Source organism: Myotis daubentonii, chromosome 4 (genome assembly GCF_963259705.1).
Source record: "Myotis daubentonii chromosome 4, mMyoDau2.1, whole genome shotgun sequence".
Classification (NCBI taxonomy): Eukaryota; Metazoa; Chordata; class Mammalia; order Chiroptera; family Vespertilionidae; genus Myotis; species Myotis daubentonii.
The window spans coordinates 91,989,299-92,277,656 of NC_081843.1; the positions used below are offsets into that span (position 1 = coordinate 91,989,299).

The 288,358-nt window shown below is 40.6% G+C and overlaps 3 protein-coding genes and 1 pseudogene across 13 annotated transcripts in view; 1 reads left to right on the forward strand and 3 right to left on the reverse strand.

The window, feature by feature from the left end:
- Nucleotides 1–5,462: 5,462 nt before the first annotated feature.
- On the reverse strand, nt 5,463–18,338 carry LOC132233861 (Golgi phosphoprotein 3-like; annotated as a pseudogene).
- C4H5orf22 (chromosome 4 C5orf22 homolog) lies at nt 17,070–38,134 on the reverse strand. Of its 3 annotated transcripts, XM_059694726.1 has the most exons (9): nt 37,957–38,134; nt 35,480–35,625; nt 33,094–33,243; nt 29,848–30,277; nt 27,783–27,845; nt 27,228–27,349; nt 25,440–25,506; nt 22,814–22,953; nt 17,070–19,163 (listed from the first exon to the last, which is right to left on the reverse strand). In XM_059694726.1, the coding sequence occupies exons 1-9, from the start codon at nt 38,035–38,037 to the stop codon at nt 19,031–19,033; spliced, it is 1,332 nt and encodes a 443-aa protein (XP_059550709.1). In that variant the 5' UTR covers nt 38,038–38,134; the 3' UTR covers nt 17,070–19,030. The 3 variants fall into 3 exon arrangements, with proteins under 3 accessions (XP_059550709.1, XP_059550710.1, XP_059550711.1); XM_059694727.1 differs by lacking the exon at nt 27,783–27,845; XM_059694728.1 differs by lacking the exon at nt 35,480–35,625 and having other exon boundaries at nt 37,957–38,093.
- Nucleotides 38,135–38,272: 138 nt separating this feature from the next.
- DROSHA (drosha ribonuclease III) lies at nt 38,273–146,210 on the forward strand. Of its 8 annotated transcripts, none has more exons than XM_059694729.1 (35): nt 38,273–38,426; nt 39,520–39,646; nt 40,941–41,008; nt 43,116–43,949; nt 49,571–49,663; nt 55,478–55,588; nt 55,818–56,049; nt 57,354–57,495; nt 59,745–59,932; nt 62,908–62,988; nt 66,372–66,458; nt 68,694–68,780; nt 74,472–74,543; nt 76,380–76,461; nt 77,617–77,691; nt 86,534–86,703; nt 91,053–91,177; nt 92,799–92,898; nt 94,314–94,421; nt 102,950–103,057; nt 103,552–103,690; nt 104,043–104,103; nt 111,050–111,109; nt 112,364–112,463; nt 116,255–116,357; nt 118,662–118,732; nt 124,102–124,146; nt 125,633–125,790; nt 126,922–127,027; nt 136,268–136,409; nt 138,031–138,113; nt 138,204–138,307; nt 140,748–140,840; nt 141,885–141,931; nt 145,951–146,210. In XM_059694729.1, exons 3-35 carry the CDS (start codon nt 40,989–40,991, stop codon nt 146,079–146,081), a joined length of 4,158 nt encoding a protein of 1,385 aa, XP_059550712.1. In that variant the 5' UTR covers nt 38,273–38,426; nt 39,520–39,646; nt 40,941–40,988; the 3' UTR covers nt 146,082–146,210. The 8 variants fall into 8 exon arrangements, with proteins under 8 accessions (XP_059550712.1, XP_059550713.1, XP_059550715.1 ...); XM_059694730.1 differs by having other exon boundaries at nt 91,053–91,153; XM_059694732.1 differs by having other exon boundaries at nt 59,778–59,932.
- A 49,680-nt stretch (nt 146,211–195,890) lies between these two features.
- The window catches only part of CDH6 (cadherin 6), a 130,965-nt gene continuing 38,497 nt past the window's right edge, over nt 195,891–288,358 (reverse strand). For both annotated transcript variants that reach the window (XM_059694739.1, XM_059694738.1), the window contains exons 2-12: nt 245,079–245,435; nt 223,741–224,035; nt 220,310–220,429; nt 218,170–218,337; nt 215,573–215,760; nt 213,437–213,690; nt 207,318–207,454; nt 204,794–204,915; nt 203,646–203,763; nt 203,262–203,513; nt 195,891–198,053 (exon numbers count right to left, since the gene is read on the reverse strand). In XM_059694739.1, the coding sequence (XP_059550722.1) occupies nt 197,563–198,053; nt 203,262–203,513; nt 203,646–203,763; nt 204,794–204,915; nt 207,318–207,454; nt 213,437–213,690; nt 215,573–215,760; nt 218,170–218,337; nt 220,310–220,429; nt 223,741–224,035; nt 245,079–245,306 (2,373 nt within the window). In that variant the 5' untranslated portion in view covers nt 245,307–245,435 and the 3' untranslated portion in view covers nt 195,891–197,562. The remainder of the gene's footprint in view (nt 198,054–203,261; nt 203,514–203,645; nt 203,764–204,793; nt 204,916–207,317; nt 207,455–213,436; nt 213,691–215,572; nt 215,761–218,169; nt 218,338–220,309; nt 220,430–223,740; nt 224,036–245,078; nt 245,436–288,358) is intronic.

The window sequence follows — 288,358 nt, forward strand, 5'->3', positions numbered from 1 at the left end:
ATTCCCTATCTATAGCTCTGAAGAAATTCCTTAATTAAAGTCCTATCTCTGGAACAAGTTGAAGTCAAATCAGCTTCCTGCTGAGACCATGGTTGACATACTTCATCTGTCTTCTTCTCGAACAGGTAAGACTGGTGAGGCAGAAAGGAGAGAGGAGAAAATGCTTGAAGAAGAGAAAGAAACTGTATGGTTTTAAAAGATGAGACTTACCGGATAATAGAGAGACTAAAACCCATCAGAAGTGCTCTTTTCTTTGCAATAGATCCCCTAGTAGGATGTCACTAACTTACTTTTCAACTTTGCTTTTAACAAAAACCAGTCTTGATAAACATTTCACTAATTTCCATCTTTTGTTTATTCATTTCAAAGCAAAAATGGAACTTATATTTATTGAGCATATTGTATGTGCTCTTTTAAAAATATATATATTTTATTGATTTTTTTCCAGAGAGGAAGGGAGAGGGAATGGAGAGTTAGAAACATCGATGAGAGAGAAACATCAATCAGCTGCCTCCTGCACACTCCCTACTGGGGATGTACCCGCAACCAAGGTATATGCCCTTGACCAGAATTGAACCTGGGATCCTTCAGTCTGTAGGCCAACGCTCTATCCACTGAGCCAATCCGGTTGGGGCTATATGTGCTCTTAACTCTTAATTCTTAAGGTTTTATTAATCCCATTTTAGACAAGAGAAAACTGAGGCTCTGAGAGATAAAAATAATTTGCTCCAAATCATATAGCTAGCAGGTAATAAAGCCAGAATTAACAACCTAGCATATATGATTTCATATTGATATTGCTTTCTTACATTATTGCAAAGTATTTCTCTTTGATTTGACTACAATCTTAAAATGCTTTTGACCCTCTGCATAAAGAGCTTATTGTGCCTACATATTTTTCATTAAAAACAGTTGATCCATACTTGTTGATTTTTTTGTCTATCTATTGAGACTTCTCTATGGTCATAGTTAATGAATGAAAAATATGTAAGCCCAAATGATGCCATCAGTTGATGAAAACTAGATAGATGAGTGTTCATTGATTTAGGAAGGCAGAGAAGGGCCAGGGGAAAATTTGGTCAGGAAGGAAGGAAGATAATTGACTGACAGAACCCTAGAGAACTTTGGAACCAAAGATTGAGCACACACTGGGGAGTAAGAATGAGAAATAGGGCTGAAACAGAGCTGATGGAAAACCAGATATCTGTGATCCTTAATGATGTTTATATTTTTAAACGAGGCACTGAAAAGATGATTGGGAAGTCTAGGTCTGTTATCAGGGCTTATAGTTTTGTCTACTTTGTGTAGGATGAGCAAAAAGAAAGATTAATATTTTTCCTCCTGTATCCAGCCCAACTCACATTCTCTCTGAGAATACCTATACCATGTAGGCAAGAAATTAGAGGTTTCTCCCTGGAGAAAAGGAATGGCCTATAGAACAGAGCTCCAATTCCGTAATATGAGTTTAATAATAAGTCCATAGCTTTATTCATGCAACTCAAAACTGGAAACAACCTAAATGGTCCCACAACAAGATAATTGTTAAGTAAATTTCACCATGTTCAGGTGATGGATACTACTCAGAAAAAAAGGAGAGAGAAAAGAAAAAGAGACAAACTACTGATTACTTAACCCAATTCAAAAAATCAAAAGGTTGGTTGTCTCAGAGGTAATAGGAATACTTGGAAGGACATAAGCAAATTTTCTAGGGTTAGGAGAACACTCTGTAGCTTGAGAGGGGTATGTGGCATATGCATATCAAGGCTCACTAAAGTAGGCCTGGCCAGGGAGCTCAGTTGGTTAGAGCATCCTCCTGATATGCGAAAATTGAGGGTTCAATCTCAGGTCAGAGCACATACAAGAAGCAACCAATGAGTGCATCAATAAGTAGAACAACAAATTGATGTTTCTCTCTCTATCTAAAGTCAGCAAATAAAATTTTTTTGAAAAGACATTGGTTAGTAAAATTATATAAGTTTCAGGTGTACAATTCAATAATACATAATCTGTATATTATATTGTGTATTTACCACCACAAATCAAATCTTATATCACCATTTATCCCCCCTTTACCCTCTCCTCAAAGTTAAAAGGCCAAAAAAAAAAAAAGGATAAAATTCTATTCTCAATCATGATAAGCTCTCAGCAGTTTAAAGATAGAAGCTAACTTCCTTAATCTGATAAATTAAATATCTCTCTCATGGCTGGGTGAGTGGGAAGAAATCAACTAAAGAACTTGTATGCATATATATGCATAACCCATGGACACAGACAATAGTGTGGTGAAAGCCTGGGGCAGGGGTCAGGGTAGGCTAGAAGGGGTCAATGGGGACAAAAGGGGGACGAAAATCCTATAGAAAACATCACAACTTTAATGACAAAATTTAGAGACATTTTTATCAAAGGCAGCTAAAATACAGGGACATCTGCTAATACCTGTATTGGTCAATATTATATTCATCATTGTGATAAGACAAAGAAATGGAGATACAGCAAAACTTTTCACTATATACCTTTTATTATTTCATGAAAAATGTGAATGTAACACCTATCCCCAAATTAAATAAAAAAAAACATAAAAAATAAATGTTGCTGAGTTAGTGCAGGAAAAGAAATTGAACTATAATAATCTGAAATGAACACAATCCTTTTTGATAATATTACTTATATAAAAAATCCAAGAACACCTACAGACAGGTTATTCGATCTCTTCCATTTATAAGGACACCAATTCTCTCAGATTAGGGCCCCACTCCTATGACCTCATTTAACTATAATTACCTCCCTGAGGCCCTTCCTCCAAATACAAACACACTAAGGGTTAGGGCTTCAAAATACGCTTTTTGAGAGGACACAATTCAGATTCACAAATCATTAATGTCTCAATTATCTTTTATATGACACCATCCCAAAACTTATTCTCTTAATGCAATAATAATTCAATATTTCTCATGATTTTATGGGTTGGCCAGGTGGCTCTTCTGCTTTATGTAGTGTTGGCAAAAGTTTTGCCAATTTTTTTTTCACTAGCACAAAACACGACTTACCATCCTTCCAGACTTCAATAGTAGTTCCCTCACTGCTTTTTTAGCTTCCACTAAACAGTTTCCTTGATGCCCTTCCAGCCTCTATCCACTAGCCAGTCCCAAGGCCATGCCACATGTATTGGGTTTTTATTATGGAGATCCTCATTTTTAGGTACCATTTTCTCTTTCAACTAGTCTTTATTGGAATAAAACACCCCAAAGTTTAGTGGCTTAAACCAACAAGAATTCACCATTTCACGTAATTCTGGGTTGGCCGAGCAGGTCTCTGCTGCCCTAGGCTCATACACGCAGGTGCATCCAGCTGGCAGGTCTCTTTCCATATGCTCTTTTATCCTGGCTTCCTTATGCTGTGGTGGTCTCGAGGCAGCATTCCAAGAGAATGAAGGCGGGAACTATATCACATCAAGTGTCCCAAACTCTGGAACTTGCAAGACATCCCTTCGGCTGCCTTCTACTGGACAAAGCAAAGAGCAAAGCCAGCCCAGATGCAAGAGGTCAGAACGCAGACTCAGCCCCTTGATAGAGGAGCTGCAAAGACTCTGTGGCCGTATTTAATTTACCACAGAGAATTATGCCATGTTCCTTGATGGAAAGACCCAATGTCATAAAGATGCCAGTTCCTCCTAGTAAGTCTGCACAGTCAATGTCATACCAATCAAAATCCCAGCAGGGTATTTCAGGAGACATGATAAGGTGTTCCTAAATTTCCCATGGAGGAGCACGGGACTCAGAATCACCAACACTGGTCCTCACAGTTATCAAGATTTATTAGGAAACCATGGTAACAGCAATTCGAGGAACAATTCATGTGAGGTCCACACTCTATACAGCAGAAATGGGATGTATCACAAACCCAAGCAGCTTTATGGAGCAATTTACCTTTATGATTTAATAGTTAAAATATATAAATATTTTAACTATTGTGGAAAGCAATTTCCCCCCAGTTTTATTGAGCTACAATTGACATACACAATATGTATTATATATTTTAAGATATATATTTTTATATTGGAAAATGTTTACAACCGTAGCCTTAGCTAACACCTCTATCCTGTCACATAATTACCATTTCTTTTTTGTGATGAGAACAATTAATATCTGCTCTCTTAGTAACTCTCAAGTATATAGTACAGTGTTGTTAACTACAATTGCCACACTGTACACTAGATCCCAGAACTTACTCATCTTAAACCTGGAATTTTGTGCTCTTCGACCAACATCTCCCCATTTACCCCACCCCCAGTCCCTGGCAACCACCACTCTAGTGTCTGTTTCCATGAGTTTGGCTCTTTTAGTGCATCACGTAGTATTTGTCTTTCTCTGCCTGACTTATGTCACTGAGCATAATGCCAGGAAAAGAAATGTTAATGTATGCATCTCTATTGAGCTCTAGCATCAAGTACCCTAATAGTTACAGCCTTTTGCTTTTGGTGAGTTAAAAACTTTGTGTATCAACAATAAAGAATTATTAAAAACAAACAAAAAAAAACAATAAAAAATGTTGTGTGTATGATTTCTGCCTTAATTTGTTAAGAATATAGAAAAATGTTTTTTTCCTTTTTTTGAATTTAATGGAGTGAGATTGTTTAATAAAATTATATATGTTTCAGGTGTACAATTCTATAATACCTGATCTGTATATTGTATTGTGTTTACCATCACAAATCAAATCTCCTTCTATCACCATTTATACCCCCTTTAACCTCTTTTTCTCTCTTTTTTTTAAAATATATTTTATTGATTTCCACAGAGAGGAAGGGAGAGAGATAGAGAGTCAGGAACATCGATGAGAGAGAAACATCGACCAGCTGCCTCCTGCACATCCCCCACTGGGGACGTGCCCGCAACCCAGATACATGCCCTTGACCGGAATCGAACCTGGGACCTTTCAGTCCGCAGGCCGACGCTCTATCCACTGAGCCAAACCGGTTTCGGCCTCTTTTTCTCTTTTAAAAATATATTTTATTGATTTCAGAGAGGAAGGAAGAGGAAGAGAGAGATAGAAACGGCAATGATGAGAGAGAATCATTGATTGGCTGCCTCCTGCATGCCTCCACTGGGGATGATGTGCCCTGACTGGGAATTGAACTGGGTTCATAGTCAACCCTCAACCACTGAGCCACGCTGGTCAGGCCCCCCTTTACTCTATTCTACCTCCCAGAATTTGTACTGGATGACAGTTTAAACTGAGTAGATACTAATGATGTGTATTTGGAACTGAAGGTAGTTTGAAAGTCAGCATTATACAATTCCAAAACCTGTTAGGGTGAGAATGGCAAATGATTTAAACTCAAGAAGGAATGAAGTGCCAACAGGCAGTGAAACTATTTGTCTAAATTTAAAAAGAAATGTCTTACCACACACACACACACACACACACACACACGGAAAAACCACCTATTATGCTGCAAAACAAAAGCCAGTTCTAGTGTGGGAAAGTATAAATTGCAGAAAACCAGAAGTCAATAGCAGAAAAACTACTGGTTTACTTGAGAGGGAGGAGGAGGCTTCCCCCTGGGCAGTTACTTGGTGAAGGCCGCCACCACCGCCCACAGAACCTCGTTGGCGTTGGCCTTCACACATTCCACCTCAGGATCCAAGTCGAGGAGCTGCCGCACTCTCTTGGGGGCTAAATCATACTGCTCATCCAGCAGGGGAGCAAAGGCATTCTCCAGAACATCCGAGGCGTGGGCGAGGTAAATGAGGGCCAGCAGGCGCTTGTCCATGCGGTGAGGGTCATTCACCCATTTGTCAAGAACAGCTTCCTGTACCTTCCTGATGAGGCGCTGCTTAATGTTGTTGTTGGTGAGGGGATGTGTGGTCATGTCAAAAAGTAGGAAGTTCTGTTTCTCTGTTGTCAGTACGCCCTTTTCTACCAGGTTTTTAGTCATTCTTGTATGTTTCATAACTGGTACTGTGAGTCTAGGGGACTCCATGTCTCACCTAAACAAAAGCTTTGAAAAGTTCGAGAAGAATTTCAGCTGCTATCTTCTTTGTATCCAAAATATGAATAGCACACAATGTGTTCGTCATAGCTGGTGTGTCTCTAGCCAAGTGGAAAACAAGAAGTGCTCTACGGTGGCCCGTGTTCCCACTAGACTGAACCGCTAGTGGGACAGGAGTTCTATTTTATTATTCTCTGTAGTTCTGGCACCAGGTAGTATCCTGGAACACAGTACTTGTTCAGTACATATTTGGAAAAGAGAATGAATACTCTAGTACGTAAATTGGAACAGACTGTGATAGTTTTTGTATGAGGTAGAAATGAGCCAAATTGTAAAATGATCATTTCTGGCACATTTCTATTGACATAAAGGTGTCGATAAAAAGCCAAAGGAGAAACAAGCAGGGCTTATTTATTTTTATTGTCTAATGAACGTTTTCAAAGAATAATTTTAGATTTACAGAAGAGTTGCAAAGATAGCAGAGCTCCCAGTGAACTATACTGATACATTACTGCTAACGGAAGTCCACACATTATTCAGGTTTCCTTAGTGTGTTGCCTGAGGTTCTTTTTCTGTTCCCGGGCCTCACCCACACCACCGTATTATCTTTATTCATCTTGTCTCTTCAGGTCCCTCCTGGCTGTGATGGTTCTCCAGACCCTCCTCTTTTCTGATGACTTTGACAGTTTTGAGAAGTACCAGCCAGGTACCTCGCAGGTTGTTCCTCAGTTGGGATTTGTCTTATGTTTTTCTCATGATTAGGCTGAGGTTATACATGTTTGGGAGCAGACCGCGAAGGGTCTATCCATGATTCATCACTGCTGATGTTGCCCTTAACCTCCTGCCTGAGGTGTGTCACTGCTAAGCTCTTCCTCCCCACACCTTCCGTTCTGTACTCTGGGAAGGAAGTCACACGTTTCAAGGGTGGTGAGTTATGATGCAATTCCTTGAGAGTGAGGTATTCACATAACTTATTTGGAACTGAAAGCTTCCTTTCTCATTAAGAATGAAATCGAGATTCTCATTAAAGATGGCTGGTTGAATAAATACTCTGTTCTTGATGAAAATGCTGTGAAATTGAGAATAAAAGGATTTGTGCAGAAGCACAAATCCATAATGAGACCAGGAAAGAAAACAATGGCAGTAAAATGTTGGATGCTGCAATGTAGTAGGAATAGTAGTAGATAGATTAGTGGGTCCAAGAAAGCTAATTCCAAAGTGGCAGTGGGCAGAGCAGAGGGGTAACCCACTTTACACCGCAGAACTCCAAAGGCTCGGAAATTGGCACCAGGTAGCCATGCGAATGGGGGAGGAGGAGCAGGGGATGGTAGGGCTAAAAATAGATTGTTTGAGAGTCTATGTGAAAAGATCTCCAGATCCCTTCCTGTGCTCTGTGCAGCCACCCCAGTAGAAGAGAATGAGACAGAGGGTCTCTCATTTCAGGGACACAGGCACAGCTGACGGAGGCCAGGATCTCTCACTGGAAATGGGGATCAAGTAAAAGTTAACGTCCTAAAAGTTGTGACATCTTAGCCTTCTCCTTCCTCTCCACCCCGGGGACACTGGAAGCTAGGATTATGCCCCCCCCACCCCGCCCCCGGAGAAAACACTGAAGAGCCTTCTATGGAAAATTCCACCAGCCCAAGAGACAAGGATGCACAACACCAATGTGAGGATTTCCCCAGAGAATGGCAATCAAGCCCCCACTTCACCACCTCCCACCAAATACATACAGCTTCCAAATAACTTGTTTGGCTTTGCTTTCTAAACATGAGCGGACTGCCAGAGTGCCATACATTTGGGGAAAACCTTCTAATGTGAAACACAGAGTTCAAAATAAAATATTAAAATGAAAATATGTTCCCTGGCCGGTTTTGCTCCGTGGATAGAGCGTCAACCTGTGGACTGAAGGGTCCCGGCTTCGATTCCAGTCAAGGGCACATGCCTGGATTGCGGGCTTGATCCCCAATAGGGGGCATGCAGGAGGCAGCTGATCAATGATTCTCTCATCATTGATGTTTCTATTTCTCTCCCTTCCTCTCCCTTCCTCTCTGAAATCAATAAAAATATACCTCAAAAAATAAAAATATGTTTATAATTTCTCTGAAGTGTAAACAGCCCAAATGTCTAGTCAACTGTTGAATGACGAAGCAAAATAGCCACAATGAAATCCTCTTCAATAATTAAAAAAAAATTAACTCCTGACTTGTGCAATAGGATGACTTTCAAAAACATCACGGGAAGTGAAAGAAAGCAGACACAGAAGAACATATACTGTACAATCCTATTTATATGAAATGTCTAGGCAGGCAAATGTGTAGCGATAAAAAGCAGATCAGCCCGGCCACATGGCTCACTGGTTTTGTCAACCAGATTGGGACTAGGGTTGGGAGTGGAGATGACCTACAAATTTGCCCAAGAGATCTTTTTGGGGTGATGAAAATATTCTAAAACTGAATTGCAGGAATGGTGACATGACTCCATAAATATACTAAGCATCAGTGAATTAGACACTAAAATGTGTGAATTGTATGGCATATAAAATAAGCTCCCAATAAGCCTTTTTTTTTTTTTTTTAAGAAACTCAAACTATGAAGGGAGAAGAAAAATAGAAAGAGTCATTGACACTTCATTGACACTTCCAAAAATACTGAATATTGAAAACTTCCTAAGCAAATACTCTCAAGGTTTTATTATTATTATTTGCATAACTAATTCACTTCATTGTACTGATGGGGTGGTCATAATAATCTGGCCGGTCATAATAATCTGGCCACTCAGTGTATATTATTTAGGAATAAGAAAGTAAAATCTGAGAAAATAGCTAATAAAATTGAAGTTGGTTGCTTGGTGGGTAATGGGGGTAGGAAGGTGAACAGAAGGGGCTGCTGTTTTGTAAAAATTACTTTTAGCAATATTTGATGATTTATGCTATTCAACGATAGCACTTTGATATAAATAAAAGTTGGCTAAAATAATAATTGTAGTCAGTTATTGAATGCAGAAATATATAGTTGATATGGTAAAAAATAAGAAACTTTCTAGTATTAATACTCAATTTAATATACATACCATTTCATTTAATCATATGAATTAATACCAGAAGGAGACCTGAGTTGGAAAAGCCTTTTTGCTCTTTATGATTTGCTTTGTATAATTGGAGTTTTAAAGTTGTGAGAAATTAATTCATGAAAGGTTGAGGATTTGATTTCTGCTTTCTGAGGTTTATTAATAGTTAAAGCCCGAGTCCATATTTGAAGTCTAAAGAGCTTTATCAAATTAAAAAGTGGCAAATCAGTCCTCTTTGAAGAAAAACATTACAATTTACATTCAAATTCCTTATCTTTTTAAAAGAAAGCAGACAGCATTGATTTTAGGCCTCATTATATTTACTCTCCTAAGAGTTTATAAAAGGAAATTATACCCAGATGACAAATGTAATCCTGATTACTTCTTGCTTCTGGGTTAAGCATGTGCACACAGCCATACGTAAACATTAAGAAATCAGTTATATTATCCACCTGCCGTCTGAGCCCAACAACGGGGCGCTTCCTGCCTCCAGCAGCACTTACGCTGTTCCCAGTATTGGATGGTTGTTGAGATACAAGAAAAAAGTCCCGCAAAAATGAGCCCGACAATATTTTTCTACAGAAAAATTAGACAAGCAAGAATAAAACAATGTGGAAAGGGAGAGAACACAGCACCACAAGAGCAGAGAAGAATCAGAATTTGCAGGTGTCTGCGGACGGAGTACACTGGAAGAACTCTCCAAAAGGGACGCTCCCTCACTTGGACTTGGAGAGTCGGACAAGCCCAGGAAGAGGGCCTAATGCCCCAGGGCGGAGGGAGCAGCCGGTGCCAAGCACCCAAGACCAGGGGCAGGTACAGAGAGATAAGCAGGTTACCTAAAACCCTGCCTCCCAAGGCCGTTCTGCCTTAGAACTGGACTCACCTGGTGGAGGGCAGGGAGGGCGTATAGAACAAGGAACGGCTGTTTCCGTTTCTAGAACAAAGAGGAATGCATTGTAAGCACATTCAAATAAATGAGTGCTCTATGAATAGTGCTAAATTTAAAACTCTTGGACAAAAGGATTTCCTTCAAGTTCCAGGTTATTCAGGTTAATGTTAGAAAAGACAATTTATATATGCAAATTGGACATGAGATGTTGGATCATTGAACAGTTATTGGGTGCCTGCTATGGGCAACTGTCAGTGTTGTAGGCACTGGGAACAAAGAACATTCTATACTTGTGACATTTATTTTTATTTTTATTTCTTAAAATATGTTTTATTGATTCTTTACAGAGAGGAAGGGAGGATAGAGAGTTAGAAACATCGATGAGAGAGAAACATTGATCAGCTGCCTCCCGCACACTCCCCACTGGGGATGTGCCCGCAACCCAGGTACATGCCCTTGACCGGAATCGAGCCCGGGACCTCTCAGTCCGCAGGCTGACGCTCTATCCACTGAGCCAAACCGGTTTTGGCAATAAAATATATTTTTTAAAAATTCTATCATTGCCTTTAGTATCGTAAAATTGAAGGGGCTTTTTTTTTTTGGTGTGTGTGTGATAAATCTGATAGTCTACTGCCACCTTGTGCCCAAAAATACTTAATTACATGCTTTAACATTAAAGATTCTGTACGAGTTTTCTACTGAGGTTGCAACAAATTACTACAAATTCAGTGACTCACAAACAACACAGATTTATTATTTTATAATCCTGGAGGTTCTAAGTTAGGAGTGGGTCTCAATAAGGTAAAATGAAGGTGTGGGCAGGGCTGTGTTCCTTTAAGGCCCGGGAGAAGAATGTTTTCTTACCTTCCACACCTTCCCCAGGCTCCTGAATTCCTGAGCGGGCGGTCTCTTCCCATCTTCAGACCAGCAAAGGCCAGCGAGTGTTCTCAGACGAATCCCCCTGGCGCTGCCTCCTCGCTTGCACTTACAAGGACCCACATGATTCTATAGGGTCCACCTGGATAATCGAGGCTCCTGTCCCCGCCCCAGCCTCAGGTGACTAGCAAACTCAATTCCAGCTGTAACCTTAATTCTCGCTTGCTGTGAACTAACATAGGCACAGGTTTGGGGGATGAGGATGAGGACATCTTTGAGAAGGGGCATTCTGCCTACCATAGAGTCTATTAGTGTTTTTTTCCCTGGAGGCAAATATGATACTTTTTAATGTTTCAATCAAATGGTAAAGACATTAAACTGTTTCTCTGACCTTATTTGTATCTTGGAATTGATGGTCAGAAAACAAAAAATCTCTTTTGCTAATGTCTGTGAAATAAACTGTTTAAACATCCTCCCAGTGAATCTTCTCTTGCTTTACTAATCTTAGCCTAAAAACTCCAAACTACATATAAAAATATTGTTAAAGGAATCTTAAAATGATTTCAAGTTCATGAAGCCCAAATGTTGCTTAATAATATGCAAAATATACAAGCTGTGAGAAGGACTGGCCAGTTCTGCTGCAAGTCTTCCCAGGGCCCGTGTAAGGCTTTTGTCCAGCTTGAGGAAAGCTTCATCAAAACAGACAAGTGCCTCCAACACAACCTCCTTACAGAGCATTTTAATAAATAGCAATCAGTCAGTTGCAGCTGATGTCTTGGCGATAATGTGTTACAATTTTCCTCTATTCTGCTATAATTCTTCAAGGTGGATTAGCTAGCATGAGATTGGAAAGCAGGGAAATGAGGTCAGTCTGCCATGGAAACTATCTTGATTCATCTGCAACATTTCCCAGCACGTGCTATTTTGTGCCAAGTAGAGCAGCGAGATGCAAGCCCATTAGCAGGACTAAATGCAACAGACAGAGTACTGAAAACAGTGCCCTTTCCCTCCATGTTCTTTGACTCTCGCAGGCAGGCATGCTTATTTATCAAAAGGCCCCCCCTTTTCTCCTGTGTTTTCTAAAAGTTTTGTTCTTTTCACTTACCTCTGATTCCATTGTAATTTATTTTGTTGTAAGGAGTCGATTGGGAATCCAACTTCATTTTTTTGAGTTCTTCAGCATCATTTATTGTGTAATTCATCTCTCCCCATTAATATAAAATGCCACCCTGATTATATATTCAATTCCAGTAAGAATTTGGGTCTTGTGGGAGAAAATGCTAGGTATTTACCAAATCTGTTCCCTCTTCTTTCTAGACACACACACACACCAGGGCAAGTTCCTGGCTTCTGCTGCATTAGGAGTGATGGGCGGGGCCCATAACAGCCTCTGCATGTGACACCCCCCCCCCCCCCCGGCCTTGTGGTAGGTGGAGTGGAGATGTCCTCCAGAAAGACTTGGGAAGACACACACTGAGGATGGCGGAGCTGAAGATGCAAGGAGCCTGACCCCAGCATCCTGGCTCCGAGAGCCTGATGAGCAGAAATATGTTTTGTTGGACGTTATGAAAATGAGGTCATCTTTCACTTTAAGCCAGTAGTTTTCTAGTTTTCCTTCTTAAACCAGATATCCTTACTCTAACTGACCTAGGTCCATTTCTGGACACTATTATGTTCTATTTACCTATTTGCCTGCTCTCATGCTACTAATGCACTATTTTAACTAATATAATAGTTTTATAATGTATTTTGGTACATAGTATAACTAATACCTTAAGTTTTACTTGACATTTTTTTAATGTTTTCTCTTGCATAGTTATTTTCCCATATGAACTTTAGAACCAGTGTCACAAGTTAAAGTGAAATCTCATTGGTATGTTTATTGAAATTGCATTATATGTAGTTTGATATAGGAAGGGTTGACATCTTTCTAACAATGAATTTTCTTATATAAACACATCCCTTTCCCCTTCATGTATATTCTTTTTTTTTAAAAGATTTTTTAAAAATATATTTTACTGATTTTTTACAGAGAGGAAGGGAGAGGGATAGAGAGTCAGAAACATCGATGAGAGAGAAACATCGACCAGCTGCCTCCTGCCCTCCCCGCACTGGGGATGTGCCTGCAACCAAGGTACATGCCCTTGACCGGAATCGAACCTGGGACCTTTCAGTCCACAGGCTGATGCTCTATCCACTGAGCCAAACCGGTTATAGCTTCATGTATACTCTTCAATAACTTGGTAATGTTTCCTTTAAAGAATAGGTGGTGATTTTTTATTTATTTACAGGTATCTTTTGGGGGCAAAGTTATGCTATTATAAGGTTTATTATACTAGTATTTTGTAACTGGTTGTTGCTTGTATAGGACGTCTACCAGGATGCTGTGTCAATTAAAAGTAAACCACCAGTCTGACATTCAAGAAAGACACAAGAAAAATAAGTCTTCAACGATGTTTTAACACGTCTACCTCATAGCAGAACAGACTGTATAATGAGAAGGTATGTGTGGCTCTGTCCAGGATGGTCACAGAATGTCCTCCTTCTTGAGTGGAATTCCAAAGAGCCCCCGTGTTCATGGACTTGCCATGCGAGCACTGTCATGCTGGGTGTGAAGAAGCCCAGGGGACATCACCGTTCTCCACTAAATTCCTAAACATCCTAAAAATAGGCACAGGCATTCGGGCAGATGGAGAAAAAATGTTATTACCGATAAAACTGGTATTAAGAGAACGTGGCTTAAGTCTGTGGCAACCACTGGCTTCTAACACTGCACCCCAGAGACAGACTCTGCCATCTGCTGGCACCGCTGGACAACTGTAAGCCTCTCCCATAGGACGCATCCTGCAGTTCTCCTCTCACTCCTCCTCGCCTAGGGAGGGGTGGATGAAAGGGAGAGCAAGGCCGGGGCTGTGATGGAAGGCGCTTCCACATGGCAGGGAAATCAGTGAGAAAGTGTTGCTCTTCCAACAGTCAGCAAAGCTATAACCTAAGACCGTGGTCGGCAAACTGCGGCTCGCGAGCCACATGCAGCTCTTTGGCCCCTTGAGTGTGGCTCTTCCTAAGCCTTAGGAGTATCCTAATTAAGTTAATAACAATGTACCTACCTATATAGTTTAAATTTAAAAAATTTGGCTCGCAAAAGAAATTTCAATCGTTGTACTGTTGATATTTGGCTCTGTTGACTAATGAGTTTGCCGACCACTGACCTAAGAGCATTACTTTTAAGGGACCAAAAGTTCATATCCACAGTTTTTGGCAATAAGGTCAAATGCTAGATGTGACTTTTAGGCAGGAAATCGAACTACCTATGTTCTAAAGTCACACAGACATAAGCATTGTGGAACACGGTTCTTACAGGTTTTCCCTGGGAGAACAGATGACAAAATGTGGGAAACGGACACGATGGCCTTTCTTTTATGACTTACTCGATGGGCACAACCATTCGATTACAGGTATTACACTCTTTTGGACTCATGTACGTAACACCCAATCCTTGGTAACTGTTATTGTGTAATGCCTGTTTGTTATTTGTTCAATTTGATCTCAAAGATAGCATGCTCACGAGAGGATGTATAAGGTAGGGCACATGATAAGGTTTTTTACTGCCAAGCCCCAAATGACACTATTTCCTGTACTCATTATTTGTTCATTAAACATTTTTTGAGGCCCTATGATAGACAGAAACTGCCAGAGGCCAGGGCTACGAAGATGTACGATGCCCTTGTTGGGCTCATGTTCCACTGGGGAGATGTAAACATAATGGGCAATGCTGGGGCACAGTACAGACGAGGAACACAGGGCCTCGAACCACCTCTGAGACAAGGGACTCTGACAAGTTAGTTGCCCACCTTCACAACACTTGTAACTGGCCAAGGGAGTATTTGTGGTCTGATTTCAAAGCCACCAATACCCCCAGTGCCACTTTGTGGTGACGGGCCCACTCCTGCCTTTGCCTGCTCCAGGTGGGGTGATGCTGCAGGCAGGGGTGGTGCTGCTATACAGGCAGATCTCAGGGTAGCTCTGTCCAAAAGCCGGCATCCAAGCCTAGCTCCAGGCCTGACCTCGTCCCTGCCTCCCTCCTGGAGTGATCAGGGTCATGTCTGAAGGGCTGCTACATACCCTTATTAGGCCAAGCTGACAGGACACTCCCACTTTCTGGAATGACCCCACTTTCCTGAACCCTGAACAAGCAGGGGCCGCTCTGTGGTAAGCCCGAGGCCCAGAGGAAGGAAACGCTTGGGAGGGGTTTGGACATCACCGTGAACTGGCTAGAGATGCCCATTCTCCCCCCACCTCCCTGCCATGCTCTGGCCGATTCACGAGGGACTTCTTTGCTCGAGGCCACCTGTAAATCAGCCATGTCAACAATAAGGATAACCCTAGTTCTATGAATGTGAGTTATAGGTTCTGGGGGTGGCAACTTCCAAACATTATCCACATCAGAAGTTTACAGCAGAAACCCTAGGTTTATTGAAAGGCAGGCAGAAGGAAAGTATAAGAAGAAGAAAACAGGTTGGGGTGGGCTTGGATTTCCCTAACTCCTGATTGCACACGAGTGCAAGTTTCAAAATGGTGAATAAATGGGCACTTACACCAATTCCAAGGCAAAAATTTTAAATCATGGCAACTCTGCTTAAAGCCCTGCTACTTCTTTCCTTATGGGCAAGGACCTGCCCTCTTTGAATAAAGCAACTGAAATTCCATTATTAACAGAAATAAATGGAAGCTAATGGGGAGTTAATAAAAATCAGTATTTAGGCGAGGCATGAGGAGAGCAGCTGAGACCTGAAATAGCCACCATAGGATATTCTAATTAGGGCCGAGTTTGGAAATGACAGCCCGTTTACTGAATGGTTCTTGTGTAAGGGCTTTATGTATGTTGTTCCTCACAATACCCTGATGAGTTACATTCTCTCATTATAATAAAAGGGAGCTGGGCATAGAGAAGGGGACACTGGGGCCAGGCGGCAGCCCCCTGAAGCGCACACTTACCACTGAGCTCTACTCTATTTAGTCATGACACGTACCTGTCTCAATCTTGGCGAGACTCATAGTAACTGAGGCACCAAGGCTTCTGAGCAGTGCTGATGGCTCACAGCTGATAGCTTCAGGGATCTGCTGGCTGTGGAAGAGCGTTTTGAAGTCAGAGACATGGGAGTTGTCACTGGTGATGGGCTGAGGACTCAACAAGGAAGGTCTTCGAAGGAAGTGAAACCGGGCAGCCTCAGGCCTGCCGCCCCTCTGCAGTGGGTTCCTGCTTCTGAATCACAGGAGCCAAATGTATGACATACTGATGTTCAAAATGCCAGCTCCCTAATTTGTGATGGTAAGAGGCAACCTTCCAGCGAGTGGCCAGAATATTCACTGTCCAGGGAACTCTCTCCTAAGAATCGAGGGTCACAGAAACCTTAGTCACAACTTCATTTGTTGAACTCAGATGGGAGTAAAGAGAGAATGGCCCTGGTGTTTGGAGTCCTGGGAGCGCAGCTGGCAGCAATGAGCCAAGAGCAGCCAGGACCTGTTAGTTCAGAAGCGCTACAAGAGCGCTGCGGCTCAGGATGGCCAGGCAGGGCCCCGCAGGCCAATGATGATGTCCCACAGAAAAATGAGGCAATCTTGTACTAACAAACATGCCCCACTGACTATAAACTGTTGGCAGTACGATGAGTATGTTGCCAGCAATCTAGGACCACAACTGCTAAAATAAAACCAGTATTCAGAGATAATCCTATATAATAAAAGGGTAATATGCAAATTGACCCTAACGGCAGAATGACCAGTCACTATGAGGCACACTGACCACCTCCTGGTCCCTTTCCCCGGCCTGCAGGCTCCAATCGCCTGATGATGAACAGGGAACTGGGGGTGGGTGGTGGCAGGGGGCAGGGCCGGCTGTAGGCAGCCGGGGAAGATGGCCCTGATCGCAGGCCAGGCCTAGGAACTGTACCTGTGCACGACTTTCGTGCGCCGGGCCTCTAGTATCATATAAAGAATTAAGGACTTTGACCATGAGCTCCTTGAGGATCTAGAACACCGTAAGATATCAAAGCTATGGCCTATGCTTACATTTAAGTCACTTTTTAAAGAAGCCGCTCAAAAGCCCATGCTTCAATGATATTCGTGCCTAATCCAAACATTGTACTGTGATGTTCCTCATTGGTACTTAGAATACATATGAAGGATGTCTTGATAAATTAAATATTTCCCTATTTGAAATAAGCAAAGACATAATTTGCTGAGTTGGTTTTAGTCAACAAATAGGGACTGAATTTTATTCTTCTAAAAGAATTACAGAGCATGAGAACTAAACAATCCAAGTGTCCCTAGAAGGAAATTGATACTCTCTTGTTCTGCCTGAGTTAAAACAATGATGAATCACATCAGTTCATGGGAATTATAATAAATGACTACTAGCTAACCCAGACCCATAAGATCAATGCTATGAACACACAGAAATTATAAATAATTAATTAATACTACAGTTTGGTTTAAAATTTCAAAACCTCAGTACACACCTGTTTATTTCTTTTAGCACACAAAATTAATTTACTCATAAAAGTAACATCTGTTTACAGAACTCTAATAAAAATTTTAAAATAAATAGCACTATTTTACAATTCTGATCTTACAGAGAAATAAAACTTTTTGGCACATAATGTTTTACCAAAATAGAAAGTTAAATCAGTTTGCTTTGCTTTTCACAACAGAAATAAACATTCACACTATCAGGCTTGGAAAATCAACTTGGTGACAAGAAAACCAGAATCACTGGAAAAATGGGATCTGGTGCCATCTAGTGAGTGGTAATGGTAATGTGACTGTGGCTACCAGCCATTAAGTTAGGTTAACACTATAATTTTAGTGACATGCAACTCAACAGGTACATAAGGCCTGAAAGTTACATGCAAAAATGAAGACAACTACTGTGTTAGGATTGAGGAATAATGGTTTTTTTTCTTCTATAAATGTCATCCTACCTTTTAAAGAAAAAAAATCAAGTAGGTAAAAATGATTACTGAACATGAGGGATACTAAAGGGGAGACTTTGGCCAATTAAGTAAATGAAAAGCTGTAAGAGCGAGTCAGATAGGCTCTCTTACTCTTACTCATGGGAGGCTGGTGGAAGGCAGCATTTATGGTAGGCCAGAAGTAAGGACTTAAATTTTTTCCCTATTATTTACATAAAGAGCTGGTTTATTTATTTATTTATTTTTAAAATATATTTTATTGATTTTTTTTTACAGAGAGGAAGGGAGAGGGATAGAGAGTTAGAAACATTGATCAGCTGCCTCCTGCACACTCCCCACCGGGGATGTGCCCACAACCAAGGTACATGCCCTTGACCAGAATCGAACCTGGGACCCTTGAGTCTGCAGGCCGACGCTCTATCCGCTGAGCCAAACTGGTTAGGGCAAGAGCTGGTTTATTTGAAAAAAGTATCTACCCAGACTGCCAATAAAGTGGCACTTAGGAACTATAATGACAATCAATGCTCAGACTTACCTTCATGGAGGCCAAAACTACAGAATGACTTTTCTGATTAGCAAACTAGAGTTAATTTTTGTTCAGTTGAGTTTACTGAAATAGACTTCCTCAACCAACAATGCTGAGAGCATTTTTAGCAAGAGCTGGGCTACAGAGCAAACACTCATAGAGAGGTAGACTTCCTGTAAAATTTTCATGAACTGGCAAGTTTGTTTTATTGTTGTTGTTATTATTTTGGTAGTAGCTTTTGAGAATATTACTTTCCTATAAGGCCATGTTTGTGGCTGTCCTTCCATGATTTGTTTCTTAGCTGTCCCTCAAAAGGGCAGGGCCTTGTCTGTTCTGTTCATTACCATATACCCAGCACGGAATTATGTCTGGCACATGTCTCAATAAATGTCAGCTAGTTGAGTGAATAAATCAATGAATTAATGAATCTCATACAGTCTAACTGACTTACAGGAAAAAAGGGAAAAGAGGAAAAACAAAACACCCTCACAAAAGTGAGGACAATCACAGAAAGGAAGAAAGGTAAGCAACAGGGGTAGTCTTGCTGCCAACAAAACTGCCATCATTTAACAACTGACAATACCTGAAGGATTTTAAGTCAAAGTTAATATAAAAACAAAGTGTTTTCTGGAAGACTCATTTACAAATAAGTTAATGAAAACCTGCTACTACATCGCAATGTAATAGGAGTCCAGTGTTTTGCTGTTTCAAGGTGGAGAGGACTCTGCTGAGTACACCAGGTGGAGGTCTAGAGTCCCATAGAGGGAGCGGAGCACACTGAGGACTTTTTCCTGAATGGCGTCCACTTGCTCAGAAGGACAGTAATCATCCAGACTTGACCTGGAACCAAAAAGAGAAAGAAAAAAACCTCAACCACACAAACAGGATGAGATCACTGTGCAGTGAGGAAAAGCCTGTATGTGTTGATATCACTATAAAATAGGAAGTATGCTAAATTTTGGAATAGCAGTTGAAAGCTACTAAATGTTTATTCATGCCAGGTACATGACACAACTATGTTCTTTCATCTTCTCAGCCACACCAAGAAACAGGTACGTTTACCTTCCCTTGAAAGGAGCCTGAAACTGAGAAAGATTAACATGCACAGGGCCCATCTTCAAAGGCCCGGAGCTTCCTCACTGGCCGGCTGTTGCCCTGAGAGGGAGATGTTGCTGGGAACCCGGGGCTCATTATTGTAGTGACTGGCACCCGTCCCCTTCTTCTATGTGTACATTGGGGCTAGAACTCAGGAGGGAAGAGGCTTTCCAACCGATAGCAGGATCTGCTTCTAAAAACAATCTGTTAACTACACGAGTATAGGATCGTCCAACATGAAGTGTGGGAATGTGCTGGTGTAGGGATTGATTTCCTAGGTGGTAAGTATTGAGGAAAAGAGCCAAGTGGACGGGACAGAAATTGACATTTTGGGAGTTTTTCCGGAATCACCAAGGACAACTTGAATGGCCAGGCAGTTATGACGTCATTGACAAAGAGAGCTGGACTAAGATCTGAAATGATTTGATCAGTGTCTCCTGGTTCTGACCTGGGTGAGGAAGCCATTTAGAAGGACGGATTGGGAAGAGCGGTATAGAAACTTTTATAGATAGAAATGGGATTAGTTATCTAGCCTACTCCCTATCACAAGTATTTAAAACTGAACAAGTAACAGTCTTACTAAATAACCTTGTGATAAACTCATTCCATTCTCTGGTGACTAGGTGATTTTTATGGCTTGATGTAAATAACACATAGTAAATGATAAACAACAATTTTAAATTATTAAATACTGTCCAACATATACATATGGATAAAGACCTACTTTGAAGAAGTATCATATACAAAAGACTAATTTATGATAAATAAGGGGCTGTTAAATGCTTTAAAAAAATTTCTGGCCTCTTTAACACTATTAGATCGGTTCTTCCCATCCCCGCCCCGCCCCGCCCCCCCCCCCCCCCCAATTGATTTTTAGAGAGAGAAGAAGGGAGAGAGAAAGAAGCATTGATGAGAGAGATACATCGATTGGTTGCCTCCCACATTTGCCCAGACTGGGGCCGGGGAAGGAACCTGCAATCCTGGTACTGCCCTTGACCGGGAAAGAACCCGGGACACTTTGGTGCAGACACTCTAACCCAGGGGTGGGCAAACTTTTTGACTTGAGGGCCACAATGGGTTCTTAAACTGGACCGGAGGGCCGGAACAAAAGCATGGATGGAGTGTTTGTGTGAACTAATATAAATTCAAAGTAAACATCATTACATAAAAGGGTATGGTCTTTTTTTTTTTTTTTTTTAGTTTTATTCATTTCAAACGGGCCGGTCCGGCCCGTGGGCCGTAGTTTGCCCACAGCTGCTCTAACCACTGAGCACACTGGCCAGGGCTGGAATGGTTCTTGATGGGAGTACCAAAAGGGAGTCTGGGAATTCTATAGGTACATTTTTGATTGTCAAATCATAATTAGGGGCCAGAGAAAGAGGACAGAGCTGCAAGAATGCTTACAATATGCAGGATAGTCCTGCAACATAAATAGGAATGACCGTTCTGTGTCCTCAGTACTTTCCAAGCCCAGAGAGCACTCACAGAGTACAAAACCGGGTCGTGGTTTTCATTGTTTGAACCTAGAATGTATCATATAACTAAAATATTTTTGAAAACAGATTCAATATGCACTAAAATTTTCAGAAATGAAACTAATTACTCTGTTAATTGAAGGAAGATTGGACCAAGAGACTGTTTTAACTAGAAAGACTGTCACTTATGGAAGCGTCATTCAAGTTATTTGGCTCATACAACATGTGAGTATCTGTCTGCGTTTGTAACTGTTACATTTAGTGACTCTGTTTTAATATGTATTACTTTTATCAATGACTTTCACTTCTCCTTTATGTTACAATGATATTTCTGTGTATATACATATATGAACATATATTTAAATTAGGTATATAAGTAGGTTACTGCTATAGACTAAGACTAAGTCTTTGTGTACCCTCCCTCCCCCATGAAATTCATTATTTGGAACCTAATTCCCAATGTGATCATATCTGGAGGTAAGCCTTTGGGAGGTGATTAGGTCATGAGGGTAGGAATCTCATAAATGAGATTAGTGCCTTTACAACCATGATCCCAGAGAGCTCCTTCGCCCCTTCCACCACGTGAGGTTATAGGGAGAGAGAGGATGGCTTCTATGAACCAGGACCTAGGTCCTCACCACAACTCTGAACCTGCTGGTGTCTTCATCTTGAACTTCCCAGCCTTTAGGCTGTGAGAAACAAATTTCTGTTGTTTATATAAGAAACAGGTCTATGATATTTTGCTACTGTAGTCTGAATGGACTAAGACAATTCTATTATCTATATATTATGTATAATATCCATATACTTTAAAATTATGCAGTTAGATTACCTATGAATTTTGTTGTAGGGCCATACAAGATGTTATAAGATGCTTGTCATACAAAACATAAACATTATTTGAGTATTTAAAGCAGTTATTTTAATCTAACAGTTCTCTATAAAACCAGCCCAAATATGAACATAGAAAATAAAGTTTTTATTGTAACTATTCAGCACATTAGTATGCATAAATCTAAAACATGGCAGCACCTAAATATTCCTCTGTAGGACACAGAAATGGGAATTCCTGTGTTTATCTGAATAATAAACACCAACTTCAAAGACAAGATAACATGTTCTTTGCTAACCATTACTAAGAGGGAAGAGAAAATACAACATCTGAAATTTGAGCTGAGAACGTAAAAAAAATAGATTAAAGAATTACTGTATCAGTAATCAGCAGATTCATATAGGGAGATTTGTATTAATTCATCTAGAAAGGTTGCCACCCGCTATAAGAATTTGCCACAAACATAGAGGCTTACAGGAACACAAATTTATTATAGTTTTGTTGGAGGTCAGAAGTCCTGAAATAAAGGTGCCACGGGACTGCGTTTTTCTTCTCTTGGCTTTCCTTGCCTTCCCACCTTCTATAGCAGCGGTTCTCAACCTGTGGGTCGCGACCCCTTTGGCGGTCGAAGGACCCTTTCACAGGGGTCGCCTAAGACCATCCTGCATATCAGATATTTACATTACGATTCATAACAGTGGCAACATTACAGTTATGAAGTAGCAATGAAAATAATTTTATGGTTGGGTCACAACATGAGGAACTGTATTTAAAGGGCCAGAAGGTTGAGAACCACTGTTCTATAGGCTGCCTGCAGTCATTCCTGACCTCGTGGCCCCATCTCCATCTTCAAAGCCAACATCCTCGCACCTTCCAATCTCTCTGACTCTGAACCTATCTTCCTTGTAAGGATCCCCGTGATTACATTCCATCCACTGAGATAATCCAGGATAATCACCATATTTTAAGATCCTTGAGTTAATCAACACCTGTAAGGTCCTTTTGCCACTATAAGCCAACATTTTCACAAGTTCTTAAGATCAGGACATGAACATTTTTAATGGGCCTTTATTCAGGCTATCACTTACCTTGCAATTGTTACAAGAGTAGGTTTTGGTAAATTTTTCAGTAAATAAAATACAGACTGAGTAAGACACTCAATTTCTTGTTCTGTGCTGATATGGTGAGGAAGTTCTGAATAATCACAGGTTAGACCAGCCTGATGAACCTGAAAATAAGACAATTAAAAATTACACTGTAAGGCTTTATTGTTTTTAGAAGATTCTTTATCCATAACTGCCTTGCTGACAAATCTTTTAATATTTTTATGAGCTGGGATGATTTTTTTCCTTAATAATTTCTGTGCCACAGAAGTTACTTATTCTCTCAAGTTTGTAAGAACTGGCCTATACTCTTATTTGAGCCTGATGCCTTTTCTAGAAATAGTTCTTTAACTACTCTTTATTTTTTTCAAAAATATATTTTATTGATTTTTTACAGAGAGGAAGGGAAACGAACAGAGAGTTAGAAACATCGATGAGAGAAACATCAATCAGCTGCCTCTCTGGGGATGTGCCCGCAACCAAGGTACATGCCCTTGACCAGAATCGAACCTGGGACCTTTCAGTCCACAGGCTGACGCTCTATCCACTGAGCCAAACCGGTTACGGCTACTCTTTATTTTATGATTATGGATTCATTCAGTTTCTGTATTTATGTGAGTCTTTCTGACAATTCACATTTTCTAGCAAATTATCCATTTACCTAGATTCTAAAAGCTGATATAAAACTATACATAATATTCTCACCTTACCTTTTCTCCCAGTGTATTATTTTCTTTTCAAGTAGATGCACTTAGTACAACATTCAAAGCTTTAGGAGGATATAAGGGAGAGTCTTCCTATCTCATTTAACCTACTGTTCCTAGTTTCTTGTGTATCCTTTGTGTATAAGCACATATTACTGATATCTATACATGCGTTTAAAATATAAGCGACTGGCACCAAACTCAATATGCCTGAAAGCTGGAAGTGGCTCACAAGCTGGCATTTTGCAGCTTCTGCTTTAAAGTTCTGGAAAACTGGATCTCAAATATGTCACAGTTTTGCCTAGCGTACATGAGTGCAAAGCATGGGCAAAACACTAATCTGCTATTTTATTGGATTAACATCAAAGATTTAACTGGCAATGATCCGTCAATGTAGTAAAATGACACTCTGCATGATCTTTTCTACTAAATTGATTAAAACACTCAGTGTCCTAACCCTGCAGCTATAGGCATGCCATATTTGATTATATAATCTGTGACTGAGCCCATGACATCCCTTCTCTCAACAATGTATAAAATCCTCCCAACCATCACAAAACCCAGATGCAATGGAACAATGAAAGTAGGTCTGCATGAAGTCACATGCATTAATATCACATGAGCGCAAGCATTTTTAAACCCTAAGTGTCTTCTCTTTCATTCTTTATTTTTTATCTAATCCTCATCCAAGGAGTGAGAATATTTTTCCCATGGATTTTTAGAGGGAGTGGGAGGGAGAGGAGGAGGGAAAGAAAGGGAGCGGAGGGAGAGAGAGAGAAACATCGATGTGATAGACACACATCAACTGGTTGCTTCCCACATGTTCCCTGACCAGGAGCTGGGGTTGGATCAGCAATCCAGGTATGTGCCCTTGACCAGAAATCGAACCTGTGACCTTTCGGCACACAGCCGATGCTCTAACCATTGAGCTTTGCTGGTCGGGCTTCTCTTTCATTCTTAGTAACTGCCATTAAAAAGAAGGATGACTATGTATGGTGCTACCTGGGTATTAGAAATACTGGGCGAACACTTTGTAAAGTATATGATTGTCTCACCACTATGCTGTACACCTGATTCCAATACAAAATAATACTGAATGTACAAAAAAAAGATGAGTCTTAGATTAGCCACAATTTAACCAAAATATTCTTTTGCTGGTATTTTTTATTCTCATAAAGTTAGCATTAACCCAATATGTAAACTTCAGTTCAAATTAGGTGGTTCGATTGTATTCCATGATTAAATAAAATATTAAGCAGCACCAGAAATAAAAGAACTGAAGGCTGGGGCTGGGGCTGTGTGTGTGTCTCAGCTCTGGCACAAAATCAGAGAAAAGGCACATGAACTTCAGCTGGGAAAATTTATACTTCAAAGACTGCAGAATGATATCAAAATAAAAGAGATTATCATTAAAGGTTTCTCTTTTGCCTCAGAATTCAAGTCACTGCTGGCAAACAAAGTCAGTTGTACAGCTGATTCAGTTAAGATGCCAGCACCAATTCACCAGAGCGCTTTCTTGCGTCTTTCTGTTTGGTTTTTATAATCAGAAAATTTTACAGAGTCAGGAAACAAAGGAGGAAAGGAGTAAAAAAAAAAAAAAAAATTGTATTCTTTCTTTTCTCTGGGAAGAAGAGCTCTGACAGAAACAAAAACAAAACCCCACAGACACAAAAATACAGCACTTTTGCCTCATAGGTAAAATTGGGAAAAATATGTTATTCCTAGAAAAATTAAAAATGTTCCAGCTTCTAAAAAGCATGTATTTCTTTTTCACCACTTAAAAAATATTCATTCACACTTCCCAAGAACACAAATAAAAGTGACCTACTTTAACAAAAAACACAGTTTTCTACCCAGAAATGCCTTTGGAAAGGGCCAATTTTTTACTTCAATATAAAATTATTTACCATTTCATAGTCTGGCACATCCATCCGTTTTTTCAAACTCTGCACAAGTGGAACTAGTGATTCCATTCTGGAAAATAGCCACAGCTCAATTAAACATCACATCACCTCAACCAAAATTACAGTAGCCAGTGATACATTACCCTTAAAATTCACCACTAATACTATGGTTCTTGGGAAATGAAAGATAACGCTGTTCAAATGTCATCTTAAAAATGTTCCCTGCTGTTTCCTTACCTAAAAAGCTTACAGATTGTGTTCAGGATTGAAAATTAGCACTTGAGAAACCGAGCTCTTTTCCTTTTCTTTAAAAATGCAAGTTCTACTGTGACTTTAGAAGTCACTTTGATCAGCAAGAAAAGTAAGTGCCTTTAGCACACAGTGTTGAAAAAAGCTTGAACTGATGTTAAAGTGCCGGGTTACTATTTACTGATGTGATTATGCATAAGTAATACACAGCAAAGGAAGGTATCTCTCCCTCATCATTTAGCCAAATAATTCCTCTCCCCAGAGATAACTGCTTTTCTAGTTTCCTCCTTATTCTTCCAGAGACCTGCTGAATTATCTCTCTCTATATAAAAGCCTAAGTGACCATTACGACTGAACGACCAGATCGACCAGTCACTATGACGCGCACTGACCACCAGGGGGCAGACGCTCAACGCAGTAGCTGCCCCCTGGTGGTCAGTGCACTCCCACAGCCTGCCTCCCGCGGCCCCTCCCCCCTGCTTGGCCAACCTCCTGGGGTCCCTCCCCACGGCTGGCTGGCTGCTCCCCACCCCATAGGCCTTGATCGCAGGCCAGGCTGAGGGATCCCACCCATGCACGAGTTTGTGCACCGGGCCTCTAGTTTTCAATAACTGTTACATAACAAATCTTAGTGGCTCGAACTACTATGATTCTAACTATATTTTGTTGCTACCTTATGACAGATTTCTCACATTTACACGTGGAGAATAGTCTGTTTGTGGGAGATCAATTTAAAAATAACCTGGTTCTGGTCTTCTATGCTCATGGGCACACAAAGTTTGTATCTGACAGTTTTATTTTAGTTACCTGGTCTTGTGAGTTTATATAACTTAAGGAATTATTTTAGAGAACGGTAGCTATAATATTTATGTCACTTACTATTCTTTAAAACTAGTATTAATACTAAAGGCATTCTTCACTCTGCCCCCAAATAAACAGATGATCACTTTAAAAGAACTTTTGTCTCCCTATTTTCAGGTTGACACTGAGAGAATTAGCCAAATAAATGACCCAATGACAATCTCAGCTCTCAAATCTTGCTCCTTGATGCTATGGGCAGCTTGAAAACAAACTCTTCTACTCATAGTTGGGCTATCCTTAAAAAGAGGCACATTTTCACATTATAATTTACTAGTCTAGTAACTTTTTTTAATTTTACTTAGAACAGGGACTGTCTTACTCATCTTTAATCTTCCATGAAACCCACCACATCTTGTATATAATAGGGGCAGCTGCTGCACAATGACTAAAAGCACACCCACTTGCTATGTGATTTGGGATGACTTAACCTCTGTGCCTTAGTTTCCTCATCTATAAAACAGAAATGATAATAATGAAGCTGTAAGATTGTTATAAGCAATAAATAAGATAATGCAAGGAAAACCTTAGAATTATACTGGACACACAGAAAATAATAAATGCTAACTAGTAAATTTGTGTTGAAATTTAATACTAATTTTTAAAAGGAATTTAGTAAATCTAGCCATCTATCTAGGACTGAAATATAGTAGAGTTGGAGAAAAAAATGCCTGAAGGTCTTACCCAGGGTTTGAAGCCCATTTCTGTACAGTTTCTTCATCATCACAATCACACAAATCAGCAAAAGTAGCTTCTAAATCTTCTAGTTGGTGAATTCGAGTATCAACACAATCTACCAAATCTTCCTTTAAATGCACAGAAAAGCCGAGATTATAGTTATTCTTTCAAAAACAAGTAAAGGAGGGTGGGGGAAGTGGAAGTGGGCAAAGGGGGGTACACGGGAACAGAGACTTGATTTTAGGTGGTGAGTGTACAATGCACTATGCGGATGCTGTTTTATTGGGTTGTACACTTGAAACTTGTATGGTTTTATTAACCAATGTCACCCCAATAAACTTAATTTAAAAATAAATAATTTAAAAAATACCCTATATTGTAAAACAAAAAAAAAATCGCAATTCATTTAATTAAAACATGATTTTCAAGTACAAATCATAAACTTCCCCATTAAACACACACACAAAGATTTTGGACAGTTGAGAGCCCTCTAATAAACTGTTAAGATATTATTAAATATGTGACAAATAGATAAGCCCCAAAGAAATAAATGGAGGATACCTCTGTCAGGTTGGTGCCAGGCTTTTTAAATTGGTAGAGCTCTTGTAAGATTTTGTATTCCTCCTAAAAATAACACAAAAAAATCGATATACTAGAAAAAAAATTATTTTTTTCAATGATATGCTTTAAGTGAAAAATGGCTGTGATACAAGAACATCCTACATAATCATTAAAAAAATCTATCTGGGAAAATCAGGCAAAATGTACAATTCAGATTTCATTGTAAATATTATAATTTCTTCAGAGTTTACTCTATCCTTCTGGGCATGACAAGTAGAGGTCTATGATTATTTAGATAAATCACAATGGCTTCTGATATGTATACAGAATAAGGATTGTAAAGTACAGCAGCATCATTATAAATCAAAAACTGAACCTAGAAAAAAGACAGTTAATTTGAATCTCCCCAAAATAGATCTGGAACAACTTTCTGAACACAAAGGCAAGCAGATATACATGCCCATAAAATGCAGCCTTGAATGCTCATTTGGACCATGAACTCATCTGTTTCCCAAATACATAATTCTATTTTAGATCAGTGCATACTGGTATTGTCTGGTGATTTGCATTTAAGATCTGCTGAGGTATCCTAAGGATCACAGGACTCAAAAATTAATTATAACAAGTACATGTGTAATTAGGCACCTTATTGTTTCCTGAAAAATTTGTCACACAGGGTTTTATAGACATAAAGTATCTCTGGGCTCGGCCAGCCTGGCTCAGTGGTTGAGCATTGACCTATGAACCAGCCTGGATGAGGGGACGATGGCTGTTTGCAGCTGGTCACACCCCCTTCAGAGTGGGGGTCCCCACTGGGGTGCCTGGCCAGTCTGGGTGAGGGGCTGAGGGTCGTTTTCAGGCTGGTGGGTGACTGAAGCTCCCAAACTCTCCTTTTTTTCTTTCTTTTTTTATTCTGGGATTTATTTACCTTCTATGGCTGTCACTGGAGCTGAGAGCCGGCTTTAGCTCTGAGGCTCGGCTCCAGCTCTGAGACCTTGGCTGCTGAAAGCAGGAATCTAGCTTTTGTTTGGGTTCTATAATTTTAACACTGTTGCGGTCCTGCTCGCTCCAGCTCTGACGGCTGAAAGCACGTTTCTGGGGTTTGTTTAGCATCTATAATTGCAACATAGTTGCTTAGAGTGCAAGCTCAGAGGCCGGCAGCGGCAGCGGGGAACCTTGGCTTCCTCCATCACTGGAGCAAGCAAGCCTCCTGTTTGCTTCAGCTGCCTGGCTGCCAGCCGCCATCTTGGCTGGCAGTTAATTTGCATATCTTGCTGATTAGCCAATGGGAAGGGTAGCGAAGTTATGGTTAATTACCATGTTTCTCTATTATTAGATAGGATATATATCTACATTAATACAAAAGATGCAAATTGACCATACCTTCACAGCGCCTACTAGCCAATCAGGAGTGACTATGCAAATCAACCCCAAAAAGATGGCAGGTTAATTTGCATTTGCAGGTGCCGAGTGGCTGGGGGCAGGATGCAGGTGTTCTGCACCGCCCCAGCTGCTCCGGGCTTCTGGGCAGCGTGGGAAGGCAGAAAGGCGGCTTCGGCAGGAGCGAAGGCGGTGCTGGTAACCAGGGGAAGGAAGGCTCATTCTTGCACAAATCTTTGTGCATCGGGCCCTTAGTATATACATATATATAAATCATCTCTGGGAAGATACCATAAAAAACTGGCCATTGTATTTGTTTCAAGCTAAGAATCTGAGGGTATGGGAATGGGTAAGAGACTGACATTCTTTAATGTGCACACTTTCTTCTATTATATCACTTTTGTTTTTCAACCATCCATGCACACATCACCCCAATTACTAGTAATAGATGCAAAATAATAAATACTATCTAGAGCAGGGGTCTGTTTTTGTACGGCCTTCAAGTTATGGATGGTATATATAATTACAAAGGCTCTGAAAGAGCAACAAGGAAGAATATGTGACAGAGGCCATATGATGACCCCAATACAGTCATTACTATCTGGCTGTTTGCAGAAAGTTTGCTGATCCCTGATCTACAGAAATGCCATATAATTCTCAAGATCTACATTTTAAAAATGTTTACCTGAGTGAACATTTCTTTGAAGGGATTCTTGACTGAAAAAAAATCTAAGTCAATATCTAAAACAAATGCATCCCCTTTCTTCAAAATTTCCAGAATTTCTCCAGAGCTGACTGTAGTCTGGCATTCCTGGCTCTCAGAAGAACGTGAACATGAAGGCTCCAGGCTGGTGTGGACCCTTCTCTGGGTCCCTGTGTCCTTTTCCAATCCTTCTGAACAAGAGGCACAGTTAGTAGAGGCAGTGTGTTCTGTGTCTTCCCGTGCTAGCTTTGGTTTCTTAGCAGAAGACACTGCATCGTTTTCCTCTTGATTGTTACAGAGTTTATATGGCTTTACCATAATTACATCCAATTGTAAAGGTTTTTGGTTCTCTAGCTGGTCTTCAGTTACATAAAGACCATCACTTAGGAAGTAGTGATCTGTACTTGTTACCCTGGATCAGAGGAAAAAACTATTTTAAAGATGAATAGATAAATTAACTGATATTTCATATAGCATTTCCATGGCATTGCAGATCTATAAGAAAGGACATATTAGACAAAACCTGAGAGCTGTCTTTAATATTTGCACTTCCTATTCTTCTGTAGAAATAGCATTCCCCAAGTTTTTAACTGGGCACACAACTGCCCAGTCACATTTGACTAAGTTCTCGCCTTGCTCTCCCGCCCCACCTACTGGCATATGACATGGAAGTGGCAAGCCCACTTGGAATATGAGGACAAAGGCAACATTCTAGAGATAATGGAGCAAAAAGATAGAAGGAACTGGGGTTACCTAAACGACAGAACTGCCATCTGGGCCCTGGACTGAATGCAGTAAACTAATCTGAGAAAGGAAAATGATGCTGTCCAAGCCGGTGCCTTGGCTTTCTCTCAGACCAGTTGAAACTCTATCTCCCCCTCCTCAAAAAAGAAAATCACTTAAGAGAAAAATTACACATCTGTAAATAATTCTTATAATAGAAGCTCCCTCTGATGTATTTCAAAGCTTCGTTTAACTTGATATAATCATAATATCTACACTAATAAAAGAGAAATATGCAAATTGACTGCACCTTTGTGACGCCCACCAGCCAATCAGGAGTGAGTATGCAAATTAACCCAACAAAATGGAGGGCAAATTAACCCAATAAAGACGGAGAGTTAATTTGCATACACAGACACCGAGTGGCTGGGATGCTTGTGTCATTGCCATGGCGATGACACAGGCGTTCTGCACCACCCCAGCCGCTCCAGGCCTCTGGGCAGCGTGGGAAGGCGGAAAGGCGGCTCCGGGCCGGAGCGAAGGCAGTGCTGGCAGCCAGGGGAAGGAAGGCCCATTCTTAAACGAATCTTCATGCTTTGGGCCTCTAGTTTTAATATAAACAGCAACTTAAAAAAATCTTGTACACATGCAGCACATATTTCACAAGTTGCAGATTTCTGATTTTAGACACATTGGCATGATTTTACCTTTCCAACTACATTATGCCTTGGTAAGTGTTATGAACAGTGAATGCAGGCTCTATCCAACTAAAATAATGGTTAATAATTACTCCCACCCACTCTACTCCAACATAAACAGCCTTAAATTGAAAAAGACATAATTGTCCCAAAAAAGATTAATGATGCAATAAAGCTAATGTCCAGGCTTATTAAAAATTGTATCATCCTAAAAGACAAAGGCTTAACCTAAATTTGTATTCTTCTTTAATACTTTAATAATGGATATTTTACTTTGTTAGTATCAGTACAAACATACACATTTCAGACTGTATACCTACATGTATGGGAATTTCTTTCATAAATTTTTACTTGTAGGATTAAGATCATGAGATAATCAAAATCTTCCTAATATTGTTATTACACTGAGTTTCAAATGTCTATTTCAGATTGCTCAAAATTATTTGATTTTGCAGAAATCCGTTATAGGTTAAAGCAGGCCTACTCAATGAAGTATTGATAAAAACCCTACCACTCTTTCACATATGCTGGAATTATATATAATATTTATTATATGAGGAACCCTATTTATTTAGTATTATATCCTCAATAAATACAATTTCATATATACAAAATTAAGTTATTTGTGTAATTGATAATAATATATAACAAAAGTGAGTTGTATCACGAAGGTAAGTCAGAAGTAAAAACTATCATTTTCAGTGAGAAAGATTTCATTTTCCATGTATGACCATTTAATCCCACTATCCTCCAGGTTATAGAAAGTTATAGTTCCACTACTTAAAACATTCATCTCATCACAAGAGAATTAAGAAGATACACAAAACATTGATTATATAGCTTTATAACAAAAATAGTTGCACATGTAAACTGACAGAGTATTCTGTAATTTAATTTAGATTATCTAAAGCTGATCATGTTAATAAAATTAAAACACCAAATCTACTTTATAGCCATTAGATAAAAAAAAAAAAAAGGGAGCCCAGTGGTTCAGCATTGACCTATGAACCAGGAGGTCACCGTTCTATTCCTGGTAAGGGCACATGCCCAGGTTGCAGGCTCGATTCCTAGTAGGGGGCATGCAGCCAGCAGCCGATCAATGATTCTCTCTCATCATTGATGTTTCTCTCTCTCCCTCTCCCTTCCTCTGAAATCAAAAATAAAAAAATTAAAAGATAAAATTGAGATAATTCTGCTTTTTCACTACTAATTGCTCCATTCAGCAGATCATAGTTATATTGGAAGAAAATAGTAAATGTATCATTAAATATTTAAATCTAAAAAGTACTTCAATGATTTAATGGAGTTAGTCAACAATGGAGCTAAAATTCTAGATGATGAAGATCATGTTATTCAAAAACAAACTTGGCACCCTGGCCTGGTGACTCAGTTAGATGGAGTGTCGTCCCATACACCAAAACGTTGAAGGTTCGATCCTGGTATTCCCAGTTGGGGCCCGTGAAAGGCAACTGATAGATGTTTTTCTCTTACATCAATGTTTGTCTTTCTCTCTCTCCCTTCCTATTTTTTTCTAAAAATCAACAAAAAAACAGCCACCAAACATATCCTCGGGTGAGGACTGGAAAAAACACACAACAAAAATCTTGACCCGTAACAAAATATAGATGGTGTGTGAAGAAGGTCAAGAGACTTGAAAACCTGTTCCTGGTGTTTGAGAGGTCTTTTTGGAAGAGCTGAGGCTAAATCTGACTCTCTACATATGTTGAGATACTTATAAATTATTGCAGGAATCCAACATAAGATAGAAGCATTCAACCTTTCATATTCATAAATATGAAGAAATTACCTGATTGTTGTGGTAGAAGTGTCTTTGCCTACTAAAAAGTGATGTGTACCCTCTCTGATTTGCTGAGCCCATGTGGGATGAAGCCATATTACATTGGAAAAATGGCCAGCATAAACTGCAGGCATAATCCAGTTCTCAATACTTAATTCTCTGGAAGAGAAGCAGAGAGAAAGAATGAAAACTATTAGTGAGTGATTTTTTTCCAAATGTAATTTCATTCACAATAATATTTTAAGACAGTAGGTCTCAAAGCATGGTTTGAGGGACCCTTGGGAGGTGCCTGAGGCCTTTCTTGTGACCACTAGTTAAAAACAGTTTTCCTAAAACACTAAGGCATTATTTCGTTTTTTTATGGTATTGACATTTGCACAGGTGGTGCAAAGCAATGGTGGGTTGATGTCCTAAGATTAATCAAGGTAATAGAACCAAACTCTACTAGTAGTCATTGTATTCTTCACTACCATGCACTAACGCTCTCCCCACCCCATCAAAGTCAGTTTCAGGTAAGAATGTCCTTCATGATTATAACTTGATCTTAAGTATACATTTTAAAATGTGGCTTATATCTATTTTTATATCACAAAATGAGAAGTGCACGGAAAGTACTTCTGCTATATACTTTGAAGTAAGTGGTTGTCTCAAGGAAAAGCACTTTTGATTCAATTGCAGGCTAAATACCAAACTGATTAATAAACCATGGTTATTCAGACTTGAATCTGAATTGTTGGATTCTACAGTCTAGCTAAGCTTTAGGAAACTAACACTTATCAAATGTCAATATAATATTAAAGAATATTCACAATGATCTGAAAAGGCTATGAAAATTATCTTCCTGAATCTTTTTCATATACTTCCACCAAAACAACATATGGCAACAGACTGGATGCAGAAGCAGATATGAGAATCCATCTGCTTTCTATAAAGGCAAATATAAAAGAGATTTACAAAAATTTAAACAGTATTGCTCTTACTAGATTTTTTTTTTTTGCTTTAGAAAATACATTTGTTTTTTTTCCATAAAATTTTTGATGCTAACGTATAGAGCAGTGATGGCGAACCTTTTGAGCTCGGTGTGTCAGCATTTTGAAAAACCCTAACTTAACTCTGGTGCTGTCACAGGTAGAAATTTTTAGTATTTGCAACCATAGTAAAACAAAGACTTATATTTTTGATATTTATTTTATATATTTAAATGCCATTTAACAAAGAAAAATCAACCAAAAAAAATGAGTTTGCGTGTCACCTCTGACATGCGTGTCACAGGTTCGCCATCACTGGTATAGAGGGCTATTGTTATTTTGAAATTAATATTTTATATACATCTCAGTTTTAATTTCAAGTATGGTAAATATCAATAGATATAACCCACATTAAAGAAAACGCTCAATGATTTTTAAGAGTATAGGAATCCTGAGACTAAAAAGTTTAACAACTATTATTCTATGACTAACTGTACAGTCTGCATCCCTGTTTCATAATTCTTTTCAATTTCTAAGACATAGAACCTCTAAATATAAAAGAGTAAGGACAATGGCAGAGCTACCATGTTTCTTTAGAGACTAGTGCTCTGAATTGGGGTTTTGGAAAAAGTGAAATATAGTAGGGTAAAATTAAATCACACAAGTATCTATCTTTTAATTTTATAAATCAGAAAAATTACTGCTATGTAACTTTTTATATTGTACAAATAGGCTACATTCTACCAAATATGCACTTAAAGAGGCAGGGACAGAATTTCAGGGAACTTTCTTACAGAAGAGAAACTAACAAGTAACTATTTAGAGATACATTAGGTATGATCCTTCATGAAGAATAGAGTTACCATTTCACTTTCATCTCAATGATTCTATATAACTGAAAATCAGCAGGATTTGTGACCTGAAAGTAACAAATTGGGAGGTTGAAAAAACTCAATACTGGAAGACAAGATATACAAATTAAATTATTGCACATTTTCTTGTGCCTCAGTTTTAAAATGGAGAGGAAGGGAGAATTGGCTCAAATAACTTACCAAGTGTCTTCTTTTTCTAAAATTCTGTATTTTATAGCAGAATCTGGCAAACACTGGCTGAGCCACCTGTCTTTGTAAATAAAGTTTTACAGGAACAAAACCACAGCCATTTGTTTACATACTGTCTAGAGCTGCTTTCACACTAGGAGGGCAGGGATAAGCAGTTGCAACAGAGACCATATGGCCAGCAAGCCTAAAATATCTACTACCTGGCTCTTTAAGAAAAAGTCTGTCAACACTAGCTCTAAATAAAATATAAAAGGCAAACAAAGCAAACTTATAAGCTTAACAAAATCTATTTCCCTTAACTGCTTATTATCTACTGCAAATGGTATTTCAAGCACATAAACAATCATTAACAAAACTATATATTACCCAAAAAGAGTTTCCTTATCAAACACGGTGTCAGCTGGCATATTCACAGGAATAAGGAGATCTGGATGTGAATCAAAATGCACAAAACTTATATTACTGTCAGGAAGATGTTTTGAGCCAATGGCGCGGTATATGAACGGCAGAACCTGTGAAAGACGCATGCACACATTCAGAATTGGCACTGACATCACGAGCATACCCTCATCTGCAGACTGCAAAACGTTAAATGTAACTGCACGTAATCTGAAGCACACTAAGTTGTTAGCAAGCAGGAAAATACATGTCGGAAAAGGTGCTCTTTGTAGATGATTTAGATAATGATCTCAAGCTTTATTTTTTCCCTCACAACTTCCAACTTGCACCTCCAAAGGCTCTAATGGGCATCTCTGCTGTCATCTTGCTGCCACAACAAACTTAACAGACAATGTGAAGACACAAAGGATGAAGGCTCAGAAAACACCTGCTAGTTCATACATGTTCTGGCACTAAAGATGTGTTCATGCTACTCTGGGTCTCAGGGCCCTTTCCATACTTTAGGAGGTGCAGTTGGGCTAGGCAAGTGGCCCCTTGAGTGTGGCTCTTCCACAAAATACCGACTTCTGCGCATGGGCCACAGAGTTTCAATTGCACTGTACGTGCGCGCCCACAGGTGATATTTTGTGGAAGAGCCACACTCAAGAGGCCAAAGAGCCGCATGTGGCTCGCGAGCCGCAGTTTGCTGACCATGGGGCTAGGTGGTCTATAGGGCTTGGTCCTGATACAGTCTGTATATCTGTAGGTTTAAGACTGAATTTGACTAAGCAAAGAAAAAACCCCTCATAGACACTGACAAAGGGAAAAGGGAATGGAAGCTAGAAGAGGGTTAAGGTGGGATAAAGGACTTGGAGTGGTGAACACACAATACAATATACAGATGAATTAGAACTGTACACCTGAAACCTATATAATTTTATTAACCAACTGGAGGCTTGGTGCACGAAATTCGTGCAGGCGGGGGGGGGGGGGTGTCCCTCAGCCCTGCCTGCACCCTCTCCAATCCGGGACCCCTTGGGGGATGTCTGATTGCCGGTTTAAACCAGCAGTCAGATATCGCAATCTGGGTCCGCTAGCTCTTAACCACTCACCTGCCTGCCTGCCTGATCGCCCCTAACGGCTCTCCCCTGCCGGCCTGATCACCCCTAACCACCTCTGCCTCGGTGGACAACAAAGCTTTGTCCTGAAGGATGGTGGACCTGGTCTAATTAGCATATAACCATTTTATTAGTATAGTGAGGCCTTGACTTACGAGTGTCCCAACTAATGAGTTTTTTGAGATACCAGCTGTCTCTCCGCCAATTTTTTGCATTGAGTTGATAATTTGAGTTAACGAGCTCCTTAAGGAGCTCAGTCTCGAAGGAATTAAACTCGTAGGTCAAGGCCCCACTGTATATATATCACTCCAATGAACTGAATTAAGAAATACCCCACAATGAGTTATGAGAGGGAGAGAGAGAGAGAGAGAAAGAGGGAAGGGAGGGAAGGGGAGGAAGGGAGGGAGAGAGAGAGAGAGAGAGAGAGAGAGAGAGAGAGAGGGTGAAGGGAGGGAAGGAAGGGGAGGAAGGGAGGGAAGGAGGGAGGGAGGGAGAGAGGGAGAGAGGGAGAGAGGGAGAGAGGGAGAGAGGGAGAGAGAGGGAGAGAGAGAGAGAGAGGGAGAGAGAGAGAGGGAGAGAGAGAGAGAGAGAGAGAGAGAGAGAGAGAGAGAGAGAGAGACTGAATTTGAAGGCACCGCCTAACCCACACTTGCTCTTTCTCTCGGGTCCACACACACAGTGTGTGTCCAGGTCCTGAGAAGCCAAACTTCCTTCCTCTCCTAACTTTCTCCACCCATAAATCCGGGATCACCTTTTCCTCTTTCATATCCAGAGAATTCTCAAAGTTTATTAATGCTACTTAAAAAAAAAAAGTTTCAGATCCATGGACCTCCTTTGTAGGCTTCCAGAATTTGCATTCAGGCCCTGTTTTAGCAACTCGTAATATATAGAAACTATCTTTAGTGTTTAGAAACGCGGACACCGTGCTAAAAAATGTACGTGCACGCTGTGCACACAGTAACACTAACGGCTCCAAGAAGGCTACGGTGACTGTCCCCGTCTCACAGATGACAGTGCGCATCCTTAACAAAACGCCTCCCACCCACACAGCAGGACTGTGCTGGCGACCAGACAGCAGGAAGCCCGCGCTAAGGTGCAGGTAAAGGTAGAGATTCCGGGCTCTGCGGTCAGACTGCCCAGGGTTCGAATCCCGGCACCACCAGTGGTTGGCTGCGGGGTTTTGGGGCAAAGCGTGCGAGTTGCCCGCGGCCGACTAAGTGCCCCAGAAACTCCGGCGGCTACTCTTCCAAGGTCCTGGGGTTCTCCCCACCGCAAGGCAACCGGTGCCGGTACCACATTCCGGTTCTGTCCGGCCTCCCAGGCCCAGGCTCCGCCGCGCCCGCTCACCTCCTGGTGATCCTCCACCACCCACACCGGGAGCTCGGGGTAGCGCCGAACGCGAGGGCCTTCTCCCGCCGCGTCGCTCATGTTTCCGCGCTCGGCTGCGTCCCGGGAGCCCGAGGACCCGCAGAAGCCGTAGAGGCAGCCCTACCACCCTCCCCGGGCGCACAGCGCGCTCACCCGGTTGCGGTTCCGGATTGGAGGACGCGAAGGGCAGAGGGCGGGCGCCCGAGGGCCCCATGAGGGCGATTGGCTTAGATGCCCAGCGCTGTCGTTGACGCGCCAATCACGGCGCGCGAGGCGCGGCGGCGAGTCCCGCTGTGTCCCGCCCGAGGTCCTGCTTTTTCTCGGGTTTGCTTTTTCATTCCCTCCGTTTCCTGTTCCGGAGGCGCTGGCGGCGCCGTGGTCTCGGCGGCTGCAGCTTAAGGCTGGCTCTACTCTGTCGGCGACCTCACGGCCCGGGAGCCTTTTTGCAGGTAAAAGGACCACCCTGCGGGGGTTCGAAGAGGGAGCGTTGGCGAGTGTCTGGATTTTCATGGGGCTGGAGGCCTGGGCTGCGGCCAGACGCGCCTGAAAGTTAAGCTCGGACAGCCCCTCTTCAGATCTGCAGCGCAGGGCAAGAAGGCGACCCGAGGCCCGGGTCCCCTAAGTACAAAGGAGTGACAGATCAGAGCTTTCATTCATTGCTGGGGCGCGTGCGCTGGTCCCCGCCTGGGGTCGTCCGCGTGTCGCCGGGGAGGTGGACCGTGAGCCAGCCCATCCTGGCCGGGTTGGGGTTCACAGTCTGGCGGGAGATGCAAACAGGGAAACACGCAATGCAGCCGGAGGAAGGTGATGGGCCTGCGGATTCATCTGGGGGGAAAAGAGGACGTCTTCATAAAAGCGTAGTCACATTTTGCAACTCTTTCTACATAGACCGATGTTCTGCACGTGTTAACTCTTCAAAACAGCTCTCTCACTTTCCCTGCTTCCAAACACCAACCTGGAATAGGCAGACGCAGAAAATGATTGCTTTTCCACTTGTAGCAGATTCCTTGACTTTTGAATTAAAGTTTGCATCCATAACACAGCCTGACTATACCTTTAGGAGGTCAGTTGCATAGTCAGTGTTTTCAGATGTTCTATCTGTAGGAGCATCCCGGAGGATCGCATAGTGAATGTTCAGCTGTTGCACAGTGAACGAGCTTGTTAGTGATTCTGGCTGTTGCCCATTCTAGGTCCGTGAGCACGTTCCTTGTGTTCCCCCAGGGCCTAGACCCAGTGCATACCTCTTGTGTTTATTGCATTGTGTTATTTTTATTTAAAAATGTGTTTGTATGTGGGTTCTGAGCTCCTTTAGGATTGCAGGCTGTGTCTTACTCATCTTTGTGTTCAGCACACAACCTGCGACAGTGCCCCACACGTATTGGCTCATTCAGTGTTGTATGAATCAGTGGAAAGGTTTTTGTCTGGTTTTGATAATGCAGATCTGTTGTGAATATATGTGAAAGGGAAATGCACAGTAGCAACATAGAGACATAATACTATTGGTGAGACAGTAAACCTTTATTCATCACCTACTGTGTGCAGGATGCTCTGCCAGGGGCTGTGAAGGATCCAGAAATAACTATGAATCAACCCATGTCCTCAAGGAGCTAATAATCTAGTGGAGAAGTTAGACATGTGCACACATGACTATACTATGAGGCAGTCTCTGGTAAGTGCTATAAAAGAGGTAAGTACAGACTAAGAGGGAAATCTGCAGGGAATGAGATGACTTCTTAAGGGAACCAGGGAAGGCTTCACAAAAGAGGTGACATTTGGGGTAGGTGGGTAGAATTCAGTGGGCAAATTCATAGGGTGGTAGATTTCAGAAGAGCAACAGCAAAGAACAATCTGGGGGATATGGTAGAATTTGGTATTTTAGGCAACGGGGAAAATCTGGAGTGATAGGTTATCTTCATGGGGAAGATAACTGAGATTAAGCCTGGAAGGAGTTGGGTTCAGATTGTGGAGGGCCTTAAATAGCAAGCATGGAGTTTGAATTTGATTCTGTTGGCAGCGAGTAGCCCGTAGTGGCAAGATCAGCTGTCTAGGCCTTAGATTTATCTTGAGGGTCTTAGTCTGAAAAATAATCATTATTCAGATGTTACTTGGTGCCTGCTATTTATGAATCCCAGTGATTGATATAGCTAAACACCTGAAACTGTTTTCATGAGCCATTTGAAAATCCACCTTAAGCTCATTGGTATTTAGTTAAAAAGACTTTAGGGAGGTGCTTCCACATTGAAACTTTTTGCATTTAATATTTATTTGAGATTTTTATACATTTTTTTGAAGTTTAAGGATTTGGAAAGTCATTCACTTTCATACCATTCTTCTGTGGGAAGAGTGGAGAATGAAAATCAAGGATAACATCTCTACAGGATTATAGTTATGTTTGAATTTGAATGCTGGTCTCATTGTGAAAGATACTAGAGTATGGAGAGGGGGAGGAGAAATAGTTATTCTCCCCCAATCTTTTAACAAATTAGAAATGGAGCCCTAACCGGTTTTGCTCAGTGGATAGAACGTTGGCCTGTGGACTGAAGGGTCCCAGGTTCGATTCTGGTCAAGGGCATATACCTTGGTTGCGGACACATCTCCATTAAGGGGTGTGGAGGAGACAGCTGATCAATGTTTCTCTCTCATTGATGTTTCTAACTCTCTATCCCTCTCCCTTCCTCTCTGTAAAAAATCAATAAAATATATTTAAAAAAATAGAGATGGAATATGCCCAAAATTCCAGTCTTTTTTAGTTACTGATGGTTTTGAGTCAGCAAGACAAGTATTAAAGACATCTTAAAAGTTAGTTGTAAACTTTAATTCGGTTCAGCATCCTCTTAATTTTGTTAGTATGCTAAATGCATTGGAAAATTCAAAATTAGTGTTAAAATAATTGCAGAAACATTTTCTAGCATTATCAGTGTAGGAAACTTTTTTGCGTCTCTCCTATTCTTTCTGTCCTTTAGAGCTCATAGTCTCTGTGGGAGATGTGACTCTGACCCAGACAGCACCTCATGATGCAAGGCAATACATGGTGAGTGGTGTGATGGGGTTGGCAGTGGTTTTGGGAGAACAGAGAGGAGAGAGCACTGTGCTGGGTCATAGACTGGGAGAATTCAGGTATGTGACATGAGGAGGAAATGTGTTCATTTGGGCCATGTACATGGCTAGGAACTCAGCCCATAGCCATTAATGAGACAACCCAGAGCCGCAGTGATGGAACTCACAGTTCTCAGGTGCAGGCAGACATTAAGGATGGAATTCAGTAATTGGTTGGTGGATTGTAATTCTTGTAGGACCTGCTAAGAAGAAGCACAGAGTGTGTGAGAGCAGGAAACCTAACAGGCCTTCAGGGTGTTGATAGTGATAGTAGAAGGTCCTGCAAGGGTGTTATTGTAGCAGCCAGGCCTGAGACAATGGTGTGAAGTGGATGGACTCAAGTATTTACACAGCAAAAATGATAGGAATTTTAAGGTATTTAGTTAAAAGGGGTAAAGAAGGCAAAATCATTTTCTGGTGTATGACTTTAAGATCAATATGTATCTGGTATTTTCACCATAAACCTTCATTTTTGTGGGTGACTAATTGGCTGTAAGGAAATTTTGCTGTCAAAACGATAATAACGTATGAAAGAAGGACATGATGAAACATGATAAAATGAATAACAAAATGAAAAAGACTTTATTGTGAATACATTTAAAAAGTGTATAGATTCATGGAAATATACAAATAACTGATTTGGTTTTGTACTTAAGCATTTGTCTTCATTCTATGGGAAATGTGGGTTCAACTCTGCCCTCAAAGAGGGTCCTCAGCCTGTCTTTCTCCTCCCGTTGTAGTGTGTTTCAAAATAAGAAATGAATGCTTGGGGCAAATCATTGCCATCTGGAAGAAATGCTAGCTGTTTTAAGACCATCACCATGAAGTGTTGTGTATTGGTTTCAGATCCTCTTGTTTATGGCCTAAGTAAAGTTGTTTTGATCTAAAGGTGACTTTGCTTACATTGAGGACACTGTGCTGGGATGTTATTAAAATCCGTTGTCAATAAGCATTTAGCTATTGACGGGCACTGCTGGGGACTCATCGATAGGAGCATATGAAGGAGTGACTAGAGTTGAACCCATATTTTTCGTGGACTGAAGACAAGTGGTTGGTTAGGTACAACCTACAAAGTTAAAATAGCTCTCGATGATCTTGAGACACTTGCTGCTGCCGTGGTCAGGTTTGTGTGACCTACTCTTGACTGGCAGTGATGTTACATTGTGCAGCGGTCCCAGGAAGAGAAGGGCCGTGAGCAAACCGTGTGTAATAGTCCCTGGAGTAATAAACAACCTTTGGAGCAGTCACCTTGCCCGCCAAACCCTGGTTCCGTCACCTGCTAGCTACATGCACCAGCAGCTAGGGGTGTAGGCCAGCCATTAATACCCAGCTCTTAGTTGGAAGGACTGACTCGCCAGAGAACCAACTTGTAGAAAGTATGCTAACTTTGGACGACATGTTATCATTTCTGTGGAAAAGTTGCCTTGAGGCCAATGAACTGTGCAGTGAAAATGTTTGTGGCAGAGATATCTATGGCAGAGATGATAAAGGTGAAAGTACCTAGAACCTGAATGGTATCTGTTGAGATAGGAAGTGCATAGAGACGAGCATGTGGTGGTGTCTTGGAGGGGAAGATCATAAATACCTTTCAGGACATGTTGCGTTGAATCTGCAGAGTCTATGCTGAGTGGGAAAGAAGGTGAAGACAGGAAGATGCTGGTACAGATATAGAAAATGTGGGGTGTGCTGACGGGAGGGCATGGTGAGGTCAAGTATTGGGGGAACTTAAGAAAGGACGTGGTAGCACGTGGTTGAATAGTGGGATGTTGAATTCATCATTTGGAAGTGGAGTGTCTTTAGGGAGTGACATGGCCCAGGGAGTGACCACGCCATGGGTTTGGTGGCTGAGACAGAAGAAGAGAAGTTTACTAGCCATGAGGAGTGTCAGATATTATGGAGAACTCAGTGTTGGTGGGTGGAATATGCCAGTGGCCTAAGGGGCCTGTCAGTTGCTCTTGAAGCTATTCAGGCATTTGTGCAACCCTGTTTCCATAGTAAGGTGTTTTTTTTTTCCCTTTTCTCCTTTTCTTTCCTCCAACAAGTCATAGAATGTCGTTCCACCCAGGACGAGGGTGTCCCCGAGGGCGAGGAGGACATGGAGCCAGACCCTCAGCACCAGCCTTCAGGCCTCAGAATTTAAGGCTGCTTCACCCGCAGCAGCCTCCTGTGCAATATCAATATGAGCCGCCAAGTGCTCCTTCCACCAGCTTCTCAAACTCTCCAGCCCCCAATTTTCTGCCTCCGAGACCGGATTTTGTACCCTTCCCTCCACCCATGCCTCCGTCAGCACAAGGCCCTCTTCCCCCCTGCCCCATCCGGCCCCCCTTCCCCAACCACCAGATGAGGCCCCCCTTCCCCGTACCTCCCTGTTTTCCCCCCATGCCGCCTCCGATGCCCTGTCCTAACAACCCCCCAGTCTCCGGAGCACCTCCTGGGCAGGGCACGTACCCCTACATGATGCCCCCTCCTTCCATGCCCCATCCCCCACCCCCTCCGGTCATGCCCCAGCAGGTCAATTATCAGTACCCTCCTGGGTATTCGCACCACAATTTCCCGCCTCCCAACTTTAATAGCTTCCAGAACAGCCCCAGTTCTTTCCCACCCAGTGCTAATAACAACAGCAGCCCACATTTTAGGCATCTCCCTCCGTACCCACTCCCAAAGGCTCCCAGCGAGAGGAGGTCCCCGGAAAGGCTCAAGCACTATGATGATCACCGGCACCGGGATCACAGTCACGGGCGAGGGGAGAGGCATCGGTCCCTGGACCGGCGGGAGCGAGGCCGAAGTCCCGACAGGAGAAGAGCAGACAGTCGCTACAGATCCGATTATGACCGCGGCAGAACGCCATCTCGCCACCGGAGCTATGAGCGGAGCAGGTAAAACACGTGTTTTTTAATGAACTGAAGAGGCCCATACAGAGGCCATTTCTGCTTATCGGCAAACCAGACCAAAAAGATCCTGCAGTGCATTTCGATGTATGAAAGGAAATAAAGCTTGTTTTGGGCTGTTTTAAAGAGGAAGGAACAACTGACAAGTAAAGAAATTGATGTCAGAAAAAGCCACTTTTGAAAAGCATTCCAAAATTATTAATGTAGATTCCTTTCAGTGGATGTAAGCTGATTACTCTGCATAATACAGTTGACATTTTAATGATGATCCAATGAAAAACCATATTTTTTTTTGCATTATATTTAGTTATGTTCAAAAGCATCATCTCAGAATACGGTACTTGCATTCCTTCGGAATTGATGATCTGCCTATATTACCAATTAAGAATTAAACTAGTTAACGAGCAGAACTTGCTTTCTGATTTTTAGGATAAATGGAAGTTTATTGTACCTTGCTGCCTTCTTGATCTGTTTCTTTATAAAATGAGCTTATATTATCCATTACCAAAGTTAGAGTTTTCAGAATAGCTTTAACCCACTTTTGTTGCACTAAAACAAATTCATACTGAAGAAAATTGTATTTGAAAAATACTGTTCCATTCCAGGTTACATTTCCTTTTTTCAAAAGACCAAATACCTGTATATATAAGAGAATAAGGTTTTCAGCAGGTGTGCTGAAACGGATCCATAGATGGCGTTCTAGAAATGCTCTGAAGTTATATGCAGTATTTTATGTGTATTTTTTTTCTGTAAGTTAATCAGTACCTTACATCAGATTCTCAAGAGGTGGTGTGAGTCTGTTATCCCAAAAGTCTGAGAACTCTTGGTTTAGGTGGAAAAATAAAAACAGACAGGTAATGATTGTATTAATACTTGTACTTTCAGTGAACTCTTTATATTGATAAAGATTTGAGGTTTTCCACTTGTCAAGCTGATAACAGTGCTTCTCCCTCTGTCCCCTGTGGCGTGTTTACCTTGGTTGTCTTGTGGACCTTCTGTGCTGCACACGTTTGAGCTCAGCACACCAGTTCACTTCTCGGTATGGGATTGTAGGGTGCTGGTCTCAGCTCCTGGGCCCTCAGTGCACCTCTCGGTTTCCACATTTTTCTCATGGCTGTCGGTGTGATTCTGATGGAACATTTTGCCAGTAAGTGGTGATGTGTTGTTGCTTTTCCCTGATGCCAGTGGGAGGGTGAAGGGAATGTGTTTCCTGTGGAGATGATGGATTTGAGAGCCGGTCGTCTGTTAAGTCTTTTCAGTGTGAGTTACTATTTCTGGTCAATTTTGTTCTTAATTATTCTGTGATGGACTAGTTAGCAGAGGCCTGGGATAGTGTATTTTATAGGTTGTTTTTTTAAAATTCTTTATTGTTTAAAGTATTGCATATGTTTCCTTTTTCCACCATTGACCTCTCCCTGGCCACTCCCACCCCTCAGTGCATGCCCTCACCCCCTCTACTGTCTGTGTCCATTCGTTATGCTTATATGCATGCATACAGTCCTTTGGTTGATGTCTTACACCCTCCTCTCTCCCTTGCCTTCCCTTCGAGGTTTGATGGTCTGTTTGATGCTTCTCTGTCTCTGGATCTATTTGTTCATCAGTTTATGTTGTTGATTATATTTCATAAATGAGTGAGATCATGTGATATTTATCTTTCTTTGACTGGCTTATTTTGTGTAGCATAATGTTCTCCATGTCCATCCATTGAGAATGTCTATCTGTTGAGAATGGTAAGAGTTCTTTCTTTTTTACGGCAGGGTAGTATTCTATTGTGTAGATGTACCACAGTTTTCTAATCCACTCATCTGCTGATGGGCACTTAGGCTGTTTCCAAATCTTAGATATTGTAAATTGTGCTTCTATGAACATAGGGGTGCATATATCCTTTCTAATTAGTGTTTCTAGTTTCTTGGGATATATTCCTAGAAGTGGGTTCATTGGGTCAAATGGGAGTTCCATTTTTAACTTTTTAAGGAAACTCATACTGTTCTCCACAGTGGCTGCACCAGTCTGCATTCCCACCAGCAGTGCATGAGGGTTCCTTTTTCTCCGCATCCTCACCAGCACTTTTCATTTGTTGATTTGTTGATGATAGCCATTGTAACAGGTGTGAGATGGTACCGCATTGTCTTTTTGATTTGCATCTCTCAGATGATTAGTGACTTTGAGCATGTTTTCATATGTCTCTTGGCCTTCTGTATGTCCCTTTTCCAAAAGTGTCTAATTAGGTCCTTTGCCCATACTTTATCTATACTAATAAAAGGGTAATATGCTAATTAGATTGGGAGACCTTCCAGGAGACCTTCCAGATGTTCTTCTGGACAAAGCCATGTGGAGGGGCTGAGGTAGAGGCAATTAGAGGCCAAGAGGGGAGGGCAGTTGTGGGTGATCAGGTTGGTAGGGGGTGGGGCCGTTGGGGGTAAGCAGACCAGCAGGGGGGCCAGTTGGGGGTAAGCAGGCCATCAATGGGGGTCAGTTGGAGGTGATCAGGACAGCAGGAGGGGGCAGTTTGGAGTGAGCAGGCCAGCAGGGGGGCAGTTGGGGGCGAGCAGTCCAGTGGGGAGAGAGGGTGGGGGCGAGCAGGCCAGCAGGGGGGGCAGTTGGGGGTGAGCAGGCTGGCACGGTGGGCAGTTGGGGGTGATCAAGCTGGCGGGGGGGCATTTGGGGGCAAGCGGGCTGGCGGCAGGGAGCAGTTGGGGGCGAGCAGGCCAGCAGGCAGAGTGGTTAGGGGCAATCAGGCAGGCAGGCAGGTGAGCGGTTAGGAGCCAGCAGTCCCGGATTGTGAGAGGGATGTCCGACTGCTGGTTTAGGCCCGATCCCTGTAAACCGGCAGTAGGACATCCTTCGAGGGGTCCCAGATTGGAGAGGGTGCAGGCCGGGCTGAGGAACTCCCCCTTCTCCGTGCACGAATTTTGTGCACCGGGCCACTAGTAGTTTTATGATACAAATCTAAACTGGAGAGAGTTTGCTTCAGAGTTCAATGTGATTGTTAATAATCCTGTTGCTGTGGAGGCATTTTCCTGCAAACTTCAATATTCTAGGTTGCATTTGTTTTTCTGTTTTGGACTTAAGTTAGATCTGAGTTTTTAGGGCTCTGATGTAAAATCCTAAAATTTTCCATCCAGGCTTAAATTGGAGTCATGTGTTTGAAGAAACTCAGATGTCTTGTAAACTGAGGGGTCTATCAATAAGTGAAATGAAGTGCCAAAAGCATACTGTTATCCTCCATGATCCTAAACCGTAACTCCTTTGCTGTGAAGGACCTGTTTAGGCAGTTAGCTCATCTTTCTAAATGGCTTCATTTGTATTAGAGTTGTTTTGTATGATGTTGTACTTGAGATGTTTGCCCTGGAGCCACCTTGGTGTCACAGTCACATTATAACCGGCTCCCTTTGGGGTTTTCGGCAGGGGATCAGTCATCTGCCTCATATGGGATGCTTCTGTGAAATACATGTGGGGCACGTGAAGTCCCAGGGTAACTTCTGGAAGTATACTGGAGAAAACCAAAGCTTCACACGTTGATGCATTAGGTTGTGCTCAGTTTATGCAAATTCTATAGCCTGTCCTCTGACCACTTCTCCCCTTACTTCTTGGGGTAAGTGAATCTGTCCCTTTTCAAATTCCACTTTCCTTCTTTTTCTCCTCCGAAATGTGGTTGAACAGTAATTACAAGGTTGTTTTAGGCAAACTATTGCTAGAGAAAGTTTGTGAGGAAGTGAATATATGTACTTGTTGGGAAAGGTCAGGGTGGCTGTGGGGAATGGGAAGAGAAACAGCTGCTGACACGGCACACTGACCTTGCTGGGTGCAGCGTGGTGAGGACGGTGTGTGGCTTCCCGTCGTGCGTGGTGCTACAGAACGGTAACCCCATAGCTGTCCTGTTGCGTGCCGCCGGCGGAGAGCTAATGTTCTGCACCTAAGGGATACCTTAGTGCTTGCAAACAAGGACGAGTCTTGAGAACAGTAACCTTAACATTGTTTTTCTTGCTTTAAAGATGTTCATCATACTGTGTTTTCTAAGGTGATTTATATCCAAATCGGTCTTTTTAATTTATACCCACACAGGTAGCAGTCATCAGCAGTGCTGTTCTTGAGTGCAAACTTCTGTTGCCTAGATGTTAAAAAACAAAACAAAACAAAAAAATTAGGAATATCTTCTAAATAGAGTTTTTATTTGGAAATATAGGTCATTTAAATTATTCTTTTTAGCAGCCATACCACTACAGATTATATCTTTGTCATGTGGTACTGCTCACATGTTGGATTAATTGCCTAAAAATAAACTGGACTTTTAGAAGGGTGTCTGATAAAGTATGTAGATTCCCAAGCTCTGGCTACTTTATTTTGGGTAGCTGGTGTATACCTGAGTTTTATGTACGTGTCAGAGTACCTTATTCAAAGGAGGCTTCCTTGTGGAGGGGGTGATTTAAAAAATATTTTTATTCATTTCAGAGAGAGAGAGAGAGAGAGAGAGAGAGAGAGAGAGAGAGAGAGAGAGAAAGAGAAACATTAGTGATGAGAGAGAATCATTGATCGGCTGCCTCCTGCACATCTCACACTAAGGATCAAGCCCGCAACTTGGGCATGTGCCCTGATTGGGAATTGAACCATGATCTCCTGGTTCATAGGTCAACACTCAATCACTGAGCCACACTGGCCGGGCAAGGAGGGGGTGATCTTTAAGTAAAAACACAATTTCAGTTTTTTATATCTAAGGAGTGACCGATCTTTATCAGTTTTATGAGTCTCAGTTTCAAAGTATTTACACTTCTATTGGCTATTGGGGGATATTTTTGAGTTCAGACATTTTTATAGTCATTTGCTGTATTTAGGCTAACAGCATTTTTTAAATTATTTGTTCTGAGATCATGTGGTTAGTTTCCTTAGATTTAGTTCTGATTCAAACACACTAGAGTTCCAATTTTTGTTCCAGATCATTGTACTTATTAAATAGACTCAGAAGTTATTGTTATTATTATTAAATTTGTCTAGTTTTTACATTGGAAGGTTTTAAAATCCCTCCTATTTTTATATTAAACTCAGGGTCTCCATCGAGAGTTTTTTGCTAATGAAAATTGCATTTAAAGGTACAGTGACGTACAGACTCATGGCATTAGTGATCGCTACAAGTACAACTCAGGCTGATAACCTGTAAGGGTTCAGAACTCTTTTGTCATAGAACCGAGTTCTAATGCTTACTACCAAAGCTTTGATTTACATTTACTTGATGGCTGAAATTGAGAGTTTCCTAGAAATCAATGGGCAGTAGAATTCTTTTAAGTTTTCCCTGTAGGTTAATAACTAAGGACTGGCTGGTTGGAAGGTCTCTAGAGAAGATTATGATGAAATTCCCTTTCTTGCTTTGCGTCAGGGTTGACTTCTTTCTGTAACGAAAACAGCAAAAAAATGTCCAAGTCAGTTAACTTCTGTAAAGCAAACAGCTCCTTTGTTCTCTAATAAATGAAGGATGAATAAAAATGTCCCATAGAGAATAATGCCTGAAAAATTCTTAGGTAAGGGCCATTGATTTAGAAGATGAATTCAGTGAAAAGAGGTGGTGTTTTTCAGTCTTTCTGTTGAAAACAGCTCTGTGTATTAATTCCTTTAAGAGAGCGGGAACGGGAGAGACCCAGGCATCGGGACAGCCGAAGATCACCATCTCTGGAAAGGTCCTACAAAAAAGAGTATAAGAGACCTGGAAGGTAAGCAAGGAGTTCACGCTGAAAGAAGTCATAGGAGTATCTCCTTGAATTCAGATTTTGTGCTTATGCAAGGTATCAGCCACGTCTCCAAAATAGCCCAAGAGTCTTCCAGAATGCCCTGTGGAAAGCTAACGCAGCCACTGACTTAAAAACTTTACTTTCAAGATGTATTGATTATACACAAGGGTAATCTTGATAAATTAGAAATTATATGGACCACTTTTTCTGACGTCAATTGCTATAAAACTATGCATTAATAATGCAAAGTTTTTTGTAAAAAAACTACACCTTGGAAATTCATAATTATGTTTTAAAATTTACTTGTTACAGAAAAAAGCAAAACTCCAGTCACACTTTATTTAGAAAAATGGGATTGAGATGTTATAAACTAAAACTTGCAGAATGTAATTAATTCTATACAGAGAAGTAAAATGCATGGTCTTATATAATGGTAATTAAGAATAACACGGGTCCGGCAGATTTGGGGTCAATTATTACTTCTCCCAACTATGTTATTGAATTGATTTATCTTTTTAAGCTTCAGTAACTATCTGAAGTAAGGATACTTATAAATGCCTTGAGTGGTGGGGGGTCTTTGAGATAATACATGTAAACACTAGAACTGGGCCCAAAATTAATGCCAAATAAATGGTAACTGCGTATTTATATAATTATTGCCTGATCATTTGGCTCTAGAAATTGGTAGAGTACAAGAAAAGTAGAAAAAAGGATCTATATATATATAAAAGCCCAGAGACCAGAACAGCAGAACGACCAGAACAACCAGAACGACCGGTGGCTATGATGCGCACTGTGGCAGCCAACCAGCCTGATCTGGGCCCGGCCCGCAGCCCCTCCCCCCAGCCTGCCCTGCCCCCTATTGGCCCTGCCCCCTATTGACCCTCCCCACCCCGACCAGGGGCGGGGCCGCTGGACCCCACCCGTGCACTGGGCCTCTAGTTTAAAGATAAAAGAGATTAATGAAATAGAAAACAGAACTGTAGCACTATAACTATTTGTAAACAGATGCAAGACTTTGAAAGGTCATACCATTTAAAAAGTGGCAAATCAAGAAAAGAAATACACACATTGCATTAGGTAAGAGAGAATATATCATGATAGGAATAAAGGAGATTTAAAATTTACAACACATTGACATAAGTTAGAAGCTTTATTTAAAAACTTTAGAAACATGGATGTGATGGGTTGATTTCTATGAAAACAAAAATTACAAACTTCACACAGGAAGCAGAAAATTTTAATAGACCAATAGCTATGATAAACATTGAAAGAATGGAATTTGTACCACCTACTAACAAGTTTTAAACTGTTCTAGAACTCGGAAGAATATGGAAAGAAAGCTCAATTCAGGCTGTGATATCAGGAAAACCCAGATGGCAAAACCTAACCAATGAAAAGAAAACTAAAACACAGTCTCGCCTCTGAATATGGACATGAAAATCTGAGTAGTAGATTAGCAAGTTGTTTCCAGTAGTGTGTTCAAATAACTGAGAATGTATTCTGAGATTGCATGGATAGATGGGTTAGTATTAGGAAATCTGTAACTAAATTTTTGTGTCCTAATAGATTTTTTTCAGTACCTGCCTATTATAAATTTTAAATAAAATGAGTGTCGATTATGAGTATAAACTTCAGTAAACTAGGAATATAAGCAGACGTCTTTAATATGATAGAAGATGTTATTTCATGATGAACATTGTCGTCACCATCTCAAAATAACCTTACAGGCTTATTGAAACCTTACAGGCTTTCCCATACAAGTTAGAAAAAAGGCAAGGCTCCATTGCCTATCGCTGTTGCCTAACATTGTATAACTTAATCCACAAGCAAATGAAATACTTACATTACTGTGTCTCCCAGGTATTGTACTGGTACAAGTGATATAGTTATTAACAACAGATCCCACTTTACAGGAATCAGAAGGTTAAGTGCTGTGAGAAGTGCTTTTTATAGATCAAGTACATGTTGCTCTGGGAATGCTGTGGTGACAAACTCAGTCTAGGGTAGTCATAGAGAGATGGACATTTTACTGATACCTAAAGCATGCGTAGGGATGTACTATGAAAGGGGGAAGAGAAAAGAGCATGTGTGAAGGTCACAGTGTCGAGAAATGCTCTCTGAAGGTCAAGCCTGGAATGAATGACTTTAGAAGGTGTTTGTAGTAATTCAGAAAGAAATAATTGTGCCTAGACCTGGGCAATGACAGTAGTAATGGTGAGCGGTAGAGGTATTTTTGAGATAGAGTCAGCAGGACTTGGTAACTGATCCTGGGGGAAGAAGACTCAGTGAGATCTGATGTTTCCCATTGAGGGTGGGGAATACTAAGAAAGGCAAGAGGATGAGTTCAGTCCTGGATATACGTAGTTGAGAATTTGTGAGACAACCAAAGGGAATTGTGTGGTAGTAAATTGGATACATAGGTGTAAAATTCAGAAAAGAGATCCCAGATGGCAAAAGTACTTGCCATGGATTAAATGAGATTAACCAGGAAGAGTTTGTTCGGTGAGAAAGGACCTGCGGAGCAGATGAGGGAGGAGATAAGGGTAGAAAAAAGCCAAGATATTGTGTTGGTGGAAACCATTGGGGACCCATTTGAGGTTGATGATTTTTAGTGTCGAGTATGGAAATCTCTTCAGTCTAGTGGTTTCTTCTCTAGTGCCCAGAAACTTGTGGAGACAACAGACATGGATTCTCTGAGTTCTCACCAATGCAATAGGTGAGAAAAAAACTAGAGAGGTAAATACTGTAAAGGAGGAAAAGTTATCATAGTTTATAATATAATGTATTGTTAAGAAACAATTTCAAATTTGGATTTTGAAATTTGGAATGCCTGAGACACCTAAAAAAGATGTCCTATTAAAAAAAGAAAGAAAAACGAGTCCTAATTGATGTTTATAGTAGTCAACCCTGACCATCCATCATCCAGTATACCTGCCTAAAGGAGAGGGGATGAGGCTGCCTTTTACCTGTGTTTCCTGATCATAGTAAACATTTGGCAGGATTTTTAATACATGTCAAAATGTCTGTGCCAAGCAACCATATTAGCATTTACTACTTACTAGCTTTGTGCTATTGGACAAGTGACATAATTCCTAATTCTGTTTCCTCTGGAGGGATGTGCATACCTGCCTCATAGCTTTCTTGTAAGGATTAAATGTGAGTGTTGGTAAAGTGCTTAGCAGAGTGTCAGGCTCACAGGAAGCACCTAAAACAAACAGAACCACACGACCGGGAGTTACATTGCCATTATTAGCTATTGGTGTATCAGGAAAATTCAAATGGATCAGTGAAGAAACAATGAGGATTAACTCACTGAAGTTGACAGTTATTTATAAAAATATATACTGAAATTAATAGCCTTCCTACATAAACCAGGAAAACCTACTTAGAAAGTAATGAAAAAAAATGTAGATTCACTATAGAAACTTTATACTAATTAAAATTCAATATCTTAATAAAACTTTAAAAAATATATAGAACAATGGGAAGGAAACATAAGTAGCTGATGACAAAGAAGTAATAGAAAAGAGTGGAGGATATGCCATATTTCCATAGTGGATGTGGAAGAATACCAGTTTTCTTCAAAATCTATAATTTTAATGTAACCAGTTGAAGTATGGGCTTTAGAACTTTATGAGTCACTAGAGGCCCAATGCACAAAATTCATGCAAGAGTAGGCCTTCCTTCCCCCGGCTGACGGCACTGGCTTCCCTCTGGCACCCAGGACCTGGGCTTCCCTCGCAGCCCCTACTTCGTCCGGAAGGACGCCCAGTCAAATTAGCATATTATGCTTTTATTATTATAGATTATTTGGAATACCAATGAGAATAAGGAAAAAAATGAGAATGTAGCTTTAGTAGTATTAAATGTCCTATAAACACAAAAGCGTTAAAACAATTTGATGTGGATGTAAATAGATCAATGAAACTAATACTGAGCAACAGTTGAGTATATATAAACATTTACATCTATCATAAAATTGTTTTTTCAAATCAGAGGAAAAACTGATGTGGGGACAATTGGCAAGCCATTTGGAGGGAAAAACTGATATTTATGCCATATATCATAAAAGGATGATGTTAAAAAATTAAGTGTTATAAGTAACTGAAGAAAATATAAAATATTTACTTAACCTTGAAATGGGAAAGGATTGTAAGCATAACACTAAGGAGGAAGCATAAGTTTAAAAGTCTCTAGATTTGGCCAAATGAAAGTTATAGGTAGCAATAGGCAGTTGGAATTTAAAAGGAAAACAAAAAACTGAGAAAGGTTAATTACATAAGACAGAAGAATGGTGATAATCTTAATAAAAAAGTCAATAAATAAAAGGACTACAATCCTAATTTTAAAAATATTGTCAAAGCATATGACTGGGAGGTTCATGAAAGAAGTGAACAAGTAATGTGTAATTTTAGGAGTGATAAAAATTAGCAAGTTAGGTTTAATGAGATACTTTTTTCATCAGAATGGCAAGATTAAAAACAATCATGTTGACAGGGTGTGTGGAAATGGGAACGCAATACGGTGTTGATGGTGGTCTAACCTGGTACTGTCTACCTGTAGAGAAGCCTTGAGAAGAGTGCACACACACTCTTAGTGTGAAGCAATCTGACAAGTGTGCAGAGAACACAAGTGTAAGTGTGCAGAGAACACAAGTGTGTTCATGGTAGCATTGTTTACAATGGCAAAAAAATGGTGACAACCTAAATGATTGTACTCAGATTTGTTAAATTATGGTATATGCATACGAAATAATAATATGCATTTATTAAGTGATTCAGATGTAGATGTATTGAAATAGAAAGGCTTTGATTTACCAATGAGTGAGAAGGACAGGCTGTAGAGTAGCAGTCGCCCACCGGTGGTCCGCGGACCACTGGTGGTCGGTGAGGTCTGAAAAGTTGGCGACCGCTGCTATATATAGAGGTCTTTTTTGGTTGAAACTTGTGTATATTTATATATATATTCTTATATCTATACGTTTTAACACAATTGTGAAATATGGTGGTTATCTCTGTGTGGTAGTATGGGTGATTTTAATTTTGTTAATGCTTAATTTTTTTCTTACAGTGAACAAATATACATTTTCCTTTGCAGTTACTTTTTTCTTCTGGTAACAAATGATGTGCATTGTAATATTTAGAAGTTATATTAGTAAGTTCAGTATATATTATCTTTCTAATCACCCACCTCTTCCCCCGATGAATACACACCTACATGCTCACACTTTCCCTGTCATAAAATTAGAAGTTAGTGGTAGGGTTGATGGAAGAGTTCATTAGTGGCTTTGATCCAGATGTACACATTCTTGGGTAATAGTGACTTTGTTAGTGGAGCTGCAGAGGCTGCCAGCATAACGCTCACAGAACAGGTCCCACCTAAATTTCCGGGGCTTAAATTAAAATCTATCCTGTAGGTTCTCCCTTCAAGCACATCTGTAAGTTGGGTCTTTGCAAAATTTAAACCCCAGAAATTCAAGGAGATAGAGTTGTTTTTATCCTTTTAACTGAGTTAATATTAGTATTTGTGGGGATCAGAATTAGAGAAAGTGGTGATTCATGAAGTAGTAATACCCATGTGTGGGATTCCGGAGAGACGGTTAGGGATGATGTAACTCGTTCACTTTTAGATTATGGTCCTCAGGCTAACATTATTCCAAGTTCAGACCATGTTTTGCGAAACCTTTTTTCCCTCAGCAGAGCAGGATGTGGAGGACTCAGAACTAGCGTTCTCATGTGGAACTGCCTGTATGTAGACCTTTCCAGATATTCCCCAAGTATCTTTCTCTTCTAGGAGTTACGGTTTGCCAGTTGTTCCTGAACCTGCTGGATGCACACCAGAATTACCTGGGGAGATTATTAAAAATACAGATTCTTGGGCCCCACCCCCGGAGACTGTGAATCAGTAAGTAGATCTGGGGTAGGGCCTGGGGATTTGTATTTTTAAACAAGTCACTTCAGGTGATTCTGATGCCACCAGACTGGTGTTTGGGGTTTGCTGGTTTAACGAAAAGTAAATGTGGTGGTTTGGCATGGCATTTCTATTTTATGTGAAAAGTGAACAAAGTGAAGTAGAATAGTTTTACAGCAGAAGAACCTCTTTAATAATTAGCCTCCTTCACCCCCTTTTGAAGTCGCTCCCCCAGTAGGGAGAAGAAGAGAGCTCGTTGGGAGGAAGAAAAAGACAGATGGAGTGACAGCCAGAGCTCTGGCAAAGAAAAGAATTATACCTCCATCAAGGAAAAGGAGCCGGAGGAGGCGCTGCCCGACAAGAACGAGGAGGAGGAGGAGGAGCTCCTTAAGCCTGTGTGGATTCGGTGTACCCACTCGGAAAACTACTACTCCAGTGACCCCATGGATCAGGTGGTAGGTCTGAGGCAGCAGAGAAGCTACAGACCGGCATCTAAACCCCGGCACTATGGGCATTTTGTGCTGGATAGTTCTTTTTGGTGGGGCCTGCCCTGTGCATTGTGGGATGTTGAGCAGCATCTTTGGGCTCCGCACTAGATGCCAGTAGAACCCCTCCCCAGTTGTTTTAACCAAAGCTGTCTTTGGACATTGCCCATCTCATCTGTAACCTTTTCACACCTGCAAAGTCCTTTCTGCCATGTAAGGTAACATATTCAGTTTCCGGGGATTAAAACGGGGACATCTTTGGGGATAGGGGTATTGTGGCTCAGCCCACCTACCCTGAGATGAGGAGGTCTCTGCCCCAAATCTGAAGGAAATCATGGTTTTATTAGCAAGGAAGAAGGGGACAGTGGCTGCCATAGGGGTTATTCTTAAAAGAAAACAACAAAGTTGTAGGCACTGAGGTTCAGAGAGTTTAAACAGGCAGAACTTTTATTTTTTCTTACATTTGTTTATGGGTGTGTTAAAACTCCAGCATAGAACGATGGCTAATGGACCAGGAGCCCAGCATTTGCCTTTGCATCTTGTCATCTGGTGCACTGAGGCATTGAGAATGTCAGTGTGGTCCCAGCATCACCAGTGTCAGTAATGAGGTGGACTGGGAAAAGCAGTTACCCCCTTTTGGTAGACTGCAGATTGTAGGATTTGTTTTAATTTTCTCTTTACGTCTGAAAGGTCTGGTTCTTACGTTTTGAAAATTATGTCCAACAGTATGGACCTTTAAGATGATTTTCAGCCTGGGAAGAGAGTAGGGAAAAGTGGGAAACTTCCTCTAGGATTGTAGTACAGGACCCTGTGTTTGTGGTTTGTGGTGTGTGTGTGTGTGTGTGTGTGTGTGTGTGTGTGTGTGTGTGTGTGTCTCCGTGAATATGGGTGTATGTGTGGGATATATAGGATATTTCTCTTTGATCATCGGGTTAATGTGGAAGACAGACTTTCAGGTATTATGAAATCAGGGGGTCATGATCTTCTTTGTCATTTCAAAAAGGCAAAGACAAAGAGTCCTCATGTTTGTGAATGTTGGCAGACTGCCCCCTCATGTGACAGCATGGATGTGTGTTTGATTCACAATTCCCAGCATTGGGAATTTTGTTTTTACTTATTTGTTAAATTGAGGGTTGAAAATGGCACGTTGCTGTTACAAATCTTTGATTATTTGTGAGGTCTTACATTTCTTTGGAAAGACTATTTTTTAATATAGATTCTAATACTGATTTTTGAAAATATAGATTCTAAAACTGATCCTTTATTTTTCAAAGGGGGATTCTACTGTAGTTGGAACAAGTAGGCTCCGCGACTTATATGACAAATTTGAGGAAGAGCTGGGGAACCGGCAAGAAAAGGCCAAAGCCGCTAGGCCCCCGTGGGAGCCTCCCAAGACAAAGCTGGATGAAGATTTAGGTGAGTCAGCAGCTACCAGACCAGACCCTGTGCTGTTATTACTGCTTCATCCAGGACTTTTGGGATGTGTCCTTGGGCATCCTACATTAAATTCCTCCCTCTCATTTTATCTTATTGATTTATTTTTATTTTTATTTTTTAAAATACATTTTTATTGATTTCAGAGAGGAGAGAGAAGGAGAGAGAGAAAAAAAAACATCAGTGATGAGAGAGAATCATTGATCTGCTGCCTCCTGCATGCCCCACACTGGGGATTGAGGACTGCAACCCGGGCACGTGCCCTTGACCAGAATCAAACCTGGCACCCTTCAGTCCGCAGGCCGATGCTCTATCCACTGAGCCAAACCAGCTAGGGCTCATTTTATTTTCCTTAAATATAGTCAGTAAAATACATAGCAATGGAACTTTCTTCTTTTTGAAGTTAGTTTTTTCTAGTCACATGCAGCAGAATGCATAAGAGATCTCATTTGCAAGGCACACTAATAATCGTGTCCCTTGTAGAACTGTCTAGTATTAGAATCAGAGGGACCAGATAGTCCAGCCTCCCGCCAATCGCGGGGGCCTGTTCTCAGTTCCTGGTGCCTCTGACAGGCAGGCCTCCCCTCGGGGCCCTGCCCACTGTCAGCTGCTCCTGAGTTGATGAGCAAGTGCAGCTGCAGCCCAGCTCCGTTGGAAGGCATCTCTCTACTCGCAGAGACACTTTCCAGAGCTTTCCCATATGGTGGTCTATTTTATCAAGTGTCTGAGGTTCCAAGTAGGTGCTGAGATCTTTGAGGATAGAAATGCTTTTTGCCACTTGGTGTCCTTGGCCCCTAACAGAATGCCATGCTCAGCTGAGATATTCCTTATGCGTTTTCTTTTGCTCTCTGGCTCTCTGTGCCACCTTCACCGTGTCTCCCAGGCTGAGACGCAGTGTCCATGGTGGGTAAAAGCACTCACTGACCCGGCTGGCCTGGGTTCGAGTCCCTTCTCCTCCATCTGACATGCGACCTTCAGCAAGTGATTTAACTCTCTCTGCCTCCCTTTTGTCATCTGTAAAAGAGGGATGACATCGGTCTCATGGTGTACACTTGAAAGTACAACTGTGTAGGGGTTGGGTTATGTTTTTAAAAAATATTTTTATTGATTTCAGAGAGAGGAAGGGAGAGGGAGAGAGAGATAGAAACATCAGCGATGGGAGAGAATCATTGTCCAGCTGCCTCCTTCACGCCCCCCCACCAGGGATCAAGCCTGCAACCCGGGCATGTGCCCTGACTAGGAATCTTAACGGTGACCCCCTGCTTCATAGGTTGACGCTCAACTATTGAGCCACACTGCCTGGGTGGGGTTGGGTTTTATTACTGTGCATTAATCTTTTGTAGGATTAATCTAAATTCTAGATCTGTTTTTTAATTGTGCTAAAATACACATAGCACAAAATAATTTTTAAGTACAGTTCAGTAGTGTTAAGTACATTTCACATATCTCCAGACTCCTTTTATCCTGCTAATCTGAAACTATTCCCATTAAACAGCAACTCCCATCTCCCTCCACCAGCCCCTGGCACTGACCATTCTACTTTCTCTCTATGGATCTGACTACTCTAGGCACCTCCTATAAGAAAAATCACATAGTGTTTGTCTTTTTGGACTGGTGCACTAAGCATAATCCTGGGTCTGTTTTTATCCAGTCACTTTTAAAGCCTAAAATCTTTTATTGCTACTATTGAGAGAAACATTTAAACTCGAGTCTGGCATTCAGAGCCATCAGTCTGGCAGTCATGACCCTTCAACCCTCACCCCCAGGATGTTTCTGGGGGGCCTTTGCTGCAGCCTGTGTCTCTGTGCTCTCGCCTCCATGCTTTTGCGTGCAGTGTTCCCTCTGTTCCTTTCCTCTTGCTGCCTCCTCCTCAGCCACCCACCCTACCTCCGTGCCTGGGTGGTGTGCACCCGTTCCAGAAAATCGCCGGTGACCTTTCCAGATCAGGGACTTGCTCTTGTCTGAATTGTTGCACCTTTTAAAATATGTAATCCCATGCTACTGTGGCTTGCATATTCTCCGGTACCAAGCCTTTCTCTGTAAAAATCTTTTGTTTGCTTTCCCAGCTAGATCGTGACTTAGCGTTATGGGCTGTATGACTTTTCATGGTATTGCTGAGCAGAGTGCTTGGCACTCAAATATTTGCTGAAAGGATAAACAACTGTCCTTGCATTGAGAGGTTTGGGTCATTGGGAAGTCTCCGAGTGTAACCATCTTGTGAATTTCTTCAGCCTCTCTCCGTGTTTGCCCCTCACCTCTGTTAGAAAGTTCCAGTGAATCCGAATGTGAGTCTGATGAGGACAGCACCTGTTCTAGCAGCTCCGACTCTGAAGTTTTTGACGTCATAGCAGAAATTAAACGCAAAAAGGCCCATCCCGACCGGCTTCACGATGAACTCTGGTACAATGACCCAGGCCAGGTGCGCATGTGTTTTATGTTCTTGCTGGGAAGGGTGCAAACCACACGTCACATTTATGACTCCAGGTCCAGAAGATGCATGTCAGCTGGTATTGAAACTGAATTTTCCTCTGGGCGCTGTGAGCCATTCTTCAGAGCTCATTTCCTCCAGCCTCAGAGTTCGGCTCCAAAGCATAAGCACCAGAGCAACTGTGCCTTGAATCATTTTTGACGACGTTGGTAAATCCTGGGTTAGGGAACTGGATAATGGCGCTGCCTCATTAAACTTGCAGTAAACGGAAGGAGACAAATGGTAGAGTGAGGGCGAGAGGACTTGTAGGTCTTTTTAAAAGTAGTTCGTCTGGAAGGCATCTTACAGCAATATAATAAACAATGTCTTCAGTCCTATAAAACTTCGTATTTCTTAGTTAGTAATAGTCACAGTTCCATGGAAGCTCCCTTCCTTGTTAAGTATGTTTGAGCTCATGATGTCATTGCTGGACATATTTTTATTTCTACTTAGGGTTTTCTTATGAAGTACTACTACATAATACAAAATAGTATCTTTATAAGAGTTTGTTATTTTACAAATATACAACGCAAGAAAAATAGCATCTAATGCATATAAAGTTATTAAGCATAATAAAACACATACCTATAAAAAGATAATTTACAGTTGAAATAAATTCATACCATTCTATATTGAATGTTCTTTTGGCTCTTGTTAGAGGATGGCTAACTAAACTGTCTTTCTCAATAGAATTCATATAGTTAGAATGCCCGACAGAAATGCACTTTGTGGTCCCTTTTGCTCTCTTGGAATTGAGCAGAAGTGTTTGCAGTTGTCCATGCATTTTGAAACTTACTTTGATATATTAATCATGCATATGATCTCTTAAATAGCTTCAATGAATTTTAATTCACATACCGTATAGATTACACACTTAAAGTGCACAATTCAATGTTTTTTAGGATATTCACAGGACTGTGCAGCCATCATCACAATCCAATTTTAGAGCATTTTCATCTCCCCCGGAAGAAATCCTATGTCCATCAGTAGTCACTCCTCTGCCCCCCAGTGTGTGTGTTTAACGGCCTATTCTCCTGTCCAGAGTCTGCCTCTTGGTTTCTGAGGGTTCTTAGTCCATCAGAGCACCCTGTGCAGCCTCACCATTCTGTTCACTAGATCTGGTGTTGTGTCCTCGGTACAGCCGAGCCTTAAAAGCGCTGATCTGCGTCAGGGCCCAGCCCCTGGTAGAGACAGGAATGTGGGGTGTCTGTCTGCTCCCTTGAAAATCAGTGAGCACGAGGTGATCTTCCACATTTTCCCTCATGAGTTGTGACCATCACTGGGCGTGTGCTGTGACTCTTGAGGGCACCCCATCACATCTTTGTTTGCCAGCTGTTACTTGGGATAATTACCCGATCTTTTTTAAGGTAACAATGTTATTTTTCTGATGTACCACCTGGAGCTTTAGATTTCCCAAAAAGATAAAGAAAGTTACAGTTTTTCACTTTAATATTTTTTTTCAAAGTTGTATTGAGATATTGTCATTGGACACAATGAGTCACAAATCCCTAGAACTTCAAAGAAATATGTTTATGCGTTTGTGTAAATATATAAGTTATAATGTGTTATATATATGTGTGTGTGTGTGTGTGTGTGTGTGTGTGTGTGTGTGTGTGTGTGTGTATTAATACAAAGAGAGTGAGAAATGGAATTCAGCTTCCTTATTCTCCACACTGATGCTCTGGTCTCCTTTTGATTCCGTGTTGCCGTTTATGTTGAATAAAGTCATGAGATGACTCTTAAGACCCTTTAAGGTTTGAACCTCAGTTCTGCTTGTTTGGTCTTCTTGCTCACATAAATGACCCATTCCATCGAGGTGGCTGTCATGTCCCGGGAACATCACCTTGCGTTTCTTCCTTCGCTTTGTTCCTCATGCTGGTGCCTCATGTAGCATAACCGTCTGCTTTTCCTGTCCTGTTTGGCTGTTCAGATAGTTCGTCTCTTTGAAGCCAGTGGTATCTCCATCTGCACTGACAATTTTTCCATTTTCTTTAAAATTACTAAGCATATTATATGTATGCTATTTTTTTTTAAAGTATATTTTATTGATTTTTTACAGAGAGGAAGGGAGAGAGATAGAGAGTTAGAAACATCAATGAAAGCGAAACATCGATCAGCTGCCTCCTGCACATCTCCTACTGGGGATGTGCCCGCAACCCAGGTACATGCCCTCGACCGGAATCGAACCCGGGACCTTTCACTCCGCAGGCCGACGCTCTATCCACTGAGCCAAACCGGTTTTGGCTGTATGCTATTTCTTACCTAGAATAAATATTCCTTGAGTACATGGACCCTGAGCTATTTATCACTCTCTCCTCCCCAATGCTTAGCAGTCATCTTTCCACCCAAAAGTCACTCAGGCATTATTCCCTTATTGAATCCTGTGGGTAGAGTCCAGGGCAGTGAAATGAATTCAGGTGAAAAACCAGACATCGGCTTACCTGCTTAGTGTTGCACGCTTTCCTGGTTCTAGCAGGCATTTTCTTCTCTATGCTTCAGATACCTTTATGTTTCTCTTTTGAAAACATTTAATCTGGTTACCTTCAAAGCATTTTATGTGCTTCAAAGTATATAAAATATGCTTTTCTTTTGTGAAGAGCCTTTTTTCCTGAAATAAGAAATAGAAGGAACATACTAAAAAGTGGTCGGAGAAGATGGGGGCGAGCAATGCGTGGACGCTGATATTTTCTGCTTGGCTGCACAAATCACTTGGGGATCAAGCGTTGCCTTACAGTTTCCTTTTACCAGACAGTGTGGACAGTGTGCAGCTTTATTGGTTTTGGATCATCCGTGTAATTTTCTAACTGTGACAGCCTCTTCAGAGCTTCAGGACTCCTGATGTTAAAACCCACATAATTCCATGGAACATCAGCTTGCATGGTGGGGACTTGCCCCCAATAAAACTAATTCCTTTCTGTCTCTGACAGATGAATGATGGTCCACTCTGCAAATGCAGCGCAAAAGCCAGACGCACAGGAATTAGACACAGCATCTATCCCGGAGAAGAGGTAACGGCTTTGGGTTGTTACATTTGTATGCACCGAGAAGCTAGCAGTAGACAGTGCCGTTGCTATTCTTTCCCCTGTAAATGAAACAAGACCATTGAAAAGCCTTTTCATATTCCCCAATAGTCTCTGGTACTGATAACTGGAGAAGAAAAGTACTTGGGTCTGGATTTGGAGTGGGGAATATCATCAAGGAAACCATCAAATAGGCCAAGTGTCTTTGAGTTGGTTTTTATTCTTTTAAAACTGGTGTAATATTTTTTCTATGCTCTTATCACAATTGGCTCTGAAGTACCCTGGAGAAACGATCTCTCTAAAGTGTATAAGGTGCATGTCCGCTTTCCTTGGGGGACGTGGGAATGCTGTTGTATTTGTTCATCTGTGTTCCCACTACACTGAGTAGCACATGGACTGTTCTAGCTCTCTGCCCCAGCCCTGGTCCATCAGGGACACTCCAAATATGCTTGACTGATTAAGTTGAATACTTTTAGGCAGTTTCATCAATTCCAGATACATTTGGGGACCAGGGCAATGACCACTGGGTGGATTTGTAAACAGGGTGGACCTATTGTAAGCCGGACCTCGATGAAGATTTTGTTTGCTACCCTGGCCTCATGTCCCCCACTCTACTGGGGAATGAGGACAGTCATTCAGTGTCTGAGAATTAGTGTTGATTCAGATGCTGTGGCAGCGTCTGAACTGTCAGGATTTCCCCTTTCCCTAGTGTACTGTTACTTGGGTAAATGGCCATAGGTTCTTTGGGGAAGGACAGTGTTGTCATGAACATTTTTGTTTGTAATGGTGTTGCAAGGCTTCCTGGGAACTGGCCACCTCTTTAGTCAGTGGATATCAGTTCAAAAACTTGATCAGGTCTGGAACTGGGCAAGGGAACATGACTTATTGGAGCAACCTCCCTTTAGCCACTTGGTTATCACTCTTGATTTCTTCTGTTGGTACAAACTAAGTTGGTATTCTTGTCAGCTACCCATCTATTTTGTGCCCAAGGACACCATGTTCTGTCGACTCTTGCATGACTGTGTGTCAGATTCCCTGGGCTGCCCCTTCGATCTTGCTGGTCCTGATGGTAATTGTGTGACCTAGCTTGTAACAGCCCCGTCGTCTGTCTGGCCTCCCTTGTTTCAGAGTCCTTTCATATGGTTGCTGTCAGGAAGCTGTGCTCTGTGACAACCTCTCCAGTCAGCCCTGGAGAAGGCCCAGACACTCTCAGACACTGAATGACTGTCTGAATGACAGAAGGCCACCCCTGAACCAGCACATTCCTTTTGATCCTGGTAGCTGTCCTGTCCTCTGTACTTCCCATAGAATATGATTATCTGGTATATTTTTTCAGTCAGAGGTATTATGTCCATTCCAAAGTGCCCACTTCTTTGAATCTTTGGATTCATTCCTCCTCTGTCCATCATGGCAGTTTTGGTATTTTGACTTTACTCTGTGTGGGCCATCACTTTTTCATGCTTTTAGGAGACACCCTAGAAAGGAGTTGCCAGCATCTCCTGGCATCCTGGAATCCTGAATGCTCCCACGTCAGTAAAGTCTTCCTTAACCAGTTGTGTGTTCTGGCCCTTTTGGTCAGGCACTCTCAGCCTCCGGTCCTGTGCAGACTCCTGCTGGCACAGGATCCTGTGCAGACTCCTGCTGGCACACGCTGGCTAGTGCTTACAGGCCCTCTAGGCATAAACTCCTCCCAGCACCTCTCCAGCTGGGTTGTGCCGGGGAAATGACCCTAATTATAGGTCTGCCAGCCAGGAGGGGTGACTGATTCAGTACTGGGGTGGGGATGTTTTCAGGTCCCTGAGTTTGGCATAGCAGACCTATCTTGGTTGGCTGTTAATTGTCTTTTAGGTCCACCCACTCTGACTTTGATAAGCCCTGGGCTCGGTCCTGATTTGCTCTGACCTCTCACTGCAGGTGAGAGCTTCTTTGTGTGTCCCATCTGGCTTTCAGTTTCCTTTCTCCTCTGCTGTTCACTTCTATAGAGCAGGGGCGGGGGACGTCCAGCCTGTGGATCTTATGATGCCTATGAAACCATTTGGTCTGGCCCTGCCAAGGCATTAGGGGTGAGTTAATGAAATGTTTGACCAAGTATAGCAGGCTAATGTTTAAGTTGACAATCTTGTATGGCCCGAGAATGATGTTATAAGTATCTAAATGGCCCTTGGCAGAAAGTAGTTTCCCATCCCTGCTGTAGATTAATTCATATACCTGGGAACTTGTTAGAAATGTAGATTCTCAGCTGCTTCAGCTTCTGAGTCAGACTCTGGAGATGGGGAGCAAGCAGTCTGAGATTTAGCAGGCCCTTCAGGTGATTTAACTAAAGTTTGAGGAGTATGGTGGAGTAGCGATTTATCCATTGCCATGAGAGCTACTATTCTCTCATAGTCTTAAACACCGGCTTCCATTGGTACAGCCTCCCATTCCATCGTCTTTGAAAGTTTCAGTAGGTGTGCCATCCGGTGCCAGGGGCTGTGTGCTCCGCCTACCCCCATGATGGGGTCTTTATTGCCAGTTGCATGGTAGGTGATTTCTCTCCCAAACCCCATCTTATCTGTCCTGCTTTTTGGGGTCACTCTTGGTAGCAACTGCCCCACACTGGATTTTCCAGAAGCAGATGCTAAGGTGGAGTTTGGGGCGCGTGATGTTTCTTTGAAAGGAAGAAGGTATAAGCAGGATTGGACAGAGGGATTAATCAAACTATGAGCCAGCCCCAACAAAGCCCCATCAGCCGAGGAATGAGTATTGTCCATTGACTTGGGCTTCGCTGGCTGGGCCTTCATGCTTCTCTCCACAGTGGGCAGCGGTCCTGCCGTGCATGGTCTGGGGCACGCATCTCTGTGTCCGTCACAGCACACCCACGGTTCAGTCCACTGATGCTGTCAGTTTTCCTTTTCCTGACTTAAGCTCCATGATATCCTGTCCCACCACCTCTCACGCGTCATCATTTCTGGTCCCTTCTGTTTTCACCAGCATGTTGAATCTTTTCACTATCTCCCCCACCCCCATTAAAACCTACTGCTAGTCCCCCGGAGGTGATTTTTCCTGCCCTTTTTTTTTTTTCAGTTTATTGGGAGTTTAGCCAAAATTCAATTATTGTGTTATTTTACCAAAAAAAAAGATATAAATTTAGATCTATAAAGATCTTTATGTTGTCTCAAACTGTCCTATTGCACATGAAGAAATGAATTGAATACTGGGGACCAGCCAGCCCTTTTTTATTCGTCTAATTAACGGTAGAGTGAATACTGTTCTTTCCTGCTAGCCGGTGAAGGAATCTCTTTAGTTAGACATGCAGCTAGAAAATACAGTCTAATTTAAGTAAAAATACTTTGCTTATTTACTTTCAATATCACTTATGTTCTTTCCCTCAGGCCATCAAGCCCTGTCGTCCTATGACCAACAATGCTGGCAGACTTTTCCACTATCGAATCACAGTCTCCCCTCCTACAAACTTCTTAGTAAGTCCCTTACAAAATCAGATTTCCTTTATTTTAAAATGTAAATAGGTTGAATGTGTGTAACTAGGTTAAAATGTGAATAGACTAGATATTGATTCAGTTCTTAAATGTTCTTTTAAAATATCCTATTTTTATGTTGATAAAATTGGCCTTTATCATAATGACATTTATTTTTACCAGATTATTTTTGGTACCTTTTTTCATTTATATTGTTAGTACTACATAATAGTCAAAAAATTGTGGCACTGTGGAGTTGGAAGAATGCATAGAACAATTTCACATCTCTTAAAAATCAGCAAATAGATTATATGTTATCTAGTGACCCAAATAAGAACATCTATTGTATCTACCAGTATTTCAGTAATAATAATACTTAATACTTGTTGACTATGGTATTGGGCACCATTCTGAGTATTTGATGTGTATTAACTTATCTCTCACAACAAACTGATGAAGCAGACACTGTTATCTCCATTTTATAGGTGGAGCAGTAGAACATATTTTACAGATGAGGTTAAGTAGCTTGCTCAAGATTACTAGTATTCAGGTAGGAAGTGGCAGAGTGCAGATTTGAACCTATGCAGTCTGACACCATCGTGTATGGCTGTATGCTATTCCACTATGTTATACTGCCTTTCATAGTACAAAATTTTATTAGTTCTGGTTACTTGTATCAAGAGATTTCAATTTCAAAGGTAGATATTAATAATTACATATTTTAACTTTATTAAGCTATAATTCATATACCTTAAAATGTACCCATTTAAAATGTATATTTTATATTTCATCTTTTCACTGAATTGTGAAACCATCATCACAGTCTAATTTTAGAACATTTTCATCATTTCCAAAAGAAACCCTGTACTCAGCAGCAGTCAACTCTTTCCCACCCCCAGCCTTCAGCAACCAATAAGATGCTTTCTGTTATTTGACTATTCTAGATAGTTAATATGAATGGGACCATACAATATATCATCTTTTTGGCTTCTGATTTCACTCAGCATAGGGTTTTCAAGATTCACCCATGTTGTGACATGCAACTTCATTCCTTCTTATGACCAAATAATATTCCATTCTATGGATATACTATATTTTATTTATCCATTCATCAGTTGATGAACATTTGGGTGGTCTCCACTTTTTGGCTATTATGAAAAATGCTTCTGTGAATGTGGACAAGTTTTTGTGTGGATGTATGTTTTCATTTGTCTTGGACATAAACTCAGGACTGGGGTGCTGGATTGTTTGGTAACTCTATCTTTAATATTTGAAGAACTACCAAACTCTTTTTCAGAGTGTTGTACCATGATTATTTCATTAGAAGTTCTTTTCATTATATTTAATTTAGACCAACTTTGTTGAATTATTCAAATAGAAAGTAACAGTAATATTGACAAAACAAATAACATATATTTGGATATTCTTTAGTTCTCTCCCTGTCAAGTTCTTTGTGTGTGGTGTGTGTGTTTGTGTGTGTGTGTGTGTGTGTGTATGAAATGTTCAGTACCTATGTAAAAAACATATCTTTTAGGTTATTAGTCTTGATAATTCCATATTTAGCATTTAGGATTAAAAGTGGTGGGTTATAAGAATGGCATAAGGAAGAGAGTTTCATGCATAGAGCAACATTTGCATGTTTTAATTACAGATTCAGTTTTCAGTAATTAAGATCTTGGGCATCATGCAGGAATTGATTTGTTGCACATTTGGTGAGTTGCTTCTCCTTGGAAGGCCTGGGAATGGAACTGTGAGGGCTGAGATCTGGCACCTGGCCCTTTCAGAGCCTTCCAGGTGGTTAGTCTTGACCATCATGATGCTGAGCCTTTCTTTCACTTCGAGCTTTGAGTCAGCTGCGTTATTATCTTATTCTTGTTAGGACTTCTGTTAGTTCAGAAATATAGATCAATAAGAACAGGACTGGTAGTATTGTGGGTTAAATAAAGCAAGTTCCTAGAAAATGAAGTCAGATAGCCTTTCCCCCCCTTTCTGGCATCTGTAACAAAATGTCTTGATTGTCTCCGTATATAAATATTACTGAAGCCAGAGAATTCCACCAAGCCAGACAATTTCTCCTAAAATTAAACTTTTAAGTTCTCCCTAATGTTTGGACAAACATTAAGAAAGTTTGTGGAGTCCTGATATTTTTCCTGGTGGTTGCTTTGTGTCCTAATGGATATCTGCACATGCAAATCATGCTGTTATTTAATTCAAGCGTGTGTTTCTGTTTGCTTTCAGACTGACAGGCCCACTGTTATAGAATATGATGACCATGAGTATATCTTTGAAGGATTTTCTATGTTTGCACACGCCCCTCTAACTAATGTAAGTATGTGCTCATTGGCTGGCTTTCCCTGTCCCTGCACCCCCACCTTTCCTGTCCTCCCTTCATTCTTCTAAAAATCAAAATAGATTTCCTTTCTCCTGACTTCTAAGTAACATTTACTTTGTGTCCTCCCTCTGCCTGAGCTGCAGGAAGTCTATGGCAGTCTGTGTCAGGTGGGAGTGTGACATCTGTGCTAATGAGTCACAGGTTTGTTTCCCATTAAATGGTGTAAGTAAACGTGTCAGGATAACATTTTGAGAGTGCGAAAGACTGAAAAAGAAGGATTAACTGTGGAGTAACGTGTCAGAGCTATTTGGGGGTGGGTGTCCTTCAAAGGAAAGTTGGAAAGTTTTAAGAAGAACTTGCTGTTTAGTCTCTGAGCAATAGAAAAAGAAATAGAGCTGGTTTTGGACATCTGGAATCTGAATTAATTTCATACAGTTTTCTGCCTTTGAATACCAGGAATATGTCTTCTTTAAGGGACTTTGCCTGACATACAGATCTATGATGTTTTTATACAGGTATTAAGGCTGCTCTGTTAGTAAGCGGTTCAAATGGAAGTTCTGTATCTATGAGTCAAAAGCTTTGTCTCAGAGCTGGCGGTCTTGGGAATTGTCATGGAGTGAATTTGCTGGCGGCTCAGGGAGAGTGCAGCAGTATACTTCATCCAGCCTAGACTTCGTTATAGAACTTACTGAGTTATAGCTACGGTGTAGCTATCTCGAAATAGAATGTTCTCTAACCTTTCTGGTTTGGTTACAAGAAATTATACAGTTTGAAAAGTTATTTTAGTATTGTTTACTTAAAACTTGAAATTCTGTTCCTCTGGAGAGTAAAGATTCACATCTTTGCCAAACCTTGTTTCTTTCTATCCTTTCTTTTTTTCTTTATAAGTGGACATGATTCCATAGTAGTGATACTAATTTAAAACAAATTGTCTTTTTATTGCTTTTATTCCTCAGTATATTTTATCCTAGACAGTTTTCTTTGAGAAGATGAGTACATTGTAAATGTAAAAATAAAATCATTTGATAATACATACCACGTTTACCTCCGGGATGGACCATAGTATACAAAAGGGTATAATATTGGACTATTCTTTATTTTTTTTAATTAGGTATAATTAATATATAACATTGTATTAGTTTAGGTGTACAACATAATGGTTTAGTATTTGTATATGTTGTGAAATGATTACCACAATGAGTGTAGTTAACATTTGTCACCTTACATAGTGACATAATTTTATATTGGACTATTCTTAAACAATCTATATGAAAAGGCATTAGGAGGTTTTTGTATTTTGATGGTTTTGTTGTCTTTGTAAATATATATTTTTTAAATTATTTTTTTTTTTAAGAGAGAGAGAGAGAGAGAGAGAGAAAGAGAGAGAGAAACAGTGATGTGAGAGGGAAACATTGATCGGTTGCCTCTTGTAAGTACCCCATCTGGGGACAGAAGCACAGCCTGGGCATGTGCCCTGACCGGGAATCAAACCTGTCCTTTCTGTGCATGGGACAATGTTCTAGCAACTGAGCCATACTGTCCAGGGCTGTTGTCTTTTTTTAAATGTCTCAGTGAGGCACTCAGACCTTTGTGACATCAAATCTCCTAGTCTTAGAGTAGGAAAGGCATTTAGAAGTCTTCTAGTCCAACTTCCCCTCCCTATTGCACTTCTCTCTTTTTTGCCCTTCAAAGGATTTGCAAAACAAATAATTTAGTTACCATGAAAATGTTTCAAAATGTCTATCTTATTTTTTAATTCCCTAGAATAGTGTAGATCTTACTTTAACTTTTAGGTTAGGATCACCTTCATTAAAGAAGGAAAGCAGTTTGGCTTCAGAGAGACCAAAGTTTTAAACATTATTGAATTCCTCTTACTATCTGTATGATTTGACATTTCAGTCTTTATAAGCCTTTCTTATCTTAAGATAGAGGTATTAGTTTCAGCAACAGGCTTTTGTAAAAAAAAATGAGATGAAACATGAAAAGTGTTTATCATACAGTGGGTTGGCATACAACAAATATTGAACTTCTTATTTTGGAAAATATGTCAGAAAGACCTGGGTTTGCATCTTCTAATTCTTTTTTGTTTTTAAAAACTAATTCTTAATATCTGTGTGACTTTGGACAAGTGATTCTATGAGCTTTATTAAAATTCCTCAGGCACTGATAGGCTGTTAATGCTAAATTAATTGCAGTTGTTACTGTTATCATAAAATAAAATATAGGACTGAAAAATTTCTGGCTTCTGCCTATATTTTATATAAAAATATTCAAGTTCTCAAAATTTGAGAACTTAACTCTGTAATGAGAAGATAAGCCCCATCATTTATGTTAGAGATGTTGATAAAATAAATCGAGTATTAAGCTGAGTGTTGTACAGTTCATAGGAATTAGATCCATCAAAGGCCTCTTGAATTTGAAATAACCTCCCAAGAAAGGGAATTATTAAATCACTGTACTGATCTGATTCATTTTCTTGTTGGAGAGAGCACATCACATCAGGAAGAATGGCATGCAAATGATTGTAACGTGAGAATCTCAGCCAAATCTAGTTCTGACAAGTTCTCTTCAAAACTTGCAGTGGATGGAAAGCCTTGTTGGCTTGGTATAGAGCATTCTGGGAGAATTTAATTGTTTTATGTAGTACAGTTACTAGTACTTATAATACCTGATGCTACTAAGGGCTTTGACAATATAACCACAATTAGAAAGATAAACATATTAGGTGCATAATACTTTATCCTGACCACAAAAGCCCCATGAAGCCCATGACCATTTCCTCCTGCCTTCATGGGCTTCCCATTTCCAGCAGCCGCACTGGGCTGGATTTGGTCATTTAGTGTCTGGAAGTAGTAGAGTGGAGGAAGTTTTCTTTTTTTTTTTTTTTTAAACTTACCTTTATTTTTGAAAGGGGTGTTTTCTTTAGGAGTGGTTTTCTTTGTTTTTGTTTTTGCTCGTTTTTGGTATGGTGAGGTAGGAGTTAGTGTCAGCCAGTGTCCAAAGATGTTTTAAGAAATGATGGTAGGTATTTATATTATTTGATTGGCCAGTTACGCTTCCAGTCAGTGGAGATTCCGATTCTGTTGGCAAATGACCGGTTCTCTCTGTGTCCTAGAGAAGAGGAACATTTGACTAGCAGAGGAGATCCTGCCTTCCCAATGGTGTGTCTGAGAAGGGCTCAGGCTGACACGGTGCTCTCTCACTGCCTGGCTCCCTACTGCTCCCACGGCCTGTGGTCCTTTCTCTTTCGGATACCCTCTCCCTGAGTGAGGGAGGCTCACCCACGGTTTTTCCTCCTGTGCGTATCCTGATCCTCGCCAAATTGTTATTTACAGCTGTGACATAGGGCTCCATGCTTCACACGGCAACTTCAGACTGCCTGTTGGGCGCACCCACCTGACTGTCCCCTCAGGGACCTCGTCCTCACCCTGTGTGAAGCCGAACTCGTCATCTTTCCCACAGACTGAGTTTGAGTACGCGGGGAGTACCCCATGAATTTCTTTGTATTAATGCCGTTGTGATGTGTCTGGTCACGTAGGCCAGAAACCCAGAAATTATTCCCTATTGTTCTTTCTTGCCTCCACATCAGAACGGTCACTGTGTATTTCAGTAACATCTCTTATGTTTAAAAATATTCCCCTTCTTTCCAGTCTTCTCTTCACTTGGCTCCTGGACTGTTTCATTAGACTCTGGTCTTCTAGTTTCCTGCCTCGCTCCCTTCCAGACCATCCCCACACCGTTTACATAGCCACTCATCCAAAGTGTGCACTGTGATGTTCTCTCACTGAAACTGCTTGAATGACTTCTCATTGATAGGATAAGCCCTGAATCCTTTACATTGTTTGTAAAATTTGCATAATATAGTTCAATGGTCGCCAACCTTTCGGACCTCACGGACCACTGGTTGGCGACCACTGATATAGCTCATACTTTCCTGTCTAGAAATACCTTTCTTCTCTCTCTCCACCCACTTTATTCCTGAACAGCTAAATCACTTGTAATTCCCCCGGCTCCTTTCTCTCTGTCTTGCTAGAAACTAAATACCTGCTTTTCCCCAGGTTAGTTTTTCTGGATGACCTGGAAAATCCCTGCCCCTCTTTGAGGACTCAACTCAAATGTTACCTCCTTTGGTCCTTTGGAACTTTATACTCTCCGTTTGCATATTTGTTTTTAATTGTACTTACAAGTTACAGTGTACCATGTTCTTCTTTTAGATCCTTGTCTTTTAAAATGGTAGGGGCTGTGACTTCTTTTCGGGTAACTGTGAACCTAACATCATTGTTAGCAAAGAATAGGTATTTACAAAATATGAATGATGCCCAAATTTGTCGCTCTCACATCATTTTTAAATATAGGACTAAAAAGACCATAAAATGTTAGTGGCTATAGCCTGCTGCTTCAGTTGTTTTAGAACTCATTTATTACCACAAGAAGGTTGCATATGGATCTCTTATTAAAATGTGAATTTTACTCAAATTAGCCGTTATCCTTTTAAAAAATGAAAAAGCACCTAAGAACTAAATTTCATTTCTTAGAAAAAGTTTCCAGCAGATGGCATTATAAGACTATTTTTGTTTTTCTTACCATTACTTTGGTAGAATTAAAATGTGTTTCTTTCTGATTGCTATGGTTTGTAAGAACGGTTACATTTATATAAAATTGTCTTCTGGACAGACAGATTGAGTGCCTAGAAAAACCGACTTAACACATCTCTAGGGCTTCTGAGTACTATTTTCCTCAGGTAATCAGCCAGACCACTGCGGTAACTCCACACCCTCCCTTTCTCATTCCTCCCGCATTCAAAAGTATACTCAAGGAAAACCGACTATGTCTAGGCACTAGGCTAGTAGTGTCTGATGACACATTGGTAAAACAAGACAGGTGTGGGTTTATTTAACATGAGCCTTCCTTCATTTTCACATGAACCCTGAGTATTACAACAGGTGATGAGAGGTATTATATACTCTAGTGGCTTAGAGCTGGCTGGAGTCTAGAGCAACATTTCTGAACTCACCAGCTACCGGTGTACCTTAGGCAAGGTACCTGATGACTCTGCCTCAGTTTCCTCCACTGTACAAGGGGGATAATAAATTGTGCCTATCTCATAGGGGTGGCTACATGGGTGACCATATGTGAAGCATTAGAGCAGCGCCTGGCTCAGGAAATGCTATCTGTTGTTATTCATATCATACTTTATTATGATTATTACCATGGTTGGTTTTGCTCCGGAGCCAGATAGACAGCTGGACTTGTGTGCGTGTAGTGACTTAGGAATCTGTAACCGATGAGCTGTCAGCCTGCTATCCCTGATCTGCCTGAAAAGCCAAAGTTCTGAAAGATTAAAAAAAAACCACACATGAGAAAAATAAGTATTTAAGTGGTTTTATTAATTCTCTAGAGGCAATTTGGTTGGATTTAATGGGTTCTTGTCACGTTTGTGTTGTTGCTCGTACACTTAATTAAGCACCAGCATTATGCAGGTTTCCTGTAGAGGCAGGGCCAGCTGGGCGCCTGCCATGAAAACCCAGCCGTTGTGGTCAAGCTCGCCTGCAGCATTGTGAGCAGCTTAGATGAAGTGGAACTTCCTCGTTTGGGTCATGGCCTTCTGGGTCAGGTTGCCAACACATGCTCATTGTGAGCCTCCGGGATGGTGTTGCAGACTGAACCTCTTCTTATTCTTGCAGATTCCGCTGTGTAAAGTGATCAGATTCAACATAGACTACACGATCCATTTCATCGAAGAGATGATGCCTGAGGTAAGGCAGAAGATGGCTTAGCAGCTTTGTCTTCTGTTTATTCCACACTTATATCTTGAAAGCATTGGACATGGCCAGCTCTGGCTTTGGCCTCAGAAATACCCCTAAAGTTTTGTGGTCACTGTTGCAAGGGTCAGTGAGATGGAGCTCTAGGAACAAGGTTAAAATTCAGGCCATTTTTCAACTTCTGAATCCATTTCTCCTTGTTTTGCATCTACTGATAGTAACTTTACATTCGTTTTTGGTTTGTTTTGGGTAGGGGACAGATTTTGATTACTGGTTGTTATCAGAGGAAATTAGGGTAGTGAAACCGAATCTGATAGCTGTTGGAATAATCTTATTCATTATCTCCAATGACAAGATCGGTGCTTGGTTCATTTTTCTTCCCATATATTTACATATTTTTCCTAATTGTTTTTCATTGCGGCTGCTCAGCAGCAGATTTATCTAAATATATGCAAGAGGTTTAAAATTCCAAAGCAAGATTAATGTGAATCTCAGAATGATTCATTGCCTGATCTTGAATTTAGTGATGTCAACAAGTCACACGAAGAAATAACAACTAGACAGCAAACAAGCCTGTGCACTTAACCTTGTGCTGGAGTTGGGGTCGATTTCCTGAGCCCCTGGCTCTCCTTGCAAACCTTGTTTAACAGCGCAGCTCTGTCATGGGCAGCCGGGCACCAGCGGGAATTGATAAGCATGACATACATGCTTAGTTTGCACCTACTTCATTCAAAGCAAGTCCTGGTAATTCTACCTGTCTTTCAAAAAGAATTAAAGAGAAAGGGCCACCCCCCTCATTCTCTAGCTTAAAGGGGCTTTTTGCTTCCTTTTGATTTTTAAGGTCATAAGCCTTCATTTGCTATTGTAAAGGTTTATGCGTCTGGAGTTATCTCACGCAGGGTGATTTATGAACCCTGAGCAAAACAAATAGGAAGGAAGAATTATGAGACATGTCTTAGTTGCAAATATCTCATCTGTTAAGCTTGTTTACTGGAGACATTTTCGTCCAAAGTTTTGTAGTTTTTCGTAGCCCTTTATTTGCCTTCATTAAGAATTTTAACTTTTTGGCATGAAAGACCTCTGTTTTATGGTCACTCTAACAGTGATTCTAGGTGTGTTTGGGGGATGGCAGGGAACAGGGGTGGGGTGAGCGGGACAAACCTATCAGGGCCTGCGCGCATGTGTGTGTGTGTGTGTGTGTGTGTGTGTGTGTGTGTGATTTGAATTAACAAAAAGTCCCCAGGAGAGCCTGATATTATAATTGGGTTAGAAAAATATGACATAAAGACGACTTCATTTTTATTTTATTTTATTTTTTAATAATAATTCTTTATTGTTGAAAGTATTACATATGTCCCGCTTTTCCCCCCATTGACCCGCTCCGGTCTGCCTCCCGACCCCAGCCCCTCAACACCCTGTATATGCATGGCCTCATCTGCATCCATGGGCCATGAATATAAGGTCCTTGGTTGATTACCTCCCACCCACCGTCCCTCCGAGATTCCGTACTCAGTTCCATGCTTCCATGTCTCTGGTTCCGCTCCCTTCATAAGATGACTTAGTGTTTTAATTTCACATCATTTTACTCGTACATTGGGAAGGACTGTGCTCACATTTTCTTGGGAAACCTACAGCCACGCTTGCCTATTTCATTTGTGTCTCAAGCAAATGAGCTGTTCTTTGTAGGATGGTGGTCAAACTTTTTAGGAAAGTACATGGTTTTAGGATAGTTTCAACAGACACTTTAAGGCACTTGACTAGAACAAGTTGAACCTTCAGTTAATATATATTTGCAATATTATAGTAATTTGATTTTGGTTTATTTTTCAGAATTTTTGTGTGAAGGGACTTGAACTCTTTTCATTATTCCTATTCAGAGATATTTTGGAATTGTATGACTGGAATCTTAAAGGTAAATAATAGGATTTAAAGAAAAATGTAATGCTGAAAGAACATTGTGGTGTATGGTGGGGAGAAGATAATTGAAATTTCTCTTATTTTTTGAAATATCCAGGGAAAAGTGTGATTCATAGGAATGCTTGCTATCATCTGACACGAATAAGTTCTCATGGGTCTTTTTTTAATACAATTTGACAGTGTCTATTGCCTAAGATTACCATTATCAGTTACCTAACTGATATGTAAGAAGATGGTATCAGTTATTATAAGTAATTACATTGATTTAGGTGCACTGGGGAAAGTCTCATTAGTTAATATTTTAAATCTATTGAACTTTACTGTAATATGAACTTCCAAGATAACAGTTTATCAAAACAGAAATTTGCTTTGCCTTCAAAACACAATTCAAAACCTGCAAGCTACATCGAACTGGCACCTGGTCCTTGGATCTTGGATAATAGTTACTCTTAGGAGGTGTCTGCATTCCAGTAGACAGTTACTTATTTATTTGCTAAACCGTGTATTGATGAATGGCTTTTCAAACCAAGTTTTTAGTAGTATTTCTCTCTATTTTTCCCCAGCCCTGTTGATTAAAATGGAAAGGAATTAAAACACAAGCATATTATATCATGCAGAGTTCAGTTATAACAAAAATCTTTTTATGTTTTGATTTTCTAAAAATAGTTTTCCCTTATCCTCCTATATGATAAAAGGCTAATATGCAACTTGTCCCTCTGACCGGTAGTTCAACCGCTTGTGGCCCCTCCTCCCTCAGTTGCCCCTCCTCACGCCCATCGGGAGTGGGGCTTGCCGACTAACTGCCCATGGCCCCTCCCCCTGGCTGGCCCAGCCCTGGTTGGAGTGGGCTGGCTCCAACCCCACCCATGAACGAATTCGTGCACCAGGCCTCTAGGGTACCATGAAGCACATGTCCTTGGGCTTTCATTCTCCTCTTACATTGGCAGTCTCCTCACTTCAGTGTTTCTGGGATGTTTGTGGTGGTTACCACAGGACTGATGTACAAGAAGAAGACCTTTTTTTATTTTTATGCCCCTACTTGTAGGGATGTTTGTCATTATAATGAATCTTAGGAATTAAGTTGCAGTATTTGTTTTCTAAGCCTGTTTTTATTAATTTTTTTTCTTGTATTTCCACTTGTTTGCTTTAGGTCCTCTGTTTGAAGACAGCCCACCCTGCTGCCCAAGATTTCATTTCATGCCACGTTTTGTAAGATTTCTTCCAGGTAAGTCTTTTGGCTTGTCTGTGACCCGTGGAAATAGTGTGTCTGAAAATAAGCCTGCCATTCTCCTTCCAGTCTTTCAGACAACTTTCCCACCACAGACACTGGTAATTTTCTACTTCTAGGTCAGGCATAAAATGTAAAATTACACATGCTGCTGTGTACCCTTACGTAATGTATGGTAGCCCCAAACTAGATGAGCAGTGGGAGAATTGATTGATAAAATTTGAAATTTCACTTGATAAAATATCACATAAGTGTTAAAATTAATATGGAAATATGCATGTGGCTTAAAAATGCAAAGAGTTAATTGGAAAACAATAATTAAAACATTTTATATACAATCTGACTATACGCTAAAAAATACTGCAATAGTAGTTGTATGAAGGTAGTGGCATTACAGTTGCTTTTTTCTATTTTTTTTGACATAGACTTCTTATTTTACAGTGAAAAAACCATTTTCTCACTCAATTAAAATAAGTGACTATATGACATGTTTTTTAAGCAACATTTTAACTGTTTTTGAAAAATTTTTTTGAGAGTCTAGCTATGAGATATGGCATTATACTTGGTGTTTTTAAAATGGTTGGGTTTGTAATGAAATCTTTGGGGCCTTTTTGTTTGCAGAGGCTTCACCACCCTAAAGGAATCATCCCAGGTCTCATTCTGGTTTCTCCTTCACTGGTATTTCCAGTGATATGCTCATACTTCCAGCCCTTATTTTCTTTGCTTCCACTTGGATCTTCCTTTTGCTCTCTGCATGGTCACCTTCCTTTGCTTCCTCGGTTAAGTCCTGTGCTCTGACTTCTGTCCCTCGGCTCTAGGGGCCTCGGTGCCTTATGCTAACCACCACCTCCCGTGGAAATGTCAACTCCACCATTTGCCTTTTTTCCCCCTATATGTGTGCTGCTCAGTGATATTGGCGAAAAGGTTTGGCAGCTGCAATAAATCTGTGATCTATAATTTCAGCTGTGTAGCTTTTCAGCATGTAAGCTTTCAGCCCAGGCTACATATCCACAGTTTCAAAAGTTTAGCCTTAGGCTCATGCGCTTCTCCTTATGCCTGCTGTCCTTCTGGGGCAGGAAGCCTTCCTCTCCAGGTCTTAGCACTTACCCTAGAGCCTGTCAGACCCTGGTCCAGCCACAGCTGCCTTTGCTATGGCCCCTCGCCCTCTTAACCCCATCCCACCCTGCCACTGCTGCTGCTGTCAGAGCCAGCCCCCAGCCCAGCCAGTGTAGTTCAGTGGTTGAGCGTCAGCCCGTTCACCAAGAGGTCACTGGTTCAATTCCTGGTCAGGGTACAGGCCTCGGTTGTGGGCTCGGTCCCCAGCAGGAGGTGGTGTTTCTATCGCTCTCTCCCTCTCACTTCCTCTCTCTAAAACCAATAAAAACATATTTGAAGAAAAAAAGCCAGCCTCCCAAAGACCAAATCCAGGGGACACGCTTGTTTTAGTCTCTTCCCGAAGGTGGTGCCTGGCCCTTCACCTTGTCTCTGCTGAGCTGCCCTTAACTTTCCTCTGCGCTCCGATGTGTCCCTTTGCGGCTTTTGTTTCTTGTCCATTTATTCTAGCTTAGATTGTCCTCAGGATTTTGTCCTTTCCTCGGTCCAGACATTCAGTCACAATGACATTTTGGTTTTAGAACAGTGTTGCTCATGTTTTCAGTGTTATCATTAATTTTTTTTTGTTTGTTAGGAAATGTATTCAAAAGCTTTCCCCCTTTGTACATCTGGTTTTGTTTTATTGAGGAGTCCTTTTTTTTTCCTCTCAAGTGAGTGTATCTTTGATTTTATAATGGCACCTTAGCAGTGAACTTATTATAAAATGGTGTTGCAGTGAGTTTGTTGAAAAGTCTTTTCTTTCAGTAACTGTCTGCCAGCTAGGCATTTTATGACCAAGCAAATCTCTAAGACAAAGTGGACAGTTTTAAAAGCATCTTAAAGAAAAATCTTACGTTAGATATTTACTTTGTGGGATTTTAACTCTCACAAAATGTTTTCCATAACTATTTAGGGATAAAATTTATGTTGTCACTAAAAGAGGTCTTTTGATTTATTTTTCAAATAAGATATACTTTTTCGGTAGACTTCCCTTTGAAAATATACTAGAGAAACTTGCAGATTTCAGTATGGAAATCCAATTGATCCAGCATCATTTATTGAAAAGACTGTTAAAGTGTTTTCTCTGCCCTCAATTGGGTTGACTTGGGGTGTGTGTGTGTGTGTGTGGGCACATATGTGTGACAAACAGTACAAATGTGTATACTGTAAAAATGAGCACCCCTCTAGACATGTAAAAATGAGTTGGTGCTATGAGTGGTTTGATTTGTATTTGTTTTAACCTGTGTAGGGAGAATTAATGCTTTTTTGTTTCAGTGAGCTAACAACATGTTATGCAACTTGCCTTTATACTCACCTACTTCAGATATCCTCCATGTAAATACATCGCCTCATTCTGTAAAACTTACATAGATTTCCACAGTATGAACTGACATTAATTTTTTTCGACAGTTCTTCTAGTGAAGAATATTTTGGAGATGGCTATTTTCTCCCCATTGCATAAATACTTCAGGAATTGTCTTTTGCATCTAGCCTTTTGCATTTAGGTCAATGTTTCTATAAGGTAGACTCCTAGAAGTGAAATGATTTGTTACAACAATATGCACATTTTAAATTAGGAAAGATACTGGCCAAGTTCTCGCTAAAAAGCACATAATTTGTAGTTGTCACCAACATTTTTAATAGTACCTATTTTCTGTACATCTGCCAACACTGAATAATACTCGTCTTCTATAGTTTGTCTAATAGGCAAAAGGTCATCTGATTGTTATCATTTGCATTTTACTTGCACTACTCTGAGAATGAGCAGCTTTCATATATTTCAGGTATTTCACGGTCCTCCCGTTCACTTTGCTTTTCATTTATTTCAGTTTATTATCTCTAATAGAAAGTTTTTTAGGCATCATATTTTTTCTTCAGTTTTCCAGTTTACCTGTTTTAAACACAGCTATCTCAGTTGCTTTCTGCAGGTTTGTTCAAAATTAAGCTTATAGTTTAAATCAGGGATTATTCAATGAAGGTCAGTTTTCCAGAGGTTAAACCATAGAACAACCAGTTGATTGAAATTAAAAAATTTTTTTCAAATTTTTGTGTTGTTGTTTTGTTTTTTTTCTATCCCTACCTCTACTTGTAGCAGTCAGACAGTTAAAATGAACTCCCCTAGAGCCTGTTTAAGGTTTTATTTGACTATAGCTGGGGCTAGGGCTTGTTGTAATTCAAGATAGGAAGGCTGCATGTACAGGAAAGCCTGTTCATTGCTTGTATCATTGTTGTAGTAAAACTTTGGAAATCCTGAATCAGTTTTGCAAACTGATTATCTAGCAGATTGATTGTTGGAAATTGCCCCACCCCGGAGAAGTAGTTCTCAGTTGTGGCTGACAGAGGCCAGCAGGTGGGAGTGTATCTCAATATTCCCAGGGAGACAAGCGTGGCTTGAAAAAAAACATCAAGAGAGAAACCAAGATGGCGGCATAGGTAAACACCGGAAATTGCTGCCTCGCACAACCACTTCAAAAATACAACTAAAAGACAAAACAGACACCATCCAGAACAACAGGAAGCTGGCTGAGTGGAAATTCTACAACTAGAAGGAAAGAGAAAAGCACACTGAGACTCAGAGGAGGTGCGGAAGTAAAGTGCAGAGGTATGGAGGTGCACATGGAAAGGGCTGGCAACTGAGGACGCGATTGTCTTTTTCAATAGGGAAGGAGTCTAAAGCTCCCGACTGCTCTGAACTCCAGTTCTGGGCGAGTCTCTGGGGACCCAGACTCATACGGGGAGAAACTGGACTGTCTGGCATCAGGTGTAACTCAAGGATGGCATTCTCTCAGAGGTACTTGCAGCGATTACCACAGGACACTGAGACCCGGGACCTCTTAGGGCAGGGCTGAGGAGCAGCCATAGCTCCGCCCTGTTGATTTCCTGAGACCCCAGCCCACCCAAGCTGTTTTTCCATATGAATGGCCTGGCTTTTTGCAATCTAAAATTACCTAACAAACTGCAGCTGAGTCAGAGAGACCCAGAACATCCAAAAGAAGGCCCAAGGCCCCACAGCAGCTTGCATTGCTTCACAGCTGGGCCTCATCTGGGCACCTCCAAACCCCAAACAAAGAAGAGGAAGCTGCAGATCTCTCCATAGCTCCTTCAGGGTAGTCTCAGGCAGAGGCTAAATTAGCACCTCCTTAGAGATCCAAGAGCCAGTGTACCCAGTGGTCAGAGTGGGACCATCCAGATTACAACTCCTCAGATCCATAAGGGACACACTCAGGGGGCAGACTCAGTGAGCACCAAAACCCCACTGAAGCAAGTCTTGCCCCAGAAGGGTGTCTCCAGCACAGAAGTTCTCCCACTGTAGACACAGCTGATTCTCACAGCCAACTGGCCTGGAGGTCAATTCCTCCCAGTGATACCTACAACAATCAAGGCTTAAATACAACAAGACTGTGCACAAAGCCCACAAAGGGGTGCACCAAGAGTGTCCACCTCAGGAAATTGGGGAGACTGAGCCACTGGGCCCTATAGGACACCTAGCACAGAAAACCACTCTATCAACACAGGGACGCAGCCAAAATGAGGAGACAGAAAAACAGGTCACAAATGAAATAAATGGAGGAAAGCAAACTACTGGATATAGAGTTAAAAACCATGGTTATAAGGTTACTCAAGAATCTTCTAGAAACCACTGATAAATTCAGTGAGACCCTCCATAAATCTAGTGAGACCCTCGAAGATATGAAAAAGGACCAACTAGAAATTAAGCATACACTGACTGAAATAAAGAATATTACACAGAGATCCAACAGCAGACTAGAGGATCACAAGTATCAAGTCAAAGATTTAAAATACGAAGAAGCAAAAAACACCCAACCAGAAAAACAAAAAGAAAAAATAATCCAAAAATATGAAGATAGTGTAAGGAGCCTCTGGGACAACTTCAAGTGTACCAACATTCGAATTATGGGGGTGTCAGAAGAAGAGAGAGAGCAAGATTTTGAAATCCTATTTGAAGAAATAATGACAGAAAACTTCCCCTAACTGGTTTAAGAAATAGACTTACAAGTTCAGGAAGTGCAGAGAACCCCAAACAAGAGGAATCCAAAGAGTACCACACCAAGACACATCATAATTAAAATGCCAAGAGCAAAAGACAAAGAGAGAATCTTAAAAGCAGCAAGAGAAAAACAGTCAGTTACCTACAAGGGAGTATCCATACGACTGTCTGCTGATTTCTCAACAGAAACTATGCAGGCCAGAAGGGAGTGGCAAGAAATATTCAAAGTGATGAATGCCAAGAACCTACAACCTAGATTACTTTACCCAGCTAAGCTATCATTCAGAATTGAAGGTCAGATAAAGAGCTTCACAGATAAGAAAAAGCTAAAGGAGTTCATCATCACCAAACCAGGATTATATGAAATGATGAAATGTATTAAGAAGAGGAAGAAGAAGAAAAAGGTAAAGACAAAAATTATGAACAACAAATACACATCTATCAACAAGTGAATCTAAAAATCAAGTGCATAAATAATCTGATGAACAGAATGAACTGGTGAATATAATAGAACCAAGGGCATAGAAAGGGAGTGGACTGACAATTCTCGGGGGGAAAGGGATGTGGGGGGAGCGGGAAGAGACTGGACAAAAATCGTATACCTATGGATGAGGACAGTGTGTATGGAGGGGGTAAGGGCAGAGGGTGGGGTGGGAACCAGGTGGAGGGGAGCTATGGGGGAAAAAAAGAGGAACAACTGTAATAATCTGAACAGTAAAGATTTAATTTAAAAAAAACCCATCAATTGAGATAATATAGTACTAGAGGCCTGGTGCACGAATTCGTGCACAGGCGGGGTCCGGCCGGCCCACCCCAATTGGGCTGGGCCAGCTGGGGAGGGTCCTTGGGCAGTTGGCTGGCTGGCCTGCCCCCAGTAGGGGTGGGAGGGGCCGATCGGGGATGGTGGAGGCCAGTGGAGGGGCTGCAAGCAGTTGGCCGGCTGGCCCCTCCCCCTGTCCCAACTCCCAATCGAACTCCTGATCGAGGGGACAATTTGCATATTAGCCTTTTATTATATGGGATAACTTTGTATTTGGAAAACATAGAGAATACCCGTTAATACAGATTTTTAGACAAGATTATTTAAAGGTATCTTAGCAGGAATACACAGGGGACATAGTAATGCAGCTGTATAGTTATTCCTAGTGTAGGGAAGGAGGAAGGCGTGTTTGTGTTTGTTAAAATTGAGTGTTAGACTGTTGAGAAGCACTTGTGTAACCAGCCATATTCTTAACACAAATTCCCTAACAAATTGCCCTCCCCCGCAAATAACGTTATAAATAATCAGACAACATAAATGGAGAGTATTGGGTCTCTAAGAAACAGTTATAAAGTCTGTCAGTTCATTAATGACTGTCCAGATTCATTCCCTGAAACACAAACTCCAGTTCTTTTCGAATAATGACCTGTTGTCACGGCTCCAGTCCCAGTGCTGGCACAGCGCCTGCTAACCTTAGCGTACCCACTCTCACTTCTCATTTGTATCGTGTCCTATTTATCTCAGCCAGGGAGATAAAAATGGCTTCTTAGCCCTCAGTGACACCGTTCCATAAATCCCCAACATAAACATGTAGCAAAGCAGACAAACCAAAAGAGCCAATTCATTAACATTAGTAAATTCATGGCAGTCTGTGAGCAAGTGGCCATGTTATTTATCTGCTTCAGAAAGTCACTTTTCAAATATTTATGAGGGTCTTTTTTGCTGGGCTGGGTATGAGAATACAGCCCTTGCACGGGCTCTGGCAGGATTCTCTTGTCTACCTTCTCTTGTATTTCCATAAGGACTGCACCTCACTGCCCCTGGAGCAGTGCCTCAGTCCCCCTCCTTAGGTTATCTGCTCTGGGTTTCTTCATTTTTTCACAGTGGTAAATCTCTGTCTTTTTAGGTTTTAGGTGCTGTTTTAAATATTTAGCAGATTTCAACATGGATTTACACTTTCACCTTCAGCATGACCGACTTTGCGCCTGATGTGTGTATTTTTTTTAAGAAAAGTATTTCTAGTTTCTATGCTGCTGTAAAACTCTCCTGCCTCGTTGGCAGGTGTGTGTGTGTGTGTGTGTGTGTGTGTGTGTTAATCCTCACCCAAGAATATTTTTCCATTGACTCTTAGAGACAGTGGAAGGGATGGGAAGAGACACAGAGAGAGAAACATGGATGAGATATGACACGGTGTGAATTGGTTACAACCATTTGTCTCCCACACGTACCCCGACCAGGGCCGGGGATCCAGCTTGCAATCGAAGTACATGCCCTTGATCAAAATGGAACTCACGACCTTTCAGTCTGTGGGCCGACACTATCCACTGAGCCAAACCGGCTAGGGCTTGTTGGCAGCTTTGCGCCCAGGCTAGGTAGAAGCATTCTGGTGAGCACGTGGTGACCTTTCTTTATCTTGTGAATATTCTCCTAAATTGGGAAATACCCTTGGTGTGTCAAATAAAAGTGACATAGAGACTATGTTTCCAGTGTCTAGAAGAGTGCCTATTTCATAGTAGGTGCTCAGTAACGATTTGTTGGATGAATGGACAAATATTTAGGTTAATGAATGAATGCAGGATGCCTATATATAGTAGCTCTGTAGCAGCAATGTCATCTAGTTTCAGAGTAGCATCTGGGGTTAAAAAACCTCATACACACCAGAGAGAAATCTTGATATTTATTTTCTTCTTTCTCAGATGTGTAGGCCTGTCCAAGCTTTAGCCCATAGCAAAGTGTATGAAAATCTTTTATCCTTTTGCATTTTCTGGTAGCCCCAGTTTTGGGTATCTCACTCCTCTAGCACAGATAGGACACTCCCATTTGTGCCCACCTATCCCCACCATCTTGGTTTCCTCATTCTCCATGAAGTGTTGGCCTCTTACTGCGGCTCCTAGAGTATTTTTTGACCTGGGGAGGGTACTCATTGTCCTCTAAATCCTCAGGGCTCTTGTCCTTTCTTTGGGTAGGCCTAAGTCAAGAAAAGGGGTATAAGGTAGTTACACATACTGGTCAAGGAGCTAAGTCCAAAGAGAAGCCAGAAACCTGAGCACTGGAAATTAATGCTCACATTAAATGAATCTTTGGTTCATCAAGTACCAGATTAATTGGCTTTTTCCAGAGTACTTCAATTATGTCCTTTGTTGTTTTACCTTCTGTACTTAGTAATATGTGCTCCATAAGCCTCAGAATACTTGCTATTTTTCCACGTACTAGCTCCATAATGATCTTCATGATATTAGTACAGGCTCTTTAGGACTATTCATCACCGCAGGTGTGGCACATTAGCACCAAAAAATTAGGCCATCACACAATAAGCTGAAAACATCCATAAATATCTCAAAAGCTTAGAATTTCCTTAAGATAATAACATCCCTGCTAAAGAGCTTTCATCTGTTACCTAGAAAGAATGATAAAATATTTAAGTTCTGTAGATTGTAAGCTGTGGTTCTTCATGCTCGATGGTTTTAAATTTATTTAGATAGACACCTTTTTCTATATTCACACCGTACAAATGGAGCCTTTTATCATTTAGAATGTTGCTCTTACCATTTTAGTAAATGAGATGGTTTATGAGCACTGTTTATCAATGAAACAAATGGCTTTCGGATTATTTGGCACCTGGTTAAACAATGTAAATTCTAAATTACCTTTTTATGAACGCTCTTTTGTCTCTGTTGTCTTGTTTTTCCTTACTTGGCTGATGACTGGCTGTGCATTGAGTAGCCTCATTCTCCCCTTTCTCTCTGCTCCCACCCCAGATGGAGGGAAGGAAGTGCTGTCCATGCACCAGATTCTCCTTTACTTGTTACGGTGCAGCAAAGCGCTGGTCCCGGAGGAGGAGATCGCCAACATGCTGCAGTGGGAAGAGCTCGAGTGGCAGAAATACGCGGAGGAGTGCAAGGGCATGATTGTCACCAACCCCGGCACGGTAGGCTCTGGTGCTCACACACTGAGACCCAGCCACCTTCCTTCCGGGTGGGAATGTTTCAGAAAAACAGTGACAACATTTTCAAAGCTTTATGTACTCATTCCCTCTCATCCTTGAATAATTTTTAACTATTGAGTAGAAACGAAAAATGTTATAATATAGGTGTGTTTGGTAGTAAGTTCATCTTATTGGTAAATTTATTCTGCTCCTTATGGAGACTTTTAAAGTTCTTAGGTATGTTCAGTTCTGATTTTTTATTTTTTTTAGGCATAAAAGTAATATATCTTCACTATAGAAAAATTAGGAAAATCAAAAAGCAGCCCAAAGAAGGCAATAAAAATTACCCATGATTCCATTCTACAGAGATGATAATATTCAGTTTTCTGGTCTCTAGGATATATTTCATATTGTTTTGAAACAAAATTGGCATCATTCTATTAAATAGTATTATTAAATATCTAGACCTCCTTATCCTCCAGAAACAACCACAAAATATCATTTTTTCATAGTCATAAATTTCTTAAGGAGTGTTAAAAAAAAAAAAGACCCCTAAGTTATAAAATTAACTCCTTATTGTTGGGTTCCCAGGTTGCTTCCAGACTTTTGCTAAAGCAAATAATGCTATATTGAATTTGTATATGTGTGTACATATATATATGTATATGTATGTGTCTTTGAATATTTATCCATTTAACTCCTTAGGAAGAAGTAGTCTGGCTGTATACACATTGTAAGTCTTTTGATACATAGGACAAATACCTTCCAGAAGGGTTGTAAAATGTGTGCTCTGACTAGGAAGACATGAGGGTACCCATTTCTTCATATTGGTTATACTGTTTAAAAATTAAAAATCTTTATTGTTAAAAGTATTATACTCTGTTAACAAACTAACTTTGTCAGTTGATAGGGAAAAATATTATTTAGTTCAGTTTTGTGTTTATTTTAGTTTCTAACAAAAATCGATATTTTAAATGTTTATTGGCCTTTTGATAATGGCCTATCAATATCCTTTGTCAAATTTTCTGTTGTGGTATTTGTCCTTTTTTATTGATCCTTTTATTGCTCTTTTGCCATAATTATTACAAATATTTCCCACTTCTTTTGTTTCTTATTATTTTGTTTTAAAATTAGCTTCTAATGTTAGTTGTTGAAATAAACATGTGAAATTTAAAAGAGAGAATTAAAAGATAACTAGATTTATCTTATAAAGAAAATGCTGTTTTATATATTACATCAATTAAAATTATGTTTTCTTCAAAATATGTTATTTCATAAAATAGTTATATCTTGGCATCTTATCAGAATAAGTTTTCCAGAAAGGGAGAATTACAATATTTCCATGTAAAGAAACAAAGTAATCTATTTAAACAAAGCTGTTGTTTTAAAAAGGCTGCCAAATTTGTTCAATAGTCATGATTCATAAAAATAAAAACTCTGGATCAACTTTCTGTAGCATGACAGCAACATCTGCACAAACGAAATGTGGTTATTTGCAAACCAAACACTCCAGCTAATGCCAGTTATTTTAAACAGATCTCGAAAATGAAAGTGTTTAATAAAAATGTTTTTCAACATAAAATTTACTTAACATTAAAAAGTCATACAGTTTTTACTGTTATATTGTTAAGCCACATAAATCATTGTTAAAGTAACTTGAAAAGAAATATACAAGTCATAGCACTATGAGAGTGTGATTGTGGATTTGATTTTTCTCCTTTAAACAGCTGCAGAAATTTACATTTCTTCTGTCGGGTTTATAGCTGGGTCAGAAGTTGGGTTCAGGTGATGGTGGTGGCAGACATGATCTTTTCATCTTGGCGGGTCCACTCCAAGTATCCCATGATTTACAGTGGACACTTTGGGAACACTTTCTCCCTGGAGCTTCCTTCCATGTCCTGGCTAACATTTCCTGATGTCCTACAATCAGTTGGAGAACTTTTGAAAATATAAGAATGCCATCATTGACCCTATATACTCCAGGCACTCCAGGATCTGTAGTTTAAAAAAAATCCCAGGGACTTCAGATTGTTACTGAGCTGATGGCATGGAGGACGTTTAGTCCATGACCAGGGTCGTCATTCAACTTACTGTTGAGGGACAACCATGTGAGCCAGATGCTAGTGAAGCAAATAGATGTGTATGACGCTTGTCCAGGTGCAGTCTCACAGCATATCCATGTAAAAGGAGTCTGTGATGAACCCTTGAATCAACGGGCCAGTCAGTAGAAAAGCCAGCCAGGAAAGCCCGTAGTTTTAGGTGAGATCACTTGGCGGGGCTGCCGGGATACTTGATAAACACCACAGGAAGGTCTTTAAGGAATTGAGAAATTGTATAAATTATTGGCATGTTTACATGCACATACTTGGCATGGTGTTTGGCCAGTTTGAAGATAATGAAGAAACCAGGATGAAAGGTTTATGTTGGAAAGTAGGTGGAAATAAGAAAAGGTAAATTTGGATGCCAGGCTTTGGGACATGTTGAAGTTAATTCTTTTTTAGTATTTACCTAAAAATATGTTTAAAGGAGGAACACATTCTGGAAACTCAGTATGATTCAAACATCTTCCATTATATTTTTTTGAGAATAGGGTTGTGTGTACATTTCATACTTGCTTTGAAAGATCACCCAATGGTAAGAATATTGGGGAATTTACTTAATTTTCAAGACATTATGGTCACATTAACTACTTTATTGTTGCAGAATTTAAAAGAATTAATCTCCCTCTTTGGGCACTTTGCTTCTGCCAGAGAATACTTTGGTCATTAGTGAGAATGTTTTTTTCTTCTGTTTCTACAAAGATGATAGGATAGCTATTGTAGAGTGTGGCCAAATTCTAAGACCGATTTCCTTCACCTCCCCACACGTATAAATTTAGAGATACTATAGATATTTTAAGTCAGTATCTCCTTGTGGATTCCATAGCATGGTGTTTAAAATCCTGGGAACACGAATAACTCACTAGCACCTTTCAATTGTGCAGTTTTCCTGGTGCTTTGATGCACAAAACATTGGAACCAATTCTTAGGCCTAAATAATATGTTGCAACATCTGTAATACTTTCAACAATAAAGATAAATTTAAAAAAATATGTTGCTACTGTTGATAAGCACTTACATAATTTTATACTTGGTTACCTGTGACCAACATCTTCTCTAGTTATTAATTTTGAGATCAGAGGCTAGCTTTTTAAGATACTAGTGAAATTTTGATTGTTAAATCACATTTAAATATTCCTTAAAAACCTAAGTGGAAGTTGTTTTTAAACTAATGTGGATGGATTTACACAAACCTATTCCCATTGTCCCCTACTTGGATTTGTCAGATGGCTGCCTGGGGCTACAGCTGTGGGTAGGATAACCGGCTTGTCCCAGTTGTTGGGGGCTGTCCCGCTTTTAGTGTTGAAACCCCTCAGCCCTGGACAGTTCAGACCAGCAACCAGACTCTAGTTGTTGGTCATTGCTGGGCGACAGGATGAAGCTCATTGGCCTCCGTGTGGGTCAGTTCTGTAGCCTTTGGTTTAAAGCAGCTGAGCCAAAGACTCCACAATCCCCTAGTAAGAGTTTAGTTTGTAATGATAGAGGCCTGCCAGAGAATTGGGCATAGGCAAGAGGGTTGCTAAAACATTCTCTCCATGATTTTACCTTCTTTTCACAAACTTAAGCTTTCAGGATGAAAGGTATTTTATAAATGGTTCCTCATATTTTAGTAACTCAAGAAGGAATTAGCTGTTCACTTTATTTTTATTAGACTTGCATAAAAAATATGAAGCTCTCTATTAAAATTAAAAATGGCCTACATGGACATAATAAGAGGAACTTAACCATTTGGCTTTTGTACTACCATACCTTCTAATTTAAAGATGTGGAATTAAAGGAATACAATAAGGTACAGAGAGAACTAATGGGGAAAATGTGTATAGAGGCATCTGTCTGTGCATTCTGAGTAGAAGTAAGCTATTCATTTGAAATGTGAACTTAAAACAGAATAAGCCAGCACATCTCTTCCTCGTGATGTGGAATACTTCCCCGGTGCCTTCGGAGAGGTTAAGGAAAAGTTATATCTGACTAGGTGTCCTTTTAAAAAGTTTAATTTTTAAAGGTTTCCATGTGGACTGCAAAAAAGGACAAGATCATTGTTCATTATGCCAAATGGCACGGACTCATTTACAGGGATGACATTATAGTTTTTATATAGTATAGCTGCTATGACTAAAGGGTTCAAGTGACATTTTCCCTTTGGGGATGAGGCTTTCCTAGAAAAAAAATTCTATTAATTTCTTTTCTACTTAGGTTAAAGTCAATACTTACAGACTTCTTATGGGAATAAATGGCTTTGATTTTTCTCTGTAGAAACCAAGCTCTGTCCGCATCGATCAACTGGATCGTGAACAGTTCAACCCCGATGTGATTACTTTTCCAATAATCGTTCACTTTGGGATACGCCCTGCACAGTTGAGTTATGCAGGAGACCCACAGTAAGATATTTCTCGGTGTTTGTCTTAGCCAATTTCACCTTCTACTCACAGCTTCATTAGCAGAGGAATACCTTTTAGCGGATGTTTTCCTTTTTAAAAATTAAGAACTAAAATGAGCCATGTTTCCAAATTTAGGTCACCAAATGAAACAAATTTTGGTAGCTTACAGGAAATTATTATTCAATCAATTATCCTTGGCAATCTTGGTCAACAAGAGTCCTGTATGTATTTAACCTTTAAAGAACTTTTCATTTATTCATCCTTATAATACTTATTGTTACTATTTTTTCAGTGCCCTCTAGAGGAAAATAGCATCATATTGGTCCCTAGCACTGCTGAATTCAAACAGATTCTATTTTTTTTTTTTGGAGCACCTTAATAAGAGCTCAAGACCCCATGCAAAGCTAAGGGTTATGTTAGAAGGAGAAGCTGTGGCTTCTGACTTTCAGAATTGATGTTATTTTCCACATTTGGGTTTTTCTAACTGGCATGTTAGTGTTTTTCTGGGAGAAGATGAACATGTGTGGGATTGGAAATATTACCATTATTTTCTTCAGGAATGTTTGAATTTCCTTCCTTGTTAAACAAACGAATAGTTTCCTGAGCTAAAAGTTTTTTTTAAAGGATTCATAATGAGAGAAAAGGGCATTTGGGCTTTTCAATTCATAAATACAATTCTGACTAATATCTTAGAAGAGGCTAAAGGGTTTTGTTCTTTTTTCCCCCCCTTTGGATAAAAGTATGAAGCAGTGAACCAGGCACTGTGTAAGTACTTCTTTCTTTCCTCCATTCTCTAAGAAACTGTTATCAAAAAGAGACCCAGCTGAGGCCGAGAAAGGAGCAGTTTCAATGACAGAACCAGCTTCAAGATGACAGAAAACCCTTTGAAAGTCCCTTCTTGTCAGAAAAATGTTAGTAGAATGTGATTAGGCTCTCGTGGACTCAGGTGGCAGGAGTGTGAATTGATAAAAAACTCCCCTTCATTCCCAGGGCACTTTAACAGCATCCTTCAGGCCCATCTAGGTTACCACATATTTGGCTACAAACATGCTTATTCTTGTCCTGGTATATACAGATGAGTGTACACCACTCATCTTTTCCCTCCCCACTGGAGAAATGGATACAGCTATGTAGCGAGGGTATTGGCACGGATGTGGCTTTCTTTCTAATACTCTCCAAATTTTACTTTTAGTCTAGGCCGTTCAGAGACTGACAGTATCCTTATTGAGGGGTCTTTCTCTTAGCAAACATCAAAAAGTACATGTTTAAATAAAATTTGTCACTTTCAAAGAGGTAACAATGAGAAACAGCATATGTTTTTATTGGTTTTGTATATCTCCTTTGGAATTCTTTCCAGATAGATTCACCCATGTAGTGACATCTCATTTTTCAACCAAAATAAGCAATAATCAGCTTAATAACTAGGTTCCAGATAGCTCTTGGTCATCCTGACCTTCAACCCCCCAAACCATGTCCTTCCTTAGAATGAAGGTTTGCTGCCATTATGGTATAAAAAAAGAATGCTGTTTATAATTGAACAGGGCTATTGAGACAACTGGCTTTACTGTGCTTCAGATTGGCCTGCTCTTTGTTTAAGATGTCTGTCTGTCCTTTTCCTTAGGTACCAGAAACTGTGGAAGAGTTATGTGAAACTTCGCCACCTCCTAGCAAATAGTCCCAAAGTCAAACAAACGGACAAACAGAAGCTGGCCCAGAGGGAGGTGGGTATTGAGCTCTGTTCTTCTGTGATTGATGATGTGCTTCAGGTTGATTTCAAGGTTGTCGCATGGCACTACACTTTTGGATAAGATGGGAAAAGACTTTAAAAAAGTCATAGTTTACTCCCTTCCTCACATTAGTAGGCTGATTGATTTTTTTTTTTCATCTCATTAGTATCTAAGGAACCATTTTTCCTCCTAAAAAGGATACTTTTTTCTTTTTTTATAAAGGAGGATAGTTTCTTAACTAAAGGATTGCTACCATTGGGAATAAATGTATCTTTTATAGAAACTAAAATATAAAACTGGCTGGATCAGCTTTTTATCATAATTAGACTGCACATCATATAACTTTGGATCTTATGCAAATTTCTTGGTGTTAAGGTTGTAAAAGATTGTCTTCCATATGCCTGTCAGTTTAGTGGGTGAACTTATTTTGTAAGGTTTTATGCTCTACATTCCACATGTCTTTACTAATGGGTCATATTATCTTTATATTCCAGGAACATTTATGTTTTAGTTATAATTTTAAGAGTAAATGAATTTGGTATCAAAATAGATTTTGTCTCAGTGAGGTTTATTCTGCTTGGTGGTGTAAAAGCAAGGCTCTGAGGCTGGGAAAGGTGTTTGAATTCTGGCTTCGTCACTTACTGTGACTTGAGCCAGTCAGCTTCGGTAAAGGGGAGGGAAGCAGGGCTGAGAGAGGCTACTGAGCTGTCCCGCTGTTGGTGCCCCAGGGAAGAAGGTGGTTGTGTGGACTTCTGAAATAGTCCATTGAGCTTTCCTCTAATCAGGGGTGGAGGTGGTGGTGGTGGTGGTGGTGGTTCCTTTGTATTATGAATTCCTATGAGGTTGTTACTGAGTAAGTATACAAATATAAAATTATTTTTATGATTAATTATTTGAAGTGCAGTTAAAGGAAAGAGTTCCTGACTATGTCTTGTAGAAGTTTTAGATTATTGTATTTTTTTAAATAAAATGTATCCTCCCAATAAGAGTTGTTATAATGGGTTGGCAAATTTGAAAGCGACTTTTAGAATTACGTGGGTTGCAGGTTAATTTATTGATTGTATTTCTTAGATGTAAAGGCTTGACATAGGCTTGCTATAATTATAATTTTTACATGCTGATTTCAAAACCCAAACACTACTTTTTAAAAAATCAGTAAAGGTCATTTTTAATTTGAACTTGCCAGAATGGTAGATTTGGCTTAGATCTTTTTCTTATCTAGTTACCCAAGGCTTTGAGCATTCTGGCCATCATTTCAAGTAAATTACTGTAATTTGGCATGAAAAGGTTTGACTGCCTGAATGTAAGGGTGATATTGAATGAATCTAGCTTATTTTCTAATGCTTGATGTTTGGCTTAAAATTGCTCTACAACCATGAGGTGACTCATCATAATGAGTTCTCTTCTAGGAAGCGCTCCAAAAAATACGACAGAAGAATACAATGAGGCGAGAAGTAACAGTGGAGCTCAGTAGCCAAGGATTCTGGAAAACTGGCATCCGTTCTGATGTCTGTCAGGTAACGATGCTTCTGGGAATACAGTCATCCTGTATGCCTCTTCCTTTAAAAATCATTGGTGCTGAAGTTTTCCTAATTCTGAGAAGTTTCTGCGAAACATATTACCTTGTAGCTAAATGGGACACCCATAAATTGTTTTGTGTCCTTTGGGTTTTGTTTTTGTTGTCAGTTTTGCTATTATCTTGATTAACTGTGTGTGTGTGTGTGTCTGTGTGTGTGTGTGTGTGCGCGCACATACACGCACAGGCACAGTGGTAGGGTGGGGGGCACTTAGTAACGCTAGACTCTGTCTCTGCATATTGAGTGAAGGCCAGTCCATTCTTCAAATGCACCTGTCTGTCTGCAGCCATGTGCAGGTGCTTGTCCAAAAAGATACACAGCAGCAGCTCTACAGGCAGACTCCCGGAGGCCATGTGTACACACTATGACCCGTGACTCAAGCTTATGCTGCAGAGAACTGAAGGCATTGATGAACGGAATCAGTATAAATTTCATATTTGACCCAAATGATAGTATTTTTTCATTTGATGAACTCAATAGAGGAATATGTCAGATATGTATGCTGACTCACTAATAAGTAGTTTTGTTTTCCCTGTGGGAGGAATTTATACCAGATCAGAGAGCCCCAAAACTCACTTGATTTTTTCTGTTATGATTGATACTGGTTGCGCTGCAGGGAAATTACAGTAAAGGAAAGTGACTACCCAGGCTGGGGTCAGGTAATGTAATTAGCTGTGTTCAGCCTTTTGGAAGAATTCTTTCCAGGCTTCCACTTATCTGTTTTGATGGTAGCATATATTGTAATAAGTTCCGATACTCTCAGGTATTCATTTCATCATAATCAGTGTGTTTTTTAAAAAATCAATGTTGGCATTTAATTATTATATTGAACAGTGGGATTTAATCCAATAATTAAAGGTATTACTGTGCAATTCATTTCCCATGTGATGTCCGAAGCTAAATAGTTTTGTTTTAAGATGAACTGCTATTGATGCAGTACTGCTAAATAGTTTGAGAATAATCATCTACAGTGGTAGCCAGCATCCTCCAGGTCCTCAATTATTTTGCCAATTGACCACATTTTTTTTTTCTCTAAGTACTTTCAAAAGTGAATATCTTACTCTGTTGATTCTCTCTGAGAGCCACTTGAAGTCATATCACCTAATTGCCTGCTTGCTAGTGTTTCTCCAAACCCATAACATCATCCTAAGGTAGACACCATAAGAACAATGAGTGGAATGTTGAACAATGAGTGGAGTCTGCCTCAAACCTGGTGATCTCAGTGACAAGTCGGAGTTGGTTGTTTGAGAGATCCGAAAATTGTGGAGCACTGAGAACTGGAAAGGACCTTAGAGATCTTCTTGTTTAGTGATTTTTAAACTTGAGTTTTTGGTTAACTCTGAAGTTGTTTTGTTTTTTAACAAAACCTTGTGAGGCCCTAATTTATAAAAAGATAAAGCAATAACTGTCTGATTGTTGGGTGTGGAGGGATTATCCTATTTTACTTGCTTTTCTTCCCACCCCAGGTTGCAGTCCCTAAGGCAGTTTTGTTCCACTGAATGCAGTTTTTTTAAAAAGTATCGAGTCCTTTTCCCCCTTTCTCTTGGTGAAACAAATAGGGGCGCTCAATAATCTGCTCCACTGCAGTTTTGCGTTCTTTGTGTATCAGAGATGCCTTACTCTGGCTCCTCAGCTAGATTAGACATAGCTTGAGGACTAGGTTATTTTCTCTATATACATATTATATTTTTCATTCTGCTTTGAGGTTGGTAGGAGCACTCAGTGACTTTCTTTGACTGACTGGTCAGAGAAAATGGATCCTGATTAAACTGTATACAAAGGTGAATATTTTTTGATCTGGTCATAGTTCCTTCGTTCGTAGGATTCCCATTCTTCCAAGACAACTGGTAACTGTTTAGAAGCTATGTTTACTGTCAATTGATGGCATTCGCACCAATTCAGTGACTACTGGAGTCCCCATTTTGGGGTGTGGAGAAGAAGGAAACTTTACAGCTCAATTGTGAAACAGCTAGGCTGTGAAAACAGCACAGATGTATAATAGCGGCTCAATTGTGTTACCACAGGGCTGTGAGGCAGCCCTGGGACCAGGCCCCTCTTTTGTTCTGCTCTGCTCCTCCACAGTCTGCTCTGCTCCTCGCCAGTCTGCTCTGGCCTGCCCTGGTCTGCTCCCCTTTGCTTCCACAAGACATCTTTGGTGTTTCAGCTCAGTCAGTTGAAACAGTCTTTGATGGAAAGTGCACTCCAGAGCCAGAGGAGAGCTGGCTTGTATGGACAGAAGTTCCTGCCAGTGGTCCCTGATTGGTCTGTTCTCATGCAAATGAGGACTTCAAATCTTTGCAGTTTGATTGGTCCAAAAGGCACTGTCCTGATTAGTCAGAATAGAGCCGCTCTGATTGGATGTGGGGAAAGCCTCAGTCCTATTAGTTGAAATAGGATTCTAGGAACTCCTTTGTAAGGGCTGGCTCAGATGGCAGGAACACAGTGCAGGCAGGCAGTTCATTGCAGAGGCAGGTAATTCAGTGCAGGCTTCTCCCTGAAGAGCAGTGTGTGTGAGAGGCCCCTGTGTGGAAATGACTGCTAGGCTCTATTTTTCAGAAATTTGAGCTTAGTTAGCCATCAGGAAGCCTTCTTAGTAGGTGTTTTTTTTTCCTCAGGGTTCACATTACATTCTCCTGTCCTCCTAATGAAGTCTTATTTAATCTTAGTAAAATTATGCTCGCATTTAAATGACTTGATAAAGACTGTAAATTGCTGACTTTGAGTTCATATACTGAATACAGGAATTGCTGTATGGTTTGTAAAAAGGAAAAAATGTCTACATATAAATGAATGAAAGTGTGAGCCAGCTAGCTACCTGAGAAGTTGATAGAAGCAGAAGAGAAAGAAATCTGGGTACAAGAGCAATGATGGGGGAGTGGGGGGAGGGGGTTTGGACTCTTAAAAACAGTGATAAAACCATAAATTCCATGTTTTGGTGAAATAGTTCTTTCTGTACCAAAATCAAATCATCTTGGAGGCATTTTGTAGCTGTCACCCTTAGGTGGAGAGGTGAAGTATCTGTTTATCTACCTTGACCTAATAAATATTACTCCACCATCAATGAATTTTCTTGGAGTTGTGAAAGTAAACTGTTACCTGCACTGAGCTTAAAACATCACCATATAGGAATGCCACCTTGAAAGAATTTGGAGGTGTTACTCATCAACTCATTCATTATACAGGAGCAACCCAGTTCAAATTTAAATGCAAATACCTAAAGTAAAGTAAAAATGATTTAGGGGAAAATGACCAAGGTAAATTAACTTAATTGACTTTTGGCTCAAAATGAGTATTTTTGCAATGAATATTTTTATGTTTATTTATACTCTTCCTTGTTCCAGAATGGTCTTAAAATGTTAATTCTTAAATATAGGAGTAGTTAAACAACATGCCTGTGCAAGTGAGAAGCTCCGTGGTGGAAATGATTAAAGCCATTCCTCTGGTCCGTGCCAGTTACTTGAATCTCTGAGACTTCTTTTTTTTTTTTTTTAAATATATATTTTATTGATTTTTTACAGAGAGGAAGAGAGAGAGATAGAGAGTTAGAAACATCGATGAGAGAGAATCATCGATCAGCTGCCTCCTGCACACCTCCTACTGGGGATATGCCCGCAACCCAGGTACATGCCCTTGACCGGAATCGAACCTGGGACCTCTCAGTCCACAGGCCGACGCTCTATCCACTGAGCCAAACCGGTTTCGGCGAATCTCTGAGACTTGTCCTCACTTGGCTTTCTGTTAGACTGTCCTCTTGTACTCACCCAGTGGCTTGGATTCTGCAGACCCCTCTCTGGTTTTGGTCACATTTCCAGTGAATGCATGATGTTAATTTTTGGGTTCTTTCATTCTCAGGGCCCTCGGACGCCCTGCTACACTTCCTGTCTTCGCTCTCACAGGTGACGAGACCACACAGAGCTTTGTCCTCACGCACTCTTATTTAGGAGCTCATGGGGAAACTTTGTCTTCTAGTTTTTATGTATATATTGTTTGTAGGTCTAGTTTGCTATATTTATGGGAGAATTTTAATATTCTTAAAGTTACACATGGCCATTTCCTCACACTCTTTTAGGGGAACTTTTTTTTTTTTTTAAATGAAAGCAGTTGCCAGGCATGAATTAGAGGGAGAGCAAAAATATGCCCAGTGATTATGTGCTTTTCAACATTGCAGAGGTTGGTATTTTAAAAAACTGAGCTAGAGATACAACAGTCTCGTAGATAATGTTGAGACTTGTTGCCTGGGATGGACATGGGTCATGCTTTCCTTTCCATGGTATTCACAAGAAACAGACTTTTTTGGAAAGAGAATCTGGCTCTATTTGGAGCAAGTTTAGAAGAAGTGGGGAAGGGACTAAGAGCTGTTTCGTATGAGTCAAGGTTCAAGGAAATAAGACTTAGGTTAACCAAGGGACGATGTAGGGGCCAGGCCACTTAATGTATCTTTTTATTTTGTCTCTAGAGGTAGAACTAGGTTCCAAGGGATAAGGAGACAGATTTGGGCTTAATGTTCTAAAAATTATCTGGTAATCAGAGTACTCTAGAGAGAGCTTTATTCATTTCTTACTGGAGGTATTAAAAAATAAACAATTCACCAGTTTAAGTTCACACTTTAGAAAGATAGTTGCACTTATAGTCTTCATGACCTGTCCACCTTGAGTGTTTAGCTTTGACTCCCTTGAGCTCCCTGCAATTTAGATGCCTGTAAAACCGTATTATACTTGGGCCACACACTGCCATATTACTATATTTTTAAATACAGCACTTTTAAAAACTATGTGGACAAAATGCCAATAATTCAAATCATAATCGCACATCTCTGGGAATCCCTTGAGGGCAAAATGAGTGTCTTCATCTTTTTCTCTTCCACACCCTAGGGAGCCTTGCACATGGAGGTGCTCAGTACGTCTTTATTGAATTGAACTGGAAAGAAAGACATTCTGTTGATCAGAGAGTCTATTTGGGAGAACTAATCATTCTTTTTAAGTTAATAATACAGGGAACTGATTTCTATAGTTCCAAGCAAATCCATTTTCATGTATTTTTAAATACTGCCAGCTTAAAATACTTCAAAGACTAAAATGGTAGAAAGCATATGTCAGTCATTCTGTGAGCTGTGCCCATCCTCCAGGCTCTGATGAATAAGAATGACTCCTTTATTCTCTTAAGTTCTAGGGAACCATTATTAAAGAACAGAAAAAGACATGCCTTTCATGAAATTATCTCCCAACGAGGTATCTATAGCCAAATGAAAAGTGATTGAAACAAAAAACAAAAGCTCCATGCTCTCGGGTGCCTTAACTGTATCGGTGGCTTTATAAAAGTTGCCCTTACAATGTTAAGCCATTAAGTATGAAACCTGGAATGGCCTTTGAAGATCACCTGGTTGAGAAGGTCTTACCTACAGGATAGTGATGGGCTTCAGGGGTTCTGAGCCCATTAAAATGGCATCCAATTTTGCATGCTTGTATGCAGAGGCATTTTAGGGGGAAATAATTATTTTCCTTAGATTCTCAGAAGTGTCTTGACCATGACAAAGTTTCCAGATTGGTGAGTCCTAATCCATTCCCTTGTAATTAAAGATAGACAAGGAGGCACAGATGTTCTTGTGACCTTGTCAAGGTTATCTTGCTGAGTACTGATTGCACCAGGGCCATTCCTACTTGAATGAGGGCTAATAGGACTTGTTGTAAACCGCTTTTTTTGTTGTTGTTGTTCCACTTATTTCTTTTTTAATTAATAAATCTTTATTGTTCAGATTATTACAGATGTTCCTCTTTTTTCCCCCCATTGCTCCCCTCCACCCAGTTCCCACCCCACCCCATGCCCTTACTCCCCCCAACTGTCCTTGTCCATAGGGGTAAGATTTTTGGAAGTCTCTTCCCACACTCCCCACACCCTCTTCCGTCCGAGAATTGTCAGTCCACTCCCTTTCTATGCCCCTGATTCTATTATATTCACCAGTTTATTTTGTTCATCAGATTTTTTATTCACTTGATTTTTAGATTCACTTGCTGATAGATATGTATTTGTTGTCACTTTGTTGTTCATAATTTTTTTATCTTTACCTTTTTCTTATTCCTCTTCTTAAAGAATACCTTTCAGCATTCATATAATACTGGTTTGGTGGTGATGAACTCCTTTGGTTTTTCTTGTCTGTGAAGCTCTTTATCTCACCTTCAATTCTAAATGATAGCTTTGCTGGGTAGAGTAATCTTGGTTGTAGGTTCTTGCTTTCATCACTTTGAATATTTCTTGCCACCCCCTTCTGGCCTGCATGGTTTCTGTTGAGAAATCAGCAGACAGTCGTATGGGTACTCCCTTGTAGGTAACTGACTGTTTTTCTCTTGCTGCTTTTAAGATTCACTCTTTGTCTTTTGCCCTTGGCATTTTAATTATGATGTGTCTTGGTGTGGTACTCTTTGGATTCCTCTTGTTTGGGGTTCTCTGCGCTTCCTGAACTTGTAAGTCTATTTCTTTCACCAGGTAGGGTAAGTGTTCTGTCATTATTTCTTCAAATAGGTTTTCAATATCTTGCGGTCTCTCTCTTTTTCTGACACCCCTATAATTCGGTTGTTGGTACGCTTGAAGTTGTCCCAGAGGCTCCTTACACTGTCTTCATATTTTTGGATTCATTTTGCTTTTCCGGTTGGGTGTTTTTTGCTTCTTTGTATTTCAAATCTTTCACTTGATTCTTGGGATCCTCTGGTCTGCTGTTGGATCTCTGTGTAATATTCTTTATTTCAGTCAGTGTATTGCTTAATTTCTGATTGGTCCTTTTTCATATCCTTGAGGGTCTCATTAAATTTCTTGGAGGTTTCTAGAAGATTCTTGAGTAACCTTATAACCGTGGTTTTGAACGCTATATCCAGTATTTTGCTTTCATCCATTTCTTTCATTTGTGACTTGTTTCTTTGTCTCCGCATTTTGGCTGCTTCCTGTGTTGATAGAGTGGCCTTGTGTGGTAGATGTCCTATAGAGCCCAGTGGCTCAGCCTCCCCAATCACCTGAGGTGGACATTCTTGGTGCACCCCTTTGTGGGCTGGGTGCACAGTCCTGTTGTCGTTAAGCCTTGATTGCTGTTGGTATCACTGGGAGGAATTGACCTCCAGATCAATTGGCTGTGAGGACCAGCTGTGTCTACAGTGGAAGAATTGCTGTGCTGGAGACACCCTTATGGGGCAGGACTTGCTTCAGTGGGGCTTTGGTGCTCACTGAGTCTTCCCCTTGAGTGTGTCGCTTATGGATGTGAAGAGTTGTAATCTGGTATGGTCTCACACTGACCAATGGGTACACTGGCTCTTGGGTCTCCAAGGAGGTGCTAAGTCAGCCACTGCCTGAGGTCACCCAGCAGGAGCAACAGAGAGATCTGCAGATTCGTCCTCTTTGTTTGGAGTTTGGAGGTGCCCAGATGAGGCCCAGCTGTGAAGCAAGGCCTGTTGCTGTTGCTGAGCCTTGGGGCTTCTTTTGGAAGCTCTGGAGCTCTCTGACCCAGCTGCAGTTTGTTAGGTTTTATGCTGGGAAAGGATGGGCCATTCATATGCAAAAGCCGATGCACACAGCTTAGGTGGGGTTGTAATTTGGGTGGGGCGGGGTCTCTGGGAATCACCAGGGCGGAGCAAACAGCAATGGCTGCCAGTCAGCTCTTCATTGGAGAGGTCCCCGAGTCTTTTCCATCTGCATCCCCCGCAGGAACAATGATCACTGCTAGCACCTCTGAGAGAAAGCCACCCTCGTGTTCTAGCCCGATGCCAGACAGTCCAGTTTCTCCCCGAATGAGTCTGGGTCTCCAGAGTTGCGCCCGAAACTGGAGTTCAGAGCAATCTGGAGCTTGTATCTCCCTCCCGATTGAAAAAAACAGTAGCGCACCCAGTTGCCAGCCTGTTTCGCGCGCGCCTCCACAACTCCACACCTCTGAACCTCCTACCAGTCTCAGTGCGCTTTTTTCTCTCCTTCTAGTTGTGGAACTTCCATTCAGCCAGCTTTCCCATGGCTTTGGATGATCGATGTTTTGTCTTTTAGTTGTAGTTTTGATGTGGTTGGGAGAGGCAGCAAGTACATGTTTTTACCTATGCCGCCATTTTGGTTCTCTCCTAAACCGTTTTTTTTAATGTTTGCTTATTTAATCCTTTTAACTGTCCCTGAAAGTAGCTATATTGATTTCCTCCATTTTACAGGTGAGGAAACTGAGGCTGAGAAGTGAAATAACTTGCCCTAAGTGCCACAATGAATGAGTAACAGAGCAGGATTTGGACCCAGGCATTCTGGTTCCAGAGAGTATACCCCAAACAACTAAGGTCCCCTACCCTTTGTAGATGGTGCATCAGGATGCCATGCCCCCACTAAACTGTTTCAAGACACTGTGACTTGGAATTTGGGTTGCGAAAATAGTTCTCATTTGTTGCATTTTTAAAAGGTTTTATAGAGTTAAACATACTGTTTTTTTTTTTTTTTTTTTTTTTTTTTTTTTTAAGCATGCAATGATGCTGCCTGTTTTGACCCATCATATTCGCTACCACCAATGCCTAATGCACCTGGACAAGTTGATAGGGTATACTTTCCAAGATCGTTGTCTGTTACAGGTAAGAATTACTCTCCTGTACACTCACATGATAACAGGGTAGCAGTAATTCATCCTGCAGGTTTCAGATGGAGCATTGAGTTCTCTCTTCTGGGAGATGATGATGATGTTTAGAAACCGCTCTCTCCTTTATTTTGGTTGCCCCCTTTCAAACCCTTTTCCTCACCTTTCTTTTTGAGGCCGTCCCTAAAGAAACAAACTAAAGCAAAAATTTGCCTGTCAAACCAGAGCCCCTTCTTTCAGGTTTTCCTTCTTTATGGCTCTTCTTTCTAGGTGTTGAGTACTCTAATTCTCCTCCAAAAGATGTAGACTTTGGATTTACTTTTAGAAGAAGGCTTTCACCAGTGCTGTGGAAATTGGAGGAGATAAATGGAAAGATCAGGGCTTAAAAGTCGACTGGCTACAGATCTCTTTCCTGTTTCATTGGTGGATAATGTGAAGATGGCATTTCTGTGTTGAGTTTTTAAGGCTGAATTTATTTCCCTGAAATTTTAGCTGGCCATGACTCACCCAAGCCATCACTTGAATTTTGGAATGAATCCTGATCATGCCAGGAATTCTTTGTCTAACTGTGGAATTCGCCAGCCCAAATATGGAGACAGAAAAGTTCATCACATGCACATGCGGAAAAAAGGTGTGTTTGGATTCTGCTCTCGTGTTTTGGCCTGTGTTCTGGGTTAAATCTCCACTGGGAATGGTTCCCTGGTGACCGTTCCATCCTCTCATTCTTCAGTGCTTCTTGCCTCATACATAATAATAATCATGTTGAGCAGAGCATTGAAATAGGATGGATGACTTTTTTAGAAAAACTTATTACTCCTATTTAGTGTTTTAAGTAACTAAGTTGATTAAATTTGTACACATGCAGATATTAAACTTTTTAAAGTCATATTGGGATGAGCTAGATAATTTTTTTCCAGTATGTCATATCATGGCACTAGAATGCTTCTAACAGTATTTACTTGTGTATTTTTTTAAAAAAATAGGAATTAACACCTTAATAAATATTATGTCACGCCTTGGCCAAGATGACCCAACTCCTTCAAGGTAAAGTAGATTTTTTTTTATAACAGCTTTATTGCAGTATAATTCACATACTATACAATTCACCCGTTTAAAGTATACAATTCAGTAGTTTTTAGTATGTTCACAACATTGTGCAGCCATGATCATTCCTAATTTTAGAACATTTCATCACCTTTGAAGGAAACCTGGTGCCTCTTACTAGTTACTGCCCTTTCTTTCAGCCTGCTCAGCCTTGGGCAACTAGTACTCTCAATCTTTATGAATTTGTCTATTTTGGACATTTTGTATTAGTGGCAATATACTGTATGTCGTGATCCTTTGTGACTGGCTTATTTTATGTTATAGTATGTATCAGTACTTCATTTCTTATTACTATTCCATGGTATGGTTATGTCACATTTTATTTAATCATATACCAATTGATAGGCATTTGGAGTTGTTTCTACTTTTCTGTTATCATGAATGATGTTGCTATGAATATTTGTGTATAGATTTTTGTGTTGCCATATGCTTGTGTGTGGTTTTTTTTTAATCCTCACCCAAGGATATGTTTTTATTTATTTATTTTTTTAAATATATTTTTTATTTTATTTTTATTTTTTTTTATTTTATTTTATTTTATTTTATTTTTTAAATATATTTTATTGATTTTTTACAGAGAGGAAGGGAGAGAGATAGAGAGTTAGAAACATCGATGAGAGAGAAACATCGATCAGCTGCCTCCTGCACATCTCCTACTGGGGATATGCCCGCAACCCAGGTACATGCCCTTGACCGGAATCGAACCTGGGACCTTTCAGTCCGCAGGCCGACGCTCTATCCACTGAGCCAAACCGGTTTCGGCTAAATATATTTTTTATTGATTTTAGAGAGGAAGGGAGAGGGAGAGAGACCTAGAAACAATAATGATGAGAGAGAATCATTGATTGGCTGTCTCCTGCACGCCCCCCAAATGGGGATTGAGCCCACAACCTGGGAATGTGCCCTTGACTGGAATCGAACCTGGGACCTTTCAGTCTGCAGGCCGACGCTCTATCCACTGAGCCAAACCGGTCAGGGCTTCTCTTTTTTTATTTTAACCATCCTGTCGGGTATGATGTGTTATCTCATTGTGGTTTTGTTTGACTTTTCCTGATGGCTAATGATGTTGAACATCTTTTTCATGTGCTTATTGGCCATTTGTATTTTCTGGAGAAATATTTGTTCAGATCCTTTTCCCATTTTAAATTAGGTTACTTTTTATTATTGAGTTATAATAATTTTTATGTATTCTAGATATAAGTCCCTTACATGACTTGCAGAATTTTTCCTCATTCTGAGGATCATCTTTTCACCCACTTGATGATGACCTTTAAAGCACAAAGTCCAGTTTACTGTTTCTTTTGTTGTTTCTGCTTTTGGTGTCATCTCTAAAAAACTTCGCCTAATCTAAAGTCACAGTTGATATTTTGATAGGGATTGTGTTGAATCTGTAGGTCAATTTATAAACAATTACTTCTTAATAGTAAATCTTCTGATCCTCGAACATTGGGTGTCTTTATATGTATTTGTCTTTTTTAATTTCTTTCAAAAATGTTTTGTATTTTTCAGAGTATACGTTTTGCATATCTTTTGCTAAATTTATTCCTAGGTATTATATTCTTTTTGATGCTGTTATAAGTGGAATTATTTTTCTTAAGTTCATTTTCAGATTGTTCATTGCAAGTGTATAGAAATACAGTTGATTTTTATATAGTGACCTTGTATCCTGCAACTTTAATGAGCTCCTTTGTTAGCTATAACAGGTTTTTAGTGTATTCCTCATATTATATATATATATGTATATATATATATATATATGATCATATATCTGCAAATAGAGATAATTTTACTTTTTTATTTCAGTCTGTATGCCTCTTGTTTTATTTTCTTAGCATTGTTACCCTGGCTAGAGCCTCCAGTACAATCTATAATAATAAAAGCATAATATGCTAATTAGACCAGACAGCCGAGCGACCTTCCAGACGTCATTCCAGATGTCTTTCCAGATGAAGCCACAGGGGCTGAGGCAGAGGCAGTTAGGGGCGATCAGGTAGGCAGGCGAGCAGTTAGGTGCCGGGGTCCAACCCCAGCGGGTCCAGGGGTCCCCAAAGTTGTGGACGGAGTCGGCGAAGAAGGAATGACAGGGAGACAGCCTTCAGCTGATTAGCAGTCTAGCCAGGATCTCTAGCCAAGTTCTGGTCAGGATCTCCAGCGAAGTTCTGGTTAGGATCTCCAGAGAGGTTCTACTGTTTATTGTCTTGTTACATCCGTATTTATCCCAGTTGATTTTAATCCTGTCAATTTCTATTACAAAGGTTAGGGCGTTTCTTATCTCCATTCCAGGGAGTAAAGATTATGTAGCTTAAGCATGATTGTTTGTAGTGATTAACTACCCGCCTGGCACTTAGTTAAGGAGTTTCATCCCCTCCCTGACTTCAGGGAAAAATTCCTACCTGGGGAAACAACCTTTCTCGGAGAGGTGACCTTGGTTAAAACACACAGCGCTAAGGGGAGCAAACATATTAAGAACAGTATGCTATATACGCCAGGTCCCTTGAAACATATGCTGTGCAGATGTTTCTTTCCTGCAGCGACTGTGTCAAGCAGCAAGGATGGACCGGCTTCCGGCAGTTAGGGGTGATCAAGCAGGCAGGCAGAGTGGTTAGGGGCAATCAGGCAAGCAAGCAAGTGGTTAGGGGTGATCAGGCAGGCAGGCAAGGGGTTAGGGGCGATCAGGCAGGCAGATGAGTGGTTAGGGGTATCAGGCAGGCAGGCAGGCAGAGTGGTTAGGGGCAATGAGGCAGGCAGGCAGAATGTTTAAGGGCGATCAGGCAGGCAGGCGAGTGGTTAGGAGCCAGCGTCCCAGATTGTGAGAGGGCGCAGGCCGGGCTGAGAGAACCGCCCCACCCCCCTGCCACATGAATTTTGTGCACTGGGTCTCTAGAATTAAAAAGAAGTGATGAGAGCAGTTGCTTCTTTTTCCTAATCTTAAGGGGAAAGCATTCAATCTTTCATCATTGAGTCTGATATTAATTCTGGGTTTTTCTTAGATGCCCCTTTTCAGGTTTTAGAAGTTCCCTTCTATTCCTAGTTGCTTAATGTTTCTATTATGATAGTGTGTTGAATTTTGTCAAATGTTTTTTCTGCATTTGTTGAGATCATGTGTTTTTCCCTCCATTTATTCTACTCACATGATGAATTAGTAATTGATTTTTAGATGTTAAACTGACTTTGCTTTCCTGGGGTACATCCCACTTGATCATGGTGTATAGTTCTTTTTGTATGCTGTGGATTTAGTTTGTTAGTGTTGAGGATTCTTGTGTCTATAGTCATAAAAGATGCAATTCTGTAGTTTTCATTTCTTGTGATGCTTCTGTCAGGTTTCATTGTTAGAATAATACTGGCCTTACATAAGGGGTTGGAAAGTTTAAATGTTAGCTTTCCTTATTTTATTTCTTGATTTTAAAAGATACTTTCATGTATTAATACTCGTATTTTGTGTGGCCTTGAGCCCCTGAAGAATCTGGGAAGAAAGTGGGCTAGGCCTATATAAGTTCACCCCCAAATTTGAATGAAAGCAGCCCTGACCAGTTTGGCTCAGTGGATAGAGCATCGGCCTGTGGACTCAAGGGTCCTGGGTTCGATTTCGGTCAGGGGCATGTACCTTGGTTGCGGGCACATAACCAGTAAGGAGTGTGCAGGGGGCAGCTGATGGATGTTTCTAACTATCCCTCTCCCTTCCTCTCTGTAAAAAAATCAATAAAATATATTAAAAAAATTTTTTTGAATGAAAGCAGATGCCTAACGGCTGAGGAGGCCAGGGTTAGATCTTCTTCGTCTCCTCTGCCCCAACTGGAGTTGTTGATATGTAAATTATGTCATCAGTAGTATTTTCAAGCCTCATGATTTATGTTTTCTTTTGTGCTATTACAAAGAGATGCTTACTTACCATGGCAAAAGGAATGATATCTGAGAAACCGCGCTCTTTCTGAATTTCCCATTTTGAAAATGATACCATCGACAGAGAATAAACACTTCCTTTTGTCCTTTGACTTCTGGCCTTTCATGCTTGTGTTGAGAGTCTTCAGCCCTGTCCGTGATCCTTCTGCGGATAGAGCGTTGACTGGAGTTTCCGTCCAGGAAGAGCCTCCTGCCCTGCAGGGCCAGGACTGCTGCTGCTCCAGTGTTGCTATCCAGCGTTCCCCAGCGGGCACAGCCCTGGGAGCAGTACTTCAGAAGCTTCACACAGATGTAATTCAGCAGACACTGAGCCAGTGCCTTTTGAGTTTGAGACAGTGTGTAGGTATTTTAGGTGATTCCAAGGCAAGTAAGTCCAAGCTGCACTCACCAGGAGGCCTGGCTACCTGCGGTGGGTAGAGAGGGCTATAGACATAAAGTCCTTGCTACAAGGGAGACTCTGCTAGTGCTTCAGTGGAGGTCAGAGCAGAATGTACACACGAGACTGCTGTGGGGCTAAGGACAGCTCTGCTGGCTGCTTAGGGGCCACAGGTCAGTTTTGTACTGTGCATTAAATAATTGAGTTCACTTGCGATGATTTGCCCTCTCCTCGGTTTGTTTCTTAGTTTGCTATTATAAAATGAGGTGCATCTGTTCCTCAGAAGTGTTTGTATATCTTTGAAGCAAACACCATTAAACTGCAAGTGTCAGTGGTTATATCTCCTCCCAAGCAAGCCTGCTCAGAATTAAGGGAAGAGAGAGCGAGCGAGCCAGTTAAGTTGTTTGGGAAATCTGTTTTTGGCACTGATGGCTGTGGGAAGGTGGACGAGCAGGGCAGGCCGGGGAGAGGGCCGAGAGGAGGGGCTCTCAATGGACTTCTAGTTCCCCTGAAAACCACTCCTCCCACCCTCCCACCCTGCAGTTAGTGACCGGCCCCACCAGTTCCCCTTCACACTGCAGCCAGCCAGCTTGCTGGTTCTAGAGCTTGATTCTCGTTCTTAGTGGCAACCTGCTTGAAAAGCTTTCTGGGACGTCTTGTCACCCACTGAATAAGTTGGAACCTCCCCACCTGGAAGTCCCAACAGCATGGCTTGGCCCCAGGTCACTTTTCCAGGCACATCTTCCTTGTGGCTCACTACACACCAGTGAGACTGAAGTAGTTACTGTGCTGCCAAGTGTACAGTCTCCCTTCCCTGAATGCCACAGTCATTGCACAGCCACCTGTGGAATGCCCTGTAACCTGGGACTTCTGCCCACAGCCTGTAGGCATCTGCTTTATGGTGCATATTCTGGTTATCCCACGTATCATAATTATGTGATGGGCTGATTATACTGTAAGCATTTCGAAGGTCTATGGTCTTACTCTTTTATTTTTCTTTTTTAAAATTTCTTTTCCTTTTGCAACTAGTGTTTTTCACAGCGCAGGGCCTCAGTAAATATGTATTAAAGGAAAGAATGTCATTCATGATAGTACTTTTACCCAAGGTTATTTACTTGTTGGCTAACAGTAGAGGAGCTGGGGTATTAAGAAGGGTCATGGTAAAAAAAAAAAAATAAGGGTCATGGTCAGAGCCATCAGCAGAGGTTTAAATGGCTGGTTAGCATTTTACTTAATCTGATTTGGGATCAGCTAGGATTTACAAAAAGTCATGAAGACTTAAAATTAATAGATAAAATCCTGTCTGCCTATCAAAACTACAAAATAATTAACTTTTATGATGGCATCATCTCAAGTGAATACGCTACCCGTAATTTTAAAAAGTGTTACTGCTTAGCCACATAAATTTCAGTTATATTTAACTCCTGCAAACTGCAATGAAATGTTACTACAGAAAGGGTCTCTGAAGGATTAGGTATTTCGTGACATTTAAGAAATCCATGTATTATCAGCAAGACCTTTGGGAAAGAGGGGCCAGAAGACTGGTGAGGGAAAAAGGAGAGAAGCAAGCGGCCTTGGTTTGTTTGTTTTCATTTGATTGGTAGTGTTATTGCCAGACAGAATGTATAAGAATATATTCAACCAAAAGGGAGATACTTGTGGACTGTTTGTTAATGTCTGTGAATTTAAGGAAATGATCATTGCAAAGTATATTTTAAATCAGTTATACACAAGTATTTGCGTTAAAAACACAGTAACAATACACATTCAATATATATGAATTCCACTGAGTGGATTTACTGACTTAAATGCTTCAGGTTAAATCCCAAAGATGTTTAATCTGGGATCCATGGCTCCAGTGAGTCTCAGGTCTAGCAGCCCCATCACCTCCCTTCCCCACAAGTGTCCAGGCACATAGATGTAATGAATAGAAGGGATTCCTGGATTGGGTGGAAGGTTCAACGGAACTCCAGGGCCCCTTCGAGCTCTACTCCACCAGTCACTGCTGGAGGCTGAGAAGGCGGAGTGAGAAAATGTTGTCCATACTCTCACTCTAGCAATTCCCCCTGGACTTTGCCCAAATCTAAGATGGTTTTCCATGAAGTAAATGATATCTTACAGTGATCACTGTTACAGGAGACTCTTGTTTTATAAAGTGCTTTGAATTCCTCAGACCAGATGTGCTATATAAATGTTACAGTTAATCTAGATTTCATGCCTCTGTTGATTCAGTTCTCCAAAACAAATGGAGTGTTTACTGCTCAGTAAACATCTCATGTTGGAGCTTGCTGTATTTATAATGGGGATGATTAAGAAAGGATAAACAATGGGAGAAGAACAAAAGATTTGCTACTGTGTTAGATTTTTAAAAATTTATTTTAGAGAAAGGGAGAGAGAACGAGAGAGAGAGAGAGAGAGAGAGAGAGAGAGAGAGATCTACTAGTATATGAGAGAGGAACATTGGTTGCCTCCCGCATGCCCCCCCAGGGATCAAAACAAGGTAGGGTGTTCTCATATTAAAAGAGCTAACCCTCATGTGTTCTTTCTTTGAGGGGAGAGGGAGCGAGTGTAAATGCGTGCTATTTCAGTGATTTTGAAAATTTCCTATAGGATTAACCACAATGAGCGGTTGGAGTTCCTTGGTGATGCTGTCGTTGAGTTTCTGACCAGGTAAGGCGGCTCTTCTCTTCCCCATTAGTTGCATTTTATAGGAAGCATGCTTGATACATTGCCTTCTTTGTAATGAGCCAAATAAGCCATTGAAGCGCCGTGCGTTTTGTCCCCGCTGAGGAGCTTGCCAGCCCCAGGTCCGTGGCTCCTGCCCTGAGAACTTGCCCTTGCTGATGCTGCAGTGAGCAAGATTACCAGGGGGAAGGCGCGCTTCTCTGTCCTGTCAAGTTTATGTTCAAGTTGCCACAGCCACAGAGATCAGCTGGCCTTGGTGTCGATGCTTCAGAGATTATATTCAATTTGTAAAGAAAGGAATGATATTTTAAAATGTCATTTCATTTTCTAGGATTTGTCTTTGATCCCTTTCTCACTCTTTCTGATCTCAAGGAAAGTAAAGCTTACGAGTAATTTTAATGTTGAGATTTGGGGATGCGTGTGTTTTCTCCCCAGAAGTGTTTTAGGGTCCTTATTTTGGAGGTAGGGGTAGGAAAGTGTGTTTTGTTTTTTCATAGATAATTTCTCTTTTAAAGAGCGGTAACACATGCTTTTCTTGGAACTATATTGAGCTATTTTTTATTCTCTTTAGGTCATTTCTTTTCCCAAGAAGGATACACTGAGCCCAAAGGGCTGCTGTGTAAGCCTGCTTTCCCTGGACACGTAGGACTAGCCACGCTCAGTGGGTCTAAAACCCGGTGTGAGATTTAGGAGAGAACAGTTGCTGTTGTGGTGCAAACTGGTGTTCCACGTGGCTTCTCCCAGTTCCTGCATCTCCTAACCAGCCCCCGTCGGCTCGCTCTTAGAGCACAGCCAGCCACCAGTGCCGATCTCAGTTCCGTTCCTGTCCGTCCTCGTGAAGAACATGGCTCCGCTGCTGTCCTGCCCGGGGCTGCCCAAAGCCTAACCCAAGAAAAGCACGGTTTCTAGGCCCACTTGTGAGTGTCACATGGGTTTGCTCTAGCCACGTGTGACATTGTTCAGGTCTTTGTTGTCATCAGATTCCAGAGGAACCTTTTACCAGAAATAACTTTGAAAACATGAGTGAATGGCGCTGTTCGGGTTCTAGCACATGCAGATATACTGTGCTTTCTGTTAAACTTTCAAAGACTTTCAGTCAAACCCTCCAGTTTAGTTCAGTTCAGCCCGTGTCTCCTGTGCAGATCCCTTGCCGGGCCTACTTTTGTGGCTCGGAGCCACAGACAGAATGCAGAATGGTGTGATGCATATTTATATATGTGCTTTTTTTTTTTTTTGCAGTGTCCACTTGTACTATTTGTTTCCTAGTCTGGAGGAAGGAGGGTTAGCGACTTACCGGACTGCCATCGTCCAGAATCAACACCTCGCCATGCTAGCCAAGGTGTGTCCGACCTCTGAGCCTGGCGTGGAGCCTGACGTTCTCCTCGGCCCGTGCACAGTTTTGGATTTGAATCAGTACCTCTTTGGGGTGTGTTAGGGCTTAGTATTTTATAGACCAGGAAAGATTTTTTTGTTTGGGTTTTAAGGATTCAGCCTTATTAGTTTGGTTACCTTTGTGAGTTTCTCCAGTAGCTAATGAACTCCACGGTGAGGTAACTTGATAACAGAAGGGGAAAAAATTGACAGATGTGCAGGAACAGAGTTAAACATTTGGGGAAAAGGAACATGAGAGCAGAGCAAAAGACTTCAATTTTTAAATAATTTTCCTTTGTGTAATATTTCTGTATTATATTTGTTTTAATTTACTTTAACAAGTAGAATTATAGCTTTGAATAGAATACTCCAGACCATTTATATCCATAGGGGATACTTTACATATCTTTGAGAATCCCCCAAAATTACAAATCTCATTAATTAAGACTTAGGGTTTAGGCCAGTGATGGCGAACCTATGACACGCGTGTCAGAGGTGACACGCGAACTCATATTTTTGGTTGATTTTTCTTTGTTAAATGGCATTTAAATATATAAAATAAATATCAAAAATATAAAGCTTTGTTTTATTATGGTTGCAAATATCAAAAAATTTCTATATGTGACACGGCACCAGAGTTAAGTTAGGGTTTTTCAAAATGCTGACACGCCGAACTCAAAAGGTTCGCCATCACTGGTTTAGGCTGTCCAGCCAGCCTCCTTTACTGAGCCGAGTGACTAACAGAACCTTTTTTTTTTTTTTTTAATTTATCTTTATTCTTGAAAGTGTTACAGATGTCCCTCTTACTTCCCTCATTGGCCCCTTATAGCCCGCCCCTCCCCCCTGCCTCAGGCCTTCACCACACTATTGTCCATGGCTTATTCATATATGCATTTAAGCCTTTGGTTAATCTCTTCCCACCCACCAGAACCTTTTTTTAAACTTAGATTCATGCAGGCGTGTAGCTTCATTATCTCATTTGATGTTCCTATCTCTGTGCAGTGTCTCGTCATAGTATATCATAACAGACAGAACATGCACTTGCATTGGCCATAAGATTCTGGCCCACACCCCTCCTCTTGCAACTGGGGACCCCGGACGGAGTGTCGGTCTCTTCCCCAGGCCTCTGCTTTCTCAGCTGCACAAGGGCGATGGCATCAGCACCTGCCATGCAGAGTAGCTGTGAGAACTGCATGACATTGTCATTTGAATATTAATGATTGTGTTTATACAGGGCTCAGCACAATGTCTGTTCATCCTAGCAATCACCCACACATGTAAGTGAGTTAGAAGGAGTTCGTTGTTTCTGTTGCTGCCACTATTCACATTAGAAATCATTACATTTTATAGACCTGTGGGTTTATTCTATAGCAGGGGGGACGGTGGCCCTCCAATCCCCAGCTGATGATCCACTGAAAAGCTTTTGTGCGTTTACCTTCATTTTTGCCTGAAGTAATTTTTATTGTTTTCTTCATAACGATATGAGTGATGGAATTTGATAGAAATGACTATGTAAAATCCATTCTAGTTTTGTGACGGACAAGGCATTAATTACATTCAAATTGTGGTTAATTTTATCCCCTGGTTTTTATGCAGCAAGACTGCATTGCTGTGTTTTCTGTAGCAGCAGCATCATCATAGTTGCAGGTAGACTTTGATCCCGTTTTAGTGGCATCTGAGAATAGAAATAATGATGCCTCGAAGAGAAAGTATAGGCAACAGGTGTGCTAACTTGGTTTCAGCAGCCTCACAATGCACAGAATTCTACAACTCTAAGTAAAACTGCTTCAGTGTTTAGTTGATTAAATTGTCGAGCTGCTTCCTGGTCCACCTTAATGTCCACTGGAAATACATGTTAATAAATAGTCACCCTTCCTCCATTGTTTTCTTTCCAGTTTCAGATATAATGAAATTGCATAATTATTTTTCAAATAATTTTAGGGAGGATATTTACAAAGTATGGGAAGGTGCCATATCAGGAAAACAGAAATAGTCATGTAACACATTGGGTGCTTTACAAAGAGGGGTGGCCAGTTTTTCCCTTCAGGAATTTCGATGTGATCTTCTTCCACACCAACTTCCAACATTCCCATAGCACACGACACCCGTCTGCTCCTGCAGAAGGCAGTGGTGGTCGTGCTCTCCTGTCTGTTCCAGTGGATCTTGACCATTTGGGAGGAGGGGACTTGATGGAGGATTGCTGACCTCTTTGAGAATTTAGTGAAAGCTCTAAGTCAACTCTTCAGACAGATGAACATTTTCACACATGCAAGTTGAACATTACTCCTTTTTAGAAGTTTCACTAATGCCTGCATGAAAAAAATAAGGATATAGAGCAGGGATTATGAGAAGTTGGAAAATTCATAGGATTCCAAAATAGTTGTTTATAATATAAAATATGGCTTGCAGTCTGTTCTCAAGCAGGGCTCCAGAGATGGCAAACAATTGAGTTTTCCCAGTGAAGTTGTGAAACAGATCAAATTTACATATTTTGGTATAAACTCTTCCACTGGGGGATCAATGTTTTTAAGTGGTGTTTTCTGCTGTTGCATTTGTGGTAGTCAATACTCTCATTTGAGTTTATTTTATACTTATGAATTCCTAACAGTACAAAATACTGGTAGCATATGTGTCTTGTTTTTACTGTCTCTTTTTCCAACATAAGTGGATATGGATATTTTTACATATACTGGTATACTGAGATATACAAAATCTGAGTCTTTCATCTGAGACTCATACTGTCCTAGGTTGTTCATTGACTTGTGTCTTGTTCCATATTACATGGCATGTTATTGTTTAGTAAGTATTTATTGAATTGAATTACATGGTAATGGAAACAGATTAAGTGCATCCTTATGGAATGCTGCATCTCCTTTTATGGAAAGAATTAATTTCTATTCAATCTCAGGAGTTTTATTTAAAAAGAACATTCTCTGTCTAGTTCTAACAGGACTTGAATTGATTTGTATATTATAATACAACAGGATAAGAAATAAGTAGGTACTGAACTCAAAGTAAAGAGAAAATATGAATAAGAATAAAATGAAGCCAGAGGTAGAGTTTAATATACACAGATATATTCATAAGTCCTACATACTTTCTAGGATTGGGCCACAAATTTGGCTTTATACTTTTCTAAGGTCAAGTAAAAAGGGAAACATAATTAATTACAAACAATATTCCCAGAGCCCTTAAAATAAATTTAACCCATTGCTGAGAGGATCTCACTGAGCCTTCAAAAAGGTAAGTATAGAGATCTCATGAAGGGGACACAGGTACAAAGATATAGGGACTGCCAAATCCTTACCAAAATCAAAAGAAAAGATTTTGAGATGTAAGGCATTTTGAAGTCTTCTGAGGGTCCTCATTTATTTTGCCACATAAAAATCTAATCTACCAGCATTATAAGTACCGCATATCCCTGGGATCAAAGAGATTAACTTTGGGTTGGGTTTGTGTCTCCCTGGACATATTGGGTGAACCCAAGAGCCCATGGTCTTTTAGCAAAGTATTATTCCAGCTTGAACTAGTGCTTGGTCTGAACTTGGAATAGGGTTTATAGAAAGAAGCCTGTTTGGGGAAAAGTCAAGGTTTGTCAGAGCTGAGCCATAGATAGGTAAGGACTCCTGATGAATAGTAGACTCAGCTTTCTTTCTATACTGACATGGGCTAATTAATTTTTTACCTTTACCCCTAGGAATGTTGAGTTATTACAGTTTGATTTTGCCAAATTCTTTTTGTCATTTTTGAATTTTATAGAAACTTGAACTGGATCGATTTATGCTTTATGCCCATGGACCCGACCTTTGCAGAGAATCAGACCTTCGACATGCAATGGCTAATTGTTTTGAAGCATTAATAGGTGACTTCTTTTTTTATAATCTAGTTTCTTGAATGTCTAAAATGTCTGGAGAGCACATAAAATTCATTGTGGGGACTTGGGACAGAATGACTTTTTCCCGAAGCATGTGAGGCCCTTAGTATAACTCTCCCCTCATTGCGCTGTCGTTTTTGTGGTTCCTCTGGGGAAGTCATGCTTTCTTTCCTGCATTCCCAGTGCCTGGGATGGTCTGTTGTCATGTGCATGCTTAGATGTGTACACTGAGTTGAATTGAAGTGAATTAATATGGAGATGGATTGCTTTCCAGATTTGATTCAGAATCACATCCATAAATAAACAGTAACTCAGTTGCTGGCGAAGCCCTAATATTATTTGCGATCACATTTTAAACTATTTACAAGATTTCTCGGACTTAAACATCTTGAAAACATGGCATTTGTTAAAACCCCACGGCTTGAGTCTCTACAGCTATTATTTATTCTCTTGAAGCAAGACTGATGCAGACACTCTACTTCCCCAGTTTCCTTTTTACTGTAACCAAAGTACAGTCGGTCATTGCTACAGGAAAGTTGTGAAGCATTAATTAGCTGGTGATTGCAAGTATGCTTTACAATGAAACGTTACAGTAGATTGACAACTTCTTGGTTTTTTTTTTAGATGAATGATTGAATACGTTTTATTTTTCAAAGGCCTTTGTACTGCCTTATCAATTTTGCCCTCTTCCTTTGAAAATGCATATAAAAGCTTATAGTTTTGTGCTGATGATGGTGGCAAGGGAATGTTTAATCATTATCCAGTCTTCTCACAGCTATGTCTTTTTTGCACAAATGTATCCTATTTTCAGGGTTTGTCGGGTGGAATTACTGTTCCCTGTATACATAATATTTTTGACAGTGTTAGAGCTGGCTCCAGAACCAGGCAGACATGGTTCAAGTTCTTGCATCGTTTCCTACCTTTGTGTCTTCACCAAGTTACTGAATCTTTTTAAGCTCCAGTTTCCTCATCTATGACGTGGAGATGGTATTACTTACCTCACAGAGTTATTATAAGGATCTTAATATCCATTCCTGGATGCATCCAACCCACAGCAATGTTGCATTCACCCTACCCCAAATCACCTACTATGAGCCCAAATCCTGTAATTCTTTTTAAAATACTTATCATTCTTGTTGAAAGTATTACACATGTCCCCCTTTTTTGGTAACACCCTCTTACTGAGGTTCCCATGAAAGTGTAGATAAGCATGTGGAAATGGTTTGCGCAGTGCCCAGGGCAGAAGTACCCCCAAACCCTTCCATGTAAAAATCTATTCTCAATACAAGACAGTTATTAGGAATCTTACTCTTTAATGATCTGGAGATATTTTTTTTTCAACAGGCTAAAAGTATGCTTTGTTATTCCGGCAAATCTGGTGTTCATACACTGTACACTTCCAGTTAGGGTAAAACGGAGAGAGTGCGTCTGATACTGATTTGAAATCCATTGTTAAAATATAAATAGAGACAGCCCCAGGTCTCCACAAATGCTGGTTTCAGTCCAGATCTGTTTGCCTGGCAATGGAGTCACTTAGATCCAAGCCCATCTTCCCTGCTCTTGTCTTCCCCCTGAGATCAGAGATCTGGCAGGGTCTGGCCTGTCAGTAGGATCATTACTGTTATTGTTATTATTATTACTGTAAATATCAATAGATAATTACTGTATTTAGTCACCAAAAGCTCTAATGACTAAGTGTCTCAGTATTTTACATGAAAAGTGGCCTTTCTGATGACAGATATAAAAATATGATTTCAAGAATATATGGCTACCCTACTCCAGAGTTATCTAATACGCAATTAAAATGTTACTATAGTACTTCCTGGTAATGATTAATGGTAAATGTGTGTACAGTGCTTAATTATTTAAAAACTTTTAAATAATTATTTTAAATTAAAGGTAGAGGTTGTCCTGGTTTTTATTTGCAGAAACATTCATTGATCTGAACTCAGGTTTTATTGTGGTCTGAAATAAAAACTATAAATATAGAAAATAAAACATAACATTTTTGTAAAGTCAAGTTTTTGTATGTACCTTTTATGATAGTTCGTATTTGTCCTCTTTTACTTATAATATTAGATTTTAGTCAATTGAATTTTGTATTTCATTCTCATTTTTAACACAAAGCATAGCCGAAAGCGGAAAAATGTTACTTTTAAGCAATGGCTTCTGATCTTGTCGGTTATTTCTGTGAGTGGGTTCTGGCTTGCCTTTTTGCTTTTTATAGAGATATGTAATTTTCTGTGAATATTAATGCAGCCTTCCTATGGGCATTCTCTTCCTTTTATCTAGGAGCCGTTTACTTGGAGGGAAGCCTGGAGGAAGCCAAACAGTTATTTGGACGCTTACTCTTTAATGATCCGGTATTTATCTCGACTCATTTGATTTTTCTCAGTTACATATCATTACAGAAAATTTTATATCAATTAGTCTTTGTGTTTTAAAGAGGGTGTAGAAGTAAGTACCAAAAATAGCTTATTCACTCTGTTGCAGATGGGAGAGGGTCTGTGGACATTTACATGAGGAGTTTGTCTTCTGTGTTTATTTTGAAGTGTCTTGGAGTTAATTATGATTTTGTGTTTCATCATCGTTGAGTACCTACCCCATGCAGGCTTAGTTGAAGCTCTGGCCTTTTGGCTTTTCTGTTTATGTTTTGTTATCATGTAAATTATGTAGACTAGATAAATGTATATTTAAGAAAGTCAGTTCATAGGGAGTTTCTGATAGGGCTCTGAATAAAGAGTATGGAAGTACTTTTTAAAAAAAGTAAATTATAGTTTAAGAAAAATGATAGATTCTGAAATAGTGTCTGTTGTTACTAAAGTATTAAGCTATGAATATTGCTAGAGCTACCTTTTTAATCCTGCATGTAATAGAGCATACTGGATGCTTTCTGTACCAAAACAAGTCAATTTAACATTTAAAGGGAGAGGCAGCTCTGTATTCCAAATTGAAATGTCATTATAATTGAATGAAATGGCCTTCATGGAGCAATAAAGAACATAGGAAGCCAGTGTTTTAAGCTTTTGTGCAACCTTCAGCTTAAATGGCTGTCAGATGTTATTACTGTATTACTTAGGGTAGTTAAAAAAAAAAAGAAAAAGAATCAATAGTTTTGAAATATGGGACCTGGACGCTATTCCTATTTGAGGATATGGTTTTTTTAAAATCTGTTTTTATAGATATGTGATGATTTTATATGTTTGAATTTCCTTCTGATGGGAAAATTATCTACAGATGTCCCATGTCCCCCGTTTTGTCCTGCACCCATAAACAAGTGTGCATCTTGATTTATGCCCATAGCAGGCCAAATACATTTGAAGTCCTTTTCTCAAATATGAAAATATCCTTGTTCTGGCCTTTCTCTTTTGTTGGCCATTTCAGCCACCTCTGTATTTTGTCTCCTCCCTCCAGTCTCACGTCTGTGTGCCTCCTCACTCCTTAAACTCCTCCCGCCCCCACCTACTCCCTGCCCCTTTCTCCCATCTTACCTGCATTCCCCATCCACTCCATTCCCGTTTTCCTGAATTAAATGCAGCTTTACACCTTGTGCGCTTAATTGCATCAGTTTTGTTTAGATTCCTCTCCCCCTTTAAACTGCTTCTCTCCCCCTCGTCTACTTAGCAAGCTTATCTTCTCTTTCCAGTACCCAGTGCAGTGCTGGCGTGTGCAGTGTGTAATAAATATTTGTTAAAGAAATGAAAGGACTAAGTAACAAAATGAAAAAGCAGAGGCTGAACATTATCTTACAAATGGTACGGCTGAGATTCAGAAGGCCTCCTCGTGCGCCTTTTAGGACACAGACCAGGGCTCAGCAGTACATGGACTTCCCACCTCAGCATGTTCAGGTGCTCACACCTGCGCATTCTGACTCATTTGGCATCTGCATATTGGTTTACATTTATTAGTTGTAGTATGTGAGAGACGATGGTGAACCTTTGTATTTGATTGATTGATTGATTGATTGATTAATAGTATTGTGAAAGTCTAATCGGCCCAAGACAGCCAGGGACAGACCTGTACGCTGACAAAGTCTGAAATATGACTCCACGCGAGGAGGGCGGGCGTTCACAGAGGGAAGCGGCCGTCCGTGCCGCACTGGGCTGGTGCCCCCTGATGCTGAGGCAGGTCAGGGAGCAGGGATCCGTTCTTGGTTGGCGGCCTTGTCAGAGGCCGGCTTAGAAGAAGCAAGGGATTACTTTGAGGTTGGGTACTGTCAAGAGGACAGTTTAGCAGTTGAGTGTCGCCAGTAATCTTTATTTAGGGGGTGAGACGAGGCCCAGTAGGTCAGAGGGCAGCACTGGCAGGAAAGCAGTAGCCCCGAAAGAGGGGTGGTCTGGCGTTTTACAGCTGCTGCTGGGCCTGGAGGGAAACGTGGTTAACCTTGCACCGGCCTTCTCTGTGTTGTCCTCCAGCCGGTAATAGCAGGGCTGTTTTCTCTCTCAGCCTGAACTGATGGGTACTCTCTTAGCCCAGTTTTCGTTGGGTTTGTGTTTTCCGGTGTGTGTAACTCTTCCCAGTTTACCCCGTACATTCAGAGCCATTCTTTGAATTGGATCATCCCATTGGCCCTCTTACAAAGATAGGGGGCGATGACCGTAAACTTTCCGGTTCTTGCTCTCCCATCCTCCTTTGTCTCTACACATCTGTCCCAGTTTCTAGGAACTAGAAAAACTGTCTTCAGATTGCCGCTGGGCAGATTTATATACGTTTCATAGACACCTCATTTCAATGAACTCATCATCTTAGCCCCAAAACATCCTTCTCCTCCTTTATTTGTATGATCTAAACCAGAAACCTTAGGATCTCCTTCTACCCTGAAGCTTTTTTCTCTGTCTCCATTCAGTTCAGACTCCCGTCAGTTCTGTTCCTAATATCTCTTCAGTTGGTTCACTCCTGGCCGTCGTGCTGCTCTGGGGTTTGTCCTCATTGCTCACCTGAACATTGAACTGCCTGTCATCCCCACACGCCAGGCCATCGTTCATGCCGCAGTCAGTGGTGTCTTCTTTTTAATGCACTGCCTGCCCAAGTCTGTACTACACAGCATGGCATTGAATAGTTCTCATAATTCGACTCCCACCTATTTTTTCAGTCTCCTTGCTTTTTACTCCCTCTGTGCCATTCTAGGAATTACCTTTGTTTAATTTTAATTTAAAAATTTTATCTTGAGATTGTTGAAAATATTACAGATGCCCCTCTTTTCCCCCATTGATCCCCTCCAGCCCCCTTCCCCCACCCTCATTTTTAAATTTTTTTAAAGAGTGGTTTTATGTTCACAGTAAAATTGAGAGTAAGGCACTGAAATTCACCATATATTCTTTGCCCCCACACATACCTAGCCTCCCCATTTTACCAAGATCCCCACCAGAGTGGTACATTTGTTACAGTCAGGGGACTTTGACACACATAATCCTGCAAACTCCATCCATAGTTCACATTAGGGTTCACGCTTGGTGTTCTACATTCTGTGGGTTTTGACAAATGTAGAATGACAGGCATCCTTCATTATAGTGTCATACAGACTGTTTTCACTGTCCTAAAATCCTCTGTGCTCTGCCGATTAGGAGTGACCCTTTTGGGCCTGTATACTTGGAGACTTATTTGTGCATTTATGGTGCCCTGGTTCTAATTCCCTCCCTCTGCTACTTGATTCCTCATGTTCTTCTGGATACATCTGAAGAGTCACCTTCTCTGAGGCTTTTTTTGACACCCTCAGGCAGCATTTTCCTAGCACTTAGTGTATATCCCTGTTATAGAACTTATCAGAGTTTATTAAATTGTACATATTTATCTTTATTCTTCTCCAGCAGGCTTCTTTGAGGACAGGGATCGTGTCTTATCTTAATAAGCTAATATGTAACAGCTATTCAATAAAAATACACACAAACAGATGTCCCAAGAGTCAGTGGACATTTTCCATGAGGGCAAACTGAAGGTGGAGGCTTTGCCTAAAAGTTGATGAAGGGTAGAACTGGGATTCCAATCTGGACCTCTTCCCTGACACCCAGGTGCAGCAGAACCTCCTCTCCGGGCGCAGAGAGGATGAAAGGAGACGGACACAGTGGAAATAGGCTTGTTGTGAGTGAGGTGTTGTGCTGTTACACCGCACCAGCCATCAAATAGAAACACAGTGTTTTTGAGTGTAAAACACATAGGAGAAAAGAGAAAGATGAGTCAGGAAGTCTAAGAATTTTGAGCTTCGGAAACGGGAGGTAGTCCGAAGAGATGGCTGTTCGTTGTTGCGGTTTAATGCTTCTTGGCAGTAGCATTTTCCTTGCCAGCACTGGGTTGCGCTTTGAGTTAATGATCATGAGGCATCAGAGAGCACTTCGTACAGGTACTGAGATGCTGTTTTGTGCTTGAGGAAAGGGAGGCTCAGAGAGGTTAAGCAGTGGCCAACGTGGCATCAGGGTTGCACCCAGGCTGCCTGCCTCCAGGCTTCCCTAACACCATACTCCCTGGTTAAGGGAAGGTGGAAGGTGATTATTTGGTCATTTGGGTGTGAGGTGAAAGATGCTCATTAAGGCACTTGTAGCTTGGATGAGAGGTCAGAACTGCAGCAGAGATGAACGAGGCATCCAGACGGAGGAGGTGGCTGAAGTGGGAGTAGAGAGCTCTCTGGAGGTAGTGATGAAGTCTGCAGGGAGGCTGAGGTCTGGTGGATGTTCCTTTGGGTGTGGGAGGAGGAAGAGAAGCACTGAGAGAACAGGAGAAAGTTGCAAGAAGGGAATGGCATTCAGTATAATTCATGCCACTGAGAATTCAAGGGAAAGATTGGTTGTTAAGTTGGTTAAGAGAAGTCCTTTAAAATGCCTTAAAAGAATAGTTTGATGTTTAAGGTTTTGTTTTTTTTTTAACACTGGCAAAAAACCCCACCCCAAGTGTATTTTATTAAGATGCAAGTTGTACAAAAGTATGAGGTATTTTTCCCCCTTGTCATCATGTGTCACGAGTGATAGTAAATTTTCTATACTTCACCCCATCCTTAAATTTTTGAAAAATATTTTTCCCTCTTTAAAAAACCCTCTCGTTATTTATTTCAAAAACCTAACATCTAGGCCAGGAAGTAGATTCAGTCAGAGCTTCCCTAGGGTCTAAAACGGCCAGAAAACCACTTTGATCCTGAGGAAGTTCTGATTATAACTCTCTCTAGATTTAAGTCAATGGCTTAAATAATGTACCGGGCTTTTCCACAAAATTCATTCATTCCCGTTTTTTAAGTAAACATTTGTAGTGACACCCAGTACAAGTGTGGTCTTATCGACCTCAGAGTTTAGGAACTAGATGTGGGATGTCTTCACTCTGTCTTCAAGCAGCTCATATGATAATGAACGACTACCTAAAATTAGGGACATTTGAATGAGTTTTGGTTACAAAAGGCACAGCTGATGCACATTTCTGGGGAACGGTAAACTAAAAATAGGATTAAAGTAGCACTTTACCCAGTGGTATTAGGTTAAGCAAACAGTAACTTAGTTTTAAAAGGTGTCTTTCACTCCTGGGGATGGGTGGCTCTTTGCCTCCCCTGCTTAATAGGCTAATTGGAGTCACTATAGGCAGTTTGAGCGGTGAGTACACTTAGAAAAAATTAGTTGCTAGCACTATTGAATTTTCAATAAGTGGAGTCAGCATCTGAAACAGTTCAGGATTCCACATAACGGCGTTTTATTTAGTACTCTAGAGCGTGTTAAATGGCTCCCTTGAGCACTAAAGGCATCACTCCATTTTCCAGGACCTGCGAGAAGTCTGGCTCAATTATCCTCTCCACCCACTCCAGGTAAGTGTGGCCTCTGCTCTGCAGTGAGCTTTATAGCTCCTGGTATTCGTGTTACTTTAGTTTGCTTTTTTTTTCCTGTCCTGCTTTTATCCTTAGATTCCCTTCAGTGTCATTATGACTTTAAGCTGGGGTGTCAGAACTGGAAAACTTCAGAACAGATAGTAAAATGACCCCATACATTGCATTTTCATGGTCTGGGGTGGGGTGGGGTGGGTCTGGGATGTGTCTTCCCTTACAGGGCAGGAATAACTATTTGTGTGGTTGAGATTTGCTTCCCCCAAAAAGCGATATTCAAAGCTTATGCTGACTGCAGTATAGCTACATGCCTGCTGTTAAAGAGAAACTATGCAAGCAGGTCTGGGCTTATTACAAAGCAGAACAAAAATTAAATTAACATTGTTGACTTGTAACCTAATTCGGACCTTATAAATTGAAGGCTTTGACTCAGATTGCATAAAACATATTATAAATTAAAACTTTAGTACAGTGTGAAAACTTATTATTCAGATTTTAGAATTTAAAAGATCCACACGTTGTGACATCCTTTTCCCCAGTTGGTTTAAAAGTTCTTATTATTCTTTGTTTAATTTCCATTTTACTTTGGAGATATACATATATGTGTACATATGTATACATATATATACACTCATATATACATGTTGTTACATATGCATATTGTGTATATAATAAAAATAATCATTAGTGACTGAACTCTCATGAGAGCCTTTAAAGAAATAAATGGCATTAATTCAAAGTACTTTAGAAATATTTCCTTAGTATGAAATTGCCCAAAGTTGTTGGAGATGTTCATTTCAATTACACTTTTCATATTTGCTCTCTGCCAGTTGTCAAAAGCTCATTATTACGTTGAGCACCTGCCTGGTGACATAATGCTCTCCATTGCAAGCCAAATCCAGTTTCAGTGATGCTCATTTGCCAAAATAGGATGGTCCCTAGAAGACACACAGTAGTCAAGTTACTCTAACGCAGTGGTTCTCAAAGGGCAGTACCCAGACCAGCAGGGAACTTATCAGAAAGGCCAGTTCTTGGTCCTCACCCCAGTCCACTGAACCAGAAACTCAGGGGGTAGGACCTGACCACGGGCATTTAACAAGCCCTGCAAGGTTCTGCTGAACACTAAAGTTTAAGAACCGCTGCTTTACTAGATACACATATTCTCTACCAGCAATTCTTCAGCGGGCCTCCTCCATGGAGAGTTAGTTTAATGCTTGGGATTTTGAACTATCTGTGTACAGAACTTGGCCTTGAAATTTGGTAGAAAATTGGAAAATATTATTTGAACCCTCTTTAAATATTAGGTTTGTTTGCCATTCTAAAGGATGAGAAAGAAGCCTTCCATGTTCATTTGTCTTTCAGAAATTTCCACCCAGGGGAGGAGGAATTTGTAAAACACCCTTCTAGAATTGGTAATTACTCTTGCAACCAAAAACTATACGTGATTTTTACTTATTTCTCTTTCCTGTAGCTGCAAGAGCCAAATACTGATCGACAACTTATTGAGACTTCTCCAGTCCTACAGAAACTTACCGAGTTTGAGGAAGCAATTGGAGTAATTTTTACTCATGTTCGGCTTCTGGCAAGAGCATTCACGTTGAGAACTGTGGGATTTAACCATCTGACCCTGTGAGTTAAAAGTACCCATGTCATACCATTGTGACCATTTAAACTGACAGTCCCAAACCATTGGGACTTCATCCATATTTCTAGGAAATTGTGAGGTGGATACTAGCCAGACAGTGGCGTGGACCAGGGGATATGCTCCAGTCCAGTTACTTTTGGTTTCATGTCATGCATCTGATTTTTCCATTAAGTATAAGAGAAGTGTGAAGGGAGTAAACATTTTTTCTGTAAAGGAACAGATATTAAATATTTGGGGCTTTAGAGGCCATGGGGTCTCTGTGTCGGTGATTCGATTCTGCCTTAGTAGCATAAAAGCAGCCATAGAAAAAATATAAATGGGTGAACATGCTGGGTCTCAGTTTAACTTTATTTACAGAAACAGGCTATCGGCTGAATTAGGCCCTCCAACCCTTCTCTACATGAGTGATTTAAAGATGAGCTAGTATAATAAAGAGCATAACCAAAATGTTATTTCTTTGCATGCTGTTTTATATTCAATTTTCTTGTCAAATCAAATATTCGCAACTCTCTTTAAACTGTAAAGATGAAAGAATCTTGTCATAGTTTTTTAGCATTCTTAAACTAGATTCCAGATTTGATTAATGGAGTATATACAGGGGTGGGCAAAAGTAGGCCAGCTGTTCATATGGGAAAATACAAAATAATAAATAATAATATTACAATAAACTCTGTTTTGCATACTCACAACGCTAAACCTACTTTTGCCACCCCATATTTCAGTTAAAGAGATAAATTTTAGTAAAGAAAATTCTTGGACCTTTTTGCTTTGTTTTGTCTAAATAAAGATTGTCTGTGCAAGATTGTTGTCTGTACTATACTGTATCTTCCAATTGATACTCCCCAGCTTCTGATCAGGCACTATATACCATTCTTTATGTTAGCAGTTGTTCAATCTTTAGGTAGTACTCACTTTACTCTTTTTTGAAACTCAACCTTTATAGACTTAGATCTCTTCTCAATTTCAGGTCTTAGGAAATTGTATTTAGTTTTGTGCTTTAAAGCAAGATAAACAAATACATTGGCTTTTAAAATATTGTCGTTTTAAAAAATTCTGGTTGTTTTGAAATCCGTAAATACTAATTGACCCCTTTACATTGATGTTTCTTTATTCAGAGGCCACAACCAGAGGATGGAATTCCTAGGCGACTCCATAATGCAGCTGGTAGCCACAGAGTACTTATTCATTCATTTCCCAGATCATCATGAAGGACACTTAACTGTGAGTTTGTATTAAGTCATTCCCTCCAATAAGATTGCTTTAATAGAAGGTTAGAAGAGCCAGATATCTAGTTATGTAATTGATGACTTAGTTCTTGGTGGCTTTAGCATGCATACATATGTTTTTATTTATTTCTTTATGCAAATTGTGTACAAAGCAATATATGGTAAGAACTTACTTTATACTTTTTCATTTAGTGATTACTTTGTGAAAGACATTGAGCTAGGCTTCATGGGGGGAGCAGATATTAGTTGACACCTAGTCCACCCATAAAGAGTTTAAAAACTATTAGAAGTTAAAAATGTAAGTAAATAACTACAAATTTCATCTATCTGTCTATCTATCTATCTATCAATCAATCATCTGTCTATCGTGTGTATGTGTTTACACATACATAAAGTGTAAGTTATATAAATACAAGGGAGAACCATCGTAAATGTTATAAAGAGGCATAAGTAAGCTGCTAGCTTGTCCTCTTTAGGAAATGATCAGGTTTCTTTTGAGTATGGAGTTCTAAGAAAGCTTCATTGATAAGGGGATGTTTGAGCCTTTAAAGTTAGCTAGTATTTGGCCTTTGGAAGTTAGTGGGAAGAAATTTCTATACAAAGTCATTCCACACATTGGGAATGCCAAAACAAGTGCACAGCATGACAAATCAGAAGACAGAGAGGCAGCAGGGACTCAGCAGTTTGCTAGACCATGGTGGAATTGAAAGGGACTTACAGAAACAAGGTTTGATTGATGAGCAAAGTGAAACAGTTCCCGTTCCTCTCACTTTTGTCTCATTTTATAATGTTTTATTGAGCTTTTTTTATTTGCTGTGTACTTTTACTCTGTAAAACTGATCAATAATATAGCTGGAATGGTGAACAAACGTATCTGGAAGCCAGTCATGATAGTCTCCCAGGCATAAGAAATAACTCTGGAATAGTCCCTCTAGAATTGGGCATTGAGAAAGCAAATACTTTATTGGGCAAAAGAAAAAGACAGTAGTCCCACCTTATCTGCGGTTTCACTTTTGCAGTTTCCGTTTACCTGTGATCAGATTCCAATAAGCTATTTATAAGTTTTAAGTTGTGTCCAGTTCTGAGTAGTGTGATGAAATCCTGTGCCGTTCCACTCTTGCCCGGTATGTGAATCATTGCAAGCATGTCAAATCTGCGACCCGCTGGCGTGAGTTTGACATGCTAGCAGATTCCTGCTGTGTATGCTACCTGTCTGTTAGTTTCTTAGTGGATTGACTGTGATGGTGTCGCAGGACTTGTGTTCAAGTTACTCTTATTTTACTTAATAATGACCCCAGAGCTGGCAATTTGGAAATGCCAAAGGGAAGCCATAAAGTGCTTTAAGTAGGAAGGTTAGTAGAATATAGTAAGATATTTTGAGAGAGAGAGAGAGAGAGAGAGAGAGAGAGAGAGAGAGAGAGAGGAAGAGAGGACACATTCATATAATTTTTATTATAGTATATTGTTATAATTTTTCTATTTTATTATTAGTTATTATTGTTAGTCTCTTACTATGCCTACTGTATAAATTCAACTTTGTATAGGAAAACATAGTATATGTAGGTTTTGGTATTTTTGCAGTTTGAGGCATCCAGTGGGGCTCTTGGAAAGTATCCCCCTTGGAAGAGGGAGGCTTGCAGTAGTAGTGCACTATAATGCAGTTTGTTAGTGCACACTCTCTTTTTTATTATGCTTGAAGCAGATAACAAGTCTTTTGTACTTTGCATTCCTACAAATTTTATGCATGTTTTGCTTTGAATAGAATTGGATCTTATCTCTGCAACCATGAACCCTGGAAATATTTTATATGAGACACAAATATTAGAATTAGAGAGAATATGGTGATTTGCTATGTTTAAATGTGATTTTTCTCAGCTGAATTTCTAAGCCCAACAAAATACGGTCCTTTCACTCACTCACTTGATGAATATTTATTGTGCTTCGACCATACCCCTTGAATCATTTTATGAGAAATACGCAGTACTGTTATTTTAAATTTAATTTAAAAGGAACAGTTTGATTACCAGAGTTAACTGCTTTTGGATGGAAAAGAAATTGTTTTCCTCTTGAGTTAATATTAAAACCTTAAGAACATATAAGCATATATCAGAAATAAATTAGTGTCTAGAATCTTGCTCTGTGTTAAGGAATCAATAAGTGCTCCTTCAGTATATTCCATTAGGGAATAGACTTTGTAGCTGTCAGAATATCTGGTTGGCCTGAGAAATGGCCGAACCAAACCAAATGGCTTGAAGTAGTAATTCATTTTATGGCCATATAGAGACCACTGTTGAAAATGTGTGACTTAAATATACACATTCACTGCTGTATTCACACAAGTTATTTATGAACTCTAGGATTTTGTGGAGGTGGGATATTGTAGATCAGTAAGTTCACTGCTTCCCATCTTAGTCACTGCATACATACCTCCATCCCCTACCCCAGCATTGAAACCAAAACTCAGAAAGTTGTTCTGTCCAAGGTCTGGATAAAAATAAAACCAGGACTGTGATAGTAAATTTTGTATTTTTTCCAAAATCATTTCAATACCATAACTGTAGTTTTATTCAAAATGTGTTCATCAGCCTTGCTGTCTTAAAATGACAGTTTTTGGATAGCTTATTAGAAAGATGTTAACAAATGGTTAACAAATGGTTTTTATTAACTATATTCACAGAAAGCATTGGTAAAAGTCAGTAGGACCAACAGATCTGCTGGCAAAACAAAGATGATCTATCATCAGTTAAACACATATTTCACTAACTCTCAGCGGTGAGAGCGCTTGCTTCCTCCCTCGGGAAGCGCTGTCTCGCATTGGCTTGTCACACTGCACTTTCTTGGGTTTCCTCTCACCTCTTTAGCTACTGTTTCTTAGCCTGTTCTTCTGCCTGCAGCCCGTTCTGCTTCCAGCCCTTGCTTCAGTTTCATCAGATGTCAGTTCTGACGGGACTTCTGGATTCCGGGGACGCTTTCCCCGGTGGCCCCCAGTCTAAACCTCACGTGCTTTCCTTCCTGGTGCTTGTTTCAGTTTGCCTGTCCCACTAACGTGCAAGTTCCGCGAGAGCACGTTTTTATGTACGACTGTATGCCCAGCAGGGCCTGACATATGGTCGGTCCCTGTACATATTTGATAAAGACGTGAGTGATAGAGAAGGAAGTGGAAGTGGCAGTGGAGGGAAGTGGCCATTGTTTCATGTTTCAGAAAAGAAGCTGAAAACTTATTTAGGAGTGTCTAAAGGTTAAAATTAATTAAAAATTGTGGGGGATTATTTGTTACAGTTGAATTTCTTGGAGGGTGATGGCAAATTATTCATTATTGCGATTAAAGAACACACAGCCAGTAATTCGCACTGAGAGGCATTAGTTAGCCTTGAGCCGTTGCCTCGCATGCTGGTTTTACGGTGAATAAGGACAGTTGAGCAAATGAAATCATGGTTTTCAGGTTTTGAATGCTGGTGGGGAAAAACATAGTGTTTTACAAGTTCAAGTCAAAATGGCCTCTTGGGGAGGAACGTTGGGCTTATGTAATTGTTCTAGGGTGACCGAATTTGATTGGAATGTAGAAGGAAGTGGTTCTAATTCACAGACTGAAGTTTTTGTTTTTTTGGGTAGAACCTACCCAGTAGAGTAAGGGTAAGTATAGTAAGAGGGACACAAAGAGCGTTTACTCAGACCAAAATGCCTGTCTTCCCACATTTTCAGGTTTTAACTTTTCCAGTTTTAATTCTTTCATTCTTCTCAACCTTTACTCTAAGGTACTGAGCTAAAAATAGTTGCTAACCCCATGCCTACTATGGTGGTGTGCACTAGCAAGGTGAACTTGCAGGATTTTTTCTTTTTTAGTGGAATAATTTGGGAGAATGAGAAAGCAAGGATTACAAATAAAAAGTTTGAAAACCGGTGATCTAATCCCCTCCTGCCACCTCCAGAGCACTAAGCATAAATCATTCAGACAAACGGTACCCTATCCACAAGATCTCCTTGAGAGGATAGATTCCACAGCCTCCTGGGTGAAAATTTCTGTCACTGGTATAATTTGCCTTCTGCATCCTGCCTGCTCGCATTTGTGTGCCTTTTCTTTAGTTACCACGGGAAATGAAGAGCATCTGGCGACACTCCTAGTGTAATAGACCTGTGCGGCACATCCCTGTCACTTCTAATGATACATTCGGCTTTCACCCCATGCTCTCGTATTAAAGTCCTCCAAATAGTAATCACAGTCTACTTATTTCACACCAGGTGGCCCTCTGGTAGCTCGTGTCCCCCAGCTGTGGGTTCCTCTTCAGCATCGAGAACGGAGAGGGTGGTTGAAGGAGGAACGCCAATACGGTTTTTTTATTTGTTTTAAACCAATAAACCTTTTCCTCATTAAAATTTAAGGTTTAAACTAATTATAAAAGACTGCTGTGCTGAGATAATAGAAAACATCCTGAATTCTCAGAAACAGAGTTTGAGATTTGGGATATTTATTTGGGTCCCTGCCAGTGCATCAGGAACTCAGCAGCTTTTTTCTCAGCTTTACAGAGAGCCCGGACTACAGCTTTCTTCATGTTTTCTGGTGATTTCAAATAAAAATAATTGGGGGGGGGGGGGGAGCGGCGGTTGGTTAAAAAGGAAGACAGCTTAGCATTTGATAAAATGGAGAGCTTTGGAGACAGTGAGTGGATAGGTATATAGAACGTTCTACAGAAGACAAATTCACAAGGATTCCTACAACTTCCTATAACCTTTTTGCTATAACCAGAGAGGAAGCATATCTTACCTAGTGATGATGCTGTTATGGAGAACAGTGGCAGCAGACATTGCTGGGTGTTTATTATGTGCTGGTCCTTGTACCTGGATTGTATATTCGTTCACTCGAATCCTCATTACCGCCCCGCGTGGCAGGTGCTACTTCCCCCATTAAATAGATGCAGAAACCGAGCCTTAGAGAGAGATGGGAACTTACACCGGGTCACCTAGCCAGGAAGCAGTAAGTTTGAACCCAGGCAGCCTGGCGCCAAGTCTTTTACTTTTTACTACATATCTAACAGGAGGCAGTGTTTGCAAAATAGTCTTGATAGCTATCGCATGCCCAATTGGGTGCCTAATGTTTGTTTTCTAAACTACTAAAAAGTAAAAAACAGATATTTATAGCATCAACATCTGCAGGCTTTCTAACCTCGTGTCTTGCCCCTTCATATTCATCCACCCCTTCAAAAATCATCTCTCTGAAATAAAAAAAAAAAAAAGTCTTTGCCACTGCCCCCTTTTGACACCTTTTGGGATTCCTCCCCAGAGCAGGAAAGTACAGAGTTCTCTGTATCACCCACAAGGCCCTCTCTGCCCAGAGGCTGGCCAGCCTCACCTGTGTTAGCTCTCCTGCACTCGGCTCTGGCTTCTCCTCCACTTCCACCCAGTAATCGTCCTGCTGTGTCGTGGTCCCCAGAGCGGTTCCCTCTTCCTGGAAAACCCTCCCCACCGCCTCGTCCACCCAGGCTGCTGTGACAAAATACCACAGGCCGGGTGGCTCATGAACAGTCATTGGTTGCTCACAGTTCTGGAGGCTGGAAGTCCAAGGTCACAGTACCCGCATGGTCAGGTGAGGGCCCTCTCCCGAGTGCAGACTTGCATTGTATACTAACGTGGAGGAAGCGGCTGGAGAGCTCTCTGGGGCTTCGTTGATAAGGGCGTTAATCCCATTCATGAGGCCTGCACCCTCGTGACCTAATCACCTCCTAAAGGCCCCGAAACCATCATCTTTAGGGGTTAGGATTTCAACATACGCATTTTAGGGGGACACAGAGATTCAGACCACAGCACCCACTCTCCTGGCAGACTCATTCTTTTTCAGTTCTTACTCAATATTAGTCAGAATCCAACTACATGAAAAAAATGTTAAATGCATATGTTCAGGTCCCATCCCCAGAAATTCGAATTCCTTAGTTCTTGGAAGAGGTCTGAGCACCATGTCTCAGAAGTGCCTGAGGTAACAGTCAGTGAGCCTCTGAAACGTTTGTACTCGGGCAGGTCCTCCAGGGCTGGCGCTGTCACCACAGCTTCCCCGGCGTGTCGCAGTGGCCGGTCTGTGTGTTGATTCCTCAGAGGTTAGCATTCCCCAGAGGGCAGCCTGGGTTGCTGATCATCTCGTGGGCCTCAGCTCTCAGCACAGGGCGTAGCCTAGCCTCGGCCTCCACACAGCACGCTGCGCTGCCATGACCTCGGGGTGTTCTGCCTTGCGGTCCCCTTGATCCCACTGGTTGGCAAGCAGCACGGTTCCTTAGGAAGCAGAGTCCAGCAAAGGCCAAGGGTGCAAGTTGTCATTTAAAGTATTGCCATTCAGACTTTTTGTGTAGGTAAAGCGTGAGGTCTTACCTCTTTTCAACTCATCTAAATTTGTACCGACTCTAAAAATATGGGTGACTTATAGCTCCCCCCCCCCCCCCTCCCCAGTGACTTAGTTCAGGCTCTGAGTCTTGACAGAAGATCTCACTTTCTGCTGGCCATTCCTGCTGCTTTGAGACCTGTCAGGGTGTATCAACACTAATAAAAGAGAAAAATGGTAATTGGCGTACGACGATACCCTTTTCATTGGCTAATCAGGGCTATATGCAAATTAACTGCCAACTAAGATTGGCAGTTAACTGTCAACAAGATGGCGGTTAATTTGCATATGTAGGCACAATGCAGGGAGGCGAAAGGGAAAGCAGGAAGAAGCCCCCTGCCACTGACAGTGATCAGAAACCCAGGGGGGAGCTAAGAGCTGGGGGGCAGGGCAAAGGCGGCCCTGGGGCCGCCTTTGCCCTGCCCCCCAGCCATGATTGGAGAATCAGGTGCCTTTGCCGCCCTGGCCAGTGATAGCAGGAAGTAGGGGTGGAGCCAGCGATGGGAGCTGGGCACGGTCGAAGATGGCAGTCCCAGGAGCTAGGGGCCCCTTGCCTGGGCCTAAAGCGAAGCCCACGATCGCGGGGCCGCTGCAGCTGTGGGTCCCCGCTGCCCGGGCCAGACGCCTCAGCCAGAGGCATCCTGCAGGGGCAGGGGCGGAGCCCGCGCAATCGCGGCGCCCCCCGCTGCCACTGCAGGTCCCCGCTGCCCGGGCCCGACGCCTAGGCCAGAGGCGTCAGGCCTGGGCAAGGGGCCGATCCTGCGATTGGAGGGTGATGGGGGTCAACGCCTGAGGGCTCCCAGTATGTGAGAGGGGGCAGGCTGGGCTGAGGGACACTCCCCCCCCACACACACCCAGTGCACGAATTTCGTGCACCGGGCCCCTAGTTTTAAATAAAACCCGAGCATTCCTGATTCATCTTCACTGCTTTCTTCCTTCCCTGCAGACAGCGGTGCTGCACAGCACTGGGTGGGCCCTGCGCTGGCAGGTGGCCGTGGGGGCCTGGTGATCGGTGCTCATGTGTGCATCAGGCTTGTTGATTCTGAGGCATGGAACCTCCCTATTGCAGCCTAAGTAAGAGTTTTCTCCTCTCAGCAAACTCACATATTGAGAGAGATCCCGACTTGCTCAGCGTAGCCATATTTTCAAAATAGCCCTCCTACTCCCCCAGGGCCTCTGCTTGGAGAACCCTGCCCCTGCCAGCAGAAATCCAAACCAAAAAGGATGTCTCCCTTCCGGCTCAGTTATTCTATAATTACAAGATATTAGGCTGGTGGACTCCCTTATTGGTTGGGTCTCCTATTAATGTTATGTGCTAGGCCTTTTTTAATTTTGAGCTTCTCCGTGGATATTAGTTTTAATGAAACACTATATTGAAGAAAAGAGTTGGGAGAAATAGGAGAAGGATGGGAGCAAATACAAGCGAAGAATAAATAGTCTGTAACTCAACAGCAAGCATGGCTTATGAAGATCAAGTTGTAATTCTGCTTCATGAATCATTGTCAGACAAATTAAGAACATATTGTTTCTTATTTATCTATTGTCAAGGATGCAATCTCAAGCATTGAGAATAAATCCAGATTTTCATAAGCTTAGTTGACACGATGGAGCCACAGAGCATAAAACTTGCATCTAATAAAGTGGGATTTGGAGCGGCGGAGGGATGATATAAAACCAGTCCTGCTCGCAGCTGCTTCCTGCTGGCTCCTTGGACCTGGTGCCAGGGGTGTTTCTAAACAGCGAGGAATTGTAACAGATGAAGAATTTGTTATATCTGTTGATAGAAAAGTCCTAGCTATTGATACATTATTCCCCCAAATCTGAGAGATTGGGGACGCTTATTTTCAGATTTGCTGGGCGAGTCCCATCTGTGTATCTACCCCTCCTGCCGTGTGTCTCCCTCCCCTCTTGCCCTAGTATGAGTGGTTAGTGAGTGTTAAAATCCCAAACCAGACGTGTTTTATGGGCACCTCTCCCATGGGTTGGTTGCGTAATTTTCACGCACTGCGTAGTGTTACTACTTGGATAGTAATAGAGGACTCTAGTTCACTGAAATTCTTCATAGAAATTTTTGTTTTGAGTTCCTGAAGTTAAACTATGAAAATTATATTTTCACTTGATTACAGAAATAGGGTCTCAGTTTGAAAAACTGTAACTCAGGATATGTAGTAGTAACCTTTAAAGTAATAAAAGTAAAAATGTAGTAAATAATTTAAATATTTCAAGTGGTACTTACTAAATCATCACTTCCCCAAATACTGTAATATCAAAATTAGCATTAGTGCCACAAAACTCGAGGCTTACTTTAGACTTTTTAAAAATGCCCTTTTAAAACTAATGCTCCCTGGTAGAAAGCAAGTGGAGTTTGCTGGGTGGGAGGCGGATTGTATTACTTGATTGCAAAGGACCACAGGGAACTTGTTTGGGGTGATGGAACCATAGAAGGTTGTCAAAACTCATCTGACTGTACTTAAATGGTGAGTTTTATTGTATGTAAATTATACTTCAGTAAAGTTGATTTTAAATAATTTTAATGCTCCTTCGTTTAATAGCATTACACTTAATGGAAGCTATGACCTTTAAAATAGTACAGCATACCCAGCAACACTGGCCACTGCAACTAAACAACCAAATGAGCTATTTAAATGTCAGTCAGGTAAAGTCCTGGAGTAGAGGGAGCAATTAGGGAGAAGTTCGGAGTGTATGGAGTTTGTCACTGCTGTTGGGGCGTGTGTGTGGGGGGCGGGGGGGCCTAAGGCTTAAATAGTCACTTCCTCTGTCGGTCTCAGGCTGCTTGGTCCCGACACCAGGAGCAAGAGAGAGACCAGAAATGAAATGGTTTCTAACTGCACCTCCGTTCCTTTTGGCCAGTTGCTGCGAAGCTCTCTGGTGAATAACAGGACCCAGGCCAAGGTGGCGGAGGAGCTGGGCATGCAGGAGTACGCCATCACCAACGACAAGACCAAGAGGCCCGTGGCCCTGAGGACCAAGACGCTGGCAGACCTTTTGGAATGTGAGTCCTACAGCAGGAAGCTGTTTGAGCCTGCAAATTCAAAGTTGAAATCAAAAGGACCAACATTCATCTTCCTTTTTCTCATTATTATTATGTTCTGACTAAAGACACCTCTTTCCTATTTTAATTTGTATTTATGATTTCCTCCAAAGCTTATTTGAAGGAGAATAATTTGAAATTAAGACATTTGAATAATGCATTTTATGTTCAGTCTGTGTTCAGTGGTGCACCCCGCACCCCCCTCCACACCCCTCCATACCCCTCCACCCTAATGCTCAACCACCACATCCCTGTGGGAAACAGTAACAGAATATGAAGATTGTAATAGTGAATCAGATATTTTTTTGCCACCCAGCAGCCTTTATATAGGGTCATAGAAGAAAGAAAGATAATTTACTCACTAAATACTAAAACTAATAACTATTGTTTTGAATGAGCTCAAAGCTCTATGGACAAATTTTACACTTCCTGATATGGTCTGTTGGCATTATGAATAATCCTGTTATAGCTAACTAAAGGATTATACATATAACTTATTGTTTCTGATAATACTTAAAAATAAGTGGGCCATACCCTGAGCCTTGAAACTTTTTAATGTTAGTGTATTTTTTTGACAATTGGAATTATATACAGATATTAAAGTCTATTCAAAAGCTGCTCATTTACAAAGTGTAAAGGCAGTCTGACTAATGAACCTAAAAAAACTTGTTTTTCAATTAAAATAAAGTATCTTAAAGATTAAAATTATTAAACAATTAAGTTTAGAGAGCATTCCCACTGGCTTTTTTTTTTTTTTTTTTAAGCTCAATAAAAGCTATTTTTATTCTTTTAAAAACTCGCGATTTGGCCCTAATCGGTTTGGCTCAGTGGATAGAGTGTCGGCCTGCGGACTCAAGGGTCCCAGGTTCGATTCCGGTCAAGGGCATGTACCTTGGTTGTGGGCACATCCCCAGTAGGGAGTGTGCAGGAGGCATCTGACTGATGTTTCTCTCTCATCAAGGTTTCTAACTCTCTCTCTCTCCCTTCCTCTCTGTAAAAAATCAATAAAATATATTTAAAAAGATAAAATAAAAACTCGCCATTTGTTTATTTGGTTAAAGTAACTTTTAATGAAATTGTCTTTGAGATCACCATTTATTAATGGAAAGTTAGATATATTGTTATAGTCATTAAGCCCAGTATTACATTTCTCTGTGTTTGAGCAGATTGAATCTATAAATAGTCTCATTTCTGTTCCTGAAACGTAGCTTAGACCTTTGTAAATGGGTGACCTCCTCAAGATTGGTGTTGAGAATGGCAGGCCGCAAGGATGTGCTCATTCTGGTGTCAGATCTGATCTTCAAGTTTTATTTGATGTTAACACAGTTGTGTTTCCAGATATCATTCTTCCCCTGATGTACAGTAGCATTTAGTCTATCATCTTAACTAACATAATTTAGTCCATAGCCAAACTTAATCTGGTCTTTGTACCTCATGACTTTGCATCTTAATCACACACCTATATTGTTGCTTCTGATATTAGTGATAAAGAGTTCTTGTTTAAAGAAAGATGAAATGGTAATTTCATCTTCCTAGTAGATGGCAGTGCATTGTATTTATTTTTAAATCTTGTCTTTTTCAGCATTTATTGCAGCATTGTACATTGACAAGGATTTGGAATATGTTCATACTTTCATGAATGTTTGTTTCTTCCCACGATTAAAAGTAAGCTCATGTAAAATTTAAATTGCTCGTATGTGTTACACATGGTGATCCGAAAACCATTACTAAATGCTCTTTGGGGACTTGCTACAGGAGTTCATTTTGAATCAGGATTGGAATGACCCCAAATCCCAGCTTCAGCAGTGTTGCCTGACACTTAGGACGGAAGGAAAAGAACCAGACATTCCTCTGTACAAGTGAGTACTCGCGGCCCACAGGCCATCCGTTCCGGGAGTTAGAGATGATGCTCTGGTGGTGTGGAGGGAAAACTAGTCACTGTGGGTGACTGTGGTCAGGGCCCCAGATTGAGACTGCTTAACTCGCACTCGGCCCAACACGGAAACTCTCTGGGCCTCTCAGCCTTACAGCTCGAAGTGAGTGAGTCACATTTGATTGTCTAAGCTTTTCCCATCTCTATAATGTGTTAGAACTACTCCCTGTGAGGAAGACATGTGAAGGTTAGGAGACCGAGATGAGAGCAGTTCAGATGAAATAGTTGTTAGATACATTTTTATATCTTTATTAAAAATATATACATATTTTATTGATTTCAGAGAGGAAATTTAAAATATATATATATATATATATATATATATATTTTATTGATTTCAGAGAGGAAGGGAGAGGGAGAGAGAGAGAGAGATAGAAACATCAATGATGAGACAGAATCATTGATTGGCTGCCTCCTGCATGCCCCCAATTGGGGATTGAACCCGCAACCTGGGCATGTGCCCTGACCAGGAATCGAACCATGACCTCCTGGTTCATAGGTCAATGGTCAACCACCGGCCGGGCTGTCTTCTTATTTCTTGTAACCTCTGCTGTGCGTCTGGATTGGAAGATTGTGTCTGCTTAATTAGCAACAGGACTTGAGTTCCCTGTCCACCTTCTTGCAGCCTGTCAGCCTCTCCCTGTGGCCTGACAGATTCGCTCTCTCAAGCCGTCACTGTAAGAAGCGGGCAGTTCTCATTGCTGCTGTTATTCAAATATTTGGAACTTTTCTTCTCAGAATGTGTATCAAAAGCTGCCTTGTACTTGTTAGTGACAAATCTTTATTCTTTGTGTGATAACCAGAAATTCAATAGGAATGCAGGGCACTATACACATAACCCCAGCTTTGATGAAAACAGCAGGTTTGATTCAGAAGCCGAGTAATTACCTTGAGGCGCTCACACGTTGATGCAGAAGGTGATTTCAAAGAGAAATTACAAAAAGGAAGAATTATCCAAATAGGTGGGGTGCCTCCCAAAGCGTTCTCTGGATGTGCGTTTTTGAGGATATAAAAACCCAGTCCCAGTACTGGTTCACCGCTTGTCTGTACACACAAGGTTGCGGGCACACACACTTGTGTGATTATTCCATATGGAATAGAAGCCCCCTTGCCTCCCACCTTTTCCAACTTCCGAAAACTCAAGAAAAAACACCAAGTGGCAACAGGGAATTTTAAATCCTTTTATATGTTGTTATTTAACAGTCACAACACAGTACAGGCTTTCTCCCTACAAGAAAAGCTGAGGCCAGGAGAAATTTGTGTCACCCACAGAAAGCTACTATACATTGTCCCAAGAAACTGTCGCTGCTAAACAATGTTTCCTTTATTGGAGAAAAAAACTCCTAGTGTTTAGAAATAGTACTTTCATATGTGCCTAATAAGCATAATGAGTATCCCAACTGTGTAACATGAAAGGCTCCGAGTCTTTCCTCATCAAAGTGATAATTAAAGTTGAAGAAACAAACTGGGGAAGATAAACTTCCAGTGGCGCAGGCATGATTACTGTAATAAGTGCTACCTTACAGCCGCCGCATGCTTTCATCCCACGGAGATGTAAACACACAGGAAATGACGGCTCCCTTCTCATAAATCCCCAGTGAAAGCCCAGGTGAGCTTGTCCCTCATCGAGATGAAGAGCTTGTTTAACATAGTTTTTCCAAGATTAACGGGTCCGTTCCATTTTCTTTTGTCGGCTACTTTTAATTTCCCTTTTCCACGAAGTTATCAGTTTCCCCGCATTTGAGATCTGCACCACGTCATTAAAATGCAGAGTACCCAGAGTTTTGTTTTTTGGCACTTGTGTGCTCAGCATTATAGCATGCCTCTGAAACGGTCTCGGATGTTTCAGAAATTAAATACACTTTCCGATCTTTCAGATAGGATAAGAGACATCAGGAGGAGTCCATAAAGGACGTGAAACCATTCAGACGTGGCTCGAGGTGTATTACCCAGATACTTATTGTTTTAGCTGTGCTGAGCACTGAACAATGAACAGACCAATATGGTTCCCTTTTCTCTGAGGAAAGTTCATTTTATGATACGTGGGATATGCAGGCTTCGACATTGCTTAAAACTACTTTCCGACTCACTGTTAGCCTTCCGATACTATTTATGACTTATACTATTTATACTTTAGGGGGAAATGCATACAAATCCGTGTTAGAATTTTTTAAATTTCCTATTTCAAAAAAAGCTCTCTATATTTGTCAGGCTTAGCAAATACAAAATTTACTCCTTTAATTTTCGTATTACTTTTTCCTTCCTCTGTCTAAGCAATAAGTACATGTTTTTCTTGGAGTTACATATTAGCAATAACAACTAAATAACACTTTCCCATAATTGATCTTCTTCCCTTTCCCTCTCAGGACTCTGCAAACGGTGGGGCCATCCCACGCTAGAACCTACACGGTGGCTGTTTACTTCAAGGGAGAAAGAATAGGCTGTGGGAAGGGACCAAGGTAGGAGACGCTGCCTTTAATCTCTTCACATGAGAAGTCCCTGCTTGGCATTTTCAAACTCTGCAGTCTGTCTTGTTTAAATTAGAGTATATCTCAGTGATGGCGAACCTATGACACGCTTGTCAGAGGTGACACGCGAACTCATTTTTTTTGGTTGATTTTTCTTTGTTAAATGGCATTTAAATATATAAAATAAATATCAAAAATATAAGTCTTTGTTTTACTATGGTTGCAGATATCAAAAAATTTCTATATGTGACATGGCACCAGAGTTAAGTTAGGGTTTTTCAAAATGCTGACACGCCGAGCTCAAAAGGTTCGCTATCACTGGTATAGAACGTTCCAGGGTAATAAAGTGAATCTCAAGGATTAATGTCTCCACCAAGCCCAGCCCCCAAACTTGAGCATCTGCCTTGGATGTTGGAAATGCCATTGCTGAAGGGGCTTTGGCTACCTTGAGAAAACCACATTATCTGGTGCACAGGTCGGGGCTGTCCTGTTTTAGTTGCCCAACAGAGAACCCCACGTATCTGCAAGCACTTTAGGAAATGTCCTGTGTGACGTCATTAGGCATTTGACCTCTTAGTGCCACTCGAGCTTTGTGGAAATGCTCATGTCTTCAGGTGAAAAGAATTTTGTGTATTATCACCTTTCTTTGAACCCTTAATCTATGTGTTAAACTGAGAAGTGATTAGAAGTCTGTCTATACCTATATTTTTTACTCTTTGCCTCTTTAAGCTTTACACTGAGGATATTCAAATTTAAGTAGGAAATACTTCAAATGTAATATAAATGGAAGGCATTTTACTGCAGTATTAAAAGTGTGGAACGAGTAACTTAAACAGGCTTGAGCAAATAAATGACATTTCTGCATGCCCTTGTGTATATTCCTCTCTGCAGTTCAGTATGTGACAGTAGAAGTAATCAGATAAATTTTATGTGCCAAACATGAAAATCAGCCTGTATAATGTGTAGCCATACCATTTGTTTTTGAAAAAAACCTCTTTAAATTAAAGTGTACCTTACCTATATTTGATTTAACAGTATCCAGCAGGCGGAAATGGGAGCAGCAATGGATGCACTTGAAAAATGTAAGCCTATCTCTTTTTCTATAATTATATGTTCATAATGTAATGAGTGTTTTATGGGAGGAAAATGGGAAAATAGAAAAATGGTAAGTACTGATAAAATGTGATCTTCTTTTCTTCATAATTAGTCTTCACAGAGAGTGCAGTAGAATGTGAGATATGTATAAATGGGCTTATAATTTTATAAAAGTGCCCCTGAATGCCTTTTGATGTTCGTTTTCCTTTTTTGCATAGAGTCACACTCTCAGCCCAGGTACCCCATGTGAACAACCTAATGTATTTCTTTCCATAGATTTCTAAAATCTTACACATGCAAAGGATTTTTCCTTTTAGTTTTTGGCCATTGTTTTATGGAAATGGGATATCTACGTACTTACGTGCATCGCTCTTTTCTTGCTCATTTTGGGCAGCCTTGCCGGGTATAGTGGCTTCAGTTTGCGTTATAGTTCATGCTGTAAATGAGCTGTAGTTTATTCAGGTTTTCTTTATTTTGTTATTGGTGGACACTTTGTTTCTGGTTTTTCACCACTGTCGACAGTAAATATGTATATACTTGTGCTTTTAGTTCTGTGGGAGAGATCTCCCAGAGTGGGATGGCTAGATTGAAGAAACTTCAATTACATAATTGGCCATGAAGGGAACTGCATAGTCTTTTGTAAACTGAAGGTTTAAGTGCAAGAAATTTTTCTTCTGAGGTGTATTGTGCTGCACAGCAGAACCTGTGGCAAAACATGACAAAGCTATTCGATTATGCTTCAAGCTCGATTATGCTTCAAGTACCAGCTGAAGGTGGGAGAAAGCAGAGTGCAGGAAGCTGACAGTGAAGAGGCCCAGATTCTCAGCATGGGGGATTCCAGGAAGGGCAGGGGGCCAGCAGCGTGGGAACCCAGCAGACCACAGCTCCCTAGGCAAGGGGAGCAGGGAGGAGGCAGTGGGGTGGAAGCTGGTGTTACCGTGTCCAGGGATCATGGGATCTTCACTGAGAGTTTCAGTTGACTGGTGGGGAACTTTTACATCTAACCTATATTGTACAACCCTAATATGCAAATCGACCCAACAGTGGAACGACTGGTTGCTATGACACGCACTGACCACCAGGGGGCAGACACTCAACACAGGAGCTGCCCCCTGGTGGTCAGTGCTCTCCCATAGGTAGAGCGCCACTCAGCCAGAAGCTGCCAAAAGCCGGGCTCACGGCTGGCAAGCGCAGCTGTGGTACTGGGAGCCTTTCCCGCCACAGCAAAAGACTCTTCCCCGCCACCGCTCCCCCCCCCCCAGTGCATGAATGTCGTGCACCAGGCCTCTAGTTATATATAATACACAATCATGTATTGAAATACAAGTGAGGTTCCTTTTTCTGCGACAAGATTGTTAAGTGCTTCCCAGCTGTTGAAGCACTTCACTCCAACCAGCATGTGTGGGGCAGTCTCAGAATAGGCTTTTCCTCCAGCACTGTTTTACCACTGAAAGCTAACAAAAAATTCTAAGAATAACCTGCAACAATCTTACTGTGGAAAAGGGGTGTACAGTTGTGAGTACACGTAACAGAGTTTCTTCTTGTATTATTATTTATTAACACATTGTATGCGGGAAACGTATTTATATGTTTTACGTTGACTGGTAGCATTGACTGGTAGTAGAGCGCGGGACACGTACTAATACGTTTTTTATAGACTAGAGGTAGAATGCGGGTAACGTATAAATACGTAAAGTTATCGTAATTTTACTGAACGTTGCCATTTGCGCAAAAAATTAGCAAAAATGGCCCGCGCCACCTGTTAGTGCGTGATAAAAACTACCCGCAAACAATGTGTTAATTACTATATTACTTTCCATACAAACAACTGTAAAACTACTGTTGCCCCACCCTGTGTCTTTCTAAGGCCAATAACACAAGAAAATGCTTACCCTATATAATAAAAGGGTAATATGCAAATTGAGCCTAACAGCAGAATGACTGGTCACTATGACATACACTGACCACCAGGGGGCAGACACTCAATGCAGGAGCTGCCCTCTGGTGGTCAGTGAGTTCCCACAGGGGGAGCTCTGCTCAGCCACAAGCCAGGCTTCCAGCTGCCAGCACAGCAGTGGTGGCGGGAGCCTCTCCCGCCTCCTCAGCAGCGCTAAGGATGTCCGACTGCAGCTTAGGCCTGCTCCCCGATGGCAAGTGGACATCCCCCGAGGGCTCCTGGGCTACCAGAGGGATGTCTGACTGCCGGCAGGTGGACATCCCCCGAGCGGTCCCAGACTGCGAGAGGGCACAGGCCGGGCTGAGGGACCCCACCCCCTGAGTGCACAAATTTTTGTGCACCAGGCCTCTAGTAGAATTAGTGGAAACCAGCGTATCCATAAAACATATGTACACTGTACTCTGGTAGTGGAAGGGAGGAAGGGGGCATACTTTTATGTGTTTGTGTGTATGTGTAACACATAACACACTTTTACAGTGTGCATGTATGTGTGTAGTATAACCGGATTTCATAGGAAAAGGGCTATAAGGATGTATTCTAAAAGCTTATCAGTGATTAGATCAGAGTAAGAGGGTTTTGTTTTAGCTATGGATTAAGTTTTACAATAGAAGTTACTGAGGGAGTAGAAACTTGCTCAACAGCTGACTTTTTGGGATTTGTTTGAATTATACCTTTAAAAATACTTATAGTATTTGAAACCTGTTTTATAGAACACAAAAAGAATCAGTTAAAAAAAAAATAAAGACACCTATGAAATGCCAGAACTCTATCATCAAAAAAAAAAAAAAATCAGTTTAATATCATTTGGGAGGTAGGATTTTATTACTGTTTTATTTCTAAAATACGGATGCCATTATGTTCCTTTTTTGTTTAAAATCAATCACTGACTCTCAGATAGTCAAGATCTCGACTGATTCACCACCTGCCTTTCAGGTGCTTTTCCTGCCACCCTGTCCCTGTCCCTTCTCTCATCTGGGGAGAGGATGGGATGCTGTATAGAAGGTGGGGACTTAGGAATATGATATATACTTGTACCCACTTTTATTATGCTTCAACCATAACAGAAACAAAAATGCTTTTCCCCAGGCATGCTGTGTGCTCCCACACCTCTGATTCTTCATATTTTATATGTGAAATATACCTGTGTGTCTCACAGTGCCTTGCCCGGGCAGGACAGCGCCCTCTTTCCCAGTGACTGCATAGCTGTGTGGCTCCCATCCGGCTTATCTCCTATTGTGATGTTTGTTGTTGAAGTGTGTGTTGACTAGGAGTGTAAAGTGACTATTTCTCATCCCATACTTGATTTCTTACCTATTGCTGCACTCGCCACAGACCACAAGTGAATTGTAAGATTTTAAAATCTTACTTAGGGTTTCGACTGTATCAGCACCCTCGCATGGGGTCAAATATCAACCTAAATCTGGCTTCAGCTCTGCCCCTGAGCGCTGTGTCTCCTTTCACGGATACAAGTGCTTTCCTTGAGTTGCTGTTGCTGCTGCAGCTCTGGGCTTCTCATGGTGAACTTGACAAATAGAATGACCAGAAATAGGGACTTAGAATGTAGTCTCCCTTTGCCCATCTGATCTTTTCTTGCTCTTTTCAGAAACTTTAATTCTTGGTAAATAATGGTGTGATGATATCATTGTTTGTTTGATGTTTTTGCCTCAAGCTTTGCGAAAATATACAACTCCATTTTGCTATATCCTTTACTCTCTTCCTGAAAATCACTGCTTGCTATGAGAACTGTGCTAAGACTCCCACCCGGAGTCATTCTGACGCCGCATGTCTGTGTTTTAACATTGCTGTATGTCTTCGCGCTTTTTATACTCCAGTTCACGTCAGACATTGTGATCTAGAATCGGGGGTGCTGATCCAGACCTCCATGTATTTCTGAGTAATAAAAGAATAGGGGAAGAAAAGGAACAACATTTTTTTCTCTTGCCTTACAAAAGACAGCTGTCTATATTTCATATGAATATGTGTTTGTGTGTGTTTAGTTTGCACTAGTGGCTACGTTTATTAAGTATAAAATATATCTCCTCGTGTCAGATAACTTTCCCCAGATGGCCCATCAGAAGCGGTTCATTGAACGGAAATACAGACAAGAGTTAAAAGAAATGAGGTGGGAAAGAGAACATCAAGAGAAAGAGCCAGATGAGACCGAAGACATAAAGAAATAAAGGAGGACACGGACATCATGGCGTATTTACTTGCTTAATAACTGTGACTGTTGCCCATTGAGATGTACCCCAGTTTTTCTACAGACAATGAATGAAGTGTGTGGTTGAAATAAAACCCAGTCAAATCACTATTGTTGTTTTACTGGTTTTATATTCTGTTTTTAGCTGGGTGGTCTTTATTACCAGGTATTTGATTTCTTTTTAATGGAAACCTTCACTTTAGCAGATATGTGTATTCCCTTATATTTTTTCTTTAAACAATAAAATTTTAAAAGTTTATTCTGTGTGGGTAGATCTTGTTTTTCTATCTGAGATTATTACCTGAGACTTTGAGCTGACAAGTGAAAAATTCACTTTACCATATATTTGGATTACTCTCTACTAACATGTATACTTTTTTAAAAATCTCTGGATTATTAACTATATTTTTTAGCTTGCATGTGGATGTTTATCAAGTTCTCAGCTGCAAATATTGAACTTCACCTTCTCTAAGCAGTGAATCTTTTGTAGATGGAATCTCTTTAACGTTTAACTGCCTAACAGGAGAGGGAAAGACATATTTGAGTCACATATATTCTTTGAGTCATTAGAATAGGGATGAAGTCATGATTCTAAGCCAGACCCTTTAAGAAGTTTATAGATGGACTTCAGGGAAGTTTCAGAACCTCCTGAAATTTTATGTGTGTCTTTGGGTTTGGGTGAGTGGGTGGGAAGCTGGAAGAGAGGGTTCATGGCTCTCATCAGTTCAAAGTGGTCCCTGCAACAAAGGGTTAACATTATATTAAAAGATATGACATTTAAAAAAATGTTATTTTATACTGAACATCACTGGTTTCTTATTAATAAAGGCAAAACTTTCTTTTGAATGAGTTTTCATCCGTTATTTTAGCAAATATATAGTGAGTGCCTACTATATTTCAGGCACTGTTCTAGGCTCTGGGGCTACAACAGCAATGAACAAAACACGCACATGCGCACACACACATCAGAGGGAAGCATGAGAGAGACGACCTCGATAGGGCTTTTAATTTGTTAATCATAACAATGTAAGATGGTGCCTGTAAGAAAAGGTTGCCCTGCCCACCTTCTTCCACAGACAGCAGTACTGGGAGGGAGAGAAGACTGGATTCATCAGGTGTTCCTGAAAATGTATGAGCAAACGCAGGGAAAACATGACTTCTTTTTAAACATACACTTTCACTAGTCCTGCATGTGCATCAAAATAATGCCAAAGCCAACGTGCAGTTCACGACTTTTTCTTGGACTCTGGCATTTCCTCTCTTGAGTATTCTGGCCCTGTTAGGGTTCTCTCTCCATGTTAATATCTCTTGAAACCTGAAGAAGCTAAGTCCACAAGACAGGAGAGTCTCTGGTGCATTAAAATCTAACAAACGCCATCAGCACAGATTAGCCCTGCTGGCTCTATAGAGAAATTGTGAGGCCAGCAACCAGCTCTGTACCTATCCTCATGGACAACTCAGCAGGCCCCCATGACCACAGTTCCCACCCTGCCTCCTGCCCAACACAGCCCAGTCCTCTCACCTTCCAGTTCTGATCACGAGAAGTGCCAGTGAGAGTGTAAGATCATACATTAATTCACCCGTGTTAAGTGCAGTTATTTGTAGAGGCCGGAGGTCTCTTTGGGGAGACCTTAAATGATGAGGCATCTGCAGACCAAGGGCCTTTAAGTGGGACTGGGAGGGGGAGGAGGAGGAGGAGGAGGAGGAGTGGGCCAGACAGGGAAGGCTTCACAATATTTAATATTTGAGAAAATGTGACTTTGAAGATGAGAGGGAGCGTGTAAGGTAGGGGAGGACATTTCCTCCCGAGGGAGCAACAGGATTAGGTTGAAGACTGTGGTTTAGGAGCCTATTGTGTTATTCCATGGGAAATGCGAAGGCCTGATTCAAAGCTCAGGAGAGCTGGGACAGGACAGATTTGAAAGATATATAGGAGGTGGAACCTATAGATCATGGAGCAGGGCAAGGTATCACAACCTGACATTGTTGACCATTTGGGCCCAATCATGCTTTGCTGGGGCAGGAGGGACTGTCCCTTGCAGGTAGGATGCCTAGTTGCATTCCTGGCCTCTAACCACTAATGCAGTAGCATCCCTTCCCCCAGTTGTGACAACTGGAAGTACCTCCAGATACTGCCAGATGTCCTCTGGGGCAAAATCACCCCTGGTTGAGAATCCCTAGTTTAGGACAGCTGTTAAGATATAACAGTCATGAAATAAAGCAAATACTTATGAATTAGGGGTTTGGAGAACATCCTAAGATTTATTTGTATTTGTAGCATGGAAGATTAAGCATCCTTGTCCTCAAGGAGCTTACTATTCAGAAAAGGAAGTACTTATACTCATTCATAAAGTGCCACATGAAGGATCAGAGAGGGGGTGACTCATTCTTTCTGAAGGAAGGGTGGGGGTCAGAGGAGGTCCAACCTCCTTGAGAGCTGATGTCAGTGCCCCTGGCTGTTGACTCTGTTCCTCATGACAAAGAGCCTTTCTTCAGGTCAGACATACAAGTGTATTTTTTAACCACAATATCATTATGACACCTAGCAAAATTATCAAAAACTCAATTTATAATTATCAGTCTTCAAATGGACTGCTGGTTTGTCCAAGTAATGATGCATATATTTAACCTGTGGTTTTTATGTCCCTTAAGTCTCTTTATATCTAGAACATTTATCCACTGCCCCTTTTTTTCCTAATTAGTTAAAGAAACCCAGTCAGCTGTGCCCTAGGTTTCCCACATTCTAGATGTGATGCGTTGCTTTCTTGTGGCGCCCTTCACTTTTTCCTCTGTATTAGGTCTGAAGACTTGATTTTAGGTTTGGGGTCACAATTTGTGGCAAATGTTTATTTCAGGGTTTCTCCTCCTCCCCAGCAATTATTTCAATAGTGTCAGTCCTCACATTCTTTTGGATGGCTGTGATGGCTCATTGTACGTGCAAACTTGGCTAGGCAAGCGATGCTGTTTTAAGTAGCTAGGTTTGTGGTCATTCTTCTGCATCAATAGAAAACATACATTCCCATTTTTTTCCTAAACTGTTGCTTCATGTTACTCTCCTGTTTAAAATATTCCACGAGTTCCCCATTGCCCGTAGGATAAAGCCCAAATTCCTTATCACAGTGCGAAATTCCCTCTCGACCAGCATCCGCCTCTTCTGCTGGCGCCACCCCCTCACACCACACTCCACCGTACAGAACAGGTTGCAGATATTTAAACACATTTTACTTTTTCTCAGCAGAGGACTTTGCATTGCCTGGAATAGGCCACCTCCTTGCTAATGATCTCTGACTCATGTTTGGGGCCTCAGCTCAGGAATGAGCTCCTGCAAGCCTTTCCTTGGACTTACATTGGGCTTATCATTCTTGGACTCTTTCCCGAATCACATTTGTCTCACTGTGTTATCACTATCTCTTCACTCACCCACCTTCCCCAGCTAGACCTCGAGCCCCGGCAGACAGGACCATCCCTAATCCACTTCTGCACCATGGGCTCTCCTTCACTGCTGGCTGAATTAAAAACACCAGACTGCTCTTTGCCATCCTTCCACAAGCCTCAACGACCTTAAAGCAAAACAACTTGCTCTAAGCTACCTTCCTGCAGGAATTCTGAGGCTACAGTGCAGAGAATGACCCGTTGGAGGCCAGAGCATCCACACCCTCTCTGTTCTGCACTTGGACTTGGTCAAGAACAAAGTGCTAGAATGGGACAGCACAAGCCGGGAGCTCATCCTCTCTTGTGCTCCTGGAAGCTGTGGCTCTCAAGTCTCTCTGAGGTGGAGGTTGGGATGAGCAGACAATAATAGCTCCAGGAGCTTCATTCTAGATGATGACACAGCCACAGTAGCCCGAGGGGAGGCTTGGTCATCAGTGCCGTCACCAATGGTCGGCTTGGGACAGGCTTTAGTCAGGTGACCCCATAATCTTCAGCAGCAACTCCCTCTCCAATATTCTTTGCTACGGACAAATGATCTTTGTTCAATTTCATATCATTGTATTACATAAACACGGCTCTGAGTTGCCACCTCCAACTAGACTGCTGCTTCTATTTAGAAATTCGGGAGTTGCTGTTAGCAAATGAGGACAGAACGCTCAGTCTTCTCACAAGACTACCCCAACTGGATTCCCCATCATTGCCTTGCACGACCAATGGCCCCGGAGACACCCCCATCGATCTCTGCTAATACCCCAGTGATGACAGCACAGCTGTCCCATCTCCCATAGAGTTGCTTCTGAATGTTTTCTTTCATTTCTGCTGGAATATTGGTCAGGTTAAGGGAAAAGTTTTAAATGAAGCTTAAGAAGAGAAGAAGAAAAAAGCATGGCCAGCTAATCGTTTGTATGCTGACTATTAGCCCATCAGGATCGGAAACTCTCAGATAAAACAACTCCTAATGCAAATGCAGCAAGGCCCTTCACTGTAGTGATTCTAAAGCTCACCTCTATTATTATAATAATAGGGGTCTCAAATGGAGCTGTTGAGAACAGTGGCTGCCCCTGACTAGAATTCAACCAGAAAGATCAAGAGAGAGCCCTAATTGCCTTTCTTCTCAGATCAAACAATTGACTTAATTCTCCAGGCCTACACACCGCAATGTGTTTGAGGAGATTCAAATAGGTTACTATGGAGGATTAAGGTTTTCTCGGCAGATTATACTTTTATGCCCTGTAGTTCATTGCTTGAAGTGTTAAGTAGCTTTGTCAAAATAAGCAGGGCTGGATGGATTTTTAGAAACTTGCAAATCACACACTCGTGCTGAAGAACACAAGGGAGGCACGTGCCCCCCTCTCCTTTTAAAAATAAATTTAATGGTTGGAAGTGGGGAGAAATTAACCACAGTAAAGATTAGTTGGAAATTTCATGAGCTATCTCAGATAAGGGAAATAAAAGTGTGGGTGTTTATTGTTTCGCCTCTTAAAAATTGTTTCAGAAAATGATGCAGCTGAAGAAGCCCCATAAAGAGAAGGGATTTTCTTGCGAATGCGTAACCGCCTGAGGAGGAAGTCCAGGGGGGCTGTGAAATCAGACCCTTGAGGCGTCTCTGTAGTGCTGTGCTAATCAGGGTTATTTGACTCACAAAGATTTCATTTCTGCTTAAAGGAGCCGGTGGCAAAATAAGCTTTCATTGCCTTACAACTGGTGTTCCCAGGAAAGGGCACTTGCCGGAAAGTCTTTGGTGACATTCTGTCCTTGGCTCCACAGGGGGCTCCGTTGTCCTCCCAGGTCCCCCAGGAATGCGTTCCTCTTTAATCAAAGAGTTGTTCTGTGTGTTTACCTGGTCACTAACTGAGCGGAACTCTGGTCCTGTGCACACCGCCCTCCACTTCTGATCTCCTGGGTCCATCGCTCTTAGCAAAGCCACGTTAAGTAGCTTAATTGATGTTGCCACATTGCACGACCTACCTATCAAATGTAAACTGCAGGCTAGAGAACTCCCTGGCAATGACTGCACGACCTCGGTGTGCAAACATCCCCCAGAACCATAGCAAGTGTGTTTTCTCTAGCCTGACCCAGTCACAGCTACGTCCGAGGCCGCCCTTCCCCATGCACTAGGTCTTGGCAGGTGCCAGGAAATATCTCCGTCTTGCTTTGATCTCTCATCCCCTCTGGTGTGGGCCTGGCTCCGCGTTCCTCAGCCATGCCTGTCTTCCCAGGTGTGAGAAAGCCATGGAGACAGCAGCCCTTGCCAATACTTCCAAATCGCAGCAGAGGCGCTCAGCACCACCCTCCCCGAGGTCCCCGGGGCCCGGGAAAGCTCCTGGGCCATTTGTGGCCTTCTCCCCAGGAGGGAGCTTGCTGGTAGACCTCAAGGCAGGTAAGCGGTGAGTGTGGGGATGTGAGATTGGCCCGGACAAAGCTAAACACACAGGAAGGAAGAGAAACCAGAGTCCTAGGGGGAAGGCAAGAAAGCAAGAATGAAGTGGCCTGCCTGCTTCAGAGGCCGGGCACACTAGGGTGGTGAGAGAGGGAGGTGGGCCGCTGAGCGGAGGAGAGTCAGGGACGGGTGGGGATGGGGAAGTGGAGAAAAGTGCAGCACAGCTACAGGGGCACCAAGCACTGTGTGGTCAGCATCGCAAACTCCCTTCTTCTGTCTCCGAGAGAGCATATGTACAACACCATTGCTCAGTCATGGAGGAGAGCAGCAGAACGGACAGTGCTGAGTCCAGTGCCCAGGCTGTCCATGGGGAGGGGACTGAGATTGCACAGGGTCTCATCGCGTCACCTGGCCAAGGGGCTTGGGAGCTGGTGTTGGCACCGCCAGCTGTTCCATCTCTCTCTCCTCTCCGCCATGTTTCCTTTTTGGGGTCATCCTCATCCTGAGTCCTCCATGGAGCCCTCTGCCCTTCGGCTCCCAGCGTCGGCCCCAGCATCCAGTGAATGAGGACCTCCGATGCCTGGGGTTCGAGTGCAGCGTGAATGCTTTCATACAGGGCTCGGCAGACTTCTGTGTAAAGGGCCACGAATCGCTTCTCGGCCTTTTGGCTAAGATCAAGTGTAGTAAAGGGCCACGAACTGTGGGCTTTGTGGGCCCACAAACAAAACTGAGACTCTTATGCAGGTACTTCTAGAACAAGAGAGAAAGCAAATTTTTGCAAAGTTTTTATTGGTAAAATCCAAAGCTCTGTAGACACCGAAATCTGGATTTCGTATAATTTTCACATGCCACAAAATAGTCATCTTTCGATCTTTTTTCAATTATTTAAAAGGGTAGAAAGCTTTCTTAGCTTGTGGGATGTAGAATGACTGGGTGGGCTGGATTTGGCCTGCCCCCCTTCTGTCCTTATCCTTCCCCCACCCCCCTACCCCAGGTGTTAAGAAGAATGAGAAATGTCACTGTACTAGTAAACAAAGCTGCACTCACAACTCTGTTCATCCCATGGCTCTGCAGACTTGCTTGTGATGGATGACAGAAATGCTAGTCATCCAAACCTCAGCTCCCGAGATCAGTGCCTGTGGTTCGTGGAGGTAGGCAAGATGAGTTTGCAGAGTTTTTTACTCTTCTTCCAGGTAATTAGGCCACGGGCCCAAGTGCCTTTGTAATTACTGCCAGCATATCCCTTCAGCACACGCCCTTTATCTGAAGTCTGCGCCTGGGACCCTGGTGGCAACCTTAAATTTTTATGGCAAACAGTTTTCAGAACATTTAAACATACAATATTTCCTTAGATCTGCTTAACAACCGGAGAAGTTGAAAGGGTAATTATTATCCTCATTTTATGATGGAAAAGAACCTAAACAAAAGCAAGGCTTCCAGGGGTTGTGGTGCTAAGAGGAGGTATCTGGGAGTGGACAGAGACGGAGCGCAGGTGTTGTAGGAGCTGGGGCTATCGCGACAAAGGTAGAACTGGAGCTTCATTGGAGAGGCGTGACAGCCGATGGAAAGTAAAATAGTCCCCTGACATTAAAAGAATTGGTACATGAATGAAGATGTAAAAACGCTCCCTCTTTGAATATTTCAAAAAATATTTAGCTTTTTTATTGTAACTTAGAAGCATATCTTAAGGTAAAAGGCTCCAATGTTGAGTAAATCCAAAAGATAAAAAGAATAGACTTCAAGGTAATAATTATGCTTCGAAAAACAGCCCCAGGATGCTCCAAAGGCCCATCCCGAGAGTGCAAGCTTTGTTGGTACCATCTAGGTTATGGTCTTAAAGCGGGCAGCAGAGGATATTAAGATCACAGAGCACAGGTTGACCCTGAAGGAAAGCATGAATGGGACACAAAGGCAGCGGTGGTAACCCTTTCCCACTGATCCCAGTGAGATCACAGAGGCTGCGACTTTCATGAGCCACAGCAGGTTAGTGGCTGGGCCATCCGACTACCTGCTTATCACTGGCTTCCTTCTGGGGAGAGGTCAGGGAAGCAGGGGCAGCCCGCTGCTGCTGTCTGCTTCTATCCCGGCCACACGGGGACATCACACAAGCCCGGAGTCCTTTGAACACTGCCCTCAGGAAGTGCCACTTGGTGACAGAACTGATGCACTGAAGGGTAGTGGTTAAGAGCGAGAGAGCTCCCAAGTCACACTAACCCGGGCTTACACCCCAAATCTCCCCTCACTGGCCTTGACCTTGGGGAGCCTGCCTTCACCTAGTTCATGGAGTGTAAGGGAGGATGATACTGTAGCTGTAGGACCGCTTGTGGGGAGCACTAAATGCGACGCTGCATGTAAAATGTGTGGCACGTAGCAGCTGCACAATAAATGTGCACTGTTGTTCTGGGTGTTATTTATTAAGCCCCTTAGCAAACCTGAAATGGCTAATGACTCTGGAGAGGCAGCTCGGTGGCCGAAGAAAAAGCGGTGGGCTGGGATTCAAAAGACTGGGGTTGCAGGTCAGATTCTGACCCTTGGGGAGAGGTTAAGTAATCTGAAGGAAGCCCCTCTTAACAGCCTGAGTTGTCTCATCTCAAAAACAGTGATAATAATGTCTCTTTACAAGGTCATTGGGAGGATTAAGTAAGACGGTGTAAGATTGCTTGATATATTGTATTATTATATTGTGCCACAAACTGCTCACAGCAACATCTCTAAACGCGGCGATATATACATATTTACATGCACACCACATCTCATTTTAGAAAAGATTTGAGGCATTCTTCAAACCTCAAGCAAAGCTCAATAAATGAAAAGAATCCACCCATGTAAATAAAAAGAATGCACACAAAATAATGGGCTATAAATATGATTTAAAAATGAGGACCCTGAAATAGGTAAAAGTAGGAACAAAAGATCTAGGAGAAATAAACATTCAAAATTGTGGGTCAGAAAATTTTTCTGCTGTTCAAACTGATATCTAATTTATCTTTTAGTTATCTTGAGAGTCAAAGGAAAAACAGGGAGATGTGATTTTTCATTCTTTTTTTTTTTTTTTTTTTTTAAATATATATTTTATTGATTTTTTACAGAGAGGAAGGGAGAGAGATAGAGAGTTAGAAACATCGATGAGAGAGAAACATCGATCAGCTGCCTCCTGCACATCTCCCACTGGGGATGTGCCCGCAACCCAGGTACATGCCCTTGACCGGAATCGAACCCGGGACCCTTCAGTTCGCAGGCCGACGCTCTATCCACTGAGCCAAACCGGTTTTGGCGTGATTTTTCATTCTTATTGGAAAAAAAAAAGTGCTTCTATTTTGCCCTCTCCTCCTCTCCTCTCCTCTCCTCTCCTCCTCTCCTCTCCTCTCCTCTCCTCTCCTCTCCTCTCCTCTCCTCTCCTCTCCTCTCCTCTCCTCTCCTCTCCTCTCCTCTCCTCTCCTCTCCTCTCCTCTCCTCTCCTCTCCTCTCCTCTCCTCTCCTTCCTTCCCTCTTTGCCCCCTCCATTCTTCAGGAGAAACATTCATGTGCAACCCTTACTACAACCTTGCCAAGTTAAATAATTTTGAAAAACCATGGACCAGCGAGGTTGCTTTGCTTGCCTGAGATCACACAGCTAATAGAAGGCAAGGCTGGCTGGGATTCAAATTTATGTCCAAGGCACTAAAGCCCTTCTCTTGAGTAAAATTGTTCAGCAGGAGCCTCCTGAGCTGCAGGAGCCGGGAAAGCTATTTCCTAGAGAGTTAGTCAAGGATGGTCTTGGTGCCCCAGATCTCTGCCCAATGTGTGATTCAGCAGAAAATTACTTTTTCAAGACAAAAGAAGAAGAAGGAAACCCTCCCATTGGCTCAATGACTGGCAAGTAGAATCAGCCTTCAGGGAGGGCATCTGGGGACACAGGAAGGAAAGGTGGTTGGCTGCCCTGGGACCGGTAAGTGAATTTAGCATAGGGCCCTTGCAGAGGTGTACAGCTCAGCCAGCAATGGCTGCAGGCACAACAGAAGCCCACAGAGAGTGCTCTAAACAGGAGAGAGAATCTCGGCTCAGCCCTGGGCGGGGAGCACATTCATCGGCTGGAGTGGACCAGGCGAGAAGAGGAGGAAAACGAAATGATCCTCATAGCCCCAACCAGCCAGGCCTTGTACTTCAGGCCCAGTAACTGATACCACAGTTCCACTGCCCAGAATTCCCAGGCATCGTAACTAAGAGGGGATCAAGTTTACTGTGTGGGTAGCATATAGTTCCCCCTGGCCATTTTAATAGACCCATAAAGTCCTAGTTAAGGAGCTCCTCCAGGCACCATCATAGTAATATCTGGTCTGGAGGAGCCTTCCCGTGATTGCAGCCCACAGTCAGGGACACCTATGATTTCAGCAAGGTTATGTCTCTTCGGGCGGCTGTAGATTACGTTAGCCTGGATTGCAAAATGCATTTCACGGTGGGTTCATAAAAGGGACACCGAGTGACTGAGAGGGCCGTGTCTTCAAGCGATAGTCTCGCAGCCAGTGTGGCATCTCGTCTCATAAAGCTTTTTCCTCTAGTGTCTCTTGATCAACGCCAAGGGCTTGACCCCTACAGTGCAGCTCAGGGCAGGCAATTCTGCAGAGGCTGAGACGCTCCGTTCAGCTCTGTGCCTTCTGCTGTGGACTGTGATCAAAGGAAAGCCTTTATGTGGCGTTGGGTCGAGTATATCGTTACAATAACTGTCCATCAATATAACTTTTTTAAACCTGAGGTTTTGATAAAAATTGGACAGTTGACAGTTTGGTGCTATATTTTTGGACAGTGTGTCGGTTGAGGCTGGAACAATGTCCTTTGGTCATAGTAAGTAAACAGAGGGGAATGTGGTACTATTTTATGAAATGGGAGTAGGCAAAAGACGCTCTGTACTTGGATTGATAGCCATTCGACCACGGCCTGGAGGCCAGCAGCAGAAAACTGGAGTTGTTCTTAGGAAATGGTTCTGGGGCTTTTCTGGGACTTGAGAAAAATGACTAATGAAGTCCTGAAAATGTTACTCGGCTGAACATGAGAAGAAGCTCTCGGTGTGTAACTGTCAGAGCAGTTGTTACTGGTTCCCCTCAGTGACCATATACAGCCTGGAGGACGTGCCCACAGATAACACAGTTTTGATCGAAGCAATGTTCTGATGCAACTGCCAGGATGCATTAATTGAAAGATGTACTTGTTTCAGTTTCTAAATAAATGACCGTGTTTTATGAGATAATTGGATATGAGCCAATTACATTTTGGGAGACGTTTGCCAAAAATGGTTTTAGTTGGGCCTTATAATTAATTAACTGGAGGTCCTCTGAATCAGAAAGGTTTGCTTGCTATCAGATGTAATTTGGAGGAATTTGGGCCATAAATCCTTGTCTGTGGGGATTATTCAACTTGAGTCATGGTACTTTAGAGAGGACCCAAAATGGAATCCTTGCCTCTAGCTTGAGTGACAAACATTCATGGACAGGACCAGTGAAGGCAGACAAAATATAAGAGATGACCAACACAAAAAAAAATATATGTGAGGGAACATTTCCCAGGCCCAACATTACCCAGGGGAAGTGGAATGCCATGTTAGTAAGTCCAGTAGCATCCCGGAGTCACAGATAAATCCAAACTAGAGCAGAATCTAGTTTGGGGAATCAAATTGTAAGGGCTACATATTGTATTTCTATCCATCTTGTTTGCACATTTTTGCTCATTCAAGGTATCTATAACATAGCCTGGGACGGGAGAGGCTTTTCAAGGAAAGGCCTCAGGTAGATGATGGCCTTCCAGAGTTCCAGGCTGTGGTCAACACCCAAAAGGCCATCTTTGTGCTTTGGGATGCTTCCGGGTTCCTCTCTTCCCTGCCTTACATCTTCAGCTCTCCACAGTGTAGCTCTGACTCAGAAGGAAGTATTAAGCCTCATGTAAGAAACTGCCCGTGTAAAGCCAGGTGCTTACTTCCTTAGTTCTGCTCGCTGATCTACTGGCTCTCCTGGCCCAGGCTTCTTGTCTGAGTCTGGTTTCCAATGGGAAGCAGTGAGCTGAGACAGGGAGAACAAGAGAATGACTCAGAGCCAGGGACATGTTAAGTGCAGAGACATAAAAAAAATTATGGACATGGAACCATATTTTATATAAGAACACATTTAAGCTCCCTGTCAGTCACCGGTGACTGACACTATACTTTCCGTCTAGAAGACAAAACAGGCTGGGCACTTAATGTGTTAAATATTGTGTATTCATGGTAAATCCGAATCAAGAACTGGCAGAAAACGGTGCCCTGACCGGGAATCAAACCATGACCTCCTGGTTCATAGGTTGGTGCTCAACCACTGAGCTATACCGGCTAGGCCCTCTTTCTTTAGCTTGAGAAGTTGTCACCCTCACCCCACAACATAAAAAACTAAACATGGTGTGTTAAATATTATAGGCCTAATGCATATTTGTTTTCAAAAGCTTACCATAGCAGTTTTTTTAAATTGGTATCATGCTTTATTAAATTCGCTTTTGAAAACAAATTTTCTAGGGTACAGATATTTTTTTCCTGTCTAATGGGGGGACTGGAAACCTGTGCTGTTATCTGATCATTCAGAAATGCTTCTCAGTGCCAATTATTGATCTCTGTTGTTTGATGACCAAGACTTTACTGCCTATAAAGCATAAGTATACAGAGGATCGATCCAAGCATTGTCCATCAGAAGAGCATGTCTTGTTTGTTGCAAAATGGTCGGTGTGACCATTTTATCACTAGGTTCCTCAATGCCTTTCTATTAGGATCCACATGACTCATCCGCTTGATTTTTGTTTGGGGAATATTTTATTTCTGATGTGAAATTTGAAGTTTTAACTTATTAGAAAATCCTAACTTTGTAATATAATGTATTTCCCTTTCCCCCTTATTACCAGAGCATCACTCAAAACTTAATTATAATAATGGGGTAATCTCGCCCCTGGTAAGATGATTTCTAGAGAGGAACCTGGTTTGAATATGTACTTGCTGAATCCCTGAATGAATGAATTAGTTCCTTTGGACCATCTCAGTTCCATTTCTGATATAAATGTCATATTTTATATTGTGTTTCAACTTATAAATTACTTTGGGTTATCTCAGAAGTAGACTGAGAATTAATCTTGAATTCAATCTATAAAACAAAGAAGCACACCGTACTCACTGAAACATAGAAGAACAGGGACAATGAGTTTCTTTGATTTTCATGGCTTAATGTAATAATGTAATCTACAAGAGCACAATCAATGTGGGTTTCATCTCTAAGGTAGAGCAAGAAGAAAAATCACCATTTTACCATTTTTAATTCAGGGAAATAAGGTCATTGGAGGAACATGGTCTTTGAAGTCAGATTATATAAAAGGCACTAATGTTGTGACCTTGGAAAGCTAAATAGTTTTGAATCTCAGTTCTGTTGTCTATAAAACTGAAGGAACAATGCCAGGTACCTCCGAGGGTATCATATGAGCTAAATGAGATAAAAGATGTGAAGTCCTGCACATACGATATGACAGAGCTAAGTGTTCAGGGGAATTCAGTTCCCTCCCTTTCCTGTGAACAACATCACAAACAGAAATTCAATTATGGAAGAAGAAAGGCCATCAAGGAGCACTCAATTTTCCTTGCCTTTATAAATCAAGAGCAGATTTATGAGCTATATTTTGGTGTGCTTACTGGCAAAAACAAAAACAAGCACAAAAATCAGAGACAGAACCTCATGGTTGTGCTGTGCTATCATGCCTGTAAAAGGTCCCTGGGCAGTTTTCATTTGGCATTTACGATCCGGGGTTCCTGAGTCCACTCACTCTGCTTCAGGTATTGACATTCCTCTGAGGAGCTGATATCGTCTCTAGGATTATTACTCATCATGACTGAAGTTCAATAGATAAATGAGAAGCAGCCAGTCTTTAGCCCTGGAAGTGACTCACTTCTCAAGTAATGCACTCCCTTCCCTCCAGATCGTCTCAGAGCCGCCCTGAATCAGAGATGCGCATTGTCAGAGTGCCTCTGGGTCTGTCCCAGTAGCGTTTGTGGGTTATCTAATAGTACTGCACGGGCATTTGGCCCAGTGCTTTCTGGAGCTTGTCCTGCAAATTCCTGTAATTTGCACCAGGTCACTTGTTACCCATTTGTGCTGACTGAACAGTTTGAATCACGGGTGTGAAAAGGCAACTGAAGTAATAGTTAGCAGAGACCTTCCAGGAATGTGCGATTGTCATCCTGACCACGTGTAAGCAGGGTCATGAACTACATCAGTTCTTCACTTTGCAGAACACACACACACACACACACACACACACACACACACACACACACACAGAAAATATGTTTAAGAATAATTGGTCACTGTGAAAACTGCCTTACAATGAGAATCTGCAAAAAAGCAAAAAAAGCAATAAATAAATAAATAAATCTCGAATGGGTCTCCAGCCCTGTTTGTGGATATTTTTGGTGTTCTTTTTAGACTGATTAGAGCTTCCACGGTTCAGTGTTGTTCTCTACGTATGTTACATTGCAAGTGTGGCATTCAGGTGCTTTTTTCCAGTTTAGCATTTCACTAATAGTCTGTTATTTTCCGCCTAGGTTGCTTTGTGACAATCTCATGCAGAATTTCCTCCCATGTGGCCTTTTCTCTTTTAGACTCGTCCGTCCTATTATCCACTAAAGAGTGATGAGATAAATAGGTGCCATCAAGTGACTATAGGGAAGTAAGTGCCCAGCACAACCTTGCAAATACGCAGTTGTTTTCTCACCTGGGGAGCTTTGAAATGTGTCCACACTGGAAACTTTTTAAAGGGCCGGTTAAAAAAAACACTACTTGGTGTTGCATCTATACAGCTCCCACAGGAGTTTGGTTAAAACTCTACTTGCATGAATATACATGGGTGTTTATAGAAGCAAGAAAGTGAACAGGAAATGGTTTTCCCCTTGGGCATGTTTCATGCAGGGTATGAAGCACAGAAGTGACCAGAAATGCTAGGTTTCTGCAGGGAAGCCGGCCAAGGAGCTCAGAGCTAGAACACCTGGCTGCTGTCGCCACCGGAGTCCGCAGCCACTTCCTGGGCGTTCATTGCCGGGAGAAGGAACTGGAAGTCTCACAGGGACCTGGCCCTCTGGGACAGGGGGAGTCACTCTGTGGCTCCCTGGGCAGTATTTAGCAGGAGGAACGAGGCAGGCTGCCAGTCCGGACATGGGAGGGTTCTTACGTGGAGTAGCTCGGCAGTGTCATCAAGAGCGTGGGGTGTTCATCTTTCTGTGTCACTGTCCCCAGCACATCAGGCATGTCTTTTCCTACAGATGGCAGCGGGTATTACATGAGGAAGACTGCTTTTTAAATTTTTACTTTTTACCATGTGTCTATTATTAGTGCACATGCTTTTCAGATACCTGTCTCAGGAGATTTTCCCTAGAGTCACGTTGGAGCTCATGAATTGGGCCTCATGGACGTGCCTATAAAATCACTAGAAATGGGAATGAGACCATTGTGATCTGCTGAGACCAGGGTTTCCCAGCCTTGGCACTATTGACTTCTGGACCAGATAATTCTTTGCTGTCGGGGTGACTGTCCTTTCACTGTAGAATGTTTAGCAGCATCTCTGGCCTCCACCCACTAGATTCTTGTAGCACCAATACCCTGTTGTGACAACCCACAATGCTTCCAGACATTGCCAAATGTCCCTGGGGTGTGAAGTCACTCCTATGTGAGAACTACCATCCTAGAGTAACTCTGAGACCCCTGGTTTTGCACCAGTAGGAAAGGGACTACAAACCCATACATCAGTCTGGAGGGCATCCTCTTAATCAGTCTCAAGAGGAACGTGAAAGACAATGGTCAGCACTGAGTCTTCCAGAGAGCAGAGCGGGGGCAGAGGACTCTGGGAGCTACATGCAGGGAGCAGAGTGGGAGGCAGGCTTGGCTCTGCTGGGATTTGATAGATGCAGTGCAGCTCTGACCTCTGTACACTTCCCATCCTGCTATTCCCCAAATGGCTGGCGTTTGTCCTGTTTTGGTTTGCTGGTTTTATTTTTATTTATTTATTTATTTTTAAATGTTTTTTAAAAATATATTTTATTGTTTTTTTACAGAGAGGAAGGGAGAGGGATAGAGAGTTAGAAACATCGACGAGAGAGAAACATCGATCAGCTGCCTCCTGCACACCCCCTACTGGGCATGTGCCCGCAACCAAGGCACATGCCCTTGACCAGAATCGAACCTGGGACCCTTCAGTCCGCAGGCCGACGCTCTATCCCTGAGCCAAACCGGTTAGAGCTGCTGGTTTTATTTTTGTTTTTTCAGGTATTCTGTTTCTTTTCCTCCACTGTATATCAGATGGAGTGTTTCTTAGCTTAGCTCATCTGGCCCCAAGGAGAAGTAGCACACCAGTCAGGGGATAATCTCTTAGAGATGGTGGACCTCAATCTTGATGTAGCATTTGAATGAGACTGTGGGTGTCCTCCTTGGGGAAGGGATGAGTGTATTCTGCTAGTATATATGGATATGGAGGGAGGCCTTTGGCAGACACTATAAATTGAATTACTGAACATGTATTTCCAACTCCCTTCTCTGTTCCCTGTCTTTACTATAGAGGTTGTAAATGCCCACACTCACCCACACGGCTAGTGGTAGCCACATAACACAGTCTAGCCAGTGAAGCATAAATAGACGTTAGGGAGGACACTGCTCTAAGAAAGCATTCGCTTTATTCCTAAAGGAAACAGAGGTAGCCGGCCCCAGACCTTTCTTCCTTTTCCACTTCCTCCTGCCTGGACCACAGATGCAATTCCTGGAACTACAGTCATCCTGCAGCCTGAGACAACAGGCCGACATGCTAAGCATGACATAGTGGGAAAATAGATGGTAGGTCTGCCATAACCTCATTATTCACTCGATCACTTCTGGATTGCCTGCCTCGGGACTTATCAATAATTGAGTAATTTGTAAGTCAGGTATTTGAGTCATTATAAGTCAGGTATTCTTTCATTCGAAACTGAACACCAACTGATTTATAACATAAAGAAGGTAGAATGAAGGGGAAAGAGTGAAGTGAAAGATAGGGATGCTATTAGCCTTACATTCAGTGGGGTTGAGATTGTGACTTCAGCCTTTGCAATATGGTCTTCAATAGTATCTGATAAGTTCCCACCTACCCTCACTTTTTTAAATCCCAAGATCATTCCCTGACTAAGTATACTATATTAGGCTGATAATTTGTGGGTTTTTGCCTAGAGGAGGGCTGACAGAGCCACAAGCATCAATCAAGTGCACAGCTTTTGAGATTCTAAGTATGCTTTTGAAATTCATTGTCTTGAAATTCAAAGACTTAATTCGCAAGAACCAGCTTTTTGAGAAAGAATATGTCATTGAATTCCAAAAGCTGGGTTTTGAGTATTCAAAGAAAAATCTGTGAAGGAATCAAGGCATAAAAGTAGGTTCCTCTGAAGTGAGGAAAGAGAATTAGAGGTTTAGCGGGAAATCCAGTACTTGGCAATGTGCCTGTGTGGCAGGATAGTAAAAAGCTAGGAAAATGCCTTGGCGAGTAGAATGGGGAAACAGAGAGATAGCTGAACATCCTGCCGAGCATTACAGCCAGACACAGAAGGTCACCTCCCTAGGGATGGCATCTGGGCCTCCATTATATTTCAGCTCCAGGCCCAGAAAAGCAGCAAAACCAGGTGGGCGATGCCAGTACCAGCGGCAATGACTAATGATCCCCTGCCCTGGCGATGACCAATCAGTAGAGACCACAACCCTGAAAGGGCACACCTGGAAAACTGATGAATATTCTGCTGAAATAATCTCCCAGACTTCCCCTTAATTCTGCCTGCAAGAGAGAGATAAAAACCCTCAAGACAAAAACCCAGTGCCCACTCCCCCTCCCACCTCTTCTTCCCCCATAGGCACGCATCTCCTAACCTCTAAGGGATTTGCACTTAGGGGAGCAATGGGCAGTGGCAGCTGCTCCTGGCCTAAACCCCCCTCCCCTGAACCCCTCTCCGAGGCCCCCTTTTTTTCTGACTTCCCAGTGAGCTAAAACAGCCCCTCCTTGGCTCATTTCTTTCCTATGACATTTTTAGAGAAACGAAGCAGCCCAGCCTAGGTCCCTCTCCTAGCTTCTATGCTAAGCCCTTCCTCGTTTCACTGTCCCAGCTTTAATAAATCTACCCGCACAATCACCTCAACTTGTCTTGTGAAATCTTTCCTGCATGAAGTCCAGAACCCACACACTACTTGCTGGCCCTATGCAGACCCACTCAGGGCCAGGTCTCTTGTCCGGTAACACCTGTGCTCTGCCCACCACTCCCCACCGCAGTCCTGGGTTGGGAGGGGGCAGGTTGGAAAATGTAAGAGTAGAAAGGACATGCACTCCTCTTTTTAAACAGCAAGCCTCACAGAAGGCCCCTCAACACCTAACATGGTGTCATAGCCATAAAATGGGAATGACTAATGACTAAGGACAGGCCAAGGCAGAGAGGGCCCAAGACAGCTCTGCTGAGTTTCCTGTAACCCATAGTCATAGAGGAGAATCAGAAAACTGTTCACGTGCCTAGAGAGTCTCAGAATGGTTGAGATGGCTAGTGGATCTTACCAGAGCATGGATGGTACAAACCAGGTAGAGTAGGAACCAGGAGATCATGGTGGTATCTCAATCAACTTGTTGGGAGTCAACGGAGATGCTGATGACCAGAGATCTGGAGATGTGAAGGAGGACAGAGTTTAACCATAGATAGATGCCTACCTACCCCCAATTCTCCAGCACCACACAACTCCCCCAGAAATGACCTGCCCTCCCAGGAAAATGGATGGGAATGGAGGGATTAAATCTGACTTTATAGAGTTTAAATATGAAATGAACGAGTTTGCCTAATTGACAATCATAAAGATTCTGCTGGCTTATAAATGGGGTCTTTTAGTTACAGAAAATAAAATTAATCCTTTTTATGCCCAACAAGATGGCTTGAAAAAATGGAACCTGCTGCATAAAAAATTGAGGCATAGGTATATTATTTAAAGTAATTAAAAATAAACAAGCAAAGAAATAAAAATGGCAATAATCAAATACTCTAAAGAAGAAGAAGTGGGAGAGGAGAGGATGGTTACAAAAAAAGTTAATTAAATCCTCGTTTTTCATTTCTGGAAGACAATAGGCTAAATATAAAATTTGATACATTCAGAAATCTCATATTCATGCTACTTAGTATTTTGAAGGTAACAATATAAGACTTAAAAAAACATTTAAGAGGTTGTTGCTTAGGAGAGGGATTGGGTATAGGTAGGAGACTTTCTTTTTATCATAAACTAGAGGCCTGATGCAAGAAATTTGTGCATGAGGCGGCCCTCGAAGACCCAGCTGCCTCGTGACCCCACAGCCCCGCCCACGGCTTGTAACAGAAGGTCATTCTGCCGTCCAGTCTAATTAGCATATTGGCTCTTAATTATATAGGATTGTTGTTTATATAATTTAAACTGTATTTATATAATTTAACACCATACTGGTGTTACTTTGATATAAATTAATCAACCGCCAGCAGTTGATTTTTTTCTTACAACATACTGGTGTTACTTTGATATAAATTAAACTAGAAAGAGGATCACCATGAGCCTGTGTGTGTTTGTGCTATGTGCTGTAGCCAGAAACACTAATAGAATATGTATACTAAGATAAAAGTACCCCTAAGTGTTCTAAGAATATGGAATACCTTGCTCCAGAGGGTAGCTTTGCAGAGCTCTGTAAGAATTCCCGGGCTTTATGGGCAACTGTGGCAACCACCAGACCAATAGGAAGTGGAAACTATGGGGCAAGAGACAGACCCAGGACAAATAACCCATGAAGCTTAGATAGATTTGTCAATATAGTTATTGTGAGAGGCATTTGGATTTTCTTTTGTGAAATGTACCCAGAGTTTACAGTTTTTACACACACACATACACACACACTGGATTTAGCTTGCACTCTAGCCCACTAATCATCATTTTTTTCACTTAGCCCTTGAGTCTCCAGAGCCCAGTGAGATCTCCCTACCTTGCCCATGTTCTCTCATAGGCAGAGGCTGATGGCAGCGGGTAGAGGGCTTATGACTGAAACTGATGGTCATTTGACTGTGACTTCCGATGGGCGTAAGAAACAGCCCAGCAAATCTTTGTAATGTTGTCGAGCACACCCCTATGCAACAACACTGAGCCCACTTGTTTTGTTTTGTTTGTTTTTAGTCAAAATGACTTTTGTACTGGCTCTGGCCAACAGGGCTGATGGAGCTGTAAGAGGAGCGATACATTCGGGAGCAGGTGAATTAGTGATATGGATCTGCATCCCCTAATTGCTTCTTTAGGCAACACATACAAAATAGCATTTTCAGGATGCTACCAATTCATTCTCATAGAGTCTGAAGAGGCAATTAAGGGTTTTATATATTCTATTTAAAAAAATGTTTCTTTATTGATTTCAGAGAGGGAGAGAGAGAGAGAGAGAGAGAATGAGAGAGAATCATTGATTGGCTGCTTCCTGCAGGATTGGGGATGGAGCCAGCAACCCGGCCATATGCCCCAACCTGAAATCGAACTGTGACCTCCTGGTTCATAGGTTGATGCTCAACCACTGAGCCACTGTGACTGGGCGGGTTTTATATATTCTTGATCCAAAATCAATTCAAGCTGGTTTATGACTGGTAACAACAATCAGTGGGATTAGTTAAAATTTCCAGCCTGACAAATTTCCTGAAGTTATTTCATAAACTCTTGAAAACCAGAGAATGAGCTGAGATTTATTTTTTAAAAGTGATTTCAACCCATGACACCAAGGGTATAATCACATTCTTCCATAACTACATCATGGTTCCACCAAAGAAAAGTCTCTTCATGTGGGCACAGGTAGGTGAATTGGAGCTCCTGACCTCCGACAGCACTATTTCACTTTCCCGGCAGCAGCATCTGGGAGGCACTGGGGGTAGGTATGTTGCTTTTGCGAGATCACAACACCTGAAAACTGGCATTTGCTTTCTGGCCATTCATCTGGCCAACCCGGAAAGGGCTTACAGTTGGGGACAATACAGATAGAGGTTTAATCAAAATCAAGCTCCATACAGCCCTAGCCAGTTTGGCTCAGTGGATAGAGTGTCAGTCTGTGGACCGAAGGGTCCCGGTTCGATTCAGGTCAAGGTCAAGGGCACGGGTATGCGGGAGGCACCCAATCGATGTGTGTCTCTCACATCTGTGTTTCTTCTGTCCCTTCTTCTCCCTTCTATTCTCTCTAAATATCAATGGGAACAATATCCTCAGGTGAGGATTAAAGAAATCAAGCTCCATGCACATTTTATACCTACAACAGGGTCATTTCGTTGTAATTCAACATTAGGATGTTTGAGGGGTTGATAGGTAGGAGTTGGAAAATCTGTCATTTAAAAACCACCAGCAGTTTTCTAGTTCAGTGGAGGCCTCCTTTCTGAACAAGATGGTTCTTTTGTTCTGGGTGAACTGCCCAAATGGGCTGCTTAGTTGACTGAACACAGACACACCTAACCCTCTTCTATCAATTTGAATTTTTTCCTGAAACTCCTGCCATTTAGTGAAAAGCTGTTTCATGAAAAATATTTCCATTAGTTGTAATGAATTTTGTCCTCATCTAAGACTTTCAATTATCTCAGAGCGAAATATATCAATTGGATAATGAAAATATGGTTAAATAGTTAGTAAACAATAATTGTAAAATACATAGAACTTGCATATAAAATGTAATGTAATGAAGGTTTATCACCCATTTTTTTCTCTGCACCATTTTCTTTACCAGTTTTTCAATGATTTTAGGCCTCATGGTTATCTTGCACGCAAACTATATTTAAAAATAAATTGAAGCACAGGAAAATAATATCTTTCAGGAAAAATGAAGGCTTAACAGGAGAGCACTTTGTGAGACATGGAAATGGGGCAAAGTACAACAGCATGAGGATTAGTGGAAGAGGCCACTGTTTCATTTCTCTTGCTCGGTATAGGTGCACCAAGCAAAACATCCACACATGTGCATGCTTCAGTTTGTTCTGGATGATATTCTCTAACTGGAAGCTGTTGGCCTGAAAGTTGGTGTGTCTTTGCCTGAAGGTATAATTTCAGAATATCACTCCTGTAGCTCATTTTTTAGTGTGTTTTGGGACAGAAAAGTTATCATACTGACAAAAAAGGAGTGGTAGGCATCCCAAAAATGTCCATGTCCTAATCCCCCAAACCTGTAACTATGTCACTTTACATGGCAAAATAAACTTTGCAGGTGTGATTAAGGATCTTCAGATAAAAGGATTCTTTGGGATTATGGGTGGAGGTGGGGGGTCAGGGCGGAGGGGAAACATAATCACAATGGTCCATAAGAGAGAGAGGCAGGAGGGTTGGAGAGAGCCTGTGATGATGGTAGCAGAGGTCAGGGTGATGCAAGGGAGAACTTACTGGACAAGGAAGCAGACAGATGGTCTCTAGAAGCTGGGACAGGCAAGGAAATGGATTCTCTCCAGAGCCCCTGAAGGAACATGGTCCGGCTGTTCCATTTTAGATTTCTCACCTCAAAAATTGTTACATAGCCTGGCCTGTGTGGCTCAGTGGTTGAGTGTCGACCCATGCACCAAGAAGTCACCGGTTCAATTCCTGGTCAGGGCACATGCCTGGGTTTCTGGCTCAATCCCCAGTAGGGTGTGTGCAGGAGGCAACTTATCAAAGATTCTCATCACTGATGTTTCTATCTCTCTCTTCCTCTCTCTTTCTCTGAAATAAATAAAAGAATTAAAAAATTTGTTAGATAAATTTGTGTTGTTTTAAGCCACTGAGTTTGTGGTAATTCATTACAGGAGCAATAGAAAACTAATGCAAGTCATTAGTTTTGAAAAGAGTCATTGCAAAGTAGTGCAATTTTCAAGAGCCAGTAGGACAAACTTGTTGATTTGACAGTCTCTATGAGGTGTAAGTCTGTGCCTACCCTTTGTTCTATGCAGTCTCTTCATCATTGGCTAACATCAGCATCCACCACTTGGTTTTGTGATTCACTGAATGTTGTATTTTATTTTTAATTGTGATATAATTGATATATAACGTATTAGTTTTAGGTGCACAGCATAATGATTTGATATATGCATATAATGCAAAATGATTGCCACAAGTTTAGTTAACATCCAAAATTTTTTTTCTTGTGATAAGAACTTTTAAGATAGACTCTTACAACAGCTTTCAGATGCACAATACAGTATTTTAACTATAGAAATTTATTGACTTCACTGAAAAGTATAAAATTAGGCCTGGCTCCAAGTACCATCTTACTCAGAAGTTTAAAATGCTACATTTCCCCATGATTGTCTTATTTTCCCTCCTCTTTATGCTAGATTTATCTTCAGGGTGGCTCCCCTCATGTGAACAAAATAACCCCAGGCAATTCCTGACCTGACACCCTCGTCACCACCTAAGAAGGAGAGAATTTGCCTTCTTGGAGTTCCTGTGGAGATAAAGAAGATTTCTTTCCTCAAAGCCCCAGCAAATATCTCTATGCCTCATGAGCCTTAATTAGGTCATGTCTTCTTCTCTAAACAAAATATCAAAACTCAGGGATGGGAGGAGGGGAGAAGGTGAGGTAGTGGATTGGTTTATGTTCCACATGAAAACAGAAGAAGAAGAAATTTCACCTAAATCACTGGCTGAGAATAGGAACGGAGAAATTGTCTAATGAAAGATTTGGGTGCTGCTGGAGAGGTGAGGTGAATCAATACATGTCCTCAATAATAGAGTACAATAAATACATTAAGATAAGCACCAAATACTATGGTGCTATAGTATCAAAAAAAGAGAAAGGTTCAACCTTTTGTCAGGAGATAAGAAAAGGTTGTGTTAACTAGTTGTGGCTTGCCTATTTTCTACTTATCCTTAAAAGACCCACCTTAGAGAGGGGAAAAGATTTCCTTCAAAGTAGGAACAGAACAACAAGAGCAAGGAGGCCGAAAACTGTGGAGTGGTATTATGGTGACACTAATTAATGTAGCATGACTACAATACAAAATGTTGGAGGACAGAGCTGAAAAGGGAAGTTGGAACCTTATGGTGAAGGACTTTCCTTGAATTCCAGCAGGAGTCATATTTAATTTAGAAGCCAGTGGGGAGCCATTGACAAGTTTTGAATAGGGGAAAGATATAATGAAATAGGCCCATTGGAAATGTTACTCTGTCAGCAATGCACTGGATGAGTTGTAGCAGAGAGAGAGACACAAGTTAGGGAGACCAGTTTGGGAGCTGTTGTAGTATTCCGATGAAAAGCCACGGAGTAGGTGGCAGATAAGAAGTGGAAGGGGATGTTGGACGTGAGAGACTCAAGATGGTAGAATCTTCCTGGCTTGCTAATAAATTAGTTGTAAAGGGTTAAAGGAGGAGGATCAGTGGTGACATAGAGTTCTGATATCACCACCATGAGTAAGAAAATGGTATCATTCATGAAAATGGAGAACTCAAAAACAGAAGGTGTTTTATAGAGGGACAAGCTCCACAAGTAGGGAGCAGTAAAGACTGCCCGTCTTCGTGGCAGCTGATCTCTAGTTGCATGAAAAGCAAAGGGGCCCCTCATCTATAATCCACCTCTTTTATGAGCAAAAGTTAGCTATGACCTTTTTCTATGGTGTCAGTTCATTAGTTCTTAACATCTCAGAGTCATAACCCAGGGGCAGAATCATGAGCCTTCCAAAGTATTGGGGATGGAGTGGGTTAGAATAACTTCCACTTTCCCCTAAGTAGGTTCATAATTGAAACTCTAGAGCAGTGGTTCTCAACCTTCTGGCCCTTTAAATACAGTTCCTCATGTTGTGACCCAACCATAAAATTATTTTCATTGCTACTTCATAACTGTAATGTTGCTACTGTTATGAATCATAATGTAAATATCTGATATGCAGGATGGTCTTAGGTGACCCCTGTGAAAGGGTCGTTCGACCGCCAAAGGGGTCGCGACCCACAGGTTGAGAACCGCTGCTCTAGAGACAGGTAGATGGAGATCCAAATATTATCTTTAGTGCTGATACAACCGAAGGAGAATGAGGCTTACTGTGAGGGTCAACGAACATACTTAGATAGCCCCTGAGAATTAAAACAACTCACGATTTACAGTCAGTGCTTGGGATACAGATTTTCTCCTGCAGGGATAGAGCCTTTACATGAAAAACTGACACTGTGCCCTAAAAGAATGGCACTTTCTCTATGTGCAGTCAGGTCCCAGAGAGAAGAGGGCCATAGTGGCCCATTTCTTTCATTTACCAATAGGTCTTCCTCTTTCCCCAGGGAGGGCAGAGATGGGCTTGAGGTTTTGTTCCTCATGCAGAACTTGTCTCCCCTTCCTTCAAAGCCTGGTGTCCCTGATCCATGATGACCCTGAACTCTGGTTCTCTCCCACTCTGGCAAGACAGAGCAGCAGAGGAAGCCAGACCAGGCAGATTCCCTGGCTGCTCACATAAGGAGCTTGAACTATTTTAATTTATGACATGCTGTGGTTAGATTGGGGTTTTAGAAGGTTCACTTTTGTGACAACGTGGAGAGTGGCATGTGGCTAAGTGTCAGACCTATTTTTGATAAAACAGATTTGAGACTGTGGCTTTAGGTCAGCAGTCATTAGGGCTTTCATGAGCATCAAACCAGCAGGCCTTCCCTGGAAGCATATCAGGTGGGGGAGCTGAGGAAGCGCTCTCTGGGTGAGCAGACATCTGAAAGAAAGAGTGCCCAGAGCCAGTTGGAAATATGGCTGACACTTTGCTTCCATTTCTCCGTGTTGGTTTTTTTTTGTCTCTTATTTATCAGTTGGTTCAGAACTCTGGAGGAGAGCGTATTGGTTTGCTAGGGCTGTTGTAACAAAGCATCACAGACTGGGTGGCACACACAACACAAATTTATTTTCTTACTTTGGAGGCTAGAAATCCAGATCTAGGTGTCATCAGGACCGGTTTCTTCAGAGGCCTCTCTCCTTGGCTTGTAGAGGGCCGTCTTCTCCCCCTGCCTTTACATGGTCTTCCCTCTGGAGCTGCCTGTGTCCAAATTTCCTCTTCTTACAAGGATACCAGTGATACTGGATTAGGTCCCACTGCCTAATTTTAATTAATCAACCCATCAAAAGCTCTATCTCCAAATACATTGTGAGGTATTGTGGGTTAGGGCTTCAACATATGATTTTGTTTTTGGTGGAGGTGGGGGAGGGGGGAGGTATCACAATTCAACTTGTAACAGAGCGAATGGTACTTACTGATCCTCTAAAACTCCATCAACAGCCCCTGTCCTGTCTTCTTAAATTCATTCTCATACACTATTTTGAGACAGATTTTTCCCCCCCTCACTCTATTTATTTCAATGCCAAGAACCAAGAACGTTTTAATCAGGGCACTGTTTAGTTTCGTTGGAGAAAAAGCAGGGCAGTGACGCTCAAAGGCTGGATCCCAGTAGGGGCAGGGCTGCTAGGCTATGCATCACCCGGATCTGGAGAGGTTTTAGACAGGCCTGGTGAGAACCTGACCCCCTGACAGTCAAGATGTCTCTAAGTCTCCCTTCAGAAACAGTGGGGAGCAATGAAGTCATCATTTCTCCATTCCTACGGAATGTGGGATTTGCCAAAATATCCAAGGTCAACACTGTGTGTATATTTAGGTTCACAACTAACTATAAGGCCGTAATCCAGGCTTATGTTTCTTCACTAATTTTGTTGTCTGATACTTCACCCACCAAGTTTGAGCTTGAATGGTTTTTCCCAAGGAAATGATGCATCTGGCATGATGGCTGATTTTATGGAATTCTGTTACTATCCAACCCCACTGAAGGTTGTCATTCAAAGCTTTGTTCTGGGACATAAAACCTTTAGTATCTCCAACAGTGAAAGGAAGAACTGACAGATCCGAGGCAATGAACTACTTTTCTTGATCAGTGTGATGATATTAGGATGCTTAACTTGGATATATTGATTTGTCTTTGAGAGTGCTTTGTGCCACATAAATCTCAGAGAAATATCTGTAAGGAGCTGCCCCAGAAGGCCACTGCTTCCCTCTTCAGCAAAGAGGAGCAAAGCCAGGGAGTCATTTGTCAAAGTTTCCAACAGAATGGTCCATTTGTGAACTGACACTGCATGGTTTCCTCTTCTGACATTCATGGGATTTTTAAACAAAGATGCATTTTATGATTAACCTCGGCAGATAGAAGCAAAGATATTTTGTCTCTTTTGACGTACGTCAGCTACCTGAATTTTAAAAAAATCACCTTCAAGGAGAATCGTATTTAGTCTACCTCAAAAATTCAGTTTACATGCACCATTGTTCAGAGCAATTTCTTCCCCGCTGCGTCTAATAGCCAAATGACCACATTTGTTTTGAATATGTGGTCATGCTTTGGGAGATTTGGCCACCGATGGAAAAGAACGTTCTGGAGAGCGTGTTTTTACCCACTGCCTTAGTTCATGGAAATCAGGTCTTAAAAATGATAGATGAATTTTACAATATTGATGAAAAGTTTCATCCTTGTTCTGTATTTTGGAACAGATAACCTTGGTTTTCTCATTTTTAAGAGCTATAGTGAAAAGAGAATCTTTTCTCTCTTTTGAATTGACTGACCTTGAGCAAATTATTGAATTGAAACTTAAATGTTTTCTTCTGTGAAAGGAGTATGTGATGTTCATGTTACTAAGTAGGCAGTGTTAGAGGAAGAGGGGAGGTGGTTTAGCACATTGTTTATTTGGGAGCATGGGTTTGGAGCCAGTTGCTTGGTAAATCTGTTACTTGCTGGTTGGGTGATGCTCAGTGTGTGACTTAATCCCCTAATCCTCAGTTTTCTTTTCTGTGTAGGAGACATAAGACATAATACTCCTTTCTCAAGAAATTGTTTGAAAAGGAAATGAAATAATTTACAACATAGTGTCTAGCATACCATAAATGTGAGATCATGTTGATGATCTCATCATGATGAAAATAACAAATAACCATTAACTATTTAATTATTTTACTTCCTTCAATATACTAAGACTCAGAGAAAAAAAAAAAGGGAAGGTGAAATCCAGAAAATTCAAACTCTGTCCTGGGCAAAATGGATTGAAATCAGACTCATGTAATTTGAAATATATCTTTTGAATATTCATATTCATATCTACACATACATATATACATACAGATACATATATCGATACTTATATAGAAACTAGAGGCCCAGTGCATGAAATTTGTGCACAAGTAGGGTCCCTAGTGGCTGCCGGCCAGGGGCACTTCCCTTCCCCCAGCCACCTGCCACCACCACTGGCTCCATCCCCTGGTGGAACTCCTGGTCCAACTCCCAGTGGAGGGGACAATTTGCATATTAGGCTTTTATTATATTGGATATAAAATATATCTATTTATACTCAGTTGAAGTTTCATGGAAGTTTTTAGTAACATCTTGAAATGTATTCACCAAGATTTTATAACTATGCTTCCATTTCTAATGCAAAACTATTTTCTAAATAAAAATTTATTTAGTCACAAGTACAAAATTGGAATAAGATTTAATAATCTCCCTTAGCAACTTATTTTAAGATTAAACTGTCCTTTCATGACTGCATTAAATCTTAAATCCTTCCTATAATGTCTTTATGTTTAGGCTTCAGTGGAGAGATGGGCTCACCATTCTCGCATTTATTTAAAAGTATTTCTGGATTTAAAAATATTAAGAGCCTCTGCTTGGAGTTAAAGATAATTGTATTAAGCGCCACTCTCTAATATTGACTGAAAGCAACACAGATTCTAACAAAAGAAACCATTTTTAATGAAGCCCAGAGGCAGACACAACCCCAAACTATGAAGAATTGCTTCTAAATATAGAGACATTTGGCCCCAATTCCAGGAGGATGCCCGAAGGAGATTCAGACTCCACAATCTATGCACACACTGCAGCGTCTTCCAGTAGTGGGTGAGCAGCTCGGGAGGGCTTCACCGGCTATCCCTTCCTAGAAGCCATTCATTCCACATCCCACACTGAGGAACTGCAGACAAGATGGTATTGGAAGGAGAAAAACCCAGTAACTTTGTGGGAAACATCCTGGAGCCATGTAATGAATGGGAATATAATAATACCACTCACAACAATATCAATAATAACACTGGCCGATATCTATTGAGTGCTTACTATGTGCTCAACACTGTTTTAAATGGTCTACATGTACCTACCCAGCTAATCCTCAGAGCAACCCTATGATGAGGGTACTATTATTATCAATCTTTTAAAATATATATATATATTTCCTTATTGATCTCAGAGAAGAAAGGAGAAGGAGAGAGAGACAGAAACATCAGTGATGAGGGAGAATCATTGATCGGCTGCCTCCTGAACGCTCCCTACTGGGGATCAAGCCCGCAACCCAGGCATGTCACTTGGCTGGAATCAAACCTGGGACCCTTCAGGCTGCAGGCTGATGCTCCATCCACTGAGCCAATCCCAATCTTTCTGCTCAGTTGTAAACCCTGTACTCTAAACCTCCATGCCCGCCTGTGCCTCTATGGTGTGCACAGAGTCAGCTTTGATGAGGGGCTCAGTGTCAGTTGAGGAGAGTGAAGATACACGGCCAGTCACTCCACTGAGCCTGTGGGGCTTCACCGCGAGCCACCGAAACTTCTGCTCAGGTCCAGAAGGAATGTGGGCCACTGCAAAGGCCCCGCCGAGCTGGTGAGGAAGTTGTCTGAAATGACCTGCTGGAACTTGGCTCCTGCGACCTTGGCTCTTTCCCCTTTCCTTCCTCCTGTGACTCCTGAGCAGAAAGCGGAACAAGATGGAGCTGCCCTCATTGAAAAATGAGCCACAATTAGAAAGAAACTAGCAGAGACGAATGTCTAAATATTTAAAAGATAGAAGAAACAGGTGGTGTGAGTGGAGGGGAAAAAAAAGCAGTAAAAAAGGCAAATGGATAATACATGTCAGAAGATGAATTAAATGGCAAAGTGAATAAAATTTCAAACACGTTTCCACCCAGATAAGAACAGAATTTATGGGAGCTCCATAATATTTTAAAGGTTAAGAAGAAAAACTCACAGCCATCAAAGAAGATTCGAATCTGTGGGTTGAAGGCACATACCATGTCCTTAGGTCATAGGCCAGTTACAGCGGTAAAGCTGCTGGACATAAAGAATCCAGAAGCTCATATGGACCCAGCAGTTACAATGGTACCTCTTGCACAGTAGACAGTCAACTAATATGAATAAACCAAGCCAGAAAATAAAGCAATTCAGCTATATCAGGGGAAAACCAAGTTAGCATTAAATTTCACAGCAACTGTACTAAAAAAGGTTGAGGCAATTACTCCAAAATCTTCAGGGAAAGAAAGTGTGTTCTGAGATTTTTATATTCAGTTATGTCGTTCAAGTATATAGAAAACAAACATTATTTTGACACACAAAAGAACTCAGGAAATATAATACTCTTCAGCTTTCGTTGGCAAAAATATATACTTGATTATGAAATCTAGCCCAGAGGTAAGAGATAAATAAAAATAAAGAGTTCAGGTATAGAAAACTGAGAATACTTATGTGAGGACTGAGACCATTTAAATATAGCAGCGAGACTAAACTCCAGGGAAGGAAGGGATTAGAAGAGAATGCAAAGGTTATAAATTGTAACAACATAGAAATGATGATCTTAGTACAATAATCAGGAGGTCAGAAGGAAGTAGAGATGGGAGGACGTGTTCATCTCATTTCCTCTTCTTTCATTACAGAGCTTAAGAGATTCTAACACATGCTGATAATTCGAATTATGAAGGTTTAAGTGTATTATTTTAAAGCATAAAGATAACAGCAGAATAATTTGAAGTAGCAATTTAACCAAACAAATCTGTATGTGGAGGGGTATGTAAATTTGGGAGGAGAGGTTTATATGATAATTTCCTCATCTTACTCAGTGGAAGTTTGTATATATAGTTTTTTGTGATGTCAGAACTCTACTGTAGGCACAAGCCTTGGAGACTTTTTTTCCCCCTGACATTCTCTTTGGAGACCCTTTGACTTCTCCATTTGACTCTCTGATTCTGGGTTTTTATTCAACTCACTGATCTTAAATTCTTCTTGACATGATCTTAAAGGAGAATCACTTCTTTTAGTTCTGTTCTTGTAAGATGTGTAGGCAGGTTTTTAAAATGGCTCTCATGACCTTTGCGCCCCTTATACTGCTCTCACGATTATGCGACGTCAGATGGCAAAAGGGAGACTATCTGAACGTGCCTAATCATGTGAGCCCTGTAAAAGCAGAGTTTCTCTGGCTGGTGGCAGAAGAGAGATCCACGGCATGAGGATTCACGGCACCATGGGTAGCTTTGAAGATGGGAGGGGCCACATGCCAAGGAATGCAGGTGGCCTCTAGAAGCTGACAGTAGCCTTTGGCTGACAGCCAGCAGGTAATCAGGACTTCAGTCCTACAGCTGCAAGGAACTGGATTCTGCCAACAGCCTGAATGAATGTGTAAGCAGAGCCTCCACATAAGAGCTCAACCCAGCTGACACCTGATTTCAGTCTCAGGAGACCCTGAGCAGAGAGAACGTAGACACACCATGCCAGATTTCTGACCTACAGAGCTAATGAGTGGTGTTGTTTTAATTCACCCAGGCTGTAGTAATTTTTACACCACAACGGAAAACTAATGCATAGACATTGCTCAGTAGCTTAATTTTCCAGAGAAATATCTGATATAAATTCTGGCTGGGAAGAGGCCAGGGACTACTACAGCACTTTTGCAAACAGTGGCTAAACCAAAATATAACATTAACTCTTTACTCCACATCTGCTAATCATCTTTGTAGTCACAGAAAGAGCTGGTATCCACCGTAGCCTCTACTTCCCCCTCTCCCTTATCCTCACATTCTGTTACATGGCCATCCAAACTATCTCTCTTATTTTTTCTCCTTGAATTGTCTGATTTAGAAAACTCCGTTACTTCTTGATTAAATTAGTGTAATAGCCTCCTAACTCAGGACTTTACTCAATTCCCTACATTGCTCTTGTTTTGAAGTTTCTGAATCTCTAATTTGATTATGTCACTCTTTTATTTCAACTCCTTCAAGTACATCCTCTAGACCTCAGCAGAAAATTAAAACTCCTTGGCATAGTATTTCCAGCTTGACGTTCTCCCACACTTATCATTGGCTCATCATACTGAATTACTTGTCTTTGCTATAATGAAGCATATTTTTTCATCACTCTGTGCTTGGAAGACTACTGCCAATTCTGTCTGGAAAGTTCCTATTCATCCTTAAAACTCAATTCAAACATCTTGCCTTCCAGAAAGTGTTTTATGAGTTAGATACAGACACTTCTCCCACATGGTCTCTTCATACTTAGATAGCTGGGTGCCTTAATAGCGGCTTTCTTCCCTACATCACTGACAGACCACTTTCCCAACAACACAGACTTTAGATTTAGTCTGATGCAGATGTTCAGGTTCAAATGCATAACTCAATATTTATCACTGTATTAGTTGCTTGACCAGCTATGGAGCAGAGATGGGGCAATTTGCATAGGAAACTCAGAGTTGTCTGGGAAAGACGGTTAATCACTCCTCTATCTCTTCTCACTGGAATTTGAGTTTTTGGAGAACTTGGAATTTACAGGCTTGACCTGATGAACGTAATGGAGGGAAGAACAACAGGCTTTTGATATAATGCTGGTTTGAGTCAGAGAGAGATGTGAAAGCCTATTAGGTGCTGCTGAAATGGCCATGAACTGGTTAATCTGGGGTCTGCTCTTGCCCTGAGACGTGGCAATTTGGGAATGGAAAGGGCTGGTAACTCAGGCCTAGAACAGCATGGCCTGCGCTCATTTGGGACCTGATTGTTTCTCTAACCAGCTAATAAACATTTTACAGTCATTCATTTTTTTCCTATTTCTAGTGAGTATCTGACAAAATAGATAATTCCATAACATTAAACCAATCTTTAAAAATTCAGGGTTTTATGGGTGAACCTTGAGAACATTATGCTAAGTGAAATAAGTCAGACAGAAAAAGCTAAGAGCCATATGATTTCACTCATATGTGGGGTATAAAACTGAACCTTATGAACACAAACAGCAGTGTGCCGGGGGGTGGGCAGGGAAGGGGGTCCTAATATGAGGTGACAGGAGAAGACTTGACTTTGGGTGGTGTACACATGGTGCTATATACAAACTTTGTAACTTCGAAATCCACACATGAAACCTACATGTTCATATTGACCAATGTCACCCCAATAAAATTTAATTTAAAAAATTCAGGATATTATATACTGTATTTCTGTTCATATGTTTTATCATACTTGGTTTTACAGATATAATGTGCATTCTCAAAGGATGATGAACTCTGATAATTAAATATGCTCCTTAATTACAAGTTATTTTGATACTTGAGAAAAATATTTGATACAGATCTGTTGGTAACATAATTTTGTCTAATCAAATGAATACTCTGAAAGTTATAATAAAACACTGCTTTATCAACACATTTAAGGTATATTGTTTCCCTCCAAATTTGAAAATTATCGAAAAAATAGTCTTTCTCCATAGGAAATATATAAATAAGAAGTAAATATTAAAAAAGCACATTATCAGCCTGGCCAGAGTGGCTCAGTTGATTGAGCATCATCCTGTGAACCAAAAGGTTGCTGGTTTGAATCCCGGCCAGAGCACATGCCTGGGTTGAGGATTCGGTCCCTGGTCAGGGTTTGTACAGAAGGCAACTGATCTATGTTTCTTTCCCACATAGATGTTTCTCTCTCTCTCTCTCTCCCTTCCTGTCTCTAAGCATGTCCTCGGGTGAGGATTTAAAAAAACACAAATAATCCCCCAAACAAACAAAAAGCACATATCAAATAATTATGCATATTTAGCTATATCAAATACTATTTTACACCAATAAAATACTTGAATATTTATTTTTTATAATTTTTATTTTTTACTCATTTTATGAATTAATAATTCATATGATAAAGGAAGGACACTAGTAATTTGAACTATTATTCTAGTTTTAAATTTTTACTACAAATGGGAAGAACACCTTTATTTTTTCAAAAGTTCCCAAGTGGATAGAAAAAGACAATAAATATCTAAGTCATTATTTTTTCTTTGAAATTTTTAAAAAATATTTTCTTGATTTTGGAGAGAGAGGGGAAGGAAGAGAGAGAGAGAGAGAGAGAGAGAGAGAGAGAGAGAGAGAAAGAAAGAGAAAGAAACATTGATGTGAGAGAGCAACATTGATCCACCGCCTCCTGCACTTCCTGACTGGGGATTGATCCTGCCACCCAGGCATATGGACTTCACTGGGCATCTAACCTCCTGGTGCATGGGATGAAGCCCAACCAACTGAGCCACTCGGGCCGGGCTATACAACCATTTTTAATGAACAATGCTCAGCCATCCTCAGCCTGAAAATATTTAACAACTCTTCCAGGATAAATAACAGTTCCATTCTCTTTTTATCTCTAACATGGCTTTGCAAAGAACTTTGTATGGAATAGGTGCGTGACAAATGCTTTTAGAAACAATTAAATAATGGATGCAGAAACAAAGAGAAGCTAGTACACAAAGAAGTTAAGACTGTGCTGAAAGCAAAGCCCACATTAAATGTCTTGAATGGTTGGGATATTGAGAGTAAACTTAAAAACATAGTTTTTATATGTAAAAAGTTATCCATTTCATTAACCTTCATTTGGAAAATCATTTTTTTTAAATTTAAACCAGTGATTTAAAATTTTGTCCTGGCCTGAAGTTTCTGGTGCTATGCCTCAATTATCTCTCCTTGTCATAACCCCCCTCCCAACCCCAAACAATGGACCAATAGATATAAGTAGCCAAATTCAGAAAACAATGTTTTCTTTCTTTCTTTCTTTTTTTACAAAGACCTACAAATTCAGAAAGCAATCTTAATCCAAAATCTTTTTTAAAAATAACCTAACTTTTGAAATTAAAATACATAATTTCAAAGCTGCTGGATGAAACTTTTCCTCATCAGTTTTGACTGTGCAGCATTTCCCATGGCCCGCACTCTTCTCCTGAACGTGGTGCTTGTTCAGCACCATTCTCCTCTCCATTATCATGTATTCAGGAGAGATGAGCATTGCCTTTCAGTGTGTATATAACACTTGTCCCCCAGGTATTCAGGCTCTTTTCTCCTGATTAAGAAGCTCAGCTGCAATATTCAACACTTTAAAAAAAATTAATGTCTTTTCCTGAGTCACCATCTAATATTGTACCTGGGGATTTCAAGGTCAATGTGTGTGATAGCTCAACACTGAGCATCTTAACTATGTGGGATCATTGCAAACATGAAAAGGATGCTTTATGTACTTGCTATCTGAAAGTGAATGTGAAAGCATGTAAAATTTAAGATACAAAAAGCTTAGGGAAATATTACAATTGATTACTCTTAGACACAGCTTGACATTCCTGAAGAATAAATATTAAAGAGTAACTCTTCTTCAAAGATATGAAAATTCACTCATTCAGGTATTCAATAATTATTCATTGGGAACCTACTGGGTACATAACGCAACGGTACACTGATGGGTAGCAAAGATGTATATCATATCATGTTGTCCATTTCCTAGAGGACTTGACCAACAAAGCAGAAAGAAAGAGGATTGATTATTGTAAATGATGTTGAAAGTTAATCTTTTTTAAAAATATATATTTTATTGATTTTTCACAGAGAGGAACGGAGAGGGATAGAGAGTCAGAAACATCAATGAGAGAGAAATATCGATCAGCTGCCTCTTGCACACCCCCTACTGGGGATGTGCCTGTAACCAAGGCACATGCCCTTGACCGGAATCGAACCTGGGAACCTTCAGTCCGCAGGCCGCCGCTCTATCCACTGAGCCAAACCGGCTACGGCTGAAAGTTAATTTTTACGTACAGTAACATGACCAGGAAAACCTTTAACAACCTTATCCCCCAAGAACACATTATATATTACTCACGAATAGCCAAGGATAATTTTAAAAAGACTCTTCAGTGGAGGAAGTGGACCTAAACTGTATTTGATTGAGGACAGATAATCTGAACACCAATGGTTTAAAAAATTTCCAAGTGAAATGAGATCAGCCTGACTTGATAATAAGGGGTATGTTTTCTGAGATAATTACACAAATTTAAAGCAAAAGGTGTCAGTACAATGCAACATTGTGATCCCATGATTAGAGGGGGGATTTTGTATATATGGAGCTACTCATTCTCTAAGGACATAATGAATAGCCCTTGAAACTAAGGGAACTAGAATAATCCAATTGGTTACGGAAGAAAATCATTTAAAAGCTTTTTTCTATGAAGACACGATCTTTCAAGTTGTGAGCTAGATTGTCAAGAGACTGAAATTTTAACACTGCTGAATTATGTCACGGAATTGTTCTGTAAAGTACAGTATTATTATTTTCCCTAAATTTTCTATGTAGCTTACAAGTTTGATGGAAAGGTGCATGGCTTTATATCACATTATATCTTTTAGTATTCAAACTTTAATCACAGGCTAGAGATTGGAGCTACTACAAGTTCATGGTCTTGAACATCAGCCTGGACCTTAATGTTACCTGGAGGATGCCTGGCAGGTGTGGTTCAGCGGTTGAGCATTGATCCAGGAACCAAAAAGTCACTGGTCAGGGCACATGCCTGGGTTTCGGGCTTGATCCCCAGTAGGTGACATACAGGAGGCAGCCGATGGATGATGTGTTTCTATCTCTCTATCCCTCTCCCTTCCTCTCTCTCTCTCAATAAAAATATATTTAAAAAAAATGCTATCTGGAGGAGACTGGAGAAATCCACTTGGTTGAAACTTACTGACTGAAGACAAAAGATATACAAATGCCGACATTTGGGTGCTCCCATGAAACTATTAGTTTCCTTCACCCTATGCTGAGGCCCATTAGCTGACCAAAGAGCTTCTAATTAGCTTTTCAGGACCTCACCATTAGCTATGAACAGACAGCTCATGATCACTAGACATCTGAGGAAGACTTGTAATGTGGCAACAAAGACCAAAGCAAACAGAGAAAATAAATTCAGAAAAAATAGAAGTAAGCATTGGGGAGCGGTAGAAAATGTTTTTAAAAATTATCTATGACATCAGAGTGATGGAGAGTTTCTATCGTGATATCGAAAAAAAGAAGAAAAGCTTACAGATATTACTTTACACAGCAGAGAGGAATTTAAGAATCACGTCAGGAAATCTGTGGCTGAATTATGACAGGTATACAGGAAACTAAGCAAATAAACACACACACACACACACACACACACACACACACACACACACACACACACACCAGGCAATTATTCCTTTCAGGAAAAAACAGAGTTGAACAAGAAAGGAAACAAAATTATATACATTATGAGGCTCAACTATGAGCAATATTTACATAAGGTAATAATGTAAACTCAATAATTGTGCTATAACTATATTGGAAAAACAAGGGAGAAATGAGTGTGTGTGTGTGTGTGTGTGTGTGTGTGTGTGTGTGTGTGTGTGTTGGTGTTGCAGTAAATCCTTACTCTCCATATTGGGAAGTCAGTAGATAATGTTCAAAACTGTAAACCCAAGGAAGAGTAGTGTTAAGTTGAACCATCTGCAATTCTTGATATTAACCACTTTTTACCTACAAAAATGGCAATTTCTTATGATTCAACCTAATATAAGTATTACTTACAAATATGGAAGAACTATCTGGAAGAGTTAAAGGGTGAGTGAATGAGGGTGGAGTGGAAAGTTTTTGCTATAAGCTTTATAGAACTATTTGGTATCTATCTATCTATCATCTATCTATCTATCTATCTATCTATCTATCTATCTATCTATCTATCTATCTATCATCATCATCTATCTAATCTCTATACATAAAGAGTCAGGGTCTGTAACATCCAAAATAACAAAATGACCAAAGGCTCGATTGGAAGTCGATATTTTCAAATTACTGCTGCTGCTGTAGGTGCCCAGGCCTAGAACTGACTGCCTAAGGGGCTGCGAATCAGGCCCAAAGAGAGGCCTGCAGAGAGAAGCAGGGTCTGATCCGTAGCCTCCGTGGCAGCTGTTGCCTCTCTCTTTTGCTCTGGGCCTAGCCAGCTGCCATGCCTCTTTCTTTCCGGGCTCTGCTGGGGCTACTGATCAGGCCCGTTGATAGGCCCAGAGATGGTGACTGGCATAGAGACCGACCAATCAGAACCAAATCTGGGTGAAGTGTGAGGAGCCAGTGGCTGCCTAGGAGGCAGAGCTTTTGATGCTGATTGGCATAGAAACTGACCAATCAGAACCTAATCTGGGTAAACTGTGAAGGCAGAACCTAAGGTGGGGGCTGAGGAGGGGTTTTAAGGGCAACAGCTGTTTGGCATAAGGTGTAAGAAAGCGGTTCAATTTTTTAATGACTGGTTTGGCAGTATAGTGCATATGGCTGACTATCAGTCCAGATATAGGGATTATGTATTTTTGTCTGTCAAGAGCATCTCCTCCAGATGAAAAAGGCTCTCCCCCACCTCATTTAAGCAATCCTATCCTATATAATCTATCTATACTACTAAAAGAGTTATATGCTAATTAGACTGGGTCGAATGGCCATCTTCCGGATGTTTGATTTCCCTTTGGACAAAGCCATGGTAGTGGGGGCTGAGGCAGAGGCCATTAGGGGCAATCAGGCCAGCAGGGGAGGGCAGTTGGGGGCAAGATCAGGCCTGCAGGGGAGGGCAGTTGGGGACAACTAGTTCAGCAAGGGAGAGCAGTTGAGGGAGAGATCAGGCTGGCAGGGGAGGGCCTTTGGGGGTGAGAATTGGCCGGCAGGGGAGGGCAGTTAGGGGTGATCAGGCCAACAGAGGAGGGCCGTTGGGGGCAACCAGGTCAGTAGGGGAGGGCAGTTGGGGGCGAGATCAGGCTGGCAGAGGAGGGTAGTTGGGGAGAGATCAGGCTGACAGGGGAGGGCAGTTAGAGGCAACCAAGCTGGCAGGGGAGGGCAGTTGGGGGTGAAATCAGGCTGGCAAGGAAGGGCAATTAGGGGCTATCAGGCAGGCAGGCAGAGAAGTTAGGGGTGATTAAGCAGGCAGGCAGAGGGGTTAGGAGCAATCAGGCAGGCAGATAAAGGCAGTTAGGGGTGATCAGGCAGGCAGGCACGTGTGCGGTTAGGAGTCAGTGGTCCCAGATTGCGAGGGGGATGTTTGACCATTGGTCAGACATTCCCTAAGGGGTCCCTGACCATTGTTCAGACATTCCCTAAGGGGTCCCCAATTGGAGACGGTGCAGGCTAGTCTGAGGGACCCCCCGTGCATAAATTTTGTGCACTGGGCCACTAGTCTATAATAGTAAAAGTGTAATATGCTAATTAGACAGGACATCCTTCCAGATGACCTTCCAGACGAAGCCAGGGCTGTGAAGGAAGCCTGGGTCCTGGGTGCCAGAGGGAAGCTGGAGCTGGGGGAAGGAAGTCCTACTCTTGCACGAATTTTGTGCATTGTGCCTCTAGTTTTAGTTAATATGCATATATTAATTTAATAAAAATTAAATTAATAAAAGAATGAATAAGTGGCTAATTTTCAAATTACCTATGTGAAAAGAGCCAACTTTACTTTAGGGATGATTAGTAGCAGTAATTGATCTGATTGTGCTCACCTTTTCTCCTTTAAGGATTTCTACCTTTTTTAAAAAATGACTTTTAGGAGAACTTTCCCTGAAAAGACAAAAATAGTCTGTTCTAATAGCTCATTTGGAACTCTAATTGGAAATTCGGTTGTGTCTTCTTCCAATTAAGCTAATTAAAGTGGAACTCTGATTGGGCCCTGGGAGAGGAGAGGTTCCCTAGCTGAGACTCATAGAATAACAGCTGACTTTAAAAAGAGAAAAATAGAAGCAAATGCTTAGGAAGCCTGGTGAATCAACTCTAGAGAGATTTTAATGATTTACTTATTGACTGACACATGCAGGGAAAGTAGCCAGAAAAGTTGTGAAAAACAGGTGGTAGAGTGGAGAGCTTCACCTGAGGTTTTAAATTGATGTGTATGAACCACTCCTGGTACTTTAATTGGAAACTTCAATTCCTTTCTAGGGAGAGCACCCGTTTTAATCCCCTTATCATTGGATAGACAAGCCCATGCTTTGAATACAACAGGTAAAGGACGGTGGAAAACATGTAAAAATATTAGAACTTTCATCTCTCCTGGTCTCTTCCAGAACCTTCCTTGCTAACCTGACTGACCTCTCCACAGCTCCGTGAGCATGCCTTTGTCTGGTTACCTCAATAATTTCACTTCTATCTCAAATTCTGGTGTGCATACAAATCACAAGGAAATCTTCCATAAATGCATATTCCCAAACCCTGCCCTTATTTTCTTTGTAATGTCTTTGAATTCATTATGCACAGCACATATCAGTACCTATTTGCTCTCAGATGACCTACAGGTGAAAAAAGCCAAAATAAAAAAAAAGGAGGGTTTCAGATTATGTTTTCCCCTGAAAATGGTGGCAGAGTAAGTGGAAGCTTACTCAGGACCGAACTGGAATTACAGCTAAAATATAGGAAAACCACCCTGAATAAGCAACTGAAAACTACCTGGAGAGAACCCTGATAGCCAAGGACGGGAAGTGAGGACTGCATAGAGACTGGCAGGAAGTGCGGAGGTGTGAGAGGGCGGGCCAGGCTCCCTCAGCAACTGAAGCTCCAGAAAGATATCTCAGATGTGGGGGTTCCCACTGAGGACTCCGGGGTCTAAACCCCTAGCTGGACTCCCCAACCCAGAGCACCAGAAAAGGAGGGCTTCAAAATACAGAAGGAAAATTGCAAAAATAAGATCAGCAAGAGTCTAAGGGCTCATATAACGATGTAATGTAAACCAGCAAACCGCAACTTGACTCACGTCTATAAGGTAAAGTGTGGGTGTATTTTCATGGTTTAATATACTGAAGGTGGAGCCTCCAACTTTGGAATGCTACAGCCCCGGTTGTTTCTGGGATCCGGGGATTTGCATTTTAGAGAAACACCCAGGGACTTTGCCGTGGGTTGTAACACTCTTCTCAGGCCCCGCTCAAGTCTCAATGCCCAAACCAACCTGCCCCTCACCTTTTCTGATTTGAGAGCTATCATTTGAATCTTGATGTCATTTTTACCAAATTCCAGTCAGGTAGATATATTTCTTTGGATCCAAAGGGACCTAAACAGTCTAGAGTTCATATGTTTATTGTTTTTCAATACAACTTAATTGTTAAATATATATTCAATTTGATTTAATTTTTGTAACTTTGCAAGATTCTTCATATAAATGTATTCCCAAACCAGAAAACACTTTGTCACAATCCTCTTGATTTACGATAAAGAAAAATGTATCTTATGCATAAAATAGGAAAGTTCTCAACACATAAGAGAGGTTCAAAGGTCGAAGACTGGCTCAACCTTAGTATGTTTATTTTATATGTTTTCATACTATAAATGAGCACTTGTATAATGCTTGACATAGTAAAGCATAAGAAGACTGTTATAAATTAGCATTACATTGGAAATAGTGACATTCTGAGGTAACTTTCAGCTCTTTCTGAATCTCTGCAAAAGCCGTAAGTCAGGAATGAAGCAGGTGTCTCCTAAGCTTTTGATCCGGACACTCTGAGGATGAGACATAATGACAATAACATAAAATATTTCAGATCAATAACCTTCAGCCTCCCCATTTTGTAATGGCTGAAAGGATGGACAGGGAAGGTGAAAAGAATTATTGTGTTTTCTTCTGGAATTCATCTGCTCTTCTGGCTCCCTCAGCAGCTCAGCAGTAAGCTCAGACATGCCTCATCTTCCTTCAAACTCTAACTCTTCATGTTACCTCAGCCCCTGAGAACCGAGCTGGAATATCAGTGAAAGGTTGTAGAAGGAAACCCTAAAGTTGAGTTTCTGTTGCTCATAGGAATCAGGGTTTAAAACAGAAATTATGTTAAGTTATAGAAAAATACAGAAAGTACATTAGTTTATTAACAAAGATTTGTAGCTACTGCTCTGCCATACCACCTAACTGGACAGTAGGGTTTTCCAGGGATAACACAGACACCATGTCATGGGGTGGGCACCTGGATTCAGTGGGAGCTCATGGCCAGAGCAGGTCTCCCTTCCTCCTCCTCCTTTAATCATGGAGTCTGAATTGCCTGAAAAGCAACAGGAAGTTCGAATTCCCTTCCTTTCTCTCTCCACCCTACAAAGGGCTTACCACAGTTTGATATTTGAAATATCAATGTTGTCAATATTATTACATAATTGATTAGAGCTTTTGCAGTTTTGGGTGGAGTTTCATATTTCTTGGAAATAATTTTCCTTGTGACACTGTTCCAATTTTATAATAGGAATCAGTTGGGTAATTAGGGTTAATAGGCAGAATTTTGCTTTTCAAATTCTTTTTTTCTTTTTTTTTTTTAAATTCATGGAGCATTTGGCCTAATCTTATAGAGAGGAATATCTTAGCGCCTGCAGCCATCAGCAGAGTCCAACCTCATCTGAATTTGAATAAAGGAAAAAAGAATCCTTTTTCCCCTTCCAATATTTCTCTCAAACGGATGAGATAGGATGGTGCATACACAGGGGGAAATGTGGGGATCAGTGGCAAGACTGAGTTAGAAGAAGTGAGTTTAATTCTAATTCCTGTGATGGGATCTAAGGACAATGACCTCACTTGGTGAGATGGGAGTGCTACAGCCTATTGCATGGGGCTTCTGTGAGAGTTATATGAAGTTGTAGATATGATCGTTATTTCAAAAGTGCTGTATAAAAGTAAGGCATTATTATCAGGTGGCCAAGCAAAATTAAAAGCTTTAATAAAACCCATCCTTTACTCACTGCAAGGAGACATTTTCTTACCAATGTGCAAACAAGACATATTTGCCATTGAAAGTGAAATTTCTGAGACTAGATGGCTCAGGAAGCAATAAAGATGATCAAATATGTCAAGGGAGACATTTTAAAAAAGGAATAAGTATATTATAGCAGAAGTAGGAGACAATCTACTTCTTTTAAAGAGCCATATCTATTCATAGCATATTTGGAAAAGTATTGAATTCAGGAATATGAGACCTAGAAAAGTGATCTAAAGAGTCAGGGTGTCATTCAGTATAAAATGTTTAGTCAGGCAAACTAAGATTAATAACAGGAGATTAAATCATGGCCGTCCTTGAGGGAAGGATATGCACAGTGAAGGGTGCATGTCTGTGTATTCCTATCACCTTGATCCATGCCTTGCCCATAGTAGTTTCTCAAATGACTTTTGCAGAATGAATGTAAAGGCTGAGGAGTATACCTGAGAAGAGATATACATCAGCCAAGCTGATATTATATCTGAATTGTTCAAACAGAGATACGTGCTGGTTGGTTCTGATTTATGAAATAAAAGTGTGAGCTAATTACAATGGCAGACTGAGCCTTTTAGCTTTCTTAATTATTCCAAATTTTTGACAGTCTCAGGATCAGAATGCTTTCCCCAAATATCAGTGGTGAGTAGTCAACGACACTTAGAATGAAAAAAAAAAACAGGTTTCACAGGAGAACGGAATCTCTTTGGTTTGGGATGGCAAATAGGTCAGCATTATTCTGTTGTGATGGCTGCTGGGATTCTAAGGCTAGGGGATCTGTGAGTCAATTGATTAGCAATATCAGCCGTGGGTGCCGGAGTCAGGGATGGTACACAAACACTTTCTCAAAGGGGTTTCCAATTTGAACGTTGAATTTGTAAATGACCTCCTACGTCCTCTTCTGATAACAGCCTCATGATTATTATGCGACCTGACTTATTATGGTGACTAAAATTGGGAGGAATTGGGAAAGGTATTGCAAGATTGACAGAGAGTGAAACTATGCTCACCAGACAGAATGTGTTTGTGTGTGAATATCTCCCAGCCCACGTCCAGTTAGTTTGGGCCACATGACTGAGTTCTGGCCAATGAGATGTGAGCAGAAGTGGTATAAACCATGTATGGGCCTGCCCCTTAGAAACATCCCATATGATCAGCCAGCAGCTCTCTTCCGCTGCCACAATAAACCTTGGGGCATTGTGCTCCAAATGCAAAGCTGCAAGGGGAGAAAGGCCCACAACCACCCTGAACTTCAAAGGATCGAGGCACAAGCCTCATGGAGATGCTAGGTTTTGTACTGTTGCAGCAGTAGAGTGAATGACCGTAATACATACCAGTAATTACTATGGGTAGTGGTTCGTTATCGTGATGGGAAATGTTTGCAGCAATCTGCTTCCTGAACTGCGCCTTTGAGACAGTGCATTGCACTGCCTGCCTATGTCACCATTAGGTCAGGGAGGTCTCCTGGATCCTGTGGGCTCTGCTTGCCCCTGGGCTGGTGCAGAGCAGGGGGTGGGGCGGTCCATGTACTATCCTTCAGAAAGTGTATTTCTAATAGCATCCTTCCTTTCTATGGATTTCTGTACATGACCAAGTTAATTTTAAACCAAACAGCAGGAAACAAAAGTAAAAACAAAACAACATCAAAACCTAGCTGCTCGCCCTAACTGGTTTGGCTCAATGGATAGAGCGTCGGCCTGCGGACTGAAAGGTCCCAGGTTTGACTCCGGTCAAGGGCATGTACCTTGGTTGCGGGCACATCCCCAGCAGGAGGTGTACAGGAGGCAGCTGATCAATGTTTCTCTCTCATTGATGTTTCTGACTCTCTATTCCTCTCCCTTCCTCTCTGTAAAAAAATCAATAAAATATATTAACAACAAAAACCTAGCTGCTCTGGCATTGGTGAGCCTCTGTTTCTGGTGCTACGTGATTTTCCAAGCTGAGACGCCTCCAGGGACCTCAGCTGAGATCAATGGCGTAGCTTAAATATTCCTCTCTTTTCTGTCTTTCCCCAGCTATTCTTCTTGATTTCTTATCTTCCTTTATCTCAATTTTGCTAATTCCTAATCCTCCCATACAGCCCTCCATTGGGGCAGACATAGTTTCTCTAACCTATCCACACTGTCATCTGTACCTCTCTGAAGACACCTCCAGGCCACCTCCTGAAGGTTACTATAGTTATGTAATCACAATATTTACAGTACACTTATGGCGGCCCTTCCTCCTAGATTAGTGGTAGGCAAACTGCGGCCCCTTGAGTGTGGCTCTTCCACAAAATACCACGTGCGGGTATGTACGTACAGTGCGATTGAAACTTAGTGGCCACACTCAAGGGGCCAAAGAGCTGCACGTGGCTCGCGAGCCGCAGTTTGCCGACCATTGAGACCATGAGCTTTTGGAGAGTAGGGAAAATACAGCTATCTGGCTCCTGTGGAATATTCTACAGCACACAGCAAAGTGCCTAGCTGTATTGAACACATGAATGAATAAACGAAAATCTCCTTTGCAAAGCTATGAATTCTCCCAGTTTAAAAATTATGAAATAGCCTCTGTAGAAATAGGAGGCAGCTTAAAAAAAGGCCAAGCATGTAAAATATTATAGCTCTGAATATACAAAAACATTGTATTTACTCATAGTATCAGAATGCTGGATGGATTTTATTATTTCCCTCTGGTCTGGTTCTTGCTTTTCCTTTTCCTTTTTTAAATCTGAGGTCCGTAGACAATTGCTTTTATGGGAGTAAAATAAAGGATGGAGATTTGGGATTGACAAAAATATAGAACTGTCCCCCCCCCCTTTTTTTAAAATCTAAAGCAGTTACCATAAGGATAAACGGGTTTCTTCTCAATGCAGCAATTCCATAAATAATAGAGGAGTTTTTGTCCCACCAGTGAGAAGTTTGCAGGGCAGTGCCCACGACATATATATTTCTGGCTGGGAGAAGCTATGGTTTTACAAGCTAATTATTATATAACAAGTTGGCTTTCGTTAGCTATCTGGGAAGTTAAAACAGCAGGTTCAGAAAGATAAAGTGTGCAGCCACGTGTACATTTTAAAAACTCTGATTACAAACAACAGTTTGAGAGAATGGAAAAAAAAACAAGTTAGAAAAAAACAGTTTATTAAGTAATATCATATAAATAACTTGTTACAAAAATTGATCTGCAAAAGGCATATTTACTCTTTGTGAGAAATCACTTTTTAAATTGCATTCTTTGCAAATGTATACGTCTAAGAGAACAAAGGGAAATCAGAGAAGCCGTTTCAAGGAGCGTGTACTTGCCATTGGATTACAAGAGGCCTGGCCACAGTGAGCTGGAAGGTAGTGGTCTCACCCCTTCCTTCTGATACAGAAAACTTGCTCATGTAACCTGTGACGTCTGAACCTCTCCCTAACTAGGAATGTTGATGAGAGCTGAGCAGCGATTGTTTCCATCCGGTGTTCTCACTGCCGAAGACACGAGCAATACTGAGAAAAATGATATGAACCGAGCACTCCAGCCAGTAAATCTTCAAGGGTGGCATCGGCTTCACTTTGTACTTGGGAGTGTTTTTAATTAAAAACAATCAATACCCGAAAGCTTTGATTTTTCTGGGTTGAAAAATCACAAATCACAGTAGGAGAAAGCCAAATTGCCTTAGCTCGATACTACCGAAGACGCATGTAGCATTTATTATAAGGCCTATTCTTATGCAGTGTACTTTCAAAGCAATGAAAATAATCACAAACAAAAGAGTACAGTGGTTTGGAAGCGTTCCTATGTTTCTTCCGAGAAGATCAGTTTTACGTTTGCTACACGGCATTCCCCCTGGATGCCTAGTAATTCTATACATTTGATTCCTTAATAAACACTAAACTAACAGATCATAGAAAACTAAAAGCTCATCGAAGGTGCCTCTAGACATATTTACATGAATAGCACAGTCTCGCAGGAAAGACCAAGATCTCATTATAGTGGAAAGCTTTTTCCACAACGCTGGGTCCATGCCTCATTTGTCAAATTAACCCCATTTGAAGAGAAATTTGAGTTTGTGGTCCATGGGTTTTCAAAAAAAAGAAAAAAGGAAAAGAAAAAGAATTAAGTAATTCATAAAAGCTCTTTTGAAATTAATCTAATAACCCAGTGGCTCTTCAGCTAAGTGCCTGGGTCCTGACTGAGACAGTGGGTAAAAGGCTCTGTTTCCATCTGACCTCCTTTCGGCACTTTCATCTATCTGCTGGCTCTGGTCGGGCTAATGTTCCCCCCAAATTAAAAAATGAAAATGCATCATAAATAAGGTATTACAAAATGGGGAGTAGATTAAAGATTGTCTCAGCAATGCTTAAATTAAATTGACGATGCAGAGACCGTAAACGTGTGGCTTTAAAAATGAGCTATTTCTTTATTAACTTTTAACAAGCGTGCAAGTCATTGTATTTCTTTTCTAAGAGGGTATTAAATATGGTCAGGGTCTGATATATTTTAGTAGAGAATTATCCCTTCAGAAAATTATTCCATAAAGATGCCAGAGGGAGATTCAAAATGCTGCACTGTAATAGCACTGAACTTTTCAGGAGACCATACGGGGATCCTGTATTCTCTGGAAAAGAAAGCTGCCTGTCAGACCTTACAAAATAGTTCATCCTCCGGAAGATCCACACACAACGCCTTGCTCTTTCCTCTCTTACAATCTGATAAAGAAGGCTGACTTGTAGTGTTAATGTAAACGCAGTAGATTTTTCATCCCTTGTCACAATTCAAAAAAGATTTCATCTAGATAAAAACATAAAAGACAAAATTACACTAAAATGATCCTTTTCAGAGGATGCCTTGCAAAATAGTGGGGTCATGACTTTCTAGACTGTTCTTCCAAAGTAATTACACTACTTCAAAATTAGTGACTAAGATATAGTAATTTATTCGGTGGTGAATTTCCTGGGAAAAATACATTTAGCTATACCTGATTTAAATATTTGGTTTGTTCTCAGGATTCCACTCTGTTCTTTCCTTTCAACTGCATAGTCTTTTTGGTCCTTAAGTATATAGAACTGAGGAATGCCCAATCATAGTGTATACATTATTATCTCGAATAAAATATGCATTTCAAGACAAAACACTTGATATAAGGCCTTGTTCAGCAAGGATAACTAAAATTTATGTACTTGACAATGAAAATAATGGAAACATTCTGAAGTTAATTTGGATCCAAAAAGTTGAGATGCTTCTAGGATAAAGATTCAACTTTAAGAACTTTTTCATAACTTTTTGGGAGCTGAAAATGAAAACTCAACCACAAGTTTTTATACTGTGTTAAAATTGAATAGAAAATAGAGTTGCCCTAGCTGGATAGAGCATCGGCCTATGGCCTGAGGGGTCTTGGGTTTGATTCTGGTCAAGGGCATATGCCTGGGTTGTGGGCCAGATCCCCAGGGCAGGAGGCATGCAGGAGGCAGTCAATCAATGATTCTCTCTCATCATTGATGTTTCTATCTTTCTCTCCATTCCTCTCTGAAATAAATTAAAAAAAATATAAAAAACAAACAAACAAAAAAGAAAACAGAATCAATTTAAATCTGAACCTCCCTTTAAGCACCTAAACTGCAAAGCTAAAAAAAGCTCTGTAAAAAAAATATTTACTGTGCCTAGATCCCCTCTCTTATGGTTCTATGGAGCTATCTTTTCTTCTCCCCCATTAGATTTAGTTTTTTTATTTGGCGACAAATATATTCTAGGCCTTTCAGGAGGAAGTGGCCATGAAGTGAAGGGGCTTTAAATGTATGCACAATGGCTGAATGTATTTAAAATGTCAGCTTACTCCAGTGAACATCTTTGTGGTTTAAAGAAATTCTTGGGGGTGGGGGGCTCAGAAAGACCTCAAAGTTCCTGGAACAACCCATAAAAGCAATCTGCGTATATTAACTGAATTTTAGTTTCTTAGTAATTAAAGCAAATATTAAAATTTTATCTCTTTCTATTTTCATACTTCTCATCACAAACATCTAATATCAGGACAGAGACAATGTGAAAAGTGAGCTGAAAAATCTTAATTTTTTTTCTCCAGTGATCAGTTGTGTTGCCCCTGGTCCTTGACCTGATGCTTTGGTGGGAAGGAAGTTAGACCTGGGTGAAATAATGGAATGGTGATTCTTATTGTTTCCATGATGTCAAAGAGTCTTAATGGTAGGAAAATAGTACTCTGCCCTGATGCTAACAGGACCCTACTGCTAAATATTCAGCTCCAGTCTCAAATTATCCAATTTCTTAGACATTCACTTCATCGTCAGCTTCTGTGGTAAGAGATTAAATAGTTATTTCAATATTTAGTCATATTCACCTGATCTTGGTACACTGACTGTATCATCTTTAGGATGGGATAAAATATCTGGCCAATTACATCTCAAAGACTCTCACTTATGAGGAAAGAGTAAACCTTACCCTTAAATATTGGAAGTTGCTAGTGTCAGCCCTCAGACTTTCCAATTAATGCCAAAAGTTTGAAAGGAAGACTTCTGCTGATAGTTTTCTTTTTATAGAACTTTCTTGATTCAATTTGTTACATGACATAAAACATTATGATAGGAACTCTTTAATTTTACAGTAAGTCATGTGATTAAGGTGCTGGTCTATTGCTATAGATAACTAATTCTTATTAACTTTACTAAGCTACCTTTTTCCAGTGCTTACCTATGACTACGATATGTGTCACTTCATTACAAGGAAACCCTCCTGTAGTATCTTGTTTGCATTCCTATGTGTGTGTAACTAGGAAAAGAAAACCATAAAAGCAGGAAATAACCTAAGTGTGAAATACTTGTTAGTATACAGGGAAGTACTTTACAAAATAGGAAAACATTCAGGAAACACAAGGAATAACGTGGTTGTAAAAAATTTTCCCTCTAAATGGGTAATTCAAAACACTACATTTCTCTAATTTTAAAGGTGCCATCTTTACTTCCTGGGTAATATCTCTATTTAAAACTTAACTAAATGACAGTGTGTTTCCAAATAAAAATTATGTGCTGATATGACATTATCCCCAAATGGATATGACACTAAGATTATCTGTAGAAAATCAGCATTAATTGAAAATAAGTCTCTAAGATTAATAATTGAAGTCAGCATATTCTTAAGATATATGTATATGTGTATATATATATATATATATATATATATATATATATATATATATATATACATATACATACAGAGCCTGTTTTGTTTTTAAGTTTTCAAAATAAGGATGTTTTTATTACAGTACTTTGGAAATTTTTGATGACTTCCCATGAAGATTCTAATGATAAAAGTCATTAGAACAGCCACATGAAATAAATGATTTGAACCTGCCAAAAGGAATAGTTCAGTTCGGTTAGGTCTTCTGGATAATAACTATGATGCTAATTGCATAATTAGAGAAATAATAGATTTGGATGGATTGTACATTATCTTCTGTCATCATATGAGACCATTACTTTATCATTGTTCAAAGACAAAGAGAGCAGAGTTGCCATGGAAATAAAGTTAAAAACAATGAAAAAATATTAATGCCTTTGAAAGCCAACTATCATTTTAATTATAATCTTAAACACTCTTGTTGTAGGGAATCCAACTTTTCCCTTTGTAAGCATCTTCCAAGCATGTCATATGTAGGTTTTCACCATGATTTCAACGTTCATCTACATCTATCACGTTATATAAATATATAGGTGTTTCCGGATATGAAAGACAGGGTATCAGGTTCAAGTGTGACTAGCTCTTACCACCCCATTAAACTCTGAGAGTGGGATTTAAGTTTTATTTAATCTACCTTTACTAATGCAACTTAATTTAGTAAGACGTATCTGGAGAACATGAATTATTGTACCTCACACTGCTACTTTCAAGTATATATTAGAATAATACTGACAACAACTACAGACAAGAAGTTAAAATTTATCTCAGAAAAGTTCCTTCAAGAACTTTTTAAACAATTAGACTTACTTGTAATTAACCTACTGACGGTTGGAAAAAATTCAAGTGATCTGTGGTACATTTGGTGGCCCAGATTTTAAAATATGCTAAATATCTCCTTTGTTAATATTATTAGCTATTTTCAATTTTCCCTTCTATGGTACAAGGGCAAACTTTTACATGGCTAATATATAACAAATTATGAGTTAGTGGTAAGGAATGAGGTCTTATTTATTTTTATTTTTTTGGTTGTTTTTGAATGTCGCTATTTAATTTGCTCCTATTCCTTCAGAGGAATGAGAATCTCAAAACATTGGTGGATATCATGCTTAGAATAGTCACAGGTGTCAGAAAAAGTTCTTGAAGAACAAACAGGATGGGCAAATGTCATCTTAAATTCATTGCGACAGAAATACACACCCATACACATATAGTTCGTTGTCTCCTTGTGAGCTGATATATGGGAACAATTTCACGGTCGTTCCTCCCTTATTTCTTTTACTAAAACTATATTTTATCCTTAAAGAACAGTCCTTCATCCCATTAGCATCGAAAGGTGGAGTCAGAGCAGTCAGCTGACCTGAGTCGACGGGTGGAGTACGAAAGGCCAGGCCGGTGGGATGAACATGGTCCAAACTTCCCCCAGGGGATGCGGGGGCACGTCCTGCTCTCCATCCTCTCCTCCAGCACGGTGCCTGCGGGGCCGACGTGGTTAACTGGATGCACTAAAAAATAAACATTTGCCTCTTGGAAGCTCATAAAAGTGTACTAGAAAAGGGTCTCTGCCGTCGGAGCCACACGCCTGCAGCCATCGACTTGTTGAACCGGGCGGGACAGGGCACCCTCCGGGGAGCGGCGGGTCCCTGGGAAGAAACAGCCAGGCCACACAGTTCAGCATCCTACCGTCCCATGGAAAAGGCAACGGATTAGGAGTCCTTGTCGCTGTCGGCCCCTCCGTACAGGTCTGCGAGCTTTTTGAAGCGAGGGCCCCAGTCACTAAGGTAATCGTAGTCCTGGTCTCCCTCCGTGGTCACCGACTCCAGCGAGCTCAGGGAGTCGGCCACCGAGCCGGTGCCCTCGTAGGCGTAGGTGGCCAGGGAGTCGTAGGGCGGGGCCGTGGCGTCCGTGTCGTTTTCCTTCAACCTTTGGTTAATGAAATCGCGGACGTCGGTGTTGTCTCGGGCGGCCGGAGTCCGTCGGGGTAGGAAAAGGGCTTCGGGCACAATGTCCCGGCGCAATTTGTTGTCCTCGATGGCCTCGGGGTTCCGCAGGGTGCCGATATCGAAGGCCTGGGTGTCCTCCTCGCCGCCCCCCTCGTCGTTGTAACTGACAACATTGTCTCTGATGTCCTCTTTGGAAATGATCAGAGGCTCCTTTTTCCGCTGCCGCCGCAGAGCTGCGAACAGCGCCACGGTCACTGGAAGCAGAAACAAAACAGCAAGGGAAGGGGAGGTTAATGTGCCACCCAGTGCCAGCCCGGAGGGAAGCCTGGGCACCCAGGGCAGGTTTTAAAAGTCCTCTAGGCAAGTGCAGACTCAACTTTTACCTCTGTATGCGCGCATTTGCCTTCGTGCAGGATCAAAGCAGGACCCCAGAGAAACGGAGGAAATATTTGAAAGAAGGGCACCATTTAAGCAGAGGATAAAACAGTGCCAGGTTTTGTCAGTAGGTCCTTTTTGCTTTGAAATAACGAACTGGTTTCAAGGGAAGGGAATAGAGAAAATGCTAATAGAAAAAGAAAGCTCAGCCGGAGTGAGAGTACGGCAGGGAGAGTGCAAATTATGCTGAACACCCAAAACGCGCCGAGTCTGCTTAAAAGCACAAGGCTGGCACCTTCCCTACGTGTGGAAGGGCTTGCATAACTCCACATCTAAAATAACTTTTGCACTGTGCTTTCTTTTTTGTTTTCCTGAGAAGAGTGTAAAATTAGTTTCAAACCCAAAGTAGAGTTGTGACTATTTGCATACCTCTCCCATATCTGAGGCAACATTTCAGATAATACCTGGGGAGACCCAGATACAATTCCGAAAGCCACTTTGGATTTCAGCCCATTCGAAGGGGTCCGGTCATACACATGCCAGATTATTTCTGTTCAAGCTAAACAAAATGCACACGTTTAAGTGGGGATGAAAAAGAAAATCTTTCAAAGATTCATGTTCTGCAAGCTTATTGCCTGGATATTCAGTCTTGATTTTTTTTTCCCTCCTTAGTCAAATTAGAGATGAAGGAAGAGTTGTGTTTAAATAGCTCCTGATGTTTCTTCCCAGCTGGCTGGCTAGAACACAGCTGGCTACCTGTAGAGACACACATCTGCGAATGGACATATGGGTGGGAAAATAAAAACATAGCAACAGTGTAGAGAGACAACAGCTACCCAGGGCAGAACACGCCTTGTTAAACTGGGTTTGTGCAGGGGACTTTATTACAGGAAGTACCAGTAACATCTCTTTATTCTGTCATCCATAACATGGTCCCATTTTTAAACAAGCCATGAAAATTGAATTATCGCATTAAGAACACAAACAGCAGTGTGGTGGTTGCCAGAGGGCAGGGGGTGGGGGAAGAAAGGTGTCCTAATATGAGGTGACAGGAGAAGATTTGACTTTGGGTAGTGAGCACATGGTCCTATATGCAGATTTTGTAAATTAGTAATCCACACATGAAACCTATATGATCATGTTGGCTAATGTCACCCCAATAAAATAAAATAAAAATAAAATAAAAGAAGGATTGATGAATATTTGTATCTACCTATATAATAATGGATACATGCACACATTGTGTCTATACATTAACATTTTAGATGTTAATAGTATTGATAATTGGTTACCTATTGAGAGGGTTCTATGTGTCCAGCACTGGGCTAAGTGTTTTACATACTGATCTCATTTAATTATCATAATAGCCTACAAAATAGGTACCATCGTTATTAATTCCATTTTACATAGATACAAGCAGTTGAAATCGAGGTCAGCCAGACTACAAAGCCCATACTGAACCATGCTTTGACACATGTTTGGATTATAGACCATTTCTCAAGGCTATACAATTTTGCCTTTTTCACATGTGTGGTTGTATACATTGTTTTTTGCTGCCAGAGAGTATTCTGATGCCTCATTTGTCATGTCCATTCAGGGTATTTATTTATTCATTCATTCAATAAATATTTATGTAGTGCCTACTCTGTGTCAGGTTCAGGTCTTGGCACTATCAATAAAAAAATTGATCAAGGCCTAATAAGGTGGGCAGGTGGTGGTGGTAGAGGAGACAGAAAATAAACCATGTGCATAACAAATACAGAAAGTACTAAAAAGGTGATAAGTAGAGTCAGGAGGATGGGAGTGCTTCCATGCATGTTTGAGGGGCTATTTGTTTTGGGGGTAGATTGCATCATTGAGAAAGTGACATTCAAGCAAAGACATGAGGAGTTATCCAAGGAGCTCTCTGGTGAAGAGGTTAGAGGTAGAAGGCCCTGGAGAGAGAGTGCCTGGAGTGTTTGAGGAACAGCTAGGAGACCCTGTGGCTGGAGCAGCGGGAGCCAGGAGAGGAGAGCAGTAGGGAAGGGCCACCTCATGTGGGGTTGTGGGTGCTTCTGTATGCCTTCACTTTACTCTGGGGTCTGGGTAGGTAGAAATTGCAGGGCTTTGGGCAAAGGGATGCTCACAATCTACCTTTCTATACTGCCTTGCAGTGTGACCAGTGACATGGATTTGCAAAACAGAAGGTTGTGAGTAAGAGCAGCCGTTGGGATTAGAGAATAGCATCAAGCTAACTCACTCTCAAAAAATTAAACTCTGATATCCATGGGTTTGTTCCATTATTGAAGGCAGGCATTTATCACTTCCTAATTCTTCCCCAGCTTAAGCTACCTACATCTTTTATTTTAGTCCTACGTGTACCTAAAAGTGCAGCTGTCTAGGAGAGAGAGGGCATATCCAGTCATTCAAAGGCATTTATTCACTGCCTAATTCTCCTACAGCTACCACTGCCTAGATCTCTTCTTAGTAGCCCGAGGCACATCTGAACAGAATTTCTTGATAGTATAACTGTCAAGAAGAGAGAGCTTTCCAAAGCTAACTTTCATAAATGGAAAACGTGTGATCTAAGCACACGGAGCAAAAAAGTTCCGAGAGAGTAATTGACCAAGGCCGTGCCCTTCCCTGTCACTGAGCCTCCCCCTTCCCTTACTCCCTTGGGCAGAAGTCAGTAATAAAATTATTTTGGAGGAGGAGACCTGTGGAAAAAATTGTGCTCAAACCCCACCATATAACTTAGAAAGTAGCAAGGCATTGGGATCAGGTTTACTTAAAGGATTTCACTTGTCTAACTCCGTTTCCTTCTCTGAAAAGAGAAGCAATATCATAACGCCCAATGTCGTTGTCAGGAATGAGTTAATATATGTGAATGTTTTGCAAAATCTAAAGGATCATAGAGACACAAAATGTAGCGGTTGTTTTACTGTTTGTTTGTTTTTGTAAATAAAACAATAGTTGCCCCCTGACCCACTTTCTTGACTGCAGATCCCCTCCTATTTGGCTTTCCTTCTCTTATAAACCCTCAGGTTTGCTTCCACTTTCTTCCTCTGCCGCTTCACTTCCGGCTCTCTTTCAGCTACAGTGGTCGGCAAACTGCGGCTCGCGAGCCACATGCGGCTCTTTGGCCCCTTGAGTGTGGCTCTTCCGCAAAATACCACATGCGGGCGCGCACGTACAGTGCGATTGAAACTTCGTGGCCCAACTTTGTGGCCCATGCGCAGAAGTCGGTATTTTGTGGAAGAGCCACACTCAAGGGGCCAAAGAGCCGCATGTGGCTCGCGAGCCGCAGTTTGCTGACCGCTGGCCTAGAAGTTACCTTGTATTCCGTAACTTCACAAAGAAAGCAGAGTGCCACGTGGAAGCACAAGGCTCATGGGGACAAGATCTGAGTTTGGAACTTGGTTCTGTCACCTGTTAGCTGTGTGACTGCACATCTTGGAGCTTCAGTTTTCACATTGAAGATGCAGATGAATATATTGCCAGATGGGGCAGAGGTTTAAGTGAGAAAAAAACATTTGGAAAGTATCTTGCTCAGTGTCTGAGTCTAGTTAAAGGTTAAATTCCATTTTTCTTCTTTTTTAATGAGTATAGAATGTTGAAGAGATTAGACAAGATGTGGGAGGCACTGAGGCAAATTAGAAGTAATGAGGAGATAGCGAATTTAGTGGAGGGAAGGGATGGAAAGGGAGGGTAAAGGGGGCTGGTCAGGAGGAAGAAAAGGGGAAGGAGAAAATGGGTAGGTGATGAGGGAAAGAAGAATCACCTCTAGAGATGAGAATCGCTCTCCTTCCATAGACCATAATAGAGTCCATGGAATTCTACCTGCCCATCCAGCCCTTCTAAAAATAACTTCTTTTAAGAAATAAAAAATTAGAACTATTCATATTCTTCTCTTCCAAAACAGTTTTTACAGGCTCACCATTAGGAGCACTGATTTGTCTTTGCATACTGTCGTTTTTATTTATCCTCATATCTTAAAATACTTTCCCCAAAGATTAGATGACAAAGAGAATCACAGCACAGTTCTGTAGCTGAGTTTCAAGGCTTCTGTTATAATTAGCAAAGCTGATCTGGAATGTGAAGCTCTTGAGCAGAGATCCCTAGGCATTCTCATTCTCTTCTCGGAGAAATGTAGGTCTTACTTTGCTCTTCTCAAAGTCACTGTACTGTCACACCCCCCCCCTCCCCCCCCCCCCGCCACTCGCCGGGTAACCAGGTTAACTCTAAGTTCTTACTTTTCTTTTCCCATTGTGTAGCAAGCTATACAAATCTAAGTTTTATTTTTGGAAGTGTTGCATTAGCTAATATTTTATTTCTTAGTTCACAACAGCCAAGGTGCTGCTGGATCACTTTGAGCTCAGCTTATGTGCTTAATCTGTTGGTCGGGGGTAAAAAATTTCATTTGAATTATTGTTACACCTTGATTTTTGCTTTTCTTACATTTATACCTTTTAGGTCCCAGGTTTATTTCCTTGGTCACTGAAGTTCTTTATTATCTAGATTCTGAGAAATAATAGATATTATGCATGGCAATTATAGAGCAATGCTAAGAAGGTTGTTATTTAAGTGGGTTTAAGTTTGCTGAGTTAGAGAAAATTTATTTGCTTTTTGTTTTCCTGTATGAGAGAGAAAAAGTCATTGCATTCTTCTTTCCAGTTTCCTATTGATTTTTACACTTGACCTTCATAGCATGGGCCTTCATCAGATACTCCATGTCAGATGACTTTCATTCTTTAAAATTTAACAGTGTTTGTCAGGTTAAATATTAACCAACAAATGAAACGAAGAGGGTATATTTATGCTGCCCTCATATCCCCCTGAGATTCAGTCCCAGTCTGATAGGTAAGAGATTCTTTGGTGCAGTGCTTCCCTAGGTAGGTAAAAACACGGGCAAGTTCCACATCTGCTCATTCCCCAAAGCCATAGTCAAGCAAAAGCTAGTTCATGGTGGAACAACACAGATTCTCAGCATATAACTCTACTCACCTAGATTAGGCTGTATGCCTTAAGTGGGGAGGTGGCTAGAGTGTCACAGTAAGAGAGTGTGCCCCTCAGCATGGGGAGAGAGGATGCAGGGAGAAGCAGTTTACCTAGTAGGATCACGATGCATAGCAGGATGGCCACCAGAGCCCCCGTGCTCAGGCCTGTGGGGTGGACGAGGGCCTCTGCGTGGCAGGACTGCATGTTCCCATGGTGGTCACATGCACAGACCCGGACAGTCACTGTCCCCGTGCTGCTTTGCACTGGGTGGTCGTTGTCTGAAATGACCACAGGCAGGAGATAGGTGCTCATCTCGTGTCTATTGTAGCCATTTTTCCGTGTTAAGATTCCCGCTGTGTTGTCTGCAACAGGAAAGCAAATTGGTGACTGCATGTGGATACCGCCTCATGTGGTGGATCAATTGGGAGGGGAATAGAGGGATATAGGTACAGGGGTAAGTATAGAGATAGAGAAAGTCACGTGGCCTCATTTACCTTTGTTGTCATGGATGGTAAAGTTGGAGCCACTGGCTGCTTCCGGGGCCAAATAGAAGGAGAATTGGTGTCCGCTCTGAGGGTCATCCTTGTCAACAGCTCGGAGGGTCTGAATCAACTGAAACCCAAACCACAAAGCTGTCAGAAAGTTTTGTAACTTAACGTGTTTCCTACAGTGTTGCAGTAAATTGCTCTAGTTTTAATTTAAAAAATGATAGCCTCTATAAAGTTTACAATGAGTCCACTCTATGCAAAGAACTGATGGGTTGGAAATAGCTATAGCTAATCCTGGCGGTGAGGCTGTCCTGTAGGAAGTTAGCAGCAAGCCTGGCCTCCTCCCACTAGATACCAGTAGCACCCTCTTCCTTGTGATATCAAAAATGTCCCAGACATTGCTAAATGCCCCCTGAGGGACAAAATTCACCTGGCTGGAGAAACATCAGCTCTAGGGTGATACAAAGCTATACAATATCACAGTGATCTGTGACAACATTGTAAGTTAAGAACATGGAGGCAACTGGTGGCCAGCCTGCTGAGAAATGCAATCTGGGCATATACAAAAGCCATCAACTTGCAAAAAAGTTGAAAAGAAAATTGGTACATAAAACACATAACTTCAGCTGCCCACGTTAGCATGCATTTTAAAAGTGCACTTCTATTTTGACAAACTGAAACATAATTTCTATATCACTGGCAGAAAAGACCTATTTCAGATGGGGACATGTGTAAAGCACTCATGAATGTGTATTACTTGTACAGATGGGCAATGTAAGTGAGTGGAACTATGCATCATAGGAGTTTGTAAAATATGTTCTAGCGATTACTTTCCAATATGTATGGTAATTAAAACTATCTGCTTACCAATAAAGATTTTTCCAATAAAGCTGTGACTAATCTACTCTAATGAAACCTTCGGGCTGATTTGGAATCAGCATCAGACTTTGAGACTGATGAACTTCCAGTTCTTAAAAAGTGTTTGTTCTCTTTGCAAGTTAAACATTCATCCTGGTTCTTACCTATAGTATTAATTTTGTTAGCATTCGCTTCATAGATAATTCAAAACGGGCCCTTGGTTCTGTTTACCATCTGAATTATTAGAGGATCTAAATTAACCCAACTAAATTAATTCACTTTCGTATGAAACTCACCTGATCTGCTTTTGCCTTTTCACAGACAAAGGTTTCATAGAATTCAGCAAATTCTGGGGCGTTGTCATTGACATCTAGAACTTTAATATAGAGAGGTACTCGGCTGCTCTGCTTTGGATTATCTGCAACATGCCAAAATGAAAGGAAGAGACATTTATATGTTGGTCACCAGTCCCTTTTAGACAATAGTCACTCACTCCTTCTTGCTCATTCATGCACAGACTCCCCAAGGCTGCTGTGAGTACCAGAGAGCATTCAGTACCAACGTAGTCACAAAAAAGTAGAATTAGATCGTTTGGTACTTCTGGTCCATTAGGTACACCTGAGGGAGATACCTGGGAGACACAGGTACATGTGTTGATGGAGTATAACTGGGTAATAAACATCAGAGTATAGAGAAAAGCCACCCTACAGGGGCCCTTTAGAGCCAGGTTTTAAAGGAAGCCAGGAAGCAGGCAGGTGGGGAAATGTGGACAAGGGGTCATGGCGGGGGTGGGTGGGGGGGATGAGTGATTGTTATTATCTTAGTTTTTTAGTGTGAGTGCTGAATAAGAGCTGGGCATTGTGCTAAGCACTTGGCTACATTATCTTCCTTAATCCGTGCAAATTTCTGAGACTACTGCCCCGCTTCTATAGGTGAGGAAATTAGGTAATTTGCCCAGAGACAGTAAGGAGTAGAGCTTAGATTCAGATTGTGGTCTGTCTGACTCCAATGCCCAGGCTGTTCATAGTGTATGATAGAGCAGCAAAGCACTCTGGTTATCTTCCATGACAATCTCCTGGGTAGTGTAGTAGACAGGTTTCTGGTCTACGAATCAGAAGTCGGAGTCTCTAACCTCAGTTTTCTTCTTTCACTTTGCTCACATATCTATTTGTTCACTCACTTGATAAATATTTAAGGAGCATCTAATATCTAATTTATGCCAGCCACTATTTGGAGTGCTGGAACACATGGGGAACCCAACAAAGATCCTGCTTCCTGAAGCTCTATTCTAGTGCGGGTAGCAAACTGTGAACGTATAAAAATATAATGTGTCAGATGGTAAATGCTATGGAGAAATTAAACAGGGAAAAGGAGTTGGAGAGAGATGGATGTGTTACTTTGAATGGAATGACCAGGGATGGCTTCTCTGATGAGTTGCCATTTGTACCGACATGAATGAATAAAAGGATTAAACCATGTGAATATTTCTGGCTCTCTGGATAGAGGACATAGCAGGTGCAAAGGCCTTGGAGTAGGAGTAAGTGACCTGGATTTAAGCTCTTGGTTTTGCATAAACAAAGGTAGTTAAGACGGGCAATTTTTAAGCTCCTTTGTGTCTAATATTTTGCTCTCACTATTCTTCCAAAGTTAGAGCTGCTGAAGGTAAAGTTTTGAAAGGTCTTTATCACTAGTGATTTCAAATATATCGTAGAAACTGTAAATCTTAAAAACAGAACATTTTAGGCACAAAGCTTAAAAAATTCCTGATGTTATAGAAAAATGGTACTTTCTGGTGGGAAATGATTTCATAATTTCAAAGCTTTAAATGTGCCCTATCACTGATATCCACATTAGTCCCTCCACATAAATTCTGAAGAGCAAATACTGCCATAACAAATTTATGAGGAGTTTTCATCGCTATCAAAAAACAATGCTTCGTTTTACCCATATTGGTTATTTATTTTTCTACTCAATATCCTTCAGCCACTCAAATCTCATAAGTTATGCTGACAAAGAATGCTACTGTAATACACCATTCGATATAGGATGTTTCACACCAGACACCCAACTGAGTTAAATTTTTTAAAATAAAATTTTTATACAAAGTAAAAATCCAAAAACTAAAAAATATGCCATAATTTAGTAGAAGCCTATTTTTAAACATTTAAGTAATATTTTTCAAGATCATTTTTTTTCATGCACTTAGTCCTACACATTGTGTTTACATTGCGCAATGTTCACTGTGTGTAACCATTTTATTTGAAGCCTTCCTTTGGCACTGATTTTCTTTGCCTTAAATTTCATAGCGACTGCCATAAAATTCACCCTAAACACTTCATTGTGCTGCGCATTTGGTGTACCATGGGAAAGTTAAAATTTGTATCTCTTAATTCTGTAACAATTGAAAAATAGAAAATTAGAGGATGAATATCCAAGAAATTTCCAAACAATGCCTACTTTTTAGAGTGTATTTGATCCCTCCATCCTCCCCCTCCACACACAATGTCTAACCATTTTAAGCAGCTCTTTTTTTTTTTTAGCTGCTTCTGAAATATTCTGGTTTATAAGCTTTTTGAAGTCGAATCCAACATGTACCAGTTCAACCCCAGCTGACACAGATGCTTTCCCATTTTATTGTTTCTAAACTGCTGAATTTCCACAGTTGCATTTGTGAATGAACCAACATATGTCTAGAGGAAACATTATTGCAAATCATTTCAGGGCTCTTTCCTTCAATATGCATTGAGCAGGGCATGCTTCACCAGCCCTTGCTGGGACGTTCAGTCAATTGAGGACAGCATGGTATGGGGTTGGACTTACTGATCTCCGTTGCTATCACTGTAATGTTGTGCCACAGCAATGTTTCTCGGTCAAGAAGTTTCGATGTAAAAACGGAACCATTTCCAGAATGAATGTTGAATATTCTGTCCAGATCTGTGTGTCGATCGACAGAATACCTGGAAATGCAGAATAGAATTTATAAAGGCTTTTTTCTTTGTATTCATTATTCTCACATCCTAAAACTGTTCCCAGAAATCTGTTACATGAAATTTTCTTTTCTAACAGTAGCATATATTTGAATATCTATAGCTTAACATTAAGCAAAATATTCTGAAAAATTAGTTGTTGACAACTGAGGTCTTAATAGTAAACCCACTAGATAAGCTGCATGGTTTTGAATATCATCACTGAAGTTTCTTTTTAAAAATATAATTTGGGCCAAGTTTTTATAGTAATTGTTATAGTAACTCAAGTTTTTAGAACCTCAGAACTTTAATGTGTGTGTGTGTTTGTATGAATAATTGGGATTATTGGCTATTTGTTTAATATTTATTTTATTTTGAAAGTTATGTTAAAAGAAGCAAAAGATGGGTAGTGTGGCTGAGGTTAGTGAGGCAGGGTAGGGGTTGAGCTTGGGAAGAGATCCACAGTTGGACTGTGGAAGGATGGGCTGGCCATGTTAAGAAGCTGTGACTTCTTCTAAGAGTGATGTAGCTCTACCAACGGATCTTAAGCAGAAGTGTCATAATCTAAAATACATTTAGCTAAAATCTCTGGTTGAATCGAGGAGAATTGAGGAAATTGGTTGGACGGTTCTGACATAAACTGACAGGAATTTGTGAAGAACAGGATTTGGGGAAGATCATAAGTTCCAGTTTTGACATGTTGAGGAATAAACCCTGAGAAAAGTCTGGATTGAGGTTTCTAGTCTGATGCTCAAGGTGAAAATCTGGACTGAAAATCTAGATTCCCTATTCAACTCTTCAGGAAGAGAGTGTCCTAGGAAGGGAGAATAACAGCGGTGACATAATCACTCAGAGAACGAACTCTAAAACAGAGATCTGCCGGACTAGGACAGGGCCCAGAGCAGTGAGGAACTTGATAGATGTTTAAGGAGAGTTTGGAGAATTCAAAGAAATCCAAGAGTGTGTCTTAGAAACCAAAGAAGGAAGAGTCTTCAACATGGAAACTGACAGAAGACTAGTAGATTTTGAGAACTGTTATCATCTTTATAAATTGATCACTAGTTTTTGGAATAGCTGTGTAAGGGGGAAAAGTAGTACGTTCTGTTTTATGGGGGGGAATGTTAAAGAGAAAACTCAGAAGAAAGTTGATATGTTAAGGTCATTAGGAACAAAAACTGCCCATTTTAGCTGGATTCTCAACATTTTTATCATGTTGAGTGATTTAAAAATGTTGGCTCAGAAGAAATACAATTTAAGTAAATGATCTAATTAGTCATACACATGTGAGTTTCTTATAAATGCTCTAAGAAAAATAAACCCTTGTTACTAATGTGTATAATGTCCAATATTCTCTTTCAGTTAATTATTTTGTTTTAAAATATAACTAGTGAATTATAATAAACAAGATATTTTAGCTTAATAAAATCTATTTTTTTCATTTAGCAGGAGTTAAAATAAAACATACATCCAATTATTGCAGGCTGTGCAAGCCTGGTTTTAAAGAGAATGAATGGCCCGCCCAGTGTGGCTCTGTGGTTGAGCATCTGACCTATGAATCAGGAGGTCACGGGTTCAATTCTCTTGTGGGTTAGATCCCCAGTGTGGGGCATGCAGAAAGAAGCCAATCAATGATTCTCTCTCATCATTGATGTTTCTCTCTCTCTCTCCTTTCCTCTCTGAAATTAATAAAAAAATATTTTTTAAAAAAGAGAATGGAATATTTGCCAATGATACCACCGATAAGGGTTTAATTTCCAACATTTACAGGGATCTCATGAAACTTAACAAAAGGAAGATAAACAATCCAATAAAAAAATGGGCAACGGACCTAGATAGACACTTTTCGAAAGAGGACATATAGAAGGCCGAAAGACATATGAAAACCTGCTCAAAGTCACTAATTATACGAGAGATGCAAATCAAAACGACAATGCGTTATCATCTCACACCTGTCAGAATGGCTATCATCAACAAATCAACAAACAAGTGTTGGAGAGGATGTGGAGAAAAAGGAACCCTTCTGCACTGCTGGTGGGAATGCAGACTGGTGCAGCCACTGTGGAGAACAGTATGGAGCTACCTCAGAAGACTAAAAATGGAACTCCCATTTGACCCAGTGATCCCACTACTAGGAATATATCCCAAGAAACCAGAAACGCCAATCAGAAAGGATATATGCACCCCTATGTTCATAGCAGCACAATTCACCATAGCTAAGATCTGGAAACAGCCTAAGTGCCCATCAGCAGATGAGTGGATTAGAAAACTGTGGTACATATACACAATGGAATACTATGCTGCTGTAAAAAAAAAGGAACTCTTGCCTTTTGCAACAGCATGGATGGAACTGGAGAGCATTATGCTAAGTGAAATAAGCCAGTCAGAGAAAGATAAATACCACATGATCTCACTCATTTGTGGATTATAGAGAACAACATAGACTGATGAAAAGGGACAGACCCAAAGACTGAGAAACAGCAATCAGGCTATCAATCCCCAGAAGGAAAGTAGTGGAGGGCGGGGGTAAGGGGAAGAGATCAACTGAAGGACTTGTATACATGTATATAAGCCAAACCAATGGACATGGACAACAGGGGGATGGGAGCATGAGTTTGTGTGTGGGGGGGAGGTTGAGGGTTAATGGGGGGGATGAGGACACATTTGTAATACCTTAACTAATAATAAAAAAAAGAGAATGAATAAAGATTACAATGGATCTATATTTATCAAGTTGGGTTAGAATTTTCATTTCAATTTATAGAAACCTAATGTTTTATCATCAAAAGGATTGAAACAGATGAAATAGGTCTTATTTTTCATTTATGCCATGAATCAACATTTATTAAGAATTTAGGCAATCGCATTGAACTTGCTCGATCACCTTCATTTTTAATCTGAGAATGATATTTACATACTTAATTAAAAATAATTAATAATAAACCAATAAAAAAGAAAATCTCAATATTCATAGATTGTAAGAAATTTAATAATTATTTACAAATATATATTTTTCCTCGTGAAATACATCAAGCTTAAGATGTGTTGCCTATTGCCTTTATAAGCTGTTACAGCAGTAATCTTTTCTTGTTCTTTGCCTCTTTTTATCTTGCTATAGTTTTAAGTTTTACAAGCAATCATATTTTCCCATCAAGCCTTGACATAAAGGGTACAAAGTGAGGAACTTCTAGTCGAATGCAGCTTTAGGTTTTAAAGAAAAATAACTTCTTTTCTTTAAAAATAAATACCAAAATGTATATATTTTTTCTTTAATTGGGAGATTTAAAAATTAATAGAAAACCTAAAATGTTTATATTGTTTAGAAAAGATGGTTGCATGCAAAGCCTTATTTATTTGTTGTTTTTCTTTCCAAATATTTCCAGTTTATATCCAGGCCATTTACTATCCAGTCCCATTAATTCTAATTATAACTTGATGAGGAACAAGGTAATCAATCCCCCCATGATGGTAGCAGATCATTCTGCTAGATAGTTCATTTTTTTTCTTTCTAAAACTTTATTGTATTCTGTGATAATTCAATAATTTGTCTTCTAATGCATCTTCAAGTCAGGAAGATTTGAGGGGTAGGAAGGAAGTGTGCATGCATGTAACTTTTCACAATATGGATTCATAGTGACATTTTATAAGGCTCTTTCATGGAAATAAAAGGTCATTTGTGATGGTTATTGGATGAAAATTATTTTATGTTATTGAAGAGTTAAAGATTTGTGCCTGCATAATGATATATTAATGTTTGGGGGGAGGATTCTCTAGCATTAGTTGTAGACCTAACATATTGTCTAGCACCTAGCAGTTCAATATATATGGATGTACTTTCCTAATATAAGAATCAATTTTATGCTATTAAAGGAATCAATGGCATATGTACTTATATACCAATATATATATGTGTATTTATATCTTTAAATATATATTTATACATCAAATCCATATCTAGCAAGGGAGGGCTAGCAGAAGGAAACTTCAAAATTAGCTGTCCGCCAACCTAGTTTGACAATCTCCTTATTTTCAGAAAACATAATATAATGCAGTGAGTAAAAATGATACTTGGTATAAAAAGAAAAATAGACATAAAAATTCAGCCTAACTTTCCAGAAGACATTATCTCTTCCAGTGAAAAACAAGTTGACCTTGTCAAGGAGGTAAGCGATGCTCGTATTTGTCAACCTCAGTATTAGCACTTTTAAATTGGTCTCAACATTGACTTGCTAAGGTTTTTTCCTCACACAGTTAGACCAAACTCCAAGTGAGAGAATAGTTGTTAAAGTACTTAAAATTATTTGTGTTATAAGGTGAAAGCCATCATTCATTTTCCTTATTAATAACCCTAATGTAAATGGAGGAGAACTTGGTCCATGGAGCTCTCATGTGGCTACTTTGGGTTGACCACAGTCCAATTCAAGGAGTCTAGATATTCCAGTAGAACGATGAAACAACAGGATTTAAAATTATTCTCTGAAAGTAAGCCAGGCATTTTTGTGTTTTAGATTTGGGACTTGCCACAGGTTTCATGTAAACAAAGGGTTCAAAGGCAATAAAGTTAGAAAATGACTGCCTTAGAGTCTCAAACTCTTATCTGCAACAGTATTTTCCCTGCCCAGCCAGTGTGATCCTTTTAAAAAGTTCTTTTGGATTAGGTAACGCTTCAACTCAAAGCTCTCCAATGGCTTCTTACCTCAATCAGAATAAAATCCAGCCTTTACTGGGGTTACAAACCCTGTAGGCCTCCACCAGCCATCCAACCTCCGGTGGCCCCATTCCGATCACTCTCAGCTTCACTCACACTCTTCCCTCTTCATAGGCCTCCTTGCGATTCCTTCTGCGGGCCCAGCATGCAGACCTTACCCTTGCTTTTTTCTCTTCTTGGAATGTTCTTCCCCTAGATATCAGCATGGTTCATCCCTTCATTTCATTCAAGTATTTACTCAAATTATTTCCTACCGAGGCCAAGCCTGATCACACTATCTAAAATAGTTTCCCGTATACCTGTTGTCTCCATACTGTCTTATTTTACTGCTCACAATTTATTTTTACCTGACATACGACAATATTTAGCGGTTGCTTATTTCTCTCTGCCCCAGTTAGAATGTAAGCTCCATGAGATCGGGACTTGGTATCATTCTGTTTCCCTGATGCCTCGAACATGCCTGGCACATGGCAGGTGCCCTGACTAGGATTTATTCGGGGACACACTGGCAAGACGTCCTCTAGCTTCTCAGTCTGCTCGCTTTCTTTATGGGGAATCATTTACACAGTGATATTCTGGTATAGCACTTTCCTCATGTAGTCAACTAAGCTACTGGGTAAAGGCTGGAGGTTGGTTTACTTCCACGCTTTCATGCTAAGGGTCCAGAATCCAGAAGCATCAATGTCTCAAAGAACAATGAGGCTTTTCTTGAAACATGGTCTACAACTAAGGTGTAAAGGAAGTACAGGGAAAATAGAGCTTACACAGTATAAATTGGATTCAGCTCTATTCATTTCCCCAGGATTTCACAGACATATATCATGAAATGGTTCTCATTCTTATCCACTTCTGCAGAAGGAAAAAAATTATGCATCCAAATGGAGCAGAATTCTGTCTCAAAGTGTTACACAATAGGTCTTCCACACTTGAAAAAACACTTTTACAATGCTTTCTCCACACTACTCTGTAGCAAATGTAAGATCTTAAAAAAAAATCCCAGGCCATTCGGGGGTGTTGCCTTATACCACTTTAATGTAGGAGCTCCTTATAGCTCATTTTATGCCCCCCAATTTTGTTTTTAAAGTTATGCTGCTGATAAAATAATATTTATGTGGAGTAAGGAGATGAAAGGTGCTGTTTAGAATAGTTTTTCAAGAAGATACTACTGTCAACTTGGATAAAAAGGATTCATCTTTTCCAACTTGCAGACATATTTGACTATAAATCCACTGAACCTTATGAAAAATGTGTCTCATAAGTGCTCTTACCTGACAGGGTTCCGGGCAGCATCTGGGTCTTGGGCTGTGACCGAGCCTATTGCCGTGTTTATCTGAGCGTCTTCTCTTATTTGCAAGGTGTAGGCTAGTTTGCTGAAGACGGGCGGCTCATCTACATCTTCCACCATAATTCTCACCGTGGCTGAGTCTTTGAATGGACCCAGGTAGAGAAAGCGGGGTTCAACGTGCGGGTTGGAGGCTTCCACTTTGAGGGTGTACACTTTCTTCTTTTCAAAGTCTAGCAGCTTGGGTGGGAGGGAGAGGGAAAAGGACATATTTAAAGCAGCCAAAACACAGAAAGGCAAGATATGAACTATTTTTTGTGTGAAAATCACTGATGAATGAAGGGGATCATATTGCTTAGAGACGTCACCACACAGTGTGATGCTGGGCTAAAGCCATGGGAGTTCACAGGGCTCACAGTCCTGATGAAAGTGGGAGCAGGGTGCAAGGTGCAATGGTCAGGAAAGGGGACCTGGAAGCAGGAGTATGTTAGTCACCCTTTAAAATAAATCCTTCTATGTGACTAGAGGGAGCCATACCAGGGACAATTTGGTGAATATGTGCTAGATTATTCTAGGTCAGGGGTTGTCACATCTAACTTTAACCAAACACCAAATGAGTGTTTAAAATTTGCCAATATCTGGGCCCCACCCTTGATCATTAAACCGAAATGTCTGGGGTGTGGGGTGTGTGTGGAATGGGAATTTATACTATTACACATCTGCCCTAGTGATTCTAATGTGCAGCCAGAATTGAGAACCACAGGCTTGTATCATGATTCCCTATTCCTCATTCAGATAAAATAGATTAAAAATGGTGGTGTTTTTTTTTCTTTTTTCTTGTTGCATGAGGCGATAACATATTCCAAGTGTTATCTTGATAAGGGCATTGGGCTAATTACTTGCCAAAGAAAGTAATGATCAGTGTTGTCAGAGGTCTTTAGGAAAAGCCTCTCTGCTTCTGGAGACACAGTGAACCCGAATGCTTCTTGCTGACTTTTGGTTTTGGATAATAATATGACAAGGCTCACTAGGAACACAATTAATCAAGACGTTCGAGAATGTGATTTAGTCGGCTAGGCAAAATTTCAGTTTGAATCTGATAAGGCACCAGAAAAATTAAAAAGGTTAATGGGCACTAATGGGCTTCCTAATTATATTATAGTGTACAACATTGGTCTGAGTGTCACTTAAACATGCTTTATTGTGTTTCCAGTTATTAAGACCTGTACTCCAAAGCTTAAGAAGAAAACATGTTCTTGTTATTTACCTTTCCCTATACTTCATTATGCCTGCACATATAACAGTGTGCTAAAGGAGAGAGAAGACATTGATGAAAGAGAAATCAGTAAAATAAATAACCAGAATTAATATTATTTTTAGCTTCAAAGCAAAAGGTTATGGGTTTTAATTTTTGTCACACTTCTGTATAGTACTCTGTAGTACTAGACAAATGATGCAGGGATAAATGGTGAATAAATACATAGGGGACAAACAGGAATTCAGAATATACAAGATTTATTATTGCGTTCCAGAGAGAAGCTAAAGAGCGCATAGGAAATTTGTGTTACTTAATTTATGTTTGTGGTCTTTATATCTCCTCTCAATCTAATGAAGTTCATTGTTACCATTGCTTGTATTCCTTTTCTTCAAAGCATGTATCAGAAATCAGAGTCATGCACATTTTATTTATTTATTTGCTTCCTTGCCTCTTTTCTCCCTATACTAGAAGTTCCATGAGAGCAGAGACCAGCCTGTTAAATGGACCATTAAACCTTATGTATCTAGAACAGTGTCTGCCACTGTTTTTTCACATATTGGTTCATTTCTATTATTTATTTTAGATACTTTTTTTGTGTATCATTTATTTAGATTATCTACTTCTTTAGGAGGCCCTTCATAAAATTTATTGAAAGTATAAATGAATGAATCCATCAGATTATTGAGGACCCCTAAAGGCCAACCAAAGAGATCTCAACGTACTTAGACTTGGTGTTTTAGAAACCTGATTAGTGAAAGGAAAACCCAGAGGAATGTTCATGTGAGATGCGATTGCCCCCAGTTACTTGGGGCGCAGAGAAACGTAAATGCATTCAGTTGTAGGGAATTTACCCACTGGCATTACCTTTTTGACAGTGATAATCCCTTCCTGGGTGTCCTGGTCAGTGATGACATCAAACATGTCCAGCCCCTCCCCCTCGGTAATGCTGTACTGAATCGCAGCATTTTCTCCCACGTCGGCGTCGGTGGCTTTGATCCTGCCAATTGATGTACCCGGTGGAGAAGACTCAGGGGTGGTAAACTGGTATGTACCTATTAATCACCAGAAAAATATAAGTCAGACGCAGACTAAGTGTACGCTATCAGAATAGAAACGAACCCATTTCCCGACAGTTCTTTCAGGCATCACTGTGGATGCAGGCTGATTTGTGCTTTTCTTAAAATAATGAATGGTGCCCTATACCTCTCCATCTTTACTTTCATGGTGGTTAAGAATATTTCTTTTGTTCCATCCCTGTCTCTTTGCAAATGGAGAACACTTTTCTCGTTCTGTACATAGGCTCCCAAGTCTATGGTGTGATTGTGAGAAAGACTGAGCTGTTAGGGGCGGCTGCACATTTCCAAGCCTCCTGTGAATGTAACCCAGCAGAAAAAGTGGAAAGAATTTAACCTGAACTGTGACTCTAAGCCAATTACTAGGGCTAGGTTTTTTTTTTGTGTGTGTGTTTTTTTAAGAGTTCTTGCTGTCATTGCTAATAATAACTGAAGGTGAAAGTAAATTATAGCAATTTAGAGAATGTATCCTAGCAGACATTTACTCAAACATGGAACTGGTCTAGTCGCAGTTAGGCATTCAGATCAATACACTGAGAGATCAAGCTCATCATTTTTTTCTTTTGACTAAATTTTTCGTTTAAGTTTTGTTTATATTATTTTTTCTATGCATAGATTTTACCCATTCTTGAATTTGTATTCCTAATTCAAAACCCATACTTCATAGACAGGCACTTAGATGGTTTATGTTCTCATGTTGCAAAATTGGTTTAAGGAATTATATGTGAATTTCAGTCTAGATCTGCTAGGCCATCATGCACTAAGGCCCCAAAAGTCAAACAAATGTATTCTCTCATCCAATACATTTTGCCAAGCATTCATGCAAATTGTTTTGAAAAGGAAATTGGACTATGACACACCTAGAATATTGTCCTTGAATAATATTAATCCACTAAGTAATGGGCTCATCCTTGGTAAGATGATAACAGTCCACAGTTTTCTCTGGTGTATTCAGCTTCCACTTGGGGTGCCTCCTACCCCTTTCTCATTCTCCCCTCTCTTGCCTCTGTACATTATTCACTAATGATCACAGGCTATCCAAGGAGAGAGGAGGATGACATAAGGTACCGGTGGCATCAAAGTGCCCATCAGTCCTTTTGTTATCCTTTCCCAGGGCATTTCCATATGGAAAAGGGGTTGTTGGGGTTAAGTTGTTGGTGATCCTGATTTTTTTTTAAAAAAAGTATTTTATTGATTTTTTACAGGGAGGACGAGAGGGAGGGATAGAGAGTTAGAAACATCAATGAGAGAGAAACATCGATCAGCTTCCTCCTGCACACCTCCTGCTGGGGATGTGCCGGCAACCAAGGTACATGCCCTTGACCGGAATTGAACCTGGGACCTTTCAGTCTGCAGTCCGAGGCTCTCTCCACTGAGCCAAACCTGTTAGGGTGATCCTGATATTTTTACTTGAGGCTTCTGGGGGATATTTTAGGATTCCTAAAATTTTTCTCCTACTCATTAAATCAGAAATTATTTAGCTACTCTGTTTTTGCATTTAGCTAACTGTGATTAATTAGTGAACAAGAGTAAAGAAAACAGAAAGATTTCCTGTTGATCCATGTGGATCTCCATTATATAAAGAAGCCCCTATTAGCGGACTGGCTTTTTAAAATGCCATGATTGAGTACGTGGGTTTTCTGTTTAACAATGGGCAGCTGATTTCTCCTGGAAGACAAGAGTCAGGTAATTTTCTGAGGAGACCATAGTCAGAAAGGAATTTTGTTCCTGGGAGAAAAATTACATTATAACCAGTACCCACTGAGGTGCTAGTGCTCTGCTGGATACAAGGTGGGCATTTGTGAAGGCTGGTTTTCCATCTTCTTCCTTCCTACATATTCATGAGAGTTAATAGTTTTGGAGATGGTTTTCGGGATCTCAATTAACCATAATGTGGAAAACTATTTATGGGTATAAATGGATTAAGTGCACAGTTATTTCCACAGATGTATTTTTAGAAACAGTAAAATGATAAACCCTCCTCTTACGAGGCTTGGTGAGGATTTAAAAGAGATTACATGGCTGATTAAATTCACAAAATATAAAGTCAAATTTTTCCTAACAAATAGCAGCATGCTTGAATGCGTATGTTCTGAGGAAGCAAATTTATGTCTGTGGTTGTCTCTTTAATAAGGAAAAAAGAAACAATGATGTTGCATTTGCAATGACAGCCATATCAGAAATCCTCGGCTAATTTCCAATTCAGGAACATAAATGCTCACATCTACTGAGTGTAAGCATTGTCAACTCATTCTTAATAAAAGTGTCAGTTCTCACTAAGTTCATTAATTCTGACAATTAATAGCAACAATCGAAAATAAATATCATTCTTCAATTTAGAGTTTTACAAAAGTGCCCCAAAGAAAGTCATCATTCGAATGCTCCTACTCTGGGGAAACCGGGGAGGATTGTCGTTGACATCGGTCAGTGTGATGTTCACTGTGGTGGTCCCAGATAATCCCCCCATCTGGCCGGCCATGTCCTTGGCTTGAATCACCACTTGGTACTGCTCCTTGTTTTCTCGATCCATGTTGAACAAAGCTGTCTTGATGATACCTATGGGATATGAAATTCAGAAGTGGAAAGGAATATATTAAAAATACTTTATGGAGTCATTTATTTATGCAAACACACAGATTTTTCACCCACAATATGCACAGCACTATGCAGATGTCATCGGTGACATAAAAATGATTATAGGTAGCCTTTATACTGAAGGAAGTGAAAACCACATAGGGAAGAGAGATGCATTTAAAAGAATCACCTACAATACAAGAAGAATAAGTCAAATCCTGCAACCATGGAGAATGTAAGTAGTATAAATATTAAGTGTTATAAGATGACACAGTGAAGTGTAACTTGGCGTGTGGCCCAATAGTATACCACCGAAGTTGCTTGATATATTTAGGTGCATAAGGAGGCGATTGTTAAAAGAAAGCCATACACATGAACTGTCTCCTGAGTTTCACTTTACTGAATTGGCTAATTACCCACCATAATGAATGTTCTCTCAGGATTTTCTAAACCATGAAACGATGGTTTAACTCCCCCCGACCCCCAGCATCAGTTTTTTCATAATCATATTGTGTGATCCAAAAGATTTTAAGATTGCCTAAAGCTGATGTGAACATTAGTTCAGCTGGCCTCAGCAGTGACCAAGATTCTCAAGTTAGGTGAAGTTTACCTCATTGTTAAGTAGTTATAAAATAATGAGTTGGAAGAACTTGTGAAAGTTTGCCTAATTTCTTAGGTAGGGTTCATGCTTAAATTAACAACATTCTTTCAAAAATCACTGGAGAAGGCTTTTAACTCTCTCTGGTAGCACATTCCAGTGCGGAACAGCCATGAAACTGAAAAGAAAAAAAAATCTTTCTTGTTTTTAACAATACCTCAGAAAACAGGTCAGCTTCATTCCTGCAGTCCTGGCTTCATTGAAAGTGGAGCTGTTATTTCTGTTCTCCAAACAACAGTATTTCTATCTAAATACCTTAGCCTTGTGTTCTTTAAGTTGAATAATTCTAATTTTTTCATCTTCATTGTTTTTAAACTCGACATTTTCTTTCTCCTTGGGCTTCTTTCCAAGTTTATTGCCCCTCTTAACCCATCGATTTCCAACTGGATGTAATAACCTAGGAGGGTTTTGATTTCTACTAAGAATAATGGAAGCTTGAAAAATGTTTCAAAGAAACTCCACTCCTATTATGACAACAAAAATAAGTATAGAATTTAAAGACAGTACAAATGATGTTCACTAAAATGATTCATTATAAGATAGAACGTTATTTTGTGGAGAAAGTGCAGAAAAAGGAGGTGTTGAAAAAAGAATCCCATTAAAGCAATCCACTTTATTAGGGCTATCTCAGTCTGGATGGGGTAGACAATGAGGTAACAACACACAAAACAAAATCTCAGTGGCTTAATGCAATCGAAGTTTGTTTTCTCATGCTCTGAGCAGCCAGCAGGTAACTATACTCATCATAATACTCAGATTTCTGGGCTGGAGAAGCGTCTCAGCATTGGCTCCCATCTGGGGTCACTCTGGCAAGTGGAAGGGCACACGCTGGAGTGTACACCAGGTCAAAAGCTCCACTTGGAAGTAACTCACATCACCGCCACATTTTACTGGCCCAAATAAATCGTATGGATACATCTAGCTTCAGAGCATGGTAGAGAAATGCAAACCTACCAAATACCTAGAAAAAGAAGAATTGGAATATTTGTAAACAGCCAAATAGCTATCAGAAGGGCTTGATCTTTTAGCTTCATCCCAAACTGGAAGAAAAAAAATAAATGTGTAATTGTTTCTGAATATTCCATATATAAAAATAGTGGATGAAAGACCCATTGTCATATTTCTTGATTAAAAGGATCTGTGTGTTATGTTTATAAATATATCACTGGTATTTGGCAGGCAAATCTAAAAAAATTCAATCACGTGGATTGTTTTTATTACAAAATATGCTAGCTTAACCAAGCATGTCAATTAAAATTACAGATTGTAAAAAGGAGATAAAAATAGAATTCTAACCTGTTTCTGATTCAACTGAGAAATAGGGCTGCCCCTGCAGGATGCTGTAGACAACTTTAGCACTGTTCCCATACGTTGGGTCATCAGCATCGGTGGCAGTGACTTGGACAACAACTGTGCCTGTAATGACAGAACATGAATTGAAAACATAGTAAGGGCCCATTTCAGATCCCAGATTGGCACACATAAGAGAAAGCATGATCTTACTTTTGTCCAAAACTATCATGGCAAGGCAGTGGGGAACTTCAATAATATGCTAGGTTAAAAAGCCTTGGATCCCTTACTCTGAAGGAAAGTGATCGCCATTTATAAATACTGTAAGGATTAGGTTAAAGGGAAGCATGGGAATGATCATGACTTTGGATGGAACTGATCGCAATCCATCTCCAAAGGTGGGATTGGGTTGGATTCTTGCTATGGCCCTTCTTTTAAGTTATCCAGGTCCTAGTTAATCCAAATCTGGCATTACTTTGTCCATAGGGATTCGTTTAGGAGTTGTCTAATCAGGGGGCCACTCATGATTTTGCTGGAAATTCTGTCATTTCTACTGGACTAGAATGTGCTGAAGAGGAGCCTGAAAATGCAGTCGCTATTTAGTGACATTAGAGATGGCAGCCTGAGAACAAAGCTGAGCAGAACAGAGAATTTAGGGAAAATAGAACTCCAATCAAACCATGTCTAAAGCCTGCTTCATCTCTGGCCTTAAGTAATGTGACCAGTAAGTACTTATGTTGTTTAAAGTAGTTTGAATTGAGTTTTCTGTTACTTGCAAATAAAAGCATCCTAAGTAACAAATCTACCTGATAATTCTAAGAGATTGAAAGGCCTTGAACCTTAAGCGAGGTAGTTTTGGATTAAATAAAGAATTAATTGAAACAACAGAGGATACACATCTGGTACCTGTAATACCCAAAAATGATCGTAATTAAATGTGCAAAGAAAACTGTGGTGTTTTAGATCAGCACTCTTATTTTAAGGAAACAGAGTTGCCTAATAACCTTTGAAGTATCCTTAATGTCCATAAAATTCCATGCAAATGGTGATGTATATGCTTGCATTGTGTATTTCACTGAAGTTCCATAGATTTTTATCTGATCGCAAAGGGGTCTGTGACGTCAAAAAAGGGTAAGATCCTCTGATTAAGATCATTTTTGTGGCCAACTTTTAGAATTCCTGGTAGATAAATAGTAAGCACACCTCCAAGGTTCTCCTGTCTATGAACAGGGCAGGGAAGCTACATTTAGGGAATACTAGCATTTTTCCATTGCGTGGGTACTATCTAACTACATGTATTGAACAAATATGCTGCACTGCTAAGGTTGGCTGCTCTGGATGCAGCACGTTGGTGCCTGAGATAGAACACACACCCTTTTAATTCAATGAGGGACTTGGGGAGAATGAGAACATCATGATTTTAGAGTGAGAGCTAATAGCAGAAGTCAACAAACACGTTCTTATTTGACATCAATACAAATTTAATAGCTTTTAGAATACGACTCTCTGGACGTTTTGAGCACTTGTGAGCAGCCCGATGTTGTACTGGGGGCTGTGCACTTGTTTTCTCTTTTTGTCTTCACCTTAGAAGTTGACATCTATTATTTATTTGTTAGAGATATAAAACTGGAGGGTGAGAGAAATCAAGTCATTTACCTAAACCACACTGCGGTTTGTTAGTAGAGGTAACTTCAAACTCAGGTCTGTTTGATACCAGAGTTCATTTTTACATTCTGCTGTTGTTTCTTTATTTAATTTCTTTAAAATGCTTTTATATATCAGAATAATGACATGTTAATTTATGATAATGATAAATATTAAGATTCCCATGCCTGTGTGCAAATTAGAAAAAGGCCTCCCTTTCTCAAAATATGTTTCTGTTAGCCATTCCCAAATATTTGTACTACACATTTAACTCTATAATGGCTTCAAATGAAACAGAAACAGACTCACAGATACAGAGAACAGACTGACAGCTGTCAGAAGGGAGAGGGGAAGGGGTCTAAATGGAAAAAGTGAAAGGATTATCCCACAAACCTTATAGACAAATAACAGTACGGTGATTACCAGAGGGAAAACAGGGTAGGGGGAGGCAGAGGAGGGTAAAAGGGGGATAAATGGTGATGGAAGGAGATTTGACTTGGGTGGTGAACACACAATACAATATACAGATGATGTATTACAGAATTATACTCCTGAAACCTATATAATCTTATTATCCAATGTCACCCCAATAAAGTCAATTAAAAATTATCTCTCTGTACAAAAAAGTCAATGGTACCCTGAGAGTTGTTCAGTGACAACTTGCACGTCTGGTTACGGTTGTCCTGGGTGGTATTGATGATAAGACTATCCTTTATTAATTCTTTCTGTCTTTTACCACCAAATGAAAAAATATTCTTCCTAACAAATCTTCCCTTTAAAAAGAATTCTAATTCTCCTCTTTGCTTGGTGATAATCTGTGATTTTTTTTCGAACAAAACGAAGTGGCTTTAAGTAATGGGATGAGCAACTTCTTCGTGAGAAAAATTTAGATGTTTTACAAGCATTTCCATGGATTAAATATTTTTAAAGTCTCGGAACTTTGGACTGAAACAGCTGTGATATATGACTCAGAATTGTAGAAACATTTTTATTATGTAATTCAGCTCTTCTGAATTTGAGACTGAGTGAAAATTAAAATAACCTTACATGAGTAGTTTAATATTTGTCATTGTCTCCCATGAAGTATATTAATGTGGCTAAGAATGATGTCAGTAGGATTTTTTTTCTTAGTTGAAATTCTGTTTACCTTCTCCCAGTCTAAGCAAATTAAATGCACAAATATTAACTTTAAAATTGGTAGAATTGTGCACAACATATTAATTTACCATATTAATGTAATTTACTAATTTCCACCAATTAGTAAAAGATCTCCCTTAGACATCCCTTGCATATTTTTTTATGGATTGAAAATAAGTTTTCTTTGAGTCTCTTCTTTAAATATACAGTCACTTAAAGCAACAGTCATTACTCTTTAGTCTGGACTGTAAATACAGGCTTTTGTTTTCCACTGGGGAGATTCTTACTTGGAGCCTTAATGCCAGTAAGTGCTAAGAGAAACAGAGAAGGCTGCTGTTTTCCAGCTCAGAAAATAGAGCAGGAACTTAGGGTGGGAGAAGAAGATGAGATAGCTCTCTTTCTTTTTCCTATTCTCACTCTACCCTTATCTTTCGAGGAAATGCAGTTTTCTTTAAAAGGATAATAAAGTGAGACTAGAATAATATTAGGAAGCACGGGGGTACTTACAAAAGGGACATAAGTAGATTGTTTAAAATTGGTACTTTAGAATTTAGCATCTATATTTATTCAATCAGTAAGTTTCACTCATAGGATTCTTTGTTTAGTTGATGAACTGGAGGAGAAGCATTGCCTGGTTGAGATCATGTCCCACTCACCCACGTCAGACATTTCTGGAACGGTGGCTGTGTAGACCTCCTTGGTGAAGATTGGTTCGTTGTCGTTGATATCATGGATCTTGATGACGAATTCAGACTCGGGCTCTACAGGAATCCCTGTCTTTTTGTTTACAGCTTGAGCTCGAAGGATGTAAGTAGGTTTTTCTTCCCTGTCTAACCTTCTGGTGGCTTGTATATCCCCTGTGTTTTCATTGATAATGAAGAGATCTCCTGCTCCATCTCCTGAAAGGATATATTTAAGTGATCCATCTCCTTTATCCTGGTCTGAATGTAACTAGTATAGAAAAAAAATTAAAGAAAGTAAAAATCAAACGTGATTCTAAACTGTTTGTCTTTATGATGCATGCTTTCATTCAATCCTTTCTAAGGGATGCAGTTCTTTTCTTCTACTATGACTTCAGTCCCCCATAGTAAATACCATTCATTAATGAACATGTTTCCTTATAATCATAGAAATTTCCAGAACTGAAACAGAGCTTGGAGAAAATGTAGTAATCCTTATTTTGAAGAAGGGAAAACTAAGAGCCAGAGTAATCACAAGACTGGCTGGAATGAAACTATTTTTTTCCTACAGCTTTTAGATTCTATTAATACACTCTCCTCCTCACTTTTATGTATGCGGACACACTAAAGAAGCAATATATTATTAAGAAAAGGATTTTGGGTTTTGAATCAGAGAGACCAGGGTACACTCTGCTTCTATACTGAATTTAGGGGAGCTAGCAAATCTCTTTGAATCTAATATAATGGAGACTATAATCGATTTTCTACATGAAATTTATGTATTTATTTATGAATCAATGAATGAAATCCAACTTGAAGCATTTGAAAAACATCTTAAGTACCGCTATGGACATTGCCTTGAAAACCGCGGACTAGATCATTTACAAGGTCACTTGGAATAAGAACATTTAACACTTAGATTTTAGTTTAATATGGGAAAGGACCACTTACAAAGCAGAGCCGCCTAAAATTGCATAATCTGCCTTAGGAAGTAGTGGGTTCCTGCTCCTGAAGGTAATCAAGCAGTGACTCTAATATGGTTAAAGTCATGGCAATGGGTCAGGTAAAGGGTTGAATTAAATGAATGTGAAGAGACCTTTGACTTGGAAGAGGATGATTGTAACTTGGAAAGTAGCCCATGTTACCTAATCCCAAAGAGTATTTCCAAAGAGTTGACTTCCTGTTATTTCCCATGTTCCCTTTTTACCACCTTAGCAAGAGTATCCCATAGGTCTTCTAATACAACCCTTATTTATAGATTTCCCAAAAGTGCTCTTTACCGAGAACTATTTTCAAACCCCAGTTATAATATCAGCTACATACAGACAAGTTAGTTTCAGTGGGAAGGCTGCTAATCGCTACCTTATTTCAACTTCATCTAACCAGGGTGTGGGCCATGTTACAACAGTTATGGCAACAATAGCAACAGGTAAACCAGCTCTGTGCCCTCCTGATTAATGCTGTATGGAATGCTCACAGTCTAGACACAAATCTAAAAATAGAATTTCAGGGTAATAAAGGGATCCTAAGAATAATGTAACCCTGCCTTTCTAAAAGTGTATCACATGGAATGTAATTTATATAAAATGCTGACTCAAAAGGGTTCTGTGGTCCAATAAGTTTGGGAAATACTTTATAGTCTGCCTCTTTCTTGGCGTCATCCACTGCCCATTAACATATGAAAGAATGGATGTTCAAAATTATATTTGACTTTATTTCATCTAGCTTTCCTGAGTTCTCTTATGTAAAGAAGCCTTTTTGGGTGTGATCCATAGTGATATTCCCCAAAACAGTTTTCCAAGAAGCAAAGTTTGGGAAACATGAGCTAATTGAATCCATCATCGCAGAGTCAAGAAAACTGAAGTTCCCTTTTATATAGTGTTTCCCAAATCACACAGCTCCCGTGAAAGCGTCAGAAGTATAGAACTAAAGTGCAAGAAGAGGCCTTATAGACTATTGGGAGCAAGCTCCCGGTTTTTAGAGATGGGAAATTGTGTCCAATGCCACACAGCTAAACGCTGGTTAATAGCAGGGTTTGAGGAAGAGAATATTATTCATACAATTAGTGGCCTTGAAAGCAGTTTGACAGAAATAATGGAAGATAAATGCGCATAGGGAGGAAATTGCTTAGAAGTGAGACAAACGCAATAAGAAATGTAAAACAAGAGCACTCCATGATTTGTGTAATGTGATATGCTAAGAAAACGTTGAAACCATGATTACACAGAAAGAGCCACTGGGGAACATTTAACTCTCCACCATCAAACTCTAATGACTGAAGCGAGCTCTTAAAAAGCTATTTCATTAGCTCATGAGGAACGCAACCAACATCACTGCCCATTGGGTCCTGGCTCCAGGGCAGCCATGGTTAGCGCCCTGGCACAGTGCTGGGGCCCTGCAGCCGCAGCCCTAAGTATAGGTCTTGCTCATTCTATTTCCTCCCCAAATATAGGATCCTAGCAGTCAATTAACCTCCCTGTGCCAGATTTCTTATCAGTAACATGATGATGATAAGAGCTACAGGACAAGGCTGTCATGAGCATCTAATTAAAGCCTGTATATAAATACCACATTAAATGCTATGTAAATGTGATAAAAGCACATATGAGTTTATAAATTACAAAGCTCCTTCCAAATTTAAGAAATCATTACCATTTTAAACCCTCAGTTCATCATAAGCATGTTTCTGCTCTGCTTTTGACTTTGAGAACTTTGTTGTAAGGACTTTGAAAACCCAATTTTGCAAATACACAGTGTCTCTAAGATGAAATCTGTTATCAACACCCAGTATTCTTCTACCAGGTGGCAATTGCCAGTTTCCCATGTGATTTATTATATTCTGCATTCCACTAGATTATAGACTCCCCTTGGCCTGTTCTCGCATCCCTCTCAATGGTAATTGTTGCACACTTAGTAGGTGAATACCACATCTGGTCACAAGATTGATTCAGGTAAAAGTAATCAGAAGCTTATTTTTAGCTGTCGGGAGAGACCATTTCGATGACTTATAGAACAAACACCCGAGACGGTTCGGAAGAGCAGCAGAGACACTAAGTAAGAGGGTGAACAGGGATTGCTCTGCCGATCCCAATTCCTGATTTACCAATATTTGAAACCCAGTGGGAAAATGCACCTCTTCACTCAGGCGTATGTGATAAAACAAGTTAACCTCATCCGCTCCACCTGCAGGGTGTGTGTCTGACGGGGTGCAAGGCAACAGGAACCTCAGAAGCTTCTGTATAATTCTTTCCCTACTTCCCCCAACCACCTTACCTTGAATTCCCCCAGGGCCCAGTTCTTTTCTCTCTTCTTGAGGAAAAAAGGAAACATAAGACATCGGTGCTAGTGAAAGGGGTGGTGACAAGCAGACATTAGGGGTTTATTGAGCACTTAGATTTTAATTGGATTTTTTCTTTTGTGATGTCATTCATCACGGCCACTGTAAAGGCAGAAGTTAAACAACAACAAATAAAAGGTTGTAGGCTGCCGGAGGCATGTTCTTACTAATTTCAGTTGAATGTGGCTGTTCCATTAAGCTTAATCATCTGGTTCACTTTTAACGATTCACCATCAAGTAAAAATTATCCGCTTCCCTCAGAAAGGCACATCTCATCTGACGCCAGCGGGACTTTTACTACATACCTGTGGCATTTGGTTTTAGAAGGAGCTCTTGGTCTTACTTATTTTTCGGTTGATTTATTATTATTATTTTTTTAAGTGCATCACCTTGACAAATTTGGGTTGTGGACGGGGCCCCGTGGAGAGTATCACCAAAGCCAATCTTAGTGTCCTCCATCCCCTCTCTCACTTGATTTTAAGATAATTCCATGTATCAAGAATATATGTTCCTAAAGTTGCCAGATAATTTAGCAATTATTACCAAACATTAGGCACATGGTCCAATCTGAGCAATATGAGGGAGGAATACAACTTATCGTCTCAGTTCTTAAATAAATTTCTTTAATAACCAATGAAACCTCAATACAATTATGTCACTTGTATTTGCTGGAAAGAGCAAAGAAGTTATAAGCATATTAAGTACACCGACTATTGTAATTACACTAGGGACTGGGACAGAAGACACCTGTTAAGGGTGAAGAAGCTACAAGATTTTACTGAATCATATTTCAAGTATCATCCCTTTTGCAGAAAGTAATGAATAATGTATGGAAAATGATCCATTTTATGGAAACGTTGTTCCATAATAAACATGATTTAACTGTCAAACAAGACCATTTAAAAACACTTATTGTCTTGAAGAGGCAACAAATAAAAAACAATACCTACAGACTTGCAATTTAGGCTCATAAATACTCATATGTAAAAGATACCGAATAAAAGCAGAAATTAGGTAGATAAGTACTTTAAGTATTAGGAATAAAAACATAAATGAAAAGATGGAGAACAGCATGGAAGGAAGTTATAAGTTGGACAAGGTGGAGTCAGGGAACGTGTTAGGTCTTTGATGGTTTACGAAGAGTTCTTGGAGGAGTTTAGATTTACTAATGGGAGAAAAATGATTTAGCAACCAGATGAGTGCACGGCATGGTTTCAAGGTTCAGTGTGGGAGAAAGTCAAAGGATGCCTTGAGTAGGTGCCTGGGCTAATAAAAGTAATAATGTCAGCTAAAATAGAAATACCCTTTCCCTTGAGTTGCAGGATCCCATATTTTCTCACACTGCACTCAGATATGTAAGGTCAGATGCAGCTTCCTTATTATTATTATTATTATTATTAATCTTCACCTGAGGATATTTTCCCATTCATTTTTGGAGAGAGTAGAAGGGAGGGGGAAAGACACAGAGAGAAAAACATTGATGTGAGAGAGATACATCAATTGTTGGCGCGAGGGTGGGGTGGGGGTGGAGGATAGAACCTGCAACTGAAGTATGTGCCCTTGACCAGAAATGAACCCATGACCCTTCAGTCCATGGGCCAATGCTATCCACTGAGCCAAACTCAGTAGGGCCTTTTTTTTTTTTTTTTTTTTTTTTTAAATAGCTTATCCCTCAAGCTCTAATCCTATTGAATATTAGGAACTCTATGTTAGGTTGAATATTGAGTCAATAATTTAGTGCAATTCAATAAAGTCTGTCTGATTCAATAATATAGTCTCTTTAGATAACGCTTTTAAATAAATCCTAGTCTTTCTGGTTTCAGCTTTCTTTGCTTGACCCTGATCTAGTCTAAGATGACATCTGGGTGTATGAAAAAGAGAGAGCCACATGGCCTGAACCGGAGGGAAATTTGGGGCGTTTGGAACCAAAGGTAGTCCTTGCACTGTCCTTTGGCCTAGCCTGCTAGTCTCTCATCCATTACTTTCCTTAGTGGTGTCTGTGGTTCTGGCAGGTGGAATCATGACCTCAGCTCCTTAAGGTCCCAGGTGACCTGCTCTCTTCTCTTCTCCATAGGCCCTCATGTCTGACGATGACTCCTTCATTGTCCTTGGTTGTAGCTAACGAGTTGCTTTGTCCTCATGTCTGACGATGACTCCTTCATTGTCCTTGGTTGTAGCTAACGAGTTGCTTTGTCCTTGGTAGGGACCATCTATAGGACCATCCACCTTTTTCTTGCCCTGGAGAAGCTTTGGAAGGCTCTGGGAGCTAAAATGAGCTTCTTCCTCGCTACACGATTTCCCCAAAGGGAAAGGAAAAGGCGACTCCCCATTCACCTGTACCCACAAACTTGCCCCTGCTCCCTGGCCCCCTTTAAGGACTTCAGAGACATTGTCTCAGGGCAGTAAAATGACTTCAAATATGCACAGGGTTGTGCGTGTGCACGTATTTAGGAGCCAGAAATGTGAAATGCCTCCCTTGGCTGCAGGAGTACCCCACCACATGAATTTGGTGACGAGAAGAGCTGATTCCCATTATAAAATCTGAGAGGAAAGCTGGGATGGAAGCGTGGCCTACAGCCCTGAGCCTGGCATCAATAATTTTTGGTGATGACATTTATACATGACTAGAGGCCTGGTGCATGAAAATTCATGCACTGGAGTGGGGGGTCCCTCAGCCTGGCCTGGCCCCGTCCACAGTCTGGGAGCCCTCAGGGGCGGGAGGCGACCTGGCGATCAGGAGAAGGCAGCACCCCATCACACCTCTGCTGCTGCCACTTCCGGAAGTGCAAGCCTCAGCTGGCCCTGGGGAGCTGGGCAGCCGCCATCCAGGGTTTGCCTGTGCCTTGGGCCGGCCCTGGGTGGCTGGGGGGCTGAGGGGACTGGGGGACTCTGGAGGCAGGCGTATGGAGGGGCCTGGCCTTGCCGCGTGCCTGCCACCCCAGCAGGGCTGAGGGGCCTGGGCGCCGCCATCTTGTGGCTGTGGGTGCTGCCATCTCTGAGGGTGTGGCAGTCAATTAGCATGTTCCCTCCTTATTGGCTGTGGATGCTGCCATCTTTGCAACGGTGTGAGGGTCAATTAGCATAGTCCCTCTTTATTAGATAGAATCAGTGAGTTTAATTCTAGCTGGCCAGACCCATCTTTTGATTCATTGAAAGGGCTCTAAAAGAATCTGGAAAAATCTCCTTTTCTCTGACAAAACCTAGGATTGGGCTATCTCCATATCCTATGTTCTTTTTCTGGTTATACTATGTTGCCTCTTGTAATGACCTGAAAAAATTAATTTCTTCTATACAACATAAATAATTTTGTGGAAATTTTCCACTTTATAACAGTGGGAATATTTTATCTTTAAAGTGTTCTTTTATATTATTTACTAGAGGCCCAGTGCACAGATTTGTGCACTGGTGGGGTCCCTTGGCCTGGCCTGCGGGGATCGGGCCGAAACCGGCTCTCGGACATTCCCCAAGGGGTTCTGAATTGCGAGAGGGTGGTTCTAGGGTGACATACCGGGATTGCGCTCCCTCCTCTCTGGCTCTGGGTGTGTCACCGGAGAACCACAGCTGCCAAGTCACCACAGCTCGGCAGCACCTGTGTTGAGCATCTGCCCTTGGTGGTCAGTGTGCATCATAGCTACCGGTCGGACTGTCTGCCCTCTGGTGGTCATTGCATGTCATAGCTACTGGTCGGACAGTCAGACAGTCGGACAGTTACTTAGGCTTTTATATATATATAGATCATTTGGGAATTGGTTTGGCTGGGATTTGGGAAAATAGTAATAGCAGGCATTTATTAAGCCTGTACTATGGGCTAGAAAATGTGCTAAATTTATTATATAGATTAGATAATTTTTTACTCAGTATGAATCTCTTCCTATCCCCTCTACACTAAAGAGGAAACTGAGGCAAGATAAAAGTTAAGTAACTTTTCAGTATCATACAATCACCGGCAGCAGAATTTGAGTTCAGGCAGCCTGACATTCCAGTCTAGTCTGTTAACTACAACACAAGTATTTTTCTCTCGATGTTTACATCCACTTTTATGAATATTCATTAAAGGCATACTCTGTACCAAACAATATTTTAAGTGCCGAGTTATAGAGATCTAATGCAGAATTTTCCAACCTCTACACCATTGACAGTTTGGGCTGGGTAACTCTTTGTAGAGGTACCTGTCCTACTTATCGGCATTCTTGACCTCTACCCACTAGATACCTGTAGCAGCTTTCAAGTTGTGACAATAAAAAACGTCTCCGTATATTGCCAAATGTCCGTTGAGAGAACAAAATTGTCTCCACTGAGAGCCACTGATGGAATTCTCTATCTATCTACTATCTATCATCTTTCTCTCCTCCCATCTTTTTTTTCTCATTATGTACCTTATAACTTCAAAAATTCATTCAAATTATATCATAAAGAGTTCTGCATTTATAGAGATAATACGTGACCCCACTCAATTCCATCTTTTATGTTTTGTTAGATTTAATAGCCACTGAAAAAGACTTGTGTTATGTGGAGGAGAATTTTTTGAAAGAGTTCTAAAAGTGAAAAAAATTTCAATCTAAACTCAAGAAAAATTTATTCATATCCTTGACATTTATCTTTGACACTCAATACTTTGAATTTAATGTCAAAAGTACCAAAGTAACTAGTAAGTGAACAAAACTTTAGGTTGTAGTAGATGTAGTAGGCAGAATAATGGCTCTCCCAAAGAGGTTCCTGTACTACTTCTCAGAACCAGGGACTATGATCCCTTAAAGGTAAAAAGGATATACAGGTGTGATTAAGATAAAGCTCTTCAGGTCGGGACATTATCCTGGATTGTCCTGACAGAGGCCAGCATAATCACCAGCGTCCTTCTAAGGGAAGGTAGGGAGTCAGAGAAGGAAATGTTCAATGAAGCGGAGAGATTGATTTGAAGATGCTACACTGCCGGCTTTGAGCGGGAAGGAGGGGCCCACGATTCAAGGAATGCAGGCTCAAAGGGCAAGGGGAGGGATTCTCCTAGCGCCTCCAGAAGGACACCTTGCAGACACCTTGGTTTTGGCCCCGTGAAACCCATTTTAGGCTTTTGACTTCTTGAATTGCAAGATCATAAATTTGTACTGTTCTAATTCACTAAATTTGTGTAACTTGTTAACAGCAGAAATAGAAAACGATGACCGTTGTTTCTTATCTCTGGGATTCAAGGTGAACTGAAACTGTATGTGGTTTCAGTTCAAGAATCCCAGTGAAGAGGGAAGAAAACTAACCTTTGGTGACACTATGTGTCTGGTACTGCTTAAGTGCCTTGTGTGATACATCACCTAAGTCTCATAACAACTCCAGGAGACAAGCATTACTTTCTCCTATTTTTTTTTTTTTTCGGAGAACCTGAGGTCAGGGAGGTTAAGTAACTGACTGAAAGTTAAGGGCAGAGCCAGGAAGGATACCAAGATCGGCCTGACTCCAAAGTCTATGCTCGCTCACGTGAGCACATACTGTCGAACAACACTTTCCAGGATGATGACAAAGGTTTCCCGATTCCTTGTATTTATTATTTTAGGCCCCAGGCTAAGTTATTTGTAAATTCTATTGGCACAAATGATACAAACTGTCATGAGGTTATTGTTCATTTTGGACTTATCAATTAAACAACTGCCTTTTGGTTTATTCACTGCATGTAGTTATTTCCCCCAAAAGGCATTGTTTACTCCTGCCTTGTGCTTGGCTCTGGATGTTCAAGGTCTTCTGCAGATGAAGACATTAGTCTCAACTCTTGCTTAGTCTAACATTTTCATTTTCAAAATGCCAGCGGTAAATCAAGTTGAGAGCCAGATACCCAGTCAAAAATTGATTTAGCAAGGCACTGTAACTCACCAGTTTTAATCCTGCTTTTTTGCCTCATACTGTAATCTTTTCAGCAATTGACAAAGCTAAGGATACACACACACACACACACACACACACACACACACACACACACATCCCCCCTCTTTCTCTCCCTTTCTCTGAAAGGGTTAGCTAGCTAGCTTAATTAGGCAGGTTTAGGTTAGGAGTAAAAAGGGGCCTATGGGGGAAGGAATACAGAATGGAGACTTGAAGATGCCAGGGTGTTTATCTTACTTGTACAGAGAGTAGAGAAATGGAATAGGCAAATAGAAATATATCTGACCCCTGCAATTAAAAACAGCCATAAACCAAAAGGCATCTTGAGCCTGAGCCATTAGAGTTACCGTAAGTTAGGCCAAAAGTAGCCCTGACCTGAGTAGCTGGGAGGGCCATGAGATAAGGCTTTCTCTGCCAACACAACTGGGAGAGCTATAAGATAAATCAACAGTGACTCCAACCAACAAGATAAGGGGGAGAGACGGTGGGGGACAGCACGTGGGCTTTGAGCTTTGAAAACTAACTCTATGTAGCACAATGACCAATAAGAAGGGGCACGTTCAGACAAAGAACTGCAGCCTATGTAATGCCTCAAGACAAAGAGAGCAGCGGTCACCCTTCTCAGGGGCCCCTCTGTCCCTCCAGGAGGGACAGAGTCTCAGGCTTAGGATTTAGAATTAGGTTTTAGAGGTAGCGTCTGCCTGCAATAAAGTTTCTGTACTTTTCACCTATCACCTTTTTCCCATGGCTTCATTCTTCAAAACCATCGAGACAAGAACCGAGGTACTCAGGGCATTCCAGTTCAATTTTCGCCTTTCATCTCTCTCTATCTCTGACACTACACTTGGAAGAAAATATTTATAGATAAATGCAGACATTTAAGACACAAGAAATCAAGCAGCAGAGATTTAAAAAAATTATGTTTCTCACTAGCTAATGGACTTTTCCTCAAATATGTTTTTCTTCAAAGATAAAAATCATATTAGATATAATAATCTTATGTTGACTCTTACTTGGGATTTAAAAAGTTAAAGCCATATCTTCATAAAACAAGTAGTTTACTTGAGGGAGAGACTATTTTTTATTCAAATTCAAAGCTCTCAAGCATCCCATATGTGCTCAGGAAATGATGATTAAATTGAATTCTGTAACCTACTCATACAGTCAAGGAAATAATGGTGAGCATTTCTAGGAGAGAAGATTATGAGTTCATTTATTAGATTTCCTTGCTTGGGAACTAGCATATAAATTCTTAAATGATTTGAACAACTCTTTTTCTTTTTCTTTAAGGGAACTAACTGTGAAACAATCAGTGAAGAGAAATGTGAACGGTCCCAACGGCCAAACTGGGTAAGTGTCCTCACAATGATGTCAGAGTCATGAACTTTAGCGCTCCAACCCCTAAGCCTGTGTGCTATTATTTCATGTGCCCAGCATATCTGAAGTGGCTCTCTGCTATGTTAATATCTTAATAATGTGGTTTTAGGGAAGAGTATCTGATGTAACCATATCAGAAAAGCTGGATTCTGGCTTCCTCAAGTGGAGGCATGCTCCCGTGAATCTTTCTTACATGTGAGAGAGCATGCCCTAAACTGTAGTGCCTGATAAACTGTGAGATAACATCATCACTGCTCCTTATCTCATGACCAGTTGTCTGCAGTGAAACTGCTAAAAACGACCCATGCTGCCTCCACCTGCTAGGGGATGTCTTCCCTTGTGTTGTGTGTCCTGTTCTATCCCCCCTTAGAAGTTGCTTGATGGTTTGCTTCACACTGCCACATTATCGCTGTAAAACTTAAGTCAGTGATGTGTAGACTGCTGAAAAGGAGATAAAACTGAACAAAGTACTGCCACTCAAGTTTGCCCAAGTCACCTAATTTCTTTAATTTTAAAACTACATTTCACTTTAAGAGGCCGGTGGATCGGTAATCACCAAGATCATAGCTGTAACACAGGGTAAATAGTCCCCCCTTTTATTCTTTTTACATAATACACATAGGTGGGAGGATGGACAGAACACTCAAAATACAAATAGGATCAGAAAGTAATTTCTTATCATCCATTCTGCCTTGCTTTTTATTTTTTAATTTTAAAAAAAATCATTTATTTGGAAATAATCTCAAACTTAGAGAAGATGCAAAAAAAAAAAAAAAAAAGCTTTACTTGATTTTTAAAAGGGACGCTCTCTTCCTGGAGGGTATTTGGAAGGGGGGTGGGGGGGATGTAGCCCCAGGCTATAGATTAAGGAAGGCAATGAGCCAGATTCTTATGCTTTCCAATTTATGAAAAGAAAACAAAAGCATGCTACAGTTTTACATGTCTGTATTTTAAAGCAAATTTTCTTTGCATCTCCTCTTTTGTTTCTCTTCTGAATTGTACTTAACATAAATAGTAGAAAGAATAAAGATGAGATTATTCTCCAGAGATGATGATTTTTCCTGTGAGAATTAAAATATGTTGATTAGAAGAAAATATAGTTGGTAAAAAAAGAATTAGTCATTATATAGAATTTTTCTCTCCCTGTATTATCACATTTGTCTTGATCGTTGATCTATTGTGAATCATTGCAATCATCGTTCTCAGGCCTTAAATGATTTCTCTTTTACTGAGCACTCTGTACTTTCTTAGGAATTTTAAGAGAAAGAAGTTTGTTTTCTATTGGTTAACTCTGGCTTTTTCTCATTTTGTTTCAAACTTTCTTCTACTGAGACCCCAAATAATGTTTGGTTTTCATTTGTAAAAGTCTTAAAGGAGCCAACTTTTATGATATGATACTATTTGCTATATATTTCCTTTTTGTCTTTCTTGTTAGCTCATGCACATACAACTGTGTTGTCTTTAGTTTCTCTGGTTTGCACTAAGGAAGCTTGAGTTTTATCCTATTGCATTGTAAATTTTTGTGTCACTTCGATGGGAAAATTTCAGAGGTAGTTTCCATGGAAAGACTTTCATAATAAATTTGGTTTATATGTTTACTGTTTTTATATTCTTGAACTTTAAAGACTAGATTTTCAGTTGTCAATTCAATGACACAAAGCACCACCAATGATATCCATATCAAACCATTCACGCCAATAAAGTGGGAGGCAGTTTTCAGACAGTATAGCAGATTTTCATCTTTTGTGGTCATTGCAGCTTAATTAAGGAATACTTTACCGTTTCCAAGTGCGAAATCTGTGCCAGGCACCTTGGAGGATACAAAGATGAGCAAGATGTGTAGCCTAGGGCCTTGCAGAGTTTACAAAGATATAAGTATTCAAAGGTATAAATTTAATATCTAAAGTACCAATCGAAAGAGCAGTGCTGGGATCCAATATAAAACACTACTCAATTATTGAAGGTCAAAAATTCAACCTTAAGCAAGAAATTCATTATTTTGCTCTAAAATGTGAAGCATTCAGGGTAATTAAACAAGTAAATCAAGAGTAGTTTTCCCACAATAAAACTTTGATTCAATAATATAAGGAGATTGTAATATCATTCCAACTTAATTATTATGATAGCTCCAACTTGAGATATTAGGATGCCTGAAGTACTATAGTCATTTTTTGAATTACTGGGACACTTAACATTTCACAGTAATTTAAATAATATAAACTCTAAATTGTGGTGCAAACTGATGCTTTAAAATGAAATAAATGATAAGTAGCCTTAATAGGAGGATGAAGAAAAGTTACCAAGATTGAACACCAATGCACACTAATGTGATCGTGGTGTGCGTTTTATTTTTTGTTCGGTGGGGATAATAAAGAAAACTTGGTATTTTTATGTCTGCTTAGCCTTCAGAATTGCGGTTGATTAATCAATCATATCTGCAGATGCCTTAGCTGCTTTGACACCATCTCCTGACCCATGATGCTTGGCTTCCCTGAAGGAGGCAGAACCTTAGTGGGATGTTCTGGGCACCTTCGGTTCTTCCTTCCCTTCACCTTTTCTTTCTTTGAAGCGCACTTGGTAGCAGGGAGCCATCCTGCCTGGTATTGGTCTTTCCTTAGTTTCCTATGACACACCAGGCCCATTCTAAGCCCTTTCTGTGTATTACCTTATTTAAGCCTCACCTCAATGACTTTATTACCCCCCTCATTTAACAGTTGAAGAAATTGAGGGCAGAGAGGGGTTAAATAACTTGCTCAACATACCTAGATAGTCAGTGTAGCTGTGGCTCAAACATAGGCAGGCTGCCTCCGCTATTAACTTTGCACTCTGGTGAGTAATTGTTGAACGAATGAAAAGCATTTTCTTTCCAAATCTATTTGAAAATGCCATAGCTGAGATAACTTCTTCAATTGCCTTCTTAACTCCAATCTCTGTTCCCTCTAGTCAGCATTAAATCCCACATCCAGAGTGATATTTCAAGCTTTTTGTTATGCTTTTATTACTGCCCTCAGGTCTGCTGAAATACACCAATGCACCTAAAATATTTATTCATATATTTCACACATGTATACGTTTTAATCTTTTAAAGTGCCTCTCTTTTCTTGTGTACATGCATTCTCTGTGAATGGAAAACTGGAAGAAACTATAAATATTTTTCCAGTGAAATATTTTGGCATGCTGCTTTTCTTCTTATTGCAGGTTGCATAATTTCAAATTCGATGCCTCACATTACCTTTGAGAATACGTGTTACTTTTACTTATTTATCAATAATGGCAATAAAAAAAATCTCTTATTCTCTTCTGGGGAATTCTGTACTTTCCTTCAGCCCCTTCTTCAATTCCCGAGGGAAAGATAGGTTCGGAAAGAATACTGGCATACTTAGCATGCTCATTAGGATTATATTGCATTGTCGTCTTAATAACTGACTGCATGAAGGCTTATAGGAAGGGGGAGTTGCTACCAGCAGTCTACATCTACACAAAAAGAGATGCCTTCTTGAGTTTCCAATGACACATTAAGATCTAAACATAATCCCTAAATTTGATGGAGGTTATAAAAGGCAGAACACCTATCAAAAACATTTTTATTTTTGGTATATATAAAAAAAGAATATTAGGAAGATATATTTAATTTTGACTAGAGAGGTACTGCCCTCTAATAGTTAAATTTATAATTCTGGTTATAATATATACTTGTCTTGTCATATTTAAAATAATGTTCTAATGCTGTCATTCATATCAATGGAAATGAAAAAGACTGTGGTTTAAGAACCTATTGACTGTTAATTACACACATATGTTAGGGATTTTTAATTTAATTTTTTTGCAATAAAATTCAGTCAAAATTATAATTAGGGATTTTGATTTTAAAAGAAATATAAACTAGATGTGGACACTCTGAATATTTGCTATGGTAGATCCATAATATGATAAAAAAAAAATGAAGGACTCTGGTGCAAATCAGGAATTACACGGTTCAACAGTAGTACAAACAAGTGAAGGCAATCAGTGAAGAACTACTTAACAATGTCCATGGGCTAGATTCTGGGGATTTGTTATAATGAGCGTGTAGCGTCTCCATAACCTTCCAACAACCTCCAGCTCTGTGTGACTGGTAGAGCGTGGAAGTAAAATAGCTCAGTGGGGACAAAAAGAATCTAAACCCTTAACTCTCTTTTATTCACCTTCATCCCTTTATTTTTTTGAACAAATTGAATTATAAGCAGAAGGATATAGGATTCCACAGGCATAATGACTTGGAAGTTGGGGGATTCTGGATTGGGTCATTGTTGGCTTTCTGTACTTTACTCTGTGTGACCCAGGAAGCTGAAAGTTGCCTTTGGGTTTGTGACCAAGGTCAGACATTTTAACTGTTTTGCTCTCTACATGAGCAACTGTGCAGAGAGGGGAGTTCGAGACTCGGGGAATTGCTATTAAACGGGACATTTTCTTAGCATCAGATGGCAAACTGAAGCTTTTGTCATTAAGGAATTGAAATTAGTTGGCTGGTAGTAGAAACAAAAGGAGGATTACTACCAATATTAGCAGTTGGGAAGTTACTTCTTGAGACATTTTAAAAAAGGACATCCAACAAGCAAGTGAATGCACGTTCTCTGAAATATACCATCAGTTGAAATATAAAAGTGTTAAATGGCTGAGCATTAAATTTAAATGATGAAGAAGAAAGATGTGCTCAAGGCACTTGTCCTGCCTCAGGGAGAAAAGATTGCAGGTCATTGAAGTTTAGAGAAGGTTATCAAGAGAAATAAAAAAAAAGAGACTTTTCATCATGATGACCCAAAAGACCAATAAGTACATATCTAATTTTAAAATCCTCACATGTAACTATTTTGAATGTCACTGATGTGTTCTGGAAATTAAAATCAAGCAAAAATAAAAGGAAGACACAAAATATTCATGCAAACTATTTGCGTAGCTCTTTTAATAGCAGTCTTTTAAAAAAATTCTTTCTCTCTCTCCTCATGGCCGCCCCACAGCAGGTTCTCAGTAGGTATTTGTGACATTGAATTGAATTCTATCATTGAACACCAAAGTATGTTGTGTGTCTGTTTTTTTTTCTTTTGTGCCTTGCCCTGGCTCTGTGTAGCAGTGGTGTGTGCGAGGGGGGAGATAACTGAACAGACAGAGGCCAACTGCCAAGTTCCGGCAGTGTGAGACTTTGGATTAAAATACCTGACTGCTCTGAGCCTTGGTTTACTCATCTATAAAACAGGGATATAACTAACATGTGGGCATTAAGGCTGCTGTGCGGGTTCAATGAGATAATACACCTGAAGCACTTGGCAGCATGTCTGGAACAAAGTGATGCGCAGTAAAGGCTACTGTGATGAGGCTTTCACCAATGCTGCTGTTTGAAGTTAAATGAGTCTCTGAATCACCCATCCAATTAGCACCAGGAGGTTTCTATTCTTAAGTTTATGCTCTTTTCAGAAAAAAAGGAATAATATAAAGCAATATTTTAATTACAGCATCTTTTAAATGGTCTTCCAGAATGTATATAATATGTTGCTTTATGTTGACTGATTTTTGGATCATGTAATTATAGGAACAAATAATTATTCATCCCTCATCATAAAGGTGTATTTGGCTGACAACTTTTATTTTTATGGGCCATTAAAACATTACTGTCCAATCATCCTAAGAATATTGGCTTCGTTGAACTGGGTAAATACTAATTTTAAAGACTCAAGAGAAAGACTTATTAAGAAGACGTGTACATCAGAGTATCAAATAGAAGCCACATTTCCCTGATATTTTAAAAAGCACAGTTACCAGTTTTGGGGAAAGCTCTGCCAAAGAAGACCATCACCAACTTCCAAAAAACTAGCATCAGAAAATATCTATGAAAATATACAGTTCACCAAAGTCCATGAAAGCAGATCTCCTGGTAGGTTACCAAAAATAGGAGCATCTCGAATGCTTCTAATGGACGTCAGTTTTAGGTACACACTGTGTGGAAGAAGAGGACAAAGAACATTGTGAAGGGTCAAGTGGAGGAGACAAGGAAATTAAGCTTCGCTGGGGTCTGTTTAATGACAATATGTGAATCTTTTGCCTCATATTGTGCATAGTTGTGAGGTTTAAAAAGATATTTATCTATGTTTTAATGCCTGTGCCTCGAACATCTAATCAATATCTGCCTCTGTTCTTCTTTCTTATTGAGCTTAATCTCACACTATAGACTGATCGTCACCAAGGAATTGCTACATTACCTAAAGCTGGCAGGAAGGCATGGTGTTTTTCTGAAAGTGTGAAATTATGATGCTTTCTTCTTATTTTTCTATAAGCCAAAAATAACCTAAGTAGATTTTGTATTAAATCGTACACTCTTCCCTGAAAACCTGGACGAGAAAATATGCACCTCTTTCTGTTTCCTGTGCCGGCATTAGTGATTCTAATAGGATCATGGTCTGATTCTGAATAGAAATCTCTGAACCTTTGGCTTTCTCTCCTTTGGCATCCAATTATTTGGGAAGTCCTGGTAATTCTCCCTCTGCCGTGCGAGCTGACACCTTGAAGTGGTTCTTCAACATCATCACCTCCTTCAGGAAGCTCTGCGGAACCCCGCTCCCAGTTGGCCCTCTCTCTTATATTTCCATCAGACGTTTATCACTGAACTTGCCATGTTGTGTTATAATTATTGCCGATAATATTCTCCTAGGGCAATGATTCTCAAATTTTGTCACATGTTGGAATCATAAATTCATAAATACTTAATTAAAAACCAAGTCAATCAGAATCTCTGGGGAGGGGAGACCCAGGCGAAGTATTTGTAAAAGCAGCACTTGTCAAATTTGAATGTGCATACAGTTCACCTGGGGCTCTTGTTGAAATGCAGCTCCTCAGGTGGGGCCCAAGAACCTGCATTTCTAATGAGTGCCCAGGTGACATAGATGCTGCTTATGGTAAATCAGCATCCAAATATTCATGTATTTTAGAAAAAAATCGCATTCCTTATCTGTATCTGTATCTATCTTAAGCTCACAAACTCTTACCCAGTACAGGACCATTTCTTCCTACCTGGTCACCCCTACCTGCCACCACCATTCTAGGTGAGTCGGGTGTTGGAATGTCACCATATGTCAGAGTTTGGGTTGTCAATATCTCAGCTGTTCGCAGTAAGTGCCTCCCTACCTAACCTGCAGAGTCCATGTTTGTGTCTCTGTTCATCTTATGGCCAGGAGTGAAATGCTGAGGAGTATTAAGACAAGAAAAGGAGGAAGCTCTTACTGCTCTCGCTTGCCCTTCAAGTTTTAAGTATGATCTTGTCTTTTCACTTTACTGTCATCCAGCCTCCAACTCTGTCTTCTCCCTCTTCTTGGATGCTCATGTGACCCTATCTTTTTTTCTCTTTGGACTCTCGACAGCCCTTTGCTCCCACACCAATTCTCAAATTTTCCTTGCTTCACAATTGTCACTGTCATCTCTATTGATTTAAACCCAGAATAACTGGAACCAATGAACACAAATACAAATATAAACAAATGTTTATCATGTAAAAACACTTTTCTTCTACTTTAAGTGTTATTTGCTCAACTGCACGACTTTTCCTCAGTTAACGCTTCTATCCATTACCTGTACTATTAATCTTTTCAGTTTTAGGCCTCAAGAAGAGGCCCTAAGTAACTATTTTTTACTAGGGATAAGGTTCAGTTAGCCTTTGTGTACCTTTACATGGGAATCTGACTACTGTCTAATGGTTCCCAGAGTGTTCACTGAGGTACCTTGGGGTGTAGCAATGAACTCACTGTGGCACCAGAAAAATATTTAAAAATTTCCAAGGAAATAATGCAACAAACCCTTGTCTCTGTCAGACATCTTGTGAAGTACTAGCTCAGAGTAGTTCACAGTTTCAACAGTAGGTGGTGCTACATTTCTTTTGATGATGTTATGTATTTATGAAGCTGCCTTGCCCCCAGCACTGTAGCAGAAGGCAGGTATATGCAAAAATCAATGTGGAAAAGGAAATGTCCAGTCTGAGAAGTTGTGCAGTGCCCGGAAGGCACACACCTTCCATTAGTAAGTAACTGTGGTTGTTTAAGAATGAAATACAATTTTTTTTTCTGTTAACGGATGCGTATTTTTGTCAAACAGTTATTTGTTTTTAGAACATAAATACTTAGTAAATTGTTTGGACCTAACTATTTCTTTTGACCTAAGGACACCGTGAAAAAAATGATCGAGACATTAAGGACATTGTGAATTGAGAAAATTTGGAAACTCTGCTATCGCCTGATCTTGAAAAAAAAATTGTTTTCAAAAGCTTCTTGACCCTATGGATATGGATATTCTCATCCAGATCCATATTTATTAAAAGTGGACCAACTTGTTGCCACATGAGGAACCCAACCCGGTTTCTTTTTAAAATTTTATTTATTTATTTATTTATTTATTTATTTATTTATTTATTTATTTATTTTTTATTGTGGCACGAAGCACATTATAGTCTTCCTTTTGTCTATTGATGATACATAACTCCAAAGACAGATTCGGGAAAACGCCCTATGAATAGTGCACGAACACCTCTCACACACATCAGATAAAGCAAGGCTGCCCACTACTCAATCCCTGCCCTTGACTTTCTTCTCCAGCTAGTGCTCTCTTCTGTGTCACAGCTTCCAGGAGGTGGGGGAGGGGCAGGCGAAGGCAAGGCAGGGAAATTTATCTTGCTGCTAATAAAATATCCCAATCCAACCAATCAGATTGAAGCTGTGACTGTGAAGGGATTTCTCCTCTCTCCTTTACATTTCCCACCCATTGAGAGATCCATCAGTTACCTCATTTTACTTTTGCAATGATATAAAAATCAACATTCCACTTCTATGCATTATCAATAAATGTAATAGAGAGCATACAGTGGGTTTTTCACCAATAATAACAACTTCTTTATGCCCCTACTATGTGCCAGCCACTAGTTCTCATCTCACTTAAACTACACGGCAACTCCAGGAAGCAAGGCATTGCTGTTTTCTAGATGAGAAGCTGAAGCCTGGAAGGTTCATCGCTGGCCCTGGGCCACAGCTCACGACTTTTCCCTGAGGCAATACTACTTCCCACAATTATAATCCTAGAGCAGATTCCTAGCCGGTTTTGTTCACTGCTGCTCCTAGTGTCCTGAAATAGCCTGCCTTTCTTTAAAAATACATGGCATTTTTGTTGTACAAGGGCATCACCATTTGAGAGGAAAAAGCAGAAAAGAGAAAGAGGAGGGTCAATTAGACAAAGTGCTTGAAAAAACTTCTATGACAGTAGTTATTTGTATTCTAGAAAGTGCTTTAAAGATGATAGGATTATTAATGTTTCTACAACCATTACCCTAAATTTTAATGCAGCGCTATTCAAATTTCACAAGAGAAACAGAGAGAAGTACAGGCACGCGGACTGCCTTCAGCAGCCGCACAGCGTGTGAATTTCACAGCAAATACAAGGCTAGGCCCTTGGGGATCTGTGTTGATGTTCACCCCTTCACCGAATACTTCCTCTCCTACTTTATTCCATATTAATAATTCACGTCATTGGAACTAAGCCTGGTTACCTCAGCCCAAGCCATGGCTGGCTCTCCCTCACTGATAGTGGTAAATACTTCAAGAGACTGCTCTGCACATGGCTATTCAGGGCTATTTGACAACAGATTGAAGTGTGACCACACAGCCCTTGGAATCTGCAAAATTTATGCAATTTGCAGACACTACTATTGATGTCTGAAATCGTAGCTGCAATCATAAACGAAGATGTTTATCATCTCTGTTACAAACTCATCCCCAGTTTGTTTACGTACAGGATGTGTGACGATGATTTTTCTTATCAACACCATATGATGAAACACAGAACTCACAAAGTTCAAACCCTTATCCCTGGCTTTTTATTTTTCACATCTTTACAGTATGCAGATATTCTGCACCACGAATGGAGCTGATGATAAAATGTCAGGGAAACTCAGGCTGACAGTGTAACCAAGCTGTTTCCCTGACTCAGCGCCAGCCCTGGCTCGGGGCGATCAGAAGCGATGCCTCCTCATCCCACTTTCTGGAGTCAGTAAAATGGTCAGATGATATTTGGAAATAGCACCTCCCCATAACCATTTGTCTCTTCTGTGCACCTCGCCATGGCTAAACCACAAGTCTTTGAAATGCCTAGTTCTTGCCAATGAGCTGAGACAAGACAAACTGGCAGCAGCAGTCCCAACAGCCAACCTAAGGCGGTGGAGGGTTTTGAGGGCAAAGGGCTCCATTAGGTCAGAGAATGGCCGGCACTGTAGGTATCAGAGTTAAGAAATAGTTAACTTGAACCCGGCCAAAGAACAAAAGCTCAGAATGTTTGCTTTCAGACGGAGGAGAAAAAGGGACCTGCCTTTCCTTACGGCTTAATCGCTCTGTTCCTATTTTTAATACCTCCAGCTTCATAGAATAAGCTGGGCCATATTTTTCCAGCTACAGTAAAAATTAAAGGATTTATGATAATCCTGTGCGGATGGTTGTGGGCGTTTCATTTCCCACCGGGGCATTTCTCTCTCTTTGTAAGAGTGCTAACATTTCTCAGCTTCTTGCCACAGTCCTCTACCTGAAACGACTCGAGTGGGAAAAGAACTCTTACCAGATAAGCAACAGTTCTTACTGCGTTGGGGACTAGTGCACATCCACCCCGTCTGTCTGCTAGCAGTTAACTTCTTCAGGCTTTTAAAACCACAGTGTCAGAGCACCCCATGGAATCCTACCTTGCCCACATACTGATTACCGGATCCCGTGTATTCCTCCAGGAGAAAGAACTGATTCCACATCCAGCTCCTTTTCGAACGGTTCAGCTCATGCCTGCTGTTTCCAGAGAGCTCCAGGGCCCTTTTCTTTGCTGGGAAACCACTAGTCCTCTTAGATAACGGAGTTGAGAAAGTTGGGTAGGGCTGACCAACCCAAAAGAGTAGCAAGAAGTACCGGTAAGTTCTCATTCTGACGACACGGTCCAGGCTCTGGGCAGCGGGGCGCCTCTCCTTGAAGCTCCTTTTGTTCACTGCACTGTATTCAGCGTCATTCCTCCTTTCTTCCTGAACGTTCTTTGTGTGCCTCTCAGAGGCTATCTGGAAAGAATAATAACATATCAAGTGTTTTTAGAGATGCTTAAAATTCAGTGTTAGAGTAAATAAGCTCTGGCAAAAGAAGACAGACATTTAAATAGCAAGACAACAAGAATAAGTTGGCTATCAGTTTTGAAATGAGGAAAAATGGTCCTTTAGATGTGCTAAATGGAAGGCACAGGGCCAGTAGGAAGCGGCTTGTTTTCCTTTCTCCTCTTCTATCACTTAAAAATCCTATTTTAAGTGATAGCGTTGCTGTAGGTCAACCTGCCAGAGTGGCTGATTTCAGTACTCTGGGTACCTGGGCTGAGATCTAGTGAGAAGAAATGAGTTTGTGTTTCTGATTCTACAGGGTGTCCCCCCAAAATGTATACACACTTTAACGGCCGATGGCTCAATTTTGAAAATGGAATGTATTTTAATAAACAATGTCTTTATAATTATTCAAAATGTGTGTATACATTTTTTGGGACACCCTATATTTGCATATTTATCCTCATGAACAAGTCTAAGGCAAAGAATATTACAGACAGTTTCAATTCAATGGAGAGCGGATAGTGTTGAAATTTTGCTAGAATGTAGTGAGTGTCTGTGATGTGTGGACATGTCCAGGTAGAGCCTGTTTTACAGTCTCTTGGCTTTGGAGATGAGCTGATAGAACAGTCTGGGCCAAATTAGTTTGAAAAGGCCATACACCTTCTCTTCAGGGTGCATATTAGCATATTGAAGTTTCTGAAGTGAAATTTTGTAATGATGATGGTAAGCCTATATTTAATTCAATATTTCCTACATTTAACCAGGAAGATGCATAGAAGAAGCAACAGGAGAGCCTAGGCTGGGCTGCTTCGGCTCACTGAGAAGTCAGAGCAAAGAGGGCCTTGGAGACAGGTTTAAGGGGGTTAGCCCGATCTGAGCTGCCGCTGCTCATTGCTCCCCTAGTTACAAGTCTTGTGGGGTCCCTTAGAGGAAAGAAGTGGGGAAGGAAATGGAGTGGGCATGTTCCCCTGGGGGAGAGTGTGTGCTGGGTCCTTCATCCTGAGCATATCCATCTCTCTCTTGCAGGTGGAATCATAGGGGTGCTCTCAATAAAATTTTTATCAGCTTTCTAAATGTGCTTTTTCAGGGTTGTGGTCTCTACTGACTGATTGGCTGGTGGCAGAGCAGGGGGCATTAGTCATTGCAGTTGGTCCTGAGGCAGCCACAGAGACACTTTTCTGGGTCTGGAGCTGAAATACAACTGAGGACTAGCTGTTATCTTTTTGGCTTTAAAGTCAATCTTCAGCCCTAGCCAGTTTGGCTCAGTAGATAGAGCGTCCACCTGCAGACCAAAGGGTCCCAGGTTCCATTCCGGTCAAGGGCACATACCTTGGTCACAAGCTCCTCCCTGGCCCAGGCCCTAGTCAGGGCGCATACAGGAGGCAACCAATCAATGTGTTTCTCTCACATCGATGTTTCTCTCTGTCTTTCCCTCTCTCTTCCACTCTCTCTAAAAGACTAATGGAAAAATGTCCTCAGGTGAGGATTAACAAAAAACAAAACAAAAGTCAATATTCATTCCTTAAGGCTTTCCAGTGATATGCAGTGTTCAGGTATATCTCTCTTAGGCATGACATTCCAGTCAAAGTCGTGGCTAATAAAACCACAATTGGAAGTTGGTCTTATTGAATTCATGCAAAGAAGTGTATTGCCATGAAAATAATAATACTCACTCATTAAGAGTTGCCAAATCTGGAGGGATTAGGTAGGGAGGAAAATATAAATGCTTCAATATTGTTTATGAGGGTGTAATTTTTTTGTTTTGTTTTGTTAATCCTCACCCAAGGATATCCCCCCACCCCCATTGATTTTTAGAGAGAGTGGAAGGGAGGGGCCACACAGAGGAAGAGAAACATCAATGTAAGAGAGACACATTGATTGGTTGCCTGATGCACACACCCCAACTGGGCATGCACCACCCAGGCTGAGGATTGAGCCTGGATTGAGCCTGCAACTGAGATATATGCCCTTGACCAAAATTGAACCTGAGACCCTTCAGTCTGAGGGCCGATGCTCTAACCACTGAGAAAACCATCTAGAGCTATGAGGATATAATTTACCAAATTGCTGTAGGGTAAAAACAAGTTTTCTTATATATGGAAAACAAAAGATTTTAAAATCAGCAATATTTTGAACAAAATAATAGAATTATAATTATGCTCAGTCCGTTCATTCCCACAAAACCAATTTTTGTTTATTCTGATTATTTGCCAGTATTTTTATTAATCCAGTTATTTCTTAGCGTTCTATAAATCATCTAGTTTAAAGATATAACCTGTTTAGAAACCTGTAATTTAGAGGAAGTCAGAGTCCCTTTCATGGACCTTTCCAAGGATGTAACGAACATATTTGCAAATGCATCAGAGCAAAACAATGACTGTCTGTAAATGACACAACTTAGAATGATGTGGTTATAGACCTGATTATTATGCAATTGATAAAGAACTCTTTTTCTTTGTAAGATAAAACTCTTCAAGATAACAATTTCTTGGTAAATAATAATTACTGTGAAATGACTCAAAACCCACATTTTTAGGTTTTATACACAATTTCAATATATAAAGAACAAATAGTATGTAAGATTTAAAAATAGTACATGTGTGCTCTGAACATCGAAAACAATTCATAGGCTTCCAATGCGTGGACCACAAACACATGGAATACGATGCTGGATGCCTCCACAGGGCCATCACTTTTAGCTTGCCCGGTGTCACTGACAGGGCACCTGGGAGTTTTTTTGTTTGAACTTGGCTTTGAATTTTGCACGTTCCTTCTTAAGGCAGGCTGAAAATTTTAGGACATCCATTTTAATAAAAATATATGTATATAATATAGCATAGTTATTATTACTATTATTATTGTTATTTTATTTGGCAAAGCTTTCCATGTAATTTTAAGCATACTAAATAGCCCCAATTAGCTCAAAAACTTCTCTTTATAAGGAGAGAGAACTAATTTTTGAAGCATTCCAGGGGCCCATTGGAATAACTCAAAGTCATTTCCCAGTTAAAAAATGTTTCTTAAAATTTAAACTTTGGTAAGGCTGTCAAACAACCAACCAAAAGATTATAATATACATTTTTTTATAAACCCAGGTAAAACAAATACATATTTTATAATAATGACTTTAAAATATGTTAATACAACTTAAACTGGTTTTAACATTGAATATTTTTTCAAGAACACAGGATCCTGATTAATCTATATAAATATTTCATTTCTTAACCAATAAATATTATACCCTAGTTATGCCATGTGGAGACAGAAAACACACCACATGTAATACAGATGAGCACATATCACATAAAGACCATACACATACTCAAAATCATCCAAATTACTAAGTTCTGTAGAAAAGGAACAAAATCTTTTTCATTTGCTTTTGGTAACTTTTAAGAAGACTGTAGAAGGGGATGTGATCACAAATCTTTTTACCCATTTAGAAATAACCAGCTTTAGAACAACTTTTTCTTTCTTTTCTTTTTTTAAAAATTCTTTTATTGTTTAAAGTATTACATATATCTCCTTTTCCCCCCATTGACCTCTCCCTGGCTACCCCCATCCCCCAGCACATGCCCGCACCCCCCTAGTGTCTATGTCCATTGGTTATGCTTATATGCATGCATACAAGTCCTTTGGTTGATCTCTTACTAGCCCCACCCTGCTCCCAGCCTTCCCTCTGCGGTTTGATGGTCTAGAACAGTGGTTCTTAACCTTCCTAATGCCGCGACCCTTTAATACAGTTCCTCATGTTGTGGTGACCCCCAACCATAAAATTATTTTCGTTGTTACTTCATAACTGTAATTTTGCTACTGTTATGAATCATAATGTAAATATCTGATATGCAGGATGTATTTTCATTGTTACAAATTGAACATAATTAAAGTATAGTGATTAATCACAAAAACAATATGTAATTATATATGTGTTTTCTGATGGTCTTAGGCGACCCCTGTGAAAGGGTCGTTCGACCCCCAAAGGGGTCGCGACCCACAGGTTGAGAACCGCTGGTCTAGAACAACTCATTTTCAATCCTTGTCCTTAAAAACTGCATTGCCATATTTTATAACTTCTATTACCAAGCCATACAGTTTATTTTCAATTTTATTTGAATTCTTAACTTTTAGAAAGGTGTTTTTTTTTTGAGTGACAACTAAAAGTAAGCAATTAGCATTGTTTAGATTGGCAAATACATTTTATGGCTTCTGGAAACATAGGCTCTTTTATTGGCAAACACTCATATCTTTAAGAAACATCTAACAAAGTATAAGACATTTATTGATAGCTCTAAAGCTATTTTCTAGCTTTTTTAGTAATAAAAGGCCAAAAGTAGGTGAACTTAAGACTTAGCTAGCAATCAGTATTTACCAGCTGAAAAAAGTTAATTTGTTGCTCAGATGACTAAGGTTTTTTTTTCCCTTTAAAATAAGAATTACCTCTTAGAAACTTGCATTTAAAAAAATGGTACCAGTACGATTTGGTGGCCTTTGAATTGTTTTTGGAACCACACCTCTGGCCCTGTGAAGATTTCATTTGTAAAACCAGGACAGTGGTTTTCTAATATCTCAAGAATTGGGTTGCCACCCAAATGTAGGCAAAGAACTGACAAATTTATTCACTCATTTTTTGGAATGCCCCCCCCCCCCCAATCTGGGTATATTTTTCTTCCAGCTTCTGTAGCAATTACAGAGAGATGTAGTTTACAGGTAGTACATAGCTTAGGATCATCCCTAGAGCAAGAGAGACTTGGGTATATGGGACCTCTGTCCATTTCCCTGGGACTGGCAAAACTGGTCTAGCTGCAAATCTTACAAAGGGCTGGATTGTTCCTTAAGGCCATAAAGATTTGGACGTACGGGACTTCAGTCCATTTTCCCTGATGATGGCAGAAAAGATCTAGCTGGAGAATGGTGTTTTATTAAGGTTTCCATTCTCTGGCCAGGCCTCCTGGTCCCCTGGTTTGTATCGGGGCCATGCTGTATTGCAAAACAAGACTAATCTCTTTTTCTTTAAGGTTTGGGGGTCACATTTTTGACCAGTGCTTGAGGATGCATTCTAGGGGAGAGTCCTGGGGAATGGAGGGTTGGTTTCCCATCTGGAAGAGAAGGGAGAAGACTATGGGAGAAACAGACATCCCCATTTTACATCCCCTGCCTATAGTGGGCTTGAAGGACAGTGTCCCCTGCTTCATGCCCAGGGTTCCAGACTCAGCTAACCTGCCCCTAGTCCTGTGCGAGAGACCGAGTCCCTAAACTCACTGATGGGATCTTTCTCTTCTCAGACCCCTGCTGCTGGGGTTTGGGTACACACCCTAGTCTTGAGCAAATGAGCTTGCCAGTGCCTCTCTTATCTTTCCCACTCCTCAAGATGTATAAGGAAGCCTAGCCGGGCAGTGCCTGACATCAGGGACAAGGATCTGACTCCTCGTTGTCTTTTCATTAACTTTGGAAACTCCCAGAAAAGGTGGGGGACCCACTGGAGACAACAGTATGCAGAAAGAGTTGCCACCTTCTGCTCTGGGGCCCTCTTTTGTCCCATTTCAGTTTTCTATGATCCTTTTCTACAATAAAAACAGACCCCCTACAGGAGTTTCCCAGCATACCCTATTTAGTAATTGTGTGGTTTTGCTCCCCGAAACCAGTAGGTAGATTAATTGGAATAGGTTAGAAAGGCCAGGACCATGTTCTCTTAACAGTTAAATTCCTTTGCAAACCCATCGGGCCTTTTATCTCTCGAGTCATCTCAAACCCTCCTCTGTGCCTCAGTTTCTCTCCCCGGCTTTCTAAGACAGCTGTGAGGACTTGGAGTGCTAGGTAACCAACCTTTATGGGCACTCACTGGTTGAGTCAAATAATTAAAAACAGTTGAGTTGGGATTCCCTGTGGGGCTCCTGCATGTCCTGAGGTACATCCTCTGACACCTCCACAGAGCTTCTGGAGAGAGGATGTGTCCCTCAGCTTCAGAGTCAACAAGTTCAGCCCTCATTTATGTGGTAAAAGGTTTCATTCAGACCCTCAGAAATTCCAATTGAAAAGCCAAAGTTAGAAACCAGCCATCCATTTTTTTTCCTGTCCTTAGATATCTTGACCCTTATCTATAGCCTAGGTTCTTCTCAACCCTTAATCTTTACATCTATCTTGAGGACTTCAAAAAAAAGCTGAAAAGCCCAAAGAGAGTCAGCATGAATTTAACTCGACACAAAGGAAGGAAGAGAAAGGGAAGAAAAGAAGATCTTTCCAGCCAAAGGGCAAGATCTCTCTCTCTCTCTCTCTCTCTCTCTCTCTCTCTCTCTCTCTCTCTCTCTCTCTCTCTCTCTCTCTCTCTCTCTCTCCTGTTAGAGCTAGTAACCTGACAGGGAAAAGCCATGGGGAAGGGCTTTGTGTGATCTTACAGTGTCCCTGGGTGCATGGACATTGGCTGGCGGTCAGTGGGGTGCCTTTTCCTGGTCCATGACCAACTCATCCTGTCACAGGAGTCTTCTAGCAGTGAGTGGCCTAATGGCTTATAAATGCTTATCCTGTGCCCACACAGCGTGGTAATCGAGAGAGAGAGAGAGAGAGAGAGAGAGAGAGAAGAGAGAGAGAGAGAACCCATGGCCAGAGGAGAAGATGCAGGGCGGAAAGAGAACACAGTGAGTCATTTCCTTCAAGCCAAGGTGGCGAGGATGACTGGCTTAGCAGTGATAAAACAATCCAAGTCACAGTAAGAGCAATCTGGGTAGCGGCACCAAATATGTTACCAACGAAGCAATGAGATCTCAGGTCTTGTCGTCTTGAAGGAAAGATTTCAATCAAGAGACAAAGTGTAGCAAAGTAAGTATTTATTTGCCACAGCAAAAATAAACTTAGGATAGTGAAGCAAGGAAAGTGCATAGAAGAAGTAACAGGAGAGCCCAGGCTGGGCTGCTTTGGCTCACTGAGAAGTCAGAGAAAAGGGGGCCTTGGAGAAGGTTAGGGGCTTAGCCTGGATGAGCTGCTGCTGTCCATTGCTCCCCTAGTTGCAAGCCTTGTGGGGTCCCTTAGAGGAAAGAAGTGGGAAGGAAGTGGTGCGGGCATGTTCCTCTGGGGGAGAGTGTGTGCTGGATCCTTCACCCTGAGCATATGTATCTCTCCCTTGTAGGTAGAAATCTTAGGGGAGGTGTCAGGGGAGGGGCTCAATGGAATACGCATGAGTTTTCCAGGTGAGCTTTTTCAGAGGCCTGGTCTCCACTGATTGGTTGGTGCCAGGCTGGGGGTCATTAGTCAATGTAGTTGGTCCTGAGGCAGTCATTGCATCACTTGTGTGGTCTTGCTGCTTTTCTGGACCAAACAATTCCATTCCCAGTCAGGACACAAGCTCGGGTCCCAGGCTTGATCCCCAGTGTGGGGTGTGCAGGAGGTAGCTGATCGGTGATTCTCTCTCATCATTGATGTTTCTATCTCTCTGTCCCTCTCCCTTCCTCTCTTAAACCAATAAAAATGTATTTAAAATAAAAAAAATTATTGGGCCAGATTGTTTGGCAAAAATTGGTTTACTATTTTTTATAATTAAAGTAATACCTGCTTCTATCTCCTTCTTAAACTTTTCCATATTTCTTGAAAAAAAAATCTAACAAATTATTCCTTCACCTTATGGTTTGCTATAGGAAAAATATTTTTGGAAATAATATTAACAAAAAATAAAGTGCTTTATAATGTAGAGCATAATAGCAATGAAATGGTACTGTCGGTGGTGACAGGAACCATACTAGGTGTTAGACCGGTGGGGTCAGACCAGAGCTGGGTTCAGCAACCTCGGTACTTGAGTTCTGGCTAGGAAGGAATTCAGAGCCAAGACCCAAACTCCGAGAGAACATTTATTTGGACAATCACACAGGTAGAAGAAGTAATTTGTAGATGAAATGGGCTTAGGAAACCAGTTATAGAGGCAAAGAAAGGGTCCTTGGAGCTTAGACGTGAAGAAGGTAAAGGTGACCGGCTCAGGGGGATGCAGAGGAGAAGGGGAGGAAGGTACGGGGAAGAGGAATGTGCTCCCGGGAGAGACAGTTCAGTCCTCCCTCCTAAGGGTATAAGGGTGGAGATTTTAGGGGAGGTCTCAGGTGAATATCTCAGTAGAATATTCAGCAGCTTTCCAGGTGTGTCCTTTGAGGATCTGAGTCTCCACTGATTGATTGGTCGGTGCCAGGGTCACTATCGATTGCGGCTGGTCCTGAGATCCACCGTGGCATCACTTGTTTTTGCTGATTTTCTGAGCCGGGAGCTGAAATACAACTGAGACCTAGGTGTTATCTCTTTAGGGAGAAAAAGTCAGGGCATCCAAACTACCTGGCCAGTGATATGCTAGGGGAGGGAGGCCACCTTGGGTATGAGGTTCTACCCTACAATTACTCATTGCTAGGCACCTGGGGATTTCTAGCATGGCGACCTTCTATACCTGGCCATCGTCCTTGCTTGGCTCGTATCTGTCTAACTTTAGAGTACACTCACTCTAAATAAATGCAGATAAATAAACGTTTTAGGTAATCTGGTCAGTAATTTTGTTCTCTTTGTCAGAAAAGATTGGTTCACTTGTCTCCTATTATTCTACCAGGTAAATGTGTATGTGACCAGTTTTTCCCCGGCTCAGCAACAAGTAATTATAGCCACTTAAGGCTTTGTGAAAGCTTTCTGTTGGAATATAAGTAAAATATTTCATAGGGTTCAGCATTTTAAAACCTTTATTCCATTATTATGCATCTTCCTGACAGCAGGCTGGGGAAGCTGAAGATTCCACAGATGAGTAAATTAGTACTGTGACAATTAGTCACCCTGGAAAAATGCCAGGCAACAGAATACTTGTCGGCACGTGGCCTTGGTACAGGTGTGGAATGACTGATGCTCAATTAGGTAACAAGGACTCTTCTCTCCTCGTGTGGATGGTGACTTAAGGGGACTGAGAGAGCATCTGGAGAAACGCCTTCCTGAGACATCTATTGATTCATTAACAGGAGAGATTGAACTGAGGTGGTGTCAGTGGGAATCACATTTTTCTTAATTTCCCACATTCCTCATTATTTGCATAGACAAATCCTGCGGTAGAGAATTCCCCGGCTGCAGCAGCACTCTGAGAGCCCCATGGTGCTGGCAGGAAAGAGGGGTACAGAGAATGGAGGTGTCAGCTGTTTAAAAGGCAGACTCCTAAAGGCCATTTTAAAGCAAAATCTATCCCTGTGGGTGTTGTGTGCAAACTCTACAAGCTGTTGCCACTTGAATATTAAATATTAGTTGTTTTTAATATCACAGATACCAAAATGTCAAGTATTTCATATATATATATATATATATATATATATATATATATATATATATATATATTTTTTTTTTGCTTAGTTGGTAATGAGCTTTGAAAGTGGTGCAGATTTAAGCAGTGTTTCTAAGTGTGCTAGAGCTAGAACATCTAGTTTGGCTATATTCCACCTCTTTTAGGATCAGCTTGGCAGGGTGTGTCCGTGTTAAAAACTGCATATGCAGAATTACTAAAATTAGCACAGTCCACTCATATTTGGTGTTAGCTATTTAGAAGGATATGTTTCCATGTGAAAGTCTATGGCTAAAAAAATACCCAACAAACTTGAAACGGTTGAGTATATAACTTCACAATTCTCATTTAATACTCCTTAATCGGCAGGATTGCACAGTGGTTGAGATTATCAATGCTGGAGCCAGACTACCTGGGTTTAAATCCACACTCTGCCTATTTGTTTCTGTGAACTTGGGAAAATTGCTTAATCTCATGTACCTTAGTTTCTTCTTCTGTAAGTGGGGATAATTACAGTAACTACCTCGTAGGGTTTGTAAAGATTAAATAAGTGATTATAGGCAAAGCACGTAGTAAGGTATTAATAAGCATTAGCTGTTGCTATTATTAATCCTATTGTCATCGTTACTGTTATTTGCATGGCATGCATGGATTCCATCTACAGCACAATGCAGATGTCTGCAAAAGATGGGATAATTTCCCTGGAAGCTTAGTTTTTTTATTTTTATTTTTCAGGAAGCATTTCCAAGCAAGTCAAATTCTTTTAAAACTAAAGAATGGAAGCACTTTTAAAATTAGAATTAGTCCACTTGCTAATTGTTTCCCTTGTGTGGACTTCAGTTGAGGATTTCACAGGGAAGGTGTATCAGAGAAGGCAGAAGCTCTGTGCCCCGCGCCTGCGTGCAGAAGAAGAATGCGGGCAAAAAGGAAAGTTCGCTGGAGGACGGACTCATTTATAGAATCTCTCTGTTTATTTCCCCTTTCTGTTTTGCTATGTTATGGTTTTCACAACCATCTTTATTCAGAGCTAGCTTCACTTTGTTATTTTGTCCTGGTGAAATGGTACTGGGCAAACACCTCCTATAATTAACAGGTTGACATTATTCTAATGTTGTATCGGATAAAAGTTTGATATTGTTAAAATGAATGATATACATATATTAGATTTTACTTAATCTAAAAGCATGGGATATAAAACAAAAAAGCATACTGTAAGCATGAGCTTAGATAGGAAAAAGACAGGATGCTTTAGGTGAGTGGCTGTAAGTTTCAACAGAAGAAGCCAACTTCTAGAAATACAGGAAAGTTGCTAACTGTTGAGCAGTCACGATAACAGTGTTTCTAAATGTGCTAGAGCTAGAACATCTAGTTTGGCCATATCCCACCTCTTTTGGGATCAGCTTGGTAAATAGTAATCAGATGGGCTCACTCATTTTAAAGATGCCAAGGAGTAAACCGAGAGGACAAAGACCTGAGAGCACATATAGACACCTAACTTAATAGCAGGCAAGGTTACTCCATCAGGAAAGGTTACTAGTAGATAGTGGAAGAGGAAGGAATGCCAAACAAAGTAGGTATTGTACTTTTTGCCTCGACCCCCCTCATGGGCAAATCGGTTAGAAATATCAAAAACTCTATAAAAATAGGGCTCAAATTGCCCAGTGACAACCTAATGACAGTTTACAATGGGCTAAAAGATTACTTAATAGACCACTGGATCTGTTTTTTAATTTTTTTTAACTTTCTATTTCTTCTAGGCTATTGTTTGTATTTTCTCAACTTTGATGTGCAAAGTGGTTAATCCAGAAAAATAGTTAAAATCTTTGCAGAAGCCTTTTTTTAGTGACATGTAGAAGGTAATTAGGATATTTCTGGGTAGCAGGCAAGGCTCACACTTTGAAAATTTATTTGCCTGACAGTCAATATGCATATATACTTCAATCTTCACAGGAGTGTATAGTCCAATCCAACTTTTATTTAATGCATTCCACTTAGGAGGAGCCTGCCTCATTAATTCAGGTTCTACTAATTTAGAATATGTGCTAGTTAATGCAGAAGCTGGGCTGAAGTTTTTCTTTGATTAGCAAAAGCTTTTTCCCTAGATTTTTGGAAATTAATAATGCAAAAATATTTCATAGAGATAAATAAAATGAGAAGATACACTACAATGTCTTCAAGTTCCCTAAAGTACTTTGGAATCATCTTTTATTTGCAAATAATTATTATGCTAATTAGAAAACTTCTCTATTGATTGAATTGCTTCCCTAGTGACTTATGTTTGATAACAGTCTGAATGACTCACTGTATTATCTAGTTTTGAGATAGTGATTCTATTATACTATTTACAGGCAAACAAATAAGTAAATATTAAACAGATTTCAAAGCTATAATTACTTTAAAGTTGTAGAACTCAGACTTCACATGCATTTATTCTGGTGTTCTTGATTAATTCTAATCAGTACAATATTATTATAATGCTATCTGGGCGTACAAATTAAACCAAACACATTCATTCTTCGGTGTGCACAGCCTTAACTTTGGTATTGGAAGAACAGTAAACATTCAATAAGGCAACATTATCAATATACTTTAACCATTTACCATAGAGAGAGAATGTTTTAAAATCTGTTATGAAATCATTTCTTCAAATAAATAATGTTGTATATAAATATTATAGCATAATATTTTGTATGATGCTACTCACAGAAAACATTTCTGAAAATATTGTCTACACATAAGTCATCCTAACCCATTGGCATAACCTATTAGCAATGCTTTTAGCATATGTATCGTAAATCCCGTATTAAGTTCTGGTATATTTTACTATATTATCTCACAGCCTTAACTTTGGTATTGAAAGAACAGTAAACATTCTATAAGGCAACATTATTAATATACTTTAACCATTTATCTCAACTTTGATGTGCAAAGTGGTTAATCCAGAAAAATAGTTAAAATCTTTGCAGAAGCCTTTTTTTAGTGACATGTAGAAGGTAATTAGGATATTTCTGGGTAGCAGGCAAGGCTCGCACTTTGAAAATTTATTTGCCTGACAGTCAATATGCATATATACTTCAATCTTCACAGGAGTATATAGTCCAGGAGTATATTGAATGTTTACTGTTCTTTCAATACCAAAGTTAAGTTAATGAAGTAGAAAACAGCTTGTTATTTACAACTATGTAACATTTCTCCTGACTCTATTGTATTCCAACTTAGCCTGAAATCCCTCAAGTCCCACACTGTCTTTGGGTGCAATGGGGCGAGGATGGTATTTACTCCATTGAGACCTAGCAAATGAAAGAAACAGGACTGTGATATCAGGATGAATTAAACAGAGTGAGGCCAAAGGGACATGTCTATCTACAAGTAAATCTTTAAAAAATATGTATGTTCTTTATTCTGAAAGAAGAGTTTTACAGCCAATTAAGTGAGTTCAAGATCAATTTTCTGACCACCTAAGACACTTTGTTTTGAATAGGTTGCCACCTGGTATAAATAAAAATAAGTCTGCAGAACGCGCTGATTGTCTAGAAGTGGTGACATAGGGATAGAACCAATTTACAATTTTTGGTAGAGATTTCACATGAAGTCTTCATTTCTAAACCTCCATTTCATTTTTCTGTAAACGTCAAAGTCACTGTTGAGGAAAATTGGTTCCATTTCGTGTGTGTAATGAACTCCACTGAAATGTGTCAAACAGCTTTGGCATCGCTCATCACGTAGCATTTCTCTGGTGCCAGTGAATCATTATGGCAACTACCATCAAGTGATGCCTGATATATGTTTTTTGTAAATGTTTATATTTGTGGATAATTTGTGAATCTGTTTGCAAACTGATGTGTTTCCAAATGATGCTATGCAATGGTATTACCCTCATTCTAAAATCATCTTCCACACATTGCATTAATGAAGATAAAGTCAAATGTGTTACAGCACATAAAATGGTGTTTCATATGTAGCTGAAGCTCAAGGCATATTGGTTGATTTGAAATACTCACTTGGGACCAAAACCCCCAAAACTTGAATCAGGGGATAAAGACAAAGTTCTTTTTCCACATGAGGGGAAATGACCAAACTCCTTATCATGAGAGGAGGGATTAGAATATGGTTAAGAACAGACTCTGGCTTATGAAAGTCAATCCTGGGTTAGAAGCTCAATCCTGTCCAACCCTGGCTGGGCAAGTAGGGGACCAATGTATGTGTCAATTTTTTTTTTATCTATAAATGGGATGATGCTGACAGTACCTATCTCACAGTTTGATTGTAAGGATAAAATGAATAAACTCATGTGAGGCGTTAGCTGTTAAGATGGCCACAACTACCTAAGCTGTCAAAGAAGATCTTAGGAGAGGACACGCATGGGCTGTCCTAGGCTAGTTTACCTCTTGAGCATTTCTTGTTTGGCCTCTTACGGCTAAGAAATTAAGCCAGTCACTAATCCTGAAAGATAAAGATGCCCATTTGTGGATTAACTTGCAACCTCAGAAGATCTGGTGCCATTTTTATTTGTGGAGTGGAGGGAGCTGCCTTCAGAAGCAGTGCATGCAGGCCCTTCCCCACAGCAGACCTCATTGACCTCTCCCCACCACCTCTGTTTATTTGCTATTTGTCACCTCACTTTCACTGTGCCTGCTTCAAGCCTTTGTCCGCACCGCCTGGCTCCTGAGGACCTCTGGGCTTGTGGATGCTGTCTTTTCCTAAAAGGTTTACTTATGAGACCCAAGGAGGAGAGAAAGCATTTTATACCTTTAATTAGCTATTCATGGCATGCATTTTAAACATTTCGGTAGCAAACTGTAGGTCTAAGTTGCAAAAATGTATGAAAGACTTGGTTTCGTATTACACCTTGTTTGTAAGCTGGTCTCTCTGGCAGGCAGCTACGGTAATCCTCTTGGACATACTGCCATTTAAGACAAAGAAGCCTGAGCAAGCCTGTAAGATGTTCAAACCCACTGGCACATCAGTGAATGGTTTCTATGAGTTTGTTCTTCCTTCAATAGATGGAGGAAAGGGCAGCCTGAGAGTACTGTGTGTGTGGGGGGAGGAGCGGGGAGGTTGCTCCTTCTGGGACAGCTGGGGACAAGGACGCCTTAGTGGGTGTGAGGAGTTCAAATAGATTTACCTTCATTAACTTGCAAAATGAGCCCCATGGCCGGGTTTACCATTAAGTCATTGTGAAACTTGGCCTGCCACAGGTTATTTCTAAAGGCTCATACTTGTGTACAGTGTTATGAAGAGTAGTTACTTTTGCTGATGTGATGTCTAAGCCTCTTACCAACGACGTGAAGTCTGACTCATAAATAATACGAAGAGTTAATGTTGCTGTGTTCCAGCCCTGCACTCACTAGGTGCTAGCTCTGCGCTAATCACATCACAAACATATTTTCACTTAATTCTCACGGCAGTCCTGGGAGGCGGGTAATATTCTTAAAATTTCTGCAGATGAGAAACTGAAGCTAGGAGAGAGAAACTTGTCCAAGGTCAACGCACGTAATGAGTATGAAACGAAGCCAGATCCTAGCCCTGACATCAGGCTGCGGAGTTCTCACCCCCAACCCACTCTGAGGAGTCACAGGCCAGGCTGCTGCTCACGATAAGCGCCCAATATAGCTGTGACCTTAGAATTGAGTCCTCACAACTCCCTAAAAATATAACAGCAATACAGGTCTCTGAGAGGTAAAAATAGTCATCACAAAGCATACGAGCAAAATAAGAACAGCAAACAGACGTTTGCTCTGTGCCAGGTAATGGAATAAATGCTCTATAAATAAACATGTAAACCTTAAACAGCAATCCCTGGAGAGGCAGACCATCATTCTTATGCTCCACTTTAGAGACGAGAAACACAGGCTTAGAAGGACTGGATACTTGGCCCAAGGATGCACAGCGAGCGGTTGGCAGGACTTGGATAAAATCCAGCTAATCGAGAGGCTCCAAGACATTCACTACCTCATTTGTATTTTGCTCATGGAAACAGCACCTAGCTTTTGTTTACTTTCGTTTCAGACAAAATTTGAACAGATCTATCATCAGGTTTCTAAATCCTCAGCCAATTAGAGGGATGAGGTAAGGGGTGCTGGAGGCGGGAGTACCGTTAGTGGGCGGGGGCAGCTGAAAGGCAGCAGATAGAACAGAGGGAGTTGAGACTGGCCTTGGGGAGTGACGACGTGCTATGTGCCTGTGCCAAGAACCGTGCCTGCACATAGTGACGCCAGATAAACATTTGTGAAATAAGTGAGTGTGTGGATGAATGCATGAGCGACTGAATGCAAGAATGATTAAACACATGCATTGATGATGGTAATGACTAATGATCGTAAGAGTGGACATATCAATACTGCACAGCACTGGAGGAAATCCAGCACATGAATATTTATAATGATGACCCTGCACCATTAAGAAAAGATCCAGTTCTTTCGAATGCTTGGTTTGAGAAGGCATGGAAATGGAGAATAAATACAAGCAAAATGACTGCTGATGTTGCTATAGTGGCGTTGAGAGGAGCTGGGTTTGAGGCCTGTCTTTCTCTCTCTTTCTTCCCATGTTATCCACATCTCTGAGCTTTTGTTTCTCACTTGTGAGATTAGGATTGGCGTGCTAATGCCCAGGGATAGGACAGCACCATGGTTAGATGCATAGAGCCAGTTCGCCCATTCGTATCCCAGCACATAAATACTTATTAGTCTTGAGAAGTTGACAGGCGGCTTGATACTATGGGCTTTGATTTCCTTCAAGTTTTGGGTCATAGTGGAGCACCTGACAAACAGCATCCCTTTATTTCTTCCAAACTCCAAAGACATTAAGAAATAAAACAAAGGAGCTTTAGATGGAGACCAAAATATCACCTTTATTACTACAATTAAAAACCACCAGGTTGGAAAGGTAGCTTATTTTGAGAGCCCAGCGGGCTTGCTAAGTAAGCCCCATTTTAGACAGACTCTCTCTGGAGTCGGGGTTACATTTTATTTTGCTACTCAGGATAGCAGGCTTCACTTCTATAGTTCAGAGCCAGAGGGATGGATTTCTGCTCCCACCTCTGGCCAGCGCAGGTACAGAGCATGGAGGTCTGAAGAAAGCCATTGGGAGGAGTCGGTTTTAATTCCCATGAATTAAAAACGCTCATTAGAGAGATCAGTGATCCTGGGGGCCAGTAAATCACCTGGGAATTACCAACAATTCTTGTATTGAAAGCTTTGCTTTCTGGAGTTGTTTACGATTTCACTAAAAGGAAAAAGTATGAATAATTTAAAGATGGAGAGTTTGAAGCTTCCCTTAAAATATTTTTCACTTCAGGTCAATCAATGAATTACAGACAAAATGAATTCCTTTTTATCTCTCTTAACCTTTCCCACTACACACACACATGCACACCCACATCCACTTCCACACCCACAACCACCCACGCACAGACAGAGATATGGCAAAGGGGTAATTATCCAGATATTTAATGTGCTGTGGACGTTTGTCAGTTAACATTGAAAAGCTACAATGGCAATTCTCACCCAAAAGAATAGAACTATTTACAGAGGTGTAACCCTTTATACCAAGTTATGATGGGAAACAATAATCAAAGGCCACTTGCTATTTGGATAGTTTCATTCATACAATGTGTTTTATCTAACACTTTATTTGCAGAGGCTTCCTAACCTAAATTAGAAGCTTCTCATAATATCCTGGTGAAATTTAATTGAAGAAATGTTATATAACAATTTGAAGGGGCACTGCAACTTTTATTGATTGATTGGTTGATTTGAGGGAGAAGGGAAGAGAGAGAGAGAGAGAGAGAGAGAGAGAGAGAGAGAGAGAGAGAGAGAGAGAGAGATATTTGTTGTTCCACTATTCATGCATTCATTGGTTGATTCTTATATGGCCTGACCTGAGATCGAACCTGCAACCTTGGCTTATCGGGATGATGCTTTAACCAACTGAGTAACCCAGCCAGGGCTGGTACTGCACCATCTAAAGGTTTATTCCCAGAGACTAACTAAAGTAGAAGGGGCCTGTGAAGGTGGGGACACTTAACTAATTCAGGCTAATGTTAACTGACCATCAAATTAAACTTGCACTAGACAGAAAGAAAACGTGTTTGAAAGGGCTGCTGGATGTTTCATCAACTTTGATTGCCTTCATTTAAAAACTTTAATTAGAACCTCTGTTTACTTGAGTCAAATTGTGCATAAAATATCATGCAAAACATTTTAAAAGGGAGTTTTAATTATACCACTAAAGAAATGCCCTTGTTCAATGTTTACTAAACACCAGCCAGAACAAGTTAATTAATACATGTTTAAATAAGTGCAAGAAGAAGGGAAACAGAAAAATAATCACATTCATCTTTTGTCAAGTTTTACTGCAGTTGTCAGAGAAGTTCAGTTTCTAATTTCACGACGGCGCTGTCACAGTGGACGTGTGTAATTATAAACCATGGGCGCCAGAACGCAGGGAGAGCAAATTCCCTCTGCCCATTGTTGTTCAACATAATTGTGCATTGTTGCTTCATGTTCTACAGTCATCGAATCAAGTGCTTTTCATCTATTCATTTACTCCATGGTAGAAAATCAGGAAGTTCGGATGCTACTTTTCAAATAGGTCAGGATATGGCCTTTTGATTACTTAAAGCTACAGAAAAATACTTTTCAATAGAAAAAGTATAATGTGTACAAAAAGAAAAATGCTCATGATGCTCAGTTTTTAGTTCTAATTTTTTTTAAAAAATATATTTTATTGATTTTTTTACAGAGAGGAAGGGAGAGAGATAGAGAGTCAGAAACATCGATGAGAGAGAAACATCGATCAGCCGCCTCCTGCACATCCCCCACCGGGGATGTGCCCGCAACCCAGATACATGCCCTTGACCGCAATCGAACCTGGGACCTTTCAGTCCGCAGGCCAACGCTCTATCCACTGAGCCAAACCGGTTTCGGCTTTAGTTCTAATTTTAATATGCTACCAACTTTTTGACTTTATTTATCTGTTTTAGAATCTCCATTTCCCCATTTATTAATGTAAACTGTAATTGCCTGTTAGTAAAGATTAACATCAGAAAGCAACTGATAGTTTACTAAAAAACAACATGAAATAAATCTTTCTGTGTGTGCCCTGCTATCTCAGGAGCTTTATGAAAAGATCAGGAGAACAAGTATTCAAAGTAATTTTGAAATCTGTTGGAGACAGAAACTTGCACGTATCCCATCAAAGATCACTACCATTATTTTATTTATTTATTTATTTATTTATTTATTTATTTATTAAATTTGTTGTGGTGACATTGGTCAACATGAACATATAGGTTTCAGGTATGGGTTTCCATATTACAGAATCTGGATATTGCACCGTGTGCCCACCACCCAAAGTCAAATCTTCTGTCACCTTATATTAGGACCCCACTATCATTATGAGAAACTTATTCTCTTTAGCATTCCTCTTATAGTTTGTTCCTGCATTGCCGAAGTTGGTTGCCAAATTTCTCAAATCCTCTGTGAGCTACAATCTGTGCAAGTCTGGGAAATGACAATGACTTAGGAGTAGGCCTCCTTTGGGGGTTCTATTTGAAATTCCACTGATGGGCCTGGCCAGGCCAGTTGAGACAGTTAAGTCTCCACTGGTTTGTTATAAAAATTAAATATGATGCCTTATGTGAAACACTAACTGCATTATTATGTAAGCAGGCAATACATATTAGCTAGTGTTGCTTTTGTTATCATTTCTTACCAAGAGCTGACCTTATGCTGTGAACCAATAGCTCTTATAACAATCTGCAGCCCTTGGGCCAGGTAATACTATAGTACAAAACATTTAAGTCAAAATATCACAAAACGCATCCTACTTACAAAACAAAAAAACAGAAAACACTTTTCTTCTCCATATTGTTTTTCTCTAAAGAGGAAAACTTTATACCCAGAAAAAGGTATGTTTGATACTTACGCATGCCACTGACTGCTCTGTAATTTCAGCTGGCGAGGGAAATAGAATTTCCTAATGTATTTTTTCTAATAAAATGAGAACCTGAAGTGCTGGTATTTTTGCACACCTACCAATTATGAAATGAGTTTCTCTGGATATGAAAATTAAGCCAAAATATAATTTAGTCCTATGAACTACTGTCAAACTCAGCTGTAGTTCCATTTGGAGATTTAGGAATTATTATTTGATTAGTGATTGATTAATGGACTTTAAAGTAACTGCTTATTTTTTTTCACTGTACAGAAGAACAATTCTGTAAAATTAGCATTTTTCTTCATATGAAGAAAAAAATATCTGTACATACATTTATGTATATACATAGTCTAAAACAAGTCCTAAATATATCTATATCTATGTCTATATCTATATCTATATCTATATCTATATCTATATCTATATCTATATCTATATCTATATCTATATCTATCTATATCTATCTATCATCTATTCTCAACACCTTAAGAGCACCTTTGAGAGTCAAGGGTTTGACATCCTGACTTTAGGATGCTGTGGCATTGTCATTGATGCAGATTTCTTTCAGGTGACTGTAAATAAAAATCAGGTTCTGTGGTTATAAATACCCCATTTCACATTTTCTTTAGCAACAGCAAAAAATTTCAATTAATTGAACCTCAGCCAACTACAAATAATGCCAGAAGTGCAATACTCAGTGCTCCAGGTCATGGACAACCATTAATTAAGATGCAAAGGATCAGCATTAAAGGACCAAGTACAGATTTTTTTCCCCCCAGAATTTTTTTTTGATGGGTATGGACTGAAATATCTATAAAATGCAGACTCAGCTATATGGGAAAAGAGGGAATTGGGTATAGTCTTTATTTTGCTTGCTCTGGAATTTTTGATAAAGTTCTGAATTGTCATTTTTGAAAATGAAAAAAAGAATCTTACTTCAGGATTTTTATTTATAGGAAAAAACCCCATTTGCATCCCATGATACTTTTATTTTAAGAGAACACCAATTTAATGCTTTTCCACTGGAGAGATAGAGGAGAAGACGAAGATCTGTTTGAAATAATTAAAGCCTCCACATGTGAAATTTGCAACTATGATATACCTTATTTAGACATTTCCTCCAAATTGCTGAGCCTAATAGAAATGAATTATTTTCAAGAGACAGTTCACAATCTTTAACACTATCTAGATTTTTGGGGCAGTATAATTGTGTGTGTGTGTGTGTGTGTGTGTGTGTTTTACTGTCTGGAATGTAGATATTTCTTCATGTTGCTTTATAGTGATTACGTTCAAACAACAAGGACTCTGGGAAAAAGATCAGTACAACTTGTTAGCCTCCAATTTATCACCCACCTGTACAAGATTTAATGGTTGTGTTAACCCAGAGTCTCAAGAATAATTATAGTCTAAAACAAGCCCTTAATGTAAAGAGATGAAAAGAACTATGTAAAAGGAAGGCTGTCATGAAATAGAAATTGCACAAGCAGGGAGCTTTCATCGTGTTGAGTAAGTACTTTAGTATGGGATTTAAAAAAAAAAATGAAGATGTCTAGTAAGTTGGATGAAAATAAAATATGTATGATTAGCAGGGAATACTTTGGACCAGAGTAGTTGGATATGCGTCAAAAAAGGACATAGAGGTGTGTTTTTTTTCCCCTCTCTCAAGTCATTAACCAGCTTTAGTTCACAGGAAAGTTATTTCAAACACTTGCTTTGAAAGACTGCTTTGAGGTCTGCTTTTAATTTGAACAGTTGAATAGTATGGTATTCATGCCAATAAATCTTTTTTTTCTTGTTTTAATATCATTAGGAAGAAAGCCTCCTAGACCAAAATGAATCATGTAATTGCTTAAAAGGAGAAATATATAACATACATAATTAATAGAAACTTTGAAAACAATTTCCCTATGTGGGCTAACCACCTTTGTTTATATATGATGGACTTTTCATTTTAAAAAAATGAAACTACACGGAACCATATGGAAAAATCTCTAGAATAAGATTTTAGCAAATAACCGTCCCCTAGTCCCCCCACCCCCCGCTCCCCCGCCACCAGCTCTTTCTCTGGTTATATCTGTCTTCTCTCGTTATATCTGCTCCGGGTGCAGGCCAGTTTTACCGGGTCCTTAATTTGCTAATACAGTTAGAGTAAGCCATGCTCCCTAAATCTGAAAATCTCCCAAGAACAAGATGGGGGGGCATCATAAAACATGAGTCATATATTCTCTAAGTGCTTTGAAATTCTTCTTATCTTTAAATGCTCCCATCCTGAAAATACTTGTTTTCATGAAAAGTTTTTTAAAAATAGAACACCAGTTTTCATAGCTCAACAGATTGCTGTCTGTGTGCACAGCCATGCCTAATGCTTACAACCAAAGAGAAATGACTTTGGCACTATCTGTTTGATGAGAGATTGTTATTGCATTTGCCCTGGGAGACATCAAGCCACCTGCCACAGCATCGCTGGATGCTTTTTGTCCAAGACAATCACCTCCAGTCAGTGTGGAGATAGGACACCAATGTGCCACTAGACAGAAGTAGCTGAAAGCTTCTGGCTAAGAGAATGGGCTTTGGAATTGGCCAAGATATAGGTTGAAAATTTTATTTCCTTGTGTGATTTTGGACATAACCTTTTTAAGTTTTAGGCTTTTCACCTTAAATTGAGGATGGTCATATTCGAGTCTCAGGGTATATTATTGTGAAGAATGAATGACAGGGTGTACAGAAGGAGTAGATGGGTAGATACTAGAGGCCCAATGCATGAAATTCATGCAAGAGTAGGCCTTCCTTACCCTGGCTGCCAGCACTGGCTTTCCTCTGGCACCTGGGACCCAGGCTTCCCTCACAGCCCTAGCTTTGTCCGGTCTAATTAGCATATTACACTTTTATTATTGTAGATGTATCTATTGGTAAAGGTCTGATGAATTGGGGACTTTTGAGATACTTTTCTTTTCTATAATAGCTTTTCAGATATGGTAGCTATCTGATCTTCAAACTTGTCTGTAGGGATTTCCTGAGTAAAAATCCCTCTGAGCGATAAAGGCAGGACCCAACCTGCGAAATTTACTGTAGTCTTCCTTCTTATTGTCAACATGTCTACATATTTTGCATTCTACTCAGTAATAAGTCTAAATTACCTTACTGTTAAAATAAGCTTCACCCCTCAAGTCTTCTTGTAAATCAGATGCTCCAGTGTCACCCTCATGCTGTGACCTCTAGCACTATGGCAGGCATAAGAATAGCCAGCCTGCGCTCACTGGAGAAGGACCAGATAACCAGATTTCCATCAACTCTGCTTTTTACCACCTTTGTATAGGTGATGGCTGACCATCCCATCTCTTTCAAAAATGAAATATAGGCAGGGTGGATTATGGATTGTCCTTATTCCTTTATGGGTGATATTCCCCATTTTTATTTACATTTTTAGTTGATTTGGCTGAGAAATGGAGTACAATAGGTAGAGAATGGAGAAAACAAATTTCTATTCCTTAGTAAAAAAAAAAGATGTTAAATGGTAAAGCATATGCCAGTTTATGTTGCCCCCTACACATCCCTATTTTGTAGTCCATTAAAAAAATATTAACCAAGAGGTCACTGTTTGACTCCTGGTCAGGGCACATGCTCAGATTGTGGTCTTGATCCCAGTGTGGGGTGTGCAGGGGGCATCTGATCAATGATTTTCTCTCTTTCCCTCTCCCTTCCTCTCTGAAATCAATAAAAATATTAAGATAACCTTAGATTCAAGAAGGCTGCTATAGAAATTATGGCATATGCTCAGTAGAGTTTGAATCTCATTCTATGAGTCATGGGAAAATTGTGAGTGACTTTGTAGATTGAGGAGGAAGATTAAAAACATGCTTTGGCCCTAGCTGGTTTGGCTCAGTGGATAGAGTGTTGGCCTGCAGACTGAAGGGTGCCAGGTTTGATTGTGGTCAGGGGCACATACCCAGGTTGTGGGCTCGATCCCCAGTAGGGGGTATGCAGGAGGCAGCCAATCAATGATTCTCTCTCATCATTGATGTTTCTATCTCTCCCTCTCTTTTCCTCTCTGAAATCAATAAAAATATACTTAAAAAAACATGCTTTGGATGGCTGGCTAAGCAGACAACTGGGTGCTTTGCTTAGACTTGAAAACATTTCTTGTAAGTGAAAATCCATTATAGTAAATCATTGTTATAAGTAAAGAAATAATCAATCCATGATATAAATAATAAAATCATTGTTTGTATCAGTTCTCGACCTTCTGTCATTCTGATAGGTTAAACAACTACTCAACTTAAAAATAAAACCTCATAAGGTTCCCTGTTCACCATTAGCCCTTCCAATTCTGTGAGTGGGGATACAAAGGCTGAGGAAATCACAGAGGGAGGATGGTGCTTGTTACTATTTCATCCTGGATGAAGAACCGAAGGTAGATGAGAGCGACCCGGCAGTGGTTCTCAACCTTCCTAATGCCGCGACCCTTTAATGCAGTTCCTCATGTTGTGGTGACCCCCAATTTCATTGTTACAAATTGAACATAATTAAAGCATAGTGATTAATCACAAAAACAATATGTAATTATATATGTGTTTTCCGATGGTCTTAGGCGACCCCTGTGAAAGGGTCGCGACCCACAGGTTGAGAACCGCTGGGAGAGAGGGAGGGAAAGAGAGAGAGGGAGAGGAAGAATAAAGACAAACTCTGTGATGGTCCACTGATCATTATAACTGGGGAAAGGGTCAAGATTGAAATGTAAATTTATCTCCGGCTGTCTGGTGACATTTCATGCAATGGCAGTCATGTTTACTTGTTCCTGGGGCCCATGCTTGGCCTTCCTTAGCTCCTAGATGGGCTGTCATCCCGATGCAGTGGTTGGACGTGTTGGACACAGGCCATGATCAAATCAAACCTGGCTCAGTGTAAATGCCCCTCCTCAGCTAGAGCTTGCTTTCTGCTGGGAAGGGATGTGGCTCTTCTGCTCCCTCTCTCGCAGTCTCAGCCCCCAATTCATTAGCTTTACTTGCTGTCCCCTGTCCATGGGAAGCTTTTAGGAGGGGTAGGGATAAGGGAATGGGACAGTTCTTTATTCCTTCTTGGCCAGTCAGATTGTTCAAGCTGATGTTGCTGGGTGGCTCAGGTATACGATGCAAATGGACTTTCCTCTTCTGGGGCTCTTTGATGGGCTCCTCAAAGGTTCCCTACCTCTAACTCCTCTTCTACAGTTCCCTCCCTCCAGGCATATCTGATTCCATTCAGGATGGCCTAAGGGAATCCTTCCCCAGCACCTGGACACTGAGATTCTTTCCTCTGAGGTCAGCCTTTGCTTCCAGGCAGCCCTATTATATAGAGTCCAAGATAACCCCCTGACATTTCTTTCCCATTTGGCCCACAGGTGTCCTTAGCAAGCAGGAACACATCCATAGCCTGACAAACTCCGGACCAGGGAAGTAGAATTCCCTTGGCTCTGTCACCTAAGTAGTAGTTAGCCCCTCTCTCTGGCCCCATTCCGCTGCCTACTTTCTCTCCCTCAGTGTGAGTCAGGAACTAGTCCCCATCTGTGTCTCCCACAGCAAGGAGCACATCTCACAACTCCCAGGGTGGTCCCATTGACCTGCCCTTCCTATTGACGTCTCCCTTGATTAGTATTGGAGGCTAGCTGCTCCTCTTACAAAGAAGGGTGGGGACTTAGCAAGGACAGAGCCCTTCAGGTATCTCATCTGAAAATCCTCGCTCTGACCCTTTTCATCTCCGTCTGGTGAGGTTTACCTTCACACCTTTTATAAACTGTGCAAGTGATGGGAGTGGAAGCCACACCCTTGTAGCCACATTATCTTGGTAACTCAGTTTCAACTGAGTTAGGAAGCGTCTTCAGCCTTATCATACTCAGATCTGGCTCAATTCAGTTAGGAAAAATAAGCAGAACCTCCATGATAACTAAAATAAAAAAATATGAACATGTCACCAACATTAAGTCACTGCAACACGTTTAACTTCTCTGGCAGGTAATCCAGCACTTAGTTAGATTTGACCATAAAAACAAGTCTGCACAAAATCAGTCTGAAACTGTCATAAAAAGAAATGAACTTTAAAACTGTATCCAATTCACACCATGAACTTTTCCTTTAAAAGTGATATTTATAGGCTTGGTGCCAACCCTGTAAGTGAAATGTGAAGCAAACATTGCCTTTGCACATTTTCAGGCGATGCCTTTGATTATGTTGAACAGAGACTGGATAACATACTGGTTTGTTTTAAAGATATGGAGCAGGGTCCCAGGTTTGAGCGTGACTGCGTTTACCTCTGGGATTCCAGCAGGTCTAGATGTGCCTGGCAGACTCCTGGGATCAGCCAGCCCAGAGTCTGTGAGTGTAAGACACCGCGATGCCTCCCAGGAGAGGAATCGTCCTCAGGGAGGGAAGCGTCAAGCAGACAAGTTTGAACCCGTGATGAAGCCTCAGTCATCACATGAGAAGGACAATTCTGAGCACAGTATGATGCTGCCATTTGGTTTTTTGTCACTTAGGGATTCAGACCTGAGTCCTAGGGAGGGTAGGACTGCAAATAGAAACTGAAAGAGTTATTTTCACTAAAATCTTCTGAGACACTGAGGATTCAGCTGACCTGATAGCCCCAAACCTCAATCCCTCCCTGTGCCTCCTTGGCTGGAGAAAGCAGCCCCTTCTCTGTGTGGAGACTGATGCAGTCTGGCTTGAGACTGCCTAGGAACCCAAATTGGGATAGTTACCTTGCAAGGGGATGCTAACTCTCATGTCCCCCACAGTATCAAACCTCTTTGCCTCTGGGCCTGTACCCAGCAGCAGACCTCAGCAGGCTGCATGGGCCAGTTACAACAGCAGACCCCAGAGAAGAAGTTTCTCACTTGAAAAGAACTGCAAGATTTTGAGGACTCTGTTTTGGAGTGTATTCTAAGGGTGTTATACCAGGTAGGGAGGAACACAATTATAGATTGGGCATGTGTTCACGTGCCAGAGAGTTGTTCTTTATAGGCTGGTGATGAATATGGCAGCGCTACCTTGAAATGGGCTTCTTAGATGCTGTAGTGACTAGAGACTGTCAGGTAAGACCTTAAGAGGCAAGGTAGACGTGGCGTTATCACAGATACCGGCCAGAGTGTTGATCAAAGAAGGGTGACCTGCAGAAATTCTTTGGGGGTGGCTAATGGATCATAGTGATCTTAGGACTGAAATAATCTATTAAGATCTCCCTTGATCTGTAGAGCTGAAAAAACTCCAGATTGAGCTAGCAGAGTCACTCCATATAGCCATCAAGCTACTTAAGCAAATTCGAAGACTTGAGGCAATTCCTCGATCTAGAAACTGTGCATGAAGAAGTTTGGAATCTTTGAGATCTGATCCTTATGGACCCCAGCCTTCCCTGAGGGACTTGTAGCCATTTACATGAGCTACTGTGTGTAGGGAGAGGGAGTGACTTCCTATTCTTCACACTGTCGCTGGTAACATATCTCTGAAACTCCACTGCATTGGTATTGCTTTTCGTTTGCTTTGTTAGAGAGAGGGATCGTCATTTACTTCCACTTGACTCTTCCCATTACAATGCTGGCATTCCAGCAAGCAGGGAGCTAATGTCAGGATTCGGTTCCTGGGTTTACCTATCCCAATTGTGCACTCAGTAACGGAGTGGGGTGGGCTGTGGACCCTGGGTCTGAGCTGAGGAAAATCCTGGGGCCCAGACACTACTGTGGTCCACTGGTCACAATGGGGCATGGGGAAGTGCAGGGGAATATGGAATTTGGGGTCAAGTCTACCTTTCAGTGGGGCCAATGGGCCCATAGGTCTTGGAACACAAACTGTGTTTTTTTGTTTTTTTTCTCAGTGGAGGTAGTAAAATTGAGTTGCTCTGTAAACTGATTAGAATTAGGGAGGCTTTGCTTGCCTGGGACTTCTTCAAAACCTTGCAGCTTAAGCAGAGAATGAATGGGGGCATCATGCACAGATTGCTACACTGTCTACATATTCCACTCTGTAGGGAGGACCAGGCAGCAACTAGGTTTTAGGTCAATTCTATCAGATCTCGTCCCTCCTGGGTACAGATTTGCTTTCCCTGCAGCCATGATTCTGCCGTGGATTTACATTGTGATATTCGCTGTCATAGCAAGCCACTCAACATTGCTCTGAATAAGAAACTTCTTTTACAGGGAAGAAAAGGGCAAAGCACTGGATGAAAGACCATGGGATTTTCTGATTTTTACTATGCACCCTATTACCTTGAAGCAGCTGGACTTAAAGAAGAGTGGATTGGTCTACTAAATCTCAGTTGTAACAACAGTTGGGAGACCACATTGTGGAATCCGGTTACTGGCCTACAGGATGTGCTGATCTAGTGAATAACGTGGTGCGGTTTCTCCAGAAACACAATACCTGGGGGTTCTCATTATTTCATCTAAATTTCACTTGTAAATATTTTATTTCCCAGCCCCACTGACTTGAGGTTGGCTGGTTTAAACATCTCATGACACAAATGAGAACTGCCTCCACTAAGGGTCATAATAGTGGGTTCATTTAATTGCATGTTGTGACTGTCACCTGGTTATTGGGCTCTTCATGCCACTGGATCAACAGGGAAAAAGATGTCCCTGTGCTATGGGATTCATCCTGATTATCAAGGGGGCGGGGGCGGAGTGGGTCATAAGGTTGGTGCTTTATAATAGGGGCTAAGAGGAGCCCGGGGACCGTCTGAATGAAGCCTGGAACTGCCATGAAATGTGGTGAAAGTTCATGGAAGAGTGGAATAACTCTATGACAGAGCCTGTAATACATTCACCAAAACACATTTCCTTTTTCCTCCCAGGCACAAGGCTACACTATAATTCCTAGCCTGCGTTGCAGCTAGATATGAGCATGTGACTGAGGTCTGTCAAGGGAAGCATTAGATGCGACCTGCAGGACTAGCCTTTAAACACCTCCCACACAATCGTCTGCACTCTTTCCATAGTGGCCAAATGCAGAGAATTCCAGGGCTATAGCAGAGGGTGGAGCTCTAGGTAGAAGAAGCTGGGATGTCAGAAGGCTGACATCAGCTGGGAAAAAGAACCCTCTTTGGACTTAAAAGAGGAATAAATGTTTACTGGGCTGAACCGCTGAAAATTTCAGGTTTGTTTGCTATAGCAGCTGGCATTTCCCCAACAAATTACAAACCCCTTAAAAAAGTGCAATTTTCTCATGGGTCAATGGCACACTTCCGAAGAAAGCCTGGCCATAGGCCTTTATGTCTATCCTAGAGGCCTGGTGCATGGATTTGTGCACTGGTGGGGAGCATGGCCTGTGGGGATTGGCCCCCTGTGGGAGCAGCCGCTCATCCTGGTCAGCCGAGTGGCTGTGGACCTACCCTCTGAGCGGCTGCTGAATGAGGAAATTAGTCTGAGCTGATATTTCAGGCTAATGCCTTGGGTAAAGGCATGTTCTGTGTCCTGGAGGAACCTGACAGAGAGCTTTGCACCCCAAAACCACTTGGTGAATGTCCTTGATGGGTGATGCCAGGTCGGTGACACCATCAGGGATGTTCAGGGCAGCCATACTCCAGGATCCTCAGCCCTCAGGACAGCCTCCCCAGAGGGTCAACAGTCACATCCCCTCTTGCCATCCGCCCATGCCAGCTCCCCACGCTCTTTCTAGAACACACCTTAGAGGGCCTGTATCAGCTGGTGGGGTCAGGCCGGAGTCTGGATTGTCTCAGGTATTTGATAGGTGCTGAGACTCGGCCTCACCCTGGGCCTGCTAGTGGCTGCTCCCACTAAGGGAGCAGCCGTTCATCCTGGTCAATTGAGCGGCGCTACCACTGTGGGAGTGCACTGACCACCAGGGGGCATTGAGCATCTGCCCCCTGGTGGTCAGTGCATGTCATAGCGACTGGTTGACCAGTCACTCTGGTCGTTCTGCTGTTTGGTCACTGGGCTTTTATATATATAGATTCTATCCATGGGGGATGTTTTCTGGATGAGGGATCTAAACAGCAATATACGTGGATGAGGAGATCAAAACAAAGGTTGGAAGAGGTTGAGCTGGAGTGGGTCTCTCACCAGCAAATTGCAATTGATGGATATTTGTTGGATGCCTGAAAAACTCACACTTGGTTTACATGTGAGAGCTTCATTTGAATGCATCAAAAATGTTGATGGCCAAGGGATACCATGACCAGTAAGACAAAGATACACTTGCTTTGTCCATCTTTCTCTTCTCTGTACCTGGTGAAGAGGATCCAGGACTAGAAGACTGATGAGAAGGAGGAGAGAAAGAATCTGTCTCTAAACTAACTTCCTGGCACTGCAGCCTGATTGAGGCTAAGGAAGTCAGAGAAGTGTTGGTCAGATGTGACACTGGAACTTCCATTTGGACAGGACTAGATGGGACTGTAACAATAGCAAGGCAACCGAACGTTATGGAGTTTGCCCAAGATAAATAGGGTGGGAGAGATTCAAGAGAGCATGAAAGAATGTAGCAGCTGAAGAAGAAAGAAAACCATTTTGTGAAACAGAAAACTGTTGGACTCTGTGAAACACGACTTGGAGTGACAAGATAGTTACACACTCTTATTTTCACTCTGTTGCAACATGACTGTGGAGCATAATCAAAATGAGTCTGAGCATTATGTCTTCTAATTGTGGGAGAAACCAATTCATATTAATGAATAAAAATTGCTGTTCTGCTTCTTGGTAGTTGGTGGGCTGTCTGAGAAAAATGAGGTTTTCATAAGAGAGGGAGGGAGAAACTGTTGGTAGAGCTGCTGCTTATCCTATATAATAAAGAGCTAATTTGCAAACGGTTGTCATGCCCTCGTGCCCTCGCGCCAGGGCTGGGGGGACTTGAAGCTGGTCCGGGGGACCTGAGGCTGTGCCCCCTGCCCAGCAGGGCTTGATTGGGGACTTGAGGCTGTACCCCCTGCATGGCAGGGCTTTACGGGGGACCTGAGGCTGTGCCCCCCACCCAGCACTGGGCTGGGGGACCTGAGGCTGTGCCCCCCATCCTGTGGGGCTTGATGGGGGTGAAGCCGGCTGGGTCTGGGTCTCACATGATTTCGAGGTGCACGCAGGTGAGTGGGGACTTGACTCTGAGTCCCACGGCGTGCCCCAGACTCTGACAGGAGGGAGATTTTCATATACATTTTACTGATTTTCTTTCATCCCTGACACTTCTATTATAGAGAAAGGGCAAATAGCAATATTAAAATATTTCCCCTAATTAATTCCCTCTTAATGTGCACACATTTCATGCACTGGGCCACTAGTGGGATTATAAGGCGATGGTGTCATTTCTTCAGCAGCACGTTTTCTGCTCCAAGAACAATCTACCACACATTGTCTCTAAGTGAAGGTCAAGGTGCCCCAGGCACTGATGTTGGAACTATTCCCTCGCTGCCTTCCAGGAACTAGTGCTTCTGGTCTGGAACACTGCAGTTGTTCCTGCCTCTTTCCCCCAAATTGAAAAAAGAGAAATATACAACATTAGCACTTCCTAAAGTGTGTTCCACTGGACTCTAGTTCCATGGGATGGTATAAGTGCTACGGAAGGAAAAAACAACTCTCTGATCAAGTAACTTGGATAAATCTGGATTGAACAAAGGGGAAGAGGTTTATTCTTTACCACAGAACTTCTCACAGCCTTTGTTATGCTAACGTGCATGGTGGAGCTCCTGACAGAGATCCAGAGGGTAGAATTTCACAGACTTCTAAGTCTACAGACCCTCTTTTTTACCACAGATTGTCTTAGAGAACTGAGTGCTCATGGGTCCATGCTTTGAGACTTGCTGGTCCAATTCATTTCCCCCTTTGCAGAAAAATTCACAAGTAATGAATGATGTGAATAAAAAGAGAAAGACAGTGAAATTCTTTTCATTGATCTAAAAGACTATTTGAAGAATTGTCTGTGTTAAAATTATGTGCTTTTTTCGTGGACTAGAGAGGGGGCAGATCATCCCTTGATAAAGTGGAGACTGGAGAAACAGGAATACATGTTTCATCCCAACACCAAAGAGCTATGGGTTTCTCAGTGGCTCTTCTAATATATGACTTTTGTGCAAGCGAGTTTTAAAGTGAATGCTATGCCTTTGCCTGGTCATATTTTTCACTTTTCATCACATGCACCTCCTTTAAACTGCCCACGTGGATAAGGGAAGCAGCATTTACAAGGTACACGTTTCATTCTAATCAGGACAGACCCTAAATTCACCTTGCTTCTAAAGATGGGTTTATTAGCCATTCACTTATAAATATTTGTTTCATATTCTTCTGGAAATGCTATATTACACCATTTCACATCTTTATGCCAATGATTTCTGATGAGCTAAATTTTATTTTTAAAAAATTCTGAATATAAATGGAGAAATAATCTTCCCCTAAAAGAATATGGATTAGCAATATGGATTTGGTAATCATTTAAAGTGTGTGACCAATAACTAAATCAATTCTCATTATTCATAATATAAAACAAGTCTGACCTGCAGTCAGGAAACTAGTTTCTATTTCCCTGTGTTCCTAATAAGTTCTGTGGCCGTTGGCGAGTTTCCTCATTTCTTTAGGCCTCAGTTTATTCAACTGTAAAATAAAGGGGCTGGCGATGATATCCTGCTATAAAATTCTATGATTCTCATACAATTTTTTTTTGGAATTTCCACTTTTAGCAGATTTCAATATGCATCTGTCACTGTGATGCCTGCAGAGGAACGGTTATGATTTCTGGAACCGCACATCCATGGGATGTTGAAATAGATGACCTAAATGGAAACACACCCCATTATTTCCTAAAGTATGAACTGGCCTCGTTCTTCTAGCCCTCAGTAAAAATTGTGTTTGGGCATTTGTCACTTTCCCCCTAAGTATACATAGAGGAAAAAAAATGTATGACTCAATATTCAGGCTAACTTTTAACTTCTGAATATCCTCCAATGCAGTTAAGGATGAGATTAAGAAAGAACTGATAGATACACAGCCCAGGGAAGAGGCAAACATTTCTAGAGCGCTGTGCTGGCCAATGCAGTAGCCACTAATTACTTCTATCTGTTGCGCACTTAATGTATTGCTAGTCTAAATTGAGATCTGGGTAAAATGCAAATTAGATTTTGAAGATTTGGTGCAAAGACAAACAAAGAGTTACATGTCATTGTAATTTTAAAAATATTGACTACATGTTAAAATCATAATATTTTGGATATATTAGGTTGAATAAAATAGATCATTAAAATTAATTTGTTTATTTTTTTACTTTAAAAATGTGGCTATGGGAAAAATTGAAATGATATATGTGACTCTTAGTATATGTCGATGGCTAGCACCGAGCTAAAGGATGCTGTTACGTTAACAAACGTAAAGATGCTCCAGATGTCAACACTGAATTCCACTTTATCCCCATGGAAACAATCAATATAAGTGCGTCCAAACTTAACTTTTAGGCTCTGTTCCAAAATTTCATGTCATTATTCTCTCAATTAGAACGTTTTTTACATTGAAACAATATTATGAAAGACTGATTAGTTTGCCAGCTCAGCTCTAGAGCGTATTTTACCTTTTATTGCAACTACAACATTAAATATTAGCAATGAAAATACTAGGGAACTGTACTCTGAAATTGATAGTAATTTTAAAAAGTAAAATGAAATAAATATTTTTGTTTGAATTATTTATGCTTGAGTTAATTCTGTCCAAGCAAAGGAGAAATATGAGGAGATGGAAACCTTCATTGCGGCCCTAAAGAGGTCTTGTGGACATTTTCAAAGATTTAAATCTTTTATGTCTGTTATCACTTCAAAACTTACAGTCTTAATTATCTTCTTCATTTTTTTTACTTGTATAGTGTTTATTGCATCCAAACACTATTCTAAACCCTTTACTTAAATGAATATATTTGTTCCTCGTAATAACCCAATGAAGTAGGTATTGATGGCATTTCCAGCTTACAGATGAAGACATTAATTTACATGTGAGGAAGTAGATACACCTTCTTACTTATTGTCAGTAAATAAATAATCACCATAATTGCTTTGATCTACAGCAATGAAAACAAAAGGGAAAGAGAGGAAGAATTTAAGAGGATTTCTTCTTGGCTACTTTCGAGGGGATAACTGAAGCAAGAACACTTGCTTTGAGGTTGGGGGAAAGTAGAACAGCTTTGGGGGGACAGGGGGTGGGGACAGAGAGAGACAAGGCCTTTCTCTGAACTAGTGCTCTGCAATGGGCACATTTCAGTTCTCAGCCACAGGGTTCTATAATAGCAACATCATTTCCCCATTTGATCTTTTTTAGAACACTTAAAATACACAGTACAACTTGATTACTTTAAAGCAAGCTACCACCATCTGACAGTTATATCCCAAACAAAAAAATCCTTAAATGTAAACTTTAAGATAATTAAAAAAATCACCAATAGCTGATGAATTAATCAACCATGTCTATGTACTAAATAATCAATTTGTCACTTATTAAAAAAATCAAATATAGGAATACCTGACGATTTAAGTGGTCCTAACTAATACTTTCCCCCTTTAAGCTTCCACTGATGGGAAGAACCCCCCAAAAGAAAGGATTTAACATCGATTGAGCATCTTCTCTGCACCAGGCATTGTGAGAGGTGATTAACATCTTTGGGCTTCTTAACCATTGCAACCACCCTGTAGGATGGATGTTATCTGTCATCCTGTGGCTTGGAGGGAACAGAGACTCAGGGATTTCTGAGAAGTTGCAGAAGCTGCTCACAGTTGTGCAGTGAGCAATGAGATCAGAAACGGATCAGTGTCTTAAAGGTGACTTAAAAGCCTATTTAGCTTTGCTGCTTATCCTGTTTTGTCTCCTCGAGAAAATATGAGGAAGCACATTGCGTGGAAGAGAATTGTGAGTGTCAAACATATTTCACACACACAGAAATATCAGCAAAAAAAAAAAAAAATCAAATCTATTTTTTTAGCTCTGTTTCAGGAATAGAAAGTCAATTTTTAATTATATGGGTAAGATTGACCAGGGGCTAACATATCAAAAAATGCTGAGTTCAGGGTTGGAGATTAAATAAGGAGAGAAGCACAATTTATTTCTACTTGGGAGGAATAAACTTCCTTATGGAAGAAAGAGACTGGAACCTTTTCGCCTTCAGCCCGCCTTTGACCCTGAGGTGTGATGTGTGATCTCTCAGGACAATAAGTGAATAGATGGTGGGATAGCATGGTCCCAAGTTTACACCATACATCCTGGGGTGCTGGTCGGGTATGAAATCAGGTGGCTGTCACCACGTGATGAAACCTCCATCCTTTTGCTCAGGACATAGAATATCCTTGAGAGTCTACTGAGGGCTCTGTTTTGCCTTCTGGTATTGTGCCTGATTCATTCTTTTCTAAATAGCATGTCTCCCATTGCTAACCACTTATTAACCATTATTCTTTACTAGAAGCCCAATGGACAAAATTTGTGCAAGGGGCTTGGCCCTTGCAGCCCTGGCTTCGTCCGGAAAATCATCTGGAAGGTTGTTCGGCTGTCTGGTCTAATTAGCATAGTACACTTGTATTATTGTAGATGCTTACCTTACCTTGTTCAGCTGCCTTAAATCCCCTCTGGAACAAGGCAAGATTTAAATAAATGAACTGGGTTCATTCATTCTTAAACATGCTATCTTGCCAAACAGCTATTTTCTTGCAGGTTTAAAAGGATAAGATGGCTAAACAGATATATAGTTTTCAACATACAAATCTATGTGGATTTCCTTCCAAAATGAGATAAATTTTGCTCTTTGCCAACTTATCAGCATGACTCCACAATACTCCTAAGCATCAGAAATCACACTGAATAAGGCACTTGCTGTGATGAAAGACAGCTGGGGCAGCGAATGGTGCCTCGAGACCCTGTTCTCCATTCAGAAGTTGGGCACAAATATTGACATGAAATCCCAGCAAGAGAGGCCAGACTTTCCAATTCTTCTGATCAAAAGAGGCTTCTAGCTAACACACTCAAGTTCAGAGAGAGGACACTAGGAGACAGGGGGAGAGGGGAAGGGATCCCTTCTAAGCAGAGCCTTCGTCTTTATCTACTGAAGTGTCCCAACAGATTAAAAGCAACAAGGCTCACGAAAGAAGTTGGCTGGGACTTAATGATGTTTGTGGTAGGGCAGAGCATGTGGCAATGAACCCCGACACATGGCTGAGCCTGAGAAGGATTGTGTACACCTGAAAATGAAGTAGATCGGATGGAAATCTGCTTCCTTTCCCCCTGCTTCACATACCTTTATTCACACTCTGTTCTCACCGTTTCTTCATTAGGGGAATATGTTACGATACTTCAGGGTGTCATTACAAAATAATCCAAAATAAAGTGGGGTGGTTTGTTTCACTGAAAGACATCTTGATTGAGATGGTTATTAGTAAACTACAAAGTACAACGAGGATAATTGGTGTGAGCACTATCATTCTTTAGTGATGTTTTCAAATTTTCCCATGAATTCTCCTGTAATTAGAGAAAATTACTTACATTTAGCCAATTGAATATAGAAAAGAAAAGTTGTTTGCCAGAGTATAAAATTGCTATTTATACTTAAACCATTAGTAATATTTATACTTCATAATAAATTGTTAGGTGTTTTTAAACATCTATTTCTTATTGAAAAGCCTGATAAATGTTTTCTATAGTCCAAAACATGAATGGCAAAAAAAGAATAAATTCTTTTCAAATTAAAAGCGAATAAAACTGCAAATATCAACCCTATTAGTACAAACAATAGTCATAAATTAATACAAATAAGGTGACTAATGTCCCAGAATGTCCACAATTTCCTTCTTCTAATAAAAGGATACAAACAGGTATTTTATAATGAATTTAAATTATATCATTGTCTTAATTAATATCCTAGAATGTGACTGAAGTACAGCTTCTTGCATGTATTATAGTGTATTCAGTTCTTGGCATTTCATTTGGATTAAAAAATACGTTTGGAAATGAGATTGTCTTTCATTTGTTTCTTGAAAATGAAAAAATTATTTATTTGGTTTTATTGCTATAAATAAATTACTTATTTGAGACTTGTTTCTCTAAAATGAAGGTTTTGGGCAATCAGTCATGCATAAAAGTTATTTTCCCCCACTTAGTCCAGTAGCTGTTTGCAGAGAAATTGTATGAGTAGTTAGTTTTCACTGTCATTATGGCAAACTGGAGACAGAAGAATAAGGGAGAATAGTAGAAATCAAATAGAAGAAAACTCTAAATGTACCATGAGGGCAGACAGCAATAAAACTGTCGACTTCAAAATGAAATCATAGGACAATAATTCCTTCAAATATATGGGCACGGAGGAGCCACTCAAATCACAACATTATTCTTTTGTTGTTGTTGGCTCTGATATAATGTATTGGCTAAAAAAGTAGAATTTTTCTAACTTTCTAATAGAGCAAGAAAATAAGTCTTAGGTAGCTTCAAAAGTATAAAAAGTATATATAACTATAACTAATATATCTATGTAAGTATATATAACTATATATAGTTATAAATATACATAGAGTATATATGAGTGTGTACAGTTCTATATATAACTATTCATGTCTGTACATGCATTATCCTATATAATAAAGAGGTAATATGCAAATTGAAAGTCACACCCTTGCACAAGATGGCCACCCCCATGTGGTCACACGATGGCTGCCACAAGATGGCCAGGAGGGGAGGGCAGTTGTGGGAGATCAGGCCAGCAGGGGAGGGCAGTTAGGGGCAACCAGGCCTGCAGGGAAGGGCAGTTGGGGGCAATCGGGCTGGCAGGGGAGTGGTTAGGGCAGTGATGGCGAACCTATGACATGCATGTCAGAGGTGACACGTGAACTCATTTTTTTTTGGTTGCTTTTTCTTTGTTAAATGGCATTTAAATATATAAAATAAATATCAAAAATATAAGTCTTTGTTTTACTATGGTTGCAAATATAAAAAATTTCTATATGTGACACGGCACCAGAGTTAAGTTAGGGTTTTTCAAAATGCTGACATGCCGAGCTCAAAAGGTTCACCATCACTGGGTTAGGGGGTAATCAGGCTGGCAGGCAGGCGAATGGTTGGGAGCCAGCAGTCCCAGATTGTGAGAGGGATGTCCAACTGCTGGTTTAGGCCTGATCCCTGTGGGATTGAACCTAAACCCTCAGTGGGACATCCCTCAAGGGGTCCCAGATTGCAGAGGGTGCAGGCTGGGCTGAGGGATACCCCCACCCTTGCAGTACACGAATTTCATGCACCGGGCCTTTAGTGTGTGTGTGTGTGTGTGTGTGTGTGTGTGTGTGTGTGTGTGTGTATATATATATATATATATATATATATATATATATATATATATATAAAATTAAGGTTAATCATCATTATAATAATGGAGGCCTAAGAAAGAAGGTCTGGAGCCTAGAAAAGGAGACAAGCTTATCTCTATGAACTCTGACTGAATACATGGGCAGGGTGTTGGTGAGGGTTGACAAAGAAGAAGAGAAACAAAGAGGTAGAAAGGAAGGGAGGCTGATGCTCAGTGATTTATAGTGACATCCCCCAGTTGTCAGGAAACCAGTGGTGGACTGGAATGCAGTTCCCCACCCACTTTCCCTTCCCTTCTAGATTTATAGGATTCTGAATGGCAGACATTAGAAAAACAGCATCTTAGCTCTCAGCAACTTTCTCTTGGTGTCATTACTCTGGGGACACTTTCCCATTTTTAATCTGTGATAGTTTTGCTGAATTTGAAGATCTGACTTAATTAATAGACACACATGCACTCAATATATGTGATAAGACTTTGACGTCATGGCACAAGTCATTAAAAAATACAGAGAGTCTTTTTGAATTTTATCCCAGTGTATAGAAATGTTCAAATCTACATATTTCCTTTTCTAGTATTATTTTAGCATAATATTTGCATGTACTTAAAAATTTAGTGTGTCATAAGTTTTTGATATAACATCAGAAAAGACTAACATGAAGAATAAAACTATACCCTTAAATATAATTATTAGGCTAGAGGTTTATAAATCTCCAGACTTTTAAAATATATTTTGTCAAAATATTTATTAAGAATACACTTTAAACAGGATAGCATTATGAAAAAGAAATTTTGAGATATGGCCTATCACTATAATTTTTCCATTCATTTAAAAGCTATCAGAATTGAACATTTAATGATTTAATCACTTGCTGAAGATTATTTTTGCCTTCTTAGTATGCCACAGACACAGAGTCCTGCCCTGTGGGCTTTAGGTGTGCTGGAGACAGGCCGCAAGGTGCACAGGTAGGTAAGGATTATATTTTTGCATCATTGAGAAGGCCTGTGCAGACAAAATGGGCATGGTAAATGGATAGTGAGTTACAGAGAGTGAGGGGGGGCTATTTTATATAAGTTCAAGGAGGACCTCTCTATGAAGAAATTGAAACCATGACAAGCCACTCATGGGAAGAACCGGTGGAAGTTTCCAGTAGAGGAACCAGCAGTTGCCAGGCCAGGGAGGAGGAAAACTTCCCATGGTCTTAACAGAGCAAGGCCAGAGTAACTGAAGTAAAGTAGGAAGAGAGATGACCAGAAACTGTAATGAGTAACAACAAGTAATAATAAAAAAACAGGGTAAGCAAGATTTGGTAGTTAAAAGGTAAGTGTGTGTATGTATGTATGTGAGTGCATACATGTGTGTGTGTATATATATATATCTTTGTATGCACGTGTACGCAAGTGTATATTCAGTTGTTCATTGCATGGTAAGAGTATGGTACAGTGGATTTGGATGGTCTAAGTTTACAGAGCGACTCTTCCATGTTCCAGTTCTGTGACCTCTGAAATGTTATGCAATCTCTTTGGTGCCTCAGCTTCCTTGTCTGTACAATGAGGATTATTAAAGTACCTACTTTGAAGCGATGCTGTGAGGATTAAATGAACTAATACATGTAAAGCCCTTTAAACAGTGCCTGGCACATAGTGTATGCGGCACTGAGTATAATTGCTGTGTAAGTGTTCCTTTTATAATTTCCTCGACAACTAGCATTTTATCCAAATGAGTAGACTATATTGTGATTAGTAACTCCAATTGACATTCTCAATCAGACTCGCTATTTCTTTACTGGCCACTCATATCCATTGACTTGGAAACTTAGTCTAAACTTTCATTTGTTTCTGGAGTATTTCAAGCTTGAAGAGGAAACCTCTTCTGCTTCTCAGTTGGGACAACTCAGTGTTTCTGTCCTGGGTAGAAGGTGCAGCCAGAAACGTTTCTAGAGGTGAGGGGCGCATTACACATGTGTCCACTTGAGGGAGCTCCGAGATCTTTCTCAGTCTTCTTGGTCCTGGGACAGGGTGCCCACCTCACTGGGCTTGGGTTACATACATTGTGGAAGGAAAATTTAAAATGTCCAGAGTTTAAGTTTGGAAAAAAGTGCCGGGTAGTAAAAATGATAATTTTACTGTTTCCAGTTATGTATTTAATTGAGAGGAACAGAAACACTTTTTTGAGAAGTTCAAACCGCTCAGCTGGAAGCATAGGAATTAGCATAAAGTGAAATATTTATGGGAGCTTAATACTGTTTAAGACTCGTTTTCTCCTTGCCTTAAGACAAGAAGTCAAATTAACCATTTCTAATTAAAGAGTTGGCAACAAAGTAGGGCGAGGCCAGAAGTGGAAGCTAAATGGTAATGTCTTAGTCGTAGAGTGCGAAATAGTCCTTTGACATAGAGGTCACGGATGTGGAGATATATATGGATCCCCGTAGAACAAGAGAAACAAATCAGGGTGATTTAAAAAGAAATAAAATCATGGCCGGCTTACTGCCACTGCTTTTGACATGATTATTTTCCTCTCAGGGAAGAGGTCTACAACTGGACATCATAGTGCCCCTCTGTCTCTCTATGTCGGTAGTTCAGCTACAAAGGAAGCATACATGCAATTTCAAAATGAACTGGGGTTGCTTTAAATATGACACATGGGAATTCTGGCCCAAAGGAACAGGCATCCATAAGGATATGGAAGAGGTAGGAACTTCTCAAAGCCTAATGAAGACACAATGATTTGCTTTAAATACTAATTTCATATACATATTTTAATTGTCATTGCATCGTGAGTTTGCACATTTGGCTCTTAAATCACTATAGGTCGAGTCATCTAAAGAGGAAAATGAGGCAATGGAGACTGCTACCCAGAAGAAAAGGACTATGTTACCTTAGAATATACTTTCAACAAATGAAAACTATAATTAAAATGTAATCAGGTGAGTGGAAGTAAATTAAAAAGAGCAAATCACACTTTCAGAATATTCTTTATATGCTTAGATATTAAATTTTAAAGTTTGATTGCCTTAACAGGGCTTTAAGCATTTTACACAAAGATTCATGTTAATCTTTTCATTTACATTTCATGAAATTTCCTACAATTGTTTGTTAATTAACACAATCTTTTAACCCGGATGGTGTACTATATTTTTAAGCTACTTTTGTATGCCGCTCAAATTTCCCTTCAGTGTTATCTTGATTTTGACTAAACTGAATGGATTTGTGCTGTGTGAGAACAGGATCAAGATTATGCTGCAAACGGTTTTTAAAATCATTTTCTTTATCATTTCCATTTTTCATGAAGCATTTGTTTCCTTTGCTTTGCCTATAAGTGTCTTCTCTTGTTTTTCATTACCTCAAGGTCTTAAACACCTTCTGTTGATTTCTTAACGATGAAACAGACACTATGCCTGTTGAGGAAACCGAATGCTTCTGTATTCTCTCATAAAAATAATTGAAAGTGTATTTTAATGGTGTTTAACATACGAAGTTAAATACATACTCAGGGAGATTGCTTCTCTGGCAGGGAGTGAAAATAAGCCAGGGTTTTTGAGATTTTTCTCAGCCTGTGATGGCTACACAGACAAACCTGCCCACTGTCTGTTTATACAACATCCATCACCCCTTAGTACGTTCTCTGTATCTTTTCGGAGCAGTTATCAAAGGGGCAGAGAGGACTTTCTCCCCAGGTATATTGAGCTGATCTTTTAATTTGCAATGTAGACCCTAAACATTACCCTGAATGAGCACTTGGAGGAATACACAGGCCCCAGGCTTCTTAACTATTGCTTCTAAGTTAGGACTTCAGGGCTTTCTGTGCAAAAGAGAAAGCAAATTCTTTTCAACTGGGGTATTCTGCAATGAGTGGGATCTTTGTTATCCTGACTTTGTTGTGGAGACAAGACACAGTGGTGGTAGAGATAGCATTGGCAATTAAACTCAAATACTGCGTTCAAAGGATGTGGAAGATAGAATTTAATTATGAAACAGATAACACTACTCAGTCATAATTGTCATACCAGCATTCAAGCCAAGGGCCTGTTAATCACCAGCCATGAGAATGGATAGCAGAACCTCTGATGTCACCAAGGGCAAAAAATATCAGGCCACAGTTTCACTGCATCTTTATAATCCCACTTAGGAACAACAACAAAAAATAGACACTTCTTATTTGCCCTAATACTAAGTGAAATATTTATTCAGTTGCTTTGATTGTAGGCGATTGGATTTCTCTTTTTCTTGGTTGATTCTTTCCCTAAGAAATCTTTAGGCGGACTCTGGGCTTTCTTTAATTCTCACACATATTTTCAGAGTTATAATTCTTTTTACATAAAAAATTAACCACACTTACAGGTTTAGCCAATAATATCAGGGGAACTAGAGACCTATAAAAGCTTCCAAATTGGCACCAGCCAGCGAGCCAGAAGAGCCGAGTTGCTGTAACAACTTGTTACAAATGCCTAACAGCTCCGAGAGAAAATATTTTCCTGAGATTCCAGTTCCTCATCTGTTTTGCTTTTCTGCAAACTTCTCAATTATAATGAGCAATATGCCTCATTTCCTATACACCAATCTAGTTGGGCCAAACATTTCACTTCTAACTAGTATGGTGACCAAAGTGGAGAACAAGTCATCTGTTATATAGAACAGAAGACCGCAGGACTTGGAGTAAAAAAATACTTGCTTTGCCCTTTCTTCCATTATCACTGAGTTAAGCCCCTTAACAGTCCCTGGAATCAATTTTTGGAGATGGGGTGTAGATTAAGAAAGATGACATGGTTGGGGCAAGTTGGTAACCTTGGAAATACCATACAATTGCTGGTTACATGAGATTGGAGCTGTGGCATCAGAATGACAAAGAACTAACCTTAACGGAACACCTACTAAAGGTCTGTTGGTATACTAGGTACTTACATAGCTATGATTTTTCTACATGTTACAGGCAAGGAAACATGAAGGGATTAAATAACATGCCTAATCATAGAGCTTTGTTATTGGCAAACCTGGGATAGGAAAGTAGGTATATCTACCCCCAGGATTATACTTTTTTCCATTCCTCCCAGTTTGGAATCAAGGTGAATGCAGCTTCTTCAGATTATTCAGCTCCTGAGGCTGGCATGGGAAATTTGTCATGAGCAGAATAATTGTCCCCTAAAGATGTCCATGTTCCAATCCTTAGAACCTGTGAATATGTTACCTTAAATGGCAGAGGGAATTTGCAGATGTGATTAAGTGAAGGGTCTTGAGATAGGGAGATTATCTGGGTGGATCTAAGTGTCATCACAAGTATCCTTATAAGAGGGAGGCTGGAGCATCTGAGAAGGAGGTACGATGTGAGCAGAAGTCCAAGAGCAAGAGATAGAGGATACTACACTGCTGGCTTTCAAGACAGAGAGGTCATGAGCCAAGGGATGCAGGTG

Coding starts and splice junctions, on each gene's coding strand:
- C4H5orf22 (XM_059694726.1), bottom strand. CDS start 38,037: ATGAGCGACGCGGCGGGAGAAGGCCCTCGCGTTCGGCGCTACCCCGAG. Junction 30,278..33,093: donor ACTTCTACCACAACAATCAG/GTAATTTCTTCA, acceptor CCTCTGATCCAG/GGTAACAAGTACAGATCACT. Junction 19,164..22,813: donor ACTCTTGTAACAATTGCAAG/GTAAGTGATAGC, acceptor TTTTGGTTCCAG/GTCAAGTCTGGATGATTACT.
- DROSHA (XM_059694729.1), top strand. CDS start 40,989: ATGATGCAAGGCAATACATG. Junction 91,178..92,798: donor AGTTATGCAGGAGACCCACA/GTAAGATATTTC, acceptor CCTTTTCCTTAG/GTACCAGAAACTGTGGAAGA. Junction 94,422..102,949: donor TCCGTTCTGATGTCTGTCAG/GTAACGATGCTT, acceptor TTTTTTTTTAAG/CATGCAATGATGCTGCCTGT.